Here is a 282,079-nt window from a genome sequence, read left to right as displayed (position 1 = left end):
AGATACCAGGAAATCTGATTCCCACTCGTGGTGTGAAAGCAACCTGTATGCGCTTGACCTTTCTAATGTTTTTTAATTTGATTGGGTGGCTATTCCCATATTTCCTTGTCACCAGCCCTAGTAATCTGAGAGGCAGAAGTGCAAAAGACAGCCAGTAAAAATACAAGCAAACACAAGTGGGAATTACTTGAGGCCTTAGGATGCCAGAATTACTCAAAGCTACATCCTCGCTCAAAGCCAAAGCTCAGCTCAGCTCATGGCCAGGGCTTTCCACAGTGACCTTTCCATGTCATCCCAGTCTTCATTCCAGGCTCAGATCCTGGGTTCAGGCTGGGGCTCTTTGCTAATGAGCTTTCAGAAGTGTTATTTTTAATTCTTGTTTGTTTTTTTCTTTTTTACAGTTGCTCTGCCCAGTATGAGCACAGTCACACCAGCATAACCCTGAGCATCCCTCACATCAGGGATTCACCCTGTAGGAAAAGCTACACTGTGCACTGGTAGCAGCATCTTAATGCAACAAACTGCCCATTACAGAAGTGCCTTGGGTCGGGTTTCTGACCATGCTGCCTTTAAATTGGGGCTGTTTAAAGGAGTCAAACAAACTTGGACAGGAGCAGGTATGGCAGTACAGCCATTTCTAGGCTGCTCTTGTCCTGCCTTCATGTGCCAATGGAAGTTTGAACAAGTGCACAGTCCTTCTGCTCTTCTCTGTGTCGTTTCCCCACCAATGGGCCAGGAACAGTGATGAGGGGAAAGTATAACTTGGTACTGAAGGCACAAATGACAGGTTCATAGGAGAGCAAAGTAAATTTAAAGTTTATTTCTAAACTTTCTTGTACGTGCTTTCTGCTCCCAGATTCACAAAACTCAAGTTCCCTGTGTGGCTTTATGCTGAATAAATCACTTCTCCACAATTAACATTGTTTTAGTTCCTGCACCAGGAATCCCAGTGAAATGCCACACATTTTCTCCTGAGCCCTTGTGCCGCACAAGCATTTAGCTTCTTACAGCCACAGGCTCTGGGTCTGTGTTTAACAGCATCTCCTGCTGCCCCTGCCAAGGGAGGACACAACCAGTTGTTCCTGACAACTGAGCAGTGTCATCCCAGAAGCAGAAGCCCCATTTGTTTTTGTTTCCTTTTCAGCAAACTTATCCCCACAGATCGATTCCAGCCAGGCTCAGAGTGCTGGTAAATAAGCCTGCAGTAGCTGTAGCAGTTGGCATTTTCAAATATTCATCTTTTCAGATGATGGCTTTTTCTCCCCCAGCCCCTTAGCAGAGAGCTTTTCTCTTCCCTGTACCCAAATTGTCTGCCATAGATACTCAGTTTCTGACTTAAAATATCTCCTTCTCGCTCCAGTGACTGTATACAGAGAGACAACAACACAGAGCCACCCAAATTAGTGCACGTCATGGCAGACGTTCAGTTTTATTTATTTATGTGGATTTGGCCATTTCTTTCTCCAGTCAATAATAAAATGCAGTGAATTTGAATGTGTGCAACTGAAAATGGCTCCTAAAGGGAACCTTCTGCTGATGGAGAGTCTGCTGGGCTGCCACTGCCTTCCACAGTGCTTAGAGGGAAACAGTAGTGAAAAAGCTTCTTATCTTGTTGAAACAGCATGAGAGAGTAGGGACTGTTCAGCCTGGAGAAGAAAAGGCTCCAGGGAGACCTTTGAGCCTCTTCCACTGCCCAAAGGGGTTCCAAGAGAGATGGAGAGGGACTTTGGACAAAGGCATGGAGTGACAGGACAAGGGGAAGTGACTTTAAGCAGACAGAGGGCAGGGTTAGATGGGATATTGGAAAAGAATCCTTCCCTGTGAGGGTGTGAGGCCGTGGCACAGGTGCCCAGAGCAGCTGGGGCTGCCTCTGGATCCCTGGAAGTGTCCAAGGCCAGGCTGGACGGGGCTTGGAGCAGCCTGGGACAATGGGAGGTGTCCCTGCCATGGCAGGGGGTGGAACAAGATGAACTTTGAGGTCTTTTCCAACCCTTCCATGATTCTATCACAAATAAGTATTCTTCTCCATTTCACCCCAAAACAGCCTCTAGATCAATGCTGCCAATGAGGGGCAGGGAAGTGACCTGTTCTCACTCAGATCAGCAGCACATCCTCTCTCCTCTCTTTCCCCAACTCCTTTTTTGCCTTTTTTTTTTTCCCTTCTCTCAGTCTTGAGCACTGATGCAAGAATTTCAAGCAACATCAACCCTGGTGCAACCCCATTTGATTTACTGGCAGCTGGAGGCTATTCTTTGCCTGCCATCATCTGAATGGCAGATGTTATGAAGGTTCTGTTCCTGCCTTGACAAATCTAAGGTTAAAATAAAGGTATTAGAGACCTTTAGACACAAGAGCATGTCACCAGGGAGAAGAATCGAGAAAGTTCCCCTTGAATTTAAACAGTAAGGACACTAAGCACATTTACCCTGGACTGGATTTCAGTAAATAACTACTCGTTTAGTAAAAGTTACTAAACTTGGCATAAATTTTGACCAAATATAAAAGTCCACATTTAAGGGAGAAAAGGAACTTTCTTAATTAAAGACAAGAATGTTTCCACTTAAAATACTCTGGTTTACCTGCTATCAGGCTTGCTCCTTGAAACTCTCTTTCACAAACCACCTTACTCATGATCATCCCTTCCCAGTTCAGTGTTCACACAGCCATTTTCCAATGGTTTCTGGCAGGATCAGTGCTGAAGTAGTACAGATTTATTACTAAGTATTGTTCCTGCTTTTTTTCCCTCATGTAAACCTGCAAAACACTTTGCAGGACTCGTTTTGCTTGGGTATCTGTAAGAGAGACAACAACCAGGGGTGATGCAGCGATTTTCTGTCCTGTTTGAGGAATCTCAGTATTGTCCTTACTGAAAGAGTAGCATTTGGAAGCTGGCTTCTCTTTCTGTTTCATTTGGACAACACCAGGACAGCTGGGGTAATGGTCAGAGCTCAGCTGGTGTGGTGCTGGCTGAGGATCTGCTCCTACATCTGCTCTCTGATTTCTCAGCATCCTAAAGCATTTCATGGAAAGGTGGCAAAGTACAGGACTTATCACCTGTGACAGAGCATTATAAAGTGATTTGTGGCTGCTGGGGAGCCCTTCCAGGGTTTCAGGGCTGTGGCTGAAACCTTTGATCAGCTGTATCACTTCTGAGAGCAGAGGGCCTGGTGCAGAGCTGGGGAAGGTGGCAGCTCCAGTGCTCCATCCTGTGGGTCTGCATTGACCTCATCAGAGTCAGACCTCAGTTGTGATGGCTGTAAAAGACTGATAAGACTATTTACTGCAAGGTGCTGGAATATGGAAAGTGTCAAGGATCACCCTGATTAATGACAAGGTGATGTCAGAGGGGATATCACTGCATATAATAAATCAGATTTTTTGCATGGGTTCACTTGGGTTACAAGTCACAACCTGCCCAGAGCCCTTTTGTGATTTTACAGGACTGGAAGTGCACATTGAGCTGCTGAGCTTTATAGAACAGGTGCTCAGTCACTACTCCACAGAAATGGAGAAAAAAATACCAGAATGTCAGATGTGGCAGGAGACTGCCCAGGGGTTTGCACACCTAATCCCCTTTGGTTCCTTGAGGAGTCAGATGGAGAGAGAACAGCTCCCAGTGACTGAGGGATGAAGCTTTGGAAAAGCAGGCAACCAGCTCAGTCTGGGTCAGCAAACAGAGGGTGGAGATGAGATGAGATGTGAGTCAGGTCAAACAGCTTTTACAAAAATCAGCTGTGGTCCAGATGCAAAGCAAGCAGGGCATTACTGCTGGGAGCCCAGGCTGGCACTGGCTACAGTGCAGCTCAGCTGGCTACTTCCTCTGCAAGAAGATTTGCAGACCTGCTCTCCCCAGCCCCAGTGAGAAGTGATGTTTGAGTTGGCCTTGCCTTGGTTTCCTTGCTGTTCCCGCTGCCATTTGCACCTGGACCACTGGGGTGGTGCAGCAGCATTTTGCATCATCCCTTGTGAGGGTGCACAAAGTGTTTTACAGTTTCACCCACCCAAACCCAAACTGGGGACTTATCAGAGGGGATGTGGGAGCAGTACTTGGTCAGAGCTTGTTGGAAACCAGTTAAAGTCTCCAAATGTATTCGAAGGGAGGAATAGACCTACCTGGAGCATGAGCCCATGAGGGCTTGCAGGAAAAACAAGTATTTTTCATAAGTCTGGCTGATGTTATCAGAGAAAACTTTCAGGGACACAACAACTGCTTCTATTGTGCATGAAACAGAAAATGTGAGGCTTTAGGCTATGGAATCCAACCTTATCCTTAGGGCAGGATTGGGCCCCTGAGCACCCTGCTGTGCTCTGAACTGGCTGTGTGATGGTTCATTGTTTGCCTCAGCATCCCGGTATAACTCAGGGAGCCATTTGGCTTTGCAGACTGAGAAGGGAATCAAATAGTTGAACTCTTAGTAAACATGCAAACACAACTGGTTGTCTTTGATGATTTGTTAGCTTGGACCTGAGCCAGGAGACCTGGGGATTGCAGCCCAAGTTCCTAGAGCTCCACAGCTGACATGCAGAGCAGCAGATCACAGTTGGGATGAGTGAAACTTGTTATCAGTTGGAGAGGCAGCCAGCAGGTGGAATCTTCCTAAAATATCTCCTGCTCATTTCCAATCTCGCAATCTTGGCTGAACTGGAGTCAACTACTTAATAAAAATTCCATATTCAGTCCATAGAAATGCTTCCAGCACAGTTAGATCAATTTCCTCTAAGCAGCAATAAACGTGTTTTCCTTTAAAAGGCCAACACAAGCACATTATCACAGCCTCTAATCCCCATTCTCTCTATTAGCTCAAAGTACATCCTAAAGGCCAAGGGTCGCAGCTAAAGACTAATCAGTCTCATTAGCCTGTCTAATTTATCTTAACTAGGGGGACACAAACACACTAAAACTGTTAGGGAGACTTTTTGATCAGAATATGGGAGTCATTCATCAGGGTCCTGCAGCTCCCAGAGACAGGAGGGAGAGAAAGGAGCCGGGGACAAAGCCATTCTCCAGGGAAGCTCTGCACCACACCCAGGCAGGCAGGATGGGACAGAAACCCTCCCGGGGGCTCCTGCTGTCCCAGCAGGCAACACCACAGCAGGACAGGGGGAGAGATATGGAAAAGCATCTCCTTCTTGTTCTCACCCACACACCATGCAGCGGCTCAGCATCTTCCTTGCTCAACTCCGCTTTGGCTCTGCAGGCGCTGGCTGGCCCCAGGAAGGGTCTGAACCCAGCTGGTTAAAGTTTAACATCTCCCCAGCTGTGTCAGCCTCCCCTGTGCCTTGGGAACACGAGCTGCCCCTCCTTCTCCCATGGGCATCACTCTCCTGACAGCTCCCAGCTCACCCCTCCTTGCTGCCCCGCCAGGCTGCAGAGGGGTGATAAGGGACACAGTGCTCAAATCCAGCAGGAAGCAGCATGAAAAGGAAGAAAAATGAAGCAAGAAATTGCTTCCTGTGGAAGCAGTTTTGTCTCTGGTTATCCAGATAGATGTTTTAGATGCTCCAACAACAGAGTCCTGTTCCTGAACCTCACAGTGACCATTAGTGGGCAATGCAAATGTCCTTGCAAACAGTGCCCAGTTATTGCCCAGGCTCTGGGCATTGGTAGCCCAAAGCAACAAAGCAAACCCTGAGGCTAATTTCCAGCCCCAAGACTCCAAGTCACACTTTCATCCTGGAGGCTCCTGGCTAGGAGGAATTTCAGAATTCACGCTGCCTGAACATCTTCATTGGCTATTAAAAGAGAAGAAGGCTTTCTGCTAGGAAAAGAAAGTAGTTTATTAAAGGGTTTTCAATAGGAGGAGGCTGGCCAAGCTCTAAATCAAAGTCACCTCTTGAGGCTCTCCTGAGAGAAAGGAAAAGGTTATACCTCGGATCCCTACTTCTGTCCTGGAAACATGCCTCCAGAACAGTCACATTTCCAGAGTCAATCAGCCATAGAAAAGAAAGCATTGCCATTCCAAACCCTTTTCCTCATGCACAACCCTTGTTTCCCTTTTACACGCGTGTCCTCTCCCTGCCCTTTGTGTCACTGCGACGTCACAGCGCCGCAGGACGCGGAGCTGAGCTGATTAAACCCAGCCCAGGCCCAGCTGCCACACAAACCTTTCATCACCCAGCCCAGGGGCTGCTGCCAGGGACAGCGGGCATGGCAGAAACGCCAGGGCACCCTCGTCCCTCCCTCTGCCTGGCTCACAAGAGGATAAAGTGGTGGAGCTCAGTCCCTGCCAGAGGGTTCACGGCCTGGGATTTCACCTGGGGGAGCGAAGTTTGAGGTGTATATCATATAAACAGGTTAAATTTTGAAGGTGCAATGACTCCAACAAGAGGATTCATAAAGTGTCACAGTTCATCAAACACATGCTTAGTTTTCATCACAAACACGCACCTGATTAAGCCCAACACTAATGAATAAGTGAGACTTGAGTGGTCATTTAAATCTATGTTTCAAATGTTTATGGATGTTGTGTCTGTGTTTTCTTTTTTGCTTTACTTAAGACCATTTTGTGACAATACCCAGAAGTTTTGAGAAGGAAGACTTAGGTCAGTCTTACTCACATTGCCAAGCTCCTTTGAGCAGGTTCAACTCACCCCACATAACATGTCCAGGCTGGGCACCCTGTCTAAGTTGGTAGCTCCAGTTTCTTCTGTAATCAGGATCAGAAATGGCCACCTCTGAAGGAGGATTCATCCTTTCTGTCTGGGGCAAGAATTTTAGGGCAGATGAATCAGTTTGTGGAGAACCTTGCCTTTTTCCCAGGGCAGCTGAGGAAGTCTAGACTGTAAGCTTGGATTAGTCAGTTCTCAGCAGCAAAAAACATTGCACTCTCAACATTTTCCAGACCATAAGGTCAGGTGAGATGATCCAGGTCTCACTCTCAGAGCCACACAAGCCTTGCAGTGAATTATTAGACAGTTTTTTCCCCAGAATAAGGATGGGAAGTGCCCACCCTTGTAGCCAAGCTCTGCTCACAGCCATTTACACATCACTAAAGACACAGCTGTGTAATTAGAAGAAATACACTATCAGGTCCTTGTTTCCCCAGAGACCAGGCAGAAACTTGCAGGGACAGATTTCCAGCTGAAGGTCCTGTACCCCAACTCTCAGGCAGATTTATTCCAGAATTAATCAGAAGGTTGGGTGGAAGCACTCACAATGTCCTGGCATAAGGAGAAGTGGAGGAGATGGAGGGGAGGGAGGGAAATTCATTTGTAGGGATGATGGAGTGACTCCTTCAAACAAAAAATTACTAATGATTAAAACAATGCTTGAGACTGTCTATTTACATTTTAAAGGTGCATTATCCCAACTAGAGGGGTCCAGTGCTCAGCACCTCTTCCTACTGATTACTGTCTAGCTTTCTATTTTCATATAACCTTGAAATACAATAAAGTCAATGTATGCGCAGGGATTCTCTTTTTCTGGTGGCTCAAGTGATGCAAATGGATTTTTTCTCTTTACCATCCTTTACCTATAATCTAAGTCCCATCCTTCACAATTTCCCTTTTAGAGGAAGATGGGAGGCTGTGTGTCCACCCTGTGTGCTTTGTGTATCCGGTCACCAGAGGTAAATCACAGAATTAGAGAACATGGTTTGGAAGGACCCTTTTCATTTAAGGGTCACCCAGTCCAACCTGCAGTGAACAGCAATGTCTCCCACCAGACCAGGCTGCTCAGAGCCCCATTCAACCTGACCTTGAATGTTCCCAGGCATGGAGCATCCACAGCACTCTGGGAAATCTGCTCCAGTGTTCTACCAAGCTCACTGTAAAAAATTACTTCCTTATATTTAGTCTATCTATTGGGATATCTTCCACCCCACCTCCTGATTATCCTTATATCCAGACTATCCCTATTCCTAGTCTCCATCTAGTCTATCTCTAGTCTAAATCTAATGAGAACAGGAAAACATAAAAGCGATTCCTCTTTCTTTGATGTTATGTCTGACTTGGTAGTCGGGAATGTGCAAAACTCTCGACTCCTTCTCTGAATGAAGATGTTTTATAGCCCTGAATTCCCAGAGCAGCAACTGATGGCTCAATTCTGCCCCCTCCTCCTCCCACTCATGGCACCCACTCTGTTCTTTCTACAGCAGCACTGCAGCATTTCCTGGGCTGGAGATCACACTGGCCACTTATTTTGCAATGCAGATAAACCCTCTTTGCGTTATTTCCAGGGGAAAGGAAGAGAATAGAAGATCCCCTTTTGGAAATCAGCTTCTTCTCTCTTTCATGCTGCTTCCCACTGTCACAAAAACATTGCACACCCTTTCCTTCCATTCCAGATCTTATATCCAACAAGCTTTTGCTGACTACATAACCTTCACTAACCTGAAATTCCTGAGTAGTCCCAGGAGCTCAATGCATCTTGGAATAAAATTTTTGTAATGTCATTTAAGGGTATTCCTAATCCAGAATTATTGAGGAGGCCTGGGTCATGGGAATTGAGTTTGACACTTGACAAATACTTGGCTTTGTGTAAATGGACAGGCCACTGAAATAACTGCCTTTGGATGTCACATGAAGAGAAATTAATTCTTTATTAACTTCCGCAATGATAATCTAATAAACTCATTTGGTCTACTAGTTTCAGCACTTAAAGAGCTCAGTCGATTGGATGCAAATAGATTTTTTCCTTCCCCTCTGGAGCAGTGCCTCTGTGGTGTACAAGGGGACATCAGTGTGAAAAGTCAGGCCTGGCATGTCAGGACATGGTGTATGTGTTCAGTTTCTGCTGCTGCTTAGAATGAGAGAGACAGGCACAGCAGAAGGAGAAATAGCAGGAGCTGGAAAAATACTCTATTAGGAAAGAAAATGGGGTTTTAGTAAAAATTTAGATTCTGAATAAATTTTCTATAACTTGAGTTCAGATCCCTTTTCTTCTTAATCATGTATTTTAAAATAATATACAAGTGAACCAGTATATTAGCTCTTTCTTTTTAGAATTATAGCACAAAAAATTAGTCCGAGCCATATTAGGACACTTTGCTGTGCACTGTACAAACACAACAGAAGCTGGAGCTCCCATCCTAAAATTGTACTGGTAAATGCTAAAAATAAAAATGGAACTATGTGGACAAAGCAAGCCTCTAATTCTAGGAGCCAAGTGTGCCCAACAAGAAAATAAGGCTGTCATATGTGACCTAAGTATCCCATCAACCCAGCCATTGCCACTTAGAGGTTGAATTTCAAATGTCAAGCCACAAACTGCTGCAGATGGACCAGGAGCCATGTGCAAAATAAACAAACAAAAAGGCTCTACAACACGGAGTGAAACTTGACCTCACTGTGCTCATTTCAGACCCCCCTAGCAAGAGGAGAGTGACACAGCTGATCAGTCCAATTTCAGGGTCATGTTTCTATATACCAGACTGTCCAAGGCTAGTGCTCTGCCCATCAATACATTCATGCCACTGTGATCTTTCTCATGTTAGTGCAGACTGGAACAGCCAATAAACCTGGCTTTGATGAGAATATTTACACCACACCACTGCTGCTTGTCCTACAGCCACACAGCACATCCCACCAGCCATGCAGCCCAATGGGAGCCAGATTAAAAAGCCAAGGCAGGGCCTGTTTCCTGCCAGAAGGCATTTCTTACCCTGCCTATTGGTGCAGCACATAAAAAATGTTTCATTTGCAAAAGCCAAATATTTATTAGCATTTGCTAACTGAGTTGCTCCATAATGACGTGAAAAATGGTGATGTCTAAGTCCGTCAGTTCCATGTAAATATATAATTTGCACAGGAATGTATAAATATATCTATGCATGTTTACTTCTGATTAGTGGCAATTAGCCTATGAAAGAGATGCTGGAAATAGAGAATGGGTTTTCTAGATTGCATTAAGTATCTGCGTCCTTTCTGATGCTCTCTTTTCAGAGGCAATGTGGGGCAGAAGACTTCAGCTCACTGTGACCTCCTCTCTGGCTTCCCTGTGGAGCTTCCAGAGAGGTCAGGTCATGGTCCATCACCAAATGGACTGATCTCTCTGAGTGCTTATACAAGTGAAGGAAAAACAGATTCAGGAAGATCCAAAGTGCCCAGATGAACTTCCAGCTCTGAATCAGCCACAGTAATATTAACATCGTCTCTGCTTCCTGAATATTTCTGAGATCTAAGCAATCAGCTGCCTTTATTTTGGATATCATTCTCACAAGTAATCAGATGCCCTGGAGGACTTGAGCCTTGCTATCTACATAGCTTCATAAATGGGATTTTGGCTTCTTCATGGAAAAAAAATCTTTTCAAATCTGCCGTGGTGAGTGGCAGATGGAGATGCTCCCCAGGCAGCTTCCCTGCCCTCACTCCAGAGTGCAGCTTTGTATCTCAGGCCCTGGGCTGGTCCCTCACCACCTGCTCCTCAGGGCTTTGAACTGAGCCTAATTAATAGGTGCAAGCTGAACAGAGTCATGGAATCACAGAAAGCAGCCTGGAAGGCATCACCAAAGGTCCTGCAGACCTTTCCTCTGTGCCACACTGTCAGTTCTGCCTCTGCTGCTCTCAGCAGACATTTGTCCAGTCTGAAATCAATGCTGCATCTGTTAATGCTCCAAAGGAATGCCCTGCAGTCCATAGATGTGGGCTCTACCCAGAAGCCAGTCTGTGCTTCTGTCAGCGTGGCAAACAAGTGTCTGTGACACGTTCCACCATGTGCTGAGGTCTGGCTTGCTGTAACCTCAGCCAAGCAAAGAGCAGCTGTTATTTATAGGCCACTCTCCACTTCCTCCTGATGTTGGATCCAGAGGCAATAAAGAGGTAGGGACCATCCCCCTGTTTATGATATATTTTTGTGTGTCTCTCCAGCAGCAGCTGATGGGGAGAGACACTTCAGATGGGAAGTGAGAATCTGCTCATCTCAGACCTGCTGTTACTGCTCCCCAACACCGAGATATTCTTAGCATCATAACAGTGGGGATGTTGGATGCTGAGCTCTGCAAAGGCCATAAATATGCTGGCAGGTTTGGGGGGTTGTTTGGGTTTTTATTTCAGGTTGCAGAAGGTTTTTCCTCTTACAGAAGTAACAGAACTTCTGCAAGTTGATGTTCCCCCTCAGCTGTAGAGTTTGCTGCTCATTCCTCCTGGATGGACATCTGGTTCCAGGGACCATCTGCTGCTTTTTCCAAAGCTGATGCCAGAAATATCTCTCCAGCTGAGAAGTGGGTGGGTGTCTGAGCTCAGCCTGCAGGTAAAGAGTCAGGACATGGGCCAGGTACAACTGCTGGCATCTTTGAGTGGTGTGCAGGAGCACAGTCCTGTCCTTTCCCAGGGAACTGAGGACACTCAGCCCTTCTGGGGAGTGAGGGGATGGCCACGGGCTCTGGAGATTCTCCAAACCCAGCTGGCACTCTGCTGCTCTGCACACCTCCTGCTTTTGTCCACCACCTAAAGAGGATTTCAAAGAAGAAATTCCAGGCTGGGCAATATTTTTCAGAGCTCAGTTAGTTTTGTAATCCTCTAGGAAGCAGTTTAAGGGTATGAAAACCATTTTACCAAGTGAATCAGGAAGGGGCTGTAGCAACAGCTTAGCTTAACCCGTGTAATGTGCCAGGGACAGTGCAGATTTACAACACTGCCATGAAAGCAACATTCATAAAAGCAGCCTGAGCTCTTTCCAGTTCAAGAGGCACCACCCCACCACCTTCCCAGTGGCTGGACCGTGTGACAAACCTGCTCCATTACCGGAACACTCTTGTTGTCACAAAGACAAATGAGAACCAGAACAGCATTAAAATCAAGAGCAAAATTCTCTTGCATTAGTAAAATAAACTGCTTCCTCCAGGCCCAAAGAATACTCATTCATTACCAGGTCTTGTTTGCAAAGAAATTTTAAGCAAATGTCGGTAATAACAGGACACAATGGAAAATGATGGTCCTGCACGGTTTTCATATTACATTAGTTCGGATCTCCTTGCAACACCTGCTTCATTTCACTTTTCTCCCTCTGATATCTCCTGAAGATTTCAGGACTACCTCCCTACATCTATTTTTGGGCATAATTTGAGTGTAATTTGATATGTAATTAGGGTAGAATAGAAGACAGAGTATTTAACTACCCATACATCTCCCCCTAATTTAAATAATTCCTGATATATCTAACTAGTTTGCCTCATCCTGCACTGATGTGTATTGAACTGGGGATAATGAAATAAGAAATGTGAGGGGGGAAAAAATGTTATTTCAGAGTTGGAAGATCACCCATTAATGACATGAAAAGCCTGGTGGGAATATCTGTACACTTAATGCCCTTTCTGCTTCCAGTTCTACGCTGTCACTGTCCGTGGCATAAGGGCTCTCAGAATAGTCCTTAGAACAACTTGTGTTTCTTTGGGCTGTCTCAAAGTGATCAACAGCTTTGGGACAGGACTTAAACATACAGAGGGTAAAAAATAAGATTAATTTAATTCTCAGCTGGCTTCAGCCATGCCTTAGGCCTTGCATTTCAGAGGGGGATAAAGTCTATTTTGCTGTCGTATCTCCTTCTTTCCCTCCCTTATGTCCAAAGAGAAATCAGATTGCTGGCTTAAAAAAGAAGCTTACATTTGAAATGGTTGAAGATAGGTGAGTTCAGCTCTTTGGTATGTGATTCCACATCCCTGACAACTCAGTGTGCTGTGTCACACTCAGGGAATTGTTTAGCTGTCAAACAGGGGTGGCTGGATTTTGTTCCAGTGAAACAGCACTGCTGGATTTTGTCCTAAAACGTGGGAAATATTTTAGCACATTCCTCTTTTTAATAATACAAATTGTTCCACTCGTGCTTCAACAGGGACAAGTGCTGATGGATGCATGGGCAGGGAAAAGTCAGATGTGGCTGCTCATCTGAGATTTCAAAATATCCTATCTTCATCAAGGGAGGGGAGGAAATGAGAAAACCTGAAGTTTTTGATGGGAAGAAAAGGTTTCATTATGATATTGGTTGCATTCTTTCACACAATGTAAAATACAGCCACTTAAATAGCATTTTAGCACGTAAAATATTGAAAATACAGTACAATTTAGCTTAATACCAGCCAGTTATTGGGACGAAAGCATGGTTGTGGAAGTTGTTAACCATTCCATTGAAAATTTCAATGAAATCCACTCTTTGTGCTGAAATACTTTCATTTAGAGAGATCATTATTCTCAGCAGAAAATGTTTTTTTCAGGGAATTGTCAATCCACACAAGAGTATGGCAAAAACCAACCTGTGCACGGTATCCCAGCCAGCCTGGGCTCCTGTCTGATATGATTCTGGTGCAGAACCAGAACCTTTCCCCATGACAAACCCTGGAGCAAAAGAATATCTCAGCTGAATATTGTTGGGGGATACTTTTCATGGGGTTTTTTTCCCTTGTCATAATTTCCTCTGTTCCTTCCAGAAAATTTCCAGGGATGCCAACACCACCTCTGGCTGTGCCGCTGCACTTGCCCCCATGCACCACGCGCACCCCAGAGTGTCAGGACACCTCTCTGTCCATCATGGGAGCATTGCTCCATGCACTTCCATCCTTCTAGGGCAGCTAAGGGTGGCTGGTGAGATCCTCAGGGCTAATTTTACAGCCTCTCCTGGGGGGCAGCTCCCATCCCATCACCACATTCCCCACGCGACGCGGGAGCCCCCAGCCTGCTGGCTCACACGCTCCCTCCCCCTTCCTTGTCAGGGTTTCTTTCTGTGCAGAACAGATGGGCACAAGCTGTTTGGGAACCACCTCCCTTCCCTCCCCCAGCCCCATGGAAAGATGCATCACCGGAGCAGGGAGCAGTCCCCTCCCGGCTGCGGCACAGCTCCCTTTTCAGAGGGGCAGGTAAAAGTTTAACCAGGCTGTCTTTCAGTGCTGGAGGCAGAGCCGCCTTTCATAGCCGTGATAAATTGCTCCTGTCAAAACTACATGAATGCTCATATTGAAAAGCTCTTCTTTCTTTCTTTTTAACTTTCCCCCCTCTCCAGTCTCACGGTGTCTCTCGGTTGTTAGCCAACATTTAATGCCCGCTTAGTCAAAGGGCACTTCCACTCCTCGTCTCTCTGTCCTGTCCCCTGGGGCTGCTGGGGCTGAGTTGTCACAGAAATACTGATGGTGAATAAAATAAAAAAAATAAAATAAATAAAATAAAAAAATAAAAAAAAGATAGGGTAAGGAAGAAACCCTTTAGTGTTTTTAGGGCTTTTGATTTCAGTCAGGTCGTTCCACCAGTAGCTCCTAACCAAAGCAGTTATAGGATGGAGGTGGACAAACAGATGTCTTTCTAGGAAGCTTCCAGTTGTGGATATTTTCTAATTTAATAGAATAGGTATAGTTTGTATTATTTTCCAAAGGTGAAAATTACCACATAACACAAAACAATCCACTCCTCTCCAGCAGTTGAGCAGCAAGGCCAAAACAAGCTGCAGAAGCTCCAGGGAGACAGAACCTGTCCAGCTCTTAAGACAGTCTGAAGACCCTTCCCCACCTGTCATTGGGGGCTTTAACTCCATGGGTGCCCCAGGGCAAGAGCCATGGCTGGTAAAATCAGGGCCAGGTGCTTTGGTCATGGAATTACCCCTGCTTCATCCAAAATTGCCTGGTTTTGCCAGTCTCCCAGCCCTGTTGCAGATCTCTGCTGAGGCTGGTCCCATGGTTTCAGTGGTCATGGAGCCCCTAAACAAGGTACACTGGTCAGAGAGGAATGGATGGGAGCATGGAACAGTTGTCACCAAGAAAATCCTGTGAACAAATTGTCTGTTCTTGGGTTTGATTGTCTATTCTTGGGTTTGAGATGTGTGGTGCCTGGTGAGGAGCAAGCCAGCTCAGCCCAGCCTGGCCAGACACTCAAGTCCCTCAGAGCTGCATCTCCAGAAGAGGCACTGAAGTCCAATATGTGGAAAGTTGATCTGAGTACCCACCCAGAGCACCATGAGCATGTGTTGGTGCCGTATTTGCACATGTTAGGGTCACAAGCTCCTCATCCCCTCCCTGTAAGTTTGCTGGCAGGGGCGGGCCTGGCAGGACCCTGTCCTGTCCCCAGCTGTGCTGCTCCCATTCCTGCCCCTGGCCAAAGCCCAAAGTCTGAGGGCATGGGAACACTCAGCACACCCTGGCTACTGTGCTTCACCCAGCCTGGCTGCAGGAAAATACCCAAAACTTTGAGTGCTGCTGCCATTTCAGAACATTTCTCCCTCTTCCACAGCACTACGTGGTAAAAGCTCCCCACAAATCAGCTGCAGGCGTTCAATGCACATCTCCCAAGAAGAGATTTCAGACCTGTTCCCACACTCCCTTCTAATTCCTCTCTCTGCTGTTTTTCTGTCCATGCTGGTATCCAGCCACTGCCCAGTGCTCCCAATATATCCTGCAGACTGTAAAATCAGTGTTTCTGCCCTGGCACAGCAGCCAGGGACAGCAGTATCTGGCACACACACACGGAGCTTCCCCAGCTGCATCCTCCCAGTGACAAATATTTCTGCTACACTCCTCGTAGCTGGTTGCAGTGTCACTGCCCTTATCACTATCAGCCTCCTGTAGGGTTCAGCACTGTCCACATCTATATTTGTATTTTGGGATATTAATACTGTCAGGGCACTCTTGTTCTCCCACTCATTAACCCTTGTTACACCAACACACACATACAGGCAAGGAAGACTGCACAGCTCTGTTTCCACTTACCTATACTCTCAGATATTTTAATAAAGCTGTGTGGCTGAAGAAGATTGAGATTTTCCCAAATGTGCAGAACATTTTAAGGGCTGCATTTCTTCTAGTTGCAACAGAGTCACCAGAAAAGATTTTCCCTTCATTGAGCAAAAGAAAAGGGATGTTTAAAGAACAAACTGAGTACTCTCCAGAGGCTCCTGCTTAAGTACCATATCAGCACAGGCTGAAAGTCAGGCCTGATCCTTCCTCCTCCCAGCTGCCCTCCCTTTCCCTGACTCTGGAAGTGGTCTGCTGACATGTCATAAATCATTTTCTCTCTCACTGCCTCAGTTTCTCCTATCCACGTGCTGGGAAGCTTGTTGATGATCCTCCTTTGGAGAGGGCATCCCAATCCACCATCAGGAGGATTGGAGGGACTAAGTGCTCGTGCTATCAGCCTTGCTGATGCTGTGTGTGCTGGTCCCTGCTCGTGCAGAGCTGCCTGGGGGGCCCCTGCACTGCTTCAGCTTGCGAGGGTCAAGCCCAGCAGCTTTGCTGCCATCAGCTCCTCTCCCCTCCATGTAGCACTTCAAATCAGCCACGTTGCACTACAGTTATTAACTGGTTTTGACTGACTTCTTAAGTTAATTATGATTTCACAGTGTAATATCAAGCATGATTAAAACAATTAGGTTTTCCACCCCCTTGCAATGCCTCCCTCCTTCTGCTTTCCTTTCTTCTTTCCCCTCCTTCCCCTGCCTCCCTCCACCCTGGAAGTTTTTAGATATGCTTCTGCACCACTGCAACAAATTGTGTGGTAGTATCTGAAATTATTACCCTCTTAAATGCATTAAACTGTTCATAAAGCAATTTGCAATGCCAGTTACCAAACTGTGGTGAGCCTCCCAGCCTGACACCTCCCAAATGCAGGAGGATTCTTGGCAGCTGTGCCCTGCTGCAATGTTCTCTCACTCACCAGAGTCAATGCCTGAAACTTAGGAGAAATCAATGCAATTATAGATATGAAGGTCCAATTACTGCGTAATGTGATCAGTCTTTATCTCTGAGTCCCTTCAAGAAAATCAGGGAGGCCTTTTCTTTTTCCCCTTGTGAAAGGAGTTGCAATATAATGCAAAATGATCTTTAAAGAGAGGACCAAAAGCGAAGGACATCCGTCACTCAGCACATCAATTCCAGTGTTGGCCAGTACTGATTTCCCCTTCATGCTGCTGAGGTTATTCCTGATTTACACCTCGGTGCATCCATTGTGGCTGATGAAATCAGTCCCTGGTGATGCTACTATCAGGTTCCCAGCTCAGTATCATGAGTGTGGCCACTCCAGATTCTTTGGGTAAATTTACTCATTTGGAATTTTTTCATCCCCTGCCAATTGTGGCCGCTCCCCCCTCACTGCTCCCGGTGGATCTGAGGGAAGGAGCAGGATGTGGAGCTGCCTGGCTGCCCCCATCAGCATCTAGAGCTCATCCCTGCAGCTGGGCTCATGCCCCAACACAGAGAAGTGACTGGGCTCCTAAACAGATTAAAACAGCCTTCCAAAGAAAATCATTTGCAATCCCTTCTGGGCAAGATTTGATCCTTGTACCTGCCCAGATGGGCTGATAAACACCTGGAGGGGCCAGGCCCAAGGAATCCTCATTTTCTTGGCACATATGGGCTGGTTTCAACATCCCCAACAAGCAGAGAGGATGGGCTGCAGTCACCATGTCTGGGCTGGTGGAAGGTGTCCCTATCCAAGGACAGGAATTAGAACCAGATGAGCTTCAAGGTCCCTCCCAACCTAAACCATTCTGTGATTCTGCAATAAGGACAGGCTCTGCTCAGTCACACACACCCCAATAAGGTGATTTTAGCAGAAAAACTATCACTCCAAAGCACTGAGTTCTGTGCATGGGAGATCAGTGAGAGGGATTTGTGTTTCTCTCTGCTTTACCTTTTATCCAAGAGAGCAGGATCCAGATCAAAGCCAGAACATGACTGTAATTATACAAGTAGAAATAAGTAACCATCTGCACTAATAAGGAATACAATCCTTTATCTATGTTAATTAGAAATAAATGGGAGAGAAAAAAAGATATACACGTTAGCTAATAGTTAATTACTGCAAGTATATTGGGGAATACATGCATATATAAAGTAAAAACTCTATTCCAAATTAACAGAATATTGAGTTTTATTTCTAGAACTTCAGAACAGGAATGTGTTTGAGACCACATCCCAGTGTGAGGAAGGCCATTTATCACAAGCCTCAGAACACCTTGTTCAAAGATCCCAAAGCGTTCAGCAAACATTGACAAATAGACCTTGATGTATTCCCAAAGGGAACCATTATCATCATGATACAGCAGTGCCAGGCAGCAGCTCAGGAGTCTCATTCTCCATTTCTGCCTGCACAGCTCCAGTTCAATTTCTGGAGAGCACCCACCCACCCACTTTCCCAAACCTCTCGTTTGCAGCCAAAATCTGTGGGAGCCAGGTTGTCCCCCAGCTAAGATTTGGGGACAGCAGGGAAATCACAGAATCATTAAGGTTGGAAAAGAACTCTTAAGATCATCAAGTTAATCTGGGCTGGCTTCAAGCTGTACAGCAGAGTTGACCCTCAGCACTTTGACTCACAGCTTTGCCCTACCATAAACACAGACACATCCAGGACAGCCCCAAATGGAGAAGGAAACACTGGGAACATGGTCCTACAATGTCCACGTGGTCCTTGGATGTCTGCTGCCCTCTCACTGTTTTGTCATTTGAAGAGAGAGGACGATCCCTGGGTGAGCAGGGGTGCGTGCAGCCACCTCCCCACACTGCACTCAGGTGTTTGTCCCCCTTTAGCAGGGAATCTTACATGGGATCTGTCATCTTTTAAACAAAATCCCTGTTGCATCTTACCTGGGGAGAGGGCAGCAGGCTGGAATGAGCAGGATGCTCCATGCTGGCTGTTTTCAGGTGCTGCTGCGTTGTGCTGGGGATGGAGGCAGCTGAACATGTGCTGCTTGTCAGCACTTGCTGCTGCTGGCCCAACTCAGCTCCTCACAGCCCAAAACGTGTGAAGAAATCCCAAAAATTCTCTCCAAACTCTGGGACATGGACTTCAGAGGCCTGAGAAAATAAATAGCCACAATATATCTGAAAGTGGGTTTATTTTCTTTCCATATTCTGGACATGACTTCACATTCCCAAGGGTTTCCAGACACTATTTCCTTCTCCTACCTTTGGTTTTCCACTCAAATTTCACAAGTATTTTCTTTTCTTACTCTGCCACAAGAATTACAATACGTAATTTGCTTATCTGGGGGTACAAAAATTCTGTTACAGTACAGACTGGTTTTGCAACACAGAATGAGTGTTGCCTGCTAGGGGTGTAAACACAGAGTTAATCCTGCCTTTCAAGGCCTGCACTTTCCCTGTACTTGTTTATTCCACATTTTGTGTCTGCCCCAGGATGGATCAAACCGTTTAACCTTTGAGTGCAAAGTCAGAAGAATTACTCACTTGGAAGCTAAAATGTAAATAAATATATGCATTGCTAAATAAATCAGCCACTAATGTCCTAATGCAACGCTGATAAACATCCTGATTGAAATCATGCTTAAATAAATGGGGCAAATTATCAGACAGGGGGTTTAAAAGTTATCATTTCAGGGCATAGCTCAGCACATCAGCAGCAAGAATTAGCAAATTGTTTTAATCTTTGATTTTTCTGTGCTATATAGAGTGAAATCTTTTCTTCTACAGCTGTTAAGTGAACCCTGGTATTATCACGAATGTTGCAAAAGGAGATGGTATATGGTTGATTAATTGATAAATGAAAAAATCTCTCCTTGCTTACATTGACTAAAAAATGCTCTTGAACCTCCCACAGCACAGAAAAGTGGGGATCTCCTCTTCTGCCTGTATTCCTGCCATAACTCTGTGTGCTCACAGAGGAAAGTTCATCTCCCACACAGGTACCTTTCCCTCGGGCACTAAATTACTGAGCACTACCCCCAGTTAGAGTCTCTAAATCCATTAGCAGTTAAGAGAAAATAATCCCTGCAATTTGTGCAGCAATAAGTGTTCTGTACGATGCAGGAATATGCAAAGAGCGGTGCGTGGATGTGCCAGAGGACGAGCCTCAGCTCAGGACTGCCACCTCCCTGCTCCTCACAAGGCAGAGAGCTGCTCCCAGGCAATCCCTTTATTTAATTTCTTTATTTTCTGCCTTCTCCCTTCTTTCCTTACTGAACAGCCTCGGCATGGTGAGCCTGTCTGCAAGGACTCTCTAGCACACATCATTTTTTTGGCTCCCTGAAGGAAAAGGTAGTGTTTGCCTCCCAGGTTGGATCGAGCCCTCTGAACCCGGTGTTTCCACATTCCTGATTGCCCTGCTGTGTGTGAATTGCATACCAACCAAGGAGTCCTTTAGATCACCTTCCCAGCTCGATTTTTTTCCCCCACATGCTGATTGAAAAGCAAATGAAATACTTTTTCTACCACAAATTTCCTCTCTTCATGTACCTGCCTGCACTTATTATTTCTGAAGAATCTTATCAAAGGAGCAACAGGTTGCTAAAGTGGTTGCTTGGCCCCCAGATGATACAGTGGGCTGATAATTTATTAAGGGTTGTCTGTTAGAGGAAGATTGTTTGGAAGTGCTTTGAGCTGAGCACTGGAGGGGATGGAGCAGAGAGCATCCTCCCCTGCCAGCCCAGCCCAGGGTGCCCCCAAAACAGGCATGGCTCAGAGCAGCAGGTTCAGAAGATTTTGGCCTTCCCAGATCAGATATTCAGCTGTCCTGCTTGTCAGCCTGGGATCCTCCAAAGAGCAGCTCTGGTTAATGAGTTCTTCTGGCAGTGCAGCTTCTGTGTGAAGCAGTCCCTGCGTTTTAGGTATTGCCCTCACTCATCTGGCACTGACCCTCCAGACTTCCAGAGATGAGGGCAAAAACTGCTGAGCCAGGGTCCTAGAATTCAACCTGGATCCACCATGGAGTCATGCCAGTGATGCAAAGGCCTGAAGCAAAAAAAGGAGGATCTGTAACACCCAAACAATTGCAAGAGGAAGGCAAGATTTCAGGCATATACTTGAATTTTATTGGAGTGGTGCAATCCTGGAATGAAATGTATTCTTAAGAGGACGCTTAAATAATTTCTATTTACAGATAAAACCTTCCCCTCACTGCCTTTTTACATGTAGGATGTGATCAAGGCAGCTTCCAAAACTGCAAAAGGGCTTTTGGGACTAAATCCCAAACCACACCAATGTTCTTCCCGGTGAGGACATTGGGGTTTGGCAGAAGAGTTTTACTGAGTTTCCACATCCCAAATCTTGCCTTTACAAATACATGAGCTGATACTGAGGACTGATCTCAAGAGAGAACTTCATTTTGGAGATCTTCTGTTCCACCTGCTGCTACCAACCCAAGAAGAGAAGATGATTCTTCAGTAGGGCGATTCCAATGGTATAAAAATGGATTTCTTTTTGTCAGCAGTTAGCTAGAAAGGTTTACATTCCCTGGTAGGGTTACCTAAATAGAATAGATTGTGTTTCCTGCGCAATGTTATTGCCTCCCATCCAAAGCCAGTCACCCACACCCTCCCTGAAGCTGAAAAAGTTTCCTCACCCTCCTCTCAGCCTCCAGACTTTGATCACAATCCCAACAGATGCAAAATATTTGCAGTAAGAGGTGCCAGTGCCGTCAGCCCGCCACAGTAGCTCCCAGTCAAAATGTTTGCACGCACACTTCAGAGCATCATTTATCTTGAGGGATGTCAGCTCTAAAAATGTTAGCGCGTGTCACTGTCAAAGCAAATGCCAGAAATTAGCTTTCTTTCATCTCAGAGAAGAATAATTAACTTTGCAACTGTTTCCAAAAGTGCTAATTAATGGGTTTCAACAACTTGACTTGTCAGGATACATCTTGATTGGAACAACAGCTTGCTCTTCCCCTTGAGGATTATGGCTCCTCTTTTGGATCCTTTTCCTCATGCACCAGCTTAGTGAGTTGTGGAAAATGGATGTCATTTATAACACAAAAATAAACATGTGAGAAAAGGAAAGCCCTGGGGACTAGTTAACATTTATTAATTATTGGTGTGCTTTATTAGCAATAATGTAAAAACACAACCTCCCACTTAAACTGAGTAATCTTTAAGATTAAGAGTAATCTTTTAGATGGGGTTTTGTTTGCTGATTATGTTCTTGAAAAAGCAAGACAAGTCTTCCCCTTCATGTCTCTGCATGGGAATGGGAATGGGAATGGGAATGGGAATGGGAATGGGAATGGGAATGGGAATGTTCAGCCCTTGGACTGGGCTGAACAGTGCATCTCCCTCTCTTGCCTTGAAAGTTTCCTTTGGCACCCAAGTCCACCCCTGCCTGGAGATCCACCCTCTCTCCACTGCTTTGACTACTTAAGTTCTTTCAGCAGTTTACAGAATGGATTTTCTTTTCTCAGCTTTCTTTGAAGCATTAAATTGCCTGACTCTCAATACTGAGCTCCTTCCCTGTTAGTTCACGTCACTCTTTGGATGAATTCCCTCCTTCCACCAGAATGAGATCTGCACTTTAGCTGCCCATGTTGAAATGAAAAGCAAAATGCCTGTGTTTGACACTGGGATTCAGCTGTCCCCATCCCACAGCAAGTATGTGAAAGTTGTGTCACACAGCCAAAATCCCTTGAAAACCCAAAAGCTTCGATGCATCTAACAATTTAAAACACTATGGCCTGAAGAGGCAGTGGAGGTCATGGTCAGACTTGATATAAATAGCCTGGTGAAGTCTCAGACCCCTATATGTGTTCCTGGAAATATAAAGCAAATCAAGAAATCAAGTGGAAAATCCAGGAGGTTGTTATTAAAAACCCACAGCTCAATTATCATTACAATAAACCTTACACCAGAGGTCATTTACATTCACGGTAATTAGGGAGGGAGGTTGTGGTTTGAGAATAAGGCCATATCAACTAGAGTTTCTGTGCAGGAAACCTGTCCCTAATGCTGCCACCTAGATTGGCCATGCCAGGCAGGAATTGTGCTGTCCTGGGGTGGCAGAGCTCCTGCAGACACCCCCACACCCCAGAGCAGCTGCCCCCAGTTCTCCAGGGTGGCAGGAGGATTCCTGCCCCTGCCAGGTGAACAAAGGCATGATATATAAAGGAGTTAATGGAGCAGGAGGAGCTGGATTGCCTTGGGGAGCAGCTGGTGGAAGGACAGATCCTCAGGAGAGGTACAGGGTTTGGGGGTGCTGCACTCTGAAAGGGTCTGAGGACCGTGTTTCTCTGGTTTCTGTGCCATGGGGTGCCCTCTCTTGTTGTCTGAGAGGAGGAAGAGGGGAGGACATCTGAGCAGAGCTGTGGCCATGCTAGCTGATGGCTTTCCCTGAGAATTGTGCCTGGTTTTGGGGTCAGGAAAGGAAAGTCTCTGCTCTCTGAGAGGGCTCAAGCAATGATCCCTGCTTTGTCCTTGTGCAAAACTTTGAAGGTGGCAACACCTCTAAAATTTTGCTGTGAGATTTGGGGGGAATGTGACCTGAATTTAGTAAAGAATAGTGGACCTCCTTCATGGGCTGGTGCTCTCCCTACTTGGTTTTTGCTGAGCTGTGCCTTCTGTTCAGACTCTGGCAGTACAGGGTTAATAAATTACTACTTTAGGGCTTAAGGAATAAGTGATTATCTGTGCTTAAAAGCACAGGATAGGTGAGGTGGCTACAAACCATTTGTTAGTGCTTCAAGTTCCTAATAACTGATCGATAAGTTTTAAGCAACTTCAAGTTTTTGAGCTGTTTATAATTTCTCTGTTGCTGTGTCTGTAGCCTGAGCAGAGTTTTGCACTGTTTTCTCATGGAAATAAACCCCAGGAATTTTTTGTCCTGGCATTTTTACTGTAGGGGGCTGGAAAAGGGAGAAGGGAGCTTTGGCAGAAGAGGACAAATAGTGTCACCGGATGGGACTGACACCAGAAGAAAATCAACTATAATGGTTAAACTACATCTTCCTGCCACTGGTCACAGAGCAGCCTGTAGGACTTAAACATGAAGCAATTTCACTTTCAGGGTGTCAACATTATTTAATAGGTAGTTCTACTTAATTTGTTACTATATTTACACTTGCAGTAGAGGCCAAAATCCTGTGTTGCTCTGTGTTTTTGTGGCATCTATTTTTATCCATGAAAGAAGGGAGGGATTTGATATTTACTGGAAGGTGTGGGGTCATCATAGCTCTGGAAGAATAAATATTCCGAAAAAATAAATCTGTTATCTACTTATTGTCACTCTTTGAATTTCACTTGTAGAGCCCAGGCAATTCCCTAGATTAAATTTAGTGCAAGAAAAAAAATGTTTAGGGCATAAATTTCTATTTGTTTTCTATTTCAAATGACCTTTTATTCTAAGAAGTTGATGGGAGCACATTTTGCTGGTTCCCCACTCACCTGGTGCTGAATATGCAAGAATTTCTACAAAAGTTGGCCAAAATGCTAGTGGGAAGAATATTTGTGCAATAAAAATGATGAAGAAAAGGTCCTTTACACAGAAATCAGTACTGTGTTTGGATGCACACCAGGGCAATTAAGGTGTTAGAGTAAAGACTGGAAATGGCAGAGAGCTGGGCTTGAGGTCAAAGGAGTTCTTGAAGGAAAGCCTGTGGTGATTTTCTACTTGTTTATAAATGTGAGAGAAGTTTTGTCAAGTCCTCTGAGGTCTGATGAGAAAAGTAGCACATGATGTTTCAAACCTGGGTTTTGGATCTCTTAGTGGTACCTTAAAGCACTGGCAAAGGATGCTGCCACTTGCTTTGTGTCTTCAAAAAATCAGGTGTCAGGGAGAAAGCCTCCAGGTTGAAAAGGGTGGCTAGGGAGGGAGGGAGGGGTGTTGCACTGCAGCACTGCAGGCTGTGTGCAGCAGGGCAGGTGAGCCCTGCTCATGCACACCTGGCTCAGGTGTAAGGCACCAGCTCCTGGCTGCCAGCTCCTCTGGCCAGGGCTGAGCAGCTGGGGAAGGAAGGGACTGGGGCACAGGGAGGGCTGGGACAAGAGCTGAAAGGCAGCAGGGATGTGAGCGAAGTGCAGGACTCCTGTGGGCAGTGCCAGTCCCCAGCCTGTGCATGTACATGCTGTGGTGATGTGAAAACTCCTCTGCTGCAGGTGGGACAGGCTGCAAGTCCTTCTACTCCTCTCCAGTCCGTTCTCAGGTCCCCCCACAAATGCTATAGCAGTATTTAGAGGGAAATGCACGCTGTCTGCATGCAGAGGCTTGGCACCTTCTCCCAGCACCAGCTGCTCAGGCTGCCCTGGGCTCTCCTCTGCATGTCCCCACCCTGCTGTCCCTGTGGTGCCCTCCCAGCTGCAGGGGACACCAGCCCTGCAGAGCAGCTCCTGTGCAGCTGCTGACAGCCAGGGTGGCAGCGTGGGCTGTGCCCAGGGGCTGCCTGCAGATGATGGCTTTGTCTCTGTTTACTGGAGTGCATCTTGTACCCAGAGTCCTCCCCAGTGCATCTCCCCTCTGACAGCCCCTCCGGATTGGGCTCCTTCACTAAAAATTGGTGGGGAATGAAGGAGGGGGGGAGAAACTTTATTAGTGTTATACATTATTTTCCTTCTCTGCCTTCTCCCCCCTTCCCTTCCTGCATGATGAATTGCCTGGTACTGAGCTGGTAGCTCCAGCCCAGGCACTCAGCAATCTCCTCCTGGTCCCTTGCACAGACAGATGGGACGGCCCATGTCTTGACCGTGATTGATTAGCTGGAGAAAGCCTGTTGAGTGGAGTTCCATGAAGATTGATGCTTTCTCCTTCTAACAGCATTGCCAAAAAGTTTCTATTACATTTTGATTATGTTTATAGAATCTCACTGGTCTCCAGGAAGATTCAATCTTCTTTTTCCCCCTCTCCCCTCTGTGCAATGTGTGTAACTTCCCTCCTGTGCATATGCTGTTCATCCATCTCTTACCTTTATTCTTTTAGGGGTGCCCCCAGAGGCCTCTCAGGACAGTTCCCTTCCCCTGTCCCTCTGCCCAGGTACCTCCTTGCTAGTTAGTGCCCTCTGACTTGCTGAGGCCACAGGCAAAGCAGGAGCTCCCCAGCACGAGGCCTGTCAAGCTGCAGAGCAGGAGGAAGGAGTGTTATCTGTGATATCTTGCTGGAGAACTGAAAACTGAGGAGCCCCTGTTTCCTCGTGCAGGGGGCTGTGGCTCCTACCTGCCCACAAATGCCTGCTTTGCTCTTGGTTCCTTGCAGCTGGAGGGCTCTGCCTGTCCCAGCTCAGTTCATATCAACTCAGATGAAAGTCTTTAAAAGCTGCAGGACCCTTTGAACTTGGGGATTCTTGTGTTTGGCTATGGAGGGGCTCAGAAAGACGAGATATTTCAGCATTGAAAACTGCCCTGTCATGGCTGGGTGTGGGGAGAGGGCAGAGCATGTGCCAATGCTGGCTGAATTTCAGCACCACTGTGAGAAGACAATTTTGTTTTACAAGGGAGGCTTAAGTCCTGGGTCTGGGGTTGCCCATCTAGGAAGGCTGATATATATTTTTCTAGCTCCACAGCATGTGTGTGTGATTTTAAAGTAATAACTACAGTATAGTGTTGAAAAATGTGCTTGCTGCTGCACAGAAGCAAAGATAACATTGGTCCCTGGCATCAGACAAGTCAACTTTAAAATGCTGGGCTTTTCCAAAGTGTTAGCAAGGAACCTTTTCAGTTGGTTCCTAATTGTAGCAAATAATTAATTACCAAATCCTATTAAGGAACTGGCTCTTCTGGTCTGTCCTTCTTATTTAATTAAACATGGAGCTTTTTTTCTGGAACAAGTTGCAGGCAGCCACCTTGCCTTCACTCTGGTGTTCTCTCTAGGAAGCAGAGATGCTTCCCTTGGGCCACCTCAGCAAGAGAGCAGGCGTGGCACGTCCTGAGCAGTGGGAACAGTCCCCTGGAGCAGCCCCAGGGCTGTGTGTGTTCACCTGCGTGGGCTGAGCACACCTGCAGCCTGGGGATGGGAAACTGCTTGTGGCTGCCTGTCTGCTGCTGTCTGTGGGGAGGAGGCTGTAATCTGCTGCCTGCTGGTCTCTCAGTCTCCAGGGGCTGTGTCACTAAACCTGGGATTTGTGAGGGAGGTAAACAGGAGTATCTCCCAGGAGGTATGGGTTGTCACCTCCCAGGGACCCCCTCCCTGGCTGGCAGAGCTCAGTTCCCTGGGGCAGGTGCACAGGCAGGGGCTGGGTGGGAAATACAGACAGGGAGCACCGAGGCAGAGTGTGTAGGCTGAGCCCCAGTGTTTGGGGTAACCTGGGAGAGGACAGATGCTCTCTAAAGCTGTGGGAGGGAGGGATGCAGGGTCTGCCTAAGGCTTTGTGGCTGCTGTGATGGCAGGAATCACTGGCACAGGTGTCTATTCATGTCCTTGTGAGCTTTTCAGGGCTGGACAGGGACTGTGACCTGGTTTACACTTGAGAAATTGGTATCAAAGGAATGATAAACAGTAACTGAGGAGGCAGGTGGGAGGCAAGGACAGAATCAGTGCTGTCACAGCAGAGCCTTCTTCCTTCAAATGCCTTTCTACAAGTGATGTGGCACCTTGGTGGCTCAGCAAGGCCCTCTGGAGATTCTCTCCTCCAGTACTGCCCCTTTGCCAGGACACTGGTGCAGCATTCCTGTTTCCAGGCATCAGCACTTGCTCAGTGTTTTACCCTTACACTCAGCTCGGTGTCTGGTTAAATGTCACCGTGCTCAGGTGTCCCTGGGTGTGTGGTGAGGTGGCAGCTCTGCTGGGCAGCCTTGTCAAGGCCATGCAGCAATTAACCTGCAGCTTGGGGGTTTTGTTCCTTGTGCAGTCAGCTTGTCCCAGCTGAGCTTCACACCCTTGAAGTGATCCCCTTCCCGTGGGCTGGAGCTTGGCAGAGCTGGCTCAGGTGCTCTCCTGCCATCCCCACTTGCAGAGGGGATGTTGTGCCCCCATTGTGGGCAGAGAGGCCACAGGGCACACAGGATGTCAGCTGGGCTCCTGGTCCCTGCATCCCTGGGGGTGCAAGCAGCCTGTGTGCTGGCAGGAGCTGTGGGGATGCCCTTGTTGGTGCAAGCACTTCTGCTGGAATCTCTTGTGCCCCTTCTCCTGGTGTGAAATCTGCCTGGGCAGGCAGCCCATGGTCTGTGCAGAAGCCTGTGTGTGTTTTCTCTCCCTGTGCAGGAGACTGTGGTGCCCTGGGGTGCAGCCCTCAAACCCCAGAGGGCTCTCCCTCCCCACTAGCTCGCCTGCCTGCCCCTGCCATACCAGGCTATTCTTTAAAATATGGCCCCCATTTTTTATTCCTGCATTTATTACAAATGCAAATTACAGATGAAAGCATCAACTACACAAACCATTACTCAGAGGAGCATCTTTCCAACTGCTGGACTTGGACTGAACAGCTTGTGGTTAATTTGCTATATAATCACTGCCTGCAACAGGAAAGCAAGTGCTTCAACTGTGCTAATATTATGAAAGGGGAAGTTAACCATAGAGATAAATTCTGAGGAGCTGCAGCTGGGATGAAAGAGGGAAATAAATGTAGCTGGAGTCCAGGCTTCAGGCTTGCAAAAGTGGCCGCTTGGATATTTAAAGGGATAAAAGATAAAAGTTCAGGTTAAACATGTGTTTTTTGAAGTTGCTTTTAGCCTGATTATATTTTCCCAGAGGCAGAGGATCCCTGCAGCTCGCACTGACCTGAGATTTGAGCGGTGCCCTGGCCTGTGCACAGGCATGCCAGTGGAATGCAGTGCCTGCACTGCCCCGCTGCTGGGAGGATTCCCAGGGCAGCTGCTGGTGGGAGACAGGCACTGGGATCCAAAGGAGATGAAGATGTGGTAATTTAGCTGGCAATTTGCTGGGGAGGGGGTGGCTCTTCCCCACTGCTCAGGTCTGGTTCTGGCCTCTTGCACAGAAGCCAGGGGCACTCTGTGGGCTGGTGGAAGTGTGTCCCCCTGTGATGCCTTAAGTTTTAACTTCCGTATTTTTCATATTCTGTGCTGCCTGGGTGTGTAGCTCTGAGCTTCATATGAAGAGTTACTGAGCTCTCCTCACAGAGCAGGCAGACAAAACAATTTCTTTTCTAGCTTGATACCAAGGACAGTCGTTACAAGTTTCAGGCCCAAAATCATAAACGAGGGTGGGCTGAAGAGAGAAAACAAGAAGGATGGGACTTCATAATACGAAGTTGTGATTGGAAAATGTAACCCTGATATGCAGATCGACCAAAATTTATAAAAATGTGAGATTTTGTGACCATTATTTAGGTCTGTCTTGGGTGTAGCCCTGGCCAGGCTGTCGTAGTGCCCGAGGTGTCCTTTAAAGCCTTTCAACAAATACCTCCTCTATTCGTAAATCTGTCTAGGCTCTGTTCTAGGCCAGCCTTCTCCAGGCATCACCTGTATGCTGCTGTGGAAAGGGCTTGGTGGTATCTCCAGAAACAGCCTCTAGGAAACAGCAGGTCCACTTCCCCCTGGCAGAACTCACTGCAGCAGAGCCCTGGATAAAGAAGCAGCTCTGCCCTAGGACTGAAAGTGTTCCTGTGCTGTGGCTGTGCCCTGGGAGCTCATTGGCTTCACCAGAACTGCCTTAATACCCTATGCACGAGACTGAAACAATATTTTAACTTTGCCAAGTACCCAAGCCTCCTCACCCTCTCATTCCAGTGCCTCCGTTGTAATCACAGCACAACACTCATGCTGTGTTGCAAAGTGCTCTAGGGATTAAAAAACGTTCCTGAAGATTATCTCTAGGGACAAATCTGAAGTCTTGTCTAACTGTTTTCTCCAGAGGCTTGGAGAGGCAAGAGCTATAGATTATCAGGGATAGGAGTGAGAGAGTGAATCAGCTAAAGATGGGTGAGCTGGTTCTTATGAGGCAAGAGCTCCAGCAACCCTGCAAATTTACATCCACTGCAGACACCTTTTCTGACTCTGAAATGTTTGTTTGATTGCTTCTCACTGTTTCCCAGGCCTGGAACAAAATCCTGGGGTTGGGGAGAGGGCATGAAGTGTCAGGGGGTGATTTGTACCTGGGAGAAGCAATCTGAGGCCCCTGAGCTGAGGTTCTGCTGGGGGAGCTGCAGGGCTCCCTGCAGCAGACCCCATGGCACAGGGATGCTGGGGGGGTGCTCAAGCCCCCATTCAGCCTCACCACTATGAATAAATTTTGCTGGCAGTGCAATACACTTGGCAGTGGCAAGAGTCTGCCCTTGCCAGAAATTTGGCAGAGCAACACCAGTAGAAATTGCCTCTTAGCTTCCCTGTGCTGGGAATTGATTTTCAGACCATGAGGGCATGTTCCAAAGGCACGATGCTCGGTGTAGGTGGTGGTAGCCACACAAACTGGAGTTTTGAATCACCAAAACAGGGCTTTTTTCCAGAGTTGAGTCTGATCCCTGGATCTTCTTAATGTTTAGGCAGCATCCATTGGTCTTGTTGGTTTTTTTTTAAATAGAAAGCATTTTATCCAGTCTTGAGAGACGAGCATTTCTCTTATGCTGATGGCTAAAAGCATCCTGCTCTCCTCCTGGTTATTTACTACAGGACGGAGGTAACTCCCAGCTCCCACAGCTGCAGCTCCAGGAGTTAATCATTGAACAGGCAGGATGGAGATGCTCAGGGTGCACAAGTAAAGAACAGCAGGTCCAGAGGCCCCGTGTGGGCAGGGGAATGGGCAGGAGGTGCTATTTGGGGAGAGGGGGAAGAGGCAGCGCGGGTGTCTGGACAATGGTGGGACTGTTGCATCAGTGCTGGCCTTGCAGTTTGACTCCCCAGTCAAAACAGATGAGCCATGAAGCTTTGTGCTCAGTCAGGAGAGGATGCTGGGAGGGGATATCACAGCAGGGATCATCAAGGCTCAGTCTAGCAGAGACCATTCTGAGCAGTGTGTCACGGTACGTGGTGTGCAGCGGCGTTACCTGCTCGGGTTAGGTTATGCCAGCTCAGCTTGACACAGCAAGAATTAGAGGGGAAAGGCACTCCCAGGAATGAAGCCCCCTTCCCCCTGAGAGCATCTCTCAATGCAGAGAACAAGGATGGGGTGTATTTCTTCAAGGGAGCATTCCTGGAATAACTTATCAGCCTGGTACTCAAAGAGCTACAGCTGGAAAGAACAGGGCTTGGACCCCCCTCCCTCTGCTGACCCCCAGAGCCTGTTCCCTTCCCCTGCCATGGCTGGGAAACCTGTCCTGGTGCTGCTGGCAGTGGGCAGCCCTGTGCAGGGGAAGCTGGTGTGCACAGGGGTGTGCAGCACTGCAGGCTGTGTGCTGTGACCGAGACAAGCAGGAGCTGGAAGCCCAAAGTTTGTTCGGGCAGCTCACACTGAGATTTGACATCCAGGAGACAGGGACAGGGGGGAGATGCTCTGAGGAAGGCATTGCAGGAGGCTGCTGGAGCAGCCACGTGTTGTTAACTTCTGCAAAGAGCTGCCCAGAGCTGCAGCTGAGGAAATTCCCAGCTCAGCTGTCAGCAGAGCACAGCTTTGCACAGACTGATCCCTGAGCATCCTGCTGCCAGGGGAAGGGAAGGAGCTTCAGACAAAGCAAAGCTCCGGCAATGCCAGAGCCTCCAGAGCTCTGGGTGTGACTTGGGCACCCCAAGGTGGTGTTTTCAGTGCTGAGTTTTGGGGCACAGATCTCCAAATGGTTTTGGATGCCCCAGGCTGCCCTTGCAGGAGCACATCTGCCTTCTCCAGCATGGGAAGTGAATGCAGAGGCACTTGGGACACAGATCTTGTTCTTGGAGTGTGAGCTAGAAGTGCTTTTCAGCTTAAAGCCTCTTTTCCTTCTGCCCTTGTGGAGCTGAAACTCTTAGGACAGGCAGAAAAAGATTGCAAATACCTCAAAGATTGGAAGGGCCAAGGTGTGAAGAGAGAGTTTCTTTAAAACCAGTCACTTCTGCAGTCCTGCAATGGGAAACTGCACAGCCTGGCTGTGCTGTATATTAAGATTTTGTTTGCTTTTAACAGTATCTGTTTTGTCCTAGCCTTTCAGAGGTAATAATTTGCTTTGTCACCAGGCCCTTTGGTGAAAGCAGCTTGTTACTTTAAGGTAACCTGCCAAAACTCTCTTCCAGGAGGAGAAATGAGTCATGGTTAGGACATGGGCTCTTCTGTGTGCAGCTCTGAGTGCTTGGGTGCTAGCATTAGAAAATTCAATAGTGTCCTAGTGAATAAAAGGGAAAATACAGTAAGCTATTAAATAACTTGCTAGTGTTTCAAAAGAAAAGCCCATGGCTGACAAGGTTTCTCCATCAGTTTTACACACAAGGTGAATTTAAAAATTAATGAAAAGGTGAATCCTTCCAAAAAAGAGAAGGATTAATCAATGTATGGGACATGTAAGGGACAATTTCTAAAAGCAATTCAAATTTCCTGGAATTTTTGCATGTAAAAATTGCTTTTACTGGTGTACACAAAAGGCAGGGGCTGTTCAGACTATGAATTACTTAAGCAAAAACTGCAGCCATAAATTGAGAAGCTGCTTTTGGTACCTTTGCCCAAAGACTAAATGCTTCAGAGCAAAATCAAAATAAGTGATTTAAAGAATAATCAATAACAATAAAATGAACTGACAAAGAAAAGGCTTTGCATCTATAATGCATTTTCTAGATATTTTTAAATAATACATCACAAGCAAACTCCTGAGTGATGAATTTGGCAGCTATTTGGAAAAGGTGGTAAATCCAGGTGCTATCCAGCCTCTGCTCTCTGCCTGGGAAGGTGGGAAGGTGATTAGCAGCCCTGTGGAATGAGCCTCCTTCCTCATGGAGAGTGGTTGTTAGGCAGACCCCAAAGGTGTTTTGATGCCAAAGGCACATCTTTCAAATGTGGCTGAGCCTTGGGGTCACTCTGCTCTGCAGGAGGACACCCTCACCAGGCAGACAGGATTTTCTTCTCTCACCTTGAAGGGCTCTGCCCGTGGGGGGTTTGGTGCCTCCTCATCAGCCCTGCTCTGGAGGGGCTCAGATGGATATTGGGGAGCAAAAATCCCCTGCATGGGAAATCAAGGGGCTGGAACAGTTCTCCTGGGCATGGAAGGCTGCTGTGGTGGGGCTCAGGACTGGACTGGTGCTGGAGGAGCAGGATGGGGTTTGTGATGTTTGTGGATGCAGCAGCTCAGCCCTGTGCTTGCCCCAGTGCTCAGAGCTGGGGCTTTTGAAACTACCAAAGTGTGGGCTGAGACCCTCATCCCCCTGAGCACACAGACTCTGCTACATCCCCTGCCCCCTGTTTGAGTGGAATTGGAGTTTTTAAAAACTGTCATTTTGAGCTGTCTCCCTGAAAGTGGGAGCAGTGGTACCCAGACAGGCAGAGCTCCTGTTAGTCTGCCAGGGGACAGCCTGGCACTGAGGGGGGAAGGAAAGGCATTTGTCTCATTATTTACTTTTATCTATTACACTTCACCTACCAAAGAAAAGCCTTTCAACATAAAAATTCAGCAGTGACTCACAATTTTGCGCCTTTGTTTTAAAAGCAAGACAATTTTTTCTAGCCTAGGGATGTGACTGATCTTTTACCTTTGGCTGGGCTGTTTGTTAAAGGGAAGACAAAACATGCTGTCCATTGATCTGTCCTGGCCCTGAATTGCAGAGTTAGTGAGGAGGGCAGGATTAATTGTTGGAGAGCAGCATTTCCAATCCCAGTGTATGGAATGTTTTCTCCAGGCACCACACTGCTCTTGCAAAGCTGTTCCTGAGCTAGACCTGGCAGCTCTGGCACCCTCTTAGCCTGCAGTAGCTGAAGTTCCAGCCATGTCCCCAGCCCCTGAATGTTGGGGGGATGACATGTGGGGTGCTGCATCCCTACAAGGACTGAGCTGGGGCTGCTGGAGCTCATCCCAGCTCAGCTCCATGACCACAGTGGCCACTTAGGAAGCTTCTAAATGCAATTAGACAAATGCATGGGAGAAACAGCCAGCCATCTCCATTAAACAAAATGATCCTTTCTGGCTCAGGGAGGAGTCCCTGAGCTGCAGAGCTGGAGCCTGGAAGGATTGTTAACTTTATATTCTATAAGCAACTTCTGCTTGCCACAGTTGTGGAAGGAGCACTGGTGAGAGATAATGGGCTTGAGCTGTCTTTGTGTCCTTACTTGAAGTGCTGATATTTGTAAGCAACAACCAAAGTTACAAGGTTCTGTAAATTGTCATAAACCAGCTTCACTCTGATAGACTCAAAGACATGCTTCTGTTTTGATTTTGTTTGCATTAACAGAGTGTGGTTTGGGCTTGGTAGATGTTTGTGTGGTTGAAATCTGGTTGACAAGTTTGCTCAAACCTAACTGTGAGCAGTCTTTGCAGCTCAGCCTCCCTTTCCAGCACACCTGGAGAAGAGTCAGCAAAATGGAGATGCTGGCTGAGGTGGGATCAAAGCCAGGCTGTTTTAAAGGAAAAAAAATTGCAAATAAGGAGGGGAAGTGACACACCAACTTCCTTCCTTTTAACGGAGGAAAGCACATGACTCTGTCCTGATGGACTGTCAGGGTCCAGCCACTGCTGTTCTGTTGAGAAATTACTGTTTCTGCCCTTAAGACCAGACACATTTGAAATAACCACCAAATGATGCATGATAGCATCGGTGTCTTCTGTGAATAATGATTGATCACTATTTCAGCTGTTCCTGCCTTGGTATGAAATATCCTGGATATGCAGGCAGCAGGAAAAACACAAGGCCCACTGCAGTTTCTGCACTTTGGATGCCATAGTACCACCACCTTTTTTATGCTTAGAAACTGCAGCTATGTCACTGGGCCCCTAAATTTTAAGACTTTAGTTTGTTAGTCATTTTAGCAGCTTTTGCTACTTTTTCAGTTTTCAATTTTTTTGTCTTAAGCAGTAGAATCTAACTCCAGCTGGCCTCCACAGGAACAACAAATTCAGGTGATGGGTAAAGTATGACTCACTTGCTACACACATGTTCCTGCAGAAGGAAAACATCACCAGAGCTTCATGTAGAACTGTCACTGCAACACCCAAGGATGCTTTCTGAAGTGGGTTTGTTTGGAGCTATTTCTCAAACAAGAGTAAAGGATGCACTTCAGCTGGATGACCCTTGATGAAATAAAAAAGTGTCTTAACACTCCTGAGGGAGACCGTGGGCCATGCTGGCACTTCCCCTTAGCTGCTGCATGGGTTACCCTGAGCAGCTCCCTGGATAGAGCCAGGAAAGATGGGAGTGGAGCAGGGTTTAGAGGATGGGGTTGGATCCTCTTCTCCAGAAACACAATCACAGCTGTGGTCTGCAAACCAAAGCAGTGCAGGCACTTCTCCTGCATGCACTCTGCTAGGTTTGGCTGGTGGCTGCAGAGGGAGCAGAGCTGGCTGGTGAGTGCATCACTCTGAGCAGGCTCTGTGCCCAGACACCACACACCAATCTGACAGAGCCTGCATGGGGAATAGACCTGTTCTGCCTCCTCAAAGTACTCATGGAACAGAAGCTGAAGTGCTCCTCAGTGTGGTCACTCCAGCCTGTGCATTGCACAGTCTCGTGATTTATATGGGAGGCCTGGTGTTCAGCCCTGCAATAAATTTGTGGGAAGAGACACCCTGGACACTCTGGGAACTGGTGAGATTCTGCTGGTGTCGAGTTTTATATCACACCAGAACCTCACCTGGCTTAGAGGAAAGGAATGACAATTGGTGGCAGTAGGTTCAGGACTTCCTAACAAGACAAGTGCTCTCTCCTGTGCTGCAATCATCCTTAAGCTGCTTCATACGTGGTCACCTTGGTTTTCTAATATTTCATAGAGAAACATGGTTAAGTGGCAGCAGCAGCTGCAGAGGGAGCAGATGGTGCCACCTGCATCATCAGATGTTTTATCACATTCTCTTTCATCCCACAAAGAGTGCCTGGAAAGTAGAGGAGAGCGTGGGAGCTGCTGTGGGTTGTGAAGGTGTGAAGAATCACAGGTAGCTGCACTGCTTCCCTGCCAGGCTGCTGTTTCCCTCAGTGCTGGGTTAAGAAAGTGCTTGTGCTTATGAGAAGGTCTGTGCCCACCTGTGCTTGAGTCTGCAAGACTGCATTTGAGAGGCACAAGGCTTTGGAGCAAACTGGCTACCCCTTTGGACAGGCTACTTTTGGATCAGGATCAAAAGTAAAGCTCCAGGCAGGTTTGGATCACAGGCAAACTTGTAGCTTCACATCTGCCATGACCAGCCTGGATACCTCTTCCTAATCAGATCCCAAAGAAGGTTGAGACCTGTGATTAAACTTGCTAAAAAGTCCAACCTATGAGCAGCAAAAGGGCTGGGTCTTGGGTCTGAAGGAGACAGAGTATTTATTTTCTTGGTAGGTGCACTGCACAAACCCAAAGAGCAAACTAGTCCAGCAGAGGAGCTTTTAATGTCCTTTCTGTAAAAGACCTGCACCACAGCCCAGCAGCAGCAGCTGTGAGCAGAATAAATGATACTGAATGACACTAAAGTGTATTCTACTAGTGAGTAGAATAAATACTAAAGTGTAACAACCCCTAACTGATGTACTCAAGGGAGGGCAGCTGGGAGGTGAGGGGCAGTAATTTGCAGGGAACACGGGAAGAGGAGTCAATAATGATGTTTCATCCAGCAAAACCGACAGAGCAGTAAGTGCAGTAGCAGGGTGGGCTGCTGAAGACAGGCTACCCATGGCCATTTCCTCGGCTTTGCTTCATCTCCTGCTCTTAATTTTGCTCCTCTTCCCTGGCAGATCTGTCCATTTCCCTGTTGTCCCAGCAATCTCTGAGGGGGGATAACATTCAGATGTAAACAGGGCTGATGCTGTGGCAGACCGGTAGCTACACGACACTTGTTTATGTATCAGTCAGCAAAGCCATTCTCCACCCCAGGTTAATATTTCAACAGGGGGGATGGATGGGAGGGTGGGATGGCAGGAAGGTGGGTGAGGAGGCTGGAAGTCATCAAGCCCAGGAGGAAGAGGAACGTGTGTGACTACAAAAGGGGAGGAAGCCCATTGTGTGGGAAACAAGATGGAAGATGCCACCCAACGACGCCGGGTAACTGGTGATTAATTAGAGGCACGCTTTGAATTCTGAGCCTGGTTTAGCATTAACAGCATTTCTGTGTCATGCAGTGAGTTGTCTTGCTTGGTGGTTTCGTTGTCTGGGACAGGGAGTGGTTTTCTCCAAAAAAAAAACACTTTGGGAATTGAGAGAATACATGTAAATATCAGTTTCCATTTGAGGCAAAAATATAAGGAAATGAAAAATCCCAGAAAGCAGAACAAGTTCCTGAATTTCACGGGTGAAAAGGAGACAAATAGAAAATAAGCTTGGCTTTGTTGGAGGTATGGATAAGGCTCAGGGTTCTGAATGCTGTAGTAGTTGTTCTGCATTAGTCTGGACTTTGTGAGCCCAGCCCAGCCCTTGGCAGTGTCTGTAAGGTGTGGGTTGTATTCCAGGCATGTCTGCAGGTCTGTGGCTCCGTATTAGTGTTTATAGGAAGTCAATGAGATGGAACTCAATAGAGAAAAGGAAGACTTAAGAGTCACTGGAAGACAAATGTGAAGGCCTGGCACTCAATAACTTTACTGAATCATATTGTTTGTTGCTGTGTGTTTCTGGGCAGCAGCAATGCAAGGAAGGAGAGCGGGGCTGTGTGTTTCAATAGGCTGTTCACCTTCCCCTTTGGAGAGGGGTTTATTTCTCTTGATAAAGAGAGATCCATCCTCTGCTTGATATGAAGTCAAGCAGCACCATGAATCAGGAGGAAGGTGCCAGTGGAGATGAAGACTGGACTGCTGGAGGGAGAGGAGGGAACATGGGACATTACAAATAAACAGTGTGAGCTGTAAGGACACAAGTGTCCGTGTGCAGCTCCAGCTGGCATGCTGGAGCAGAGTCCAAAGAGCTGGTCCAGGCTGACTCAACTCTGCTCTAGGGAGAAAAGGTGTTTGAATGGTCTGAGCATCCCCATGAGTGTGTCCTTGGCAGGTGCAGGCCAGGCAGGGCTCAGCAGATTCTGGAGGGAAGGGACAGTGCAGGCTGAGCTTCCAAATGAAGCTGTGAAATTTTTCTCACCCCTTCTGTCTTCTGAAAAGGGTGATAAGATGGACAAGCCTTTGGTGACAATTATGGGATACAGTAGCCAAAGACTTTGTCACACCAGAGGTGGATGGGGCCTATTCAGCTGCAAAAATTCTGGTAACTTCATTTTTTTTTTAAGTAGGAAAGCACTTTTCAAGTGGTTTTAGTTGACAAAATAAGCTTGAGTTTACAAGTGCAAATGTAACAAAACAAAAAAAAGCAAAGCAAAAAGCTTATGGATAACTATCCAGCCTGGGATGGATTCCTGGGAGTGGCAGGAGTGCTTGAGCACAGGTGCCTTTGAATTTTCAAAGAATTTTACTGAAACTTGTCACAAACTAAATGTATGAAAACGTGGAAAATGGCAATACTAGAAAGCTGCTCTGTTAATTGATAAATATAATTAAGAGTGCCACATTAGTATGAATTTATAAGGCTAATTAGCTGAAGCAATTTATACTAATGCATAGTTTTGTTATAACCCTGGTAGCTCTGCTTCCTGGACAGGACATTTTTGGATACTAACCCTGTATGGATTAAGCAAACACTTCTGAACAGCTAAGTCCCAGGTCCCTTGGAGCTGCAAGACAGGTCAGCAGAGGTGATTTGGAGACATTTGGCTGTCACAGTTGTGTAGACAGGATAATGTGGCTCCCACCTGAGGATCTGGGCTGTTCCCCTGCTGAGGGAGGAGGATGGATGGCTGCTCTTCTCCAAACGCAGCAGCCTAATCCAGGAGGATGTGTGGATGCCCTGACCTCTTGTAGATGCTTTGAACAAGAGCTGTGTGCTTGGGAAAGCCCAGATTGCAGTGAGTGTTCACCCAAACACTTCCCCCCGTGCAGGCTGTGGCAGTGGCACTTTGAGCTCCCAAACCAAGCAGGGCTGGGTTGGTTCCCCTCCTGCAGAGGAAACACAAACTGCATTGCTTCTGCAGCCTGGCTGTGCCCCAGCTCCAGGGCCCTCCTCTGCCCTGGCTCACAAGGGGATCATTCCCTCGGGGTGTGGGGTTTTGCTGAATCCTGTATTTTATAGAGAGCTGCCCACAGCCACGGGGCAGGTTTGAATATGGGCACCTCCACACTGGTGTGGACCAAGTCCTGGGGCAGGAGATCCATCCCATGCTCCCACAGAGGCTGCAGCACCAGCCCAAAGCCCAAACCAGGGTTTGTTTGCTACAAACCCCAGACCTGCATCCCAGTGGTCCAAAGGGACCCTCTCTGAGCACACCCCCACTGATAGCTGCTGAGCTGGCACTAATTACAATTCTGCTAATTGCTCCAAGCTCCACTGCCTTGCTGCTTTCCACAGGCAACATTTGGCCACAGCTTTTGCTGAGGTGGGGGCTCTGCTAGGAAGCTTTATAAAATCTGCAGGGAGACACCTGCCAATCTTCACACGCACCATCTTTATTTTAATTTATTGGCAACATTTAGAGAAATTGGCTTCTATGCAGCATCAGTTGAACTTCATTAAAATAATAAGAGAGCTAAGTTAGTAAAAACAAACCTGGCCAGCTGGCAACCTCAGACTTTTGTCAGGACTGATCTATGCTGGAAGATATAGATTTAGTCCATCTACAGTAATAAAGTCCCATGATCCCATGGTTAAAATGTCTTTTTCTCTGATAGCTGATGCAATTCATTAATTATATGACATTTCCACAATGATTTCTCCAGAAGAAAACTCTGGATGCCAAGGTTTACATTACATTTTCAATTACAGAGATATCCATATGGTGACTCTGCAGTGTGTACAACTGCTAACATGCATCCAAGCCCTGCTGCAATGCTAGAAGGGCTTGTGATCTGCTGGAAAATCCCTTTTGGGATATGGGGCTCTTGCTGGGTTCCCACACTGCTTGTGGGATGGGAGTGGCGTTTAGGTGCTCCCCACAGGAAAGTTCCTGGAAATTGAAACACAAATCCTTATTTGTTTTAGGCCACCAGGGGTTTTAAATAACCCTTTGAGCTGTGAGGATGAGTTTAAATCAGCATTACAGACCATCAGTGGAGTGAAATCCAGCAGTGACAAATATTGGACTAAGCCAAAAGGGCTGAGCCCAGGGCTGGATTTCCCAGGCAGGCTCTGAGGAGCTGGTGAAGGGTCAGAGATGGGATATGTGTGTTGCCACTGTGACATCTTTTTCCCCACACAGCAGAATCAAGACACCCAAAGGAAGGGCAGGGCTGCAGGGTGAGGCACTGCCATGGACACAGAAAGGGGATCCAGGGTTGCCATATCCATTGGTATTTTTTCATGCCAGGGCTGGTCCTGCAGAAGCTGCTTAAACAAACAGAACCCTTGGAGAAAAGCTCACAATTCTCAGGTGGTTTGCAGAGGTTTGATGTTCAGCCAGCCCCAAACACTGTGATAACACAACTGGGGCCAGGAGGGAAAGCACAGGTTTTCCTTTGACAGCACCAGTGTGTGGACTGTCAAACAGCAGAATTTCAGGTTTATTTTTCCCAGCTGTGGCCAGGGGATGTGTGCATGGCTTGTGCTTTGCTCTGAGGATGCTCCCTGCAGCACTGGAGTCAGGAGTCAATGCTGTTTGCACAGTTCACTCTGATTATCCCTGCAGCGCCTGTAACCTCAGAGCAGTAAACCAGTGGCATATATATAGTTGAACAATTATATGTATTGTGACTAAATTTCCCCCAAAGATCTCATTCAGGATGTTAGAGTGAAAGGATCATAAAATGAATTAATAGCTGATTCACTGTATAATTTCCTAGTTCAATATACTTTAGTGTACCAGCTAAATGAGCCATACACAGCATTCAGCTCAGCCAGTTAACAGCTTTATCATTGAGATCTCAGGCTTAGAAATAAAAGCAATTCTTCTGAAGTAATTGCGTCTAATTAAAAGAAACATTTAAAAAGTGTAACCAAAAGGAATTCATTTCAAATGGAAAATTAATGCTGAAAAATAGCCCTGAGCTCTCTTGTCTTTGCTAATAGCTAAGCATTCTCAGAATAATTAAACTGTTTTGAGATGTTGATACCTTTCCCCTGTTCAAAATTATAGCCATGGCCTGGCACAGAGGGAGCCCTAAGCATGGCCCTGGCTGGATGAGTGTGGGGTTGGGGTGGGCAGGGGAGGAGGATTCCCACCCTGGGGCTGCTTTACCCTGCCATGAAGCAGGGTCTTTGCAGCCTCCCTTGAAAAAGCAGGATTGCCCAGCCCCAGGAGCTGAACTCAGCATGGCACAGGGCTGGGAGGCTCTGCCAGATGCTGGGACTCCCCATAAAAGCAGAGGAATTAACTGAAAATAGCTGTCTTTAAAAGTGTGTGGCTTTTGTTAGGATATTTGCTCAACCCTGCAGCACCCAGTGAACTGAAGGGTCAGGGTGCATTCCCAGGTGAAACCTGCTCACTGCTTTTCTGTCACTTTTTCAAAGAGCAGAAACTGCACCCAGAAAGGTGCCACAGTCAAGATGCAGAATTAGTGTTCCTGGCTGGTGTCTGTGCAGTGAGTGTGCCTGCCTGGCTGCTTTTGACAGAGATGATCCTCACTCCTGCTCGTTCCTCATCTGCTTCTTCACCACTTGCTCCTTTCCCTGGGCTTGTTTTGGCAGGGAATGTTTCAGAGTTGGATGAGCAGTGAAACCCCCCCTTTAGGTGTTTCTGCAGCTGCCCCTTCCCATCCCTCCACCCAAGGACTTGTTGGTGTTGGAACAATAAATTGCCTCCTGTGAAAGTCTGAAGATGGGCACAAACACCCACTTTGAGCTGGAGCTGTTTCTGATCCCCTGTGCAGGGCTGGGACAGCTGCTGTGGTTAAGAGCCTGTGTCTGGGTGCACCAGGAGACCAAAAGGTGGCTGTTGGGGTGACAAGGATGTTTTGGGCCTGAAATAGCTGTTATTGTGCCTAGTTTGCATGGACTGAATGGCCCCCAGCATAAGGGACCTGCTGCAGCTGGAGCTGCCAGAACAGCCACCATCCATAGTGGGCAAGGAATTGCCAACCTTGCTCTGGGGCCCAGAGCACTGGGAAGGGATCTCAAAAGCTGTGTTTTGTCAGGAAACACAGATTCTCCAGATGTGCATCTTCTTCTGGAATCTTATTTTTTTTTCTTGGGGAGTGAATACAAAGGCAGGAAGAAGTTTTGAAAATGCCAGTGTACAGTTTCAGCATCTTTGTTAGTGTTTGACCCTCATGTTGGAGCAACTTCTCATTGGGAAGCAGCCACTGACAGAATTGATTCATTTAAAGTGTTAAAAAGGTCAAACCAAAACTCTTCTGACCCTGGTGACTTTTTTTGCTGGGTAACCAGGACATAAGTGCTTTTGAGACTTCAACTTTGTACTAGTTGAGGGAGGGAATTTGTTCCCTTAAAATCCTTGTGGGATGGGAATGTAGTTTCTCATGCTGCTGCAAGTGGGAAGCTCAGGGAATCTTTGGGGGCTGTTGCTCATTACAGCCAGTACCTACTGAATTTGCTTTCATTATGTTACTTGGTAGCTATGACAGAACCAAGCATTTTCCATCTGAGACTTGTTTAAAATATTCCCAGCAAATTCTGTGAATGTACAATAATGTGGTATGTAAATACACAGTTATAGCATTGACCCTACAAAATAACCTTTGTCTCTGCTGCCTTGTTTCCCTTTCCACAATGCTGTGCTGTTTCATGTGTTTCCTTGATGTTTCTCTTCAAATTGTAGAAAATCAAACTTTTCTCCCTTTTATTCCAGAGGCAGAGCAAAACAGTAACATCTGAAGACAGGATTCTGTGACAAGTATTGCCACATGTTTTCCTTTTACAAATAATGCTGAGAACATCACAGTTTCTCAGGGAATAAATAAAACTGGTCCCTGGTCTTTGCAGCAGGTCAGTGAAAGCCCTGCCCTGCTCCACTTGTTCAAAATTTTGCCTCTATTTTCTGGATGATCCAGAACTTTCCCTTTTCTTTTTTTTTTTTTTTTTTTTTTTTAATTCCTGAGTGTTTCTAATTGAGCTAACATTATTAGAAGGTTTTTTTTTTTAAAAAAAAAAAAGCCCTTTCCCAAATTCCCTTTGCGTTTCAGTAGCTCTTTAATATGCAAGGCAGCAAGAGATGAACTGGGTCTAATTACGAGTCCCTGGAGTAGCCAGTCAGAAAATGAATTGATGCCTTTTTCCTTATGAACAATGCATGTACCACAAATTAGAGGCGCCATCACCAGAGATTTAATTACAAAATATCATTACTTTCACACATCATTTCAGATTTGGCCTGATCAAATCAAAGTTGGGGGAGAGGGAGAAGGGGGGAGGCGGGCACAGGGAAAAACTGCACCACTAGCAGGGTCATTCGTTCAGGGGTACTTGAATGCAGGAGGGAATTGGTGTTATTGAAGCTTCCCAAAAGGCAAATCTGCAGAGAAGTGGAAATTCATTTTCTTTTCCAAGGAAGGCTCCAGGCAGTTCAGCTATCCAGGGAAAACACGGCACGAACACCACAGCCAGGGCAGGGTGGGCTTCACTGGGAGCTGCTGCCTGAGGACCACGGGCGAGTCTGACCCCGCTTGTGGAAAGGGGAATCCTTTTGTCAAGTGGGAAAAATGTGATGAAAACAGCATTTAAACTGCTATCACTTGGCTTTAGCTGGGCTGCCTCTGGCAGCAAAAGCTGTGTATGGAAAAATAAGGGATTTAATACCAAGATGTATCTACGTGTACTCCAGGCATATACAGTGTGCGTTACCCGGTGTCATTCCTGACAAACCTCCCCAAAACCAAATGCTGGAACTGCCTGTTCAGGCCAAAGTGCATGATGGATTTTGTCAAGGGGAATAGCTGCCAAGGGAGGCCTGGAAACTCATTTGCTGCAGTGTTCAGCCCACAATTGTGGTTTAAAGGTCACAGTGGCTACCAGAATAAAAGGGTCTCGTGTGAGCTGGTGTGGGGGGAAGTGGCTGCTTTTGCTTTCCTGGTCTCTATTCTGTCCTGAATAATACCAGAGAGCAGATCACCTGCTTAATTTTAATAAGAAAAGTCCATGCATGTGGTTGGGCACCTTTATAGTTTGTGGTGTCCCTGCACAGAGCAAATAAAATGGTCAGTGGTCCCTGTTCTGTGAGTAAATTCATGTCTTCTTCAAGCTGGGCATCCCAAATAAGAGTCCTTCCTTTTGGTCCCTGCCCACTGAAAAGGGGTAGCACAGTTTGCAGCTTGGAGTGTGATTCTTGGGTGCAGAAAGGTCTCTGGGCTCCATAGGCTCATGGCAAAATGGAAAATCTGGTGACTATTCAGAAATTGAGTGGTTCTAGTGCTGTGTACTCACCACTGCAGAAAGGGAAGTGTCAGAAATAACCCAGTAAAATAAAAAGTGATAGGCTGTTAGTGTCAGATGTGCACCTGAGTGCTGATTGCTGTTAGTGGATCAGTGCTGCAGCATCAGAAATCTTCTCTTTCCATCCCAAGGAAGAAGTGAGGCTCCTCCATACAGAGTGGCACCTGTCTGGTGCTGATTTAAGGGCTGGCAGTTGAGCAGGGTCACTCGTGCTGAGCTGATGCCATAAAGCCAATCAGCAGCACTGGGGGCTGGGGAGGGGAGGGCAGGATGGCTGCTCAGCCCTGCTGTGATTTACAGCCCCTGCAGCCAGCCCAGGCCACGGGCTGCGATTATTTCCCGGCTGGACACACAAGCCAATCGTTTCAAGAAGGTAAAATGCTCCTCAAAATTTATGAGGAAAATGATGGCTTGTTGAATACATGATGTAGCGAGATGTAGCCTCACATTAACTTAAGAGGCATTTATGAGGCAATATTCATCTTCCCTGTGTTATGGCAAGTATAATACGAGAGGATGCTATGTCATGGGGATATGAGACCTGACAGATACGATGTACACAGAGGGGAAACCATGATGAAACAGAAGAAGGCAGGAAGAGCCAGAGCCAGGCTGAATGTTGATAGGGCAGGAAAGAGGCTTTTGTGAGAGTGGGAGATGCCACCCCTCTCCTCCACCTGTGGAAGCTCCATCATTCCCATGGAGCCGTGTGGATACTCACTAGCTGAGTACAGTATCAGCTGATTACAGCCCTGAAGATTCACTTGTGACTCAAGGTCAAGCCCCACTCTCCACCAACTCCATTTTAAGAGCTGCTCAGCTTTGGCTTTTCTTCTGTGAACAAGTGAAATCCAGGCCATTAATGTGCCTGGTAATTCCAGTGGAATTGTACATGTGGCATCAAGGGCTTTGACCACCAGGAACAAGCTGTGAATGTCTGGCCCTGTTGCAAAGAGAAAAATGATTGTTTCCAATAATATCCTGCCTATTAGCTGGACTCTGCAGTGCAAGCACACGGGCTATAAAAGGTGCTGTGGTCTTTTGGAGGAAGTAGCAGACTCCCTTGGGAGCAGGGCAGAAAGGCACATATTTCACTGTTGGCTAAATATAGCTGGGTCCTCGCAGAGCTCTCTCCAGCTGGCAAGGCACGCAGCTCCTGTCTGCACATCTGACTCCTCGGAACGTGCGGCACAGGCCAAGCTCTCAGCCTGCTCCAAGTAAGCTTCCCTGTTTTAGTCTGGCAAAACTGTTGCTGGAAGTAATTCCTAAGCTCTTTTTTAGCACCTCTGCATTGAGCTTCAGGCAGAATTTTGCACTAGAAACTGTTTGACTTAAAGGGCGTCAAAGCACTGTAAGTGGAGCTGTGTGTTAAAGCAGCATCCTTGGTGCAAGCCCTGTCCCTGTGGTGTCTGACACACCCCAGGCACTCAGGGAAGGTCTCAGGCCACCTCCTGATCTCCCTTTACATTGTATGAGCACAGGCTGTAGCAACAGGAGACACTGGTGGGGCCAAATCCTACAGTAAATGATGCAGGAGAAAGCCCTTTCCCTGGTGCCAGGGATGCAACCACTGCAGATGGCTCTCGATTTCTGTAGATAATCCTCTCTGCTCATTATGTGCAGGAAAAGGGGTTAAATTCTGATTTTTCTCCTTTGGTATATTGAAGACACCAAAAAGTGCTGTGAGCCCTGCCTTAATAAAGTAATGATTTACTTTTTAAAGCAGTGGCTAATCACTAAGGGACCAAAAACGCTTGTGCAAAGCCAAAGGGTTTCACTGCATGTCTGGTTCAGCCCCATCCTCTGAACACTGCAGTGCTTCCCCCCTATGCCTGACCCATCTGTTCCTTGGGAGGAAGGGGTGTTGCCCCCTTACTGCCAATTTCTCATCTTATTACATAAAACAGGTCAGAGCTGCCAGACTTTGCTTCAATCTGGGGTGAACACCTGGATGGACAGCAGCACCCAACTTAATCTGTTACCATCACTTCTCCACAGCCTCTGCCTCTCCAAGTTTTACCCAACCTTTATTAGTGAGGCTTGCAGCTCTGACAGAGTGGTGTTCTTAGCAAAAATGAAAGCAGGAGGCTGTGTGGGGGATGTGCTGGCCTTTTCTTATATCAGGTGGGGTCAGAGTCCAAAAGACCAAGAGCAATGCTGGGTCAGTTGAAGGCTGACAGGCTTTGCAGCAGCCGGGCACAAGAGATGGGCTGAGGCTGGAGGAGATGCCTGGAGAGGAGCCTCGGGGTGGAGGAAAGGTTGCAAAAGCCATGGTGAAGAGGCAGGAGAGCAGGATGATGTATAACACCCATTACATTGGAGAGAAATTAAAAGGATTGATTGATATCAATTATCAGGTGCAATTTGTTGCTGCACAATTGACACGTTAATCACCTCCCTGCTGCATTTCAGCATTGCGAGATTTTTGACCAATTTGAAAGGTTTACAGCAACAATATGATGCTGATTTATCTCTCCTTAATAAAAAAGTGATCAACTGAAACCTGCATCCATCATTCTGTTTATCACTCATGGTGATTTATTAACTAATTATACTTACAGTGGGTCTTTTTCTATAAGTATGGATAACAGAGTGATGCGGTGTCAGTGCAAGTCATAAATAATGCTGGAGAACAGTATGTTTAATACTCACTCCTAGGACCAGCCCATAACAAGATGCCTTGATTAAGGTAAGCAGATGGCTTCGTTTGTCAGGAATGGTCCTGAAATTGCACATCAAGGAAACAAGTCCATTTCTCATGTTTTCAGCACTGGACATCACACAAATGTCTCAACCATGTAATCCAGATCAGGAGAAACATGGCCAGAGTGGCTGTTTTTCCATGGGCACCCAGACCCCACAGCACCCTGAGACTGAGCAGCAGTGTGGTGCTCAGGATTGAGCTCTGCAGAGTAAGAAGCAACCACAAAGATAAGAAGGGGCTCCACTGTGATTGTAAAACTGACCTGAGGAGCTGACAAAAATCAGAATTTCTCTAGCCATCATACAAGGGAAATTTTTTTGTTTGTTTGTTTTGAATTGACAAATTATCAGGTCTCTAAATCAGTTTCACCCATCAAAAGTACCTTGCACAACACTTGTAGGTTATGGTAATTGGCTAATCTAGACTCCTAGGATTTCTGCATTGAAAAAGAGATGTGGTCAGTTCCCTTGCCTCTCACAAGAGGACAATGATGTGACTCTATTAAACAATTACACCCAGTAATTGTGTAATCTCAAGGAGAAAGCAGAGTCTCAAATGACACATCAGGCAGCTCGGTGCTGCCTTGCCAGGCTGTGCAGCTGAGGAGATCTGTACAATCCCCTCTCCCTGCACAGAACAGATGCTATCAAAGTGTCACTGAGGTGATGGCACTGCCAAAGCAGCTCTGCAGTCACTGGACTGGCTGTGTCTTTCGGGGTTTTTCCCTAAGAATTCCTACAGAACCGACTGGCATTTTCACACTTGCATTAAAGAGCAATGCAAGACACCCCAGGGCTGCTCAGCTTCAATGTCATTTTTCTCTTCCTAAAATCAGCTGGGAAGTACTCTGCAAATCCCAGCCTTAAACTTCTAAGACTCCTTTCTGCTTGGAAAGCAACTACAAAAAAGGCAAAGAATTTCTAAAGCCCCATGGCTGGGCCTGATGCTTCCTGTGCTGGATCACAAGAGTGCAGCAGGAATCCTCATTTTCCCTTTTTTCTCTTGTACATCCTTATTCTCCTGCTGGGATGCAGGTGCTGGGGCATCAAGTCTCCTCTGGCAGACTGCAGCTCTACTCAGCCTCAATTCAGGCAGAGGCAGTCCCAGCTTTTTCCTTGAGTATCTGAGGATGGGATAAAGTGCCAGTTGCATCCCACAGCAGGAAGGGCAAAGAGGATAATTTGGGCAAAGCCAGGGTGGCTCTGGGTTCAGGGGTGTCCCTCACTCCTGCTGTCATTATGCAGTAAACTCAAATAAACTCAATACAGTTTCCAACCTTCTGAGCTTGGATAAAAAAGCATCCCTAACTTCTTCACCTTGATGTCTGCCCAAAAAATGCATTTAGAGTCCATTCTTTCTCATGATCTCTTGCTAAAAATGATGTATCTTAGCAAGAGCAATGTTCCATTACCTTAAAGAAGCTTCTTTGATCTTCTTTATCCATCACTAGCCTAACTCTGCAGTGAATATTCTGGGTCTGGACCCCCTTGTCTCTTGGTTTTACATGGCTATAGATCATATGAATTTTATTTTTTTATCGATTGATATCTGTAATTAAAACTCCCATGTAAATGCAATATATAACGGCTATTTTCCCATATTTGCTCCCAGCCCTGTTATTGACTTTGCTAACTCATCCAGATCTCATTGCTCTACTACTCTGAAAATACTAGGTGGAGCACAAGCGTTCTTGGGGAGAGTATCTCATTCTCAGTTTGGGCATGGTCTATAAAACCTTAAATTAAATCTCTCTGTTTCCACCCCAGTACTATGTCTCTGCTTTTTGGCTATGGCTTGTACATCTGGCACAGAGCAGCAGTGGCTGAGCATCACCCTGGACTATGGGAGGTAAACAATAACACCCTCCCAGATCACAGGAGTGCAGAGAATCGAGGGGATGAAGGTGTGATTGGTACATTAACAAACAGGATCCATAACCAAGAGGGAACACTCAAGTCAGCAGTAAATAATTGTTAAATTATTACACAATAGTCATTTAAAAGAAAAGCAGGATAATATACAAAAAAAAAAAAAATCCTTTTTTGAGAATTCTTTTGCAGGGCTGATGGGCCCAGGCAGGTTTGCAGCTGCAGAGGCACAGCAAAAATTACCCAGCCCCTCCTGGGGGAACAACACATGGTGACAGAGCCATAATTTAGGGGGCAGTCAGTGCTCAATAATTAGGGAATAATTTACACTGAGTGGGTTTGGGTGCAGGGAGGAGAGAGGCAGTTTTGTTTGCTCTCCTGTTCCTTTCCTGGGTGTCTGTCCCAGAGCTGGAGGGAAGGATGCTCCTGCAGGCAGAGCTGGGTACATCCCTCCCATCTCTCCAGCAGGGGTGTGAGCTCACAGTGACCATTTTGCTGGTTTTTCAGATGTAGAGGTCAAAATTTTCTGCTCTGGTCCTTGGCACAGCTCTTCCCTCCTTGGTGTTTAATCCATATCATCCCTCCTACACCTGAGGCTCCAGGGAAGCCCACAAGCCTGTCCTAAACCCATGTGTGGTAGCAGCCTGTCCCAGTGGCCTGAGCACATCTGTGCCCTGTGAGGGGCTTGGTACCTTGAACCCATCACCATCCTCAAGGCCTGGATCAGTGGGAAATACAATGCAATTCTTGTTCTGCCTTTTAGCTACGAAGCTGCCCTGCAACCAGGCTGCAGTTCATCTGTCCTCATGGCTGCTGCCTACCTCCCCTGCCCTGCCAGGGCTTGCAGGGGCTGGGATGAGCCACCTTTGCCTGTTTACAGGTAAATCTGGTCCTCAGGGACACTTTCCCTGCCAGGACATGGCTGTTCAGAGCCAAGCTAATCCACTCCTGCTGAGGGACTCGGCTCTGTAGGACTCGAGGGAGATCTCCGGAGGAAAAAGCCTTAATGTAACACAGCAGAAGCTGAAGAAGTCCTGGAAGTTTTGGAAGTTTCCTGATGTGTATGAGGAAGGAGATCACCCTGCAGAGTCCTCAGTAAATCTGTGCCCAAGCTGTAAGTGTGAGGAATAACAGGAGCCCAGTATTTATGCTTAAACTTAAAACGAAAGTGTGTCTCTAGAGGTGATGTGTAAACAAGACTAAGGACCTGCAGACCTAAAAGTGAGAGGGAGGGGGATTGAAATCACCTTTTCCTTCCTAAATTAGCCCTGCCCTGATCACTAAATCATTAAGGTTGGAAAAGACCTCCAGGCCCATCAAGTGTAGCCATTAACCCAGCAGTGCCAGGCCCTCAGTAACCCCTGTCCCCAGTCACCACATCCACACCCTTTTGGAACAGCAGGGACAGCAATTCCACTAATTAATTATTATATCAATTATTATTAATATTAATATATGATATTAATTATTAATTATATTATATTAATTATTCTATTCCACTATATAATATTCCGCTATTCCACCACTTTTCTGGGCAGCTTGTCCCGATGTTGACCACCCCTTGCAGTGTAGAATTTTTTTCCTAATATCTCCTGTAAATGATGGCAAGGGATGGAAACTTTGCTGCCTGCCCCATCCCACGGCTGCAGCATCAGCCAGCTCTGCCCTGTGGAAGCAGAGGGGATGGGAAAGGTGAGGGTGCCCCAGCAGTGTGACAGCCACCACATGCAGGGACAGGACAGCTGGGATTCAGCCCCACCAAAGGCCACCTGGGATGCTGCTGGGGCAGCTGCAAAGGACTTAAATTTGATTTCCTCGTGGGGAAGAAGCTTGCAAGGGAAGCAGGTAAAAAATGGCTCGGCTTCATCTTTCTCCCATTTGAGGAAAAATTAATTTTTGAGAAACCTCCACAGTTTCACTATTTCTGGTGCTTAAATCAGGCCGCCTGACAGCCTGTCCGGGGCTATTTATGGGCTCCCCGGCCGAGCCATCTTCAGAGAGCGGGGCTCCATCTGCAGACCACGAGTGCCATCTTCTGGGAGCCTGCAGCCGCATCCCCGCAGCATCCCCAGCTGTGCCATAAATCTCCATTGCAGAGCAAAAAGTTTCTCTACACTGAGCCTCACCCCTGGGTTTTTCACCGCTGGGTACCAGGGCATCGCCAGCCGCAGGGCAGCACGGGGCCCCTCGCTGTCCTGTGGGGAAACTGAGGCAGAGTGCACAGAGGGGTCTGGGGTGCTCCCTGCTCTCTGACACACCCGAGGCTCAGGATCAGGAGGGGCTGTTGTGCCCCAGGTTCGCTCTCAATTTGGGGCTCTTGTAACAAACCCAAGTAACAAACCCAAACCTCCTTTCTCTGTTAATATTCTATTAAGGAGAGATAATTTCCTTTGTGTGTACCAGGATTTAGGTCCAGAACTGTGCACTGTAGGATGTTCTTGGAGTCTCACCTGCACCTAGCCAAATCCCAATGAAAGGCAACGTTGGAATGAAACTTTTTGCTTAAAATGAAGGAATTGCCTGAGCTGGAGCACAAGGCAGTGAGGCTGCAGAGAGAGGGTGGCCAAAGCACCCCAGGAAAGGAGACAGAGCCCGTAATGTGGGGACAGTGCCCCTCTTGCAGAGGTTTACAAAGGCTTTTGTTTCTTTTTCTGTAGAACTTTCCAGAGCATTTTGTTCAGGTGTGATTTATGGCGATGGAAGTGCCCAGGCACATGAGCCAGCAGTGGTGGTGGCACAGAGGGGGCTGCCAGGCTGGCCCAGAGCAACCATGGCCATGGGAAGCCAAAGGAGTGGCCTTTTCAGTGAGTGTGCATCTGTTTGACCCCTGGACAGTGATTCCCGTGGTTAAAGGTGGGGAGAGCACTCCCCTGGTGCCTGGCACTGGTGTGGGGACGTGATGGGATGTCAGAAACACTGCTGCTGGTTATTGCAGCCCCCAGAGCAGGGCACAGGGCAGCCTGTGTGGCAGCCTGCAGCCCATGCAGCACCTTGTGTGTGCAGCCCATCAGCGGAGTGGGATGTGAAGATGTGCAGTGAGGGATGTGCAGCAGGGCAGATGTGCAGCAGGGCAGATGTGCAGGGGGATATGTGCAGCAGGGCAGAAGTGCAGCAGTGGCAGAAGTGCAGTAATGGCAGATGCGCAGTAATGGCAGATGTGCAGCAGTGCAGATGTGCAGTGGCAGATGTGCAGCAGTGTAGATGTGCAGCAGTGCAGATGTGCAGCAGGGCAGATGTGCAGCAGCAGATGTGCAGCAGCATAGATGTGCAGCAGTGCAGATGTGCAGCAGGGCAGATGTGCAGCAGGGCAGATGTGCAGCAGTGCAGATGTGCAGCAGGGCAGATGTGCAGTGGCAGATGTGCAGCAGTGCAGATGTGCAGCAGGGCCGATGTGCAGTGGCAGATGTGCAGCAGTGTAGATGTGCAGCAGTGCAGATGTGCAGCAGTGCAGATGTGCAGCAGGGCAGATGTGCAGCAGCGTAGATGTGCAGCAGTGTAGATGTGCAGCAGTGTAGATGTGCAGCAGTGTAGATGTGCAGCAGGGCAGATGTGCAGCAGGGCAGATGTGCAGCAGGGCAGATGTGCAGTGCAGATGTGCAGCAGCAGTGAGCACAGCCGGGTGCCGTGTGTGGAGCACACACAGCACAGTCCGTGCCACACGATGGTGCTCCGAGCTCTCCCTGCTGCTTTTGTCCCCACGAGCTGCCGCGGCTCTCCCGCCCGCCCAGGGGTTTGTCCCGAGCCCTCCTGGGCCAGCCCCGGGAGCAGCACGGGGAGAGCCCTGGCCATGGCAGGGTGAAGCTGCCGTGTGACAATGCCTGTGGCACAGGAGTGTCCTGGCAGGGTGACAGCCGCTGCTGTAACCCACCGCATGGTGACAGCCATCCAGCACATCCCAGCTGTGCATTCTGGACAAACACACGTGTAATGATGCTCGTGGCTACGGGGGGTGGGGGATTTGGTTAATGCTGGAATAGATCTGGGATGGCTTCAGCAGGGTTTTTTTACCTTTTTTTCGAAGGAAAAAACAAGTATCAGGTGTTCAGAGCCCCTCCTGTCAGATTTCAATATCTGACTTATTAAACTGCAAACTTCCTCTTACGTGATGAAAATTCATTATCTTTAAAGCTAAATCTCACCCTCTCTTAACACTCATCTCTCAGCTCTTTGCTGGGGTGGGGAGAGAAGCACGTGAAAAAATCCTGCTAAATGTGCCAGTGTCCCTGCTGACTTTTGATCCCAACACTTTGGGTGGGTTTGGAGTAAAACTGGAGCCCTGTGCAACCTCTGCTGGAAAAAGGGGGAACAGCCCAACCCAGTCCAAACCCCAATTTACCCAACACTGTGGGGAAGCTGGCAGTGGCCTCTGTGAAATAGTGACTCCAGGGATGTCTGCAAGGGACTTTGGATAAACCTGGTGAGGTCTTTGTAAGAATAATCACTGCCAATAACACCATAGGCAAGATTTCAGAACAAAGCCTTTTTCTCATGAGTTAGCAGAAGCAATGCTGGTTATCAGTGATTCCTGCCTCCCTCATAAATTACATTATAAGACTAGGATGCTGTGTCACCAGAAAAGATACATTTTATTTTTATATAGCATATTTAGCACACACTTAAGGAGAGTGATGGTGGTGTCAGGGGTCTAGGGTGATAGAGAGGGTATTTTTGCACTTTGTTGTTTTGTGGTTTTTTAGCCCAGAAAGGTTTCAGCCTGTGCAGGGGAGTTATGGCAGGGTCACCAGCTGACAGATTTAGGGGGAGAGGCAAAGATCAAAGCAGGGGGCACAGTGCACAAAAAGTGTGGGAAGAGGCTCCCGTGGGAAAGCCATGGCAGATCTGGCCCTTGGAGATGTCAGGTCTCACAGACAAACCCAAAGAGCCCTTGCCATGGTGTCTACACTCTCCTCTGCTCCTTGCCCTCACCCAGCTGTACTTGAAGGTGCTCCAGAGTTCATTTGGGTACCCATGGCTGTGTTATCTCTGTGGGATTGTCACACTGGCACTGACAGGTTCTGCCTTGATGCAGGGTATGATCATTAAATTTCCCACTGTGAATTGCTCAGATCTGACCTGACTTATCCAGGAATTTGGTCCATTTCTGTCATGACTCTCAGGGTCCCTGGGTTGTATAAAAGCTGCTGTTTATGTGGATTATGGGGTTCTTCCTAAAACTTTTATCAATGACAGGGTGCACCCATCAGAAATTGGGAAGCCATAGGCTGGTTGGTCATGTTTAAAAAAGAGAGTCCTCTTACTCAATTCCAGCTGCACAGTGAGATCACTGGGAATCTGTGCTAGTGTATTCCAAACCCTTTTTCTTCCTCAAAGTTCCCAAGGCAACTTGAAAAAGTGAGGAATTCATGGATTAAAGGTCCAACAGCTATATTTTTCTGTCATTCCTCTCATGTTTTGTCCTTATGAGGTAGCACATGGCCTGTCCTAACCACAAGCAGAGCTGGTCACTAGTTATAAGCCACTCAGCAGATGCAGCCATGGCTTTTGCATGATGTTTTCCCCCAAGGCTGGAGTAGCAATCCCTCCAGGATCATTCCCTTTCACTCCAGATCCTGCAGGGAAGCAGCTGGGCAGGCAGCAGCATCACACTGGGGTAAACATGGGTGTGGGTCACACCCTGACTTCCCTGGGTCACCTCAGGCATCAGACGGGTGTTCCCCCTCCTTTGATCTTTCCCTTCCTTCCAAGGGCTGAACTCCCTGCCGGGCACTGCTTCCCTCCCCTGGGGTGGAGCAGAGGGTGGCCCTGCTGCAGCTCGAGATCCCCCTTCCAAAAAGGAATTTTTTTCAATCTGGATGTTCAGAGATTTGGTTTTAACAAACTTTCCCTGCCTGTGAAGCAGGTTCAAGAGCTCTGGAAGAGAAGGAGGATTGGGTCATCTCCATGGGAACATCGTGGGAAGATTGATATGTGCCCCAAGAGGCAGGTGCAGTTATTAGCATGTTCCAGATCCTTTCTTGCAGCCTTTTCTTTTCCTGGTTTTTTTTTTCTTTTCTTTTTCTTTTTCTTTTTTTTCTTTTTTTTTTTTCCCCTCCCTGCTGAGTAGGATGAGCTGGAGTGTTTTCTAGGAGAAAAAAGCTGGAGTGTTTTCTAGGAGAAAAGAATGTGAACATCTGAAATAAAAGCACCAGTGCAGATCCCAGCCCCTTCTGGCAGCAGGTCTCTGCTGAGAGAGTTCCAGCCACACCAAAGCCTGAGGAAGGCAAGTAGGTTTGCTCAGGAGAGGACAAGCCTGCTGTCAGGGTGACACAGATGGCACCAGCCATCAGCAGCAGGATGCAGAGCGATGGCACTTGGCAAGGGGAGCAGCTCCTGGTCTGGTGGTCACAACCACGGGGAGCAACAGGTTCTTGTCCTCTTGCTGCCCCACCAACACAAGTCCTTCACATCACAGCATCACCTGAGACAGCAAGAGGAACTCCAGCTCAGTTTGGTTAGAGCTGAGCACCCAAATATTTCTGGTGAAACCAGGAGGGTCAGAGGAGGCCAGCTCACCTCAGTTCCCTCCCAAAGCCCTGTTCTCCCTGGCCAGCACCGGGGACTGCCGAGAGCCCTGACATATGCTAACCATTTCCAGGAGTGATGGTGGGCTGAGACAAGCCCTTCAGTCTTGCTGGAGCCAAGAATGAGAGACCAGATGGTGCTTGACCTGGTAAAGCCCCCTGTGATCTTCTGTTTGTTATTCTCCTACAAGCACATTGCACTGGGAAAAAATCCAAGGGTTCATTTCCAGGACCCAGACTCCTTTCATGTGCAACAACTGCACCTACTCTGGCCACACGCATTGCTGGCATGAGACTGTCATTGCTGCAATAAGGGCTTTGGGTGCAGGGGTCTGCTGAGATCTCCTGGAAATCAAACAGGATTTATCTTCTCGTTCAGCTCCTCTGGGGTACAGCTGCAATAGAGCTCCCGTGTTTGTACAGCACCTAAAGAGACGGGGTCCCACAGCAGCCCTCCCATGGGTGTTATTCCTAAATTACTAGCAATAAAAATATCTTTAAAATAGAAACTTCTGCTCTGGGCTTTGTAGGAATTAATCACAAATAAATCACAACACTCAGGAGGAACTTTATTGTTGCCAAGCTGATTTTATCAGTTTGCCAAACTGGACATGAGTACAGAAGCAGATCTGTAACACACTCCTCAGGTGAAGAGTGTATGCTTCTCTCCCACCCCATTAATTTCTGCTTGCCTCCTACTCCAAATAATTTCTGCCTGGCAGTGAAATTTAGATGGGTGGTCTCTGCAGGGCAGATCAGTCTCAGTATCCATGTCTGCAGCATGGTCAGGACTGGAAAAATCAAGGCATGCATTTGCAGTAACAATAATAGTGAAGTCCCCAGAGTGACATTTCAGATGCAAATGAAAAGAATAAAAATATCAGTTCCTGTTATAACTTTGTTGCTGCTGTAACCAATCCAAATGAAGGCTCAAAGCCATCCCCTCTGCCTGACTGGCAGCAGAGCTGCAAGTCTGTTTATTTTCATTGCCCCAGCCCAAGTGGACGAGAACTCAGCCACGAGCAGAGGAACAGGGTGAGGAGCTGGGGCTGACCAGACAGTCTCATTGTGGCACTTGCCAGATGTTAATCCCATCTCAGGCATGAAAAGAGTGACAGCAGCTCTGTTTGGTGTGACTAATAATTCACCCAGCACCCTGAGAGCTCAGCAGAGCCCTGCAGTGAGCCTCTGAACCTGCCCTGGCTGGGCACCAGGGGCTTTGTCTTTCCAAAAACTGTAATGCACTCCAGCCCTAGGATGAGAAGTGCTTGTGGAGTAGGCCCAGCAAGAAAGATTGCTTGCAGTTTGGATTTGGATGTTCACCTGCAATATTCAATGGCATCCCTTCACTCTTCCTGCATTAACAGACACAGCTGCCTTGCCTTGCCTTGCCTTGCCTTGCCTTGCCTTGCCTTGCCTTGCCTTGCCTTGCCTTGCCTTGCCTTGCCTCCCCTCCCCTCCCAGTGCTGAGCATTTGCTGTTGTGTTCTGTGGCCTTTGCACAAATGCACATGGATATATACATTCTAATCTGAAATCTGACAGTATCAGTCAGTTTCCATTTTTAGTTAGACACTTCATGCAGTTTGTGTGTGTGCTGGGAAGAGGAGGGGGACTGAGGTGCAGTGGTTTGGGTTTGTGTGAGCCCAGAGCCGCAGGGCTGCCTTTGGCCCATGCTCAAGGTAACCCCAAACATGCACAGCCCCACGCCCTGGTCCTGTGGTGACTCCTCTGAAAATTCAGAAGCACAACATCTAATCCATTTCTGAATTGTAAAAATAAGCCCTTTGCCATTGATCACTCAGGATCAGTTTGGGTTACCAGTGGAAGAATCTGGCAGCCAAGAAACACAGGCAGGATTTGTGGTCACAGAGCACGTGGAGGTGGGACTTATTTGGGCCATTCTACCAGTAGCTTTTCAGCCAAGACAAATTTCTTAATCTGAAGACACATTTATTTTATTATTTTTTGCAGCAAAGAGATTGTCTGAGAATGAAACTGATGATTTAAAAAACAAAGAACAAAAAATGGATCTGAAACTGCTCGGGCTATTTTCAGTCACCAAGATGAATGAAACGTAAAAAAATTAAATGGGCTGCAACTTTTGAATTCTAAAAACAGCCAGTCTGAAAACATGAAAATCCAAGCAGGTGCTGTCAGCTGCAAGCACTGATGAGGCAGGCTCCTCTGCTGGCAAGTAGTGGAAGATTTCAGCAGGCACACATGGGACAACTCAAACCTGCTAATCTGCAGGGCTCTTTAATTATCAGAGGAGGCCTGAGACATGTGAATGCTTTGCTGTTGCTCCTTATTCCTGGTTCCCAAGGCTGGAGGCTGCTGATGGAACTGCTAACAGGGCAGGTTGGATCTGCAAGCCTGCCACAGAAGGGTGCAGCAGAGAGCAGCAGAAAAGGAGAAATGCATCAAGGGAGAGAAGGCAATGCAGCTCAGCCTTGTGCCCTCTCCCACAGCCCCATCTCGCAGGCTTCCAGCTGCTCCCTTGTTCTGGGACTTTTCCTGTGGTTTACCTCAGCATGAGACAGGGAGAGATGATCAGGGTGATGGGGCTGTGAGGACAGCCAGACAGCCTCATCAGTGTAATAAAACCTTGAGATTTCTACTCTCCAGAATCACCATCCCCTCCCAAAGCCCCCACCCCAATTCAAGAGACAAAGCCATGCAACAGTAATTCAGAAACAAATCTGAGCTGCCTATTTCAAGGTGTTGCCCTGAAAATTCCCTTTCTAGTGTGTAGTGCCACCATGGGATATGTATGGGTGGGTGGAGGATGGAGGGCAGGACCTGTGAGTGCACATCCCTCGTGGCTGAGCCAGCTCGTGGTGCCATCCATGGCAAGAAGGAGCTGGTCCAGCACTGGTGGAAGGGCAGCACTCACCCCATGGCAGGGGGAGACAGCCAGGCTCGGGGACTCTGCTGGGCAGCAGCACTAGGACCCTGCAAAGCGCCTTGCAGCACAAAGCCCATGCTAATCGGAGACTGGAGGCCCCAAAGGTCACGGAACTGAGGGCTGAGGAGATTTCCAATCCGCTGCACTTGTATTTGGGGCATCTCCTGCTTTTGTCGGTGACTGTGACCATCAGCTGCTCCCAGGGCCACGTCCCCATCCCTGCCTAAGGACAGGGGTGTGATGGGACACAGTCATGCTGACACTGGTACATGAAACAGGAATAGACTGAACAGAAAGGGCAAAATCACCTTCTCACCCACAGATGTGGATTTATGCTCAGGGAGCAGCAGTAATTCTTCTCTGACTGAAGCAGAAAACCCTTCCCAGAGTCCTTTCCCTCTGTTCTCTTGCTCACAGCAATTGGGGTTGGTGCTGATCAACTTCATTAAATTTAAGTTACCTATCAAGCAGTTGCAGAACACGGTCCTAAGCACTATGACCATGTCTGACTGCCCCGGGGGTGCCTGGATGGGCCTGGATGTGCTGACAGCTCTAATGCTTCCTGCCCTGGTGACCACACAGATGCACAAATAGAGCAATGGGGCTTCCAGAGGCTCTGCTGAAGTTTATTAGTTTTTATAAGGGTCATGAAAATAATTTGATCTCAGACACGAGCCAGCAATTTGGTATGAAGGGGGGAAAAAATGAGGCCAGATGAGGTGTAAATCAGGAGTAACTCCAGGGCTGCTGGAGCGGTGTGAGCAGAGCAGGGTGAGGCAGAGAGGCAGGGTACAACAGTGGTGTGGTGAGGTTTGGGAAGATCCTGGAGTCCATCCTTGATGAAATCACAGCTACCTAGCCCATCTCAGTGAGGAAGAGGATGATGCTGGAATGCCTGGGCCAGGCACCGGATCCAGGAGCTGTACAGGACCCCAGTGACTCCACTCACACCTTGCAGGTGTCACAGCACCATGTGTGATGTGGATTAGATCCTTGCAGGAGCACCCCCAAGCATGAGAGCAGCCAGAAGAGCCTGCAGTGTTTGGGGCATGTCCTGTGTGCTGGCATGAGGGGGGTTTCCCAACACCATTCCCTGGTGTGAGCCCTTCTGCCAGGCCTGCTCTGGGAGCAGCAGGGCAGGGGCTGGGTTGGGCTGACCCCAGGAAGGGCTCAGGGTGCTGCTGGGATGGGCTGAGCCATGCCACGAGCACTGCAGAGCAGCAGCTGACCATGAGCTTTCAACCACAAAGCCACCCATCCTCTTTCCCCGGCCCCATCCATGCACACATGCTCTCCATGCCAGCTCCATCCCAACAAAGCAGCCCCTGTTCCCTGCTCCATTCCCAGCTCCTCCCCTAAGCCCCAGCCCTGCCAGTGCTGGATTTATGAATGAGTGCCCTGCTCTGGTGCCAGCCTGGGGTGTCTCACTCCAGGAGGCACAGCAGGATTTTGCTGACATCAGGAGCGGCACAGGGTGGGAATGGCAGAGCTTTGGGGTGCCCATCCTGCACCCCACAGAGGGCAGAGTGCCATGCTCCCCTCCCAGCCCCAGCCTGGCCCCATGCCCACTTGCTGGGAACTGCTTTGGATTACAGCTCCTGAGCTGCCTGTGCCAGGTTGCCAGCTGGCACCACTGCATGGGAAACAGCTCCTGAGTCCTCACGTCCTGGCAGAGCAGCACAGGCTGTGTTGGTGCTGCTTCCCTCTGCTACTCTGGGCTGGGAACTCCAGCCATCCAAGGGCTTTCCTGGGAGAGAGGCATCCCCACTGCTATGCTGGGACCTCGTGCAGGCAGGCAATCCAAGCAGCTGTCCCGCAGCCATTCTGCATCGCCACGCTCAGCACTCTGTGTTTGTACCAGCAGCTAACACAATGCAGATGAAGGATGGCTGATTTCAACACGCTCCATGCAAAATGAAGACATGGAGCTGGCAAAGCTCTCAGCAGCATCACACGCTCGAGGCACATCGTGTAAACCTGACAGTGACAGCTTGTTCACTTGCCCAACACCTTGTGTGCCCAAGAGCTCTTCCCGTACTCCTGGGAAAACCCTTCCAGCACCTCTCTGAGCCAGGTCAGGGCTCATCAGGATCCTGTCACTCAGACACTGAGCTCTCTTACATCTCATTTTCTGCTGGTGTTGATGCTCAGCACCCACAGCTTCCCAGGAGCCAGGATTTCTCCCTGTGCTTCCAGACCACACTGGAAGTGAGTAACTGCTCGGGTGTCATGTGTCCCCTCCCCTCTGCATGTCTGGCTTGGGACCCTCCCTGGGGCTCTGTGAACCATAACAAATCTTTCTTGCTGCTTTCAGAGTGGCTTTGGCTCAGCGTTGTGCCAGCAGCTGGCCCACTGTATTTGCATTTATTTCTTCTGCATCCTGATTGCTCTAAGTATGATCTTCAAAACACAGTTCCCAGCACTGCAGGGGCTGTGGTCTTCATGGACAGAATGAATGGAAATTTCTGCTCTGTGGCATTTCATGGTGTACAGCCACTCTGACTCCCTTCTGCTGCTTCTTGGAAGGTCTTGGAAAAGGAAAGAGGGGCAGCAGCCACCAGAGCTGATGCCTGGCTTGGAGGCGAGAAAGGAGCTAGTCCCACCTGGGTGGGATCTCACTTGGTGCCTGGAAGCAGACAGCAGTTGCATCCCCATCCTTTCCAGAACCTTTCTTCCTCCTCCTATCACCCCCACAATGTCCCTGCTGGCTGCTCCCCTCGGAGCCAGAGTCTGGCAGCTGCAATGGGCTCATGGAGCCTCTCCTGTGTGCCTAGGGGGAAATATGTGCCCCAGTCCATAGCAGCAGGAACTCAAGGAGACCAAGAGCTGGACAAAACCACTATTGCTGTCTTCCCACTCCAGCTCCAGGCTCTGAAGTGACACTTCCCCATGGGCTCCTTGTTACTTTATTTATTTTTTAAGGCTTCTTCACATCCACGTGGCTGGGCTGGGATAGGAGCTATGCTTTGTTTTGCCACCAGGCTGCTTTCCTGCAAACACACCACTTATACCAACCCTACAGAAAGATATTTAAGCCTATATTTCAAACCACCTACTTAGAGCTGGCTAAGCCTCTCCTTATAATTGCATCTGCACACCCTTACTTATTACCTAGAGTTAATACTCACATATCTCCATGATGAATTCAGAGGTGCACTAGCCTGATAAAAGCCCTAAGAAGTCATCTGCTGTCTGTGTCACAGCCTGCTGCCAGGAGGTCTGGGGGCTGCATGCAGGAAACCCTCAGACACACTAAAAGCTCCCTGTCTTGAGGAGGGCTGATCCTGCTGCCAGCTGCCTGTGTGTGTGCCCAGAGCAGCTCTACCCCCTTTTCCAAGCAGACACCAGGGGCTTGCACAGAGCTGTTGTTCTAGGAATAGTAGCAAAAGATAAGCATCCTCATCAGCGTCAGACAGAGGCCTTAGGTAAGGTTAAATATCATTTTAGATAGCTGGTTGTCCACATCTCTGAGCTGTCTTCACAGCATCTGAGCTTTCTAAAGCAGTGATGATTTTTGCCTATCTCTCTCTCTGGTGACACAAATGTTGAGTGACATAGATGGTGCAAACCAAGGACTGGATCTGCTGGACAATTATTTTTCTAGTTATGGTTTGTGTGCTTTGCCTTGCTCCATCTTGCCCATCCAGATGTGGACATGTTGAACAGGGTTTAGAGGTTAGCACCCACCATAAGAAGTTTATCCCAGAACCTTGGCACAGGAGGTGATTGCATCTACCCTCCTGACCACTTACCTGCCCCATTTTCTGACTTCATCAAGAAAAAAAATCTTTATTAAAGGAAAAATGTTGTTGTTGTTGTTATTATTGTTGTTGTTATTGTTATTATTAAGCCAGCAGTTTGTTTCTCTGACCCAAAGATGTAATTCACCCAGAGTGTAAGTTCCCCTTAGCATGGAGGAGCGCTCACATAAGGTTTAATCACTGATCTAATTAAACTGATTTGCTGCTGTGTTAAATCAGTGCAGCTATATTGAGCAGATCAGGTCTATGTTTCTATTCCACCTCACCTTAATAAATGATAATAAAAAGCACCTTCAAGAAATCAGTGCGAAGAATTTAAACAGAAAGTTACATTTATTATTTTATATCTTGTCTCATTATTTCTAGGATAGGGATTTTTGAAAGGAGTTATGAAATCCTTGGCCTTGACAATATTCATCTCACATATTATCAAGAGCTCTACAGAACATGAAAATATTTCTTAATGTTCCAGAAGGGTTTAGAGAGTTTAAAAATCTAAATTCCAATGAAGATAACAACCCTCTTTTAAAAATAAAGGGAAAAAAGCAGGCCAAAAACCTCATTATTTTAAAAATCAAGTTCATCACTATTTTCATTCATTATTTGAGATTGATTATTGTTTCCTTATGAAGTATCTTCATTACTTCCTCCTTGACAGAATTACATTCAAGTAGTTATTTCCACTTGAGGTTTTGGTGGATTTCCTGATCAAGGGTTCATGCTTTGGTTTTTGTACTCTGTTACAATACTAACATTTCAAGTTATTTTAGGAAAGATCTATGTTCCAGCAAAAAAACATGACAAATATCTTTAAAGCCAGTGATATGGACATTTTTAAGCAGGGCTATTTAATGTACAGATTTGATCATTGGATTTTCAGAGCCAGCAGCCTTAGCCTGACAGCAGGACAACCCTAGGCTTAGACACAGACATCCCTCCAAAACATTTCCAGCCTGTTGTGATGCTGCCTGTGGACATTGCATCCAGCTGTGACAAGAAATTCATGGTTATCACCCAGGCTGCAGCTGCTGCTGGCTCGTGGGTTTGCTCTGTGGGGTGAGCCATGGCAGTCCTGCCCTGGATGAACAGCCCTGACGTGTTCTGCACTTGCCTCTGCCAATGGTTCACCACATCCTGATATTAATCCAAGGATCTGCACCCAGGCTGGACTCAGGCACAGTGTGATGGCCTGGGAGGGGATGCTAAGAGCTAACGCTCCTCCAGAGAGAGGAGGGACCTTGACAGACCCCACCTTGATCTACAAGTGCTCAGTAATGGCAGCATTAACCAGGTTGATTGGCTCAGACCTGAAAATGTCCTCACTGCTTTGAATCTCTCCTGATCCGCAGAGGACCCCAGACCTGCATTTCTCACCCTGTTACCTAAGCTGGCAGGGAGGAACCTTGAGCCTCATCTGCCAGATGATAAGTTGAAGCACAGAGAGCCCAAAAGGAGGGTAACCTACAACAGACTCTCCTAAAAGTAGGGAGTTTGCAGCCTCAAAGGCAGGGCTGGTTCTCTAACTCGCCTTTACCAAATGTCAACCCTCAAAAGACCTTCTGGTTTATTTTATTCTTCTGCCAAGAGGGGACCAGGTCTATCCAGAGGCTGGGAAGAGCCACAGAAGAGAGCTGAGGCACTCAGGGAGAGCTGCCAGTGCCCTTCTGGCTATCCAAGGACTGTGCTGGAAGGAGTGCCGGATGGGACCCCCAGACGGCTGGGTGCACCAAGAAGGACACAGCACTCCTGCCATGAGAAAGCAGCAGTTCAATGAGCACAGACACCAAGAGAAAGCTGTGCCAGAGCAGGAACCGAGCAGCCCTCGTAGCCCTGTGAGCGCAGTGCTCTCCTTCCCACTGGCCCCAAATGCATGGGGCCACCAAAGCTAATAAAGCTGTTAATGGGGCCACATGTCACCTCCTGACTAAGGCGTACACAATTCACACCTCAGGAATTCGTCCTCGTTTGGCCGGATTCCTCTCCAGCCTGGAGGGCAAGCCAGCTTAAGGTTAGTTCCCCACATTTTAGGGCTCTCTTCCACCGAATTTTCCAGGCTAGACTGAGCTTAGACTGTCCCAAAGCCCTCCAGCTAAAAGCAGGTTTTTGGCATGGGACAGGAGGGCAATGGCACACTGACACGTCACAGGGAAGCTGTGCCAAGAGTCTCTGCTGAATTTCCAGTGCTTGCCACTGACTTGAGCAAAGTCTTTAAAGGCTCCTTTTCTAAAGCGTTCCCGAGTTCAGCAGGGCCAGTCTCTGGGATACGTCTGGACTGGCACTTGGAGTGACGAGTATCAGAGCTCCCGTGGATTTTGTATGGGTTTAGGCTGCTTGGATCTCCTGGAGTTGGGCCCAGCATTCTCCACGTGGCGTAACTCCAGAAATGGAAACACTCTCAAGTGAGCAGTTTCTTTCCCAAAATGGGGATTCTTCTCTCCTTTGGATGGAAAACAGTAGAGACAAGGGAAATATTATCTCATTGTACTCTGAAGGAGAGCCATTTATTAACTGTGGGTACCGAATTTAACTCTGGGTGTTTTTAAATAGCAGTTCTGATGTGAATAGAAATGCTTGGACACTTTCCTTGCAATGTCAGGAATCTGCATCACAGAATTATGTCATGTTGTGAGAAACAGCCACTGAAATCAACTACAGGAGATAAAAGTGAAACCAGCTAGCCTAAATTCATGAGAAATTCATTCCAGGGGCACAGATTATATGAAATGGCTCCTTATCTCAGCTGTATTTGCAACATGTGAATGCTCTAAAAGAGCCATCCTATTGCCTCCCACGCCTGCCACGTTATGCAAGGGTGGCTTTTCTCACGTGCTCTGGGGCTCCCAAGGCGCCCACGCTTTGCTGCCAGGAGCCCCGTGGTGGGGTAATCTCCAAATACTGGGCACTGAGTGTTCTGCACGGCAAAATGGAGCGGCCAGGCTGAAGCAAGGTGTTGTTTATGGGATTCTCATTGTTTTCTCAAGCAGGAGAGTAATTTTATTTGCTAGGAGCAGGAAGGCAATGAGGCACAGAGGGATATGTGTGCCTGATTGTGTTTGGTGTTACACAGTGGCCATGCAGCAGCCACAAACCATCACGGTAGATGTGTGTGCATGTGCTGGGGAATGTTAGCTGAAAACCCAGGAACATGCTCTTTGGATTATTATCCGAATGTTCTCCTTTCCATTACACCCTCTCTACCACTGCTGGCTCCCTTAACCAAGGCAAATGAGGACATAATAAAGTTCAAGTGATATCAGCTATTGTTTTCTAACTGGTAATTTCCCAGGACTTCTGCAAGCTTCTGCTATCCCAGGTGAAACTCAGTAATTAAGACTGACCTTTGAAAGCTCCCACTTACAATCCTATGTGCTGGTTCTGCTTAATTTGTTCCCTTGCCTTACATATAAAACTGTGAATAATTGCTGCAGTTTATTAAAGTGCATTTCTTTCAGAGCACTGAGATCATTTAATTTCAATGCATCCGACAGTACATAATAAGTATGAGTGTTTTGAGCAGGTCATGCTAATGAAAAATGAGTGGGGAGTCGTGTATCTGACTGTTCCTATTTTGTACCAGTGTCACTCGGTTCTGGAGACAGCAGGTTTACAGGATGACGCCAGTTGGGAATCCTGCACATCAGGCAGGTCTCTGCCTGTGAAAAAAATGTACAGTAGCGATAGAAATATCCAAACCGTAGCTCTTAAAATGGGCTGAGACTAAAAAAAAATCATTACAGGCCTTTAAAAATTGGACTTTTGGGTTTAATTGTGTTTTGTAAGTGGCTCTTTGTTACCTCTTCACAAGCAAAATGCACTTGATTCATATTCATATGGAGAGAGTTGCTTTTTATTTCTCCTAAAACATAAATACTAGAAACTGGCTGCTGCCTCTGACAAAAGCAGGGATTTTTACAAAATCAAGGAAAGCTAAACAAGTGAACTTGGATCTGTGGGACTGCTAATAAAATCCAAAGAGCTGGCAGTTAAGGAGAATTTACTGAAGGAGCACAATGTAGATGGCTTCACCTGAGGCCAGCGAGGCTTGGGAAGAGGGCTATGGAGGGTTTAGGAGTTTGGATGTTGAGGTTTCTTGTCTTGTGTTGGTCCGTGCAGAAGAGTGGGGATTCAGGCTGGAGCACGGTGTAGGATCCCATTCTGATACATCCTGCAAAGCTGGCCAGGAAAGCAGCACCCACCTCCCTCACCCAAAACATGCACTCTGAGCACAGCATGAGCCCCGCAGTGCACAGGATAAATCAAATCTCACAATTCACCAGGATCAAGAACTGGAGGCTTTTCCATGGTTTTGTAGCCTGGATGATTTATGATTTAATTTAAACACATAGTTTCCAGCTGTTTCTTTTTGCAGGCAATCACCTAGGCTGCATTAACCCGATGGTGATGTACTGGTCCCAGGGAGCCCCGGACTGAGACCACAGCTCTCAGAGGTGTGAACTTCCCCCATTTATCTTGATGGGGCGTGCACAGCTTCGCCAGGGAAGCAGGTCCAAGCACGTTAACCCCTTCACTGCCAGCCTCCACCGTGGAAAGGGCTGGTTAGAATCAGAATCTCTCAAGCTGGAAGGGACGCACAAGGATCACCGAGTCCAACTCCCACGTAGGACAGCCCCAACAATCCCATGTGCTTGAGAGCGTTGTCCAAATGCTTCTCTAACTCTGGCAGGCTTGGGCCCACAACCACTTCCCTGGGTTGTACAGTGGTGTGTCTTGTACGAGCCTTCCTCCATGTCCCAAGGGATGCCAGCGTGGAAGGGGGTGAGAGATGTTCAGCCTCCTGGATGGTGGTGTTGCAGGTTATAGGTTTGGAGATCAGAAGGTTTTTCATTGTACAGCTCATTGCAACAGATGGGGCCACACAGGTGTTCCGCTTTAATGTGTTTTGAACAAGCTGTATATTTCCCTGCCTCTTGGGTTCTAACAACAGAGCAGGGGCTCCCTGAAGGCTCCAGGATAACCCTATGGAAAACTGGGGACAAAACAGATCACACAGAATGGCTGGGTTTGGGAGGCACCTCTGGAGAACACCTAGTCCAGCCTTCTGCTAAAGCAGGCTCACCTACAGCAGGATGCACAGGTTTGTGTCCAGGTGGGTTTCCATATAGCTCCAGAGAGGGAGGCGATACAGCAGCAGATGGGAAGCGATTCCTGGGAGACAGCTCGCTCTGGCTGGAGCATGGATGGCTCAGCTGCAGGTTCCCTTCATGGTGCATGAGGTGTTTGCCAGCAGAGCACAAGGTTTTGCTTGTCACTAATGGCTCTGGCACTGCTGCCGCGGGAGCGCTGCTTGTCAGGACCTGAGATACCAAACCGGGAAGCTCCCTGTCCCTCCGGAGCTCTCCCAGCCGGCTGTCAGCAGGCTCCTGCCGGCAGCACAGCACTAAAGCTCTCGTGTGCCGGTGTCGGGGGCTCTGCTTTGCAAACGTGCTTGCAAACGCCGGTGAAGGTGGCAGCTGCTGGAAGGGGCCGTGCTGCCTTCCCCTGCACAGGGCTGGCTGCAGCTGCAGCGTGCCGGGGGTGGCGGCGGGTCCCTTTCCTGCGGCAGGCACAGCCACCTGAGCAGGGCTTCTTGGCGAGACAAAGATGTGAGGTTTAAAGTGAAATTGCTGCTTCAAAGGGAGAGCTTTCAGGAATTTCTAATGTTGGCAGGAGGTGCCAGCCCGCTCCCAGGCTGTCCCAAAAGACACAGCCCTGCAGCCCTGGATGGCAGCGAGGAGGGGCTCAAAACCAGGGCACAGCCTGCTTTCACCTCCTGAGCCAGGGGCACACACCTCTTCCCGGTGCCTGAAACAGCCCTTTCATTATGTTTATATTTAAAAATCTAACAGTGACTAAAGCAGTTTGCATAATAAACAGCTCCAGAGCCAGAAATATTTGCCTGCTCTCGGTAAAAAAAGGAAGTCCTCAGATCCTCTTCTGAAGACGGTAAGAAAGTGACAGAGTTTTCCCTTTGCAGGATATAAATATGCAGTGCAAATAGGTGGCTGCTGTCACTGCTTACATTTTGATGTATCTCTTCAGATAGCCTGGCAGCGCCAGGTTATTTTAGTGTCAAATCAAAGCTCTGGTTGTGTAAAGAAGCTGAGGAAAGGTACAGTCTGTGTTGCAGCAGAGGATGGAAGCTCCAGGAAGACTGGAGGCAGTCCTGTGAGACACGTACCAGCCATGCATACTAAACCTGCCATTTAGTACACCGACAAGAAAACCCGTTTATAAGAGCTGCTGCGGAACAGAAATAAACGTCTTCAGGTTTGGGTTGAAGAAGGAGGGGTGTTTTTCTAGGCAGGCACGTGCTTCATTATCACATTAGCTAAAAGAAAATAAAGCTTTGGCCCCCTTTTACCCTCCATTTCGTTGTAGGAGAAAGAAATTGTAAGAGCCTGCTTATGCCAGGAGAAAAACCTTGCGGGCTGATCCCTTTTTAATGCTCTTGTATGCAATGCACCAGTGCTGTCCTTGACTTAAACGAGTCAAGTGAGTCCAAACCTGCCTGGTCTGCATTCCCCCTCAGCATCTCCCGGTGCTTCCTGCGGCCTCGGCACTCCAGCCTGGTGCGGTGGCGTACACAGACCGACAGCGAGGGCCACAAGATAACAGAGGCTGATAACGAGGGGTCTGCGGGACAGGTGCGCACACCCCGCTTGCCTCCTCTCACTTGGAAATGCTCAAATTGCCCATGAGCTGGTGCCTATCGGGGGGTCTGGCGCGCCGGGACTTCAGAGGAAGCCCCGAGGGCCTCATAGCCCTGGGGTGCGGGGGTGTCACTGTGCGGTTATCGCGGGGAGGCAGCGGAAACGCCTCCCCTCAGAGCCGCCCTCCCGCCATGCGGCCCTGGGGGCGGGGCCTCAGCGCAGGGGCGGGGCTTTTTATGCAAATACAACCGGCGGGGCGGGGAGACGGCGCATGCGCGCTGGGCTCACGGAGCAGCACGGTTCTTACACAATGCACCGGGCCCGGCAGCCGCGAGAAGAGGGAGTGGCCTCGCATGTAAATGAGGGTAGAGTTTTGGCGCGTCTATTGGAGGAGGGAGAGGAAGGGGCGGGACCGGATATGTAAAGCAGCGAGCCGGCGTAGCGCGCGGCGGGGGGGCGGCGGGTCGGAGCGGTCATGCCGGCGGGGCGTGGCTCACATGCAAATCATGCCGGCTTCGGGGGGCGTGGCTTGGATGCAAATAGGCGCGCGGCCGCTTCCCACCCCCGGCCCGTCAGGCCTCTCCCCGCCGCTTTAAAAGGCGCCGCGCCTGCGCAGAACGTCGAAACCGGGACTTAGTCTGTTACACAACCGCGCTGCGCTCCCCGCGTCCCGCTCCGCCCGGCGCTCCTCTGCCCGCCGCTCCTCCCGCTCCGCCCGGCCGCCCGCGCCTCCGGCATGAGCGGGGACCAGCTGCACAACGATTCCCAGGTGAGCGCCCCGTGCCCGCCCTCGGGGCGCGCTCCCGGGGGACCCCCGCCGCGGTGCTCTCATCCCCCCGTGCCGGCCCTGAGCTGGCCGCCTCGCCACCCCCTGTAGCCCCAGCGGGGGGACCGTGCCCTGCGGCCGCCCCCGTTCGTCCGGGCAGAGTCCTGTCAGCCCAGCTGTCCCCCCGCGGTGGGATGGGGGCTGTGGGAGCGGGGCCCCGCGTGTGACCCCCAGGCTGGCCGGAGAAGGGGAGGGGGCGGCTGCCGCGCTCCCCCGGCTCGCTCCCCTTTGCGGGGCTCGGGAGGGATCCCCCCATGAGCTGTGTCGGGGCCGGGGGGCGCTTCACCCGTTCCCCCATCACCTTCCGCATCGCGCTGGGCTTTTCTCATTTGGTATTTAATTCCCCTAAAAATGAGGGTGAGGGCAGGGGTGGGGGTCCCCCGGAGCGCCGCGGACCCGGGCGTGCTGACGGTGTGTCCCTGTGTGCTCTCCCCGCAGATCGAGGCGGATTTCCGAGCGAACGGTGAGTGCGGCCCCGGCGCGCCCCTCGCACAGACATGGCGTCCCAGAGACTAAGTCCCGGCTCCGCGCTCACCGGCCCCATTGTTCCCATCGAGCTGCCAAAAGCGCCCCTTTCCCGGCGGGATCGGGCCCTCCCGACCCCCGCCGCCCCGAGTGGGGGCACCGCAGGCCCCCGATCCGAGCGCAGCGGCTCTGCCGGGGTCGCCTTTGGGCCCCGATTCCTCCCTGGAAAGTCGCCTTGTCGACGGTCGGGACTTAGTCTCTGCGCCATTTTCTTTTTCTCTCTCTCTCTCTGTGGCTTTTCTCTCCTTCTCCTCCTCCCCGAGCTGCCGCCGAGCCGCCTCTGCAGAGGCACCGGGCCATCATCCCCAGCACCAGCCCTTCGTAACCGAGGGGAAAGCAAAGTTTTTAGCTTAAAAAAAAAAAAAAAAATTTAAAAATCTCAAGTCGCTTTTTTTTTTTTTTTTTTTTTTTTTTTTTTAATCGCAGGTTCCCTCCCCCCACTGCTCCCCGTCTCTGTTCCTTTGAGGGAATCTCTCCCTTCCCCTAAAATGAAAGGTGATTGCAACATGTTGCTCTTTAAAAGAAGCTGCATCATCCATTTTAAAATCAGTCTTATTTTCTTCCTTGCTATTTAAATGATTTGACTTTACCTTGTTAGAGGAGGTTTTTTAAATTCAAATAAAAACCTACTTTAAAAAACCCCAGCAGACCATAGTGTAGACAATTCCAGAAAGGTAGACAGCATCACTTCAGGGACTTTGCAAGCTAACTTAATTTGGTTCAGAAACATTTGCAGGTGTCTTGTAATTACATAAATATATATACACTTATATATATATATATAAATTTTTGTATATGTATATATTTATATATGAATATATATGCTTACCTGTCTGTATGTATATATATATATATATATTCCATTATATATACAGGCATACAATATCTTTTCTAATCAGCCTGATGACTGCTAACTTTTTCTGATAATTTATTCTGTTTTATAGGAAGCAAGCTAATTGCAAGCCTGCCCATTTTGATAGGTGTCAAATTGAAGGGCTTAAGTAGGATGAAGGGGAGTTGAGGACATACAACCAACCTTTGTGTGTGTTTGTGTTACTGCCACTTTTTGGGATGTGTGAGGAGCTCTGAGCTGTCCCCTGACTGCTGAGGTGGTAGAGGACAAAAAAGATGGTTGAAAATATCTGCTTGACTTATAGTTACACTAATTTTTAGAATGCTTTTCTGGATGATGTCCACGTGCCTGGTTGCTTTGTAGACTCTAGTGCATGTAAATATTTACAGATCTACGCTTGCGAGTACCTTTCTTTCTGTCAGTTCATTGGAATGTGATTGTGTGTGTGCAGCAGGAGCAGACAGTATCAAATATGCAGGTTTTGAACTCTTCATTTCTATTCTGAATTTATAGCGGGGTTCTCTGAATAATTCTTATCAGGGAAAAAGGGTGCAGTGGATCTCCCAAGAAGTACGGGTGTAACTCTTGAAGCAATTTAAATATAAGCTTATGTAGGAATGTTTGTAGTCTTCTTATGCTGGAAAACACTTACTTCATCTAAGGATCATCTTTATTTAGGGAAAAATACTCGCTGGTAAGCTTTAATTATTTAGTACTGTTGTACATAGAGGAAGTGATGTATATTTGACCTTTCGACTCCATCTTCCAATGAACCTTTCGGACAGATTTTTCTCTTCTATTGTGACCATGTGCTGTTTTATTCTTCTAAGAGTTTTAGTCATACAGCTCTTAAAACTCCTGTGGTTTTTATTTCTACCATGTGTTTAAGGAATTCAATACAGAAATTCAGAGTAAGACACCTTGATGGAAAAACTGAATTCCTGGTAAATCAAGCACACCCAACAAATCCATTCCAGTGTAGGCATTATCACCCTTTCAGTCCTATTGTAATTATTTGTGGCGGTCATGTAACATCATTGTCATTGATCAGAGACCCCTAAACCCCAAAACCCTTTTCAGCACTGGAAGGTACGTGTAACCCTGTTAGTCTTGCTCAGGGAATAATGCTGAATAGACACTGCACTCTCTGACCTTGGGACCACCCCAGATCTCCCTGAAAACCTCCGCTTGCTCTGAGCCTTGTTTCCTCTGCACAGGAGCTCTTTGCACTCTTGTGTCGGGAATTGTCACACACAGATGAGAACAGCGGTTCGCCTCAGGCTGAGCACTGAGGTTCTTGCTCTTATTTTCTTGTTTTGATCCTATTTAGTGGCGAACATTAGGAGTGGGTGGTAGGAATCCCAAGAGCCGGCTTTTTTCCCCCCAAGATGTTTAGAATGGGTTTAGACTTTGATTATTGTCAGGCAGCACTAAACAGTAGAGCCAAACTCTCCTTTGAGGCCTCCTGTATTTCACTTTTGGGGGAAGGGAAGTTTTTCTGGGGGCTGGTACTGACTCACTGTAAATGTTGAGTGTAGCAGCAGTAAACATTTTTGTTAATAGAGAATGTTTTGGGTGACTTTTAGCTAATGTGTCAGTAATAGGGCAGCTGAAGCACTTTGAAGCTTCCTGTTGTTATTAATGTTCCTATCTGGGTCAGTGGACACACTACCTCGGGTTGTGGTCACACGAGTTGTTGCAGCTGCAATAGGTTGGGTGGATCTGCTCATTGCAGGTCAGCACGGCACAGCCCGGTTGTAGCTGGGAGCCTGGATCTGGTTACACACCCGCTTCATTGATAGCAGGGTAGTGATGGCTGTGAGAGGGGGTGCCAGCAGCAAATACGTGTTCCTGGCTATTTCTTGTCATTAAATAGCCAGATCACTCTAAGCAAGAGTGTCCTGGGCAAATTCCAACTTGAGTAATTGCATTCCATTTCGGTATCCAGGTTCTCTCTCCTGTTTGGCCATAGTGGGTATTTTTTTCACCTTAGCTGTATTTTTAGTATCTGTACGCATTGCAAAGAATTTTCCGTGTTCAGTCCTAGCAGTGTCTGTTTGCAGACCACGCTGAGAGCAGTATTGTGCTGAAACAGCCAGCCTTTTCTGCAAGTAACATCCTTGCAGTCTTCAGCATTCAGAAGGGAAATGGAGTCCAAAACTGTTGTTTCCAGCTACAGCTTGGATGCTGAAAATGTCCCCACCTCCACAGATTTCGATTCTATTGGGTTTTGCCATTAGGAGCTTTGTTACTCAGGTTGGATGTAACAACCTCTTACTACTGAGGAAAACATTGAGACTAAAAGCAATTTATCTTGACTTTCAGCTCCCCCATTGTGTTTGCAGAGTGCAGTAGATAAAAATCACTTTTGTTTGCAAAATAATCAAATTGCATTCCAAAACTACTAAATTCAACTAACTGCTATTAGTGCCTTGGCTGCTCAGCAGCCTCTGATCAGAACTTGTGTGATATCCAGAACTGCTCAGTGTGGAGACTGAAGACATCACCCCAAGCAGTGCTTTTTGCTTCCAGTTGATTTGGCCAGTAATGTTAAGATGCAGTTTGAGGTCAAGTATCACTGGAGTAACCATTACAGTGCATTAACAGGAGTCAAGTGTGAATTTGTCCAGCATCACAGAGGTGGCTTCTGGAATTCAAATGGTTGAAGGAGGGGCTTACTTTAACAGTGAGTATTTTTGGGGGGAAAAAAAACGAAGCCTTTACTGCTGCAGCACCTTATCAGGAGCTGGCAGGTTTTTTTATGTTGGCCCAAGCACTCATGGGGCATCTGTGTATTTATCGGGCTGGCAACATGAAGGAATGAGCAGGAGGGAAATTCAAATTAAATAACAGGAGTGCTGAACCAAATGCCATACAAGTTAAGGAATTTCAGCACGTTTTGTGTTTTGCATTAAATTCATGTTTCATGTATGACAGAGCTGTGCAATAAGAGGTGTGGGTGATTTAAATGCTAACAAACTGTAGAGCAACATAGCAGAGATCTTTAGGATTTCTCAGTGGTTGTGAAACAGTCTGTTGGAGAGCAGATTTGTGCTTCCTTGCTGCTGCCTTTGCTGGCGCCTTCTGGATGGGTGAGAGTTTTTTGAAGGAGAGCAGGGCCACTTCTGGCATAGGGCTGTGTGTACCTTAGCACTGCTGTTAGAGCCACTGTGCTAAACAAACTGCACGGGTTTAGGAAGCGTGAAGGCGCTGCCTGTGCTGTGTGTGTGTGACATGTCAGGGAGAAACTGTCTTTTGAGTTCCCTGGGAACATGTCTCACGAATGCTTTAAATGTCAAACGTTTGGCAAGGGATCCAAAGTACAAAAGGTAGTTAATGGTATTTAGGTGCAGATTGATATCTCTCCTGAAAATTTCCTTTGCCTTTTCTGTGATACATAGAGATGAGAATCTAGAAGAATTTAGCTTGTTTCTTCCTTGCATGGCTCCCTGCCTTCTCTCCAGACTGCAGTGCTGGTGGTGAGCCTGCATTGTGGGAAGTGCTGCCCACAGCCTCAGAACAATACTTGGGTAGTTTTAAGTCTGCAACCACTTAGGGGTTTTTTTTTATTATTTCAGAAATATTTTACATAAGACGCCAATTTCTTAATTTTGTTTTTGCATTGATTTTCAATATGTTCACAGCAATCTCTCGCAGGGCTTGTTAGGATATGACAGTGTAGCTTCACTATGGGAATCTTCAGATTGTGATAGGTGAGAGTACTCTGAAGTAAATTTGTCATTCATGACACTTCCCAGAAATGTAAATAAACATATTGTTGGTAAGCTGCTCTTCACTATCATGTGCTGCATAAGTTGATTGCATTTATTTTCCCCAGCAGAAGCCTCGGAAGGGCTTTGCTAAAGACCTTGAGGTCTGTTGTGTTAATTGTTCTGACACATTCAGCATTTAGGTTAAAACTTAATGGGTGTCTGGTGGGAGTGGGGAGTTGAGTGCGTTTGAGGGAGCTGCAGCCAACTTGTGTTTTTGTTAAAACTCAGCAGAATTACTTAAATGTGCTGGAAGATGTGTTTCGGGGGTTAATGGCCCATGTGTTTCTTCCTCTAGCAGGTTTTCTTAAGATGTTTTTCCTTTTACTCCAGTGTTAAGCACTCTCTGTTAATAATGTGTTATCAGGGCTTCTTTGTTTACTTTGTGAAACATGAAAAATTTTGAACCAGGGGACCTGTGTAAAAGTGTGCTTTTTTTACATGGCTTCATGTAAATTAGACACACAGCTCATAAATGTGATCAAGCACAAATCAGATTTAATTTCATTTACAACTGTGACTTCAGATATTCGTTAGATAGTTCATTGAATTCCAGCCTCCTGAGTTGCACTGTCAGCAGAAACTGCAATAATATGTAATTATAGCAAGTACTTAACATCTCATTGACTCAAATTCCTCTGTTAATGATTTCACTGGATTCTTGTTAAAGTAATACCTGCTGAAATAGCACAAGCTACTGCCCTGTTAGAGGGAGGCTCCAGGTCAGATTCTTCCTGGTGATGTAAATTGCTGTAGTTCTGCTAAAATCAGTGGAGCACTGACAGTGTATCTGCTTTTTTGTTACTGGTCTGCTTTAATGTCACAGTGACTATTTAAGAGAAATACAGTTTAACCTAGGAAATCAGTGCAGATTTTTCCTGTGGCTTTTCAAGATGGGACAGTTTCTCTTTCTAGTCTGCTTGAGCTGGTTGTGCTGATACAGTTTCTCATAACCTTGTAAGACATGTAGTCATTCACAAGTATTTATTGGCTCATTAAATTTAATTGGTTTTGTGGCTTCCAGCTTTACAGATACTGCTCCCCATTTTTTAGAAGACCTCACGCTCTGAAACATGGGGGCAAAATCTATTTAGTGTTATGTATTCTGCTTCTACCTGGGTTTTTGAAGGTCTGTGTCTTAGCTTTCCAAATCCGAGAGAAGATATTTGATGTAGAAATCAGTGTTTATCAGCTTGCTGCTCTGGGACTGTCCCTTCTGACAGAGCATATGACACATCTGCCTGTACCTTCTCCCTGCAGGACTCTCTGTTCTGAGCTGTTCAGCACTGTCAGCGTTTAAATGTGGATCATCTTTAGATTTCAGAATGGTTCCTCCTGGTAAGGGAACGGGAGAAGGGTATGGGCTTGCTGTGGATTCAGCAGTGAGTTTGCCACTGCTCTGCTTTTCCAAAAAAAACAGTAGAAAATTAATTTAAAACCCAGTTCATAGCTGCAGTGGGATTATTCCTTTTGAACAGTTTTCCCACTTAGTGCTGTCCTTAACTCTGCCAGCAGCTGCCTGCTCCAGGGAGTTCCTCTGTGTGCGCTCTGGTGGCTTCCACTGTCCATCACTGGTTGAACACTGGAATTACTACAGCATGGAAGTGCTGTTCCAGGCAGAGCAGAGAGAGCCTTTTCTGCTGCAGGCTCCTGCTATTTCCTAGCTCAGCTGAACACGTTGTAGTAGTGGTTTCCCGGTGTGTATGAGACTACAGTATTTTTAGCACAGCGTTTGTTCAAAATGTCCTGGCTGACATAAATGCTAAATAGTTCCAGTGGATTTAATGAGGTTTATAGCTGGAAATATTTTCACCTTGAATGCTTGATTTTTAAACTAACGATCTTGGTCAACTGCAGTAATATATTGCAATGTCACAGCAAGAGTTAGGACATTTGGATGGTGATGTGAAAAGAAAGGGTGAAGTTAATTTTGAATTCTTGTGACCTGCATGGTATAAGGAGGATTAAAAAATTGGTTTTGGCTTCAGAAATATGAGCATACCTGCATGTTTTCAAGTGGAAATTTGGTTTCTAAATTAGACTTCTGTAGCTGCTCAGCTGATGAACAAGTGAGAGCTCCAGAGTTGAGAATGAAAGTGGAGAATATGGAGCGGTAGTCAGTCTTCCTGAAATTTGTTCTTTTGTAACATGTACTTAGCATCAAAGATTCTCAAACTTCTTTAAGATAAAATTAGGATTTTTTTTTTAAATCCCTCTCTGTGTCAGCAGGAGTGGTGGCAGGAAATACAGTTTTTTTGCCAGTCCTTGCAACAAACAGTCTGGGAGATCCTCCAACACAACTGGTGGAGATCAGACTTGATGTTTTTGGAGACGTGGGAGACCTTGGCAATTAGTTCTCTATTAATACTAATGATAGAGATGGAGTTCTGTAATGAAGGAAGGTGAGTAGGAGAGGGACAGTGCTTCAACTAAGAATTGCTTCACTAACTTTCTAGTGTTGTCACAGAGTTCTGGTGATGTCTTCCATCATCTCAAGGCCTGTTTCTCTGCTAGAATAAAACATTCTACTGCTGCTTCACCCTGGGGAAGTTCCTGTTGTTTCCTGGCTGTTGCTTGAATCTCAGCAGCTTCTCTCAAAGGTGGTTGCAGCAGTAGTTCAGTTTGGAAGAATGAGTTGCACTGACAGCTGCTCTGGGTTTGGGATCTGCCCGTTCCCAATATGAAGGAGTCCCAAGGACGGGCAGCAGTGAGCATGCCTTACTCCTGTCTTGGGAGGCTTTGGAGGCGGGGGCTGGAAAATGTCTGAAATGCTTATCTTGATGGGATGGGGGCAGTGCAGGCTCACTGGAGGCACAGCAGGAAAGTTAGTGTGGGTGCCTATCACTCAGCCTCAGCAGACAGTGTCTCCTCAAGAAAAACACCCTGCATCTCCACCTGGAGTACTTAAATCCCTTTCTAAGTTTGAAGGTGTTGACTTCTGAAATTGGGATGCTGGCAGGGTAAAGAGGGACAGCATCAGACTGTTGGGAAATGGTTTTAACTGGAGACTCCTGTCAGTCTCAAAGAGACAAAAGTTGCTTCCCACAGAGCTTCCGATCAGTAGATGTTTTTGGATTCCTTATCGATATTTTTGACGTGAGTGTATTTGTTCATGTTCACAAGCTTGCCATATGCTTTGTGCAGTTGTGAGCTGTGTGGGTGTCCCTGTATGTATTTTTATCTTATACCTTCGTCAGAGAAGGAGCTTTTTAGGGAGTGTTAGCAAGACAATGGCTTCCTACTCTATCAAGTATTGCAGAAAACTGAGCCTTATGGTGCCCACCAAAAGATGGAGATTTTCCTTCATAATTCTTCCTAGCGTAGACATGTTACAGAGAGGTGGGCATTCATGGAATTCAGCTTTGCAGCAGAGTAATTCTGCAGCTGCCTGTATCTTTCCATCACTGGAGAGAGATTGATTTCTGCCTCAGGAAAGCTTGGTGTGTACTTGTGGCTTCACTAAAACATTTTGATCAGTCTGTGTAACTCATCTGTGGCTGTGTCCATTAAATACATGGTAGGAATCTGCTTGCCTCCTGGTTTTGGGCAGGATAGAGTTAAGTTTCTTTGTAGTAGCTGGTACAGTGCTGTGGATTTAGTATGAGAGTAATGTTGATAACACACTGATGTTTTAGTTGTTTGGACAACTAGCTAAGTGCCTGCTCGGTTTCATCAGCTGCAGTGTACAGCTGACAGTCTCTTTCACACACGCAGCATTCAGCATATAGTGCAGCTTTATTTGGGGGAGAAATACTCTTACATTCTCAATGAACGCATAGTTCTGGCTCTTCAAGATGTCCATTTTTCTTCCATAATGCCATTTTTCAATGATTTTCTAAAAATAAGACTCTGGTGGCTTTTATTCCTTATTGCTCATTTTGTAATCCCAGTCGTTGATTTGCATAGTGTTACTAATTTTTGCAGCAAGCATCCAGGACCTCAGTAGTTGAGTATTTTGCTGTATTTAAGAATAAATTATAGGAAGAAAAGAAATAAGAGACCTGGTGTTGAACATGCGTAAACTGCATACAGCTTTTCTGTCTAAATCCCACTGCTTGGCTGCCCTGAAATAAGTTTTACCAAATGCTTTGGAATTTCTGAAGTGTTGAGCTCACTCTACTACTCAGTGTATGCAGCAGGAAATTGGAAGTTGTCTTGTTCCCATCCAAATGTCTTGTCAGTTTGGTGCAGCTAGATATGTGGCAGCATCTAAAGAGAATAATTGTAAGAACAGTTTTTTTTAGGCATTGGCCAGAGACGTGGCTTCATAGTTAAAAAGTCAAGAAAATAATTCCTAGGGATGGAGCAATCCCCAAGTGCAGATAGCTTTTTAATTTTTTTTTCCTGGCATTTGTCACATACTCTGCTCTGTTGCCTAACACAGCTTCTGACACACGAGATCATGAACTTGTAGAGTGTTATCCAGAACATTTTTTCTTTCATTTGTCACTTCTGTACACATTTGCAGTTGAACAACATTGCAGCAGCTTTTCTTGTGTATATCATGGAATAGATGACCTGTACTTTAGGGCCAGGGCAATGTACTTCAGTTGAACTTTTTATTGATGGCAATATTTTACTACTCAAGGCTTGTCCTGGTATTTGAACAAGGGCCAGACTTGTCAAAACAGCTGCTTCTCTTCCTCTGAGGTTGCACTTTCTTGTTTTGCAGAGGTGGCTTATAAAGACCTTTGAGGAGAGTAGACACCTCAGTGTTTTTTCCCCCTTTGAACTGTAGTGTCTGTTGCAGATTTTTCAGTAGCTGGAGGTAGAATTGAGAAACATGATGATCTGACTAAAAGGCAGAGATTTCTGGAGTTTGGGTTTAAGCACAGCTTGGTGTTTTTGTGGTCAGTAAGCAGAGTTTTAGGAGGAGAAAAGTACAGGTAGTGGCAGGAGACAGACACCCTGTTCCATACAGTCTCTTTGGAGACCTGATGGCCAGGTGGGAAGGCTGTCTTCCTTCATCTGCTCTGCAGCAGATGCAAGTGGATGCAGTCTGTGCTGTCCTTAGGGAGATTGGTAGCTGATAAATTGGAAATTCTTATTCCAGCTTCTGGTTTGGTGCAGTGCTGCCTTGCCAGCTGTCAGCTTGTCTGGAGTGCCTGGTGCTCTGCTCAGGACATGAGGGTGAAGGGTTGAATGTGAAGAGAGACTCTTGAAGCTGAAGGAAGCACTGTGGAGAGACATTTTTATTTTCTTACTCCTGAATGCTGTGTCTGGGTTTAAGGTCCTTTGTGCTGTACCTTGTTATCTTGTCCTAAGGCCACATTGTTTAAATAGGCAACAGCGTGGGGAAAGAGGGGGTACTATGCTCTTCTCAGAGCTGGAGAAACCAGAACATAGTGGGAGTGATTTTTTCCAGCAGAGAAATAGATTTAAAGCTGTCTGGCTAGAATTGAGATTCAGTTTCATCTTGGACATTTGCTTCTGACTTTTAATTCCTTCTCCATCTTAAGACCGAGGTGCTTATCAAAGGGCAGCACAAAGAAAAAGAAGAAAGGAGCTTCCACGGTTTTAGCGTATTTTTATATGCAAATCTCATCTCAGGAGCTAAGGTGGGCATTTTTTTCTGTGGTACTGTTATTTTACAAATACTTATGATACAATACAAATTAGAATGTTGTGTGGAAGGTTCTGCAATTAATGAAATCATTGGATTTGCAGTAGGGAGACAGTGTCTCCCTGGTTTGTCTGCAGGGTTCTGGTGTCAGGTACGTCAGTCTCTTGCACCATACCGGCCACCTTGCTACAAGTGTCTCCTAACTGGGCCTGGAGCAACAGGAAGAGCAAATTACGTCTTCTCCCAGTTTGTGAATGCTGGTGAGTGTGTGAGTAAGATCAGTTTTTGGAAAGATAAAATAGCTGGGATGGGCAGGTACTGGTTTAAACTTGCCTTAGGAAGGCACCTTACAAGTTAGACGAGCACTCTCCAGTTTAATCCAGCCTTTTGGGAAACGGGAAGCTGGAGCTCTTGGGAGATCCATGTGAAGGGGATGATTCATTGCAACACAAGCAGCATGTACAAAATGGAGGGATGAAGTAGAGATAGTGACATACTATGAGGTTTGTTCTCTAGAGTTAATGACCACCAGATGGGGAATAAAAGGCTGCCTGCTTTTCTTTTGAGGACCAGGAATGTCATTGAGGCTGTTAAAATGTGCTGTATCTGTGGTAATGCTGCTTGTGCACAGCGAACCCTTTGATGTGTGGATCAGAGTTAGCTTTCCTTGCTGGTGTTTCCCCTCAACACTTAGGTTTTAGCATGGGTTTTGGCTGAAGATGAGATTCTTGCAGTGTGGTTTACGGTGCCACAGTTTTTTACAGAGCAAAAGTCTTCAGCAGTAGAAAAATGAGGGTCCAAGGTTGTGTTCCCATACTCAGTGTAAATGGCCAGACACCCAGAGGCAGTAGGTTCATATGGACAGAAATGCAGTGTAGGATGAGCAAAATGAACTCATAACAACAGTGACCTTGATTAACTTCTGCAGTGCACCCTCTGTAGGTGTCATCTCCATCCGTCTTTGCAGTAAGCAAGCACTGGCACAAATCAGAGTCTGGATGTCAGTGCTGTTAACTCTGATACTCACAAGTTGTCATCCTAGAAGTGTGTAGGTGTTTGGGTTACTTCGTCTTGCTCCATCAGATGGGACAGCTCCCCAGCTGTCCAGGATACCTTTGTACATGAACATTTGCATTTTTACTTTTACAATCTCCTATCCTGCTGCCTTCTTCCTACTCCAAAACCTGGAAGACTGTCAGAGGAGCCGTCATCTCGTCTGAGTCATGTTATCATAGCTGTGTATGTCACCTGCACTTCATTAGGGAGCAGGAGCAGGCTGTCCTTGAAATACCTGTTTTTATGAGTAGATAGAGTCTTCTAATTTAAAATATGCTGCTCTCTGGATTTTGGTAGCTGTCATAAACAATGTTTTTCTTTTATCATCAAGTGGGCTTATTCAGCATCACCTGTGTCTAAAGGAAGCTGCTTTCTGGGTTTAGGCTGTTGTAATCATATAGATATAAAAAGTACAGCTTGGCCCTTGATGCTCTGTGCTTGGCAGCTTTAGTTGTCAGCATGAGGTCTTGGGAGAGCCCAGCACGGTTTAGTTCTATTTGCCCCAGACTGTAGCTGGTCTTGCAGTAGATGGAGACTGCAGCTGGCAATAAAATGGCTATCCCAGTAATTTAATTCTTAAATTGAATCCTGGGCAAAAGGCAGAAGCAGTTGAATTGGCAAGTGCATCATTTTCTTGTTTCACAAGTGAAGGTGTAGAGCTGTTCTTCTGGAAGCACTGCTTTCTGTCTAACACATTTTGTCCTTCCTTCCTGTCCTGCTCTGTTGTTGTGACTTCTGTCCACTGATGCATAATCATCAGTTTATGGTTTTATTCCACACCACTGTCAAAACATGAGCTTGTCTTTGCACAGCAAAACATGAATTTCCATTTGAACCATAGCCTGAGTTAAAATTTTCCTTCCCTGTGTTCGTGAGTGGGCTTCTCCTGCAACACTCATCCTGGGCAATATTTGCCTCTTTGAGGAATCTGATACATTTTTCTTCCAAGCTGCCAGCTTTGTCTAAGCTAGCTAAATGTGCTCTGTGTGCCCTTCAGCAGGCTGGGTACACGGGTGCTGACAGCAGGGGCACTGCATCTCCCAGGAGCTAATCTGTACTTGGGCTGTGCCCATCGCTTGCTGAGAATGAGAAACGATGCTGACACCATGGCCACGTTTCTGAGGGATCAGGAGCTTTGCTAAGTCTTTGTGTACTGAAGTTAGGGTGTATTTTTAAATGGTTTCCTTTGTAGGGAATGAAGCTGTGCACCATTGTTTTGTGAAATAAGTCCCCTGTAGCTGTATTTCACAATAACATGAAATAGTGTTCAAAACAGATGTGAGCCTCATTTATTAAAGGCAGAAATAGTTTGGTTTTAATTTAAGTTTTTGTGTTTTTTCTCCCTTTTTGTAAATACCCCATCCATTCACCCTAGAACAGGAGCCTCATGCTCAGATTCTAATCCAGAGTAAGAAAACTTGAATTCCAAAGGGAATTTGTTAGTGTGTGATTTTTTTTTTTCCCTAAGATGAATTTTTGTATTGTCTTTTTGTGTGTATTAACATTTAATCTCAGCAGAGCTCTGGAATTAGTCTTTGGCAATTAGCTCCATAGGTAACCAGAGTTAAGCATGCCCTGACTTTAACTGTTTTTCCCTAGTACTAAAAAAAGCATTTAAAAATTATTGTAGTACATGGGCTACAAACAAGTATAATGGTAATTTTTGTCATAGTAGCTCCAGAGGCCAGACAAGTAAGTTTTCCACTTTGTTTTCAGTTCAGGAAAATGTTCAGAAGGGCTTTCTTCTAAGCATTAATGAAGTGTTTGAAGACCCAAGTATTAATGCAGATTTGTGTCATTTCTAGGTTTGTCACAGGTCTGTTTTTTCTGAAGGTGGTGTCATTTGACAAGCAAGTGTCAGGGACGCTTGTTCAGTTCCTCATCTTGTAAGCTCCAGCTCTTCCCTAAATCTTTACTGTCTCTCCCCATCACTGCCAGCTATTCTTACGTGCAGTGTGTATGTTACTACTAGGTGGTGAGGTTAGCACTTTTGCTAACTACAGGTTTGTGATTTCCCAGATCCTGTCATCTGAAGGGTTTAGTTACATTCAGATCAAATTACCTGGGGAGATTGGTACTTCAAAAAGGCTCAGACTTAGGTTGTCAGGCATCTTTGTACACCAAGAGTCAGAAGATGTTTCTTCCCTGTAGGTCACTGCAGTTTTCCCTTGCACTTAATCCACCCAGAATTACCCTTGTACATCTGATGTGCACGTAAAACACTCTCTTAAGAAACAAATGCTGGGTTTGATCTTAACTGTAGACTTTTCATAATAGCAAAGTTAGATTTATTTTTTTTTAAGCATATCATGCTTGGTATTAGCAAATTACCTCCTTGTTTTACTTGTTTGTGCTTATGGCTTTCACCTAAAAAGGTAAATTGGCGTTTCTCTATCAGGGTCGCTGTTTTACTTTGAAGTGTGACAAAATCCCACTGCTTGTCACAGTGACTGCAGTGACAGAAAGTGTCTTGTTTTATATTTTAATCTCAAGTAACTCATACTCCAAAGTCTCTTGTTGTGAAACCCTAATGCCAAACTATTTCTCTGGTCATAGATCCTTTCTTGAGCAGAGACTACTGCACTGCTTAACTTGTAGAGACATGAACATGTCCTGAGGAAACCAGGTTGAACTTACATTGTATCCATCAAATTTGGGGTATTTAGTATAGCATCACCAGAAGAAAAGTGTTCCTGTTACAAGCTGTTACTTAATTTTCAATTTTATTAGAACCCTTTCCTCAGGAGTGTCTTGATCTGTTGGAGCAGCTGTGTAGTGTTGAGAGTGGCATGTGAAGTTAAGTATCTCATGTTGTTTGCTAGTTTTCAGAATAGGTTATTCATAATTCTTCTTTCTTCTGGTATTAGGGCTACCTGTCATGTAGCTTTCCCCACTTATGGGCCCTGTTTAGTATTACACAGCCCATTAATGAAAGCAGAAGGCTCCAGGCTTTCACTGTTGGAGCCTTTTTACTTCTGATAGGATCAAGTAAAAGGTGATCACAGGTCGCAGTTGTGACCACAGGAAAAAGAGCAAATTTTCCCTGGTCTGCTGGAGACTGGAGTACAGGAAATAAGATAATTGCTAGTTCAAAAATAACATGGTACACTTTAAAACTTGCAGAATAATGCCACTGAAGTGCATGGAAACTCAAACAGATTAAATGTATTTGGGTATTGCAGTCTCAGAAACTGCTGGGGCTGCTGTGCACTCCTGGGTAAAGCTGAACTTGCTCAGAGGAGAGTGAGCCTTGCTCTCTGCTGGATACCTGGGTAGTGCTCTCACTCCCAGATGGGGTTTTGTCTAACACAGGCTTGAAACACTTGGGAGATCAGGATAGGAGGGAATGGTGCAGCTGCTGCTCTAGGCTCTTTGTGTGAGAGCAAACTGCTAAATCAGCTGGAGTGGCTGCAGCTTCCACACTGGTATTAGTCTTTCATTTAAAATTGATAATAAATTTTAATAGATGTATTGATTTAACTTTGACTCTGGTAAGAATTATAATAACTTTAAAAAAATTGCCTCAACATATATAAAACTGGCAGCCAAGAAACTTCAAAATATTTCATAGCATTACAGCTGATTCATTCAGGAATAAATTATGAGATTGTAAATAATCTTAGATGTTCATCTTGTTAGCTTTGCCTATTTCTCCTGTCAAATATTTAAGAGGAAATAAGTATTTCCTAATACATTGGAATACCCCTGAAAAGAAGATGTGTGACTTGGGTTTCTCACTTAAGGTTATATTAAAGAGAAATAACAGAGCCTTGAATCTTTATGGTCACTTCTGTAGTGCTCATAGTTTTTCAAGCATGCTTGTACCTCTCTCACCAGTCAACCTTTTAAAAATATCAGGTTCCATGTTCAGAAAACTGAAAAGTAGAGACTGTGATTATGTTGCAGTAGCTGTAAAGCAGAAGCTCTGATATGATGGGGGCCTTTAGCTAAGCACTTGAAGTGTAGTGATAAATGAACTTTTGATGACACTCTGCACCTGCAGCCTATTTCCTTTGGTTTAAACAGCTCATTTAGTGACTCTGGAAATGGAGGGCATTTGAAAGCTAAAAAGAAAAAGCTGTTTCTATACCTTGTTATTTCTGCATAGGTAAAGAAAGAAATACTCATAAAATTGAGGCACAAGATAACCAGAATTGATTCCGTTCAGTTTTTGAGGACTATGCTTGCTTTCTTTTAGATGGGAAACAAATTGCATAAACATTTTTTCTCCTTCATGTCTTATTCAAGGCAGATTTGAGTTTTTCATGAGATGGAATCTGAAAATGTTGGCTGTGTGTTGTTCCATGAAGAGATGCAAGCTATTGGTTTAAGAGAAAAAGAAAAAAAAAACAAATCACCAACCAGCAAACAAAACCCAACAAAACAAAAAATCACCAAACTGATAATAACATTGGAGCACGGAGTTTTTTAATTTAAGAAGTTAGGAGTGTATCATGCATAATAATGTAGCCACAGCCTTTTATCCTGTGTCAATAGGTTGTGTTTTATATTCAGGTATTTGTAGTGGTATGATGTAACAGTTGTCATCTAGTGAGATTTGGCCTGGATTTAACATAATAAACAGATTACAGCTGCATGAAGAGATTAAAAACAGTGACTTAAAGTAACATTTTGTAAATTGAAGACTTCCAGTGTAATTTGGTGCACCATATCTAGGAGCTGTACTTATTAAAATACTGCAATCATAGTTTTACTTTGAAACTACTGTGCCCTAAACTGCTCTGCTGGTCCTTCTTTCTATGTCCTTCAGAAGACTCAGGAGTACAGAGGTGCAGAAATCTCAACTGTCATTAAACATTTACCTTTTGTTTACTTTCTTGTGTGTTTTAGCTGGAATCAGATTTCTTCTTGTATGCTAATTGTGGTAAAATCCCCTTAAGGCAGGGGAATTGCATTCCTTCCCTTGACTTGAGAATGGGACTTGTGGCAAGGCAGACTGATAAAATGCTTCTAGACACTTGCTGGAATTGGCCTCTTGTGGGTGAGTGATCAATTAATTCACCCACAATGGGGACAGAGGTGAAATCAGGCTGTATCCATCCAGTGCAGCCCTACACTTCAAAGGAATCATTGTAGATACAAGCAAAAGAAAAACCAACCAAACAAAAAAAAAAACAAAAAACCCCACACCCAACCAAAAAACCTGTCTAGGGTCAGTGTGGGGGTTGCTCCTACAGTGAGGAACCAGCTCAAGTGTAATAAAAATAACTTCTCAGTCTTCTGAAGCAAACTTCTTCTAGGACTTCAGCTATGCTACCCCACCGGGCAGCTTAGTAAGAGTGATATTAAGTAGTAGGAGAATAATCTGACTCCAGTGCATAAAGCAGTGGTATTGCTTGGTAGAGGTCATTTAAAACTTCTAACAGCCACTATTTTTTTGTCTTGTTCATTAAATTTAAACTCTCAAACTGAGCATTGCAGAGGCTTGTTCCCAAGGGTGCTGCCTCTCAAGTCTTTGCTCCTTACAGCAAGCAGGAGACTGGCAGTGGCCAAAGCCACTCGGAGTTGTCAGGGGATGGTTAATAAAAGGCTTTGAGCAAATGCCATTAGAGCCTCTCCCTGAGGACGCTGAACATGTACCACTCCCATGTGTATAAACTGTGTGATCCTGGCTGCTGACACAGCCTGGGTATCCACTGCTGCAGGAAAGGCAGTTCAACATGACTGCTTTTTTTTTCCCCCTGATTTGTTAATTTTTTCCTTGTGGGGAGCCCTTGTTCTGGATTAAACCCAGGACAGTCAAACACACCAGGCCTGTCCTCGTGTGGTGTAGGTGTGAATACAGGCTCTGTGTGAGCTGCTCTTGGGACATCACTCTTGTGCTAAGGAGGTGTCAGGATTTCAGGCAGTCTTGACAAAAAACTTCTTTTCCATGAAACCAAGTACAGTAGTGATTTACACAGCCAGCAAGAGAAAATGTTTTTCTAATTGACATCATGGCAGGGTAATTACTTCTGACAACACAGCAGTTTTCTTGTAATCTACTAGTTTCTAAACTTACACCCCAAAATAATATTAGCCTTTTTTTTTAATATGACTGAAGTCTGTTATCATTTGTAAGGACTAGGATTTGTTGTTTGCCTGTTTTCTCCTGGTTCACCTTGTAAGTTTGCATGCAGTAATCAGCTGTTGCCTTTGCATCACAAATTGTGCTGTTTGCACCTTTCCAGTCTAATGATGGTATCAAGAGTGTTTGGAGGCGGAAAGAGCTTGTGCTGGGGGCACTGACTCAGTCTGCGGATGGTGTACAGAACATGAAGTTCTCTTGTCTGCAGTGCGAAGTTGTGACAGATTGCACCAAAAAATTCTCTTTGCTCTTGACCCAGTCCGTTGAAGTAACTCTCAGGGCTGTTCCCAGGGCAGTTCTTTGCCAAAAATCTCCCAAAGGTGATTCAGCTCTTGCCTACCTGCATCTGCAGTGAAGCTACTGTTGTCACTGTGTGCCACACTGGAGGTCTGGGCTTGATTCTTGTGCTGCAGCTGAGCACTGGCTCAGGTTCTTTGAGGTTGAAATTAAAGTTCCTCTGGTATAGGTGCACTTGGTGTTTCAGTCCATCTGGCTTGTACATCCTTCTTGAGAAGGATTCATGATAAGGAATATGTTGCCCCCCCAAAATTCTGCAGCCCAAATGGTTTGTCAAGAGCTCCTAAAGAAAAAGATTCCTGCAAACCAGAAAAATAGGGTTAATAAAGCAAGGAGTTTGCTTTAGATAATGTTGAAGTGAGGGATAGGTTATCTCCTGCAGTCCCTGATAGCTCCGAAGTCTAAACAGGACTGTAAATGGGATTGCCCTGTTTGCTCGCCTTCTGCCCTGGTTCTCCAGAAGTGAGTACCCCTGGTTCTTTCTCCTCAGCGACTCGTGGGTGACCCTGGCCAGTTCTTTTTGTCTCTGTCTCCTGGCACGTACATCCCTCAGTGTGGTGGGTACATCCTCCCTTTGTCTCTTCCCGAGAAAAGATTTTGTGTGACAGCACCGCGTGACAGTTTGTGCGCTAAGCTGTGGATCTGTGCTAAAGGTTGGTTTCTTTTTGACTGTGAAAATAGGATTAGTCCCCCTTGCATTATCTATTTGAATGCCCTGAAATTTTACCTTCTTTCATAATTTTAAGCTAGTTTTACACCCCTGGATGCCGGACTGGTTTGTGAACAGTTGTCCAGGCTTTCCTGGCGAGTCCGCCTGTCCTGCCGTGCCGGTTATGTTAACTGTGTTTTGCGCAATAGGGAAGAAGTGGGGGAGAATTTGGAAAAGCCTGAGATTAGATGGTGTAGTAAAAGTTTTTAGTATTAGTAGAGCTAAAATCCACTAGGAGGCTGCTTTTAACAACTACATTATTAGAACTTTTCCCCCTCCTGTCAATTTGTAACAGCTGTCTGTGCTCAGCCACAGTCACTTTATGTACCTGTAAGTCCTTCAGGATCCCAGCCCTGAATGGCTGTGTATTAGCAAATGGGGATGCAGATAGAGCTACAGTGAGTGTAAGGCTTTTGAAACCTCAGAGGTAACTGTGATCAAACTTGTTTCTCCTAGATCTGCTTGTGCTCTTTAGATCCCACTCTGCCTCATCACAGCCTCCTGAAGTGCAGGAGTTAACAGCTATGTTTAATAGCTATGGCTGCTATGTTTTGAGGCAGAAGTATGTCCTAAGTTTTGCTTCTTTTTTAAAGATGGACATGCAGTGCAGAACTTTGTTTATTCATGTGGTTGTAGACTCATTGGGAAAAAATTGTTGAAACTATTTCTACCCCAGTAAAGGAAGGCAAGGAACTCCAGTTCTGAATGGAGGAGGCAATGGAAAATAAGTACTTCCACTCATAAGAGTTTGGCCTTTTAAGAATAAATATCACTAGGGACAAGAATGGGTTTGCTCTTGGTTCCTTAGGAGACTACTCTGGATTCTTCTCTCTTCATGCCAACACAGCAGCATTTTAAGCTGTTCACTGACGCTGGTCATTTCCCTGAAGTTTTAATTTGCTGTTCTGTTTTATTCTGCTTTGTTAGTGGAAATATACTAATGGGTTTCAGTCTCTGACTCTTATTTATACAATTACAGGAGAATGTTTTACATCTTGGGAATCCCTGGAAACACATGCTTCTGTTCACATGGAACTTTTTTGGTTTTGAATGCAAATAATGGATTGAAACTTCATTGTTGCCTCTCAGTTGGGAGCCCTTTGGCATGTGTAAGAAGCAGCTATTAATTTAGCCTTTCTGTACTGATCAAACATGTATTTTCATGCTTTATAAGGCTTCCTTGGACTTGTTCTTTGTGTAATATTGTCTGCTGCAATTTTACTTGCAGTGATTTTATGCATTTGTTACAACAACTAAGATCTGCTGTAGAACGGGCATATGTGAACGTGCCACCTCTTTGAGAAGAGGCCATGTAAAAGGTGCTGACAAGTCATTAAACTTGCTGCTTCTGTCTACACCATTAGTTGTTTTGTTGCAAGATGACTGTAGTGTAGCAGTTTCTTAAGGTCAGCAGCCCTGTATGCCACACAGCTATCTCAATTACTTAAGCATTAATTACCCACAGAGTATTAGCTACTTCCCCAGCAGGTGAAAAAATGACGTGCACAGAAAATAAGCAATTAATCCAGTGATGATGGAAAAAAACTTGAAGACTGGCTCAAAACATATGCATTAGGAGTGTCTGTCCTCTTTCTGAGAAGGATGTTAAAGCATGTCTTGCTTTGCCTCCTGAGCCTCTGCAGTCTGGGTGAGATTGATGAAATGCCAGCAGTGACATTTGCTTCAGGTTAACTTCATCTCCCAGAGGCTCCAGTCACACAAGATAGAAGTGATCAGTCAGGTTTTTTTTCTGGCATCCTTAATGTCTCCCTGATAAGCTTTTCATATTTGGGGTATGGACAAGTGTACACACCAGCCTGTCCTGTCCTGTGGCCACCATGTGCTGTCCCTGTTAGCAGTGCTGTCACGTTCCTTTACCTCTCTTCCTTAGGCTGATACTGTCCTGAGGTTTCAGTGGAGCAAAAGGTGCATTGATCTTGTTTTGCAAACTTTGTGTTTTAAACAAGCTATGTAATATCTTTGCTGGCATACTAAAACTGGAGCACAGGGGAACTTCTCGAGAAGTCGGTGGAGCTGTTCTAACGGACTGAGAATGGCTGGAGACAATTCTCTATCCACCTGTCTCTATTCTCCTGTGAAGATTAATCACCAAGTCATTCCATTAGTTCCTTCTTTTCCCTCTATTCAATAGCAACAAATACTAGGCCTTCAAATGACAAGATTAATGAAGAATGCGGTATCTAAAGGGTCTGTCTTGTTCTGAAGCCAAGTTTCCCAGACCGGTCCTTTTAAGGAAAAAGACATAATATCTGTCTGGCCTGGGAGTATCTTTTGCCTGGAGTAACTGCTGAAGTGTGGAGAGTTGTGAGGTCATTGCTTTTACTCTGTTTCTATCAGAAGTACTAAGTTTTCAAGCTTTGGCAGAACTGGTTACAATGTGGTGTGTGTGGTCAATTCTGGCTCAGCCCTAAACAGGCTTTGTCTCAGAATCAGTATAGTCTGGAAATGAATAGTTGTGCTATATTCCTTCATTTGAGCCCTTAGAAACAGGAAGAATGCTCTCTAGAGCAGTTTTACTTTTAGTAATAAAGTTCTTGCCTAGAAAGGAGAAACTGTTGGGTTGTTCTGCTGTACTTCTCCAGGCTCCCTTTTTGAGTTTTCACAACTTTTTTTCTTCTGTTTCTCATAAGATTGGAAAATTAATGATTTCAGATCTAAACTTCACAGAAAAGTGCTGCATTGTGTATTCCACTTGTGCTTAGTCACAGTTAGTTTAGTTGTTTTGCAGTATACTATAAAACTCAGATTTTATCTGGTTTATGGAGGGAAACAGTGAAGTGTTGAAGTGCCAGCATCCCTGAACTGCTGCACCTGACCCAGCGAGGTACCTGAAGTGAAATACTCTTGTGATAGCACAGTAACTTACTTCATTTAATTTTTACTTCAAGAAAGGTTTTAAGGATTTAGATTTCTGTAGCAATGTAGGTTATGGAGGTATCTTTATAAACACTGGTAAAAGGTTTTGTATCAAGTTGCTTTTGGAATGGGTATCTTTGCCATTAAGTATGGCGTTATGAAATGAGGAAGCAGAAGCCAGACAGTCTTGCTTCATAATCATTGTAGTTTCTTTTCTTTTCTGACTGAAAACCCAGCTTCTACTTCTGCTATTGAATTTCAGGCTTAGGTTATAGGAGAATCAAGTGATGGTTTCACTGTTTCAGTCACTCTCATTTCAGTATTCCAAATGTTCTGCAGTGAGTTATTGCAGAAATAAACCAGCACAGCAAAGAGACCTGCAATACTTTCTCAGGGTAAATGTTTTATGTGGACTCTGCAGTTGTGTAAATAGGGCCAGTAAGTGACATAGCCAGTTTCACTTGGGAAGTTTATTTTAGATTATGGTTTTCTACTCCAGTGTATCATCCACAATACCATCATCTCTCTGAACAATGCCTTCTGGGTATGGTTTTCTGCTCTTGACATGTGTTGCTGTGTAGAGAGGTTTTCCAATTTCTGTACCTTTCATATGTACACTTTGGTTTTCTTTGTCTGCCTTGCTTTATTGGGAAGGGTGTTGTCTCCCATACCTAAATGCAGTTGTGTTTTCTGCCCAGGAGCTTCTCTTCTCTCTTTCCTGGGCTCCTGCAATGTCAATCCATTTCAATAAATTCCAGAAATGCTGTTTAATCAATTCCTGGAACACCATGGCCATAATGACTTCCTCTAACTGGAATACAATTATTCTAGAAAAGTTTAGACCTCTTCCAGATTTCTCAGGTGGGATTATTGTATATCGGTTTAAAATCGTTAAATTGAAACATGTAAAGTCAGATGACTTGTCCAGAGATAAAACCTGTTTAAGAGTGAGGCTCCCTGTGCCTCAGACCATGCCATGTTTGTTATATGGTGGTTTTTCTGAGCCACACAGGGTGGCCTGCAAATAGGATTTTTTAACTCTGCACCATGTTTGCTTTCTCAGGCAAGATTTATAAATTGACCAGCACCTCACAGAGTGACCTTTACACGTGGGATTACATTGCCTGTTTAGGTAATGTACTATAACCCCATCTCTATCTGTGTTAAAGATCTTGGGTAATGACTGAATGTTACACTCTTTCTACTGGCTGGTATCTGTGTATTGTAAAAGTTAGTGCAACACTAGACTATTCTGGTCAGATGCCAGGGGCAAAAGTATGTGTTCTTTGCCAGGAACATGAATAATATTTTAGACACCTTGGACTACATTCACATGTTTGAACACTCATAACCCTTCCTGGCATCATTTCATCAACTAAACTGTGGTAACTTCACTAGTAGTCTTTATATCCAAAATGTAGGAAATTAAAACTTGAAAAGTAATATGATTTGACAAAATAAATGGGAAAAAAAAAAAACCTTGAAAGGAAGAAGTCTTTTTCTGATAATCTGCATTTTAGGATGAATGCTTAAAAGGAGAGCCTGTGGGGGAGGGGAAAAATAAGTAAAATTCTTTCATTTATGCAATAATAAAGAGACTTTAAGCTTTGCTTGCTATTGCATCACAACCAGTGAGAAGAATTCAGCCTAACTAGTGAAGAGGCTGCTGTGGAGTACATGGCCTTACAGGAAGGTGATGTTCCAGCTGACAAGGGACTGACCATTTCTGCAGTGCCTGGATGTTTTTGAACTTGACCAGCTTTTGAACTTAATCCAGTGTTAGAGTTACCTCGCTTTCAGCTGCATAATTTAGCAGTGGAACTGGAGAAGTCTTTTTTAAGACTCTCTTCTCCTTTCCATAGAGGATGAAAAGCCTCTGCTGGTTTCATCTCTGCCAGTAGCAGAGGGTTTCTTGCTCATGCTTCGAGTACAAGAGAGAGCCCTGTGCTCATACACACCAGTGATCCTGAAAGCCTTGAGAGCTTGTTTGCTTCTCTTGTAACACACAACTAACACTGAGGCATTGGATTTAACTCAGGGAAGAAATTCCAGCCACTCATCTGAAGCAGAAGTGTTACTGGAATAACAAGAAGTTAAAAATGTTGGTAACAAGATGGGTTTTTCATGCTGTGTCCTCAGATTTTGAGCACAGATTGCAGAGTCCAGAAAGCTTAAATCACCTTTCTGGATATCAGTGTGAGAAGTATTGAGATGATGCTTCAAACAGATTAAACTCAAGCATGCTCAGCATTAGAAGTATTTCTAGCAAGAGGAAAAGAAATTGGGATGTTTCTGGAACCAGAAAGAAAATACAAGAAGTCCTTGTCCGTAGAATCTAGTAAGACATTTTAAAGAACAAAGAAACCTCTCTGTAAGCAGGTTAATGAGCTATTCAAATTGTGCCCACAAAAACTTATGAGAAGGTGAACAGAAAGACAGCAAATCTGAAAGGCTAATATTTATCTGGAAAAGATACTGTTGACCAGAAATTGAGGTTACCAGGTGTTAATTTGCTGGCTACCTCACTTAATTGGAGAAAAATTAGAAGGAACCAGATTGTGCTCACACAGTTTTTCTCAGTTCTTTAAAAAAAATAATAAAAATTCTAGTGCAAAATGATGGAAGAGAAATAAAAGTGGGTGGTGGGAGTGGGATAAAATAGCATCTGTAGCATCCTGTATCATGTGCCAGCACTACTCTCTTGACAGCTGTACTGATTGGGCATACAAGAGCTTATGCCCCTATCTGATTTCAGTATCTTATTAGAAAAGTTGCTGTCAAAACTGAAATATTAATGGAGAAAGTAGCCTGACTTGCCTTGATTTTGACATGTAAGTAGTATTTTGGAAGGTGTGCAGAGACAGGTGTTCAGAAGTGGTTTTGAAGCAAATGAATTTGGCTCATGAATTAAAACATCACAGTCCCACATAATTGTTTTGTCACCAGACTAATTAAGCCAAGGGTTGTCCTTGTTCTGAAAGGGGACCGCTCACCTCTGCCATCTGTTGGGACTCTTCCTCTCCAGGTGACAACTGCCTGCTGGAAGAGAGGCTTGCTTTGCCTTCATCCTGTTCTTGCTATGCTGCAGAGCCTGACCTTTTACAGCTCTGTCCCTGGATAAAGAGTAAAACTTCGCTGTTCCAGGCAGATATATATACAAGTATTGCAAATAGGGTTATGACTCAGCCTTTCCCCAGGGACTCGGCGCTGGAGCGAAGGCGGAGCGGGGAACAGACCAAAAGTGCTTAGAATGTCCCATCCTTAAATCAGCGTCCTTGTAATCTAATAGAGTTAAAAGATGAATCAACCCTACAAAAATGTGGAGCTGCTCGTGATTTGTTGGAGGTACAGGGGAATGGCAGGAATAGTACAGGGACTGTGGTAATCTTTTGGAGACATACCAGGCTCAGCATTAACAGACAGAGATCCAGTGCCAGAGACATCAAGCTTTCTAGAACAGAAGAGATGCCAAAAGCTCTGTTTGGGTTAGAGGATTCTGAAGGGAAAGCCTCAGGGGTAATGGATCCTTGCCCAGTGAGCATAACCCCTGTCCCTGCTGTAACCTTGTGCTGAAGAGAGACTTTGCATTTTCAGAAATATTTAAATGTCACATAAGCTTTTGGGGGTTTAAACTTGGCTCACAGTAGATGATGGATTTTGCTAGTGGTCTTGGAGAAGGAATAGTACCTATCTCCTTGCTTAGAGGGAGCAGACATACTTACTGAAAGACATAAAAGGCAGGAAACAAATCTGAATGTGTGATAATGTCAGAGCTCTTTCTGTAGCTGATGTGAAGCTGTACTTAGTCAACTACTAATCAGCTGCAAGCTGGGAGAGAGTTACTGGAGGCTGGAAGATTCTTCTAGGAATCAATATGCTAAATATATCGAGGAAGGTACGTTACAGACAGGAACACTCCTGTTGATTGCCTGTGTGCTGATGAGGCTTAGCGTGAGGTGGCCCCATTCCCAACTCATCTGTTGCCTGTGCAGTTCAGTCGGAGGTGGTGCTGCACTGGTTCCTGGCAAGTGGGTGCACAAATGGGAGTGAAATGCCTTCAACTTTTTTCATGTCAGCCATCAAATAACCATTGGTATGGACTCCTAGATAAAGCCAGTCTGGAACAAAGCATTTTTGTGTAGAATGCCAAAAAAAAAATAAAAAATCCTGTGCTTTTTAATGAACCAGTCTCCTGAGCTTCATCCAGCTCCACCCTTAACAAAAAAAAGAAACACTGAGAGGTTTAATGCTTTCTGAGAACATACATATGTCAGTTCAAGACTACTTAATAAACTCTTTTGAAGTCTACATTCTTAACCTACCTTATGGCATTGTGTCAGAAGCAACACCATGGAGTTTGAATACTAGGCAAATATTGCAGAATCATTTAATCCTTGGGTGATATGCCTGGGAGGTAGACCTCCATGGAAGTACTGCGTTTAAAGTGTTCATAGTGAGAGACACCAGGTGGCTTTGCCTTGACGTCTTTTCACTTTTGATTTGAGACCACGCACAGGACCCATTGTTCCCCAGCCACTGTGGCCTTTGAGCCAGAACAACTCTGTGGAAGATCTTCCTGTTAGCAGTTCTTGGGTAGACAGCAAAGGAAAGCAGTGTGGCAACAAGTCCTAGCAAGCAGAGCTAGTTTAACTGGTCAATTTTTTTTTTTTCTTTTTCCCCCTGCAGTACCAGGCTTTAATTGTCTGAAAATAGCAAATCATTGTCAGTAAAGCCAAGGGTTGAGGAAACATACCAAACACCATCAGTTTTAGGGTATATCCCTGGCATTGCTTTTGAAGAATAAATATTCATTTCAGCTGTAAAGCACAAGTCAGCCGCAAGGAAATCTGGTGATCAAGGTAAACTGTTCAGTTTTCTGCTTTTCTTGGTGACAAGTCATCGTGTGGCTCTTAGTTCTAGAGATAATAGCAGTGAGCACAGTCACACACGTTTTCCATTGATTGGTTGATAGGAAGAATTGATTGTGTGTGTGCTATACAGTGACTGTACATAGCTCTGTGTACAGCATCACGCTGGTTTCTCTCGCAATTTACCTATTCATCAAGTGTAAATAGCTGCTGTTTGCTGCAGCCAGGGCTGTGGGAATCAGTGAGTAAACCCTCTGTGGAATAAACCCCAGGCAGTTTGCAAACAGCCAGAGCTTCCAGCTCCTGGCTGAACTGAAGAATCACAAGTGTGAAACGCACTGCGAAAACATTTTTGCCAGTGAAATGTGTGTTGTCCTGGTGGGAAGAAGGGCTCAGAGAAATTGCTTCTCTGCAGTTCAGAGCGTGTGGGTGTCCGGTCCCCACACAGTTTGCTAGAGATGCCTGCAGACTCTGCCTGCTGCGAAAGAGATTCTGCTCTTTAGGTACTCGAAAACTCTTGGGTGCTTTATGCTGTAACACCAAATGTTCCACATAACCTGCCACGTGCCTGTATATCAAAATATGGAAAACTTAAGCCCTGTGATTTAATGTGCACTAGGAAGCATTGCTGAGTTCAGGGGGATGGAGGAAAGGTGCAGAAGGCAACTTGGAGGCTTGAATGTCAGTATTCTGCTGTTGGTTTATGTTGTCTTTCTGCAGGTGTCTGAAAGCAAACCCTGAAGTTACAGAAAGCAATAGGTTAAAATCATGTTCTGTGGGTATGTTTCTTCTAAATCCATTTGAATGTTTTGAGGTTTTAAGAGCTGGTGTCAGTTAAGGAGAAAAATGAATTTGTGGCAAAAGACTTGGAGTCAGGAGGATGAGGCTTGTTGCTGGCTCTGCAGTGCATTTTCCATGTGACTGTGAAAGTTACAAAATCCTTCTGTTGCAGTTTCCTATTCTTACTACAGGGATAGGAGTCTTTTTAGAGGCATGGTAGCATCTTTACAATTAATTAAGCATTAAAACCTTACATCCAAGATCTCTGATGGAAATTCTAGAACTGCCAAAGTCAGCACAGCTTTTAGGCTTCCTGAAGAGCCTGCTTAATTTTGGTTGCTTTGAATAGGATGTTCAAAACAAAACCTGGGGGGAGTCTTTGGGTATTGCATATATTCCTCCCATCACTGACCTTGACTGTAAATAGCCTTTTGAGGTGCTAGTTTATCCTCATCTCCTTTTTAATATACTTGTAAAAAAAATGCTTGTAAATGCATTTATTTACAATTCAACTGTGTAGTTCTTTTTCTCTGCTGAATTCATTTCTTTGGTGCTCTGAAGGACTTCATTGTACAGCACAGTTGTCACTGAGGATGGGAAGTGTCACTCAGAGTAGAAGCCGATAGCAATAAAATTACTCTGTTCCCATAGATTCACTTGAGTGCCAACTCCCATTTCTGACCTGTCACATAATTGGGGCCAGCCTTGACCTGTGTAGGTGGGTGACCACCAACACAGCTCATTACAGCTGTCAGGTTGAATTTTCTTGGTGGGGCTGTTATTGGAGGGAAGTAAATGTGTCCTGCAGTAGAGAAGCAGGAGGAGAGAATTCTTTCTCCTTTTCACCCTTTCTTTTCATTTTCTGCCATTACTCCCCATTTTCCTTGCTTTCTGCCTGTCATGCTATGTACTGTTGGGGACAAGAATAAAATGCATTTAATTCAGAGCAGGGAGAAAGGAAGGATGCTTTGTAAAGATTAAATACTTTTGGAAGTAGAAGTATAAATTTTGGGGTTCAACAAGCCTGATGCCTCAGCTTTATACTTTGTTCCTATATCCCTTCTGCATATTGAACATGAATATTTGGAGGCATAGGAAGCCAGGCTGCCCATCTGCTAAGTAAGGTTGAACTTGCTATATCAATAGGTACCTAGTTAATGAAAGGGTTGCATTTCTTCGGGGTCTATAAAGCATTTAAAGGTCATTGAACTAAAGACCATGTAAATGCAGCTGTTGCCAAGATGAATGAACTTGTGCTGCAGGAACAGTGAATCCATTTAGGACCTCTGAAACCAAGATTTTTGTTACAAATTTTGAGTCACAGAAATACTAGAATGCGGTGGGGAAAAATGCAGAGGTTCACGAGGGAGGTGTGGAGTTTTCTCCCAATTTAATTTCTTCTGTTTTGCCTCTCTGCTTACAGATTCTCACAAACACAAAGATAAACACAAAGACCGAGAACACCGGCACAAAGAGCACAAGAAGGACAAGGAAAAAGACCGGGAAAAGTCCAAGCACAGTAATAGGTGAGGAAAAAGTGGATGAAGTCTTTGTAGGCTAAAACACCATTGAATGTGCAGTCTTACGACAATTCCTATGATAATAAAGGAGTATGAAATTTTGAGTGTGGTTTTCCTAAGTGTAGGTGCTTTAAGCTTGATTTTTGTCATTGCCTGCATTTCCATGTGGGTGGCTGAAGCTCTGTATCTTGCAAATGTGAGCTGATACTAATGTATAAAAAGATTTTTGTCCCTGTTGTTGGAGGCAGGACTGTGACATAAACACATGGAGATTGTGCAGCAACAGCCGGATTTTCTTCTTGGGTGCCCCCTTTTTTATAGGGTTTTCAAATTTCCCACTCTTACACACCCGATTGGATGGGTCTTAGCACCACCCAGCTCACTGACCTGTGACACATGTGCTTCCCTGGTTCTGAGGGATTGGCTGGGGTCCCCTTGTTCCAGCTTGAATTCAACCAATCACTTCCATACCTGGGGACTTGGTTACTCAGTTCTGTAAGGAGCTAGGCTGGTCAAGTTGGTGTCTGTCAAGCCAAATTATCTGGGCATCTATAAACCAGCTACAGTTGTCACAGGTTATAGTAGTTTAGGTGTAGAAAACTAGCTCAGCCTCACCTTCATGCAGATCAATGTGTTTTGTTCATAATCTGTGTGTGGTTCCAGTTGTTTGTCAGAAATGGAGTTGTCTTCATGCTGGTATAAACCCCCACTGCTTTAGCATAGTGAGACCCCCATGTGGCTATTAACCCTTCTCATAATTCGAAGTGCCTGGAAAGAATGTTCTCTAGAACAATGGTGGTGTCCTTGGCCTGCCACCACGGTGGCTGAATATCTCAGCTGTGGGAGGCAGCCCTGGGAAACTGCTGGGGTAGACTGATCCCAAAGGATCGTGTGCTGTTTTGTCCAATGTGATTTATACACTACACTGCCACTGGATGGGGCAGGTGTTTGATGCCAGTCACTTGCCAGGTCACCCACACTGATGTGATGTCCTGTAGCTCTTCAGTTGCTGAATTCCTTGTTCCAGTTGCTCCCTAGCCTGGGCTGTGAGCTGCAGGAACCAGGATGTGGAGGTCTGTGTGATGATTTGGTGTGGTGGAGCACGGGGCAAGTACATCACAGCTAGGATGTTACCTGGGAATTTTCCTTGTTGTAGCTCCTGACACACAAGTGTCATGGAGCCTAAATTGCCACCAAAACTTGCAAAAACTAGTCCCTGGAGGGAAGGTTTTCTGGTGTGACACTTGGAGAATGACAGATAGTCTATGCTGTGGGCAAGAGAGTGTACTAATTGCTGTGCAACTGTGATAGCACTATCTGAAAAGGAACAAAAAAGTTTGTGTTAACAATGATTTCTATTAAGAAAAAGCTTGAGAAGGAGGGAGTCTGTGCAGAGCAGTGGGTTTGTTTTATTGTGCTCACACTTGATTTGCATTTTCTGTGATCTTACAAGAAGTTACACAAGCCTACTGTTCTATAATGTGTCTTTGATGGGGAAAAAACCTTAGGCCAAATAACTTGCATTTGCTGGCTTTCACAACCAGGATGAAATGCTTTAGACATGTTCTTTGCCTTTGTTCACGCATCTATATTGCTTTGATTTCTAGTTTTCATTTTCCTGATCATCATGCACCCCAAATCTGACTGCCTCACATTTCTGAATGTTCATTGCTTCACTTGAAAAACCATTCTTCCAAAATCTTACCAGAGCACATTCTTTTGTAAGGAGTAATGTAAGCTCTCTCCTTAAATTCCCAAATTCATTAATGCTTTGACTTCATTTGTGTAGGAGCTGGAAATGGTCAGTGTGTTTTTAACTGGAAGAACTAATTACGGGTCATAACTTGAAGCTGACTTTGCAAGCAATAAATACCAAAGCACTGGAAAGAAGACAGAATGGCTGCAGTGTTTTGCAAGGTGTAGCTCGGGAGCTGATATGTAATCATGTCCTATCTTGAAGTACTTCCTTCCTCCCTACCATGATGTCTTGAAATCTCTCTGGGAAAGGCATCATGTTTCCTAGGCACTGTGCCTAACGCTCCCAGTTGTTTTTGTGTCTCTGTTAAATGCTCGTGTGTCCTGTGAGCACAGTATCTGCTGCATCCTGGGGTCCCAAAACAAGGTTCCTCTCTGTGGATGGTGTGACTGAGTGCATGCATGTCCTGGGGGTGTGTTCAAGGCATTTCTGGGGGGAGATTACACAATATTGCTGTGCCCTTTAGGTTCTTTCACAAGGGAGAGCTTCACTCTCCCAGGCTGAGTGCACACTCTGCCTTTCAAAGTGGCCACCTTAAAAATGAACATATTATAGTGCTGAATCTTGAGATTTGGTTTTGAGGATGGTTCTCTGGGAAGTTAACATATATGGACATGCCTGTGATCCTCTTAGGATCACTCCTTTAGAAGTGCTCCAGAATCTTCACTATTCCATTCATGCTCAGCCATGCACAGAGTACCTGACTGCTTGCTGTGTAAAAAAACCAGACTTGTAACAGAATTTAATAGAAATAATTGAAATATAAACATTTCTTCCCTAAATGCTTTGCTGCAGCTGTCATCCATGCAATTCCATAAATGTAAGTTGCTGTGAGAATGAGATTTTAGGCGATCATTGTTTGAAGGAAAAAAGCCTGGCTGTTTGTACTGAAGTTTCTCCTTTGGCAATGAGAAACAAGTGAAAAATAGCCATGAATCTGGTAGAAATTAAAGAAAAAATTCTCCAGGAGCCAAGAACAGGGTGGGGGGGGTTCAATAGTTTTTACCCATATGAAAAAAAAAATTTAAAGCATTTGATAAGAGGCTGTAAATTAATCCTTTGGGAAAGTTTATCTCAGATTTATTGAATTGCATGTAAATCTTCACAGAATCCATTCTGTATTTCAGAAAAGCTGCTGTGTTGCTGCAAAAACTGTGCTGTATCTTTGGTAGCTATCAAAAGAGGTTGAATGGTGCTTTAGCAGAAATCGAAGCCATTGTTTTCTGGGAGACTTGGATTGGTACCTCTGTGACATTTTATCTGTGGTGTGTGAAGAGCCCCTGATTGCATTCTGAGAAGCACAGTGCACACTGGGCACAGTTAAGAGCACTGTGTGGTTGTGTTTGAAGCAGATCGTTTTTGTGTCTGTCTATAATAGTTTGACAGTTTCATTTCCTGTCCTGTACTTAAAAAAGGCTTTTAAAATAAAACCTGCATCAAGAAGACAGAACAGCTCCAATGCAGGAGAATAAATGTTTCCTGTATCCAGACTTTGAAGGATCTAAACTGCCAAGATAAGTCTCCAAAATAACTAAAATAGGCAATTTTGATTTCATATGACAGAAGTGTGTGGAATGGTATGTAGAACTTCTTAATTTTGGTTCTTGCTTTCCTCCTCTCCCACTCACAAGATGACACTTTTGTGTCTTAACCACTCATTTACAGCTGTAGTAAACTGGGAGAGAACATTTGTGTTCCTCAGACCTCCCCGTCACCCCTCAAGGAAAGAAAATGCAAAGCCCACTTAAGAATAGTCTGTATCAAAGAATAAATCCACATCACTATCCAGCAAAGTGTGGTTTTTTTTGCTCATTTTCTCAGCCTTTTACTTCTTGGTCTCCAAACAAAAATCTAATACACATCCATTAAATATAAATGTCAGTGGTTATAAAAATAAAATGAAACAAATCCCATGTGGCAATAGGTTTCTGATCTGTGGGAGTTGAGTGTTTCAGACAAGTAGAATAAAATAATGGAAATAACAGGTCCTTTGAAGCCAGGGCTTGTTAGGGAGCGGGTTGGAAGTGTTGGCAGTAACAGGTGTGTCTGTGCCAGGTGTCCTGGGCTCTCTGCAGGGAGAGTGGGATGCCAGGAGCCTGAGGAGGGCAGGGCTGGCTGTGACAGGGATGGGAGCAGAGAGGCTGCTCTGCAGCGCTGAGCTGTGCTGTCAGCCTGACAAGCACCGCAGCCGCAGGAAGAAAATCTTCTGTCAGATTGCATATTTCCTCCATTTACTAAATCTCTTGTGATCACAGCTTGGGATGAAGCAAGGCACGGAACACAAAAGGGATTCGCAGACCTGATCTTCACTGGCATCTTCTCATTTTACGGTTTTACTAGGAAAAACACAGATTCCAGGCATTTGCTAGCCATGGATGAAGATAAATTTCAGTTCAGATGTCTTGCACACCTCCTCTGGTTTATTATGTTATCCTGATCTGCTTGGAATGGTGTGTTTTAGGGACAAGAAGAGACAGGGATACCCAATGTAGGGGTAAAGGCAATTTTTAAAAAAGCCTTCACACCTGCTGTTTGCTAGCACAGTGTGGTGTTCTACCCCATTTTAGTGCACAGCTCACCTTGAACAGTTTTCTAATGTGACGCTGCTTTCTAATAGTGAAAATTTTTGCTTTTTATTTATTAGTCTGCTTAATTCTCACATGTCTGTAGAAAGCATGTGCTAAGTATCATCCTCATTTCAATGTGTGAATATTGTTCTTATTCCTAAAATCTTTATCAGCTGTTGATTAGTCCAGCTTTTTTATCTTGTTCCTCTTGCTGAAGGCTTGATCTGTTATCTATGAAAAGACTTTTCACCACTGGGAAGAGTGGTTTCAGGTTGTTTTATTGCATTGCCAGAAACCCAGCAAAACCTTTGGGGCTCACATATTTATTCCCTGTAATATTCCACATGATAACATTCTAACAGCATAATATCCTTTGAGCCAGCTGAAAACCTGTCCTTCCCTGGGGTGCTGCTGCTTTGGAAGTGCTCCCTGCACAGGCAGCTCCCCCTGGGTGTGCATTAGCCTGGATGTGGTCACAGGTTTCCATTAATACTGTATTGCGTCAAATGAGACACGGGCTGTGTCACCTGTGCCCTGTCCCCATCGTGTTTTTAGGCTGCACTGAAATCACAACTCCCTGTTATTTTACGCTTCAGTTGTGCTGCGGCAGCTCCCGAGTAGGCACAGCTCCGATGGCAACCAGCTCTGGCACTCGCTAGTAGCAGATTCCCTGCCACGAGCTAATTACAGCAGAGAGAGGAAATAAGAGACACTTTAGATAAAGCATCCTTCCCAGCTTGTGGTTTTGAAGCTGGAATGGAAAGGGCCTGGGAAGGGATTATTAACGTACATAAATGGCACCTGAAGAATGCAGTGTTAAATTACTGCGAAGCTGTTGCAGTTTGAAGGAGGAAGCTGTGATCTGCACATCTGCTGTTCTTTGGAAACACTTTCCACTTGTGACTTTCCCATGTGATCTCGGCCTGAGCAGCTGCTGCCAGGTGCCTGGGCTCCCTTCCTCTCCCTCTCTCCTGCAGGCATCTTCATTGGGAAATACATCCATGCTTACAAGGGAAATCGCTTCTCCTGATGCATTTTCTGCTTCTTGTGCCTCAGCCTGAGATCTCCACAGCCTTTGGATGTCCTTGTTTACAGTAAAACTGTAAATGGAAGACAGTAAGCAAGCTGGCACAAAGAATGGAGTGCTTCAGATGTGTGTACTCACCTGGCCTTTGTCTGAACTAAGCCAGTAGTACCATGATACACCTGTAGATGATGTAATCCCTTGTTCTGCCTGTGTTAATGTGATCTCCTGCTGCACTTGGTTCCCTTAAAAACCACAAACAGTGCAGGTTTGTCAGCATTAAACACCTTCAAGAGGCATAACTCTGAGTTCTGTGGCAGTGATGCAACTGCAGTGGTCTGGCTGAGAAGGAAGACCTTACTTTGTCAGCAGGGCTGGGTACGAGCAATTGCTGTGATCCAGTTGTCCTGTTTTCAGGCTAGCTTCCCCTGGAGCTTCCCTCTATCTTAGGGGGGTTTTGCTGTCCTACTTCCATGACTCCAAGCTGGCATGTTGGCAGAGAGGTATGTGCAGAAAAGGTAACAAAGGATTCACAGTGCTCTGAACAATGTATTCAAGATAAAATTAGCAGTGTGCATGTGATCTTGAGACCATTTTGCTTGGTTTCTTTAAAGGAAAGTGATTTTTTTTTCCCCAGTTTTGAATTGACCAGGAAGATAGACTTCTGATCTTTAAATTGTTCCCAGTCCCTCCTAATAATAGCTTTGGGATTGTCTGAAATAGCTTTCTGATAGAAGGCTGAAACTCCATCTTCAGAGAAGGATGGCGTCCTGTTGCCTTCTCTTTTCTTTTGAGATTAGTGTGGTGGTTAAATTGCATTCCCTGTAGGCTCACATGTGTATCTGAGCCAAATGAAAGACCACAGCATCTCAGCTTGACTGCAGTTAATATGCAAGCAACTTACTTTGCTTTGGGAGAAAAAAGGAGTTCTTCTTCTAAGGATTGTTGCTTGAGGCTTTTGTTATCGGATCATTTCCAAGGGAGCTTTTCTGGGAGATGGAGATTTCCATCCCTCCAAGAGAAGAGGGGCACAAACCTTCCTTGATGCATATGTCAAAAGTTTTGTGCTGAGCTGTTGAAAAGCTGTGGTCCAGTGTCTGGAAGCACATAGGGCTGGCAAGCAAGCTACTTACAAACAAGGAAAAGAAATTTATGCTCTCTTTTAACATTGGAGTGAAAAGTACACAATATCAGATTTTTATCTAGGGAATTCCTTCCAGCCACCAGGAGCAGCAGCAGGCAGGACCTCGGGGCCAAGCCACCAGTGCTGATCTTTGGAAAATGAAGCTGCAGAGTGAAACTGGAGACAGAGTTTCCTGAGGTTATCTGAGCCCACATTGCTTGGGTGAGAAATTTACTGCTCATTGCAGAGCAAAGGGGAAGGATAGTCTTATGATAAAAATATTAAATTAAGACTGAGTCAGGAAGCCAGACTCTTGATTCTGGCTCTGATGCTGAAAAATCTGGGAAAGTACGCTGAAAAATTGAGATGAGATTGCATGACAGCTTTTCAATGCTGGCCACTTACTCTCTTTCAAGAGAGATGTCACTTGAGCTTCTACTTAAACAAGCCTAAGTTTTTAGAGGTTTTAGCACTTTTTTTTATTCCAGCTGGTAGTCTGTAAGCATTCAGCACACACAAATATTGTCTCTGCCTCTCTAGGCCAATGGGATGATGTTTCTGTTTCAGTCTTAGCTTTGCAGATCTAGATTGTTATCCATTAGTTTGCTTTTAATCATGCTTTTTGTACATCCCAGGGCTCTTCCAGTCACATACTGAAAGTTCTAGTGTTTTTGGCTGCTAGTGAGATTGAGGATGGTGCTTTGGAAAACCAAATGTTTCTCATTTTTTGTTTTTTGGGTTCTTTTTCACTATTCCAAACTCCAGAGTAACAGCCACTGCCATGAACTTTACCTCAGAGCACTAATTGCAGTGTGTACCATGCTGTAATGATACAAATTAATGTCTGAGTAAAACATGTTATTTCAGGTAGGATTTAAATATCAAATAAGAACAAGAAAGAGTCAGAAAATAAACACAAGTAGACAAGAAAGAACAAGATGGGTCTGAGTCTTGTGTGTGTTTGTTGTGAATTTTTTTTTGTATGCTGAAATTGTGGAACCAAGAATGGTTTGGGTTGAAAGGGACCTTAAGGCTCATTTCATTCCATGCCTTCCATCAGACCAGGTTATCCAAGCTGTATCCAGCCTGGCCTTGAATACAGGGATGGAGCATCCACAACTTGGATTGATATAGGGGGGTTGAATATTGATTATTGATATTGAATGTTGTTATGAGTATTTGTTTAAATATATGAAGATTCAGATACCTCTTAAATTGTCAACCTTAAATCTTTGGCAAATGGGGTACCTGGCATAGAGATACCAGTGCATGATATTAAGTCAGAGTTTCCAGACCCTCCTGAGTTTAAAAATTATTAGTAGTGTGTGAGGTTTTTTGCTTTCAGACAGTAAATCTGATTGGAGCAATGGAAAATGAAGTAGGTGTCTTGATCTTGGAATACTGGTGAGTGAACAGGGTACAGAAGCTGGGATGAGAGATCTGAGCAGGAGCAGCAGGCATGTCGTGGATTTCCAGGATCCAGTGTCAGGATGTTCCGTGTCTGTACTCTCATGTCCTGAGCACACTGTACAAACATGATCTGCTGGGTAAGAATAGTCTGCAGTTGTTGAGTCTGCTCACAGGCAACATGTGGTGCTGTGTGTCTAACTACAAGCATTCCTAGAGCGCCTGGTGCCTTTTGATGTTTAGATAGGCCTCCATTGCTTTGTATGAAGAGGTTGCTAGAGAGTTAAAATGAAACTGCTTTCTCTTGCTGCTGATCTCTTAGTGTCACACAGTATGTGAATATGCTGATTTCCTTCAGAGATGCATTTTCATGCTTTAGCTGCTTGAGCTTGGATGGCTGGTGTGTGTTTATTGAATTTATTCAATGTATATTTATTGGAGTGTTATTACTCAAGCTACTCTGGGCTTGAATTATTTAGATCTTCAGCAGGTTCACATGCATTTGTCTACGCTGGTGTCTGCAGTTGTAAGCTGGGTGGTGTGGCTTGGTGTGTTTGTGACTCTGATTGCCTTGCTCCTAATCACACCCAGACTGTGGGAACTGGTTAATGTGCTGCTCGCTCTCTGTAGCCATCACCCTTTTTGCAATCCGTTTCTGTGACAGAAAGAAGTCTCAAAGAATCTGTAATTTTTCAAAATGATGCTCTTTCCCAGCATTCCTGGCTTGGTTTTTAGAGTTGTGTTCAGCCAGATTGGTTTGGGCTTGCACCTGAGTGTTGAAATAACTGAAATAAGGAAAGTGCCTTTTTCTAGTGAAGCTTTGTAGTGCATTTTGTAATCATAAGGAGCACAGCATGTCCCAGAGAACAGCAGTGATGAGAGTCAAGTGCTGAGAAGGGAGAGTGTGAACAGCCAGCATGAGGAAAGCAGCTTGGTTGGTGCCTATCATGCTGATTTACACCATGTCTTTGACTTGCTAAAGCCCTGGGTGACCTCACAGAGTCCACACAACCTTATAAGTGTGTATTGAAGGCCTGTAGAATTGCCAGGCTTGTTGCTTGGCTTCCACACCATTGCTGCTAATCCTTGTGGCCAGTTCTTGATGTTTCTATTCTGAGTCTCCTGAGAGTATTGCCTCACTTTTGGCTTCAAGGTTTGTCATTCCATAAGAAACCTTATTTTCATTTGAAAATAGGCATGTGTCCTCCTAGTGGATAAGAAAAACTTGAAAATGTGATACAAATTTATCCTAATGTTTCAGAAATTAGAAGTGGGTAGAAAGAGAATAATAAAGGTTGTGATTTTCTTCTCCTCGTATGCATTTTCTCGTGTTCTGACTAAAGATTCTAGGTATCTAAACTCTAAGTGCTGCTATTCATAACACCAGAGTAGTCACAGACCAGGCTCTCACTTGGAAACACCTTTGTTGGGTTCTTGCCCCACAGGATGGGGCTGTTTCAGCAGAGCTGGGCTGGCTCTGGTGGAATCAACAGCTCCAGCTGGGGACTGCAGCATTATTCCTGCCTTTTCTGTTTGACTTTGCATAAACACAAGGACATCACATATCCTGTTTGCTCTGGTTTTCCCATCTGTTTGGGAATAATAGAGATCAGCGGTTTTCTCTTTAAGTTCCAGAGATGAGAGCTGCTACAATGACAAACTGTTGTCTGAGCAAAAGCTGACACGGGCATTGACGGGGCTGGCGGCTCTGTTCCAGTGACCTTTTATGTGGACTAGGAAAAAGAGGAAAAGCAGAGACAGTGGGAATTCATCCTAAAGTGTTGAGCTTTAAGTGTAGCAGCTGTGGATTTCCTCAGCAATCCAGGCTGATGGGTTCCCTGAAGCGGAGGCTTGGCAAGTGGGATTTTGTCATATCCCTCCTGTTCTTCTTCCTCCTGAGGAGAATGGGTCATGCTGATAGGAGACTGTGGGGGATCTTCCTGTTAAGGTGATCCCTTGTTTTTTAGGGTTTGTAATCATCAAAACCTGTGACTCTTTACCACTGGAAATTGTATTAGTCAAATCTCCTTGTGTTCTCCTCTGCAAACACACTCTCTTGTCTTGCAGTGAGCACAAAGATTCCTCGGAAAAGAAACACAAAGACAAGGAGAAAACCAAACACAAAGATGGCAGCTCAGAGAAACACAAAGACAAACACAAAGATAAAGACAAGGAGAAGAGAAAGGAAGAGAAGGTGGGTGTCTCCTGTGGGAGAGACAAGAGGATGGGTCTGTCTTACAGTACTGAATAGTACAAACTCAGTGGGTTAGATGTAGCTTGTACTTCCAAGCCTTTATAAGCTTGGAGAGAATTATCCCCATGCTAACCCAGACACTTTGTGGAGTGCTAGATATGAACTCATAAGGGCTTTATCTGCAGGTATGTGAATACAAATAGTTCCACTGTGGAGCTGTGTCCACTGGCTCCACATTCTCTCCCATTACATTTCACTTTGCCAAGCCTGGGTTCAGAGACAGGGGAGAAAAATCAGTCATATCACATTCAGTCCATGCAAGAACAAACTACATACTTAATTCCAATTTGCTGAGGAAATTGGAGGGCCAAAAAGTACTGAATTGACTTAAGACTTGGAGAAGATATTGCCTTTCTGTCATGTAGGTCACTAAAGACTACAGGGGATGGAGATAGTCACAGTTCCTTCTGCAAGTTAAATACTTCGTGTTGTATATTGGAAAATGCTAATCAGCTCCTACTTTTTATGTTTTTCAGATGAAGTCATCTTCTAGTGATATAAAAATAAAGAAGGAAAAGGAAAATGGTTTCTCCAGGTAAGAAGATCAGGTCTAAGATTTGGAAAAAGCTGCAGTTTGATTTTCATGGGTGCTCAGTGTTTGAATCCTCTCACTTGGTCTTGAGAAAAAATTGGGGCACTCTTAAGCTCTTCAGAAGATACATTCTCAGTTATGAGAATGGGTAGATCTGTGTACTCAGTAATTTGAGATGGGAACTGTTGAGTACCTGGTGTCTGCCTGCACATGCTGGGTTTGTCTCAGTATTCAGGAGCTGGATTCTGCTGAGGACAGATTGAACTATAGGAACACTGGTAGCTGGATTTGGAAGAACCTCTGTTGTAAAATTGGAAGTTGAACCCTGCAGACAGTCTGCTGGGGACAGGAACCCAGCAAAGCAAATCCAGATTGCCTCTGTGTGTCTCTCCTGTATTGTGACTGCAGCCTGAAGCCTTTGCAGAGGACTAACAGCGACATGTAAAATCAGAAGTACCTTCAGGAAATGCATAGATATCCTACTCTAGTACTAAATTCCTGCTTATAATAGAACCTCCTGGACTTGAGTGTTGTATCAGTCATTGCTAAGTAGTCTTATTAAAAACCTGAAGTGAGCAATTGATAGAAGAGTACTTTTTGTTAATAGTCAACCAAGATCTCTTGTGACTTGTTTACAGTCCAGCCATTGATTATTTTTAAGGTGCTAAATCCAGTCCACTAACTTACTGAAGGTGTGTGGTCTGGTGGATGCATGCATCCATTTCTGTTAGTCAAGAACAGCCCTTGGTTCATGAATTCTTTCACTTTATGAGTCTACTTAAAAATCAAAACAAACAAAATCTTTCCAATCTCGCCACGTTATGTGGATACAGAGAGGTTGGGAAGAAGGCACCTGCCTGGCTCGTGCCTTTTAGGTATTGTTTGTTTTGAATGTGCCCTTTTGACATGAGTTTTTCCATCTGTTTCATTTCCCTGCTCTTAGTTAAAAACGCAGAGGAAGGAGTGAGGCTTGGCGCAGGGCAGAGGCGCCATCTCCAGGCCCTTTGGGGAATACTCTGGAAGTAGAAGGCAGTGCTGGTCAGGTGTTTGATGGTGTAGCAGACAGTTAATAACTCTCTAGCCTCTGCTGTTCAGCAGAATTGCGTGAAGTGCTAATCTCACCAGAGATGTTGGATGCTCTCATATCAAGATAACCAAATCCTCCTTAGGTCCAAGAGCATTTTTTCACGTGTTTGAGAAAAGCCTGGAGGAGCCATTGCATTTGTGCCTTCTTCAGGGCCCAAGTGCTGGTTAAGAGTAATTATTTTCTTTTTTATTTTTTTTTTCCCCTGCTGAAATACTCTTTTACAAGTTCTGCAGAAAAAAATGTCCTCACTCAGATGGTTTTGATTTTCCTCCTTAGGACTTGGTACGATGATCAGAGTCTTGGAAACAATGCAAGTCAAGGTTCAGCTTGGCCATACAGCTCCTTTCTTTTCATAGTCTCACACGTTATTTCTTCCATTACAAAACATTGTGAAATATTTCAGTGTTAAAATAGATAAAATAGATAAAATTCCTGGTGACTTTACACACTGTAGTTCTGCATTTCTGCCTGAAAGGAAGAATATATTAAGTGGGACAATTACCCTTTTTTTTTCTGTAGGTGTTTTGCAACTGTCTCTGTGCTGCAGGCTTGTGTCTTAGTCAATTCCAGGCCATGCAACAGAAATGGCTTCGTAGAGCAGCTTGTTTGTATCTCCCCTGAGCTGCATCTTCCAGCACTGCAGTGGTTTTAGAGCTGTGAAGGAGCAAACTGCTCGTTCTGCTTCATGGACACACTGCCAGCTAACATGAGACTCCCTGATGTCTCCTGCTGACTGTGGTCTACAAAGCTGAATGCTGCTTATTTTAACTCCTACTTCATCTGAATGTAAAATCTGCATGTTGGCTTGGAAACTGAGTCAATTTGATAAAGAAATTGTTGGTGGGACATGAATAATGAAGCCCAAGATGGCACTTAGTGCTTCAAAATGTCATTTTGGACTCTTTGAGTCATCTTTTTCTTTATGAAAATCAGTGAAATGCTTTTCTGAAATCTAGAAATAATGAGTTTGTCTAACAGAATAGTCTCACTCTTTTTTTCTTATTGCTAATGTCTTGGGATGTTATGGCTGAAAACATTGAGCCTAACTTTGTGGTCTGTTGAAAGAGACAGGATTGTTTGCTTCCTGCAGTTTGGACAGTGAAAAGAGACTGATCTGTTTAACTTTGCCAAATCTTTGTTTCCTTTTCTGGTTTTCACATGCCTCAGTATTTAGTTGGCAAAATATTCCAGGGAATAGCTTTCAAACATTGTTGATAATCTTTTTCTCTCTTAGAAGGCTCAATAAGAATATTGAGTTGAAACTAAATAACATCCTGCATTTGACTCCACACAGACATTTCAATTTTTAAGTGTATTTGAAAGTGCTGGAAACTACAGTTGTTTTTACTCAAAACCTCAGAGAAACAAAACAAACTTTAAGCTGTTGAAATTAAACTTGATGTTGCTTGAGAAATGGCAAATGCTTAGACATTGAATTGCTCTCCTTACACTGTTTGTGAGTATTCAGAAGATGACACATCTCAAGGCTTTGGGGTCTTGTGATGGCAGCACACTCTGTGGAAGACGTGCCCATTTTGCAGATGATTATTTCTTAAAACTCAGCTGTTGCTGGATTCCAAGAAACTTTTTCTTTAAAAGTAGAACTGTGTTTCTTTGCTTCTTCTTGTAGTCCGCCACGTATTAAAGATGAACCAGATGATGATGGGTTTTATGCATCTCCTAAAGAGGACTCCAAGCCCCTGAAGAGACCTCGAGAGGATGATGAGTAAGTAGCTTGGGTGCTGGTGACTTGGATGTTTGCCTTTAATTTTAAAAGGAGAACATTGAGGGAGCAGGTGGAATTCCAAGTGATCAGCACAGACTTTTTGAGATGGGTACTGGAGGTCTGAGCCCAGACTCCTTATGCTGAGTGGGGCAGGGATAGTATTTGTGCTGTGCAAGGAAAAATGTCATTACCTGCCTCTACAGATGGTGCTGTGAAATGTTGCAGAACTAGTAAATAAAAAAGAAAAACCCCAGAAGGCAGGTAAAGACTGATGAAGACTATAAAACAGAAACGGGAGCACGTGAGGTATTAACGTAGCTAAGTGGCTGCAGTGGTTTCTGTTGGGCAAGGAAATGACTGCACAGGAGGCAGAAAATGCACTGTCAGCCTGTTTGGAGGCAGAGGGAGGTTTGCCTGCACTGCCTGGCGTGGTTTGCCTGGAGTTTCAATGTGTCATAAGCTATGCTGAGGGTTGTTGTCTCAAAGAGAAGCACCCATGATGTTTTCCTGACACAGAACCACTGAAATACAAGCTCAGCTCCATCTCGCTGCCATCTGCCACTGTGCCCATCCAGCTCTTCAGGTAGCCTGGCCTTACCAGCAGTCAGGAGTCAAAGGGTTGGAAGGGTTTCACCATGGTGGCACTCCAATCCTGCATGTCTCAGTTTCCAAGAGACATGGGTGGGACATCTTTTCTTTTGTGTAATCACTTGCTGCCTTCTGCTAGGTTTGTATGACCCCCTCTCACATCTGCAGTGGAAAGATTAAAAATTGGGGTGTTTCCATACGTTAGGGAGTGTTTTGTGTTTTATAGAGCTCAGGAGTAGTGACAATAAGGTTGAGTGCCTATGGATGAGCATTAGGGGAAGGCTGGTAAGGCAGATATCCTGCTGGAAGCCTTGTTCCAGACCACCCAACCACAATGAAGAGGTGGATGAACTATGCTGTGAGTGGCTGGCTGACGTTTCACCATTGCCAGCCCTGGTTCTTGTGGGAGACTTTAACCTGCCAGATACCTACTGGAAACTCAGCACAGCGGAGAGGAGGCAGGCTGGGAGGTTCCTGGAGTGTGTGGAAAAGAACTTTCTGTCTCAGCTGGTAAGGACAGCTGTGGCCTTCAGGGGTACTACCCTGCTGGACCTGCTGTTTACACACAGAAGAGCAGGTGGGAGATGTGGTGGTTGGAGGCTGTCATGGGCATAACAATCAGGAGATTATGGATTTTTCAACACTTGGTGAAGGAGGGGTGTCAACAAACCCTCTACCCTGGACTTCCAAAAGGATGCTGATTCAGAGTGTCCCTTGGGAAGCAGCTCTTAGAAACAAAAGGGCCCAGGAAGGCTGGACATACTTTAAGAAAGAAATCTTGAAGGCACAGGAGCAGCCTGTGCTGCTTTGCTGGAAAGTGCCCAGCAGAAGAGGCCCTGGGCATGGTGGTCAGGAGCAGCTGAACATGAGCCCAAGTGGCCAAGAAGGCCAGTGGCACCTGGCCTATATCAGGAATAGGGTGGCCAGCAGGACCAGGGAGGTGATTCTGCCCTTTACTGGGCTCTGGTGAGGGGCACCTCAACTTCTGGGCCTCTCAATTCAGGAAGGACATTGAGGTGTGGGAGCAAGCCCAGAAGAAGGCAGTGGAGCTTGAGAAGGGTCTGGAGAACAAGTCTGATGGTGGCTGGGGGGCTCAACCTGGAGAAGAGAAAGCTCAGGGACCTTATCACTTTCCAGAACTCCCTGACAGGAGGATGCAGCCAGGCAGGGGTTGGGTTTTGCTCCCAGGAAACAAGGGGTAGGACAAGAGGTCATGGCCTTCAGCTGCACCAGGGGGAGGTTTAGGTTGAGCTTTAGGAGGAATTTCTTCACAGAGAGGGTGATTAGACATTGGAATGGGCTGCTCAGAGAGGTGGTGGAATCACCTTCCTTGGAGGTGTTTAAGGAAAGACTGGAAGTGGCACTCAGTGTCCTGGTCTGGTTGACAAGGTGCTGTTGAGTCATAGGTCATGATGTCAGAGGTCTTTTCCAGCCTCACTGGAAATGAGGTTGTGTTTATGTAATTTTCCAGTACTCAATTTCACTATTGTTTGAACTAGTTGGGGGGTGGAAAAAGTGAGCCTGGTGGGCAAGATCCCAGACTGATGGCTGGAAAGAGAGTTGGGATAGAACATGCCAATAAGGTTTTACCCATTTTTCCCATCCCATGGAATCACTGATGCATGGCTACTGATGCTTTTGAATTGTTTCTTCATCAAAGAAGGTGTTTGCTTCAGCAGTGAAACTTGTGGAGAGGTATTGATAGTAACATCTTGTAGGTTTTGTAGGCTGTTGTGCTGGATTGGGATTATTGAGTCTTCTGAGAGAGCAGGGTGTAAATTATATTCTTTAGAAATTAAAAATGCCAGCTATGCTGCAAGTTTGAGCACACAAACTTTGTACGTCTATGATTTCTCTTTATTTGTACTGGAAAATGGATCACTTTCATCAGCAAGTCTTTTTGTTCTTAGTGCTGACTACAAACCCAAGAAAATCAAAACAGAAGACATAAAGAAAGCAAAGAAAAGGAAACAAGAGGAAGAAGAGGTAATGTGACAGACAAGTTTATTTTTATGATAAAGAAGAGCCAGGCTATTTGGTGTGGGATTATGCAGAGCAGGGGGAATCTGATTTTGTCTGGAACAGCTGTGTGTGATAGATCCACACTTAGGATGCAGATACCAACATATCTGAACTATAATGTGTAAAAGGTCAGGGAAACTTTCTTTCCTACCCTTAAAACAATGGGTGAAGATGCCTCCAGGACATGAACTTCCAGGCTGTTCCGAGCAATTCACAATCCTCATGCTAAGAAGCTGGCAGGGGGCAGGGGAGCCTGACATGTGGTAATTGCACAGATGATGTGGCAGGGTTCAGAGGCAGGGGAGATGAAAAAGAGATTAGATGCTAGAAGGAAGCTTAATGCATTTAGATGGAGCCTAGGTGGAAATTTCTTTGGAGAGGGATTTGGAAAAGGTTAGCCATAATTTGAGACTGACAAACTACACATTTAGCAAAGACACCCTTGTGAGGCACATGGTACAGCACCTCCAAGCAATAGGGTTGATTCTTCCCTTCACAGGAAATGTCTCAACGCTCAGCAAACACCAGGATAATCCTGGAAGCCAGCTGACTGTGGTGATTGTGCTCTGTAGCATTTGCCACACCAGACACACCAGTGCAGGCCAGGGAGGAGGTTCTGTAAGACAGCAATTCCCTTCCCATGGCCCACACCTGCCCCTTACTAGGTGATAACTGGCTGTGTGCATTTAGCATGTCCCCAGTGTAAAATAAAAGAATGTGGCTGAAAACTTGAGTGGGACCATCAGCAGCCTTTGACTTAATGGCATGATCTAGGAGCACATTTATGTGGTGAAGCCATGAGAGTTCCAGCTCTTGTATACCCCAAGAGAGAATCTTTTACTTTTAACACATCTTTTCAGGGGAGGGGGAAACTCTATAGCTTGTTTTAACAGATTCTTACTCATTTTGCAGGAGAGCAAAGCAAAGAAAGTCAAGAGCAAAGATAAGAAAGTCCCTGAAGCAGACAAAAGAAAGAAGCCGAAAAAAGAAGAGGAGCAAAAATGGAAATGGTAACTATATATAGTCAGTGCTGTAGGCTCCCATCTGCACCTGGACTTGCCTGTACCTCCCATGCTGGCTGAATAAGCACATCTGGCTTTCTCTTCTGTTGATTCATGAGGATTTGTTCTGAATAATTGGCTTACTTTCTGGTAAGCTCTAAATAAATACCTCATTCACTGTGTTCATCCTCTGAAGTAGGAGTAATATCCCTAAAACAGGAAATAAGTGTTTTGTGGGGTTGTCTGGTTTGGGTTTTTTTCCCCCCCATCTGTGTCATGTAGAGGCTGCCTGTACTGATCAGGTACCAATATACTTGTGCCCTGAAGCTGCTCTGTGCTGACACTCTTCAGAGCAGAATGAAAGCTTGTAGGCTTGGGGGTGTCAGCAGGAATATATTAATAGGTGTAAATGGATTAAGGAATATATATTAATGAGTACAGACGTGTTAAGCAGTATTCTAGTAGAATTTACCTGTGTTACATAGAGATCCAGCATGAGTGAGAGTCTGCCTTTTCATTCTAGCTGGGTGTCAGCTCAGAACTGCTCCTGCCTCTGGCACAGAAATGACACTTGATCAAGTGATGAGTTAGCTCAGCCTGTTTGACAAATGATTTCTGAAAATGAGTTTTAAATGAAAAACTTTCTGTCTTGCCCAGGATCCTTAAGTAACATCACTGAAGTTGTACCCCCCAGTCTTACATTTTTTTTAGAACCTTTTTTAAATAATCTGACCTTTGTGGTTCATTTGGAAGGCAGACCTGTGATGCATCAGTAGTGCTCTGTATAAGAAACCTGCTGGATTTTTTTTAACCCTCCATAGTAATTTAAGCTGTTATTCCTAGATTTGAGGGAGCTACCATTTGTGTGTTTTGAAGTTTTTGCCTTAGTACTTCCCTCATTTAGTACACATGTACTTCTCAAAAGCATGTGTGTGTTCCCTCCACCTGTAATGTATCTTTATGACCTTCCAGGGAGGTTTCCTTGATCTTTTCTCAGATCATTTGTCTATTTTTACTAGATGTGTAGAGTTGGGGAAAGTATTTCCAATCTTCTTCAATCCTTTCAGCTTCAGTCCTTTACCCTTTATTGACACTATTATTGATTCATCTTTAAAAAGAAAAAACATCTTCTGTGTGTTTATAGTCTACATTTTTCTCTTTGACTGTCACAACTTCCTCAGAACATCAGCACTTGCAAATCTTTTTCGTACTTGAATACTCCCTTAGAAACTTGAGTTTCCAGCCCCTCCCCAAAACTTCCCTTTTTCCTGAGCAATCCTCTTTTCTCTCAGCTCCTTTGACAGTGTATTTTTAATGTGCTGTACCGTTACCAAACTACAGGGACATGAAGCAGTAGGAGGCTATGGAAGGTCTTTTTAAGCCTTAACGATCTGTTTTCTTTTTGGCTTTGTCTCAGCTCCCCTTACTGGTTCTGTCTAACTTAAAATTCTGTCATCCCAGCTCTCTTTTATTGTGGGCTACATCCTTGAACAGCAGACCTTAACTGGAGAGCTGTGCTGTTCTCCCCTCACCTGCCTGGGCAGCACAGGCCCTTGTAGCAGTGTTAAGCTCTGCAGTTTGTGCTTACTGCTGAGGAAAAGTGCCTTGGAAAGCATGTTTTGCAGAATTTGGCATGAGGTAGCTGCATCCTTCTGCTGATGTTCCTGTCATCCATCTGCAGCTTTGTGTATCGTGTCTTTGCTGGACGAGGTTTCATCTGCACTTCACTTGTTTCTCTTAAGGGCATTTTATGTTCCATCTGAGTCAATTTTCTGAGCGTCTGATACCTTTTTTTGGCTGCTTCCTCAAGTGCTTGCTGCCTTGAGCATTTTCATCCTTACTTGTGTGAGTGCTTGATGCAGACATCCCCAAGGCACTGGCCTCATTCATCACCGAGCAGAGCTCTTGCAGAGGTCATTTTCACGCCCCATCAGCGTGTGAAGAATGTGATCCAGAGGTGCACCTTACAGCACTTCTCCCACCTTGTGTTACAGCAAGTCCATTTCCTTGAAATAACATATCCCTGTGGTATATTCTGGGTTTTTTCCCAAGAATGTTCTCTCTTTTCATTCCACTTGAAAGATCTTCCCCAACTTTTCCTTCCTGAGCCACCCTGGCATATTTAGACAAGTTTGATGTGGGATTTAATTAAGAAGCCTGTATGACTGATGAGTTGTTGCTGGAATCAGTGAGGCAGCTTTGCTAATAGGCAGCATTCTCCACAAAATCATGTGTAGAACATTGCTTTAGAACCAGAAGCTGCCAAGGGCAGTGGTGCTGTAATGCTTTTTCTGTTTGAAACTAAATGAGGCTGAAAAATCAGCTAATACTTAGGAGAGTCACTTTTACCTTTTGTCTTAAAGCTTATGTGTGATATTTAAGAAGATGGAAGTGGGATTGGGGATGGTTTGTGGTCTTTTTGTGCTACACTTTTTGGTAGTTTCGAGCTTAGAAACTACCCCATGAATCCCATGTTTCCTTGTAGCCTTCCCAGAAGGCACAATGTCCTTCTACTAGCTATTTAAACTGCTGCCTTTCTAGTACTGCTTTTATAGGTGTCCTTTGTTAAAGAACAGGAAGGGATAAAGGTACTGAATTTCTCACCAAGTAAATATCAAAGGAATAAATTTTAAAAAAACTAGAATGACAAACCTGTCCTGAAAAGCAGTAACTGCTGTGAATGATGCCCTTATTTTGTTCTTACTGAAATAAAATTGCTCATTGTCAGAGAGAAGCTTATTCTGGCTGAGAGTGGTTTAGGTTTATTTTGCTGAAAGGAGCTTCTGGGTGGAAGAACCTAGGCCTATGTTTGACAAAATATTTCTATTTCTAGCTTCTAATTAATTAAATAAACAAAAAACAACAATCATTAGGAATGTAAATATTTGGAATCTGTGTCAATATTGGTTTCTTATATCAACATAGTTTACTTGAGCCTTCTTCCCAGCCTGAAGTCTGACATGCAGTTCTGTACTGATAGCTGGGTTTGGGTGCTTTGCTGTTCAAGATGTTGCTTCTCATCAGAAGTCAGGTCCAGTGGTGTGGTCAAAAACAGTGCTTTTCAAACTCCAGCCAGCTGCTGTGTTGCTGCTGTTCCTAAATTGTTGATGTACAGACACAAGTGAAGGATTTTGAGTGTCTTCTAGCAGAAACTCTTGTCTCTGTACAGTGTTTATCTTCCATGCTGTGACTTTTATCTCGGTAGAGATGAAGCAATCTGCCAGTGCATCACAACTCCTGAGATGCAGGCAGTACATGTACATCTTTCCTCATCTGCTATGGCACCTGGAATGGGAATGCTGCTCCTTAGGGCTGACACCAGACTGAAGCTTAAACTTCTGGGGTTTTTTTATTGTCATGGCTGCTCAAAAAAGTTGTCTGGGCGATTCAGAGACTGAGTGCTGTGACAGGTTAATGGTCTTCCAGTTGATTGATCACTGAGGTGAAATAGCCTTTCCCAGCAGGGAATCCTGTGCCAGCAGCATGTAGCAGTAATGTTGTGGTAATCATGAAAGGAGCTCAGAGGGGAGGAGTGTGGAATCAGTGGCTTGGGAACTGGGGAGAGGGAGGATCCTGGCCTGGCAGGGTCCTTTTCTCTGCAGATGAATTGCTGACCCTGTTCCCTTAGAATGTGGGATTGGTGGTGCCTGCCTTGCTGCGTTGTGATACCAAATGCATCACTTGCAGAGCATTTTTATAGATCGTCTTTAAGGCAGACATGCAGTTTTCTGGGCTGCTCTGTTTTTCTTCAAGTATGCTTTTCATACCCAGAGAATTGGAATGAATTTAAAATGACAGAGCAGGTTTTAGTCTTTCTTGTCCAAGCAGGTTTGTTCTCATTTAGGTCATAAATGAACATCTGTTTCTTTATCTCTTCCCTTAACAGCATATTGTCCACATCTGAAAGCAGCTGCATAATATACCACAATTATTTGACTTTGCTGAGCAGGCATCCTAGACCTGATGTTAGATCCCAGCTGAAATTTGGCATGATCCTAGTTGGTTTACAGGATCCAAGTCTTATTTTCTTAAGATCTAAGCAATTTCAGCTGTGTGATTTTGTGAAAAGAGGGGCAAATGGGAGGTAAGGAATAGGATGGCATCAGATAATCTGCAGCCCAAGGTGTTCTGCTCATGGATATGACTGTGCTTTTGGAAAAAGGAGAAAAAAAAAGGAATTAAATGGTGATAGTATACTGAGTATTTGTTGTTGGTCTGTACCTGACAAAGCAGTGATTTCTTGCTGGTTTAGCATACTCTCATACCCACACAGTAATAAAATGAAGATTGAGAGCTTAAAATTGTATTGGTTCATATTTCTCTCTTGAAGGTGGGAAGAAGAGCGCTACCCTGAAGGCATTAAATGGAAGTTCCTAGAGCACAAAGGTCCTGTATTTGCTCCACCATATGAACCTCTGCCTGAAAATGTCAAGTTTTATTATGATGGTGAGTTAATCTCTGTTCCTACTTGCTAGGAAGAGAAATAAACATCTCAGGGCATTGCGGTGTTCTTCTGGGGACTGAAGAGCTGAGGAGGTGGTTGTGTTTTAGTGGTTCACCTAAATCAGCTCCTCAGCAGCAAAGTGAGATCCGTGGAAGGAGAGGAATTTACCTGAGCCTGCTGAACTCTGCTCACTGAAGTGACACAGGCATGAACCTGCTCTCAGTCCCTGAATCTCTCAGGTTCCTTTGCAGAATGAGGGGTCTGGTGCCTCAGAGTAGCAGTGACCAGTGGAGTATGTAATTGTAGCTGCCTCATCACTGGTCACCTTTAGGCTTGCTCTTGTTTTCTTTAACCTCAAGAACTGCAAATTCCATCATCTGTGGTGAAATTCATCATTTGGTGATGTGAGCAATATAAAAGATGATTGAATTTGGGTACAGATGATTAGGATCTTGTAGGAATGAATGGGATGACCCTGGTCTCAAGGACACAGCCGTCTCATGTAAGTCATGGTCCCATTCCCTGACCACTGCGTGTGGTAGAACTAATTGGTGTGAGATTCAAGTCTCCTGGGCTGCCTGGCTGGTGGAGGCTCATGTGGAAGGGATTATATGATGTGATGCCTGTTGGAGCCTAGACTTTATGACCTGTGTGTTTCCTTTTAGTCTGTGATCATGTTAAATGAAGGATCAAATTAACCCAGGATTGAATTAAGTGGGAAGTATTTGAATGGATGAAATTGTAATTTTTGGTGATGGGGACATCTGCACATGGAGCTCTTCCAGGAGCAACGTGCTGTTTTCACGTGACATGACACAGTGTTTTTAAATACTGAGGAATAGGTGGCATTACATTTTCAGCAGCAATGTAGTGAAATAAATATGCTATTAAAGGCCATCTTCAAGCAAGTAGCACAAATGATCAAGGATGTCTGATGTCAACAGCCTTCATTCTTAGGGTTTGATAAGAACTTGATACAAAGTTGGAAATTGTTTCCCTGTATTGAAAAATGCATGATCTCTCCTGTTGTCTAGAGAAGGGGAGGGGCAGATTGCACTGTGCTATCCCTTGGTGCAGACAGCAATAAACTCCTTGTCTCTCCAGCTATCTGTTTCATGGAGCCTCTGCAGGGATTTTTGCAACCTCTGCCTCTGTCATCACAGAAATTCATCAATAAGCTCAACAGCCGTGGACTGGGAAGGGAGGGGGTCTGGCAAATAAAGACATCCCATAAGTCTTCCTTGAGAAACTAGGCAAAAAATCAGATGTCTGATTTACACAGCAGCTGCTGAGAGCCTCTGTCTGTGCTCACAAGGCATTGTCTCATTTCAAGATTATCCCAGGGTGATTTGTAGAGCCCAGTAATGAGGCTGTGGCTGGCCAGCAGCCGGCTCACACAGGAGGGATCTGTCCCTGGCCTAGGGATTCACTGCCTGCTTTCTTCTCACGTAACAACTTCTGGGGCTCTTGGAAGTGCCTGCAGTACCAACTCGGGGAAAGAGCTTGAAATGCCAAAGCCACCCTTTTTCAGTGCCTGTGGGTTAACCAGTCACTGCTCATAGTCCAGAGGTGACTCAAACTTGCACATTATTTTTCTGTAGATGGGGCAAGGTAAGAGTGTAGGTGGTGGCAGTTGCAGTCGTGGCCATGGGGTTTCTTCTGCTCATTACGTCTCTTGGTTGCTCTCTGGTTTTCTGTTTTGAAATAACTAATATTCATGACTCTTCAATAAATCCTTTCTTTCTACCAGCTCTGTCACTGACAGCCTTTTCAAACCTTTGTGAAAAAAAAAGGAAATTGTGTCCAATGAAATATATTCTAAAGTGATTAGATAAAGGTGACTGAGCCTTCGGCTAGCTGGGAAAAATATCAGAGATTTTAGCTCCATAACATGTTACTAACTCGATAGCCTCTGTCAAGCTAAAATTGCAGCCTGGAAAAACAGTTTCCCTTGCTGTCTCTCCCTTCCCCCATTTCCTGTTATAAGCAAACAAATGCTGTATTTTAGGTTACAGCTTAAAAATTGGCAGAGTTACTGTTGGCTTAATTTAATTGTGGAATATTCTCAGATCATTGGGAGGGCCTTTTGCTAAGTCCTGGTTTACGAGGGTTTATAGATCTTAAGGCTTTATAGCTGACTCCCATGCTTTAATTTTAGAGATGATGCAACTTTTGAAAATATGTAGTAAATCCAAAGCGTGGTATTTTTTTTCCCCGAGAGCACAGATTGAACAGTTTCTTGTGTTCACTTTTGTGCGGTAGAATGGTTGTTAAAAATCCCCAGGTATTGACTGTTTGCCAACCACTGGAACTTTATTTCTTGCAGCTAAACTAGCTGGAGATGTGAGCTGCATGCAGAATCCTTCAGAGGGATCACTGGCACCCCATGTTTCATCAGGAATGCAGTCAGGACCAAAAAATACTCGATAGGAATGTTAGATGTGGAATCCACAGCCTCGATGCTGCAGCAGCCTCTGTTCCCTTGTGTTTCAGTCTTCCCTTGCAGCAATTCCACTTTGTGCTGCAGTCATGCAGAGAAGCTGGAATGTGACTCCTCCATTCACTGACAGCTCAGTCTTTCTTAAAAATGACTGGCTTTTGAGCCTGCTCTGGAGATGCAGGAGTGCATTCCCACAGCAGAGGGAACAATTAGCAGAACCCTGACACATTTCCCTGCAGTGAAGGAGAGTTCAATATTTGGCATCTCTTTCCAGCTTATTTGTAGTGTATCCAGAGGAAGGGCTCTTCCTGCCTAGAAATAGCTAAAGGCTGGAAGGGGTGTTCCAAGGTGGAGTCTGTCTGTGCATTGAAAAGGAATACAGGGACTGTATTTCCCATATGTCTGAGTGCAGGAATATGAAATTTAATAAAATCCCTGCCTCTTTGACATCAAACAGCAGTGTCTCCCCAGGAGCACACCCAGCACGGGGGTGGCTCAGCAGAAGGTTTCCTGCAGCAGGCCTTTTCCCTTTCCTGCCCTGCAGCCCAGACCTGCCTCACATCAGATTGCTGTTGCTTTCTTTAATGTTTAGATTGCAGAGGAAACTTTTTTCGAAATGTTTGTGGTGGAAGTCAAGCAATTGTGCTTCTCTGTTTCCTTTGTCCATTCAAGTTGCTGTATTATGTAACATTTTAAGACAAACTTCTCTGTAGTAAAAATATAATCCTTTAGGGTAGTTACTATGTTGTCCTTATGACTTTGATTCCTGCTTACCATTTTCTTTAAGAAGAAAACCTTTCTTTGTAGGTAAAGTCATGAAGCTGAGTACCAAAGCAGAAGAAGTTGCCACATTCTTTGCAAAAATGCTTGATCATGAGTACACTACAAAGGAGATCTTCAGGAAAAACTTCTTCAAGGATTGGAGAAAGGTATGCACATAGTCCTGGGCTGCACTATGGACATGGCGAGTGTCTCCTCAGCACTGACCAGTGAAAAGGGGCTGCTGTTCTGTGCACACAAAAGTTGCCTTGAGGCAACTAAAAGCTGTCTCAGACTAGCTGTAAAGTTTCCCATTTATCCTGTAGTTTCACCAGGAAGGACCCTGTGATAAATGCCTTTCTAAACCAACAAAGTCAGGTTTCTCTGTTGCAGCACGATGGGGGTGTAGCTGACTTGCCTGTTACATGCCTTGTGTAAAGCCAGGTTTACTACAAGGAAACTCCTTCCAAAGAACTAAAATGGAGATGTTCACCTCAGTCATCAGCCATAGCAGCAAACCTTTAGATTAGTTTGATGCAGTTTTTCTGGATATGTTTCTGGGCTTTCCTGCCATCCCTCAGCAGGGGAGGGAGTGTGGTGTCACACCAGTCAGGGTGTGGGAGTTCCTTGGAAAGGGGTGCAGCATTGCCCAGGGAGATTAGAACCCTGCAAAGCAAATGCTGCATAGGATCTGTTGCTTGTCCTTTCCTCTTTGACCTCAGCTGGAGTGAGCCTGTACAAGAATTTGGGGATTCTTGAGGGGTTTATTGTGAGAACCTGCCTTTTGTTTCTGTTTAGGCTGCCTGGAGTAGGGTAAGCTCTGCTATGCTTGAAAACTTTGTGTGTGTAAACTTAAAGCACTGCTTTCTTTCTGCAAGGAAATGACCTCTGAAGAGAAGAGCACTATCACCAACCTCAGCAAGTGTGACTTCACCCACATGAGCCAGTATTTCAAAGCTCAGTCGGAAGCTAGGAAACAGATGTCCAAGGAGGAGAAACAGGTACCAGTGGGAATTCTAGGAGACTTTGTGGTTGTAAACATCTTTGTGCAGTCATTCTCCTTGCTGTGCATACGTCAGTGTTTTTCACCACCTTTCAGATGATTGCTTTCATGTGAACTGTAGGAGTCTGCACTGTGCAGCTCAGGTAGGGCAAAGCACTGTGTTTACAGCTGAGTCTTCATCCTGACTTGAAATGATATTGATAGAGCTGATCCTGATTAAGGAAATAAAGTTAAGTAAGTAGCTGCTTAAGTAAAGTTAAGTAACTGCTTAAGTTAATAAAGAGAATCAGAGGTGCTGCTTCTGGGTTCTTTGGTCCCTGGGAAATAATGAGCAGTGGATACTCAGTTAAAGATGGTATAGATCAGGATGGTGGAAAGAATGCAGCAATGGCATTAGTGAATAAAACGAGAAAATAAATATTAAACATCAAGTAATGCTGGTTTTTTGAATAAAAAATTAACTTTATTATCCAGTAGCATGGCTACAGTGTCTTATAGGTTAAGAATTAAATTAACTGCAGTGGATGTTGGAAGTTGAAAACTCCCCACGTTCTCAGTTGATCTTCTGCAATGCTCTAGTAGTTATCCTTTGAATGAAGGGCCTGGCAGCTTGGAATTACAGCCTTTGGGATCAGAGGGATCCCATCAAAATGGAGAACTCTTGTCTTCCTGCTGTTTCCATTTGATAAATGTGGGTGAGCCCTTCAGTTCCTGTCCATGGTAGCTCTTAAAATGGAGCAGAAGTGGCTTTTTCTGTTCTTAGCCAGTGCAGCAGTGCTGTCTGTGGGTCAGATGTTTTATTTTGAGCTGCAATGTTTTTATTTTTCCTTCTGTATAATTAGAGTTCAGGCACAGAAGTATGCAATGAAATCTCAGCACATTTTTTCTTAGAAGACTGTGTTCTGCTTGTGAAACCATTTGCTGACACAGGCTTGACATGCAGCAGCCTGGAGACATTCCTTTGCCTGCTTTCCGATGCTGACTTCAAACACAGAAGTCTTTCATACAAAGAATTTTTATATATAAACAACAAGATAGGAAGTCCAGTGGACATCAAATGCTCAGTATAAAATAGAAAATAGCAGTACTGTGCTGGGGATACCCTTGAAGCTGAGATATATGGATAGAGATACACACCTCTATTGTGGCAAAACTGTAGCTGCCTTCACCAGAACTGATCTGTTTTCCTCAAATAAAACTTTTCAGAGAGTTTTTCACATTCTTTCTTTTCTCCAGTTTATTTGTGCTGTGTGTGTTTTATGAATTCTTTTTCTGGCCAGTCTGATACACTTGCCAGGTTGGGATCTGGTTTTTGATTGGGTCTTAAGCATTAGTGTGTCACAAATATAAAAATTTTTCAAGCCTTGGCATATAAAGGTGTGTGTGGTGCTGTGTGTGCAGTGTCATCTTTGCTTTTGGCTTTTCCCAGAAAATCAAAGAGGAGAACGAGCGGCTATTGAAGGAGTATGGTTACTGTGTGATGGACAACCACAAGGAGAGGATTGCCAACTTTAAGATTGAACCCCCAGGTCTCTTCCGAGGTCGTGGGAACCATCCCAAAATGGGAATGTTGAAGAGACGCATCATGCCTGAAGACATCATCATTAACTGCAGCAAGTGAGCACTGCATGCTTCACACCTTGCCTTTGCTTTCTAGAGCTCATTTTTTAAAACCCTGTATAAGCTGATACTCAAATATGTAGAACTAGTGATGCAGCTTATCTTGTTCTCATATGGATAAGAAACTGAGTCATAAAAGCAAAGACTGAGCAAGACAATCATGGGTTTCATGTAGAACTTTTACAACATATTTTCCTCCTCACGCCTACAGCCTACATCTGCTTAAACTGCCTTCCCTGCTCGTATTTCCAGAAAATCATTTTCTTCTACATAGGTTGCCCTTGCTTGATGTTGAAGGCTAGGGTTGGTGGGTTTCTCACCACTCTCTCTAGTCCTCCTAAGTGTCCACACTATTACAGTGTTCACAGATAAAAACTGGTCCTAGCAATGTGTGCCACCTACAGTATAATTCTTCAGCAGGTACATGTTAGTAACAGTTACATCCCTGATCTTTGTTCATTTTGATTTACTTGGTTTCCTGCTTGTGGAGATAATGCACTTCTGTTGCCTCAGTTCCTTTCCCTACACTTTCTTTGTGTAATGCACTTTATTACCTTCTCTTTTTTTGATGTTGGTGAGATTTTCTTTAAATAGCTTTTATTGTCTGTTTTCTCATTCTCTGTAGGGATTCCAAAATCCCTGCCCCTCCACCAGGACACAAGTGGAAGGAGGTCCGGCATGATAACAAGGTGACCTGGCTGGTGTCATGGACTGAGAACATCCAAGGCTCTATCAAATACATCATGTTGAACCCTAGCTCAAGAATTAAGGTAAAGATCCAGTTAAAAAAACAAAACCGAAGCAATCTTCCTGGTCATGTTTCCAGGAAGCAAATGGAGCTCTTGGGTTAGGAAAGAGATAGGAGGTAAAGCTACCTGATTGTTCCATCCTATAGTGGTTGAAAAACATAGGGAAGCTTCTGTGCTTCTGTTCCCCCTTGAAAAGAGAGGATACAGTTTCTGCCCAGCAGAGCGGGTGAAATCTGGAAAGTGTCTCCTGAAAAGCATCATTGTGTCATTTCTAGAAGAAATCTTTTAACCTCTGTAAACCTAAAAGGAAATGATTTATCCAAGTACAGTCTTGCTCTGGTGGATATTTCACATACATTTGGTCTTAACTTCCCCTGCCTGGTATTGTAGTGAAGTTCTAACCATGGGTTGTTAATTAGTTGTTTGTAAAATTAAAAACCCAGCCAGGCTCCTGGCTGAGAAGGCTGGTAAAGAGCTCATGACTGAAGGAAAACAAACTCCTGCTGTGGGAGCAAATACCCAGTCTGTGGATCAAGTCCATAAAAGCAAGAATTTTAGCTCCTTTCATGAAGTCTTTTTCTGAGAGATTTTTTCCTGGATTGGAAACAAGGAGTTTGTCCTACAAATAGAGGAGGAAAAATATCTATATTCCTTGTGAATTCCTACTCTCTTTTTGCTGTGTCTTGGATGTATAATAATGATGATGAGCTGTTGATGTTGCTTTTGCCTTTTATGGGTATTTAATTACACAGCTGAAAGAACATAAGTGCCATCTGAATAAAGCAAAGGAAACCATTTGTATTTTGAGAAGCAGGGAAGATGTATCTTTTGTGTCTCTCTCTAGTTGCTTCCATGGAGGTATTTAACATGATGGAAATCTGAATGACCTGCAGCTGTGTGGCAGCACAGTGTGAAGCTGAGCTGTGCAGCAGCGGCAGCATCTCAGCACTTTTGTACAGCAAGGCCATTTGCCACACACGGGCTTGCAAAGCCTTGAGATGCAGATGGGAGCCAGTCCTCTGCCTGCTCTGTAGTGCTGACTCTGTTCCAATTTCCCTGCAGGGCGAGAAGGACTGGCAGAAGTACGAGACAGCTCGGAGGTTGAAGAAGTGTGTAGATAAAATCCGGAATCAATACCGAGAAGACTGGAAATCCAAAGAGATGAAAGTACGGCAGAGGGCTGTGGCGCTGTACTTCATCGATAAGGTGAGCCTCCTTCCCTGTCCTGCTGGGACTGCTTGGGAATGTGTGTTTGTCTTGAAGGCAGAATTGAGCCCATTTACTAAGGTATCCTGAGACTTCCTGGTGGGCAGGCAGGCTCCTTTTCCTTCCCATTACCTGGAATCCAGAGCAATGAACTATTGTACTAAACACAGCTATTTCAGGCAGCATTGTTTAGTTCAGGCAAGGCTCACAGCCTGGTTCCAGAATCACCCAGTTGGATTACTGGGAAATTTGTGTAGGCCTTTTGTCTCCAGCTGTTTCAGTTTTCCTGCTGGGAATTTCTGCTGGTTTGTCACCTCTTCAGTATGTGGTCACAGTTGTGAGGTTTTGCAATTATGTTAATTTTTTCACCACAGCATAAAGAAAACTGCAGTTGTGTTGATGCATTTAAAGCAACATAAAACCAGCTCCCAGAGAGCTGTTCCATAGTAACATAGTAGGTGTCTTGACTAACTAAATTAACAGGTTTTGTTCCAAATGGTTTGATGTAAACAAGGGAACTTTGATGTGAAAAATTGTGGTTTCATATGACCACTGAAGATTTCAAAAGTTAGAAATTGTTTTAGCCAGCACTGTTAAAATATGTGTTTTTATGCAGCCAGATGTAGCCTTTAGATAATTTATACAAGTCAATATTTATATAACCTGTATGCTATTTGAAATGCATTTAGTGTGCAGTGAATAGGTAGAATCATAGAAGATGAGCAACTGAACCATATGAATTGTTTCAAGTAGAGTTCACATGAAAGTCAATTTGATTTTTGAAAACTGCTACACTTCTTGAAATAAATTTCTTTTAGTCAGAACTGTCTCACTCAGTAAATCAGTTTGAGTTACTCAATGAGCAGAAGTTGGTAGTGGATCCTGGCTTAAACTTATAAAAAAAAAAAAGGAGATACGCTCCTTTGGACACTGCTGGTTCTAGGCCAGTATCTGAAGGTTTGCAGCATCTCTCTTTTCTGGGGACAGTTTGAATTCCTTACCTCTCTTACCTTGATATAAATGTAGCTTGCCCTGAGAGCTGGTAATGAAAAAGAAGAAGGTGAGACAGCTGACACCGTGGGCTGCTGCTCTCTGAGAGTAGAGCACATCAAGCTGCATCCTGAGCTGGATGGGCAGGAATACGTGGTTGAGTTCGACTTCCTCGGGAAGGACTCCATCCGATACTACAACAAAGTCCCTGTGGAGAAGAGGGTAAGGCACCTCCACAAGCACATACACAGACTGAACAGCACAGAGATGTGGTCAGCACAGTCTGGGTGGCATTAACAGGTTGCTTTATCCCTGCTCAGATACTTAGCCAGAAAATAAGTCAGTTAATGTGACATCCTTGTGGTGTAACACAGCCCAGCAGATGAAATGTTCAGACATCTTGCAGCTCTTCCTTGTGGTTTCAGTGTGAAGAGTTGACCTAACTGTAACAGCTGTGTTAGAGAAGCTTCCTGGGTCTCAGTCTCAGACTGTTTTTGTTTGTTTTTGATTGTCAGAGTTGTTTTTGTCACCTATAGATGGTGGAGTTGCAGGCCCATGTGACAAGTAACAGCATAAATGGTTCTGAAATACTGCTGGCACTGGCAGAGCTGCAGTTTGATTGGGGCTTTGATAAAAGGCACCTCTGTCACAGTGGTTTGGGTCATGTTGGAGCTGAGCCCTCACAGAGGTAGATCTTGACCTTGGCTGCTCCAGAGCATATGGAGAAGGTGCCTGATACCTCTGGCCCATGAACTTGGGTGTCTGCCAGCCAAGACTTCTTATGCCATGTCAATTCCTTTATTTCTGTCATCCACCAGTTTCAAATCTGCTGTGATTTTGGCCTCATTTCAGAATCAATCCCTGTCCAGCAGCATGAACCTGGAGGGCACTGTCCAAAATGTTTTTGTGGGTGTAACAGCTTTGCATCTGGCCCACAGCTCTGTGGTCTGAGTTAGATACCCTGTGTATAATACTGTGGTAATTGTCATGACAGTCAGCAGTAAATGTTGGCCCCTTGAGGAACAAAACAACTCAAAAAAAATCAAACTACTGTTGCTCTGGAAATTAATGTGTGCTGGAATTCTTGGCTCCCTGTGTAAAGAAGAAAACATATTTTTCTATTTAAATTTATTGGTATCTCTTGGTATTTTTTCAATGCTTAAAATGGGGAGTTGATTATTGTGGAGCTAGAAATCTTTGTATATTGGGTATCTGTAGAAGAATGTGTGTTGTTGAGAAGCTGGAGAATTGGAGCAGGCAGAGCTGGGATTTGTGGTCTCTGTTATAATCAAAGATGCTTTGATTATTCTCCCTTCCCCAGTGGAACATGTTTGGGATGAAATTGTATGAAACAATGCAGCAGTGAGGAGGGTTGGTTCCTTGGAGCTTCAGTCCATGGGAAATGCTCAAGTAATAATGGGAGAGTAAGGAAAAGACAGCAGCTTTTGGGGTCTCTTTCTCTGTTAGGCAGCTACACCAGAGCAGTCAAGTCTCCTGACTGTAATTTTGGCCGAAAGGATGAGAGGGCATTGAAGGCTTAGAACTCCTGTTGCTGGGGAGGAAGCTGCAGCACAAGCATTGCATTGAGAGATGGGTCTTTGCCTGATGGCAAGTACATCCAGCATCACTACTGTTCCCTGGAAGCAGTGATGACTTCCCTGGCAGCTGCTCTCATACAACTTGGTACTGCCCAGTGCTGTCTGGTCTGTGTGCCTGATGTTCCTGGTTTTCTTTTCCTGCAGGTGTTTAAGAATCTTCAGCTGTTCATGGAGAACAAGCAGCCTGAGGATGACCTCTTTGACCGCCTCAATGTAAGCACATAGTTCATGCTGAGGGAGGTGGAGGACCCTGAACAGGCTTGCTCTGCACCAGGCAGTAACAGCTGCTCTGTTCCAGAAATGCTTTCAGTGGAACTTTTCTTCCAGAGCAGCCTCAAAGCAGTGAGAGTCTCAGTCTGGTGTCTGAACTGTCCACTGTGCCCACAGGTTCCCAAAGCGATGGGCCTTGGTCCTGGTGAGCCTGCCTGGCTCTGACCTGGAGAGGTTTTATCAGAGTTGAGAGATGATGAATGTGTGAGGTGACAGATTTTCACATGCCTTCCCTGTCTGCACACTTGGCTCTGTGGGAGCACTGTGGTGGTCCAGGCACGTTTATTGTTGCTGGAAACCAAAACCTCCCCACCAAAGAAATCCTTTTTTGGCCACTTGTGGTACTTGTTACCAGTCTAATACTTGTTGGTTCTTTGTTCACTTTTACTGTGGTTTCAGTAAAGCTGTGGCTATTTTGTTGTGGTCAGATCTGAGTACACCAGGCCTCAACCATGAGCTGCACATCTGTGTCAGCCATGGATCCAGAGGTTTCACAAACACTGTGGTCATTCCTAGTGCTCACTGTTGTCATCTCCTTTCTGCTTCTTTAGACCAGTATCTTAAATAAACACCTTCAAGACCTTATGGAGGGATTGACAGCCAAGGTATTCCGTACTTACAATGCCTCCATCACGCTACAGCAGCAGCTCAAGGAGCTCACTAATCGTAAGTCTTGCCCCTGAAGCTGTGAGGGGAACAGATCTTACCCTGTGATACCGACCTGGCTTCCTTGGCTGAGCCCCAACTTGTATATCTGTTCACCACTTCCTTGTTACAGTTCTCCCAGTGCAAATGTCAGGCAGCTGAGGTCTGACCAAAAATCTGTTGTCAGACAGTGTTTCGGGGTAGTTGAGCAGCTCAGCACTGGGGCAGAGCAGAACTGACTTGTGAGCACAGCAGGGTGTGCTTTCCAGGTTATGCCTATCCTTTACCAAATCTGTTTGCTTTCTGTTGATGACAGGCAAGACTGATGCAGGTGTAACTGCCCCACGTTTCTTGGCTGCTGATCCTTGTGCTGCCTTGCACTTTGCAGCTTTACCAAGTGGGCACGTTGGACCTGTGAAGCCCCTATGGTGTCCTGGGCAGGGTGGTCCCACTGTCCCCTGCTCTGGCTCTGCTTCCCCTCTGTTGAGATGGTGTCAGCAGTGATGAGCAACATCCAGAAAGGGTTAGGGGCTGGGGTGAAGTGGCCAGGCTTGGGACTGTAGTTGGAGTGGTGCTGAGACAGGGCATAGGAGGGGAAGGCTGGTTCTGCAGTGGCTGTGGGACACTGGCTGGGGCACCACACCCTGGAGAACTCACTTGTTCACCGCTCCCCTGTCCTTCACAGCGGATGACAACATCCCAGCAAAGATCCTCTCCTACAACCGTGCCAACAGAGCGGTGGCCATTCTGTGTAACCACCAGAGAGCTCCACCCAAAACCTTCGAGAAGTCCATGATGAATCTGCAGAGCAAGGTACCTCCTCCCCCTGCCCAGCTCTGGGGCAGCAGGGCTCCAAGTGCTGCATCTCAGGAAGTCAGCATTCCTTTCCCTTGGGGTGAAAGCAGGGCCTGCTTTTCCCTGTCAGGAGTTGGTGGTGTGCATCAGAGACGGGCCTGCTCGGAGATGAGTGCTGAGCTGGAAGGGGCTTCTCTTGAGTTGTTTTTTACCTGTAAAGAACAACACCAGGCCCTTTTTCTGCCTTCATCCTATAGCTGTGTGTTCTGCTGCATTTGAAACTTGAGAGCAGCAGTCTCTGGCTCTGATCTGTGTCCCCTAAAGAACCTGGAGTGGGCATCCACTGCTGTTGTGTGAATCCCAGGCCACTGTCTGTGTGTACATAGTACATGATGCCCCTCTGACCTGACCTCTTTGCAGATTGTTTCTGGTGAAGGCCATGAGGTCCAAAGGGGTTAGGTCTGTTCCTGCTCTGGCTTTAGAGTGACCCTCACAATAAAGAGTTCTATTTTGGCATTGCAGTGTCCCCTGCTTCCATAACCCCTAACATGGCTGCCTTCACCCTAGATCCTAGAGCGTGGGGATGTTTAAGGGAAGCGGTTGAACAGGGGCCGCAAATATTGAATCTCCCTGGATCCCAAGCTTACTGAAGAAGAGCTGCCTGAAGCATTAACACCTTTCAGTGTGTAGGATTTGGGGCTGATTCCTGCTGAGGGATCAGGGATCATCATCCTTCCGTGTAGCCATCAGAGAGCTGGTAGTGGTGGGTTGCAGTGAAGACAAACAAGCTGCCAGGAGGGGTTTGTTGGCCAGGCCAGACCAAGCCAATTCCTTGGCCTGCATGGTTGTAGCTGTGTGAGAAAGCACCCAGCAGAGCTTGTCTTTGGAAAGGAGTGAGGTCCTGTTTTTGAGGGTGGTATCTCACCACACTTGGCTGTGCAGTGACCAGTGGCTGGATTGCTCTGCAGGAGTGGATCTGACTGCTGATAGATTCTGAACGTGGTCACGAACTGGCTTCCTGGGTCATGCTGCCCAGGGGTGACTGACACAGCTGTCAGCAGCTTGTTCTCAGCCTGGTTTTGCCTCTCCTAGATTGATGCCAAGAAGGAGCAATTAGCTGATGCCAGGAGGGAACTGAAAAGCGCCAAAGCTGATGCCAAGGTCCGGAGGGATGAGAAGTCTAAAAAGTAAGGCTGGTGTTACTGGGCTGTGCAATACCCCGAGAAGGGGTCCTTCACCCCATATTCCACTTTCCTGGCCTGTGATTTGGAAGGCTTTCTTTTGCCCTTTTCATTCTGTGCATGGAGAAATGGCCCCCTGTGGGGTGGTCTGACCCTGCAGTTCCTGATGTGGTCACTCATGCCCAGCCTTCAGAGCTGAGCCTCTGCCAGTGCTCACCCACCCTGCTGCTGCCCAGGACCAGTGTGCAGCATTGCTGTCTTCCTGGGGAGCCAGGGCTGCACAAATAATTACTGCACAGGCACCTCTGTGAGTTCTGCACGGGGGAGCTGAGTTACAGGAGCTCTGGGATCACAGCATGACTTACTGAGGGATAGATGGGCTGCTCTGGGAGTGGGTGTAGCATCAGAACAGTTCAGGCTGTTGCTTCCAACCCTTTAAAACAAAACTGCTGCTTAAGATTCCTGCTCTGCCTCTTGGAAAATGTCAGTTCTTAATTGCATGTGCTGACTGTGTTGCCACCATCTGTGCTGACACAGCTGCCCTGTGTGGCTGGTGGCATTGCTTACCTCGAGCGGAATCCCTTTGGGTTCTCACAGTGCTGGCAAGGCATCTGGAGTTCAGTGCTTTGTTCTTTGCCACCCCAGGACAGTGGAGAGCAAGAAGAAAGCAGTGCAGAGGATCGAGGAGCAACTGATGAAGCTGGAGGTTCAGGCTACAGATAGGGAGGAGAACAAGCAGATTGCTTTGGGCACCTCCAAACTCAACTATCTGGATCCCAGGATCTCTGTTGCTTGGTAAGCACCTGCCTGGGCTGTGCTGGGGTGATCCACCCCACCCCTTCACCTCTGTCTTGTCCCCCCATACAGCAACAAGGGCAGGGTCTCTGGCCTTGCTTTTATCCCTAACTCTAACAGCATCTCCTCTCCTGCAGGTGTAAGAAGTGGGGAATTCCTATAGAGAAGATTTATAACAAAACCCAGCGAGAGAAATTTGCCTGGGCTATCGACATGGCAGAGGAAGACTATGAGTTTTAACCTGTTTTTATTGAGCTGAATTTTATGGGAAAAGGGAGTAGCCTGGTTTTTAGGGAGATTGATAAACTGTGAGCCTTACTTGTCCTTGGATGCTGGGGAAGGGGGAGGAAAGGGGCAAGTGAGCATCAGATAAAACAGCCAACATCTTGCAGAAAGCATAACCTGGAAATATCTTAAAGGAGCTGAGCCAGTTGTCCTATGGACAACTTATTTAAAAAATGTTTCAGAGATCCAAATTCTAGCTGTCTGGTTTGTGTGGTTTTTCTCTTGAGGCAGGGCAAGTGGATGGGGGATTTGTCAACCTTCCGCCAGGCAAATTCACCATCACACTGAGAGCGTGGGAATCTTTAGCTACTGTATACAAAATCCAATTATATTGGTGCGTTTTTACAGTTAGGGTTTTGCAATAACTTCTATATTTTAATAGAAAATGGACTCCTTAACCCCTGCCCTTCCCCTCCCCCTCCCGCCCCATTTCAGAATTTAACAAATAAACAAAACTTAAGGAACCCAACGCACCTGTTACAGCTGTCACTATAGTCATGGAAATACCCAAATTTTTTCAATTTGTCACTTGAAACAGTCGTGGCATTGGAACATGAATTACAAATATCCACCACAATTGTTCAGAGCAAATCATGATGGGAAATCGGCCTCCTGACTTGAGTGTTCCTATTTTAAATGTGAATTTTTATTTCTTTTTAATTATTTTAAAATATTTAAACAGTTTTCTTTCTTTATGATCTTAAAGATCGTGTAGGTTTGGGGAGCGGGTGGGGGGAGGGGGCCGTGTGATGGAAAGATGTGTGTGGAATTTGAGGACAAGTGAAATTTGAAACAAATGACATTCCCATCACCCTTTGTTCTGAACATGCTCTGTACACTTCCATCAATTATCTACTTTTTAGGTTTGTCAGACTGTTTTACCTTTCCCCCCCACCTTTTTTTCTAAGCCCAACTCCCCTCTTTTACTTGAAAGATTTTATTGTGTAAAAAGAAGTTTCACAGGTCAATAAATTTCGAGGGAAATGAGCATTGGTCCAAAAAAGGAAAATAATCAAGATTTTAGGGCTTTTATTTTTTTCTTTTGTAATTGTGTAAAAAAATTTTAAAAAATTAAAAAGCAGAATTTTAATGTGAAACCTTTTTTTGCTATAATCATTAGTCTTAGAGGCATTGTTAGCGTAGTGTGTGTGCAAGACCATTTCCTGCAGCCTTTCCTCAACAAGTATCTTCTATTTTTATCATGAATTCCCTTTTAATCAACTGTAGGTTATTTAAAATAAATTCCTACAACTTAACTGAGTGTTGGTGTCTCTGTGTTCTTTCACCTCCGGCCCTGGACGCGGGGCTGGGGGAGATGGTGGGGTGCAGTTCCTGTTGCCAGCCCCAGCAGGAATTCCCTGAAGGATGTGGCCCATCCCTGCCTTGCTGTGATTGTGCTGCACCCTCTGTGGTGGTCACTGTGGTTTCCAGGCAGGCACAGGTCACGGTTTGCTTTGTCCTGGGAAAAGCTCTGCCCAGCACAGCAGGGAGCAGGGGCATGCAGTGACACCAGAGCTCTCTTCTGGTTTCTCTGCTGCCTTTTATTCAGCCCCAGCCCTCTGCCCAGAGCAGGATGGAGGGAGAGCAGCTCCTTCCCCTTCGTGGCTGGGCCAGAACATGGGTGATGGATGCATTCTCCTCCCAGGCATTGGGAGCAGCCCTGGTGTCCTTGGGGCTTGTGGAGCAGACACAGCCCTGGCTCCTCTGCAAGCACCTCCCCGTGACCCCAGAGCTGGGGTGGGCTCCCCGACCCCCGAGGGTGGCTGTGGGGTCAGGCTCAGCCAGCTGAGGAGCCTCTGGGCAGCCAGCCCTGAGCAGGGCTTCCTGCTGCTCCCTGCGATCTTCCAGGCACTTTGTTGTGGCTGCACAGGCTTGGAATTTGGCAGGAGTTGCCGTTCGCTCTCTGGGGCCTTTCCAAGGTGCAGTGGTGAAAATGCCAGCAGAGAGGGAAAGGGGCTCATTGTGCACCCGACCTGCCCGTGCCTGAACAATGCAGCCTGTAAAAATATCATTTCTATTTATACAGCCCTCCTTCCCGCCTGCAGACCTGGCCCAGTTATCCCACATCTTACAAATTCCAGTATCTTACACCACTGAACGGGGAACTGTGGAATGCAGTGGGAAGAGGTGCTCTCCCACAGAGGGGATCTCCCAGCTGAGCACTGCTGGTGGCAGATCCACCTTCTCCCTGGGCTCTCCAGGCTGGGAGAGCTCTGCTCTGTCTGCAAGTGCAAGGCCAGGCTGATGTCCAAGGCTGGAGTGTGTGTTGCGTGTCAGCAAGGAGAAGGATGCTGGTGCAAAATACACCCTTGGAAATGCACCCAGCTCCCCCTCCCAGTCCTGGGGAGCACGGGCTGTGTCCCTCAGGGAGCTGAGCAGGGTTTAATCGGTGGTTTTCCCTGTGGCACAGCAGGGTGAGGACCACACACCCCACGCTTTCCATGGAGAATTCCCAGACCCCACTGACTCACTGTGCAAACAGAGAAATGGCCACAAACGTGCCACATCCTGTCTTGCATCCCTCCACTGCAGCGCCTGTGCTCGCCTGCCCCACTGCCACCACCCCACTTGGCTTTCCTGTCCCACAACAGGGCCTGTGCTTGGCAGCCAGGGAAACTGAGGCAGCAGTGATATGACCAGTGGAGAAGGAAGCTAAAATAGGTTTGAACTGGATCTGGTGCATTAAGCCCGTGGACAGGGCCTGGCAGCCAAGGGGAGGTGCAAAGCCCTGCAGGATGCAGCCCCATCCCCCTTGAAGTCTTAAGGATTCCAGGGTTGAAAATTGAAACCAGGTGAATTCGATATTAAAAAAGCGTGTGCTCCCCACACAGCGCTGGGGAGTGGGGACAGGGAACCCGGAGCTGCAGTGGGTTTCTCACCAGGTGCCATCCAGAGGGATCTCACGATGCCTGGAAGGGGCAGGGGCTGTGTGGGGAGGCAGCCTGCGGGCACGGCTTTGCCCAGTTCCCCCAGGAGCGTGCGGCACAGGGCCGGCACCGTGCCAGCATCCGCAGCAGCTCCCGAGCCCCGGGCGGCTCTGCTTTCCATCCCCGGCACAACACCGCATCTGCCAGCACCAGCCCAGGCAGCTCCCAGCACCTTCCCTCAGGGCCCTCCAGATCCTGCTCCTGCAGCGCCAGGGAAGCTCTTCCCCCGTGGGGATTTTCTCACTGGTGTTGTCTTTTCCCACCCCAGGTAGCGCAGAGCAAGCAGGAATGAATAAATAACCCGAGAGGGACATCTCTCCCAGGGACTGCACCGCTCGTTTGGATGAGTATCGGCACCTCCCGTCAGTGTGTGATCCCAGGGCAGGACAGGGATGCATCCGTCCCCAGACAGTGGTGCCAGAGGCTGCTGGGCTGCAGGGACCCCCTGCACTTGCCTGTGGGGTGGTCTCAGATTTTCCCTGGATTTTGTTCCCCAGGCCTTGAGCATGTCCTTAAGCCGGAGGTCACCTGGCCGTTGGCCTGTTCCTGGTGGGAGGATGCAGCTGCTCCATGAGTCCTGCAGGATATGGGAGATAGCATCCCGTGCTTAGGAAATGTGAAGGGGGAGGTGCTGGGGCCACTCCGAGGGGAAAATCCCCCTTTTCCTTGAGGTGTTTGCAAGGGGATATTGCAGAACCCCCAGGTTTCCACAGCCACATGATAAACACAATCCAGGGAATTTCTTCAAAAGCAAAACAGGAATATGAACGGAAGTTTTGCTGCCCTGAGGGATAGGGGTGATTGTTCACAGCCTGGCTGGTACAGGAGCTGGGACCACCAAATGGGGCTGTCAGGCAGCAGGCACACAAAGGCTGTCGAATTTCCTGTGCTGTCAAATTTAACAGTGGAATTCCTTGGCATGTAGCATCTTAGAGAGCTAATGCAAGGTTAAAAGGTGATCAGTCAAACTTGGAAAATAAAAAATATCCATCACAAACAGCTCATTGTGAACCACATCCTCCACATGCTGGCCCCAGCTGCCCTATGAGGACACACCTTGCTGGGTGCTCCCCATCAGCAGGAACAGGCAGTGCTTGGGACAGAGGGAGTTACCTTCTCTGCTCCTTCGATGGCCACACTCCCTTCTCAGGTTTTGCCCTCAAAAACAAGGGTGTGCCCATAATGCTCAGCTATTTTAGGACCACTGGGAGCCGGCTGCTTCCTGCCGGTCCCAAGCGAAGCCATTCCACAACCCAGGAGCAACTTCCCCAGTGGCCACGGTGTCTCACCCCGGAGAGAGAGGCCCAGAGGGCTGTGCCTGCACCAAGCACAGGCTCCAGAAGCTCTGGCTCAGCTGAGCACATCCCCAGCATCCTTACAGTGCCGTTGTACACTGCTCATTTCTACCACGGCAGGCTCTCACTCCGGTGTGTCTGTCCTTGCCTGTTTGATAGCCAGAAGCCAGGTAGGATCCTAAACAACCTTTTAGGGCTCCTACTGTGTGTGCTGGGGAATGTCCCTGTGGAGGCAGGTGAAGCAGTAGGACAGAGGGAGCTGCTCACATGTGGGATCCACTCGGGGATGGGCCCCTCACTTAGAAAATGATGCCCCTCCCAGTCCCAGCCATGAGCTGGGGGGTGAGATAAGAACTGCTGAGCACAGGCTGCCTTGCCATGGGCCTGTGTGTATGTACGTGTGTGTACTCACAGAATCATGAAGTTTGGGATAAAGAAAAAAAATCGTAGGATCAATGAAGCTGGAAAAGTCCTCTGAGATCATCAGGTCCAAGCATTAACCCATATTTTATACACGTGTGTATATATACACACACACACACACACACACATATATATGTATAGATGTATATATACATTTATACATATAAATGGGATAGCCTGAGCACCGGTGGGCCATGGGGTGCCCTGATGGAAAGGAGAGCACGGGGAAGAAGCTCAGTGGCACACAGAAAGGGAAATTGCAGGCTTTAACCACATGAATGGAGCAAACTGCACTGAAAGGCTTCTCAATTCAAGCACTTATCCCCTCGCTAACTCTCCTTTTGTGTGGTCTCTAACCCTGTTTTTTTGTGGGGCCGGAGAGCAGCTGGAGAGTGTCCAGTGACCCCCGGCTCCCTACACATCCCCCAGGGGCAGGATGCCACGGGCCACCCTGCAAGTCCCATCCGTGCCAGCACGGATCCAGCTGGCATCCGCGTGGAGGCACCTACAGCAAACGCGGAGCTGGCTTCATCAAGCCACACCGCGGTGCCAGCGGCGGCCGGACGGAGGGGTCTGTCCCCAGGAAAAGCCACCCTGGGCCGCAGCGTTGGGACCCCGCGTGTATCACGCCAGCATCTCACGCAAACCCTGCTGTGGGTGCCGGGGCCCTGAAATATCCTGTGGGGTGCAGGGTGGTCTCCCAGGAGCGCCATGGGGTGCAGAGTCCCCCTGTCCCCCCGGCGTGCCGTGGTGCGGAGGGGTGGCGCGGTTCCCAGGCGCGCTGGGTGGGCTGCGGTACCCCCATCCCGCACCACGCACGGCTCCACCTGCCCCTGCCCCGCGGGGCACGGATGCTCCGAGCCCCCGAACCGCAGCACCGGGAGCGGGATACCCCGAGGGACACTGGGCACGGATGCTCCGAGCCCCCGAACCGCAGCACCGGGAGCGGGATACCCCGAGGGACACTGGGCACGGATGCTCCGAGCCCCCGAACCGCAGCACCGGGTGCGGCTCCCCCCGCGGAGCCCCCGCGCCCGCTCCCCGCCCCGGCCACGCTCCGCCCCTTCCCCTCCCTCCTCCCTCCTCCTTCCTCGCTCCTCCTCCTCCTCCCTCTCCTCCTCCTCCTCCCCTGCTCCCCTCCCGCGGCGGCGGCGCGGGGCGCGGCGGGGCTCGGGCGCTCCCGCTCCCCTTTGTTCGCCGCTCCGATGGCGGCCGGGCCGGGCGGCGGCCCCGGGGCGCCCAGCGAGGCGGAGGCGGCGCAGCTCTGCCGCAGCCTGGAGGTGGGCACCGTCATGACCCTCTTCTACTCCAAAAAGTCGCAGCGACCCGAGCGGAAAACTTTCCAGGTGAAGCTGGAGACGCGGCAGGTCACCTGGAGCCGCGGCTCCGAGAAGGTCGAGGGGGCCGGTGAGTGCGGGGAGCCCGCGGGAAGGGGCGGCCGAGGGGCTGCGCTCCCCCGGCCGCGGGTGCGGGGCCGGAGCCCTCCCGGGAGCGCCGGGGGCTCGGTGGCGAGGAGGAAGGAGAAAAAAAAAGAAAAATAATGAACCTCCACGCTCTCCGTGTCCGGCATCTCCCCGCGGACAGCCTGCGGGGCGGAGAGGGCTGCGGGTCCCAGCGTGGGGCCGGCCCGGATCGCGCTGTGCGCGGGGGATGCGCGGGGGATGCGCGGGGGATGCGCGGGCCGGTACCGCCCGCACAGCGCCGCCTCCCAACTTTCCGCATCCCGGTTCGGCACCAAACTTCCCCTGGGATAAACGAGGTGTTTTCCCGGGTGGTGCCTTGGCAAGCAGCACCTAAGGGCTGGAGGGAGCCTCAGAAGGAGGCAGGATTAGCGTGAGCCCTTTTGCGGTTGCACCTCGGAGCAACAGATGAGACCAAACGGAAAAGGTTAAAAAGTAGGAAAACCAATCCAAAATATTGTACTGTAGTTCCGTCGTCTTCCCTCTGCACACCGGCCCGAGGGTGATGGCGCAGGGTCAGGTGAGCCCCGGGGTCCCGTGCTGGATGGGGACAAAGAGGACAGAGGAAAGGATACATAAGAAACCTGAGTGTAAAACCAGAAGGATGGGGTGGGAAGGGGGTGAGATCTGGCATGCTCTGCTCTCTTAACCTTGGTGTTGGTTTCCCAGGCTATCTCAAATAATCCTTCCCTCCCCCATGTGCGCCAGCACGAGGACAGGGTCTCTGTTTGTGCTGGACACAAGGAAGAGGGGACGTGCACGAAGGCCAAGTGGTGGGAGAGCTGGTGCTGGCCATGGCACTGGCCTTCCCCATCCTCAGGGGTGCAACTGAGGCCCAGCAAGGCCAGGGAGGGCTTGTCATCTCTCCTGGCAAGTGCTGCTGGTCCAGGGTGGAAAGGTGGGATGCTGTTAGTACCAGGGGCTTAGATGAGGAAAGGGCATGGAGATGGTGGCCATGTCTCTGTGCAGGTCCACAAAATGCCAGTTTGGGGTTTTGGTTTGCCCTAAGACCCTTCAAGTCCCTTCAAGACCTTCTGCCCTGGTGTCTTCAGGCAGATGTGGAGGCAGCCTTGGGCTCCTTTAGCATCATGAGGATGTGAAGCTCCCCCATCTCTTTCCCAGAATGGCCTCTGGAGCGACGAGGCAGTGTGAGAGGGAGGCGAGAGCGGCATTCTACTGACCCTGGGCTTAAGTTGTTCTTAAACTAAGGCACAGCAAATGTTGGTTTTTCTGGGGAGATTCTGGTCTCGGGCAGAGCCTTCAGACCATGTGTGCCCATGGTGGACAGAGGTCCCCACTGGTGTCTGCATGGGTGATTGTTCCTGGGGACAGACCTAGGTGTGTCACTGTAACCTGGGAGCTGAACTTGGGGGACATCTAGAGAACTTCAGCTTCTGTACCAGAACTGTGGGCCTAACGTGATAAAGCCATGGCTGCAAGGAATTCTTGTACTGAGCAGACCAGTGAAAGCAAAGAGAGTGTCCCAGGGACCGAGATGATTGTGTTTCTTTTAATGTCACAGGAGAAAATTCCTTGGGGCTTCTCTACTGTGCCACAGGCAGGTTGTCTGGCTGGTGCTTTTGGGCCCTGGGTTCCCCACGTGTGCCTCCCAAAGCTCATGGTGTTCCCACATTACGTGTGACCCTCCCAAGGGGCAAGGACATCATTGCTGGACAGAGGACATCAGGCTGAGGAGCTGCTGTATCTTCAGCCCCATGTCTCTGATGCCAGATGCTTTCCCCACGGCATCCTCTCTCACCAGAGCATCTCTCCTGTCCTCAGTCCCCTCCTCTGGTGTCACCCAGCACCCTGAGCTTGCAGTGCTGAGGAGCAGAGTTTTGCTTTAACGCTTCCTGGACAGAGCTGTGAGGCTCCAGGTGGAAATACCAGCCTGTGTACACAAATAGTGACTGGGTTTCTAGGCAGGCAAGGCAAAGCCACAGGATCGATGGCCAGCAGTACTAGGTTCTTGGCTAGCGTCCCTATTTTTATCTGGATGTGCTTTCTGGGCAGGAAGAGGATGCCTGGGAAAAGCCAGGTGTGTGACAGCTCCACTTCATGTGGCAAATGCACCGATCTATTCCCCTCCTGGCTCATCCCTTTGAGGCCAAGATTGGCATGGCCATGGTTTGAACCAGAGGGTGAAGTAATCTGGAGTTGAGCTCATCACTTTCAGTGCAGGGTGGTTTCAACCATGGGCAATGACTGATCCAGTTCTTCCCATGAAGACAAGCCACGCCAGCACAGGGAGAGGTAGGCTGGGTCTGGTAGGAAGACTGGGTCTTGATTTTTGTGGTGGTATTGGTTTGGCCCCAGCTTGCACTATGAGGAGAGTAGCCAGCTGTCAGGAGGTGAGGTGTTCCTTCCCATGGAACAGCATCTCCACCAAACAGTGTCTAGGGACTTACAGGTCAAAGATTGCTGTGCTCATGGGTCAGTAATGGATGTTCTTGTGTTTCTTGAGAGCTGGAGACCACCAAGGAATTTTAAACCACCCTGGATACATGCTAATTGTCTAAGTAGGAATGATTCTGGGTTTTTATCCATTTCAGAACAGGTGAGTATCCACAGTGTATCCCATGTAGAGGTTTTGGGCTCAGGGCATGTCTGTGTGGATGGCCATGCCTTGGAGAGGTCTGTCTCCATGGACACCAAGTATAGAGGATCTGAGCTCGTTTCTCTGCTCCTGGTGGGTTGTGCAGAAGGGAGATGTGTATTTGTCCCAGGGAGGGGTGGGTGAGGATGGTACCTGGCTCTGTGGCTGACAGTGCTGGGAGGAGCACACAGCCCCCGTGGCTGCAGCTTGGGCAGCTGCTGTTGCATGGTGGGCAGTGCATGAAGGCACAGAGGCTCAGCTGGCTCATCTGCTGGTGGCCTCAAGCACGTGGGCTAAAGCTGCAGTGTGCCAGGAGGAGAGCACTGGGCTGGAGGAGAGCACTGCACTGAGCACAGCCATTGCCATCGTCCCTTGGTGTGGTGGTGCTCATTTTGGAGCTTTGCCATCACTGTCAGAGGTGTCATGGAGGAGCTGCAGCCCCAGGATCTGTGGGAGCTCATCTGTCAGTACTTCTGATCTCTGCTGAACTCTGGAGGGCTGCAACAGGCAACCAGTTCTTTGCCTTAAAAATAATGTTTGTGTGGTGCTTGGCTTTGTGTGCACACTGATGTGGAGCTTAGAGGGGAGCAGAGCCTGAGCAGGCTGAAGGTCACTCTACTGCTGGAGAGAGGTCCAGGGACACCCTGTCCTCTGTGCCTTTGGTGCCTCAACAGCATGGTGCTGGTCTGAGTTCCCTCACTCTGCCATGCTGCTGTGCCCAGAGGTGATGTGCCACCCTTTATTTCAAGTTACTGAAGCCAGCAGGGCCTGACTGGCCTCTGCAAGGAACTTCTGGCACTTAAGGACGAAGGCCTCTCTGTGCTCCAGCATCTCCTAACAGCAGGGAGGCTGAACCACGGGCATCTGGCTGGGGAGGAGGCTGTGTAGGTGTGGCACCAGGGTGGTGGACCTGGCAGGGCTGGGTTAATGCTTGGACTGGATGGTCTTAGAGGACTTTTCCTACCCTTATGGTTCTGTGAAGGGTTGGGTGGCATCACCACAGATGAACAGGGAACCAGCCTTGCCTGCCCATGAGCCAGGAGGTGCTGGGGGACTGAGAGCAGGGAGCCCTGGCTGGTGTGACAGCCCTCTCCTGGTGCCCTGCGTTGTGACCCTTGTGTAGCGCTTTGTGAGCGTTCATAAAGACACTGTGTGTGTCCCCCACATCTCCCCTCCGTGGGCAGCTCTGGCTGGGCAGCAGAGCAGGGCCTCCAGACAGCTGGGCTGCCCTGTGAAGAGCCTCTTCTCTTGGACACATGAAGAGCCTCTTCTCTTGGACAGGACCCCGCTCTTCACTCAGCTCTTCAGCTCACTCCAGAGTGATGAGATTCTCCATGAGCCGAGGACTGGGGAGGAGGGGTAAGCTCCCCTGGGCAGGGAGCCTTTCCCTTTCCAAAGCAGTTGCCTCCTTCTCCTTTACTTCTTCAAAACCATGCAAAATGCAATCCTGGTTTGTGCCAAAGAAAAAAAAAACAAACAACATTTTTTTTCAATTAATACTTGTTTTTATCCATAGGGTTCCAGCCAGGTTTAATTACCAACTCATTGCTTTCTTGCTAATCAACTCTGCAGAGGGCCTGCCTGCTACAATAGGAAGAGTGCTAATAATTTTCTATTCTTTTTGTTAAGCACCCAGAGCAAAGCAGAGCTAATCCCTCAAGTCAATTGTCTTTTATGCATTTATTTTCTTTTAAACTTCCTGTGTTAACTGATTCTTTATTTTTAATAAAAAAGGGTCTCGCATTCTTACCTTCTCATGCTGGGGGGGTTATAGGCCAGCTTCAAATTGAACTGTTTGCCTTGAAACACGTCAGAAAATTCAGAGAGTTTGCTCAGAGAGTGAGCTGAAAATTTGGAGCAGATGTTTGTTTTATAGAGGAGAGAGAGGAGGAAAAAAAAACTACCTCAAAAAAACCCTGGTTGCATTCTTGCTTTCAGTGAAATGAGCTCAGTCCCTTGGAGGTGGAGAAAAGCCATTGCCTGTGTAAAAGAAAAGAAATGAGCTGTAAAATATTAATGCAAAGTGGCTCTGAAGTGTGGCTCGTACTTGCCTCAGCCATTTCAAGCACCAACCTCTTTCATTAGTCCACTGGGGCACAGCTTTTTAAATTATGTTTTTTTGGGGCCATTTGCTTAAGCTGAGGAGCTTGGAGCTCTTAAGAAGTGAGTGAGCCAGAAATGGTTTTCAAGGATGAAATAACTTCAGTGAGCTCCTCTTGGGGTGCAGGACAGCACCTGCACTGGAGGGTCCCCTCCTGCTCCACCTCCCATGGATGCAGGGTGCAGCCCCAGCCATGGGCAGGAACAGGAGGAGGGAGCTCCTGAGGTGCCTGGAGCAGGGGGCTGCAGAAGGGCTGGGGTGGGAAGGGGAGAGTGTGGCTTGTGACTGTCGGGGTCGTTGGGGCTTCCCCTGCTGAAGCTCTGCTGTAGGAGTTTCTCGAGGGCAGGTTTTTTGTGTCCTCCTTTCTGCTTATGAGGGTGTTTGTGCTACACACAAAGCAAGTGTAGCTCTGCTCTGCCTTCACCTCCAAACTGAGACAGCCTCTCACTTCACATCTCTTTGTCATCCTATTTTTACTCTTGGTAGCATTTTCCAGGAGGAGCAGGTTAGAAAACCCCTCCCCATGCAGTAAGACATGTTACCTCCTCCTGTGGCATCTCAGAAGCTTCTCTGCAACCTGGAGAGCAGCTGGAAGTTGGCTGGCTGGGAGGCCAGTGATTTCCTCTAGTACCTGCACCCACGTCATCCATCCATCTGGTTCCTTCCTCTGCCAGTCAGCCACGTGGAAAGAATCAGCTCGTGGGGCTCAGGCCCACTAATTAGAATGTGCTGGAGAGGTTTTGCAAAGTGTTGGACTGATTATTTCTCACCAGCATCAAGAGGCTGAGGTTTTCAGGGCTTGGCTTTCTCCTTGCCTGTTGGCTGGACACCATGTGTGGTGGCAGGAGCACCTGAGTGAGCTGGGTGTGAACATCTGGCCTTGCAGAGTGCGTGCCAAGAGGTGCCACGCTCAGCTCCATCACCTCCCGTCACCGGGGGCTGTTCTGTTGTGGGATTTTATACAGATGTGCCCCATCTCCAAGCTGAGCCAGCAGTTGCCCAGCCCAGTCTGGGGTCTCTCTGCTGCTCTGTTTGAGTTGCCTTGCCTGCACAGGGGGATGGTTTTCCTTATCTGAGAGCGTTTGCTCGGCTCTGTTATCTGATGGCAGTGGCTGCACTGTGAACATCCCCAGGACGTGCTGACTGTCACTGATGCCTGTCCTGTCCCCATGTGAGCAGCCCTGTGACCTCCTGCATATCTTACAGATTCCTGACACAGGAGGAGAGGCTCTGCAGCCTTGGTGGGAGTCAGGGCTAAAGTCCCTAGCCCTGAGCAGTCCTGAGGTCCCAGTCCCCAAGTGCTGTGTATGGCAGAGCAGGCTTGGCCACTCAAGTGCCCAGGAGTACAGACTTGGTGTAAATTCCGTGTTCCTGGGAACCTGGGCACTGCTCTTTGGCTGAGACCTTCTCCTCCACAGAGCACTGGGGCTGTTGTGTCCTTTTGGAGCTGACCCACATCAAAGTGGGCTGTGATGGGCAGCCTGGCCAGGATGTAAAACTTGGGAACACTTGGAACGGAGCAGGAGCTCTCAGAACAGACCCTCACTTGTGACTGCCTTACAGTGTTGGCTACATCACACAAACTTCTGCTTGAGTTGCAGGCTCATCAATGAGCTGCAGCAGCTCAGCTGTGGATGGCAGCTTCAGAAGCTGCTGGAAGTGGAACACGTTTGTGTGTCCAATTCTTCTGTCTCTGCCAAAGTGGGATCCTGTCGGGGTTGGCCTGATAGACAGTTTGTGCTGAGCATCTCCTCCAGGCCGTGGGCCTGGCTGGCAGGAGCTGTGAGATCTCTGAGATCAGCCAGTGGTTGCTGTAGGAGTACTCCAGCACTACTCTGGTGGTGGGTTGTGCTCTGGGAGGTGAAGAGACCAACAGTGACAGTCTGTGCCTAATACTGGCTCAGCCAAGAGCTGGGCTGCTGGGTTTGGGCTCAGAGGTGTGTGACAGTGGCTCCAGGAGCTGCAGCCAGCCCCCAGGCTGTCCCTGCTCCTGAGCTGCTGCAGGTTTTGTGAGACACAGTGAGAAGCTCACAGTGAAGGAGGGTGTGGGGAGTCCAGGAAGAACTTGCAGGCTGTGGTGAGGAGGTGTGGGCCTTTGAGCACAGAAAACCCGAGCAGCTCTGGGTTTAAAAACCATTGGCTGCACCTTACCATGCAGTAGAAGGAAATGGGGGAAGTCAGGGGAGAAGAATTTTTACTTACTAGTGTTCTCTGAGGTTTAAGGGCAGTAGAAATCAGAAAATTTTGAAGCTCTTACAGTGCTTTTGAAAAGTTTCCCCCACACAACCTCCCTTCTCCTTGGCCAAACAGGCTTGGTGAGTGGATGGTGGAAGATGATGCTGGAATAGAGCAACTAAAGGGATCCCTGTCTAGAGAAGGACAAAAGGAGACAGCGGCTCTGGGTGTTCGACAGATGTACAGCAGCTGTGTGGCAAGAGCTGTGTGGTGCCTGACATCTGGGGATGCTCACAGAAACCTGTGACCACCCCAGCAAACCTGTGAGGCTCCTCAGGGCACTTGGCCGTGGTGGTTGCTGCTGCTGCTGTCCCATGTGAGACCAGTGGGGCACATCCTCTGCCAGTGACCATGTCCTGCCTGCTCGGGGTGGGTGGGTGAGCTCATGGCTTTTCCCTGCTCATCTGTTCCACCCAGCGTGGTTTTGCTGCTGGAGGTGTTACATCAGACAGTGGTGGGAGGGCATCTTCCAGACCAGTGAGAGCCCTTAGGAAGGGACTTGGTGACAACAGCCATTTCTAAAAGGGACTCTGTAGTTCTGGAAAAAGCTCTTTAACATTGATTCCAATGAGAAACTTCCTCATTTCTGAGAATTTTCAGCCTTTCTGAAGATCCCCTAGCACTTGGAAGTCAAAGCCAGGGCTGTCTGCTTCTGATCTTCCAGGCTCACCCCTGCTATCCCAGGTGTCCTTATCTCTAAGCACCTTGCTGCCTCTTGGTCTGTCCTTGTCAAGGTGTCTATTGAACACCTTGAAACACTGGATGGCAGGTGGATTCAGGATTGTGAACCCAAACAGCCATGGGCTGATGTCTCTAGCAGAAGCTGGCCACTCTAAACCTGAACAAGTCAGTAGAGCTTTAGGATGCTGCCAGCCCATACTCTGAAAGTCTCTGTGATTTTCAAACTGCTTTTTAGCTCCATCTCTACTGTCCCTGTGGTCTGGTGGCTCTTTAGCCTGATTTGGGGTCCTGAATTTGACTGGCTGAGGAGCCATGGGAAGCCTTCCAGAATCTGGACGGATGTCTCCCTTGTTTTCCTCTGTAAGTCCTCCCTTCTGCTCTGAGGTTTTGGTCAGTCCCTTCTCCCCAGAGCATTCCTGGCTGTCCAAGCCAGGCAATCCCATGGTACTGGTTTAAAATCATCCCAGGGAAGGTCATGGTCCAGCACATGACCTCCTGTGATGTGAGATGTTGTGCTGAGCTGTTTGCCCATTGGCCTTAAGGATGCAGCGGCCAAAAGCCACAGCAGAAGGGGCAGGACTGTGATTTACAGGTTGTGTTTTCTCCCCAACCCATTACAAAAGCATTCATTTTATTTTTCTTAGAATATGACTCTTTTTCCTGCCTTGACATATGGAATCCCAGAGCTGTGCTGTCCTGTGTCTGCAGTTCACCCCCAGCCTTTGTTCCATACGGGGGGGTGTGCAGAACTCCTGCCTTCCCAGTGCCTTTCCACTCCTTTGGGAAGTGACCTACTGGGAATCGCCTTAGGGACAAGAATTGCCTTTTCTGCCAGCTCCAAGCTCCATCCCCAGGAGCTGGATGTGTGGTGTGTCCCCTGCACAGCCAGGATCCTGGTGCTGGAGGGATGGCTGCAGAAGGTAGCTGTGCTCTGGGTGACACAGCACTGCTGTGGATGCTCTGCTGCCTCCTGGCTCTGGGAATTGCTCCAGCTGTCCTGCTCTCCATCCTTGCTGGAGCTCCTCTGATTCCCTCTGTGGTATCCTGTGCTCCTCTCCTCCTGGGATTGCCCCGTGCAGAGCCCCATCCCTTTGAGGATCGGCCCGTGGTTGGGCTACAGCAGCCAGAGCTGGAAATCACCACATCAAGGACGGCTGTCACTGCGGGCTGTGCTCCGCGGGACGCTGGGCACAGCAGCTGCTTGAGAGTCTTTTTCCTGTTTACTTGCTCCCAGAAGTGCTGATGGTGTGGTGGTTAAAGGACATCCCCCCCTGCATGTGCCGGTGCATCCTTCATCCCTCCTCCTCCTCACCTCTGCCAGTGTAATCCTCAGCCAGGTCAGAAAAGGGGGCTGGCTGCAGGTGGGGGCTTGGCCGTGTTGGGAGCAGGGAATGTCCGAGAGGACTTTCACCCCCTTGGCTCCCTGCCCTGGAAATGTGTGCCCCATGAATCTGCTTCCCAGCTGGCGGGAGGTGGGGCGGGGACTGGCTGGGTTTGTTTGCTGAGCATTTGGACACTGCCTGTCAAAATCCTTCTTGGTGTGAGGCTCTCGTGCCCCTGGGCTCATCAGAGCAGAACACAGAGCCTGCTGCCTCATCTCTCCAAGCTCCTGTGCTTGCACACTTGTCCCCTAGACATCATTCATCCACCTCTGGCTTCTCTTGCCAGGATTCCAGGGCACTTTGGATACCCTCCATCTCTCCTGAGCTTGCAGTCCGTTTAATCCCTGCCAGCTCACTGCCCTCCTCAGCTTGAGAAGACCAAAAAGCCATGTCCCTGGTTCCAGAGCAGACTCCAACCAGTGCCAGGGCAGTGGGGAGTTTGCTCTGCTTGTCTCTGTGTCCCAGCAAAGCAGCAGAAATTGATTTTTGTTGTTTTGGTTTTTTTTTTTTTTCTCCTCTTCCATGTCTCACATGTCCTGTAGTGTTTTGTGTCTGCCTGTTCTCAAGGTCTTGCCTCAAGTTGGAGTATTGTCCCTGTAATCTCCAGCAGCTCAGGCTCTGGGCTGTGTTGTGAAGAGGTCTAGAGGTGAGGGGATGAAATTTTTGGAGCATTGATACATCAGGTTTGATATGAATCATGCAGCAGGCTGGAGTACAAACAGGAAGAGGTCTCCAGTTCTGGGGACCAAATAAATCCCAGGTGAGGTCATTAAAAAAGCAACAATCCCAAGTGGTTTCACACCATCACCAAGAGCTTCTGCTTCTCCCCCATAAACTGAAAATGCTGTCACCTGCCAGGGCAGTGTGTGGCTTGCATAGTGTCTGCTCAGTGCCTGGACATCTTCAGTTGGATGGTGCTGTAAGGAAGTGCTGCTGGCTGGTTATCCCCCAAAATCTTGCCTTGGCATTGGGAGGTGAAGCCAGCCCTGGGGGGTCCCATCGTGGTTAGTGCAGAAAAAGCAAATCTGGTGGGAAAGGGACAGTCACTGTTTCCATCTCTGACCACCTTGGGACAGTTTGATTTCACCAGCAGCTGCTCTGGTAACTGTGTCTGGCTTGTGTTGGGGTGGGTAGAAGTGACTCAGGTGGAGAACCCAGGGAGGAGGAGGTGACAGGAGGAGGTGCCTCCCTGCATTTATTGGTTGAGGTGGTCCAGCCCCTGGGGCTCTCTGCAGAGTGGCACAGAGGGAGATGGAGGGGAAGGCACACATCTGTAAGTCACATCTGTGCTCTGGCAAATTCTCAACCCTGCCAGTCTCAGAACAGCTTTTGAGTTGAGCATGGGATAGGAAGAGGTCAGGCTGTTGTGGTGACCATGAACAGCTCAGCAGCAGATGGAATCTTTATCCCATCCTTCTCTCCCCAGTGTTGCCCTCACACTGCAGAGTTCAAGCCCTGACAGGGACAAGCCACTTCCCTGCTGCCCACTGAGGGTCCTGGCCAGCAGGCACCTCTGCTGTAAGTTGCTGTCACGGAAACGTGATTGTATCGTCTGGTGGGGTGGATAAAAACTGAGTCACAGCATTTGAACATCACTGACAGTGACAAATCTTTTCTGTCCTTTGGTTTTCACTCCTCGCCTTTGTGCCCTGTCCTGGGGACAGTGTGTGGTCACTCTTGTCTCCAGTTGCTTTGTGACAGGGCATGACCCCTGGGCATGAAAGTTGGGAGGGCACCTTTGTTGAGTGCAGAAATCCCCAGAATGCTCTAAGGAAAGCTTGCTGCTGTTGGACACTTGGGTCCCCAGATCTTCCTCTGCCAGGGCTTCCTCACTGGCCCTGCCAGGCTCCCGGCTGTCAGGCTGTGAGCTGTGCATTCACCACTGCTGGGTTGCCACCTCTGTCCTTCTGTCCTGCTTGGTTTCTGCCAGTCTGCTTGGTCCCATCCCTTCTCCTCACTGACAGTGAGCACTCTGGCTGGCTGAGAGCCTGGGGGCATCAGTGACCCTGTAAGGCCCAAGAGAGGGATGCAGAGATGTTGCACAGAAGGGTTCCCTGTTCAGCCCTTCCATGAAGGACACCTGCCCAGAGAGCAGCTTCCTTGAACCTCTCACCCTCTTCCATGTTGAGACACAGCATCAATCTGTCCCTGCCCACCTGTGGATCTTCTTCCCTGGAGGGAGGAAGAGTGGCAGAGGCAGGAGCTGTGCTCACAGCTTCATCCCATCCTGTCTCTGGTTTATTCTGCTCCTTTAAGGTCATTACATTTCTCACCCAGGCAGGGCTGCGGGGGATGGAGCCCACAGTGCCATGCAGAAGAAAGGTCACCTTGGGGGTGGATTGTGGAGCCTTCCCAAGACAGGCTGTCCCGAGCACCAGTGCTGAGCTTCCCCTTTCCAGATGAGTCAGTGGAACTTTGTGCCTCTCAGACAGGGCGATGACTGAAGGGTCTCTCTGCTCGCTGCCACCGGCCTGATTTCATCTGGGGCAGGGACACCGACATCTTCAGAGCAGCATCTCGGCAAGCAAAAACTGGGGCTTTGCCTCAGCTGGAGCAGCTCTGCCTCTCTCTGGGGTGCTCCCGTGTCCTGTATGGTGACAGCGCAGCAAGTCCAGGGCTCTCAGAGGTGCCAGCCTTGCATGTGGGAGTGGGTACAACCAGCAGCTTGGGGTTTGGGACAAAAGCCCACAGCTCCACAAAGACAAAATTTCCATGGACGACAAGAGGGAGCCCCAGCACATTCTAGGAGGAGGGTTGCTGGAGCCCTTGCCTGGCATTTGCCATCTGCTGCCTGTCTCCTTGAGCTCCCCACCGCTGGCTGTAGGCAGAGACTGAGGTAACAGCATCCTGCTTTGCTCACTTGGAGGATCAGCTCTGTTTTTTTACTCATGTTTTCTTGCAGCTGGGGGTGAGTGGGAGAGATGTGCTGACGATAAGAGGTCAGGCAGCTGCCAGCCCACAGCTGCCTCTGGTTCTCACATCAAGAGGATGTTCAAGAGCTCTTGAAGGCCACCTGTGTGAGGCTGATGCTGGCAAGGCAGCCTGGGAAGAGGCCACCATGCCTTGTAGAAGCAAAGTCTAGGCCTGACCTCTGCCTTCCTGCTCAGGCCCCTAACGTGGGATAGGTGTGGGGTGGAGGAGGGAAGGTCTCTTCCTCACATCCTCTCCCCCAGCCCGCGGAGCGATGTGGCAGCGCAGCATCCCCTAATCTCCCTGCGCATCTCCTGCAGCTTCCTTTGCAGGTGATAAGGATTTTGGAGGTGGGAACAGGGGAGGGAGGAGCAGGAGCTCAGCAGCCACAGGACATGTGACTGGGGGGTACAGCAGAGGCTGTGGTAGGCAGAGGCTCGTGCAGGAAGCCCCAGTACCCACAGAGCAGCCAGCACGTTCCCATGTGCCCTGCATGGGCTGCCCAGGTACCACTGCCCAGGTACCACTGCCCAGGTGGTGTTTAAGCTCTCTGCCAGATTCTCTCACTCCACACTGAGTGACAGGGATTACTGAGAGGTGAGCCAGGATCTGAGTCAGGGTCCAGGCTAGCCCCAGTCACCCTGGCTAATCTGGAACTCCTCATTGTCCCATCTCCAGCCCATCGAGGTCTTTTCCTCCACAGCATCTCCTTTCCCAAGGTGCTTTCTGCATGGATGTGCTGGCTCTGGGGTAGTGATACTGAGACAGTTGCTTCATAGCAAAATCCAGTGGCTTGGAGAAAAAAAATCCAGTTTGCTGATGCAGATGAGATGAAGCACCTTGTTAGAGCAACCAGAGACAGCCTGAGCTGAGACTGGAGGGGAAAAGAGCTTTACCTGCATCTTTCCCTGAGGCAGAAGTACCACCTGCATGTTGTAGCAACAAGAGCAGTGGCACCCACTGGACCCCTGGGCACTAGGATGGCCTCTCCCTGGAACAACAAGGGAAGTGAAAGAACGTTTTAGGGGAATTTGAGTGCTTAACTGAAAGGGCTGAGTCACCTTTTTAGTTCATAGGGGGTGAAGGATGATCTGGGGCACAGGGTGCTGCTGGTTTGGTGATTGTTGGCCTCCGTGGATGCCTCAGCCATGCTCCCTGCCCTCTGAAAAACAAGTTAAGGTCAAATGAGAGGCCTCAGCTGGTTTCTTGTTGTCTTGTCTGGATAAGCCATCTGTTAATGGCCCCGGCTCTTCCTCTGGAAACCTGATAGCCAATGCTGAGCAGCGCGAGGGGGATGCGGTAACCGAGCAGGGATGCTCGATTCACCATTTCCCTGTCTGCCTTAGGCTTGTCGCTGAAGGGAAGCCTGTGGCCTTGAGAGGTTGAGCAGTTGTCACTATGAACACCAACACTAATGTGAGATGCACCCCTAACTGGTGGGGCGAAGGTTCTGGCGAAGGGCAGGGCCGCGCTTGGTGTCCTCATTGCGGGTGTGACACGCGTGGCCTAAGAGCGGCCTCCATTTCCACCCCACAGCAGCTCCGGGCCCAGGCGGGCCTGCCTGACTCCCCCTCAGCCCGACACGGGATGGGGCTGTGCAGGGGCAAAGCTCCAGAGCAGCGAGGGGCAGGCAACAGGCTCCAGACTGCGAGGTGCTGAGGGCTCTGGCCCCAGGCCAGCCAAGCACTTAGAGCTCTCCCGGCCGCTCCCAAGCTCAGCGGGGAGTTGTGGTGGGGTTTTTGTTCTCCTGGCAGGCGGTGCTGGGTTGCAGGTGCTGAGCAGGGGCTGCTCGGGGGGCATCACCTGGCTGGTGGGTGCCAGGTGAGCCAGGATCCCCCTGCAGGCCCCAATATCCACTCCAGGGGGCTTCCACTGAAATATTACAAGGGAGGTGGCACTGCTTTACTGTCCATGCTGTTGCATAATAGATTTTTCTTGTGTTTTACTCACATGCACATACCTGTCTTCTTCCTCTTTCTCCCTGGGGGCCGCCTGACCCTCCGGTGCCCCTTTCAGTGATGGGAAGGCTGGGGATGACCACATGGCTGTGCTCAGGGGGATCCACAGTGCTAAATAGCAGGAAGACTGGTTTTTTTAACCTCTTTTTCTTTGCCAGAGTGAGCAGGCTGGAGGCTTTTCTGCTGCCCCTGGGCAGGATCAGTCCATGCCAGCCAGCTGAGGTCAGGCTGGGCTGGCAGTGACCCTGTGGCTCTTGCTGCAACATTTCTCCCCAGGGAAACATAGACCCAGCAATGCCAGTTGAGGGGGTGGGTGTTTGCTTGGAGGCTGTCCTTGATAAACCCATCCTGGAAAGTAATCTGCCTATATGTTCTTTTTGTCAGCTTTTTCTAATTTTTTTTTTTTTTAAAAATCAGTTTTCCATCATTCCAAAAATCCTCTGGAGGTGGTGATTTTGCAACCCTCAGAGCCTGTTCCAGACTGTCCTTATCCTTACACGTTACAACACCCTATCCATCAGCGGGTAAATGAGGCTTGGATGAAGTTTCAGTTTTAAATGACTTCAAGGGTGGATCTGGTTTTCTCATAACCAGAGGGTAATTTGGTGGGTTTTTTCTTACATGGTGAGGGAGGTGGATCTGGGGTCAGCTTTTTCTTTCTGATGCAACCCACTTCTGCTGAAAGGAGGGCTCTTTGCCCAGAAATGTTACCCTTCTTTTTTTTCTTCTTTTTTTGTTTTTTTTTTTTTTTTTCCCCCAGTGCTGGAGGCAAAGGGAGGGCCAGGCTGTTTCTTCTGGCAGTGGGCTGCAGGGATGTTTGGGAGGTTGTGAAGGGCACAAGTGTTTGTACAGCCATGGGAAGGCTCAGTGTGGAACATAGAACCATGTGGGGAGCTCAGAGCATCTCTGGCTGGATGGGCTTTGCTGTTTCCTTCCCGGAGCCTCTCCTGGCTCCTGTCTGCACACCCGCCTGGGAGGGCTGGAGAGGAGCCAGCCTGCTCCTGGCCTCCCATCTCATCTGCTGCTCATCCATCCCTGCTTGCTGCTGGTTCCCTGGGGTATCCAGCTCTGCCAGCTTTCAGCAGGGTTCATATGCCATCAGAGAGCTTCCCTCTGCCATCGCTGCTGGACCAAGTTCTTCCTCTCTTGCTAATGCCTGGTGGGATAAGGATTGGTTTGTACACTCTGCCTCCCCCAGCACGCCCTGGGAGAGAGCAGCTCAGGCAGGAGGAGACGTGGCTCACCTTGGTGACAGAGGTCTTTGGAGGGCTTACCCCAGGTCACCTGCCCTTGTTCCCCTGCCCAGGTGTGCATGTGGCCTGTGGAGCTGGGACCCCACCAGGAGTTTAACCCCATGTCTTTGCCCACATCCCTGGTAGGACTTTCCCAGGACTCAAGGTGCAGCCCCATGGTGGCACATGTGGGTCACGTCACAGAGCCTGTGCCACCACTGACTGGGAAACTCGCTGGTGCTGAGTGTGGCAGAGCCCCCAGAGTGTCTCTGTGAGAGCTGGGCTAGAGCAGAACCCCTCCACCCCTCCTCTCCCTGCTGCCACACACTGCCAGAGGGAGAGGACTGGTGCAGGCAAGCCTCCTTGCAGCCCTTGCTGCTTGGGGATGGTGGCATTTGTGCTCGCTGTGCTTCCTGCTCAGAGTCACTTCCTTCCAGCTGCCAGGGGGCCGGGAAGGTTCTGGAGGCAGTGGCTGGGAGAGGCTGCTCTGCTGCTTTGTGGTGAGAAGAGGGCTGCACTAACCAAACCCCGGCACACTCAGGCAGGTCGGGGAGGACGAGAGAGAGGAGCAAGCAGCTGCAAGCATGCGTGGGCTGGAGGTTCCTGCCTGATCCTCACGGAGGCTGCCCTTTGCCCTAGGAATTCCCTGCGTGCTTTTGTCCTTGATAAGCACCTCACCTGCTCCGGGGCTCTCTCCACTGCGCAGATTTTAGGTGTGCACTTTGTGACAACAGCTCTGCCTCACTAGGTAGTGACCTGCTGGTGCTCCGTGCAGGGAGGGGTGAGCACAGGGCAACTCTGCTTGCAGTGTGGTGCACAGGCAGGCCAGGAATATTCCAGCACCTTCCTTTGGTGGTTATTGCCTGGTAAATTACCATGAAAACCCATCTGACAAGTTTCCCCCCTCGCTGTGTTGGTCAAACCCTGCATCCTCTAAGGACAGGATTAGCCTTCAACCCCACTGTGCGTGTCCTGGATGCAAAGAGCTGAACTGTGATAGCGGTTTTTACAGGCTAAAATAACCTGCTGTGTCACTAAGGATATGAGCACATGGGTAAGGTTATGTTAACATTTGAACTGCCAGACAGCTCCTTTCCAAAGGGTGGATGATGCCTCAAAAAGTCACACTCCTGCTTATTTTAGGAAGCTTGTCTGTCCTTCCTTTGCAGCCCCAAGGAACTGGGTCTTTCTGTGCTCTTGTCACAACTTGATGAGCTTTGGAGGGTTATTACATTCAGAGAATATCCTGAGCTGGGAAGGACCCACAAGGATCATAAAGTGCAGCTCCTAGTTCTGCACAGGACACCCCCAAAATTCATAAAGTGGTCAGTCTGGATATGTCCTGTGCCAGGCAATGAGCAAGCTGCCACTGTCTCCAGATGCACCCACAGTGCTGCATGGGAGCAGGATCCAAGAGAGGATCCCATGTTCTTTGTGTTTTACAAGTCCTCCCAAAGTCAATCCCTGTGTCTGCCTTGCTGTGGGCTTTGGAGAGAGCATCATCTCTCATGATGTGGTTTAGTGCTGTTGGTGGGTGATGAGCAGGTCACATTTCTGTCTAGTTTTGAACTGCAGTAAGTAGGAATGAAAGGCAAGATGATCCACAGTGAGTGCTGTAAGTGGAGTTTAATTGGGATGAATTACATGCCAGGTTTGCAGTAATCTCCATCCTGCGTTGCTCAGAAGTATCATCTGCTTTGGAAACATGACTCAGAAATGTTGTTATTTGATTCCCACGAGCATTTAAGAAACTATTTTTCCAGGAAGCAAAAATTCTTGGGTTTGGGTTGGGTGGGTTTTTTTTGTTTTTTTCTTTTGCCTTGCTGCTGCTGTTGTTTTTTCTTTGTTCTACAGCAATAGGAGTCCTTTCCCAGAATTTCCTCTAGGGAGGGAGGCTGTGAGATGCTCCCTTACCAGTGTCTCTTCAGCTCCTTCTCCTTGCTTGGTGCTAGTGCTGCAGCATGTTCACAGCTGTCCCTTCCAGGGGATCCCTGTGGGAGAGACATGCAGCCGTTTTTGAGGAATTTATTACCTATTTACAGGGGTAAATAGGAGTGCTGGCTGGTGAAACCTCAGGGAATTAGTAAGAGGGGGCTGTGTTTACAGGCTGCAGGCCTGGGGCTGCCAGCATGTAATAGGTGCAAACCCAGCTCTTCAGATGACTAAATCCACTTCATTTGTGCCCTTCCTTCTCCAATGCCGTGGGAATTCCAAGCTATTCACTGAACATCCCCTTTGTTTTTCTTTTTTCTTAGTGGATATTCGTGAAATCAAAGAGGTTCGTCCAGGAAAGAACTCCCGTGATTTCGACCGGTACCAGGAGGATCCGTGTTTCCGACCAGACCACTCTCACTGCTTCGTTGTCCTCTATGGCACAGAATTCCGGCTGAAGACCCTCAGCTTGCAAGGTAAAGCTCTCGTGGCCCTGGAGTTGTGCCGGACAGGGTTGAGCCAGAACTTCATCCTCACAGGAGCCAAACAGATTTGCTGCTTGGGGACAAAGATAACTTGCAGCTCTTGGGAGCTGAAGGAGGAGGGAGTGGGACATTCAGGGCAAGAGGTCCAGCCAGCTACATCCATCCCATGGGAGTGGAGCCAGCCAGAGCACTTGCATGGGGCTGAAATGTTACCAGAAAGGGGATGAAGCAAGGAATAGGGTATATAAGGTGCTGGAGATAGTCCCAAGAGGTTTGGTTTGGTGATCAAACCCTTCTTCCCACCTCTCCTATGAATTTTCCACAGCCACTTCTGAGGATGAGGTCAATATGTGGATCAAGGGGCTGAACTGGCTGGTGGCAGACACTCTGAGGGCACCCACCCCTCTGCAGATTGAAAGGTGAGGAAAACCCATCCTTTTCCTGCATTTGCTTTCTGTTTTCCCCTTTCTGTCTGTTTTAAAAGAAAAAGGTGAGCACAGTGACATCTCATTCCTTCTCTGAGCCCTGCTGACCCAGCACTTCTGCCTCTGCACTCAGAGGCTTCATTCTGCTGACCCAGAGCTTGATCTCATGCATCAGGGAGAAGAAGTTTTACCACAAATTGATGTTTCTATGTGTGCACAGCCTGTATTGTCTGTAGCACTTTGCTGCAGGGGCATTTTTAAAGCAGAACTTGTCACATGCACAAAATCAGGGTGAGCTGCCTCTGAAAGGGGGCAGAGCTGGGTTCTCTGGTGGGAAGGGGGGATGTGGGAGTGGGTGGTGTGGCACTGAGCATCTTCCAGAGAGACTGGGGCAGGGCTGGTTGTTGAGGAGCTGGAGCTGAGGGTGTGTGCCTGTTTGTGCCTTCCCACCTAGGTGGCTCCGGAAGCAGTTCTACTCCCTGGATCGCAACCGGGAAGACAGGTAAGGAGGGAGAAACCTGCAGTCATCCTCAGGGAAGGGTTTGAGTTGGAAGGGTTCACCTTTGACTTGAAACCCCAGCCTTTGGATTTTTTGTTGGGTTCTTTAGGCTTTTAATGTCCAAGGAGCCTTAATCCAAGTCCCAAACTTCCCTGGCTGATTTTCACTGAATTACCAAAAAAAACCAAACCATAAAAAAAACCTGTCTTGTTTTCCTGACCTATTTCTCAGCTGTTTAGACCCAGTAACACCTTGAGAGCCCACACTGAGAAAGACCTTCCCCCCACCTGGCACCACCCAAGGAAGCAGCCATCAAAGAGCCAAGAGGCAGTGCAGGGCACCCCATCAGGGTTGTGTTTATTACTCTCCACCCTGTTTGTTCTGTTCTCCTTTTCTGAGGCCCATGAGGCCGTGGATCATCCCACTGCCTGGCTTGTGGGGCTCTTGGGTGAATACTCAGTGTTGTCCTAGCAAGTAAAATGTCACATTTGTCATGAGGAGGTGAGGGAAGGGAATTGGGTCATGATTCATGAGATCCATGAGATAAGGGAGGGTTTTCCTGCTGGGGAGGTGAGTTCCACCATGCTCTGCTCTCTGTCCCACTGCCATCACCAGTTTGCAGTCCCAGTGCTGGCTGCCAGCCTGCTCCCACTGAGCTGCTGTTGGACATGCTTCTCCCCTGTGATGTTAACTGAGCCCATTAACCTCTCAGCATTGATTCCCATGTTCATGTGCTCCCCTGGGGGCATCAGCCCATGCCCCCCAGCTGCTGTGGAGCACGTGGGGCCCACCTGCCCCCTTTCCATGCTCTGATGTCCAGAGAGGCTGCAGAACACTGGGGTCCAGAGCATCCTCTGCTTTGTCCTTGTTGTGTCCTTCCCAGGACAGTCAGCCAGGGGATAAATTCAGCCTGTCCAGGAGCAGGGCAGGATTGTGTTGCATGGGGAAGATCCTGCAGCACTGGACATTTTTGCCTTTGCAGTGATTTATCCTGTGGCATGACAAAAGCACCGCTGTGTGCACGGGGATTTTGTGGAGGAGGGATAAATCCTTACAGAGGCAGAAAGGGAAGAAGAGGAGCTTTAATCTGGTGCAGCTGCTCTGTATAAGCCACACACCTTTTGAATCCAGGCTTGAGTTGTAGACACAGAGGTGACTGGGCACAGTATTTCCTAATTCTGCAATGGAGAGCACTGAGGCAGGTGCAGGGGTAGCTGTTTTGGAGGAGGATTGCAGGAAAAGTGGAAATAATTGGTCCTTTTTCCCCTCTGGTGATGCAGTATAACTGATGAAATGACATCCCAACAGTACAGAAAGAGATTGCATGTATAGATCTGTCTGCCCAAGGCAGGTCAGCGGAGCCTGTTGCATCCCTGTTGTTTCTATTGATATCATCTTTCTATTAGCATTTAGAATTAAGGCAGCAAAATCCAATATATTACCTGTCAACCACAGGGAAAGGTTTCAGTGCAAAACCCTTAATTAGGAGAGCTGCTGTTCCAGCCCAGGCAGAGAAAGGAGAGAAACAGCAACAGAGGGGATGTGGAAAGATTTGGGTTCTTCCCATTTTGCAAACGTGTTACAAGCATCCATGTGCTTTCTGCAAGGTAGAGGCTACAGTTATGGGACATACACATCTCCTGGATTAAGTCTTGGCCCTTGTGAGGCATTTCAGCATTAAATTTAATGTCACTGAGCTCTTTGCTTTTGCTTCTCAGCCTGGAAGTGGATTTTCAAAAGGAACAGTGAGTTGTGATTTTTTTATTTATTTTTTTTTAAAAAAAAAACAAACCACTTGCACACCGTCCTTGATCCTTTCCAGAACAGATGGGGTTTTGGCAGCTACAAAAATCATTCCCAGCATTTGTGTACCCCATGCCCAGCCTGTTGTGCCCTTTCTTCTCTCTCCTTTCCACCATCCCTGGCTGGGTGCATGTCCCTCCCAGCACACCGGCAGACCGTGGCTGTTTCCACTGGCTGCTGGGCCTTTGGGTATTTGTTTTTCCACAGGAGGTTAGGTGGAAAGAGGAGGATAACAGGATGCTGGGATTTTTTTTTCTAACTGCTGTGGAGGAGACTGTTTCACCTCTGGCCAGGAGAGCTGCCCATGGCTGGGGGAAGCGTTTTACAGCACTGAGGGCTGGCAGGGGAATGTTTCCATCCCCTGTGAGAGGGCTGGGCCTCTGGCCTGTTTGTCACGAAACCTTCAAAAAGTTCCACAGAAAAAATTAGTTTATTTTGTTTTTACTTTCTAGTCTGAAAATACTACCAAGCTGTTTATCCAAGGTCTCCAGCACTTTAACATGATGAATAACACATAATAAATAAATCCTTCCATACCCTGTCCTTCTGTAGCCAAGAGGGAAATGCTGGTTGCAGCTTTGACAGGGCTTGCTCTTGTCACATCAGCGAGCAGGGCTGTGGTCCAGCAGCTCCTGTGAAACAGCTCAGCATCACCAGAGCTGAGTGTCGGCTCCAGGGAGTCTCCAGGGATGGCTGCTGCTGGTTCTGCTCTTCCAGCCCCTCCTCTCTTTTTGCTTGAGCTGTTTTGCAGTCTCATGCTCTCACCAAGGAGGGATTGCTGCTGGGCAGCCCTGGGGACTCTGTGTGTCCTGTTGGGTGTCCCATGACTACTGTCAGATGCTGTGGTTCCTGACGTGTGAGGGATCTCTCGTTGCACTCCTGGCTTGCTCCATGCGTTTCCCTCTCAGCCAAGACCCCAGGGGGGTCACACAGGACCCTGCACATGATGAGGGGTGCTGGGTGTGCTGGAGCAGGGAAAGGGCAGGATCTCCTCCCAGAACACTCACTCTGAGCCCCCAGGGTAACCTCACCTGCCCAGGGAGATAGAGGTGCAGGGGGAGGTACTGGTGCTGAGTGTGTGTTGCTGACTGTACAGCTGTGAGAGAAGGGGAACCTGGGGCCATTTCCCAGTTTGTTTTTTTTTTTATTTCTTTTTCTGTTCTGCCAGTGAACAGCAGGACACTGCGGAGTCCTTGGATGGCCGGGTGCTGGCCTTGGGCAGGGCACAGGAGCTGGGGCAGGTCCTGCTCTGGCCGTGTGTGTCCATCCCCAGGGCTCTGAGCCCAGGAACAAGGGCTCTCTGTGTCCCGAGGCTGCCCAGCCCTCGTCTCTGCAGCGCCTGACACCAGCCGGTTTCTCCCTCTCCATGGAGCTCTCTCCATCCCTCCTCCTTCCTGTGGTGGTTGAGATCACCCTGCTTTCAGGGAAAAGCGTAAAAAAGATGTGGGTCACGTGTGAATGCCAGCATGCACCCGGGTTAAATCCCCTGTGCAGGACATCCTCCCTGTTTTTTTATATTTCACCCCAAAGCCATAAGGATTTCCAGATTTGCCCTATACTTTGTGGGATGGGGGAGCATCCTGTAGAATCCTGTGTTCCCACGTGCTCAGTGGGGGACAGAAGCACCATCTGTGATTGCAGGGGTGGACTCCCAGGACTTGCTTTTAAGGCAGGAGCTGCCAGAAAATGATTGGACACAGACCCCTCAGCTTCTAAATCCTGCAGATGGGAGGCATCCCCATTTTTCCTTGCTGTAGGGCTGCTGCCCCATGGGGGGACAGCTCTGGAACAGGCAAGGGTAGCCCAGAGCTCCTTCCTGCCTGTCTCTGCCTGCTGGGGTGTAGGATCCTGCTCAGGGTTGCCAGTGGAGCTTTCCCTGGTCCAGGAACCAGCACCTTTGGTGTGGAGGGCTTTGGGAAGCACAGCCATGCTGGCTGCTCCCTGCCTGCAGCTTGTGTGGCTGGAGACCACAGCTGGGCACCAAGTGGCAGTGCTGTGGCTGGGGACCAAAATTGCTTTTTTCCTCTGCTTAAGATAAAATTAGCTGAGTCCTAACCACTTAAGAAAGCCTGTCTTTCTCCAGCAGGCCGGGGAGAGGGTTTTGGGAGGGAGTTGGTCACTCAGCATCCATGTTGGGGCACAAATACTTGAAAAATGCTTCTTCCCAGTCATTCATTTAAAGCAGGGGGTGCTGCCTGTCAGCTGTGGCATCAGCTCGAGGGGGCAGAGAGTGCTGGGCTCACCCTGCTCTGTCAGGAGTTGTAGGAGCAGTATTTGCAGTCCCCACTGATGTGCAGATATCTCTCTCTGCTCCCCACATCTTCCCCACTGTTCCCTCAGCATTGTTCTGGGGTCAGGTGTCACCACTGATGTGCCTCTGGGCACGGCCTCTCTGTGCATCATCCTGCCCCAGGGGGAGGCCCCTCCATCCCAGACCTTCTGAACACATCTCCTCTCTTTCCCCTGCTGAACCAGGATCTCTGCCAAGGATCTGAAGAACATGCTGTCTCAGGTCAACTACCGGGTCCCCAACATGAGGTTCCTGCGGGAGAGACTCACGGTGAGTGTGTGACCCCTCCGCTCTCCCCCTCAGCACGAGGGACCCTCAGCAGTCCATTGCCTGCCTTTGAGCAAAACCTGGTGGTGGTTAAACTCCCAGGGAGTGTTTGCATATTGCAGAGCCTCCCAGCCTTTCCTGGGAGGGCCCCCACCCACGGTGGTGACTGAAGAGGTGCCAGCTCCCACTGGGTGCCGCACCCTGGCCAATTTGTGGCCAGCACCCTCTCTTTACCCCACCCTGCCTCCCACATTCCCCTCATTGCTCCTGGCTCCAGTCATGGTCTGGTGCTGCTGGGGTAGAGTGCAGACCAGCTACCAGGTCCTGCATCCTTGCTCTTGCAACGCCCTGCCACTGAGTGATGCTCTGCCAGCATCACCACTGACCAGCCATGAAGGGTCATCTCCTGGTGACCAGCTGTTCCCACCAGCACAGAACTGTGAGCCCGAAGAGTGATGTATCCCAAGGAGAGCACACACTTTGGGTCTCACAGTTTCCAGACACCTCAGGTACTCTGGGCAAACAAAAAATCAAATTATCCTTTTGTAAGTATTCAAGTAAGTGGTGACACTTTATCAGTGTGGTGATGCCTTCATGTGGGTGAGCTTGGGGAATTGTGGAACTCATTTTAGGATGTGCCTGTGCCCTGGGCACTGCAGGGTCTGTGCCTGGTCACAGCAGAGACTGTGGCAGATTTGTTAAGGTTGGAAAAGCCCTCTAAAATCAAGTCCAACCATTACCCAGCACTGCTATGCCCACTAAACCATGTCCCCAAGTGCCAGAGCCACATGTTTTTAGAACACATGCAGGGGTGGTGACTCCACCACTGCCTGGGCAGCCTGTTCCAATGCCTGACTACTGTTCTCATGAATTTTTCTAAATATCCAATCTAATCCTCCCCTGGCCCAACTTGAGTCCATTGTGCAGGAGGCAAAATCTGGATGGGTTTTGGCCTTTCTCTCCTTTTTACTCCAGGGATATTGGTGGGAAGAGACATTCCTTAAGCCATGCAGAATTACCTGTGGTCTCTGTAAGACCTCTGAGTTTGGTTTCTTTTTCAGGATGTGGAGCAGAGGAACGGGGATATCACGTACGGGCAGTTTGCGCAGCTCTACCGCAGCCTGATGTTCAGTGCTCAGAAAACAGTAAGAGCTGAATTCTCCAGGGAAGGGGAGGGAAGGGAAAAACCTTATTTGTTACTGGGCATTCCCACTTAACTGACTTTTTAACCCTGCTGCCCTCGGGGTGAGCTCGTGTCTTGGGAGTAAAGAAGTTACTGAGTGCAAACCTAATGCTTGTGCTTCTTCTTTTCCAGATGGATGTGCCGTTCCTGGAAAGGTGGATAATTCTCTGTTTTCTGGGGAAGGGGCTGGGGTTTTTTGCTCCATAATATGCTTTGAGGGCTGCAGCTGCATGTTGGGATGAGGCATTATGCCTCCTCCTGCTCCTGTGCTGCCTGTGGTTCTGTGCTCTGAACAAGCATCATCGCTGTAGACGCTTTAGCTCGGGCCAGGAAAGGCTCTCTCCCTCCCAGACATCCCATGGGATCCAGCTCCCGTCAGCTGGTTGATGTGAAGTGATCAGACCTTGAGCCATCTCCCAGGGATTGTGTTTGTGGTGGCTGCAGAGCCCTCCCCACCCAGGCAGTGCCTCTGGTGCCATTGCCAGCTGTGCCCTTCCCTGTTCTCTGCTCACCTTGGCCTTGATAGAACAAGCTTGAATTTAAACACAGGAGCTAAAGAGTGAAATACTTTCTGACTTGTCCAGGTAATTCCCAATGGTTTCCTTCCTTTTTTCCTATAACCATAGAAAAAAGATGTCAGGACCCTCAGCAGACCATCTGGCTGATCCCTCTGCCCAGGGCAGCCAGCACTGCCCAGTCCACTTTGGATTTTGTTGTGTTTATGCCCAGCATGCAGCATGGCCCTTGGCTGTCCATTGTGACTTACAGCAGTCATGGACCAGTCTTTCAAGACTATCAGCTACAAACATTTCCCTTCTTCATTCCCTGAGTCTTGCCCCCATGAGTCCATGTTCTCTGCATACCTGTAGGTCTGTCCTGTCTGCAGTCACCCCTCAACTGCACTGCACCTGTTTAGCTCTTTACACTCAGGTACAAGCCAGACCCTCTTTCTTTTTTTTTTTTTCTTTACTAATCCATTCCCTCTAATGGTTTTTGCTGTCCTTCACCAGAGTTTCATGTTACCATGCCCTTGACAGTGTGAACCCTGTACTGCTCCTGGAGTAGTACCTGTTTCTGAGATGGGGATGTGTTTGCTCTGCTCAGCTCTCTGCTCACCCCACTTTGCTCCTGCGGTGCTGCATGCTCAGGGCACGTCTGGCTGCAGGGCCAGGGAGGTGGCAGATGGCATCTCACATGATGTGCTGCACTACTGACTGGAGCTTCTCTCTCTCTGCATGTCAGGGGTGGAGAAAGGTCTGAGCACTTCAAGGTGTCACTGCTGGAGCTGCAGAAGTTTCTGCTGGAGTACCAGAGGGTGAGCTCAGCACAGGCAGTGGGGAGGGACAATGGGGTGGGCACTGGTGGTGTTAGGGGTCCAGTGCTCAGAGGACAGCCTTGCTGTGGAGCTGGGAGGATTTGGCTGTGGGCTGCTCTGCCTGGCACAGCACATCCTTCTGGAGCAGGAGGTGTTGTAGGGGAAGGTACTGGGGAGGGCAAACCTGAACTCAGCCAGGCACCCTGTCCAGAAAAGGAACCAGGAGATGTGGGAGGAATGGGGGTCCCAGGAAGCAGGAATTGGTCAGTGGAGGTTGGCCCAGTCCCCGTGACCTCAGCTGGTTACCAAAGGTTTGCTGCAGCCAAGAGGTCATGTCCATCCTGTGGCTCAGGAGGTGTCAGCATTCCTGAGGAGTAGCTGATGGATTCAGCTGCTGATTCTTCAATTTAAAAGCAATCTTGTGTCACTCAGAAGCACAACATGCATGTGCAGACACACACACAGGCACCAGCAGTGCATTTGTGGGCAGCACAGACTCCTTGGCTCTTGCCAGGTTCCTGTCTCATTGCTGGTTTCCTCCAGGAGGGCAGAGCTGGCTGGCAGAAGCACTGCTGTGGCTCGTGGCTCCTGCTCTGCCCTGACCCCCACTGCCACCTGCCTGCCTGTGGTCTGCAGCCAGCAGGGAGTTACCCAGTGGGGAGATGCAGGGTTTTGGTGGCTAATGAAATAAACCCAGGGACAGAGAGCCAAAGGAAGCTGGGTTGGTTTTGCTGCCGACGGAAGAGGGATGGCAGATGTGTTCGAAGGAGCTATCAGAGAGGAAAATGCACGGCATTGAGAAAATGAAGCCCACTCAGAAGCAGGGCAGATTTCCTCCTTGTGTGCTCTCCAGCATTTGTGCTGACAGTTGAGTTCCTGGCAGAGATGATCTTGCATCAAAAACCACCTCCTTAATGGTTAAAGCTTCGAACTGCATGTGGTTTGCAGTAATACATTCTGAAATGGCTTCTTTATGTCTCCCCTGGGCTTTGCAGGAGCTCTGGGCTGCAGATACCCTTCAGGTACAGGAATTCATGTTCAACTTCCTGAGAGACCCTTTGAGGGAGATTGACGAGCCTTATTTCTCCCTGGACGAAGTAAGGCACCGTGAAGGTGGCGTGTGTGGAGTGGGGTGAGGCGGGGGATGACATCCCTGGTGTGATGTGTGCTGTGGTGTGACAGCTCTGCTGTCTGTGCCTTTGCTGCAGGGTGGGGGTGCTGGAAGGGTCACAGCTCCTGTGAGCTGCATGGCCCTGGGAGATGGACATGGTTGGCAAAGGGAATGGCTTTGTGTCCTTTTGTGCTGAGTGTGTGCAGCTGGGAGTACTCACCAGGCAGTTCATCTGGAGGAGGAGAGGGGCTGCCTTTGGCTTAAGGCTGCCTTGGGGTATGTAAGGAACTCTTCAAAGCAAAGAAGAGCCGAATAAAGAATAAAAACAACTAGAGATGACCATGTCACTGGCACTCTGGACTAAGCCAAGGTCCCTTTACCCACACGGCCTTAGTAAACTATTGCCTGCCATGTGAGCTTCAAAATAAAATGCAGAGCCATTAATTGTCTCCAGCTGGGTCAAAGGGTCTGGCACACAGATATCTGGCAGAGCTCAGTGGGTAGGTGGCAGTGCTCAAGCTGGGGTCACTCAGGCACCCTGGCTCAGGTAGCTGTGGGGCAGCCCTGGTCAGTCTGTGCTGGATGTCTGCTGGCACAGAAGGGGAGATGTGTGTGAAGCTAAACCACAGCAGCCGGCTCCTCTGCATCATTAACACGTTTCTCTTTCTTCCTGAGCAGTTTCTCACCTTCCTGTTTTCCAAAGAGAACAGCATCTGGAACTCACAACTGGACATGGTGTGTCTGGAGAACATGAACAACCCTCTCTCCCATTACTGGATCTCCTCCTCACACAACACGTAAGGATGAGGGGAGGGCTCTCTCCACCCAGCTTTTCTCATTCCAAGGTGGGAGTATCCTGATTTTGCCTGATTACAGTGGTGGGTCAAGCAGGCTTTTCCAAACCAAGGCCAGTACATCAGAGACCTTCCTCTTGGTGCCCCACTCCCTTCTGTCACTTAGCCATAGTTCAGACATTGTCAGCAGCACACATCTGCACAGGCCTTCAGGTGCCTTCCTGTCCTGAGCTGTCACTCTGGTAATTTTTCACCATTAACAATGTCATTCTCCAGAGCCTCTCAGGACAGATGTCATAAACCCTGTCAGGATGAAATTGCCCATTTTCCGCTCTCTGCTGCTAGAATAATTTTGCAGGAGCTGCTTCCCGTGCACAGGCTGTCTGTGCTCTGTGCTCATGCTAACCCAAATTTAAAGGACTGAGAGCCAAAGCCAGCTGAGCAGCCCTGAGGGCAGGCAGTGAGATCCTGTCTGCCTGTGAGAGCTCGTCTAGCCCTGCTCTCAGGCTGCAGGGGGCTATTTGTGGCACCAGTGCTGATATTGCTATCTGAGGTTTATCTCAGGAGCTGGGGTTGGACCTCAGAGGAGTGCTGGCAGCTCCCTGCAGCAGGGGCAGGGCTGAACCCCTCACCTGGGGAAAGTAGCAGGTGTGGAGAGACGCCTCTCCTGCCATTCCCATGTGGCAGAGGCAGGTCTGCAGTGTCCCAGCAGACAGCTGTGGCCCCAGTGGGCCTGTCACTGTGCTGATGTGTTGTCTCACCTGGAAGGTACCTGACGGGGGATCAGTTCTCGAGCGAGTCCTCGCTGGAGGCCTACGCCCGCTGCCTGCGCATGGGCTGCCGCTGCATCGAACGTGAGTACCCAGCACTGTCTCTGTCATCACCACAGCTTGTGGTTCTCAGGGGAGGCTTTGCAAGGAAGGCAGAGCTGAAGGTTGGTGTGGCCAGTGGCAATGTTAATACCATGATGGGCAGAAAGAGCTGAGGTTGTTTACTTTGTGGGACTGGGTGATCTGTGCCCAAGGTCCCACAGAAAGATCAGGGCTTTCACTGATCACCTCACTCCTTTATTGCCTTCCAGTACATTTCCCAGCAGCACCAGGCTCAGTCCATCTCAGCTCCATGTCTTGCCTCTATTCCAACCTTTGGGCTGAGTTTCCCTTGTGGGTTTCTTTCAGTGGATTGCTGGGATGGTCCCGATGGCATGCCCGTCATCTACCACGGACACACCTTAACCACCAAGATCAAGTTCTGTGATGTCTTGGTCACTATCAAGGAGCATGCCTTTGTCACCTCTGAGTGAGTACAGCAGGACTTCATCTAGCAGAGCAGAGAGAGGGTGGAGCCAGGGCTGTAGCAAAGTGAAGCTCACTTTATCCAGAGCTGCAGCACAAGGCCTGGATGTGGTGGGAAGAAAGCATGTCATGTCTCCCAGCCACAGGGAGATTTTTCCCAGAAAAATGTTGTGGCAGGGAGGGCTTTGGGTAAACCCCAGTGGTTTGCCTGTGCATTCCTGGAGAGTGGCTACACTGGGTGCTCATGGCAGCACAGATGGCTGTTGATGTGAGCTGCTCCTGGAGGCACAGAGGCCAGGCTTTGAGACAGAGCTCAGAAATCCTTGGTTCCATCCAGACCCCATGGCTGGCTTTGATGGCTCTGCTCCTTCTCCTAGTTTCCCCGTCATTCTGTCCATTGAGGACCACTGCAGCATTGCTCAGCAGAGGAACATGGCTCAGAATTTCAAGAAGGTCTTTGGGGACATGCTCTTGACCAAACCAGTTGATATTTCTGCTGATGGACTTCCATCTCCAAACCAGCTCAAGAGGAAGATTCTTATAAAGGTGAATTCCCTTTCCCAGCAAGGCTCCTAAGTGAGGGAATAGGGTGAGAGTGTGGGACTGAAGGCAGCTGCCTTTGGAAGGGGATGGTTGGCAGTTCAGGGGTGGAAGTGGAGAGCTGATGCTGAGAACAATTGGACACAGAAAATCTCTGAAAAGCTCTCTTGCTTCAGAGAATCTAGTGGGAAATGAGCAGCTGGGTGCTGCCTTCCTTTGAGGGCATGGGGGAGGCTGGTATTTCTGTTTCAGGAATCACCTTTGGGAAGCAGGGTTGGACTTCAGTGCTGTTTGGTGATCCCTGTGGCATGGGTCTTGTTTATTCTAATCTGGAGGATCCCACTGCAGCAGACCTGGATTTTCAGGGCTGTCCACTGGGAAACCTATGCTGCTTTTTGGGTGCCTGCTCCCCTCAAGGTGCCTGTCCCCCTCTGTCATCCCACAGCACAAGAAGCTGGCGGAGGGCAGCGCTTATGAGGAGCTGCCCACGTCCGTGATGTACTCAGAGAATGACATCAGCAACTCCATCAAGAACGGGATCCTCTACCTGGAAGACCCCATCAATCACGTATGTCTGTGCCATGATGACCCAGTCCCTGCTCTGAGGGCTCCCTCAGTGACATGGTGGCTCTGGCACATGCTCTGTGTGCTGGAAGGAAGGGCTGTGGTGCAGGTGACTGAAGAGGTTCTTGGTCTGTCTGGTTTCTCAGGTGTCCCTGAAGGTTGGGGACGTTTTATGGTCTTCCCTAGGAATCTCCTGTGGGCCTTTGCTAGAGGCAGAAGCCTGAGCTAGAGGGAGCTCTGGGCCAAGGCACTGCAGCCTGTGATTTGTGCTGCAGGAATTTCTGGGGATGGCTGTGCTTCCAGCCCTGTCTCCTGCCAAGTGCACTTTTGATACACCTAAGCAAGGGTTTAGTTTTATAAAGCACCAAGTGTTCACTGCTGTGTGCATTTACTCACAGCCCACCTTCAGCAGCTTTACTCTGCTGAGGATCTATCTGACAAAGCCACATGCAAATGGAACATGTTTTTGTTAAAAAGCAGTGAAGTGCAATGGTAAATCCACATAACTATCTCTGGTATCTTCACTTCAGATAGCCCCTGGGCTGAGTCCATGCACACTGTTTTCTTTTTGCATTGATTTGCTCTTCATTTGGTCATCTCCTTTTATTAAGTATTGGAGTGTTTGCAGTGTGATTTGTCACATGCTGGGTTTTTTGTTACTGATAAATCCATGCCTCAGATCTGGGGGATGTCTTGGAAGCTCCTGTGACTCACTGGAATCAGTGCTGGTGGCTGTCCTTCACAAACATGATCATCCCTCCCTGCCTGTGCTAGTCAGGAAGAGGTGATCCCATGGGTGGGTGGTGAGCAGTTTGGTGCTTCCCCAGGGGTCTCTTTGCCAGAGTTTGTTTCCTTGCAGGAGTGGAACCCACATTACTTTGTGCTGACCAGCAGCAAGATCTATTATTCTGGGGAGACAACCAGTGACCAAGGAAACGAGGATGAGGAAGAGCAAAAGGAGGTGAGGGCTCTCCTGTGTGACTGAGTTGTTCCCTAAGGAAAGGACTTGACTCTCCAAGGGGCTGAGCATTGCCATTGCCAGCTGACTTCAGGGGGAGATCCTGTGGTGGGAAGGATGGGAGCTGCTTCAGGAGCTCCCTGCTCCCAGCTGGAATATGCCTGAGCAAAGCAGAATCCAGCACCATGAGCCTGCCCTCGGTAACCCAAGATGATGGTGTTTTCCCCCCTGCCAGGTGAGCAACAGCACTGAGCTTCACTCCACAGAGAAGTGGTTCCACGGGAAGCTGGGAGCGGGACGTGACGGGCGGCACATCGCGGAGCGGCTGCTGACGGAATATTGCATCGAGACAGGAGCCCCCGATGGCTCCTTCCTCGTCAGGGAGAGCGAGACCTTTGTGGGAGACTACACCCTCTCCTTCTGGTGAGGGCCCCAGCACCAGTCCACTGCTCTGTTGCTCTAGGGCTTGTTTGCTCTTGACTTTTTCTTCAGTGGCAGGGTCCCGTTCCTGGGTGGCCTGTGAGCAGTTTCTCCCCTGTTTCTGTGCCCCAGCATCACGTCAGCTCCCTGTCCCAGTGCAGAAGGGTCAAGTTTCTTGGGATCCTTATGCATCACTCTCCTGTGGGGCAGGAATGCCATGATCAGGCTGGAGCTGTGCCTGAGGCAGGTGCTAAACAGCCGTGGCTTAGCCCTCCTCTCCCTGCCTGTTCCGCAGGCGCAATGGGAAGGTGCAGCACTGCCGGATCCACTCGCGGCAGGACGCCGGCAGCCCCAAGTTCTTCCTGACGGACAACCTGGTGTTCGACAGCCTCTACGACCTCATCACACACTACCAGGAGGTGCCACTGAGGTGCAATGAGTTTGAGATGAGGCTGACAGAGCCAGTGCCGCAGACCAATGCCCACGAGAGCAAAGAGTGAGTGCATGTGTCCATTGGGCAGCCAGGACACTGGAGGAAGCTCTCCCAGATCTCTCCTCAGCCATTCCTCCCTTGCTGCAGCTTTCTGGTCCCCACTTGCTCCCCACAGAGCTCTGTCACAGCAGCCATGCTGGCCAGCTTCATTGCTCATGAATGTCATGGAGGCTCAGTGCAGAGCACAGAGCTGCTGGGTTTGGTTGGGGTGCCCTTGCCCATGCCACACCTCACCAAAGGGCTTTGATCCTGCCTGTCCCATTGCAGTCCCTGTCTTCCTCTGAAGGATTCAAGATGATCCAAGGGGCTGGAGGGCTGGCCGAGCTGTGGGGTGGGCTGGATGTGTGTGACCTGTGCACAGCCGTGTCTCCCCTGCCAGGTGGTACCACGCCAACCTCACGCGGGCCCAAGCCGAGCACATGCTGATGCGGGTGCCCCGCGACGGAGCCTTCCTGGTGCGCAAGAGGAGCGAGCCCAGCTCCTACGCCATCTCCTTCAGGTGTGTCCCTGATACAGGGGTGGTGTTGCTGGAGATGTGTGCAGTGTGGGATGCTGGGATGCTGCAGTGTGTGAGAGAGCAGGAGAGGTGCCATCAGCCAGACTTGAGCCCCCCCGGACTCCTCTTGCTCTGGAATGGCCCTTGGAATAAGTCCTTGAGATCCTGCCCTTCCTCCCATCTTCCAATGGGAGATGGCTGTGCTCAGCCACGCACTAGGGGCCCCTTCTCCTTGGTGTCTATTTTGGCAGAGACCTTCTCTTGCCATGTGCTAAGTGGCTTCTCCCTGTGTTTCCTCCCTCCAGGGCAGAAGGGAAGATCAAGCACTGCCGGGTGCAGCAGGAGGGCCAGACTGTGCTGCTGGGCAACTCTGAGTTCGAGAGCCTGGTGGACTTGATCAGCTACTACGAGAAGCACCCGCTGTACCGCAAGATGAAGCTGCGCTACCCCATCAACGAGGAGACCCTGGAGAAGATCGGGACAGCGGTGAGTTCAGGAGCCAAAGGATGATGAACAGGTCATTTCTGTCACCTCGAGGTGGTGGTGTGTGAGCCATCTCGGTGCTTTGCAGCCCACACATCTTGGGGCTTCCTGACACTTGAGCAGTTTGGTGCTGCCCCTCTGAGCCAGGCTTGGGCTGCTGTTTGCTGTCTGCAGCATCATCTTTGGTCTTGTGCCTTCCTGGGGCATTCTCCCACCTACCCCAAGGCAGGGAACCTTTTCTCCTGCAGTCACTGCTGTAACCACTGTCCCTTTGCTTCCACAGGAGCCTGACTATGGAGCCCTGTATGAGGGACGCCATCCTGGGTTCTATGTAGAAGCCAACCCCATGCCCACCTTCAAGGTACACTCTCACTGTTTGGCACAAAACAAATTGTGGGGATGGAGGGTTTAGCAAGGGCCTTTTTATTTTCCAAGAGCTGTATTAATTTGCACACTTATTTCTAGACCATGAGGAGAGATACAGTGGGGGTTGAACCTCCAGGTTCCCAGTCTGGGCTGCATCTTGTTCTCAGCTCTCCAAACTAAGCCCATCAGTGGCTCTTGGGGCAGAAGAGAGTGCCTGTGTGGGGCCATACCAGACTTTGTGAGCTCTGCTTTGGCATAAATGTGAGCCTTGATTTGCTCAGCAAGGTGTCACTAGGGTCTGGCAGCAGGGCTGGATGCTGCCTGCCTGCACATGATGTGCCTCACAGCCCCTCAGTAAACATATCTGTGGTGGGAGCTGATCTCTCATCCTGGGCTTGTTGTCCACATGTCCATTCCCTGCCCAGCCTCATGGGACCCCTCCTCATTGCAGTGTGCAGTCAAAGCCCTGTTTGACTACAAGGCACAGAGGGAGGATGAGCTCACCTTCACCAAAAATGCCATCATCCAGAATGTGGAGAAGCAGGAAGGAGGCTGGTGAGTTGCTCCTGAGCCTCCCTTTTTCCTGGGGGATATAGTCAAACCTTGCTGTCACCACCCACACAAAAGTATGTCCACTCTAGGAGTGGGTCTGTCTGGGGATTACCCATGAGCTGCACAGTTCCAGAGTCTCACAGACCCTAAAATCAGATGATGAAAGAGCTGCCTGTTCCCCTCACCCCCAGTCAGAATACTCTGGGCTCCTGTGGCAGATGCTGACATTGCCCCTTCCCTCCCTTCCAGGTGGAGAGGAGATTATGGTGGCAAAAAGCAGCTGTGGTTCCCTTCCAACTATGTAGAGGAAATTACAAGTCCCACTAGCCTGGAGCCAGAGCGGGAGGTGAGTATGGCCATGAGAGCAGCAGGGAGGGTTTGTGCCCCCCGAGCTTGGCTGCTCTGCCCACTGTGCCCAGCACCATCCTGCTGTGCTTCCTTCCCAGCAGCAGCTGGATGAGAACAGCCCCTTGGGAGACCTGCTGGGAGGCGTCCTGGACGTGCCCTCCTGCCAGATAGGTGAGTGCCAGGGAGGGAGCATTGCAAAGGCCCCTTGAGGCTTCTCAGCCCCTCCCTGATTGCTTCCTGGGCTACATTGGTTGTCTCCAGTGGCCAGAAATGGGAGTTTGCTGTAGCTGCAGAGTGCCAGGGTAGCCAGGAGTCTGTCTTCTCCCTTCCTCCCTGTGAAGGGCTTGGCTGTGACCTTGCCCTCTGCTCCCTGTCCCACACAGCCATCCGCCCCGAGGGCAAGAACAACCGCCTCTTCGTCTTCTCCATCAGCATGTCCTCGGTGTCACGCCTGTCCCTGGACGTGGCAGCCGACACACACGAGGACCTGCTGGACTGGGTGAAGAAGATTCGGGAGGCAGCTCAGACAGCTGATGCCAGGGTGAGCCTGGGGAGCCCGGGGCAGGGGAGGAGGCATCTCCTGGCTGAGTGCTGCATTTTCCAGGAGCCAAGGAACAGCTGGAGGCTGGTGGGGGGCGGTGAGGTGACAGTCTGTGACCTTGGACAATGTGGCAAGGGGTGGTGAGCACACGGCTTGGGAGGTTCAGGTTGGGAATTTGGGAAGATTGGACATCTGGTTGGGTGCTACAGCCTCAGGAAGTGGGGAATCTCCATCTGTGGAGGGTGGCAAGGCCACAGATGCCCTGTGCTGGTACCAATGCCAGTCCTGCTCTGGGCAGGATGTAGGACCTACCAGGCCCTACCTGTGAGATGTCCCCCATGCAGACCTGGCAGATCTGCTGGTGGTCCCCACCCTGTGGGCAGGAGCCACACCCTGCAGTGAGGGTCATTTTATGAGTTGGGTCATCTATCACCACTGCTCCTACCTGGCCTGACACCTCTCTCACCCTCTCTTGGCAGCTCTCTGAAGGGAAGATGATGGAGAGGAGGAAGAAGATTGCCCTGGAGCTTTCAGAACTGGTGGTCTATTGCCGGCCTGTGCCCTTTGATGAAGAGAGTGAGCATCTGCTGAGCTGGTGACCATCACAGGCAGTCACTGTGGCATTACAGACCCTGTGGTGTGCCCCAAGGGGCTGCTTTGGCTAGATCTCAGCAGAGGCTAGATGCCCAAGGTGTCCAAATCACCAGTTTACCTTGGAACTCTGGGTAGCTCCAGAGGGTCCAAGTTCCCTTCCCTGTCCCTCTGTTGCTGGGGTCTGTCAGCACCCAGAGCAGCTGCTGAGAGAGTGGGGCTGGGGATCATGCCTGGTCAGTGGGAGCTGTGTTGGTGCTCTCAGTCACTGGTGTTGGGCACCTGGCAAACACCCACTGGGGCAGAGCAGGGTTGCACAGACCTGGCTGTGCCAGGGGTGAGAGGATGGTGTGAGGAAGGAGCTGGGGGTTAGGTGTCAGCAAAGGGAGTGTGCTGCTGGCTAATACAGTGCTGTCCCCTCCCAGAGATCGGCACAGAGAGGGCCTGTTACCGAGACATGTCCTCCTTTCCCGAGACCAAGGCAGAGAAGTACGTCAACAAGATCAAGGGCAAGAAGTTCCTGCAGTACAACCGCCTGCAGCTCTCCCGCATCTACCCCAAGGGCCAGCGCCTCGACTCCTCCAACTACGACCCCCTGCCCATGTGGATCTGTGGCAGCCAGCTGGTGGCACTCAACTTCCAGACCCCAGGTGAGGGCAGCAGGCAGGGAGGGGAGGCTGGCTCCTGGGAGTGCCCTGTGCCCCCTCCAAGCCACCTGCTCCTGGCAACTGGGGCACTGGGAGGGGCTCTGGGTCTTGGAAGGGCTCTGCAGGCAGTGAGACCTGGGTTAATATGCTCCAGAGGGCTGGACTGAGCCAAGGAGCTGGGCTGAGGCTGGGAATTGTGCCATGAGGATGAGAGGAAATGGAGAGAAGGCAGGGAGTTCTCCCATGTCCCTGGTGACAAGCAGGGCAGGCAGGGAAGGTGCCAAAGGGGATGGTGCAGCCTCAGGCTTGGGACACCAGCTGCTTGCATGGTCTGAGTCCAGCTGGCTGCTCTTCTTGCCTTTCCCCAGCTTCCATTCCTGCTCCTGCCGTGCAGTCCAGCCTTCCTTTCCCTGGCCTTTGCCAAGCCCTGCTGTGAGCCTGTTCAGCTCACCGGCACACCAGCAATCGACCTGCCTCTTCTCCTGCCGGCTTTTTCATTCCTTCTGTGAATTCAAGCATCTCACAGGGGCTTTGGCAAACGCTACAGTCAGCACAAGGAAAACTGCAAAAAGCAGGAGGAAAAGAGGAGGATGACCCATGGAGTACTGGGTAGATTGTGCATGAGTAGTCACCTCATGGCCCTGACACGTGCACAGGCTGCAGTGGGGACACATTGCTCAGCATTGCCAAGGGCTTCCTGTGAAGCACCAATGATGGGGGTGATGATCCAGCTTGTGAAAAGTGCCTCTTCCATGTCCTGTGTCTCCTGCCTGTGCTCTCCAGACAAGCCCATGCAGATGAACCAGGCCTTGTTCATGTCCAGTGGCCAGTGTGGGTATGTCCTGCAGCCGACCAACATGAGGGACGACGTCTTTGACCCCTTTGACAAGAGCACGTTGCGGGGCACAGAACCGCTCTCCATTTCCATTGAGGTCAGTACCTCCTCCTGGTGTGGGGGAATGCAGGATCAGACCCCAGTGTTTATACCAGATTTGGGGTGAGAGAATGGTTTTTCTGGGCTCCTCAGCAAACCCCCTCAGCCCCTGTCCCACAGCACAGACTGGGAGAGCCCTTGCTGAAGAAGGGCACCCACAGGTGCTGCTCAGGGTGCCTGGAGAGGAGCAGCAGGGGCATCCCTGGACGCTCCCCCCAGGACTCCTCCTGTCCAGGTCCCAGTGCCAGCAGATGGCATCCATGAGCCACAGAGGTGGCAACCCCGTCCCCAGAGCCTGGCTGGGACTGCATCCACAGGCGAACAACACAAGAGCCGTGCCTTGTCCCCTCCTTGTCACTCACTTGCTCCAGGCTCGATGTTTCCATTTCCCCTTGCTCATGGCGGGATGCTGGAGGTCAGGGCAAACTTTTCAGGCCATTTCTGTGTTGTGCTGAGGGTGGGGGGGGTGCCAAAGGATGGGCTGTGGATGCTTGATGAATTTTTATTACTTCCCTAATGGTGGAACTGAGGCTGGATTGTTCCTGTCAGCTCTCAGAGCTGCACAGCAGAGGCTCTGCAGGGACATGGGACAGTTCACCAGGCAAAACTCTTGGAGGGCTGTGCCAAACCAGCTGGTTCTCATGTTTGGATCAGAGGGATCCAGTAGCCTGTACAGGTATTCCCTGTAGTCTTGGAACCAAGTTATGGGTCAAGACTCCCTTGGCAGTCCCCTCAGCTGCTGTAGACCTTGGAGAGGATGAAGTGGAGATCCTGCCTTTAGGTGCTCACAGGTTTCCTCTGCAGCCACCTCTGTTTCAGCGTGACCCCACCTAAAAAAGCCACAGCCCTTTTCCATGAGGACACCCCATCATGTGCTCTCTGCACCACTGACCTCATGCCCACTGTCTCCCTAAAAATTCCCTGTCCCCTCTGTTTTCCAAGCTCTTCCTGCACCTCAGGATGTGGCTGCCACCACCAAGTGTCAAGAGTCATTGTGCTGTATGCAGTGAATGTCGCCTTTAAGAGACAGGCTCAGCCTCTTGTTCTCTAGCAAAACTGCCTGCTGTCCCCACCAAAGCCAGCTCTCATGGATGGAGAAGCCATCTCGAGCTCAGCATGACTCAAAGCACATGATCCAGTGTTGGCAGCAGGTCCTTCCCCTGCAGCAGCAGCGTGCCGACAGCACGCTGGAGCGACATATGGCCACGGGCAAGAGGGAGCTGCGATTGCTTTCTCCTGCGAGGGAGCAGGTTGTCATTTGAGTGGAGCACAGACTGTGCTGCAGACACGAGGCAGAGCAGTGGTGGAGAGCAGCTCCTTTTCCTCCTTGCAGTAAGGCAGGAGGGCTGAGAAGTTTCAGCAAGGATGCGGGGGTCCAGCGCAGCGCTCCTGGCAGGGAACAGCGCTCGGCTGGGAGCCCAGCTCCAGCTTGGCAAGCTGGGGGAGGGATGCTGTGGCCCAGGCCTGGCTGTGCTGGCAGCAGGCAGGAACCTGGAGCAGTTCAACTGCTTTTTTTTATGGCTTACAAGTCAAACTGGGGCTCAAGAACGCTATAGGAGTTTCCAGGGGTGGGAGCTTGGGAGTCATTCTCTCCAAGATGCTGGGCTGGGCTGGCTGGCTCTGCTGCTTCTTTCTCCAATTAGCAGAGCCAGGGTGATTTATTTGGGAAGAAAATGTCTTGGTATGCAAACACATTTTTTCCCCCTTTGTTCCTGTCTGTTACCAAGTCTCTCCTGCTCTCTGCTCAGGTCCTGGGGGCCCGGCACCTTCCCAAAAATGGAAGGGGAATCGTTTGTCCTTTCGTGGAGGTGGAGGTGTCTGGTGCTGAGTATGACAACGCCAAGCAGAAAACAGAGATTGTGGGTGAGTGGGGTGGTGAAGGGAAGGGAGAGGGATGCACCAGCACTCCTGATGCTGGTGTGAGCCCTGGGCTCTGCAGCAAAGCCTGGCACTCAGCTGAGAGCTGCCCTCGTGCTGCCCCCGAGCCCAACATCAGCCATGGGGGCAGTGTGAGGACTCAGTGGGGCTGCCACTGACAGCTCTGTTTTGTGAGCAGCTGACAACGGCCTGAACCCTCTCTGGACCCCGAAGCAGTTCCACTTTCAGGTCAGCAACCCTGACTTTGCCTTCCTCCGCTTTGTGGTCTATGAGGAGGACATGTTCAGCGATGAGAACTTCCTGGCTCAGGCCACCTTCCTGGTGAAAGGCTTGAAGACAGGTGAAGCACTTGGGACAGCAGGGAGGGGTCATGGTGGTTCTCACCCATTCACACTGTTAGCCAGGGGGATGCTGAGTTTCATGGGAGGGTGTTGTTGGGCCCCAGGCTGGCTCAGTCCCTCCTGTCCCCATGACAGGTCACATTCCTAGCCAGTCAAAGGAAGGCAGAGCCATTTGCTAACATCCCTTGGGGCCAACTGGCACTTTGAAGGAAATCTGGGGGTTTGAAGGATCACAGAATCATAGACTGCTTTGGATTAGAAGGGACCCTAAAGGTCATCTTTGTTTCTGCCCCACTACCCTGGGCAGGGACACCTTCCACTACCCCAGGTGGCTCTGAGCCCTGTCCAACCTGACCTTAGAGACTTCCAGGAATGGGGCAGCCACAGCTGCTACTGGCAGAAGAGAAAAAGGGTTTTGTGGGAGAAGGACCCCTTCAGCTCTGTGCCAGGGCACTGACACCTGACCTGTGCAGCGAGTGACACCAGGGCTGTCTCTGCCGTAGGTTTCCGAGCTGTTCCCCTGAAGAACAACTACAGTGAGAACCTGGAGCTGGCTTCTCTGCTTGTCAAGATAGACATTTTCCCTTGCAAGGTGAGACTGGCTGCACACACGAGAAGGTGACTGCACTGCAGGGCTGAGAGCCAGTGAGCCCAGCCTGGCCCTGCCCCCTGTCCTGCTCTAGTTGGGGCAGTGAGGCTCAGTGGTGCCTGCTCCGAGTGCCTGTGGATGGCTGAATTCCCAGTGCTGCTCCATAGTAATGCCCAGCAGGAAAGCAAGTACTGGGTCTGCCTCCTGCAGCAGTCAGGGTGTTTCAGGCACGGTCCTGCCTGCACTGTGTTTGACTTGCCTGGAAATCCCTTCAGCAAAGCTGAAGGAGGTGGGTTTGCCACAGTTCCTGTCTGCTCCAGGGACATTGAGCTCAGGATCACAGAGCTGGCTGGCCTGGGGCTGTCCCTGCTGGCATAAATGGAGGGCAGGGCTCCTTCTGAGACAGATGGTTCTTTTATTTCTTCATTTAAAACGGTGCTGGTGGGAGCCAGCAATGGCTGTTAGAGCAGCTGCACATTGCAAAACCCAAGCCCTCATGAGCCCTGGACAGCCTGCAGGGCAGCCTGGGCCCTGCACCACAACTGCCCTTACTTCAGGATGTACACTTTGATATCACAAGCCCTCAACTACAGGATTTTTTTCCTCATCCAAGCAGGAAAATGGCGAAATAAACCTCTTCAATGCTTCATCCCTACGGGAACGAGCAGGGGATGGCTCCAGCCAGCTGCTGGCAAGCAGAGGCAGAGAGGGGTCCTTTGAGTTGCGGTACCAGCAGCCTTTTGAGGATTTCCGTGTGTCCCCAGAGCAGCTCGCTGACCACTTCGAGAGCCGGGAGCGAAGGTGAGGCCAGTGCTCCTTCAGCTCTTCCCCTGCAGCACAATTCTCCCAGCAGATGAATGCAGCCTTCCCCTAACCCAAAGTGGAGCTGCAGCCTCGTTTGCTGCCTGGAAACCCTAAATTCGAGCTGCAAGTCGTGCCTGTGCTTGTGGGAGTGTCACTGCTGTGGGAGTAGGGTGGGACACCACAGCTGGTGGCATTATCCCCAGTCATGGGGGACGTGGCTGAGCCCCCACTTCCCTCCAGTGGGCAACTTGAGACCAGCAGAGCATTGTCCTTGGCCATCCCACGGTGAGCTGAGCTGTGTCCCCTGTCTGTGCCCCCTTCCAGGGTACTGCGGAGGACCCGGGTCAACGGGGACAACCGGCTGTAGCCCATCCCGGCGGGCGAAAGCACCTCCAGTGCTTGTGAATCTCACAGCACGCTGTGAACTGGTTTCTATGGAAACGGCACTGCTATGGCCTACTTTCAGGCAGCTTTTCCAGTTTCTCTGCTGAAGTGTGTTCAAGTGGAGAACTAAAAAAAATTAAAAATATTGGAAATAGACCCCACCCCTAACCAACCCCAAGCACCCACCAACCTTCACCACGAAGCCCTTAAGAAGCGTGTCGGTGCGGACAGGCTGCCAGAGGCGAGAGACCAAACTGTCTATAATCACGAGAAGAGACCTAAAAAATCCCCATCCGGCCTCTGCTCTGCCTGTAATCCAATCGTGTGCAGCTGCTGGAGCCTGTTTGCAGCCAGCTCGTGCTGTGTCCAGTCCCAGGGCTCTGGGCCAGGTGTGACTGCAGTGACCACAGCAGCCCCTCTGTCCTGGTGACACCACATCTGACCTGTATAGCCACTGCCGAAGGGTCCAGTAGTGAAACTCTACATTTACAGGGCCGCTCTAGCTTTAAACGACAATAAAAGTGTCAGTATTACATGTGTGCTGGCTCAGGTGTCTGGTGGTCTGTGCCCTGCAGATCAGGGCAGAGCTGAGGTGCAGCTGTTCCTCAGGGGAGGTCGCACTGCTCCTCCTTCCTCCTGGCTTCAGTGGAGGAAAAATAACCAGGAACAGCCCCAGGTTTTATGCTGTTCACTCAAAAGTGTAAAACAAAGTTATGTGCTCCAGCTGCCCATGCTTTTGTGGGGCAGCCTGGGGACAGAACTCTGGGATGAAGAAGCACCCCTAGGGCAGAGGTGTCTGGACTCAGCATCCTGCTGGAACACTCACTCATGGCTTTACCCCATGGAAAAGTTGTCATTCTTTTAAAATAAACAAGGAGGTTGTGCTGGAGCACTCCCAACCCAGCAGCTGGAAGGCAGGCACAGCCATTCCTGGGCTTAAGGGCACCACCCCGGGCTCTCCCAAGCCACCAGTACAAGCAGCAGTGGACTCATGTTTGTCTTTTACACTCTTTATTTAGGAACAACCAAAAATGTCTGGTTTCATTTCAACAAACTGTACAAGCAAGCTCTTCCCCTCGCCCACCCTCACATCCACATATACAAAAGGAAGGGAATCTTGCCGTTCACTTCTCAGAAGTGGCATTGTTGCTACAGGGAGTTCTTGCCCTCAGAATAAGAGCAGGTAAAGTCCATAGCACATACAAGCTACCCTAGCCCTAATAATAGCTACAGCCCACAATCACAGGCAGCTTCTTTTTTTGTTTCCTCTTTAAAACCTTTACCATAAGTAAAAACTATTTCCTGTTTCACACGATTGCCAAGGTGACCATTTAAAATTGTGGTCTTAAAAAAAAAACAAAAACAAAAACCAAAGTAACAACCCCCTGGAACCCCCCAAACCTCCCCGGTACAAAGACAGCTTTACACAGCAGAGCTCTCACCCTGCTCCCTCACTGCACCGGCCACCCTTATGAAAGGTCCCGTTGCAGCTACAATTACATTTTCCTTTGGATAAATCCAAGCAAAAATTCCAGGTCATTCAGCACCAGCATGATTTCTAAATAACAATAATTAAAAAAAAAAAAAAAAAAAAAAAAAAAAGAGACCCCGTTAGGCTGACTTTGTGGTCTGCTTAGAAACAAAGTGATCAACACGCTGTTCCCAAAGTCTCTCTTTTAGTGCAATGTTAGTATGTGCAAGGGGAATCACAGCCACGTACCCATAACACCACCACGAGCCAGATGGGGCAGAGAGAAAGTGCAATTTTAGCTAGAAATTTTCTATGCCATGGATTCCTAGCCCAACCTTCACTAGCACCAGTAAGCAAGAATCCTCCTAACACCACCTCCCATCAGTACAGGGAAAAATGGGCTTTAGTTGTGCCACCAGAATGTGTCAAACATCAGCCAACAGAACACTTGGGCCGTAACAAGAAAACCCAAAATTTAAAGAAAAAAATTCCAAAAAATTCACTGCTTACATAACAGAGCTCCCTTGCTCTGCTTTAAAGTTTTGTGATGCCAATCCAACATTCCTGGCACACACCACTGCCAGTAAAGCACACAGCATAAACTAAATTTCCCAATAAAAAGAACAGGGATAGCCTGCAAGTGCCTTGTTTCCCTCCATGTGTTGTGTTGCCTAATCTTACCCTGCTGGTTTTGGGATCAGCTGAAAAGTGACACCAGAGGTTTACAGGTCAGTTGAATCACATCAAGACATTGATTTGAAGAGAACAAAACCAAAATTATCTGGGCAACAGGGGAAAGAAGTTTACAGGCATGTTAAATTCTGTCACCCTGATGAGAATGTGCAGCATCACATTCACTTTGAGCCCAAGTGCTGAAAATAATCTTTTTCTTCTGATTCCCAATGAGCCAGCTTCTGATCAGGTTGCCTCTGTTACATCTGTAAGAGAGGGGCTACAGGTAAAATAACACAACACTTCAGCAGGTAACCAAAATGTGTTGCTTTCCAATTAAAATACAATACCCAAAACCCTAAATGAAAAACCAGCCTATTTCTACCAGCTTCCTTCTGTTGAACTGTCAGGGTACATGTAACAAAAAATAACCCAGCAGGTATCTTCCAGCTCCCTTGTGAGCATCCTCCATCCAAGTGAAGGACTACAGTGTTTCTCTGCCAGCAGCTACTGCTTTTGCTGGTGGCTTCTGGTGACCAACTCTGAGAGGGGACATGAAGTCACACTAAGTACCTTCAAGCACCTGTGCCCATCTTCTCACCACGCTGCAGGCCTGATGTGCAGCATCACTCAGCTCTCAGGCAAGTGGAAATAGCCTGTAGACCACGGTTTGTTTAGTGTTCTGCTAAATACAAAAAAACCCCACAAAATTCCAAGGATGCTAACTACAGAGCTGAAGAAAAATAAGGTACCCAAATGTAATGTGGAACAATGTCTAGAAATCTCATGGCAGGGGCTGCTGACATCAGTGAATAAAGAAACTCAGTTCCCTGCACCAGGAGAACCAGCAGCCCTTTCCACGAGCAAGCCAGGCCAGCACAAATCAGGGTTTCGGGTTATTAAGCAATTGGATTGTGCCCTTAATCTAAGCAAGCCTCGGAGACATAAGTAACAAGATTCACATGGATTAAAATTGATGGTTTCTGCTGTGCCTGCCAAGCCCAAGCTAAGGCATAGTGGATGGAGGTGGAGAATTTAATTTCCCTTCCTTACTGATGCTGGCTACATCACCTTGATCTTACACCCCTTTCAAGTCAAAATAGTCATCTTTGATTAGATGATGATAAATACTCACACACTGTGAAGAATTGTGGTGACACTTAAGCCTCTCAACACCACAAGAGCTGCTGTTGGGACTGTAAAGCCACCTCTAGATTTTTCTTTTCAGTTTTGGATGCAAACACTTTTCCAATGTCCTGCACCAAAACCAGAGTCTCTTCGGAGATGGCACCTGTTTCTCCTCCTCAGCAGAGGAACAGAAGACCACAGAGCTAAACCCTCAAAAATCTTCAGCTTATACTTTTATGGAGAATTCAAGTCAACTAAAAAATGCAGATAACAAGGAATGTAGGAGTTAGAAAGGGAACTCGATCATTTTTTGATTTCTTTTTTGTCTCTAAATCTTACCCTCCCCACGCAAAGGCGTTTGCCAGCCCCGTTGCCATGTCCGAGGGGAGTCTGCATGGAACCACTTTTTAAAATTCCTCCGACCCAAAAGAAAGAAAACTCCTGCTGTGCTTGTATGAATGCATGGAAACAAAGCTCAAAAACCTCAGCAGCTTCCAACCCTCAAGGCTGGTTTTTCTGTGTACACCGGGAAATTCTCCCTCTAGCTCACAAGACTTCTTTTCAATTTTTCTGGAAAACTGGCTGAACACAATCCAAGTGAAAAATATTTCAGCTAGTGCATCAAAACATGATTTGAAGGGACCAGTTCATACCATAGTCCTTAAGCATTCCTGTAGATGGAGTGGGGATCACTCTTCCAATCAGCCATAGGCCCTTAAGTGTACACCAAAAATCGCACAGAAAATCACCTTGAATGGGCAAACTACACTTCCAACGTATTTATATAGCAAGTAGTTAGTAAAAGTGTACATTTTTAATGTACATCTTAATGCAATAAAGAATCAATGGCATATTTGAACTGTATATATGTGTAGTTAAATAAACCTGCATGTACATAGACACTACAGAGTAAATTGACCTACCTGTATTTGTTCTCTGAAGGTGACACTGTACATACATCCATATTCTCAGGCTGCACGACTCCCAGATCTGCTTTCAGCTCTAAATAATACAACACCCAGATTCTCCCACCCTCTCTGATATTTTGGGGTGCACAGGATTGCCCTGGGGCTGACACCACAGGGCAGCTGTCCCTGGTCCCCAAAGAGAGCCATGGGGATGCCACTGGCTGAGCCTTCACCAGCCAAGGTGGGATGGCTGCTGGTCATGCTTCCAACTGTGTCATGACCATCAGCAGTGCTTCCACAGGGCAAATTTAGGGAGCCTGGTGCCACACAGGCTGCTCCAGGTCAGTGCCACCCCTGCTCACAGTGTGGTGGGACAGTTGGTTTGGCTGTGGGATACACAGTGGCCCCATCCAAGGCGTCACCTCACTCTCTGTGGGTGTGGTCACCTCCATCTGGAGCACATGGTCACACCTGGCCACAGTCTCACAGCGTGTGCCAGGGAACCCTGTGACCTCAGGAACAGGCATCCAGCACATCCCACCAGGTGAGGGGAAGCCTCTGCCAAAGCACTGAGCAGCCACAGCCCCTTCCAGCAGCTGAGCAAGGCGGCCTCTTGAAGAGAAGGCAAAGAAAGAATTGCAAAAGCAAGCACAATTAAAGGTAGAAATCAGACACCATCTTTGGAAGAGGTTCTGAAAGAGCTTTTTTGGTTTTAGACCAGATTTTTGTAAATCTCTGGATCCGATCCTTTGGGGTTTGCTACCCACCCTCCTAATAAATATCATTTACCACTAACAATAAAGTCTCCCACATTAAAAAGCTCTCACTAAATAAAAACCTTCTACTGAAAAAGTTTGGCTGACTTGGCTTGGCAAAAAATAAGGAGCTGTGACTACTCTCCATAAATACATCAGCAGATAAACACCAAAAACTATTTAAGTTAAAGGACAATGTTGGCTCCAAAACAAACCAGGAATGAACCAGCCATGAATTAATTCAAACTAGAAATTTAAATACAGTTTCTAACCACTCAAAGGCAGTCAATTTCTGGAATAGCCTTGGAAGAGCAAAAGTGAAGGCAAAACATGGAACCAATTTGGAGCTGGGATTTGATTAGTTTGTGACAGAATCATCTGACACAGCATTTAGCTGGACTATTCAGCTCTAGAGTTTCCCTTCTAGACTTTGATTCCTATTAGAAAAGAATATTTAAAGCAAAAATGTTCAAGCAGTTGCATCACACAGCAACCACCCAAGACAACACGCATTAAAAATGGACAGGTACCAGGCAGGATAACTGGGAAATTTATTTTGCTCTTTTGCCAGAACTATTGCACATGGCCTGGGGGAAAAAAAAAGGGGAAAAAATAAGAAAAGAATAACAAAAGGACTGGATCAAACACTTGAAATCACCAGCAGTGCTGTAGGAGCATCTGCCATGTAGGGCTGCAAGAAGGAAACTTCCCAATGGCAGCAGAGCCGCTGCCTTGGAGACAACAATGACTTGAACCACTCACAGCCACACTGTGACTCTGCATTTGTTCTCTGAAGAACAGACTGTTCTCTCCAAACAATGAAAAGGATTCCAGGTCAGGATGCAAAAATTATTATGTGCTAGTTCTGAGATTAAAGAGAGACTTGGAGATTTAACAGGCTGTTACAGTCAGTCTCCAGGAGCACAGGGGAAAGTGTTCTAGTCAGCAAGGGACAAATGATACCAAACTCCATCTCCTGGACTGCCCAGGCCTGGGAACCTGCTGCTTATCAGAGAGTATGCAGTGCTCACACTAACCTCATCTGGAGGGATGAGAATCTCACTCAAATTCAAGACTGGCACTTTTCTTCTCAAATCCCTTCCCTTTCATAATACACTCACACTTGTGTGCCCACAAAGCCCTTCACTGCCAGGGCTTAAGGACCAGAAAAGGCAGAGAGGATATATGCAGCCATGCCAACCTTTAGAGAACAAACACCTTAACAGACAGATGAAAAAAAAAAGAAGGAAAAAGAAACAACTACTATGCCATGATAGTCCATATCTAAACAATGACTTTGTTTACACAATGTCTGAGATTTGTTATGCTTGTATAGGCAGCTGTAGGCATCGGTATATGAATATGAAATCTGAAAGTCTGTCACTGGAAAGCAAACAGGAGCATCCTATTTCCTGGGTGCGAGCTCCCAGCTGTCTCCTCAGCTGGGCCACCGAGAGCTCAGCACCGAGCACCCAGTTTGTGCCTGTGCTGTCTCGTGTGCTGTGCTCAAAGGTCTCATGGATGGCAGTGCTTCATCACTACGTCCTGCGCCTCAGGCTTGCATCAGGCCGGCCCATGGGTTTCTTAAAAATCACAAATTTCTTCTCAAGGGTAAGAGCGGATCCTCCGGGGCTGGTGGTTTGAGTTCAGTCTGTTTCTGAAAAAGAACAGAGTTGTCAGAGATGCTCCTGGCCTTGATCCAGGTGGGGTGCTGGGTAGGGAGGGAGGGAGGGAGTGCCTCAGGATAGGCAAGGTCAGGAGCCTTGATAGTCAGCTGCAAAGAAGAGCTAGCAACATTCAGAGGGGCCAGAAAGCCAAAATCCTTGAGGGAATGGAGCTGGCTTTGCACCCCTAAGGATGCACCTTTGCTAAGCACCTCCTGCCTCTGTGCCACGAAAGTTGACAGGACTCCCTCGCTCTGGCTGGCAGAAAGCCATGCTCAGAGGGCACTAGCAGGGGCACAGCCACCTCCTCCTCAGCACAAAAGCTGTCCCCCCACCAGTCCCCAAACCCACCATTCCCCTGCAAAGCACACAGGATGTGCAGCAAAGGCAGGACCCATCCAAGCCCATGCTCCACCTTCTTCAAATTAGATGGGAATGGAAGCAATGATTTTTACTAGACTTTTATAATTATTTTTTAAGGCCTGCAGCCATGGTAGAGATATGTGGGAAGGTCCAAAGCAAGGCAGTGGGGCTGGAGAAGATCCCAGCTGGCCAGTAAGGAGCTGTGTGTGTGGACCACCATGGGACAGGGCCAGCACTCGGCCATCTCTATCTGGTGGGAACCCTACCAGGCAGGAAACAGCCCCCAGCTGCACTGCAGAAAAACCCACAAAGGGCTTGGAAAGCACCTCTCCTCTCTACCACGCACACACAGACACACACCTTCCAAGAGTGAGCTTTGGAAGAGGAGTTCTTTCCACATCCCCTCCTGCCTTTGCAGCCTCCACCTTCACCACCTGAGCCTTTCTCCACACCAAAGAAGGATGTGCACATCTGGAAAGCAGGAGAGAGGCAGGCAGGGCTGTGTCTGCTGCTGGAGGTCAGGCAAGGACATGGAAGGAACCAGCGGCACAGCACAAGAAGCCAGGCCCCTTTCTTCCCAAATAAATAAATAAATAAATAAATAAATAAATAAATCCATGGGCCATCTTCCCACAGGGCAGGCAGAATGACCAGACACTCCTAAAGTTTTACACCAGCTTGAAATAAAGCCCGGATTTGGCTTCTGAGAGGTGCCGGCACACAGTGACCAAGGCAGGAAAGGGCAGGCAGGCAGTAGCACTCGTGTCATCCTGCCAGACCCTCCTCACTCTCCTTCCTTCGAGCCTTTCTTTCACAGACCGAGCTCCTCACCACTTCCTCAGTTAAAGCTCAAACACCGACCCCTTCGCTGCTTCCGAAACAGGAGAGGCCCAGCGCCCCGCGCCACCCCGAGCCCTCCCACGCCGAGGCAGAGGCCTTACCCAGCCCTGTGGCGGGCGGTGGGCCGGGGGCGTCGGGGGTCCCGGCGCTGCCCTCCCGGCCGCCCGGCTCCCACGCCTCGCTGCTCTCCGACGCCTCCGCGCCGGCTTCGCACGGCCCTTTCCGGCTGCCGGCCGCCTCGGGGCCGCAGCCCCTGCCCTCCTCCTCAGCCTTCACCGCAAACCACACCTTCAGCTGCTGGGCGCCGAGGCGGGCGCGCTCGCAGAGGCCGGGCACGTCCTCCTCCCGCAGCCCCCTGTGCTTCTCGTAGTAGTCCTCGAGCACCTCCCGGCTGGCGGGGCTGACCTCCACCAGCCCCGGGGGGAAAACCCCCCGCCGGTAGTTCTCATACCACTTCAGCTGCCCGTTCTTGTAGCCATAGCGGCTGTCCCCGAACCAGCGAATGACCTCGGCCCGCGGCAGGCCCGTCTGGGACACGATGGCGTCATACTCCTGGTTCGTGGGGCGCTGGGTCTGCACGAACATTTGCTTCAGCAGATGCCGCTGCTGGGCCGTTTTTTTGAAGTTCAGTTTGGTTTTGGGAGGGGTGGGCGGCCGGCTGGAGCTGCCGTCCCCCTTTTCATTTGCGCCGGTCCCCGGTACCTCGATTTTGCCGTTGGACTCGGTCACTCGCAGGTTTTTCAGGTTGATTTTGATGGGACTCACCTTCCTCTCCGCCGAGTTGGGGTTGCTGCCGGAGGCATCCACTGAGCCGTTTTCACTCGTGGCCCTCTGCTCATCCGAGGAGTCTTCCCCTTCCCCGCCGCCATTCTCTGCCTCTTCCTCCTCCTGTTGAGCCACCTCCTCCAGTTTCTTATTCTCCTCCGTCACCTTCTTCTTCCTCCTCTCCGAGAACCAGCTGTCGATCTCCCTCCGTGTCATCTTCGTTTCCCCCCTCAGGCGATTCACCTCTTCCTCCGCTGGAAGGGGATTTTGGGCAAAACTGCTCTCCAGGGCCTTCAGCTGCTCGGGCGCTCGCTCCTTGTACTTGGTTGGGGTGAAGTCGGGTGCCTGGTGCCACGACTGCCGCCGTGGTGGGTGGTGAGGAGCCGGCGTGGCCGCCGCCGCCGCGGGACCCAGCTCGGCTCCTCTGGGTGGGACGTCAAAGGTGATTTCGGGCAGGGAATCAAGAGCACTGTCTCCAGGGAAGATGGCCCGGCCGCCTCTCACGTTCCTGTAGTGGTACCTCCTGTCGCTGAACCATTTTCGGATCTCCTTGGTGGACAAGCCCGTGATCTTTGTCAGCCGCTCGACTTCAGCCTGGCCAGGGAACTGGTTTCTGCAGAAGCTGCCTTTGAGGGCTGAGAGCTGCTCGTGGGACTTCTTGTTTTTGTAGACGTTGGGATCCAGGAAGGTCTGTGAGGAGATGGCAGGGCAGGCGGTGAGCAGGGACTGGGCGCTGTTGACCACCTTGACCCCTGATGTGTTGCTGGAGCTCACGGTGCTGTGCTGCGCCGCCGGCTGCGGCTTGGGGACAGAAGTCACTGCCAAGGTGAAGGAGGAGCTGGTGCCCTTCAGCCCATTTGCCATGATGGGCTGCGTGACCAGCAGCCCCCCTGTCCCCTCTGGCTGCCCCACCACATGGCCTGGTAAAGTTGCCTGGATAAGATGGGGAACAGTCCCAGGATTTGCAACCAGGGGCGTGTTCAACACTGTAATGGTGGGTTGTGGCACAGACTGAATAACAGTGTTGAACATCTTCTTCCTGGCATCTTCAATCTCCTCTGGTGACCAGCTGATGCCCTGCTTCAGCCTCTGGGCAGTGAACCAGATCTTCAGCTGCTCTTCTGGGTACTTGGTCACCACGGTCAAGTAGCAGAGCTCAGCTTTGGTGGGGTAGGGGAACTTGTTGAAAGAGTTTTTCAGGAAGCTGTTGGAGTCCATGGCAGCATTGTATGTGGGAATGCTGCTCAGTGGGATCATCACCTTGGGAAGAGACTTGGATGTAGGGAGCTGCTGATGCAACGGGGGCGGCTGCTGCTGCAGCGACACAAGTTGTGCAACACCCGCCTGCAGAACAGGCACGTTTCCTATGATGGAGCCATTCACTATGTGGGATGACTTTGTTGAACTTGCAGTGGGCTGGCTGACTGGCACAGACCCATTTGGGAATGAATGTTCTCCATCCTTCACCTCTGACTCACCGCCCAACTGACTCGACACGTTCTCCTTCAGTGTGTGAATTTTTTTGGCCTCGGGTTTACCCTTCATTATCTTCATGATAGGGGTTTTGGTAATGATAATTTCAGACTGGCCATCCGCCCCTTCCTCAGGGACCTCTCCCTGCAGCTCATGGCTGCTGGTGGCCTCACAGAGACTTTGCTCCACAGTTGTACGACTGTCCTGCTTCACCAGCCTCCAGACAAAGCTGGTCTCGCCGGCGTGCGACTCGGCGTTGTGGTGCGAGAGCCCTTCGTGGCTGTTGGCCAGGAAGCTGCACCCGACACAGGCGAACGCGGGGTCTTTGCTAAAGTCTGAGTGCTCAGAGTCCAAGTGCCCGAAGAACTGGTGAAGGTCTTGAGATCCAAAGTCACAAGGCTTGCAGATATAAGTGTCACCGTCGGCAATGCCGCGGTGCCCGTTGGACAAAGCTCCATTGTTACTGGTGCTGGCCCCAGCATCACTCGCTGCTGGTCCTTCTGCAGGAGCCTCTGCTTGTGTTCCTTCACGATCATCTTCTCCAGCATCCTGTTCGGTCTCCTGAAGCACCAGTGTTTTTACTGGTATCATGCAGGGAGTTGTGGATTTCCTTTTGCTAGCCATTGCTACAATTGATCCAGAGGACTATTTTTCTTTCATTTAAATGAAATTCAGATTTAGAAAGCGCTATTGCAAGTGCTCTGTGATCCAGATTCCAGCAAGCTCATGATGTCCCAAGGAGCTGTTGACAAATGTTCATATTTGCCACTGAACCTGAGGATAAGGAGAGGGAAGAGGGGTTAGTTCCCTTGGTATTAGACAAAGCATGACTGCTCTGGTATTTAACTGCTTCATTCAAAAAATAATTTTTCTTTTTTCATTGAAAAAAATCCAACTTGACCTTAGATTTACTGTATTTTCACACCTAGACCTGTGAATTGTATGCTTCAAACCCAACACGCAAACATGCCACTTTTACAGCCCACATCAAATTCTCATTTAAGGAGGAAAACCATTGAATTTACCCCTCATTCTGCCCTGTCAAGACCAATCCTTGGTGTTTCAGCAGGGAGAGCAGTACCTAGGCTCCCTGTGTGCCCAGGTCCCAGCTCAGCCTCATGCAGGAGGTGACACCAGGCAGGCTCACCTGGGAAAGCTGCCTGCTTTCCATCACAAAAAAAGCATGAAAAATGCACATATTCCCCACAGATCATTTCAATTTCTTCAAAATCAGCATTTTCCATCCATACCATTGGGAAGTTTCTCGCCAGCTCAGAGCACTGTGCCCGTGCCAAGAGTCTCTGCAGACACCCAGAGCTGCTGCAGGGGGCGAGGAGGCTGAGGTATTTTAGCCCTTCGAGCTCAGCAAGCCTGCAAAGCATTTGGGAGATGCCCTTCCCATGCTGTGGACACTTCATCACTGTTCCAACAACATCTGTGAGTCCTTGTCTGGAGCCACAAGACAAGGTAAAGGCCCCAAGGCTCAGGAGCAGCATCACAATGTTCCTGGCTCCCAGCCTTTCCCTCCCACCACTCGGCAGCTTTTGGCAGCCACACCACCCAGTGCACTGGGGTATTCCCTAACAAAGTGTAATTTCTGCTCAGTGTGAGCCCATCTCGCTGGGATTGCTCTAGCCTGGGATTTGTTACATTTAAAACCAAAACCGAACAAAAATAAGCAAAACCCAACCAAGCTATCAACAATGACTTTTTTGCTTTATTTTTTCTTTTCCTCCTCTGAAGCTAAAGCAGAGCTTGAAGTGCTCCAGCCCCTGGAAGGCCAGGGCTGGCTGAGGCATTAGCCACAACCTTATTCCTGGCCTGATAGAGCTTTCCTACTTGCACAGCAAATGCTCTGTGCCTGAGATCATGACCCCAGGGCAGTAAAGCTGCTGTAGCTGGCACCAGCAGTCATTTGCCTGGTGACACTCCTCTGTCAACCTTTTCTACAGCAACTCTGCTTTTTTTTTTTCCTCTTCAGCAGAGGGATAAAATGGTATTTTTCCAGACTGTAAGGTCACTTGGAAGCATATGGATGCACCGATTCATATTACAAAGACTCTGTGCCAGATTTCGCTGAGATTTACAGTAACAGCAACTGAGCTTTATAAAAACACTCGTAAAAACTTGAACTTTAAAAAAAAAAAAAAGACTTACCATCCTATGAGATGACTCACAGAGGTAATTCCTATCAGTTACAGCAGTTGTGCACCAGCAGCTTTCTCAGATCAGATATTTGGAGCAGATCTCATGCACTGAGAAATGCAGATCAGGCAAATGGTTTGGTGGTGCTTATGCAATACCTCCTGTGCTTAGTTTTCTTGGTAGTTTTTAGAACAGAGGAATGAAAGATCCTCATGCAAAAAAAAAGAAAAAAAAAATTCAAATGAAGGAAGTTCAATTTCAAATGACCTCCCTAACTTTATTAGATTTTTTTTTTAAAAAGCTTGTTCTGAAAGCTGACATCATTTTTTCCAAACAGGAGAGCCTGGATGGCTGGCTCTGGCCTCAGCAACTCTCAGGCACCGTTTGAAAGACTGACGGGAAAACGTAACTTCCCGTTAATGTGGGCTGATCTGAGATTACAAAACAGTCCTGTAAATAGTGTTAGTCATCACTGAACTTGGCATCAGAAAAGACTGCTTGCTATGCTAAGGCATCATGAAGAGCTAGAAGTTATAACTTTAAAAAAAAAAAAAGAAATGTAAATAAAACGGGTTTGAAAGTGAGCTGTATTTAGCCAGTGTGGACTGCACATCTCAATACCTGCTTTATGTCACTCTCATCCCACCTTCTCATGGTTAGCCCTGCCCTCTGCAGAGGGCCAGAAAGTTATTCATTAACATTAGCAAGTGGAATATTTGGATGATTATGAATGGACTGTGCTATTCAGAGGGGAACAGCATCCATTTGACACCAATCCCGAGATCCTCATTTTTGATGCTAAGTTAAACATTACACAGTCTAGCAGGCTGTGATGACCTTTCCAAGTCGAGTCAATTAGGGAAAAAGCATAAGATCAGCCTGAAGGTACAAAATACAGCTTTAAAGGCTGAGAGGAGTTTGATGTCAGGAAAGCAATGCTAAAAGGGAATACTTTCTTCATTTTATCCTGCAGCTTTAACACAGGGAGAAGCTGCTGGGCCCTCTGTAAGCTTTTTTCTTTCCAGCAAACCCCAGAGTGTCCATTACTGAGACAGCTCCAGTCCCTAACAGATCTGACCCAGTGTTTATGGAGTCTCCAGATATCAAAAAGACGATTTTTATCTCTCAACAGAGTAAATTTGATACAAAGCAACGGCGACACACAAAGACCCCCATTGTGCCGCGTTAACAAAGTGCCTCTCCCAAGCACTCCATCGCTATTATTTTGGGTAAATGTGAATGGTCTGACCCACCTACAGAGAACCTAAAAGCTCTGCATTTCATTTACCAGCACATTTGCATCAAACTCTGTGCTCTCTCCAACAACTTTCCTTAAAAATGCAATCAAAGCAGCCCCAGCCACCACAGCTCTCCTGCGGGGCTCCAATATTAATGCCACCTGAGAACACAGATTGCAAATTTTAGCTGGAAGTGAATCACAGTGGCAATTTACTGGGGAAAAAAAAAAATTAATCAAGTGTTCTGTTTGTCCATTTCATTTCCATGGAACAGTTGCATAACCACATGTTGGGAGCATGTTTTATTCACTGCTCACCTTCTGGAATGCACTTAATACTTTAATACACCACTAATATATAACAAAATGGATAATTCACTGGTTTCTCCCTCATTAAAGTGAGACTGTTTAATAGATAGGGTAAATTAATGGCAGCAAAAATAATAAATTGAAAAAGACCCTTACAACTGATCTCAGTGCATATATCACCACTGCAGATGCCTCACACCCATCTGCACAGCCATGAGTGAAGAATTCTATTTCCTATGTATTATTTTATGATTAACTGGAACAAAGAGACAAAGCTAAATGGAAGAGCTACCTGGAGCCAGGAAGACAAAGTTATTGTACTTAAATTACTGGTTTCTATTTCATTTGTACCTATTAATTTCATTGTGAGGTAGCAGAGTAAGCAGGTCAAATGTCCAGTACACCTAAACCATCCCTGCTGCTGGAAATTTAAGGGTAAACTGACTTAAAGCAGAGTAAAACAATTTTTTTCCCAGTGATGCTCACAGAAACTAAGGCTGGAGGGAAAGGTTGCAGTTCCAGGTACAAAACCAACCCTCTGCAGAGCAGCTTTGCCTCTGCTGGGGGAAACAATGCCCAGACCAGTCACAGTGAGCTCTGCAATAGCAGAAAATTTACTTCTGCAGCGATTAACAAAGGGAGGTTTCGAAATCTGCACTGCTGAGTATGAACTTTCAGCTTTTTCCAGCTTGGCTGGATATAACTGGTTTGGTTTTAAATGTTTCACTGAATTAACGAGTTGGGTTGTTAATACAAAACATTCACTGCATGCAGTGCCAAGGTCCCCAGTTAGAAGATTAATTTTTTGTGACCTTTTACAAACCTCGCCTAGAAACAGCAACCAGAAAACCCAGCAGGCAGCAGCACCAGCCAGGACACGGCAGCTCCAGCCCCACTGCCCAGGCACAGGAACACAGGGACAGCTGCCCTCCCCTGCCCCCAGCCCTGCCAGCTCCTGGGTGCCAACGCTGACACCAGGGACAAAACTCCATGGGGACACAAAGGATGGCTGCATGTTCTCTCAGCTCTGGGGCTCTGCTGAAGAGGGAATCCTCCGTTAAAATAAAATTAAATTAATAAAAAATTAGATTTTGAAAAATCAGCACCAAAATAGAAGTAAAATAACAGTTTTCTCAACACTTTCAGTGCCTGCTAGGCAGGCAGACAGGCTCCCCAGGTCAAAGTTAATGTTTCTGTCTCATATGGAGCCAAGCACAATATTGGCACTTTAAATAAAAGCGGTTTGTTGTTAAGTTGAAGCTCTGCAGACCCCAGCTGATAGCATCATCCGAAGGGAAAGAGAAGAAATCAAAGGAGGAAAAAAAGTTGATGTTTTTGAGTTTTTGCCTCTCCCCTTCAGGCTCTACCTCCAGCTAGGGTCAGAAGCTGCAGTGCTGTCTTTGGGAGTTCCAGATGACTTCCCAGTCACATTGTAATTAACCAGGCCATTAAATAAATTAAATTTATCATTAAATAAATGATCCCTGTGGCCAGCACCATCAACCCAAACCTGAGGGCTGAGCCCCCACAAACATCCCACTGTGTTTGACAGCAGATCCCCCCTGCATGACAGGCACCCAGTTTGCCCTTGGAGCCAGCTCAGCAGCCTGGGACTGGGTGCATTTACTGTGGTGCTGGGGAAGGGAGGATAAACAGGTCCATGTATTTGGGGTAAAGACCCATGGCCACCGTGTCGCCAGCCAGGGCAGACCTGGGATTCTTCCTCTTTGGCAGGGCATTAACGTTCCTTCTGCTTTTGCAGTCCATTCATGAGGGGTCATGTAGGAGTTTCACCAGTTTGAATTATTTATGGCTGAAACATGCCCAGTGGGGGCTGCTGCTAATCCATCCCTGGGACATCCCAGCAAAGACCTCTCCAGGTCATATCCCTGTAATTCGATACGAACAGCCAGCAGGGACACATCACCTCTCCAGAGGAACTTCCATGGTGTGGGTGGGACCTCTCAGCCAGCTGTACCAGCATGGCTCTGAAGGAGGAGAAAGGGTAAGATTTGGCAGGGCTGAGCTCCTCTGTTCCTGCTCTGCAGTTGTGCATCCCATCCCAGCTAGCTGAGTCCAGCATCCTCACTGAGTAACTCTGCAAAGGCTGCAGCTGTGAGGAAGTCACAGGATGGGAACATCTCCAGCAGCCTAAAAATGCCAGCAGCAGAGCATCACCCTGGCTGCTGGCACACATCCCCATGCCATGCCCTTGCACCTGGAAGTAGCATCTGCCACCCAAAGCCTGGTTCATAACCCAGACCAAAGTCATGACACACTTAATTCTTTTGGGGTTTAACCCCATTCAGGACTGCAAGCTCATCAATGAGCAATTAGTGAGATTTTCCCCTCCAGAGCAGACTGATACTACACTAACTCTGCAAGCACTCAATCCTCAGGTGATCCTAACACGAACAAGCAGAGCCACCAGCAACACAATAACCACAGCCCCAGAGAGGCCACGCTGGCAAGAAAAGCTCTTCACATCTTATTATTTCACGCTGCACAAATGTACAAACGCACGCACAAACTTCAGCAGTTTTGAGCTTCAAGCAGCATCACAGTCAACGTTTGTACTAAGGAACAATTTCTCTTTATGCCAACTGGTCAGGGTGCTTTGTAGCTTAAGCCTGGCTTTGAAACCGCGGGTACAGTCTAAATGCAGTGGGAGCCGGTTGACCGAACAATCGTATTCATTCTCCATTCCTTGGCAGGCCTAGAGCAGAAAAGCGTCTTTTCCATTTACACCAGTTAAACAGAGCTATTCATTAAAATTTCACCCTTCTCCGAACTGCTGGACTTCTCCATTAAAAACCTGCCTTTAAGAGAAGCCCTCTCCCCTCTGCCCCACAGGGCTCCTCATCCCCCTGTCTCAAGTAGCCACCCATTTCCGAGCTGTGTGTTTGGATTGCTCTTGTGTTGTAACAGCAGCACCTCTCCTGTGTGTTGGTATCTGGGCAGAGGCTGCCTCAGCACTTGGGGACTAAGGGCAATTATCTCTGCTTTGCTTTTATGCTTTTATTTATTATTTTTTTTTCCCCAGACAAGCACAATCTGAGCAAGATGGAAGGTTAGAAAGAGCCAGCTGAAACAGAACACGATTAGAGTATAAAAATAGGTCACTGGGATAATATAACCTTTAGACTATTGGCAATGTGCCCCCCTTAGAGACAAGCCTGTGTGCTATATTTCAGGAGAATGTGAGGAATAAAAAACAACCACCACGACACACATCAAAACAAAACCACTGATCATCCCTCGGAGCTTTGCGTGCTTCTGTTTGAACATCACTAACATTAATTCACTCCTTTTCCTCTGCCCTCATCCATTTGATTGAGCACAAAATAAATGTTATGTAATCATACCATTAACATCTTCCAAAAAAGTAATAATCTCTTTTGGCACAGAGGCTTCATTACAGATTTGCTCCGCATTGCACTACCTTAGCAGGGTTCACAGTTCCAGCATCCCAGGGACCCACCTCCATAGCTTCAATCCTCACATTTTGTCCAGGCTGCAAATCATTCTCAGCATTCCCCCAAAGCAAAAGGCCCAACAGACAGATAAGCACATCTCGACAGAGCCAGCTCTGAGGTTAGCACTACCAGCAGAGGACACCAGATAGCATTAATGGAGCTTCAAGAAGTCCCTCAGCTCATCAGTATCTGGGTGTCCCATCACCTCACACTCAGCTGGTGACTGCCAGCAGCTTGGTTTGTGCCTGGACAGGACAGTATGACCATGCTTGTAAACACTGGAAGTTCCCATTTCAGCCCCTCATGCTTTCTCTAGGATGTTTAATCTTTGCTTGCATTGTCAGGGATTTGTCTGTGATTTGATCTGAAACACAGGCACCTCAAACAGCCCCTCACATGTCTGTTATATCCTGCCACACCACCTTCAGATGTGCCAAACGCCTCATGATCCCACCCTCAGAGCTCCTTGTCAAGCATCACCATTTCTGTAGGACAAGCCCAGCTCTGGCAGACACAGCCCTTCAGAATGTATGTGAAGATGAATAGGTTACACCTAAAATACACTTTGTGTTTTTATTATCTGAAATTGCTGAACTGGCTCAAAGACAAAAATCTACTGGGGAGCTCAGAACAATGAATACCAGAGGTAGAACTTTGTCCATGTCAAATTTCCGACAAGGATATTTGAGACTTTTAAATCAGCAGGGAAGGCTGAGCTGGTGAGGAGCCCACAGGCTGTGAGCACCCACAGAGCCACAGCCCCACTGTGCTCTCAGTGCTGCTACAGCCTGCCCCTTCCCAAGGAATCATCCTGGGGAGCCCACCTTTCTGATGTACCCCTGCTCCCAACCCCACTGCCAGGCTTGCATATCACCTCCATACGGGTGACCTTAATCGAGGGGCCATCACCCCAAATTTGGGAACCACAGCCCTAATGCGAGCACAACATTTACTGTTAAAAGAAAACCAGTGTCAGCTTTTATACCAGCACCAAAATGATCCCACTGCAGACACAAACCCAAAAGCCTGTCACACAGGTTTCTCACCGAGCATCCAAGTCCCCTGTGGAATGGAGAACCGCTTGCTGAAGCCAGGCTGATCACCAGTTACCGAGCAGCCGCATAAGGGACAGACCCGCAGCAATTCCAGGGAAGTAAAGAGTGCCCAGAGCTTTAAAACAAGATGTGGGTGGGAAGGACTAAACCAAGCTACTAAACAGTACCAGAGGCGCTGGAGCTGATCATCTGCAGCACAGCCTGATGACTACAAGTGCTGCAGCCCCTTCCCAGCTGAGCATTTTCAGATTACTTCATCCCCGTGCCCTTTTGCAATATGCAGCTTTGAGAGCTGCGTTACGTCCTGGCTCAGCCTCATCTCCCATTCCTCCACTTACAGTTGCTATAACCAAAAAGAAAACTGCAAAATACTTTGTCTGAAAGCAAAGAAACAGGGTTTGACAGGTTGGGATCGTGGATTATTTTTTTCCATCCCCATGGATTCTGCCTCAGAGTCGTCCTTTCAAACCTTGCGCGCAGCCGATGGCTTTTGCAGCTTATTGAGCCCGCTGGTTTATGGCAATGTTTTTCTGCTCACTGAACTGGCTCATTCTTTCAGCAGAACAAACTGTTCCACGTTGAGGCAGGAGTTGGCTGTGTTTTAACAAAGGATTTTTCCCTTCTGACAGTGTTTTGCAAAAGACCCAAAAAAAGGAGTTTGGAGCCAAGTTACAAAAGGTCAGGAGAGGCGAGTCAAGCACTGGGTGTAGTTCCTGTATGTCACAGCCAGACAAGGAAATGGGTGGGGAGAAAAGGAATGGCACTTTGAGCTGCAATTATATGTATAAAGTGATATTAATGAGGAATGGGCTTTTAAATGAGGATGACAAGCATGCAGGCACTGTAATTTTTGCTGTACAACAGCAGGCTTGTTAGGTAGGCTGAGGCCTCCACAATCATTTATCCATGTGAAGCATGCATTTGAGAGAGTTCAAGTAGCACTAGGAGTGAGAAAAAGGCAGTCTTATTTGCTTCCCCTCCCCAAGCTGATTTCAAGGAGCTACCGCACTCTCATCTCCCGTCAGCCAAATGAATATTCAAAAGGCTTTTGCCAAGCCAGCGCCAGTCAATCAGGGAAACAATGCTGCAGGGGAAAAAAACGCCTGGGCTGAGAGACCTGTGTGAGACGGGCACCTTGTTCCTCACCACGGCTCTGCTTTAGCATCCAAACCTTTAATGTGGTGCACGGTGCTCCTGCCAGGTCTGCTGCTCTGCCTGCTCCATCCCTGCCACCCCACAGGACAGCAGGGCTACAGCACAGCTGCTGGATGGAGGATGAGCATCCCGAGCCAGGGTGCTGCAAGCGGGGAAACATCCCAGGATTGTGGTCCAGCAACACAGCCCTCCTGAGCGAGTTGGTGGTGGATGTTCCCCCTCTTCTGCTACAAATGTTTTCTGCATGGGATGGGCAGGTTCCTGGTGAGGCCTCAGCCCCTGCTCAGCAGCAGCAGCTGGTAGGAATTGGGTCTTTCCGCTCTGTGCACTGTACATGGGACAAGCCAGGATGGACAACTCCGGCCTTGCAGATGTTGGGAGGAGGGAGCCAAGGGGATCTGCAGAGGTTGACAGTATGTCATGCCTAATACTCAAGCTTTTCCAGGCCTCAGAGGATCCCTGAATAGAAAGAAACCACCCACCACTGGAACACAGCCACTTTTGTGGCTGGAAGGGGCAGATGTTCAACCCCATACAACAATGCAACACAACAGTTGAGGCTGTAAGTGAAGAATGCTGCATCCACTTAAAACTGAAGAGGGAAATTCGGGACACCATCTAATTCTAGAACTACCATTTGGTCCTGGTACTTAAAGTTCACATACCTACTCTGCAAGAGTGGCACAGGGTTTTCTTGCATTGCCTTAAATAGGCAATATCCTGGATTAAAGCACTGAACCACAAGAACTTCAGAAGCATATGGTTAGACTGGCAAGTGCTCAGCTCCTTCAGCTGGAAAACCAGTTCCCAAATAAGTTCAGTTCCTTTTTAGCACCTACATAAGTGACAGAGTTCCAGAAGTCCCAACTGGACAGCACGGGACAGGCCCTGCTGGCATAGAGAAGAGCAGACCATTGAGAGCTCAGTATCTCTGACAGCCAAACCCTTTGCTGAGAGGAACCTGGGGAGAAGCTGCATTTCACAAATCCTGCTCACCACAGCCAGCATCAAACCCTACACCACTCAATTGCCAAGAAGAGCTTGGCATGGAGAACATCATGCCTAGCACCACACCCTCATTCACTGACCCCCAAGAGTTCCCATGCAACAACCTTCTCCCTTTCTCTGAAACACCGTGTCTTTTAGGATTAATAGCAAGAGAAAAACAGATTTCAGACTTGATTTATCTCTGGGCAAAATCTGGACATCTGGATCACAGTCATTTGCTCCCTGGTTAGAAACTGTATTTGTTCAAAACCATTTGTCAAGACAGTCTGGACAGAACTCAGAGACACAGAACAAAGTTCAAGGGTTATTTGTGATATGAACTGTGCCAGTCAGGACTCTCCTCTTCCTCCAGCTGTTTAGTGATACTTGGAATAGATTTGCCTTACTGGAGAGTCAATTATTTTTCAGTTGAAAACTCACCATCCTCTAGATCAGCTGTGAGCTGAAAGCATCCCAGTTATTTACTGCTGGAAGCTAAAGGAATTTCCTTACTCTCAGAAGACAGACATTTAAAATTAGTTTCAAGTTCAGTCATGATAAACAAATCACATTCTCCTCCCTTCCCTCTCCTGTTTTATTTTGTTTTTGTTGTTTTTTATTTTTTAATTGGATTTTTTTGGGGGGGTGGGGCGAGTGGGAATTGGTTGGTTGAGGTTTTTTTGGTTGTTGTTTGTTTTTTCAATCAGCCTTTTCCTTAGCTGCTCTTTGCAAATCCTTATTTAAAAACTCATTCACAAGGATGCAGGGGAACTACAGACATCTTCTGAGAGAAAACAGCAAAGCCAGATCCCTGATTTCAGAGCTTTCCCTTTGACATTTGATTCCCTGAGAACCTCATTAAAAAGAAAAAAACCACCATGTATTTAGGTTTTTTTACACTTCCTATGAAGAGCAAAAGGTTGGGAACTGGGATGGGGGCTCAGGACTTGAGCTTTCTGCTGAAAACCAAGATGAGCCCACTCCACCTACCCTGCCCAAAAGCTGGGGTTGCAAACAGCTCCCAGCAGACTGATGAAGAACACAAAAGGTGTTTTAAATCGATATGACAGTGCAACTAAAGGGTTTGGGGTTTTGGACTGAGTCCTGCAAGCCTGAATTCATTTGTACCTTGTGGAGCACAAGGCCTTGATACAAGGAGATTCTTTTAAAAATTCAGGCGTGCTGGGAGAATTGCCTCCTTGCCATGTTTTAGTGAGTCTGTACATGAACTGCCAGCAATTACTAAGCTTCTACTCTGTATTCAAAGCTCTATACAATGGAGTTTATTATTTTTAATCCTTTCAGACATCAATGTAGCAAACTTGACAGAGCTATTTGGAAGATTAAGATACAAACACCACCATATTATTCAATTTAGCTCCAACACTGAACACTTATTTCTGTAAAGAATCACAGCTAATATATTGCCAACTGCCAACAGAGACAAACACTTAAAGCTTTAAGTCACACTGCAGCATGGTCTTATAAATCAAATTTAAGATACAAGAAGAGGGAAATTACTATCATTATGCAAGTACAGCCCAATTACCACCAACCGATAGCAAACCTATCCTCAGGTCTTGGCCACAGGCTTCAAAAATCCACCCCTGGAAATGACAGCCCACAGAAATCCTCACTTTCTGCGCATGCAGCCGGGTGTGAACCTACCAGTACATCTCCAATAGCTGTATTAGATACTTTTCTAAGTATGTTATATGTTCATAAGTGTGCAAAGAGACTTTGTTACCACCTCACCGCTGCAGTTCACAGTGGGGAGCTCACTAATAGCTGCTCTATTCGCCAAATCAGAGCTGCAGACAGGTGACAAAGGGGAGTGATGAGAGAAAACAAAAAGGATTTGTGCCTGTTTTCTATCATTACAGTGCTCACAGGAGAGCTGACTGCTGCATTTTGCCCTCCTGAAACCATCCCACCCTTCACAAACAATTGCATGAACTTAGGTTAGATGGGGTGCAGAAATAGCAAAGGGGAACAACATCCTTCATGGAAAAGAGGGAATGAAATGAAATAAGAGTCAATATTAAAAAAAAAAAAATCAGTTTGCCATATGAAGACTGTCATTTCCTTAGAGGTGACTTAACCTGAAGCCTTTGGAGAAAATCCATCTGTTGCAAATTTAAAATTTCCCAGTCCTTCAAATGAACATGAAAAAGTTCTCGTTGCAAAGTGTCCCATGAATAAGGGAAATATTTCTGGTTTATACCAAAGGCATCACAGACTATGTCATAACTTCAGCAAGACAAATCAAGAATCCTTCCTAGCTTTTCAGAAAAAATGAAGGGTGATCTCATAATACCAGTCTAAAACATTCATTATCCTCATTAGGGTAAAGGGCACAGAAACATCATTAACTCTGTTTCATAGCACTAAGAAAACAGCAGGATAAAGTAAACTGCAGGGGTCAGCACAGGGGACAGTAGGTGAAAACATCCATGCTGTGTCAGCAGGCAGCATGCAAACACAGGAATGGGGATGACTGACTGGTAATGCCATGATGGAGCATTTCATTTCTAGGCCAGCAGCCCAAATCACAGTCAGCTTAGGAGAACATGGTCCTCCAGGCACATGCCCTCTTCTTTGGGCTAGGAGTGAACAGAGTTGGGAACATTTCAATGATACTGCATCAAAATGACAGCGTGTCACACTGGGTACAGCTCAGGACAGCGGGAACTCCCTCGGTGCACAAGCCCATAACACCCGCCAGCAGAGGATTAAGGGAATGGATGCCTCCCATGTCAGGGCAGCCAGGGGACAGTGCTCACACTCTGCAGGACTCATCCCTGATCCCTCAGGAGCACACATGTTTTGCAAAAGACCCAATTTCTCAGCTCCTCAGAGAAACCCCAGAGAGCAGCACCCTCGTGATGAATTCCACAAGCTGTCAGATTGAGCTGCTTCCCAAAGGGACAGCAGCGAGCAGCAGGGCTCCTTCACTGAGCTGGCCATGGATTACTGCTGTAACACTGCACATACATTCCAGGGATAGCTGGGAAAGTGGTTGGCAGCACTGTCCAAAGCACTGCAGAGCTGCACTGCCACCGCGTCTGGGGTTCTTCTGGACCATCTGTTTTCACATCAAAAGCAATCAGCAACCATAAGGGCAACGTGCAAAATTCACAGCCAGCTGCTCCTATCCATACCCTTCATCCTCTCCACCCTTCTAAAATCTGGCCCAAGTCTCATCACCTGCAAGTGCTGGTGAGTGCTGAGAAGCTGCTAGTGCGGGAGACACCCTCACTGTTTAAATGACTCAAGCTGCAATCTTGGGCAAGTCCCATGGGATGGCAGCTCCCTGTCTGTGCCATCTTCAGGTAACAGTCACTTGCCATCCCCCAGAATACATCAGTGCTCTGAAACCATTCACCAGGGTGCAGCTCTATTAAGAAATTGCTGCCAGCCTCCTCCTTGACGCCTGGCATCTTCCCCACATCCCTCCCTTCCTCGGTCAGTAGTTATTTCCACGGCCTTTTAGAAGTTCCCAAGACACGTGTGCAAAGCCTCTCCTCAGAGCTCCAAGATCCTCCAACAGACAACCCTGAAGACTTTTAGAAGTCACACATCCATGTGATCTTCCACACGTACCAGTCTGGAGCTCACCCTCCCCCCCACATAGAGTGGCTTGAACCAACTAAAAGTCTCACAAGTTGGGGGAAAATCCACGGCCTTAAATGTTTCTTGGCCCAGCAGGAAGATCATACAAACCACAAAAGGGAAAAACAAGTGGGTTAGACAGCAGAAATGCTTAATGATACCACATCCTGTGCAATGAGAATTCAATTTCTTCCCTTTCACTAGTGTCAGGAGTGCTGTTCAAGATGGTTTTCCTCCTAGTTACAGCCAGACCTACCTGTAGCCCGAGATTTACAAACCCTGGTCTAGAAGCAGCCCCAGCCTGTTGCTGTGCCCTGGAGGCCACATGCTGCTGTGCAGCCTTGCAGCATCCCAGCCAGCAGAACAGTAACTCAGAATACCTTGAAGGAGAAGGAGGCTGGGGTTTTGACTCTTGGGAAGAGAAGGATGGAGATGAAATCAAAACATCTGTCTGAAATGGATGGATTTTTCCAGCTGCTGGGCCATGCCTCTTGCACAGGTGATAGAAATTTCATACAATATACTCACACCAAAGATGGAAGAGTGGCCACAATTCACACTGCTGGTTCTCAACAGCCTACACAAGCCACTGGACCAGCTGTGTCACCAGAGGGAGATGACAGTATTTTTAACATTTCTGGATAGTCAGATACTCCCCAAGAGCATTTTCCCACCCACAAGGCCTGATTTTCTGCCACATCCCAAAGATGATCATTTCCATCCAAGCACAGCATCCCACACCAGCTGGAGCTCACTCACTGCCACAGGGTGGGAGTCTCAGGCCAGTGGCTCTCCCACATCCACCCCTGGATATGGCAAAGGGAAGAGAAGCTGCATGCCCCCAGGACAAAGGAGGCTCAGCATCACTCCTCAGCTCTGTTGTACCTGAAACAGAGGCAGCTCCCCCCTGGACAGCTGTCATGGGAGGGCTTCCCATAGCTTATCCCATGGGAATGGCAGGGAGCCTTCACAGCACCACACAGCAGCCAGCCAGCCTCCTGCTCCCCCCAGAAGTCTGCTATTCCAACCACGAGGTTTTTGCACATTTCAGGGATGCTGGAAAGCTTCTCCTGACGTTTAGGGAGTGGTCAGTGCTGTTACCCCACACTGGGAAGGAGCAGACAGGGAAGAAGCAGGGAGAGGTGAGATGATCTGCCTGAGGTCTGTCTACACATCGCTGTGAGGAGCAGGACCATGTGCCATCATCTTTGTCCCCAAAGCCATCTCCTCTCCTTTACATTCACCTGGGTTCAAAGCAGAAAGGCAGCACAGGAGCACCAGAAACCTGCTCTGCCCAAACTGGCCATCAATTTAAAGCTCAAGAACTGAGAGCAGTGCTAAGGAAGACTTTACAGCTCAAGGAGCAACCACTTTGCAGTGCAGTAATGCCAGGAGCCCCAGGACCCCATGGAACACATTGTCTAGGTACCTGTAAAACCCTTTCAATGGATCATCCTGTTGTGTTTTCCCCAGGAAAACAGAAGAGAGGCCCATGAGATGATCATGCTTCCTAGCACATCCAGGTCCTTCACACAGCAGCTATGGAAAAGGGTATGGACACCTTCCCACTGACACAGCTCCTGGCTGGAAGGGAAATGCTGTCACCAGTGTGTTACAGAAAGGGAAATGAGGCACAAAGCAATTCTAAATAACTCGCCCAAGGTCACAGGAAGCTTATAGAAAAGTCAGTAATTGAACTCAGGACTTGTGAGTCCCCAGTCTAGTTATTTATCAGAAATCACCATTTAATGGGTCACCTTTAGCCAGACACCCTCTTATTTTGCACTGCCACGGAATTATACTGGCAGAGGGAATTATTACAAGTTTCCCTTACAGCCCAACATGCTTAAAGGGCTGTTTTGGAAATAAAATTTGCAGCATGCTCAGCGTGCTGGAACAGACAGCTCCTCAGTGTTGCACAGAGCTGAACCACCAAAGTGATTATAAGGCTCCAGATCAAGCTGGGAAATAAGCTGGTTTTCCTCTGCAGTGAATCACTTTGTTTTAAGGGTAGCCTGCAGTCCACAGTTTGAAGGGTGGTGAGAACTCACCATTTCACCTTGGATCTGCATCTTCTTTCACAAATGCCTCTGACAACACAGAATATTGCAGCCTTAGCTCTGAGCCAGACACCCCAAAGCCTCTCCCTTTGCAGCAGGCCTCTCCTTGAACCTGATGCGCCCCCAGTTTGTGTTGGTACAAAACAATAGAATGGACTTTATCCAGACTTCCCCAGACCACAGGCACAGTTCTTTCCCTTCATAAAGAAAACCTGTTCAAGCATACCCCAGTCCATTCACAGAGACTGGACACAGCCTCCACTGGAGCCTTCCACAGCCTCAGGGCACCCCTGCCAGACAGAGCTGGCTGAAGGCATCTCTGGGGCCTCCAACCTGGCTGCTCCTGGCAGTCTCCTGCTCTTGGGGAGGAGGAGGTGTTCCTCAGCTCAGCAGAGGAACAGCAGAGCCACTGCAGCACCACTGCACATCCCAAACCCCAGCACGGGGAGAAGCCCTGCAAAGGGGAACAGCAAACCCAAACCCTCCTGATACACAGATGTGGTTTATAACACAGCAGACAGAACCACATCTGTGGATATCTGCAGTGCTCAGATCCTTTTCAGCTGATGACAAATAGTGGAAGTGTTGGGCAATAGGTTTGGAAGGGGACACGCAGGACGGAATTTGCCTTTCACAAAATATAATGAGGGGCAAGAGTCAAAACTGTTAGTGTGGGGCTAGCCAAGAAGTTTATGCAGCATTTAGGCATCCAGTGGCTTCATCTTCCTGAGTACAAGCAATTTAATTTGTCACACTGATATTGTATACATGTCCTGAGCAAACAGGTCAGTAAGAAGTAAGAGTAGGAAGGGAAGAATGAGGGAAAAAGATGCAAGGGCATCTGGAAAACTCTGTCTGATCTGCAAGTTGGGAATCTTTACAGTTAGACATGATTACTGATTGGGGAGATAGGAAAAGGGCAGGTAAGAGAGGCTTCACAGCTCATGCTCAGGGCTACAGCTCCTGCCTAGGGACTGAGGGGCGCTGGTCAGTGCCAGCCCCCAGCCATCACCTTCCTGGGGAGCACCAACACTGCCAGCTTAACAGAAAGAGAGAAAAGATAAAAAGAGAGAGCTTCACCTCTTCCAAGGCTCTGCTACAGAAAGAAACCCCATGTGCTACCAAATTACGTAGACAAAGGGCAATCCTGTTTTGCAAAGCCTTTGTGTAGGGAATTCTTTCAGCTCTACTGCAGACTTGCAAGTGAACGAAACTCTTGTGAAACATTTACCTCTCAGGGTGAGGAAATGAAATCTCTTTTCCCCTTCTGTTCTTCACTGGCAGAGCAGAGGCTCTGGGTGGAAGGGCTGTACGAGTGGGATAACCCTGTCCCAGCCCTTTCTGCTTTTAGGCTACTCACCACAAGTCCTTGCTGTCACTCCACACCATAAACCCCAGCGAGGAGCACGTCCAGAGCTGCAGCTTCACGCAGGACACCCAGTTTTGTGAAAGCACCTCCTGTTTTTCCTACCACAGGTCCTGTCTGCCCTAACACCGTCAGAACAGGGTGAACCCCTCAGCAAGAACCAGCTCAGCAGAAACACCTCCAGAGGGTTATTAGCAACAAGACCAAACTAGCAGCTGTGGGCCTGCAGATCCTTGGGCCCTAAACACAGGGCTGAAGAGGCGTGACATCAACTATGTCAAAAATTTGCTTGCTTTGAAATCCTACTCCTGCTTATTTATGTTACAGGAGTACCCAGAAGCCTCAGCCAAGCCCTACAGAGCTGGGGCTGGAGAAGTGCATTTGCACATGTAATGGCCATAGAATCACAGAATGGTTTGCACTGGAAGGGACCTTAAAGATCACCAGTCCAGCCCTGCTGCTATGGGCAGGGAGACCATCCACTACACCAGGCTGCACAAAGCCCCACATCTCCAGAGAGCCACGAGCAGCTCAGAGCTTTCACTAGAAATAACTCAGAGCCAGGTTGGAGGTGAGGAGCTGCTGTGGCAGGGCAGGGTACAGGAGACAGCCAGCACAAGGGCTGGGAAGCAAGCCAGCAGCCAGGCATCATGGACAGGGGTGTCCCTGGGGCTTCTCTAGTGCTCCCAGGGCAGAGCTGAGCTCTGCCTCCAGCAGCCAAAACACCCCATGAAAACGCTGCACACGGAGCTCTGCAACCCCCACAAGGATGCAGAGAAGGCTGTTAACCTAAACAGACAGGTCTGAGATTGATTCGCAGGAAGGATGAAATCAAGAGGCAAAAATAACATTTCCAACACACCAGTGACATAGCAAGCCCTTAATCCAAGGCACTATTTACAGGTCAAGAGCATTCCTTGCTGCTCTTACCTTCAGCTGCAAGGTCTGGGTCAGCAGCTGCCTTGGAGGAGCCTGTTTGAAGGTAACAGAGAGCCCAGGGAACAGCCAAGCCTAGGAACTGGGATTTGCAGGAGCAGATAAATAATTAAAGGGACAACTGAGCACAGCTCACTAGACTTTGCTTCACAATGCAAGCGCTGAATGTGAAAAACTCGAAACATTTCCTCCCCAAATGCATTAAACACCCATTTTACTATTTCAAAGTCTTTGACTTTCTCCAGCATCCAGATATTCACTTCCCAGCACTGCCAGAAATAGGGTCTTGTAAATAAAGTTTTACAAAAAAGGAAGGTTAACACACAGCATATTTTTCCCATTACTTCAATACATCCTGCGAGCTCTGCAAGCTTGGTAAAGAAAGAGTCTATTTAAAAATCTAGGGTGGGGAAGAATTAGCTCACCAAAACCATAAACAGATTTGCTTTGCACTTTCAGGCCAAGAGAAAAACAAGACAGGCCATGCGCATTATTGATGCACACAATGGCACAATCGTTTTAAAAACAAATTAATTGGGAGGGAGAGGACACCACAGGAGGGTGGGGGACAAGGAGGAGAGGAGAGAAAGGGACCAACTTCTGCAGCAAAGATCCTCAGTTTGGTTCTTAAAGCTCCCTCATAAGATACTGAAAAGCCTTTGTGGGCCGGCACAGGACCGTGGGGTTGCAGGGAGGATGGCACACTTTGCTACAAGGCCACAATCCATCTCTGGGTGCTGGCCCTTCCGTAATGAACAAAGTCTTCTTCTGCAGATGCAACACAAAGGAATTATTCTTATTTACCCAGACACCTTCCACACAAACCATCCACATCTGTTATGCTTTCTTTCTGTGGCAGATACTAAGGGATATAAAATTTAATGCCCTTCTCCCTGCTTTCCCTCCTAGGAGACCGACTCTGTTAACAAAGGCAAAGCGAAGCTACAAAAGCTTCACCCTCTTCCTCCAGCAAATTTTTCTGTTTATAATAGCCAGACAAGTAGAGAGACACAATGTTCACTGCATTTGCACAGTTACTGCCATAAGGAATTGAGGACCCACCTAGATGCAATTAATGGAGGGAACTTCAAGGAGGACAGCTCTCAGGGGGCTGAGGGTGCACGTGGATCCCAGCACATCACATGCTTCAGCAGGGTGCCTTAGTTTATTCCTACCAGTTTAACAGGCTGCAGAACTGGAAGTGTGTCAGGAAAGCTGCAGCAAACAGCATCAGTCCAGTCACTGTACTCCCAACACTGATTATTTAATAAAGTCTAGAAACAAGCAGTCTCCAGATGCGGCACAAGCTGGGTAGAAACCACTCTAGGGTTTGAAAAATCCCCATTTCCACGGGGACACTCATTTATCACACAGCCATGAATTGGGTGAACAAATTCCCTGCCAGTCTTCTCACTTATGTTCAACCATGGAGCTTACTTTTTCTACAAATAAAATGGCTTGGCTCTGCTATGAGACCCAATTTCTTCTTCAAAAGCCTGGAAGGGTGTAATGGAAAACTGGAGTGTTATTTCCAAGCACACTTCTTCCATCCACAGAAGCCAAAAGGAAAAAGCATCGCTCTCCTGACCCCTCATCCACACCATGGGACAGATGGATATTTATTAAGTTACATGGAAATAAAGTAAATCAGCGACTAGCACACAGTTAGAGGAGCCAGCCAGGAGAAAAGTACACACACACAGGCTATCTGAACTCTGTTTTGTTCAAGGAGTGATATCCAAAAGCAAGGAAAATAAAAATCTCCCCCTTCTCAGGGACACCTGGAAGCATAAACCAAGCTTGATCTGACCATAGAGCAGCCCCTGATCTCTAGGCAATGGAGCCAGTCACTGCAGGATCACTTCCCTCAGCCACCAGGCTGCAACAGCCTGCACAGAGATCTGTGTGATACACTGAACACAGCACATTTCCCTTCGAGGCTGCACAGAAAGCTCCACATCACACACAGTGCCCGAGGTGACAGCAGTGTCCTACCTGCATGAGGGACCATGTCCTGAGCCTGTCGTTCTCCTGCCCCTCCTCTGTGCTCACCCACATCTTTAAAGTGCCTGCAGTTGCCCCAGCAGCACCAGGATTCAGAGCTGGAAGAGAAGATATTGCACCAAAAATTACTGCTGAAGATTACCCCTGAAGGAGAAGGCAGCTCTTGGGTAGCAAAGGCTAAAAGCAAAAATAAAACACTGCTCAGTTTGAGGTGCCCACCCTGCCATGCTCCCACAGTACATCCCCACTGAAGCACCCTAAACACCCATCTTTGGGGCTTTTTTTCCCCCTCTCAATAAGTAAAGACATTATTTATCAGTGAACCAAGTTTGCTGAATTAATCACCAAGGCCTCAACCCAGTGAAAGCAATCCCCCAGCTGCAGTGTGCTGGAAACCAGTGAAACTGCTGCCCAGCTCCCTGTGCTCCATTACAGGGCTGGAAACCTCAACTGCCCAGAACATATTTAGAGCAGCAACCACAGCACCCTGACTGCCACTGCCACAGCAGCAGCTAAATATAACATGCAGCTCTGCTTGCAGCTGTGGCCTTCTTTTCTCCCCTTCATTTCCCCCCTCTGCCATCCAATCCCTGCTCCCTCACCACTGGAGAAGCAACAGAGCCAACTCCATGTATTTCCTAATTTCTAAACTTTACTGTCTAAAGAGATAACCAGCCAAGTGGATTTCTGGAATTAAGTTCAGACCAGGGCAGAAAACAGCAGATTGAAAAACATAGAGTCACCCTTGAAAAGGGTGAGCCAGAGCATGTAACAATGATGAAAACCAGGAAAATTAGGTTGTGATTGCCCAAGTAAAGTAAAATTTAAACTTGTTTGTTGCTCCTGCCGAAGCAGTGACAGGTCCTCCTCTCCCAGCAGCATGTCCCAAGTGTCTCATGCTCAATGGCAGGAGGGCTTGAACTAGATGATCTTTAAGATCCCTTCCAACCCAAATCATCCTGTGATTCCATGAAGTGTCCCTGTGCTTCAGCCAGCTCTGGTCCCTAACTTTCCCTGCCTGAGCCCCACCGATCTGCTTCCCAAGTTGGATCCTTTGCACACAGCTGCTGAGTTTCTTGGATTAAATAAGTGGCACAGTGAGATTTCACCAAGTAACTGGCACAGATGCATTTCAACTCAGGAAAGGGCTCCCCAAAATCCTGCAGACAAGAAGTTTCCACTCTGATTGTAATTTCACAGACCAAACTCAGCAAGATTTAAAAAGAAAAGGGAATAATTTAAAAAAGGCAAAACAATTGGACAAGCGTAGAAGGACACAAAGGTTTTCCCTCCCTAAGCACTCAGGTGTCTTGACACTGCCTGCTGCAGAGCCAGGCCTGGAGAAAGCTTTCCCCAGACCTGCAGTGCTGGCTGCTCTATGTTATTTGTTATACATTACCTGCTGTATGTTATTCTCCCAATTTAATTCACAGGAAAAGCAAAGCAAGCCCAGAACTGGGGTGGGGGGGAGGAAATCAGGAGGCCTAAGTTTGGCAAATCACAAGACTTGAGAGAACAAGAAAAATGCTTTAAATGCTTGCTAGATGCCACAGCTTTTTCTTTTTTAACTCGCTTTTCTTTTTTTCCTCCCTTAAAATGAAAGGAAGGCTTACCCCTAACCAATAAGGTTTCAGCACACTTGGAAAGATCCCAGCATTGAATGCCGAGACCTTGACATAACAGGTGACAAACTTTGCTATGCCAGAAAAAATTTAACATATAATAAGAAACAAATACTAGAGTGCTGATGGAGTGGTTTTTATTCCAGCAACTTGTGTAAATGTCCTATACTGACTTGCACAACCCCAGCACCTCCCAGAGAGAGTGATAACAGCCTGGCCCCACTGCTTATCTGCCATTCCTCCTCCTGTAACACTGCTGCTCCTCTCCATTTTGCCGTGGAACATTTAATATCCTTCACACACTCCTTTAGGCATTCAGCATATGCCAAAGACTTTAACAAACAAGATTTTGCATTCCTTGGAGTACCTAAATTAAAGAGTGACCTCGATCACAGCAGTCAGAACAGCTTCGCGCTTCTAGAAATTAAAGGTGGCTTAAATAGAAACTTAAGCTGGAGGCAGAGATAAATCTGAGTCTCCCAAAACCTTGTTCTGAAATATGGAGTAAAGCCCCTGCAAATTTGGCACCATGAGCTATGATTACCCTGGCAGCTCCTCCTTGAATTCCCTGGAATTGCTGCTTCAAGAAGAATAACAGAGCGAGCTGGGGCGAGGGCACAGGGACTGGGGTTTCCTCCAAGCAGAACATGCGAACAGCTCAGCTGCTTATCACTGAAACTGGAACAGCAACAAGGACAACCAAGGCATGTTTTTTCCCCCTAACTTCTTTCAGATATTAAAATCCCAGCATCCAACAGCCAAGATACACTGAGGTCCTTATGTCTCAGTTATTTGCACTGTCTGCCAGAACCACAGCCATCATTCCCATCCCACTGCCGTCCTTACGGCTTCCCAAGGCTTGACTGAGCAGCTCAAAAACCTGCAAACAAGTTCCAGAATGGAGAATATCTTCCTCAAACAGCAAATTTAACATACAGAGTAAGCCATCTTACTACACCCCTGTGTGAGATCCACCGATGGACTGAACATTTCAAAATCAAATCCACTGCAAAGGCTCAAAAATAGAGATTATTCTATTTTCCTTTTACCTCACAACCCCACTTCAGATTTATTTTTTTTTTAACAGACATTAGCTCTCTTTTGGGACCTTAACAGATCTTCTTGCTCTCTTCTGGGATTTTTTTTTCTTTTAATGTGGCTGAAAAGGGAACTAGGCTGTCCCAGAATAAATCCTCCTTGCAGAGCAAAGCCTGGTTTGACCTGAGACTCACACAAGCAGACACAACAGCCCTGAATCCACCTCTCTGTCCAGAGGTTGGGCTGAGGAAGAACAAAATGATACAGAAAAAGACAAAAACAATTCCTCTGCACACCAGTGTCCAAAAGGGATGCTTTACCTTTTCTTGCTGTTACTCAGAACTAGGAAATAGCTGAGCTGTGAAGGCACTTTGCAGGCTTTGGCAGAGATGAGCACCTTCCTGAGGTGTCCACATGGACCTGAAGGAAACTTCTCAGACTTATTCTGAGAAGACCAGACACTGCCCAGCAGAGACTGTCTGGCCCTGCAGCCCCTGCTGCTTGTGGAACACTGATTTAAAAAGTTACCATGCCCAAGGTACTGTTAAAGGACTGACACCTTACCATTCAGAATCTCTAAAGAGGCTTTTTTTTTTATTTCTGCAGTATTTACAGAGCTGGGAACTCGACTTCACTGATATTTCTTTAAAGAGAAATAGCTATACTAAAGGCAACATCATTCACTCCCCTCTCTCTCTTCCAACTCAAGTGAACTAGCATCCTATGGAAAAGCTTCATCACTGAGAGCTGCAAATTGTACAATTTAATGTCCATAACATTCAATTTCAGAACCAAAGAGCATAAAATATTTCTAAGCAACATCTGCTTTTGTAGGGAGACATGCAAACTTACATTATGTTTAGTAACTTCAATCTTTTTAAGTTCCTGAAAATTTAAGCCACAGAATAGCATTTCTTGTCTCTTGCTTATTTTAGACCAAAACCAGCCCTCTCCAGCCTCACCACTTCAGGCCAGGAGGGAAGGGAGCAAAGAACAACAGCAACAACTCAACAATGACCATCAAGAAATACCAGAAAGATATTTCCAAGCTGTTTTATCCTCCAACAACTGGTGCTCCACAAGCTCTTCAGACCATCAAATTCTACTGTTACTTTCAGGGAAAGCACTTCCCTAATTTTGCCCAATATTTAATCTGAACATTTTTCTCTGCAATTTTAGGACTGTGACCTCTTACTCTTCCTGCTGTGTACAGAGAGCAACCTTCCCCTTCCCTTTTAGGCACCTGAAGATGTATTTCCTGCCTTGCTCTTCTCCCATCTAGAACCAGACAGCTCAGGTTTGATCAGACCAAGGATTTCTAGACCTCCAGTCAATCTCTTTACAACTTTCTGGATCTCCTCCAGCCAAACTCTTCCCCTCTCTCCTGCCAGAGCCAGACAAGGACACTTTCCCCCATCCTTCTGCACTATACTCCTGATGCTAATGTTTATTTTCAGCTGAGTTTTATGTCCAATCTCCAAGAATTTACAAGCAGACCATGGTCCAACCCATGTCTACTGGAATGAATTTTTCCATTGCAAGAAGGAAATATTCCACTATTCCTTATGGAATATTCCCATGATGCTAAAAATTCCAATTGCAGAGTTTTAAAAATTTCAAATCCTATTCAGGTTGGGTTTAAAAGCAACCAAACAGGTATATATACGACATGGAGCATTAAAGTCAGTGAATTATAGTCAGCTTCCTATCCAAGGAAAGCAAACAACAGACTCCCACTCCTCCCATTTTCATCTCACTGCCCAAAGGATGCTCTAAGGACCACAGGGGACACAAAGAGCTAAATTTAACTATTATTTGAGAGCAGTAATCATCACTTTGTTCCATGTTTTATTCAAGGCCTGATGGGGCCCTGATCATCCATGTGATTATCCAGTTCAAGGAAACAGAAGAGCACTGGTTTCCCTTTCATCCAAAAACCCCAGGACTACAGCAGGACGTGGGAAGCTGCGGCTCCGTTCCTGCACTGCCTGGAGGTTTTGGCATCTTTAGCTTCAGCTGCTGCTGTGAGCTGGGATATTCTGGGATGGGGAACTCTGTCAGTCCCCTGGGATCTGCTTTCCATGCAGAATACCATATTTAAACTGTCAATATATTCAATGACATGGCTGAACAGTTCCTCTGCCCTCATCTCCAGCCTCTCCCAGCTGCAGTTACTGGTGCCATTCACACAGTTTTGTGGGAGCAAAGAGACAACAAAAGCAAAAATAAGTTTTTTCCAACAAAAATTCCCTTTGACAGGCAGCCCTGCCATTAACTCAGGGACAAAAAAAAAGCCTGGGAGCCAGCAGTAACAATGCTATTATAATACAAATTATTAATACAAGGGACCTCATTGCTCTCAGCTTCCACACAAAGCTTGCCAAAAGCCAAAGGCTCCTATTTTTGGTGGGGTGCACAGGCCTTGAAAACTCCACAGTTAGCAAAGGAAAAAACACACTGACAGTCTTTACACTGTCCATAATATCTTTTTAAGGTGACTTGTCATTTAAACTGTCAGCTTGAAATCTAATCATTTTTAAAAATGAATATAATATTATGTATTACACTCACAGGCTGCAACCACTGCCAAATTCCTCTGACAGTTTTTACAGGATTATAATCACATTCCTCTTTTAATGTTTGATTCTCTTGCTCCTGTGCCAGAGACATGGGAAGGAGAATAAATGGCTACTTAAGAACAATGTATGATGATCCAAACCAAAGCTGGAAATGGAGCACAGTGCTGTATCCACCTCCTTGGAGGTGGGATGCTCAGCAGCCAGAACACTTTCAGACACTAGTGTGATTTTAAAGCAAGGTTTTCCCATGAAAAATCCTTTTATTAAAGGAAAAGCACTGATAATTGTGAGGCAAACATGTGGGAGGACTAGCTTTATGTTTCTGCCATGGAGAAACACCAGGCTCTTGCAGAGACCTCACACAGCTCAACTCAACAGTGGCCACAAAGGCACCACCAGTGGGACCCCGAGCAGAGACAAGAGCTGAGCACACCAGAGCCCTGTCCCAGAGGCTGCACACCCTCCATTACTACTCCATTTACTGCTCAGAACCCCTCCTGCTTTTTGTCCTCCTTAAATTCTCTTATTAAGATGGACCTGATGAACAGACCCATGTCCTGAGTTTGCTCTCCACACCACGAACGAGGCCAGCCTGAGCAAAGTGCCAGCTGGGTGCCAATCCCAGCTCCTGCAGGGACCTGGCTGGGGCTCAGACTGGGGAGAGTTACACAAAACAAGGATTCTGGAATTTCTTAGCTCAACCTAAAAGTCTTTTTCCCCCCTCAAAAAAATGCCTGGAGCGTAACAGTGCTTGTTTGTACAAAGAGGACAGACAAAATAGTCTAGAAATGGAAGCAAAACCTGATTCACCCAAATTAATGGGCAAATTTTACAACATGAAGACATGAAAAATGTTGGGTTTTTTTCTTTTTTGCCTGCAAGGTTTTTTGTTGGGTTTTTTTTTTTTTTTTTTTTTTTTTTTTTTTTTTTTTTAGGACAGTGTTCCCTTACAAAAACATTCTTCTGAAAGCACTTCTCCTGTGAAGCTCCCCCCCAACAGCTACTGTTACAAATCTGTGATAAAAGATGTATTCAGCAGGGCTTGGCACACAAATAGCACCCACAGGGGCACTGCCAAAGCCTTGCAATTTTATCACGAGCTCCAAAATACTTGGAGAGAGAAAAGATGCCCTTGCAGGGAGCATCAGCGTAAGAGAAGCTTCATCTCCTGTGGTCACCTCAGACTGATCAGGATGGGGGAAAAAAAACCCACAAGCATCTAGACACAATTCTGGAGAAAAACTCTCAAGTAGGAGGACAAAGCCATACAGATTTTCAAGGACTCGTGGCCAAGCAGAAGAAAGCTTTGATGAATTATCACTTGATTTGATCCATGCTCAGGGTTTTGCAGTGTCCCACTGGTGTCTACTTTTGGAGGGGAACTTCCCAGACCTTTCCAAGAGTTTCTGGACCAACAGAAAGTTGTCCAAAGTCATCCCTTAGCATCAGAACAGCCATTTCACAGACCTCCAACTTAGGCTTGCAAGAGAAATCAAAATTGAAATCAAACCCCACTCTGACTCAGCAAAGTCCATCAAAAGCTGGGGGACACACAGAGCTCCTGATGGGGGACAAGCCTCGGTGGCACAGAGCAGGGACCCTGCTGCTGCTGTGGAAGCCTGGCTGAGCACAAAGACAAGCGAGTAACACCTCCAGGACACCTCTGCAGAATGTACAAACACACACCCAGCACCAGCACAGCTCTTCTGTCCTGCTGCTCCTTCCTTTGCGCCAGAAACCATCCAGCCAAACTGGACACAGCATCCACGGCACAGGGGAAAAGAAACATCTCAGCAATTAATAGACTTCAGCTGGAATCTCCCAGGAGACAGTATTAAAATGAAGGAGGGAAGAAACAAATAAGCAGAGGAGAAAAGAACCAACCTAGCAGTCTGCCATGCCAACTTCTAAAGCCAAAAGTCAAGCCCAGGACCCCATGGCACTGTTCCCAGTCTGGGATACTGGGAAACAACCAGGCTACTGCATCTCCCTACCACTCTCTGCCCAAGAATTCCCATTTTCCAGCTTTTCTCCACAACCACAAAGCTCTGGAGGTTTTGTTTCCCTTTAAGAAGCAGAGATTTCTACTGAAGTCTCTGGTTCTGAGTGCTGGGCTGTAGTCCAAGAGCCCCAAGAGCCAGACATCAGGAGGTAGCGATGGGCTGCAGGCGCTGGCCACCAGCCGGACCCTTTTCCAACCAGCTCAGCTGGGGTCTGGATTTGGGAATCCACACTGCTGCATTCAGGAAGTACTTCCCAAAATGCAGAGCTTAACCCCAAAATTACATCATGAAGCAGCAAGCACAGCTCTCTAACACACCATAAATACATCACTCTGTACCACACTCACCAAGTCCAGCTCTAAATCTGGTTCACACATAAGACACAGAAAATATAAATATTCTCCCTGATTTCACTGCGATATTCCCAAGCTCATCCAGAGAACCTACAAAGTCACTAAGGTATAATTAGAGGTTTATTATGAAAGGTGTTTGGGATGCCTGTCAGCACTGAAGGACACTCTGTGTTTAAGGTACTCTTAACATACACAGTGGCAGTGGGCCATTTTTTGAGCTTTCATTAAACAAAAAAGCCAGCTTGCTTACTCACCTCAAATGACTTTTCTCAGTCTCTGCTTTGTTGGGGTTTTTTTCAGTCTCTAACTTGATTAATGGCATTTTAAAGAGTCAAAAAGCAAAAGCCATCAGTGAGGTGGTTTAAAACATACATTTTTATCCGTAGCTCCTAACATGATTGCCAGCTAAATCTTGCTTTTCACAAAAAACAATAAAAAAACACCCAAAACCAAACCAAACCCCAAAAAACTGGGCACAGAATGTGTACATTCACTCACTGGTTATTGTAGGGTTGTTGACGTTAGTTTTTTTTATTAAAAAAAAAATCAAGTGTGGAGGGAAAATGAAACAATGTGATACTTCTTTGAGACACTCTCTAACATTAGGAAAACCTGCGAAGAAAATCCCATAGTGATCCACTTGCAGACCTTCCCACAGCACACCAAGCTCAAATTGATAAAATAACAAATTCTGTTTCAAAGCACTTGGGCTGGCCTGGCCTTTTCAAATTGTTTTTAAAATAATATATGACAATAATATCATATCCTGAGGCTTTGGGAGGGACAGGAGCCCAGTGCCACACACCAGAGATGCTCTGTGGGACCTGGTCTCCCTCCTGGCTGTCACACCCCAGGGGGCTCTGGGCAGGTTTCATTCCCCACACTGAAAACAGAGATCACATGGGATCACCAGCTTCATGCCAGAGTGAGCATTTTGCATTAATTAAAAGGTGGTTCCATCACACACTCCAGGATTTCTCACCACTACAGCGTGGACCCACCTCTTGCATGCCTAGGGTTTCAGCAGACCATCCCTGCCCTTCTAAGTGAAAAAATGAAGCCTACAAGCACCAAGTTCTATCACAAGTGTTCCTAAAATTGAGTTCAAACTGGAATGAAAAAGCACCTCTAAAGTGATGCTCTGGTCCAACAGCTGGTAGCAGCATCACCTGGGCTTTTCTGTTGCAAAATAAACCCTGAGGGTGAGGTGGCCATGGCCACGAGGGGAAATCATCATTAGGAGATAAAATCATCCCTGCTAATCCTGACTGTGAATTCAGGTGGAATTAGACCAGCTGCCAGGTACAGCTCTGCAGAGGTGACCTTTCCTGGTGCTGTCTGGATGTGGCACCATGGAGGCAGCAAGGCTGAGAGATTTCTCCCTCCTCAAAACACCACCCACCTCTGGGGCAGAACCAGCCAAAAACAAAAGCAGAAGAGGAAGGCAGAGCAGAGCAGGGCTGCAGATTCCTGTGCCAAGAGGGTGTGCAGCTCCTGGATGCTCTGACATCGCCCCTTCCCAAACACCAATTTCCATCTCTCCCTTCAAAGCCCAAGAACAAAATATTTGGGAGCTGGATGGATGCACAGCAAACATATTTCACTACAAATGGTCTCCAGCGGACTTGTTTTTGCATCTTGCAGCAAAGCACGACTGCAAGGGAATGTTTTCCTCTTCTAGTAGACTATTTACTGTTAGACACCTACATAAAATTATGGATATTTGACTTACAATTCCATTTCTCTTCCCGAAAAAGCAGATGAAATTGAGCTACTTGGTTGCAAAATTAGCAATACTTTGTTGCTAATTCAGTTCCAAGAACCTCCCTCAGCTCTTTTTTCTAATCACATGCAGAACAGCTACACTGCACATACCATTTTTTGCTACATTGAGCTTGACGAAAATTTAAGACTTCCTCCCCACCCCATCTTCTTTTTAATGGGAGATGTGATTATTGAAATTAATTCGGAAAACAGTCAGCATTCACCAATCAGCTCAGCAGTTTGGGTTTTCTTCATCTGCTGGTTACATGCTAATTATTGTGCTGGTGAGATTATTTCCCATTCACATTTGGAATTTACAACACAGTAGGGAATTGATTAAATTAGAAGAAAAATACCAAAAAATAGAGAAAGAAATCAATGACATTTTACATTCAACATGTTTTTTTTTGTTTCCCATTTTGTTCCCAGCCTCATGCCTACAATGCCCTGACAAACTCAGCCCCAGCAGAGCAGATGCACAAGGCAGCGTTTCCCAGCTTTAAGGACTGGAAATGAAATCCACAGAGCAGATATTTTGGGAAGGCAATACAACCCTCCCGTGTTCATCAACACCTCTGTTGTTCCTCCCATCCTCCACTGCCTCACACCAACCATATCCTTTTCCACTTGGCTGACATTTGCAATTAAGAAGGGAAATCCCCCCACACGTGGGAAATGAGCCCCCATTTCCAAGCCAAGGCTCCAGCAATGCTGAAATGCCCACACAGAGGCAGGAACAATGTCCCCTGCCCATGACAAGCTCTGGTGGGCTGGGGTGGCTTCTTCCTCACACCAGAAGAGCACAAGGAACAGAGCAACACCAGCCTACAGCACGCAGCAGCAAGGACCACCTTATCCTGCTATCAGGTCTTCTGATGGAAACCCTTTTTTCAGAGATGCTCAGCAGAGAGGTCCCTAATTTCACTACTGCATCTCAAATCCCATTCACCATCTCATTTCACCTGGACAGGCACAACAATACTGTCATCAGCAGGGCTTTGAGCACACAAGGGATGTAGTGTTTGCCATGCAACGCTGTTTATTTGTGGTTATCTCTCAAAGCTAGGGTTGCTTCTCACCCTCGCCCTCTCCATTCCAACCATCCCCTTGAAAACTACAATAAAAATAAAAAAAACCCAAAAAATAAACAAACAATCAAAACCTATTCTAGGTGCCAGAAAAGATCAAAGTAGGAACATGAAGGCTTTAAAATTCCTTTAAACACCCCAGTCCCCTGCATGCCACAAACTGCTGGGAGCCCACAAGCTGCTCTGAGACCTACCCTGAAGGTAACATGAAAAGCAGTGTCCTGCAACAGCAAAGGGAAACACACAGGTGACCCCACAGCAGAAAATAAGATTGAAAAAACACATCTAAAGAACTGACAAAGAAAAAGAGAGATGCCAGGAAAATCAGGAGAGCATAGAGTAGCAAAAGGAGATTGGAAAAGGGTTAGGAGCAGGTGGACACACAGTGACTGTTCACAGGAGAGGGGTTTTGTAAGATTAACCCCCAGTACACCAACTCTAAAGATATCTCCCCTACAGCACCTTCATTTCTAATGCACTGACAAGCACTACCTGTGTTCCCAGGGCCAAATTTCCAGCCTCCAGGAATGATGCTGGCACATGGCAGAACCACCACAGCTCAGCACAGGCTGGGAGAGCAGGACAACACCACACCACCAAGGCAGACAGAACAACAGAGGGAAAACAACTAAAAACAAAAGACCTGCAAACCTGCAGCGGTTGCCACATCATCCTCAGTCTCCATCTTTCCTGCCTGTAAAACAACAGGGAGATGCCAGACACTGGAGCAGGGAGTGCTGGCTGCCATTTAAAACATCTGCTGCACTTCCCAGTGCATGCAGGGCTGGGGGAGCAAAGCCCAACAGGTGGATTATAAAATATTCACATCATTTGCTCGTTCACAGCCCAGACCACAGCCTGCCTCCCCTGTGCCTGCACAGCTGAGGAGGGGGTCTGTGCTTAGATTTTTGGGTTTAAGTCAGCTCTGTCTCTATAAAACAGAGACACTCCCCCTCTCTTAAATGCTTTCTGACATGGAAATGATTCCTTGCAAGGAAAGAAAGAGCAGGATACATTTCAGAAGGGGAGATTGCTTTTACATCCTGTTTAACAAATCAAAGCACAACACACAGCAGGCTTGCACAACACAGGTGTCAGGGTGATCTGTCTCTAAGGGCCACCCCACACCCAGGAAACAATGTAAGAGCCAATTAACCTTTAATGCACAGTGTAAAAACCTGTCTTAGCAGGGCTGTGAAAAATGGCATCACATCCAACCCTTGGAGGTCTCCAAAGCCACCTGCTCAAGGTGCTGGTTGAGAGGTGACCACCTCTGCAAGGCTGACTAGAGCTGAAGGGTGCAGGTTGGAAAGCCCAGTGCTTTCTATCATTGGAAGCTGGAATGATAGTTGTGCTTTGCACACCCCCAGGCAGGACCTGGAACCTCCAGGAAGGTCTCCAGCCATTGCAGCCTGTCCTGAGTACAAGCATGAGGAGCCAGGAGTACATTTGGATCCTTCACACAGACACCAAAGACTTCAGTTCATTAAATATGTTACACATCAAAAAGCATCCAAGACAACCCCATCTGAAACATCCTCTTACACAAAGTATACTCCAAGTACTCCAGTGCTCTCCAGCACAGACCTTTGCTACCCTTACACTCCAGGACATCTGGAGATGAAGAGCTGTAAAATCAGTTACCCAAGATTTCAAGCCTAATTTTGATCCTCTTTACTAAACCCTTAATTTTTACCATTTTAAGAGCAGACAAGAAGTTTCAATCCCTCTTTAAAGACAAATGGCAACTGATCCCTGATTATTTGGGGAAGACAGGAGCTCCACCAGACAGCAGGGCAGATACAGCTTCTGGCAGTAACTACACTCTCCATCCGTGGGATAACCCAAGCATTGGACTTACTTTCAAAAGACACCAGCAATAGCACAGCTGAGGCTTTGGGACAGGAAAGCAAGACACCAGTATGGCCATTTTGTTGAACTTTGCTGTATTCTGGGAGTTTTGTTTTTCAATTCATTGCAGCAGCTGGTCCACCACTGACCTGAAACGCTTTTGGACCACAAATATATCCCCACAGCTGAGAAGCACCTGGATGTAAAGAAAAAAGTGTCACAGCTTCTGATTTACAGCACTGCAATTGCAGAGCACAAGCCCAGAGAAGATGCACAGACTTCCAGATGGAGAGAGGGACAGGACTGATTACATACAATTATTAATGCATGTCCCTACAGCACTGGAAAAAAAGAACTGAATGTGCTTAGGAAGAAACAAAGCAGTGAAAAATAAAATGACTACCCATTCAAGTGTTTGTGCAACACTGGCATGACACCTTAGGGAAATAAATATTTGCTTGACCTATTTCCAAAAGACAAGTTTTTTATAAGTCCCATGAAAACCTCTTTATTTACTGAGGCATGAGAGCAGAGCATTTGCAAGCATCCCGCACACCAAGCCATGTTCCAGGAGCAGCTAACTCCCTCCTTATCCTTCCCAGAGGAGCAAACTGATGTCTTTACACCAGTGGGACAAGATCAGCCTGAAAACAACATCAAGGCACTTCTTCAGGAGAAGAAGAGCTAAACAACAGTGACCCAAACAGCAAAGAGCCACCTTGCCCCACTGGAAGGCCCTTTCTACTGATCCATCTGCTTGTTGCTCAGTGAATTTTTCAGTGCTCACATTTCAAACCTGCGCCACCCAGGCTCTTTATTGAGGAGCCAGGCACCAGAGCTCATTCCCCACCCTATTCCTGACATGGCTCTCAAGCATCTCTGTATTAAAAGGGAAAAAAAACAAAACCAAAAGCTGTTCCACTTCCCTCCAAGCAGGCAGGAAAGCCCCATTGCCCAGACTGAATTTTCTGAGCATTATTGGGCAGGAGTGTTTGGGTGGAACTATAATGGAAACTTTTGCAACCTCAACACCATGTTATTTTATTTCATTTTTTTCCCCAAGCAAGTGCTAAAACACATGAGGCACCTGGCTGGAACAGCAAAGGCAGCACTCATCCACAGTAGGAGGAACCTTAAGATGCCATGACTGCAACTGGACACAGCTTAGAAAGCTCATCCTCCAATTTTTCTAATTTTTAAAAAAAAAAGCAGAAATAAGGAGTGAAGAGCACACAGATAAAAGGGAGTCCAGTTAAATGCCCCCCCTATTGTGCCTGTAGAACAAGGAGAGGGCACCCTCACAGTGTCCCTCTGAATGGGGAGAGCAAAGAGAAACCACAAAGCCTTTGAAGCACATGAGAGAGTCCTCCACGTGGAGATGAGCCACGGCTGCCATGGCTATGACTGCTCTGGTGACAACCCAGCTCTGCTCTTGTGCCATCGTCACCAGCTCCTGAGCTCCACCACAGTCCACCACAACCAGGCCTTCAGACACCTCATGGAAGCTTGCTCCGTTTGCATTTTAAGCATTGTTATTTGCAACATTTGTCAAGAGAAGAAAACAAAAACAAAAAAACAAAAAATAAAACAAAACACAAAAAATCCCACAAAAAAAACAAAACAAAAAACCAAACAAAAAACCAAACAAACAAAGGAGGGGAGAAGTACAAGACCTTTCTCCTTTATAATTAGAAGCATCACCCCGCTCCTACTTAACAAAGCAGAAGAGCCACCACAGCTGCCAGAGGGAGGGAGGCTGCTGACCTTCATCACAAAGACCATCAGGCACCAGCAAGCAGGATCTTCTCCAAAATAGCCTCCATAGCAGGACTAGACTCATTCTACCTGGAGCAGGTGTTTAAGTTACTAAGATCATCCTCCTGATCTCCTGTGTAGTTAATGCAAATAGAGAGGCAACTCAGCATGATTCTGTGTCTGCATGGGGCAAATCACCCTTAGCATGAGCAAGGAGGGGGGAATGTGGACCTGGCTCTGGGCCCCTCCTTTCCCAACAAAATCCCTCTATTCCAGGATGACCCCAGCCCCCGCAAGAATGAGGGTGACAATAATTTACATTGGCTGTGAGCAAACCAAGGACCTTCCCATGGGGTGAACCTCCCTCATGCTTTTTTACATGCAAATCAGGTGGAAAAACCAGAAAGGAATAATAATATCAGGCGATGGGAAGCAAGGGACCCATTGCAGCAGAGCGGGCAGCAACAAGCCAGCCCATGGGGGTTAACTTGCACAAAGCTGGGGGTGCTGAGCAGGATGGGGGGAGATATCTGCTCCCACCTTCTGCCTTTTGTTTGCACAGATTTCTACAGACTCTCAGTTGTTTGTCTCCATTCCCAACAGTTTTTAGAGGGAGCTGATGCCCTGCCTGCAGTTGGCCCAGTCCCTGGAGGGGATGAATGTGAGCGAGTCTTGCAGGTCTCATCACAGCCCAGATGCTGTCCCACATTCAGGAACAGCAAGAGATGATCTGTGTGACAGCCTCACACAAAGCAGTGGGATCCTGGTGCCCAGAAACCTGGAGGAGGTCCCGTGGGATCAAGGCACAGCCGTGCCCTGCAGACAACCGTGCCTCCAGACCCGTCCCGTCACACAGACAGGGAAAGGCTGGACAAGAGATGGACACAGGCCTGTGTCCCAGGGCTGGACTGCAAATCCAAGGTACAGATACATCCAGGAGCTACAAGATGAGCTGTTTTTATATAGTAACACCATAGTAACCAAAGCAGAGGGAAAAGCTCGCATACACAGAAGGACAGTGTTTTTGGAGAGGAGGAGCAGGAGGTATAAACTGAAGGAAAACCCTGCAGAGCAAGGAGACACACTTATATAAATGAGAACTGGAGCTACACTGCTGTTTAAATCTCCCCACACTGACAACCCAGACGGCTCTCAGTACCAGCCTGGCTCACCTGCTCCAGGCTACCCCACTCCAGGCTGTCAGCACTGCCTGCATCCATCCCTGCACCTCTCTGTGGAAAGCCAGCGGCCCCATGGGACTGGTTTCACTTGGCTTTACAACAAGGAATTTATTGATAGGGATGTGCTCCCACGAGTGACTTCAGGGCTTCAAGTTACTACAGCTTTTCTACAGTAGCAAGAATTGCGGAGGCTGAGCCCTGTCAGAAAAACCTATGCTAAACCCCAACCCATCTATAATATAATTAACACCAGCTACAGATTAGGCTGTATCTGAAGCAAATCAGATCCAACAGCCTTCTCTTTCCCACCCCCAAAGGTGGGTCAGGACTCCAGAACTGTGTGGGCATCCGTGTGCTGCAAGTTACTAGGATGCACTAAGAGGAAACAATAAACAGACTGGAACAGTCTGCTCCCTCTTCTCAGCTATGTTGTAAAATACATCAAGGTCATAGACCCAACCTAGTTAATAGAAGTTATCGTTAAATTGCTATTTTCTTTTATGGTAAATAAAATGCATCTGAGCATCTGGGTGGTTTTCCCTTCCTCCTCATCTCTTAAAGAGAGATTAGTTTAGAATAAGCTGTTCCAGATAATGAAGTAAACTTCTGGCTTCCTATCCATGGAGAAGTGTTCCTCAGGACACTATGATCCGTGTTTGGGGCTGCAGACAGAGTAGGTGGTCAGGGGGAAGAGTAGGGAAACCCTCCCTATTCAACTGGAGCCACTCTACAGCACTGGGCAGAGAGAAAGCCCATGGCTGGGCAGAGTTCATGCCTTTAGTGGGCAGAAATGGGAAAAATCAGATCAAGAAAGGTTTGTATATGAGCTTTTCAATGTACGCCACATGGCCTGAAGAGACACATCACCTACCTCTCCCCTAAAAGTTTCCCATCACATAATCAGAATAGCACAGAACTCATTTGGAGAACCGTGTTGTCTGAGATTTGAGGGTGCAGACAAAGTGTGCCCTGAGCAGCAGGATGGGGCCACTTCTCACACAGGCCAGCTTGCCAAGCCAATGTGACACCCGAGCAGCACACACCCAGTGTCCATCCTGGACCCACATCCCATCCAAAGGGACATCTCTGCTCTCCAAATCCACCTCTCGCAGCAGAGGGGCCTCAGTCTGCTGGCACCTGGCCTGGCTGCCACCACAGGAGCCCTGGCTAGGAGCTGGCATAACCCCGGCAGGACTTTACCCCAGCAGCCCGAGAGCATGAGGTTAAACCGCTGTCCCCAGCCAGGCAAGAAGAGCACCGAACGGGAAATCTGGGGTTTAGTCCCGCTCCACCACACATTTCCTGTGCGGCCTCGGGCTCGTCACTTAGCGGCCGCTCAGTTTTCCCACCTGCGAGAACGGGGAGATGCCGCCTGCCCACAAAGTGCTCCAAAAACCCCCACTGTGACCGAGCCCCCACCCGCGACACGAGTGGGCTCTGCTGCCCCGCTCTCCATACAGCCAGCAGCCAACGAGGGCTAGAAGAAAGCACTTTTCTTCCTCTAAAAACCCAGACTAAAAGAAAAACAACGCAGAGCACCCCGGGGGAGAGTGGTCCCGATCCGCCCCGCGCAGCCGGGCGCTCGCGCAAAGCTCCCACAGCGGCGGGAGCCGATTTTTAACCGTATTTATTTCAATTTTAATTGCTGGCGAGCCCACGGCAGCGCAGCCCCGCCGCTCCCGGCCAGCGGCAGGGCAGGGCTGGGCGCTCCGGGGCGGGGGGGTCCAGCGTGTCCCGATCCTCGGGTGGGCGCCCCGCACGGGGACGGGGGTGGGTGCGCCCGCCTCGGCCCCGCTGCCCCGCACCTGCCGGGGCTCTGCGGTACCGGCGGCAGCGGCTGCGGGCGGGAGCGAAGCGCGGGGCGCGGGACCCTCCCCGCCGCGCCGGGCGCTGGGCACTCACCCGCGGCAGGTCCGTGGCGGCTCGGCGGGGCTCGGTGCGGGGCGGTCCGGTCCGGTGCGGTCCGGCGGAGGCCCCGGCCCCGAGCGCGGGGCGGGCGGCGCAGCGGGGCGGGCGGGCGCCGCCGAGCCCAGGCATCGGCGGGGGGAGCGCGGGGCGGGCGGGCGCGACAAACACCGGCATCAGCCGGGCTCCATCGCCGGGCGGGGGGGCCCTGACGTCACCGCGGCCGGCCGGAGCGCGCGTGCGCGCGGGGACACCCGGGCGGGTCGGGACGGTGCCGGGACCGGCACCGGGATCTGGGGTCCCGCATTGGCCACCGGGACAGGGAACCGGGACTGGGATCTGGACCTGGCACCGGGGAGTGCGGCAAGCGCCCGCAGCGGGGCTTTGCCCGTAGCAGCCCCCCGAGCGCCCGTGGGGTGCGCGTACCGGGGAGCAGCAGCGGGCACGGGGAGGGTGATGAGGAGCGTGCGGCCACCGCCGGGGGCCGGGCACGGAGCGCTGCACACCGGACCCCGCTGTCCGTGCGGGGAGCTGAACCGGCCCGTGGCGCCGGGCTCCGGTGGAAGCGGAGCAGGGCGACGAGTCCGGTCGGTCCGCGATGTCCATCAGCCTTGTCAAGAACCGCGGGCGGCCCGGGGCGGGCGGCTCGGGGCGCGCTGGAGCCGGCACGGATGGCTGGGTGGCTGCAAGCCCCCAGACCCTTCCCTTTGGCAGCCGCTGTCCCCCGGCGGGTGGGACTGTCCCACGCCGTGAGGGACGGAGGCTGCTGCGGCCGGGGGGCTCCGGGGTCCAGCCACAGGCTGGAGCCCAGGGCTGCTGTGGCACTGACTGGAGAGGGGCTTGGGGTGCCCACACTGCCGCACCCCAAGGCTTTGGCAGCGTCATTCCCAGCCTGCTGAGAGCAGGTCAGGAATCGAACCAAACACCAAAGATTTACTTTAAATAAAGTGTGTCTTGGAAAGATCTTGTCTTGAAATCAGACACCAGCTTTGGACAAAAGATAAAAGATTTTCCAGCTGCCTAAATGTGCACATTATCCCACTTTCCCTGGATATGGAGCTGGTGGTCAGACTCTGCTCGCAGTTACATTGATGTAAATATATCGTTTATCTAAAGCTATGGGCTTTAGAGTGTGTCTCGGTTTAGAAGATAGGTGTCTGCTAGGGAGGGCAGGAGCCCCCCGGAACGAAAATGTAGACCTCCTTCTTCCGAATTACTGTAATTTTGCAAATCAAGAGGCTCTCAGGCAGAGATTTGGGGATAGGAAGAACAGTCATTTACTAGTATGCATAACAAGGCAAACAAACAACAATAACTACAGCATTAGCAACAAAACAGAACCAGGGACCCCGTGACAGCTTTCTCGGCTGAGACGGGAAGGGATGGAGGAGAGGCTTTGTTTCACAAACCCCTCGGGCAGTCCCGGTGCTCCTGCGGGGCTCTGAGGAACACTCAGCTGGAACAGCAGGGATGAGCTGAGATCCTGGGCCGGTGGCTGAGGTGGAACAGCAGGGATGAGCTGAGATCCTGGGCCGGTGGCTGAGGTGGAACAGCAGGGATGAGCTGAGATCCTGGGCTGGTGGCTGAGGTGGAACAGCAGGGATGAGCTGAGATCCTGGGCCGGTGGCTGAGGTGGAACAGCAGGGATGAGCTGAGATCCTGGGGCAGTGGATGAGGTGGAACAGCAGGAATGAGCTGAGATCCTGGGCCGGTGGCTGAGGTGGAACAGCAAGGATGAGCTGAGATCCTGGGCTGGTGGATGAGGCGGATCAGCAGCTCCGCGGCGACACCTGGCACTGCCACATGTCCAGGCAGGACAGGGGGTGCGAGGCCACCAACGAGGAAGGAAGGAGAAGCAGCAGCTCCGTCTGTGTGATGGTGAATTCCCTTCTCTCAGCCGCAGCAACTCCCAGCGAGTGTCCTGCTCTGAAGCTGAAGAAACCTGCCAGTCCCCAGCTGCCCCTGCCCTCCCTTTTTCCTGTCCTCCTTTCCCCCTGGGCCCAGCCAAACTCTTTGTGTTTCTCAAGCACCCACTAAGTACCAGCAGTCAGATGTCCCCGCCACTAATGGGTAAAAATTCCATAGGTAAGACGGAAAAAAAGGAAGGACATCTAACCCCCAACACAGTGCATGTCCTAGCTGGATTGTCAGGAGCTGGGACACAAAAGCTGAGGGTTCTCAGTTCAGAGACTTTATTTTTCAGAACCGTGTTTTTGCTCAGGGCTCCCTATGGATGCTAGCTTTGGAACAGGCTGCAGGGAGCTGCAGAGACTGCAGGCCCATGGCCTCTCAGTCCTGCCTGAGAAGCTAGCCTGAGAAATTCAAAGGAGGATTTCAAAACAATCCTCAGAGACAGAAAACAACTGCCAGGTGCTGTTTATCTGTCCTCTTGTTTTCCCTTGCAGGAGAGAGTCAGGGGGGTGGTGAGCCCCTGACCAACGATGGTAATGTAGCACTTTGCTAACCAATAAGAGTTTCCTTTCTGTACTTTCCACGTATCTGTCTATAAGACAAGCCCAGAGCAATAAACCAGGGAATTCTCGTGTTGAAACTCCCTTAAGAGTTTGTGTCGTTCTTTCTAGCCGTTCCCAATCGGAACGACAGCTCCCAGCTCTCCTGGTGTGAAGGTATTGCTGGGTTTCTCTGCAAGTCCTGGCTCTTGGAACCACACAACTGCGTGGCAATTGCAGCTTTCTGTTTATTGGTTTTTTTTTTTTAAAGTAAGTTTGAACCCTTTGTGTTTACAGAAGAAATGTGAACTTCCAACAGGTCAGAAGCTAGGAGCCAAATTAGCAGAGCATGTTTTTAAACCAGAACGGATGGTTTCAACCAGTCCTGCGGTTGTAATTCAGCTTCTTCAATGCTTGTGATTGGGGACTGAGGATGGCATTTCCTCCTCTTCAGGCAAAATGGCTTTCCCACCCACTCCTTCACATGCCAGGCCAGTCTGACTTGATCTTTCTGAGAATGGGAGAGAAACGAAACCAACAACACTGTTCTCCTGTTGTATTCCTGACTCCAGGGCTGGTATGCAGAACAGCTGGACTTTCAGGAGTTGTCCCTATGCCTCAGGGAGTAGGACACCTGAGCCTTGCTCCCCATGGCTTTCACGGGATGGGAATTTGACCCCATCCAGCTGTGCTGACTTGGTATTTCTGTCTCTCCTCTCATCCTCTTTTGCTGAATCACTCCTTTCACAAGCCTCTGGAGCTCTTTGTTGATCCAGGAAAGGAAATGGGAGCCCCAGCCCAGTCAGCTGAGGGTCAAGAAGGTCTGCCAACCTTCCCCTCCTTTTAAAACGCTGATTCTCCCTGCTGGAAGAAGGGGCCATGATAATGAGAAAGCCCTTTCACATCCCAGCGTCTGGCAGGATTCCCTGGAGGGTCAGAGCGGAGGAATGTCAGTCAGGAATGACAGCCCTGCCAGCAGCAGGCAGCTGCTCCAGGGAGCTGCCTGGCACAAGGACCTCGGATTTGATGGGTGGATTGACTGCTGTCACCCAGCTCGACGGCTCTGGCTGTCCCTCACCAGACATGTGGTGCCTGCAGCATCCTGCTCAGTGCACGGCATTCAGGAAAAGGCACAAAAAGTGCCTCAGCCTGCCTGGCTGCTGCCTGGATTTTGCCAGCATCTCAGGAAACCCCCATGTAAAGGGGATGCTGGTGAAGGTAAAGACAGAGGAGACCCAGGGAGAAAGGAGCCAGGCTGGTGGTCATCAGAGGATTGTGCCACAAGGGAACAGGAGAATGGAGCTTCCTGACTCTGGGGTGAAAAGAGGATTCAGATGTTGCAGGGGTTTGCAGTGTGGGCTTCCAGCCATCAAATACTACTGGTGTCCCCAGCTACTGGCTGAGCCCCACAGCTGGAGGGATTTCTCCTGTTCCATCCCCAGCTTTTCTGCCTGAAAAGCAAAGGAAGACCCCTTTTTAATCAGCTTGGTTCCCCTCTTCTGCAGCATCTCTGGGGAAGCTGAGTTTTGTCAGGTCTCAGCCAACATGAAGGCAGGTGGGTTGGCCAGCTCCTTGAGTCTGCCTCACTGCTGGATCTTCTGACCTCCCTGCAGACATTTCAGGCCTGTGAAGAGGCATGGAGCAAGGCAGGATCCCATCCTGTGACTGAAGACATAATTTGCTTTTGGGAAGAGAGGAAAATTAAGGAGACTCCTGGGAAGTTTGTGGGTGCTCCCATCTGCCAAGTGGATGGATGGATGGATGGATGGATGGATGGATGGATGGATGGATGGATGGAGCTTTTCTAGAGAAGCCCAGGATCTCAGGATGTAGGGCTTTCAGCACGAAAATCAGTGAGGTATGGGGAGCCCACAAGGCAGAAGTGCCCTGTTAGAGGTGAAGGCTGCCATCCAGGAAGGATGGGGAATGCTGGGATGCAGGAAAAAAATCTGCCAAGTTGGATGTGCCTGTGAGCTTTTTGGAATGCAAGGAGCTTAAAATATTGCACCTCAGTTGACTAATAAAAAAAATATGTCTTGTTATGCAAAGGCTCATTGCAAACATCTGTGGGTTGGGGAGTTCCCAAAAGGGAGAAGAAATCTCTCCCTGTTGGAGCAGCTCCTGGGGGAGGATGCACAAGATTCACAGAGAAATTGGGGGGTGAAGGGTTACAGGCACAGTGAGGGATGGATCTGCAAAGCTCACCTTCCAAAAAAGAGGAAAGAGGAGTAAAAGGGAGTATAAAAAGCAGGTGGCAGGAACCAAGGATGATTTTATGGCTTTGCAAAAAATTACCACGGCAATTAAAAGTGCTCTAAGCTTTCTGAAGGAGAAAGAAGGAAAGAAGAGGGAAATAAAAGCCTGGATTGCAGGGGAGGATGCAGAGGGGAACAGCCATTACTCACAAGAGCCATGACACAGCTGGGGATCTTCTGCAGGGGCATGGGGGCACAAGCAAAGGTTGGTGTGTCAGGAACTAGGGGTATGGATTGGTGGGGAAAGGCAGCTGGGCAAGGAACCTTGGAGGTAAGTGATGGGGTCTGTACTACTACAGGGTGCCCAAGAGCCAGGAGCTCATCTCTGTGTCCAGAGGGTGGGGGCTTGGAGCCACAGCAAGGCTGAGATGCCTGTTTGCTCCTGCTGGCATTTTGTTCCTTCTCTGTGTTCATCTGCAGATGCACACAGCTGGCTGAGGAAGAAATGGCGTCCTGTGCTCAAATGTCCTTTGTTGAATGTCCTCTGCAGCACTTTTTACAAGTTACGAGGCATCTGCAGCCCAGATCTGTCCTTGCCTTTGTGTTCCAGCCCTGGGGTTTGTGTTACACCCTCAGGGCTTGCAGAATGTAACCCCCTGCCCTGGGTGACACCCACTCCAGTGGCATCAGCGAGCACCAGTCTAAGGGCATCACCTGAAGGTGGTGTCACACCCAAGGTGTCTTCATGGAGGTTCCAGCAGATTCCTTCCCTGCTGGGCAGAAGTGCCCAATGACCTGGCCATGGGCTGTGGGGTTTGGTGGCAGCCGCCTGCCCTGCAGTGCCAGCCCACCCTCCCCAGGGACTGCAGCCATGCTGGCCACCCACAGCAGCTGCTTTCAGCCCAATTTCACCAAGGGCCAGAGCTCCCAGAAGAGTAAGCTGCTGGAAAATAAGCTTCATTCCTCAGCAGATTTGTCACAGCCTTCAGGAAAGTTCCCGTGTTGGGACAGGGATCTTGTGCCCAGGCCATGCTTGGCACTGGACAGGCACAGGGGGGATCTCTGTGCCTCTAGCTGCCATCAGGAAACTGAGGCATTGGGTGCTAACAGAGCTTGTCTGGGAATGAGCTGTGGCATTTCTGCAGCTCAACCTATCAGCTGGGGCCAACAAGCTTTGGATACTTCTCCTCAGGGACTAAAGATGTTCTGAGCAGCCACCCTCCAGCTTTGGTGCTTCCCTGCCCTCACAGCACAATGTCAGCTCCATGAGTGAGAGCCTCCATCCCTAAAGTGCCAATCCCCATCACTCCAAAACCCAGCAGAGAGGCTGCAGGGGAATCACCAGCACAGAAGTCAGGTAAATACAGGACAGAGCTGTGGACCAGCCACATCCCTGCCCTGGAGTTATAGTATGGTGGGATTCAATGCCACAAAAAAGCCCCAGCACCTGTTTCTCACCCAGTCCACCCAGCTATTCCCATGTCACTTCCCCACTGTTCTCAGGCTCCCTGAGACCTGGAGAGCATCCATTTTCTTGAAGTGTCTGCTTTTATGTGCTTTCCTTCCACTGTGTCCTGTTTTCCCATCCCCATGGAGATGATGCAGGGCAGAGGAGCCCCTGTGCTTTGGTCGCCCTTTATGTCCCATTGAGACTTCAGCAGGACGGTGGGTTGGAGAAGGAAGGGTCTCCATGGGCACAAGGCAGCTGTGGCCGGGCTGCTGGAGCAAAGGGGCTGCTGGATGAGCCCCCGGTGCCAGCCCAGGGCCACCACCGGCCTGCCGGGGCCCTCAGAGGCTCGGCGGGAGGCAGGGAGTCAGCCCGGGGCTCTTTGGGAGAGCGGGCCCTCCCCTGCCTCAGGTGAGGGGAAGGAAGCAGCAGGGAGAGGAGGAGCTGAGGGTGAGTGCTGCTGTCGGCACACAGCCACGCCTGGGGTTTAGTTTTGCCCCGACGTCGAGGAGGTGCTGAGGCTCGGCAGCTGCCCAGGTAATGATGGGGAAGGTCCTGTTGGTTTGCGGTGTGTGATGGATGGAGCCCGGGTGTGGGTGTGGGCAGGGTGTGCTGCTGGCAGGGCGGCCCAAGAGCAAAGCAGACGAGTGTCAGCAAAGCACCTGGTTTATTTTGGGCAGCTCTTTGGGTTTGCAGGTTGATGCGAGCTGTCGGCAGGGGAGGACTGCCCCCTTCATTCTCCACAAGAGCTGTGTGGTGGAGGGCTGTGATCCTGGCTGGTTTGAGGGCTGAGGGCTGGAGATGCCCCTTTCCTCTAGAGGGTTTATTTATTGAATATGACTTGAAGACCATTTCTTTTGCCCTGTCTGCCTATTAATCTCTCTCCAGACTATAACCTACCCTTCACCTCCCTAACGGGCCTGCTCCATCCACGGTGGGGCCGAGGCCTGCAGGGAAAAGCCTCTTTCTCTCCATTCCCTGCCTTCCTCCAGCCATCCCAGGTGAGGCCCACAGGGAATTAAATTTCAGTGAGCTGACAACTGTACCATAGCCATGCAGTCTCCAGCAATGAGATGCTTGGGGAGGGGGCAGCTGCCCATTGAAGCAGGGGGGACAGTGGCTCTGCACAGGGGACATGGCCCTGGCACTTGTTTTGCTGTGTGGCTGCAGTGTTATGTTGAGCTCTTGCACTCTGCATTCACCATGAAGATGGTGCTCAGTTCATCACATCTGGGGATTATTTCCGAGCCCCCACCCCAAATCCCATGGGATTTCTCTGCCCAGGACTTTCCCTATGCACTTTTCAGGTCTGTTTCAGTGTGTATCTCAACTGGAAGCTCATCAGTGCTGCCTGAGGAGCACCAGGGTCAGTGTGATCATTCCTCCTCTCCAAAGCTGCCCCCATGTGCAGAGAGGAGCTGTCTCCCGTTAGTGCCAAGCCCTGCAGCACAGCAGGGAAGGCAGCTGGAGGGCTGCCCACCCCGGCAGCAATGCCTGGGAAAGCTGGGCTCAGCAGGTTGGTGAGTGGCCCCGTGATCCAGGCCCCGCTCACAGCAGAGCTGATGGAGCCACCGAAGCTTCGGGAGCTGGCTAGCACTTCCCTGCTGTCATCTTCCAGAGAGGATCTGGAATTTGGGCTTTCTCCTGGCTGCCAGGGAGAGGTGGGGGACGGGGCATGGAGCGGGAACCATGTCTGTCCGCTCAGACTGCCCTCCAGGAGGGATGTCTGGGAATGGGACAGGGCTGAGCTTATGCAAAATGGATCGGAGAGGCTGGGTACCTGCCAGGGCAGAGGGCTTGTCATGTGGCACATGCTTGTCATCGTCACTTTGGGTAAGGAACCAACTCCCCCCCAGCTGCCCTTTGGGTTGAGTGTGCACTGGGGGCTGTGCTGAGAGTTGCTGGGGACACCACACCTCCACCTGGCTGTGCTGCCCACCACAAGACTTCTGGCTTGTACAGGAGCCATGCCTGGGCAATTCTGCAATGCCTGAGTGGGATGCCTTTCCCTCTGGGTGGGAAATGTTAGGTTTGGACTTTATTTAAAGTGAGTGTGTGGTATATGGAACAGCTTGGGTTTCCTACCTCTCTGCCATGAGTTGTTTGGGAATTTCTACCCAAACAATAGACAGTGCAGGACAGGAGGTCTCCTGCCAGCCCAGTTCTTGTTTGAATGGGATGTTGACAGCTTGACTGTGCAGTGTTGCTGTGAGGTTGTATTTGCCCTCTCAAGGAGAAAATGTGATGGTGTATCCCAATGGCAAGGGCATCTCTCCTCCAAGCTGGATGCAATAACTCATGCTCTGGCTTCTGTCCTGTTTTCTGGTGCTCACAGAGGCCTTAGCTTTTCATCAAGGTCCTCAGGTGTTTGCCTCAGTTTCTCTAGAGGCTTACCTGTCCCGGTGATGGGGCTGTGTTGCAGCCATGCCATGACTCTCCTGCAGTAAACTCACTTTGCCTTTAGTTGCTGGAGTTCTCTTCCCCTACCTGGGTCTCTTCCTGTCTCTCACTTGCAGTCTAAAACCATGAACTATGTGGGGCAGCTGGCTGAGAATGTCTTTGTCACCATGAAGGAGCTGTACCAGGATCTAAACCCTGCCACCCTGTCGGGCTGCATCGATGTGGTCGTGGTGAGGCAGCCTGACAACTCCTTCAAGTGCTCCCCATTTCATGTGCGCTTTGGGAAGCTGGGAGTGCTGCGCTCCAAGGAGAAGGTGGTAAGTGGTGCCTGCCCTGCGGCTGTGCTTCCTTTCCAGTGTCTCCAGACCCAGTATCTTCTAAATCCCACATGTTATGTAAAGGAGGGAATGGGAGCCCACTGAAAGGGGTGCATGCCATGTTTTTGAGGGGATGTCCCCCAAGTGGAGCCCATCCATTTCCAAGGAGTAATGTGCTCTCCAGGAAAATTTGGAGAGGTCCCTTGCCTCTGTGTGGCTGACAGCCCTATGAGCAACTTCAACCCACCTCCACCATCTGGAAGTGCTCCAGTGGATGAAGGGGTTCAGATGGACAAGCTGCTTCTGTCCCTTGCTAGGTTGACATCGAAATCAACGGAGAGCCTGTGGATCTGCACATGAAGCTGGGAGACAATGGAGAGGCCTTCTTTGTTGAGGAGTCACAGGAGCATGAGGTTGGTTATGAGGAGGTGCTGCATGTTTGTGTCCCAGTGCGACTACCTGGAAGTGCAGGGTTGAGGTGGAATGACCAGGTGTGGAATGCTGCTCTTCCCCAGAGAGACTCCATTGTCCTGTCTGATGTTTTCTGTGTCTGGAAAGGTTCCTGCTTAAAGGACCTTGCAACTCACATGGTGGAGCACTCTGAGGGAGTATTAGACCAAATATCTGCATCCCAGACTGGTCCCCATCAATGGGCATGGCTGCTGGCCAGACAGGTGGATATCTTGGAACTTGAACTCTCAGGGAATCTTGTGACAGGGATGAGAATGAGACAGATGCTGTGGCAGGCTGCCTGCTCCAGTGGGAAGTGAGATGAGACTAGTTGTGACTTCCAGAAATCCTGTCAGCTCTTCTCTCAGGCACACTTATGGTCACTGCTGGCTTGGGCTGGGTTTGGAAGTCAGAAAGGTCTTTGGAGTCAAATCCCATTTGTAGCCTTGGTAATTCTGGTCTTTGGTGCCATCTCCTGCCTGTCTCTCCTTGCCTGTGTTAAAGATGTCTTTAGCTTGTGGCTGGATCATCCTAATGGTCTTTTATTCACATGATGTGGGTATAAACCCTTCTCTTTTAGTCCAGGCCACAAAACCACCCCTGAGCTGAGGGTTCAGTGGTTTTGGTTGTGCTGTTCCATAGTATGCTCCATAGAGAGCAAGGAGCTGCTAGGCTGAAAAAGAGTGTGCTGGAGGGAGCTGATGGGCTCCTCTCCATCCCTGTTCCAGGGCAGCATCCCCTTCTTGCTCTGCACATCCCCCATCTGCAAGAAGCAGAGCCCAAAGGATGCTGTTCAACCCTTCTGTGTGGGCAGGAGGCCACCAGCGCTGGAGTGATTGTGTGCAAGAGGAGGGAACACAAGAGAAGGCTCAAGATGGAGTTGGACTCTGATTCTGACAGCTGTGATGAGACCAAAAGCGAGCTGCCAGCCACAAGGTGAGCTGCTTGGTCTGGACAGGGTGATGCAGTAGGTCAAGCCTGTGGGTTCATTTGGTGATGCCCAGCAGTACTGAAACAGGGGGAAAGCGTTTGCAAGTTGGAGCCCAGTCTCCTGAGGAGTAGAAAGCCAGGGGGAATGATGAAGCTGGGTATTTCCAGCTTTCTGTAGAGGAGGCTGCTGCTTGAGAATAGCACAAATTTCCTCTTTCCTCCTTGCAGTGATGCAGCATGTTCATCCTTTGCTGATCTCCCTGAAGAAACTGAGTTGTTGCAGTCCCGAGAGATATACCCATACTCTGATGGGGAGCTGCTTGAAGAGGACAGGTAATGGGCAGAGCCAAGGTGTTCTGCTCAGCTCTGGTGAGAGCAGGGTACATGCCTCATGGCAGGGAAGGAGGTATGGAAAAGTGACTTGAAGGTATCAGGAGAGGAGAGTTTTCCTAGCCTGATATGGGGTGGCTGGAGGAAAGCTCAGAGACCATAAGGGACACTTGTGGCCGTGGTCACTGGTGTGAGAAGCCTGTGTGCATAGGGCTGTCTGCTGATGAACTGCTCTGGGCAACTGCTGGCATAGCACTTTGCTTTCTGGGGCCTCAGCTTCCATAGGTCTTGGTTCTTTGGGAGTGACATTCTTATAGGGTAGAAGTGACTATGGGAAACCAGCATTACAGGGTTCTTGGCCTTAAATGTCCTTGGACTGATAGGAGAACATGGGGCTGTAGTGTAGGTGAGGCCCCACATCACCTTCTCTTCCTGCAGCTTCGTGCTAAGCCATCAATCTTCTCCCAAAAGTGATTCTGAATTGGACATCAAACCACAGGAAAGTTTTGCTCTAGGGGCTGAATCCCTCATGAGGTGGACCTGGGGAAAGCTCCCTCAAGTGAGTCCCTGCTCTTGCTCTTTTGTTGGGAATGGGTGTCCAAAAAACCTGCAGAAAGCAGAGGAGGCTGTAGCCAGGCAGCCTTAGGGAAAATGCCCTCTTCTGTGTGATGATTTGGGCAACTTCCTATCCTCAAACCTGTTCTTCTGCTTTCCTTGAGGTGAATAAATGGGTGCGAGTTAAACCAGCCAAGTCCACAAAGACTGCTGCTGCAGCAACCACCATCTCTGCGACACTGGTCCCAGTGGATGAAGCAACCCCTCTTGTTGCCACCTCTGAACATCTGGGAGGGGTTTCAAGTCCAGCAGGACCTCAGGACACACCCTGTTCCTTGGATGTGTCTGTAACTGAGCCAACACTTGAACCTCAGGCTGGGAACAGCATCTCCAGGCTGAAGGACATCCTCCATACTGTCACAGCAAAGAGATTTTTGGGGGCCTACTCAGTCCCACAAGAGAAACAGGAGGGAGATGAGAATGTTGTGGCAGAGGTTCAGCCAGATGTGGAGCCCCTTGAGGGAGCCACTGCTCCAAGGCAGGCAGGCTCAGAAGGCCCTGAGTCCCAGCTGGAGAGGCAGGGGAGGCAAGGTGAGAGTGTGACTGGTGCTGCTTGAAGTGGTGTTTGAGCTTGCAGATGTGTCTGACTCAGATGAGCACCTGGCTTGTCCCTTCAGTGTAACTCCATGAGTTCCAGGTGTGGTATGTTTGTTTTGCCTTCTTTGTGTGCTACCAGCTCCTTTGCTTTGAAGAGACATCCTTTAGGTGTCCACCTTTCAGTGACCACCCACCTCCCAGGAAGGCTTTCTTGCCTTATGTTCCCTGAAGTCCATCCTTTGATGTCTATGCTTTTGCATACTTAGAAGATTTCTCAGCAATACAGGCCATACCTTAATTTCAAATGTCTGACAGCACCTGGCCTGACTTGTGTCTTCATCCTGAGCTTGCCAAGTCAGGGAAAATCACAGAGCAGCATTTATGTTCCCCCCTTCACAGTGTATTTAGGGATCATGCTAGTGCAGGTGTCTCGAAGCACTTCTGTTGCTGTTGACTTACGGCAGTTTTTCCAGTAGGAAAATGGCTACCCTGTTTGTATGGTACATAGATATGATTGAGGAAAATGCTTTTGGCTGTCTTGATAGATGCTGGGGTGATTGGAAAGGTGATTCAGCTAAGCTCTCTCTCTTCTGTCTATGCATTGAGGATCCATCAGAAGTCCTCACTTGGGTCCCAGTGCCATTTACCTTGAAGACCTCTCCGAGACGGACCATGAACCGGTGCCTCTGTATATCTCTGGGAGGTATGAGTTGCCCAGCTGGCCAAGCTCAGACATTTTTGAGCAATTCCCCTGGCACAAAGGATGGAGGTATGTTTAAAGCTATTCTCTGATGTCACCACCATTTCTTCCCTTGCTGGCAGTGACACAAAGCCGAGTTTGAGGCCTGTGACAGACCCCAGCAACCCTCTGTGTATCCAGTTGCCATCCACCTCGCCTGACAACAGTCCCATGGACTCTGACTTGATGCCCACAGTTGCCCTGTCACTGTGTGGGGGCCTCAGGAGCAACAGGCAGATCTCTCATGGTAGGTAGGAGGGGAGGGAGAATCTGCAGCCCTGAAATCCTTTCTATCCTCCAATGGCATGACACAGCCTCTGTCCCATCAGAGAAGTTCATGGAACACATGGTTTCCTACCAGCAATTTGCTGAGAATCCAAGGCTTGTCGATGACCCAAACCTGGTGATAATGATCAACAAGAAGTGAGTGGCCTGCTCTTCCTTCTGCTTCATCCCACAATGGACAGCATGGCCCCTCTGTCCTTGTGGAGACCCTCCTGTAGGAATGTGACTCCATCCCAGAGCATGACTGTACTGAAGCAGCTGTGGGACCTGGCCATGCTGCAGGATGGTGATGTGTCCATCCTCTCGCTTTTTCCAGGTATTACAACTGGGCAGTGGCTGGTCCCATAATCCTGGCCCTGCAGGCTTTCCAGAGGAACATTCCTGAGGTCAGTAGTACAACACGTTTACTGTCTATGACTCTCAGAAGGGCCTGGGCTGAGGACTGACCTCATTCCATGTTCTGCCATGTTCACAGAGCATCATTGACGAATTGGTGAAGGAGAAGATGATCAAGAAAGACAGAAGGTGGTGGTTCTCCTGGAGGAGAAGAGAATTCCCAGCAGAGGGGGTATGTTGGCAGCAGTGGATGTGACAACCATGTCCCCAGGAGCAGACATCATTCTGCTGACTGGAAGGGGTGGGAACAGGGTCCTGGGGATGGCCTGAGGTTGACTGTGAGGATATCCAGGACCTGACTTGGTGACTTCTTAAGGTTGCTACCTGTGCCCTTTGGTCTGTTAATGCCTGAGCAGCAGAGCAACACTTGGTAATGCAGTAATGTGGACCTTGTAGTGGTGAGACCTCCTGCTATGTGCCCATCATGCCAAGTCCCTGGGCAACAGGTGTGCTTGCTGGTCTCCCTGCTCCACCACAGCACCAGGCTGTGCTTCCTCTTCCACCAGCAGTGTCCCTGTGAAGGGACTGCAGTGGTACTTCTTTTGGCATTGCTGTTCCAAGTGGAAGAGAAGCAAACCAGCCCCTGCTCTTGCTCTTAGCTCTGTGCAAGTACTGCTCAACAATAACAGAAACATCTCTGTTATCAACACTGTGTTGAGCCCAAATCCAAACACAGCCCCATACCATTCATTGTGAAGAAAATTCACCAAAACCAGCACACCCCTCTCTGCCTGCAGTGGCAGCCGAGGCCAGGGAAAGCCAGCGTGGGAGCACTGCAGCATGACCCTGCTCAGCAGAGGTGAGTGCCTCCCTCCCAGGTCATCTTCTGGAGTCTGAATACTCCTGGTCTTTTCTCCTGTGTGACTAATTATTCCTATGTTTGCCTAATAAAAGAGGGTAGAAAGCTTTTTTAAGACTCTGGCTGATCCCTTCCCTTCTTTGTGTAGTCAAGAGGAAGAGGAGTCATCCAGTGACAGTGAGCCCCAGGACCCTGGGGACATGTTGACAGTGGAAGCCCCTGCTCAGAAGCATTTACCAACCTACAAGAAATCCCTGCGTCTCTCCTCCGAGCAAATTGTATGTATTTATTCCTCCATCTTCACTATCCATGTGTGTAGGGGTGAGAGAACCCTTAAATGGGGATTTCTCTACTCCTGACCTCGTGTTTTCATGGGACATCCAAATATTTTGCCCTTGTTGGCTACCCTGTAGAGTCTTGGGATTCTCTGGCCTGGCTGGGTGGCAGTCTGGCCTCTGGCAAGCCTTGGAGTGGTGTGAATTGGTGCTGGTGTAACACTTTTGCTGCTCCTCTACCCCAGAGAAGGTTGAATCTACAGGATGGCCCCAATGAGGTGGCATTCAGCGTGACAACTCAGTACCAGGGCACGTGCCGCTGTGAGGCCACCATCTACCTGTGGAACTGGAATGAAAAAGTGGTGATCTCAGACATTGATGGCACCATCACCAAGTAAAAGGCCTTTCTCCTACCCCAAAATCCTTCTTTGCCCCTGTTAGGGAAAAGTCTCCTTTAAAGGCTTGCATAAGCAGGCACAAGGGAGCACAAACCCCATTGGGGTGGGGGATAGATACTCACCGCCTTGGATGACACTAACCTGGCCTCCTTTTAGATCGGATGCTCTTGGACACATTTTGCCACAACTGGGTAAAGATTGGACTCACCGTGGGATTGTTACACTCTTCCACAAAATCCATCTGTAGGTATTGGATCAGCTGAGGTTAAGGGGAAGTGGGAAGCTGATGGAGTCAGAGTCAGGGCTTCTTACTTGATGATGAAGGCCCATATAGCTGCGCTATCTGCTGTCAGTGGTGGCTGATGCTGGCTGTGCTGCCTACATGATGTTGAGGGGTGAAAGCAGAAGGTCCCCTGGGAGCAGATGCTGGCATTACCTTCCCTGGAAGGAGTGTGTGTCAGTGGAGGCTTTGCTGGGGAGATACAGCTGAGCAGCAGAGACACCTAAGGTCACACCTGAGAGTGGTGGCACGGGTGTCCCCAGCACTGTGGTGCTGGTGCCTCTCTGGGTACCCAGCCATCGCTTCCCACAGCCCAGGGGACTCACCTGCGAGGTGTGACACCAGCAGTGAGTCCCTGTGGAGTGTCTAGATTGGTCCCTGGCCCCTGTGGCCACTGAGAGGCACTGTGGGCCCGTGGATGGCTCGTTCTGGCCCTGGGAGGAGCATGGGAGGGATGCACTCCCGGGGATTGCAAGAACTCGAAGATGGCCCCTCGGCTGCCTCTGGCCACCCGGTACCACCTCTGCCGAGCTCTGTCCCCGCCCGGGCGTCTGTGAGGGCTGGGTACAGCCCTCCACAACTGACAGGCAGTGCTGTGGGGTGAAAGTGCTGTGGGTGCTGGGCAGCAATGGGTGCTGTGCAGCTGGGCTGGGTGCGTGTGTGGCTGCTGGGATAAGCATGGAGGGTGGTGCAGGGATTCCCAGTGTGAGGCAGGTGGGGATTTGGCTTAGTCTGGGTTTCCAGATAAGGGATTCATGTTTGTGGAACCACCTTGCTTACTGGAATAAGATTTTAGGCCAGGTGCTTGGCTACCTCTTCCTCCTCAGAGCAGGAGAATGCCTTGCCCCAGGTCACAGCTCAGAGGGGCTCCCTGTGTTCTCTCTAGGAATGGCTACAAGTTCCTCTACTGCTCGGCCAGGGCTATTGGCATGGCCCACATCACCAAAGGCTACCTCAAATGGGTCAATGAGCAAGGCTGTGGCCTCCCCATGGGCCCCATGCTGCTTTCCCCCAGTAGCCTCTTGTCTGCCTTCCACAGGTACTGTCTTTTCCTGCACCTCCTATATCCCTGGGGACAGCACCCTGTTCCACAGCTTGACGCTGAGGGATGTCCCAGCCTTAAACTGTTCTGCCCTCCTTGGTGCACAACGCCTTTCGTAGGAGGCAGCAGGGGAGCTGCCTGATCTTGGAGCTTCACAGTGGAGCTTCTGATGCACAAAACCTCTTGCCCTTCAAATCACTTCCTTGAGCCCCAGACAGGTTTGCTGTCCACTGTCCTGGCCAGCTGATGACACTGTGACTGTGTCTCTTGTGCTGCAGGGAGGTGATTGAGAAGAAGCCAGAGGTGTTCAAGGTCACCTGCTTGACAGACATCCGAAAACTGTTTGCTACAAAGTGTCCCTTCTACGCTGGTTTTGGGAACAGGCCCAATGTGAGTGGATCTCCAGGTGTGCAGGGAGGGCTCAGGCTGGGTGGTGGTGCCTTCCTGCAGCTCTAATGCCGTGCTGGCCTTCCTTGGGCAGGATGTGTATGCTTACAAGCAAGTGGGGCTGCCAGAGAGCCACATATTCACAGTAAACCACAAGGGAGAGCTGATCCAGGAGCTCGCAAAGAACCAAAAGTCAACGTAAGCAAAGTGCTTATACCTCAGCATCTTTGGGCTGACCTGGCTTTGATGCACAGAGGCATCAAATCCAATGACCCCAGTGTAATTTCTTTCTTACGCCCACAGATACGAGCAGCTGTCGGAGCTGGTGGAAGTCTTCTTCCCTCCTGTGTGACAGAGGAGAGGCACTGGTCTGGTGTCCCCAGAGTACAGCCACTTTACCTACTCTGCTGCTTGATGTTGACTTGGATGGCTTGCCCTAGCCCCATCCCTGTGGAGACCTGACCCAGAGCTCTCCTGCATGCTCTTTGCCAGGACTAAGTGTTCCAGGTGCACCTCATTTTCTCTGTTTGCTGCTGGGGCATTTTGCACTTGTAATAGAGGTCATGACACCCCTTAGCAGGAAGCCAGAGGGGGTAAGAGAGAGCTCTGACTTTACAAAAACTCCATTTGCTAAACACAAATTCCTGAAAGTTGGGTCTCTTCTGGTGTTTGTAGCTCCTCTAAAGTCTGGCTCCTTTTTAAAGGTGGTGGTTGTTCACTGTTGTATTTATTGATGAATCTCATAGCTATTACTGCTTCTGGTATGACCAGTGTTTCAGACAGTCCAGCTACCTGCAGTTTGGTAGTTGAAACTGTCCACTGACTTGTAAAGGTCAATGGAAGATGCTGGGGTTTTGAGTGTTCTGAACTAAAAGCAATAATAAATAGTGCCTTAATCTAGGCTGTCTCTTGTCTGCTCTAGCCCTGTGCATAGAGGTGGGAGCCAGGCTCCAAGTCGTCTCAAAAATGTAATTGGGATTATTCTGCTCAAGCATCCTACCAAGTGGGTCCTGGGGGTGATGGGACCAGCTTCTAGAAAATGGCACTTTTTTTTTTTTTTTTTATTTTTAATTCCTACGTTTAGCTAAGGTACCAAAATTAATTAAAACCAGAAAACAAATCCAGACTTCTTCTGTATGTACATGGGGCTGAATGGACAGGAGACCTTGCAAAAGCCAGAGGCCCCTGTGCCGAGGCTCAGTCCGAGCTGGCTCCAGCCCCTCGGGGTCCCTGGCAGCAGGGTGTGCCCGCAGCCCAGCGCAGCCTCCCTGGCACTGGGGACACCCAGGGAAGAGCCCTGGATGAGGCTCTGCAGGACCATGCAGGCTCAGCCCTGCTCCCTCATGCGATCCCATGGGCCCAGGCTCTCTGGGATTTGCCTCTGCATTTACCATGCAACTCCAAAGCAACTGCAAGGAGAGTGGGACCTGTGAGTGAGACCCCTCAGTGCACAAGTAGCCCCAGGGTGGCCATGCCAACAGCACCAGGGACATCCAGCCCCAGGCACCCATAGCCTTGCAAAAGCTCCCTGTACCCAAAGCAAATGCAAATAGAGCTGGGGTGTGAAGAATAAAGATTCACACAAAAGATTGTTTATTTACAGAAGAGCAGCAACAAAAATGAATTACATAACATATTTTAAATGTAAGAATCTTTATAACAACAACAATCTATAAAATTACAAAAACCTATACAGAAATGTATGAAACATAGGTACACAAGAGAATAACAGACTCTAAAACATATTTACAGATGAAAAGTTAACAAAAAACTCTAAAATATACATACAGAATTATTGCATCCCTGCCCAGCATCTCCATCTCCATCAGTCCTGGAAGAAAAGCAAGTGACACGGTCACTCCGGTCAGGCACAGAGGGCTGTTCCCTGTGCCCCCAGGCTGGGACACACTGGCAGAGTGACTCTGCTGCCAGCACTGAGCCTGGCTGGGGCTGAGGGCTGAGCCCCAGGCAGTGGCACCCGAAGCGTGGCCCAAAGCAAGCACAGGGCAGGCTGGGGGTGGTGCTTGTGTTGCCAGAACCCAGGGTCCCCCCTGCACCGTGTCCCTGAGCAGAGCCACCCAGCCCAGCCCCAGCCTGGCAGCAGGGGACCCACTCTGCCTGTCCTGCTGCTGGGATCCATCTTCATCCCAAGAACATCTCCTCCTCCTCCTCACCTTTCTCATCCATTTCCATGTCTTCAACATCATCTTCCATTTCCACTTCCATTTCTTCCTCAGTCTCCTCCACAGCCACCTCCATCTCTTCCTCTCCATTCTCCTCTCCATCTATAGCCATACTCTCTTCTCTATCAATCCTCATATCGATTTCCATCTCCTCCGCTCTGTCTGGGACAGCCTGCGTTGGGAGCAAAGCCTCAGAGCTGGGGCCCTGTCCCACACATCCCCACAGAGCTCCAGCCCACCCAGGAAGCCCAGGGGTCTCCACCTCCATGGAATGGCACTGTACCTTCACTGGGACAGAAGCGAGCACGCTGCAGGGGTGGATGGCAAGGTCCAGGCCGCAGGGAGAAGGCGGGACTGACGACAGCGTCGATTTTTCCCGCGCAGTGGCGGGTGCAGGTGCACTGTGAGCAGGGCGTGGTGGCTGCAGGGCCAATAATAATAAGACAATGCTACGTCATGCGGTGCCAAGAATTTTTCCCGCGCACTGGCGGGTGCAGGTGCACTATGAGCAGGGCGTGGTGGCTGCAGGGCCAATAATAACACATAATGCCACCTCATGGTGTCATGACACACATCATGACTCACAGGATCACTCCGCGTGGGGCAATGGCGACCGTTAAATGATAGAATCCTTTCATGATTTTGCTCGGAATGGACCCTAAAGTTCATCTTGTTCCAACCTGAGCAACCTCCCCCCAGACCAGGTTGCTCAGGGCCTCATCCTGGCTCTGGATGAAATGGATCACAGAGGCTGTGGATGCCCCATCCCTTGGATGTTCCACAGCCTCTGTGCCCAGCCTGGGACTGTGCCTGACCACCCTTAGTTTAAAATACCAGTTTCCTTAGATACAACCTAAATTGACCTCCTACAGTTGAAAGCCATCCCCCCTTCTCCCACCACAGACCCATCTTTCCTATGGGACCCTTCAAGTCCTGCATGGCTGCACTGAGGCTTCCCCATGGCCCTCTCTTCTCCAGGCTGAGCACCCCCAACTCTCTCTTCATGGGAGGTTATAAAATAGAACAAAGGCAGAAGCACTGCTGGGCTCCTTCCTCCAGTCTGGCATCTACCTTCTCCTTCCCTGACCCCTGTGTGTAAGTCATCTCCTTGTCTGCCACTTCTGGAAGCCACACAAAAATCATTTTGATCTTGGAAACCTCAGCAAGAAATACTTTATTTTTTTCCTTTCCAGTACAAACAGTTTTTTAGCTTTTAAAATCTGAACAAATAGACATGGTTTTGAAAACAATAGAACACAGTCTTTTAACAGGATCAGTTATCAACTGCCTCAGAAAGCTGCCCATGCAAGGACAACCCCATGGACAGCATTTCCTTAGTCTGCAAGCAATTTTAAAAAAATGCCCGGTTTTGTACAAAGTTCCTTTCACTTTTTAAACATGAATAGCTGAGAACTGAAATAACAAACTGTTCATAGCTTCAAGTGACTAGTCAGGAATAGTCCAAACATAGCACCATTTTCCGGAAGGTCAGACTTCTTCCTTGTCCTAGTTTTGTTATGGCCAGTCCTCGCTCCCTCTTTTCTGGGGAAGCTGTTCCTGTTCAGCCACTCTAACCCAGCCCTGGCTGGGGAACAGGGAGCCTGGCCCTTGGCTTGGTTTTCTCTTTGGTTTTCTCCCTGGTGTGAGGGGATGGAGAAGGGGCTTAGGCAGAAAGCTCCCCATGCAGGATGAGGGCTCCCCTGGCCCATCACAAAGTACTGAGGGTTGGCTTGAGACTCCTTCCTTAGGCTGGAGAAAAAATAGGTTTTATTGTCTAAGAGCAGGTTTTGCAGGATGCCCAATGGCAGCAGAAGGTCATTCCTCACCTGGAGAAGTGTCTCAGCAGCTGGAGGGTAGCTCCAAATCAGCAAAGCCCAGAGCAGTGAGAGTGGATTCTGGTGCTGTCAGCACCTGGCAGGGCTGAGAAAGTGGTGGGGGGAGCCATGTGTCCTCTCTATGCTCTCACAGCTGATGGCTCGTGCTCCTCTGGCAGGGGAACAAGGTTTTACACAAGGGCAACATGGTGTGGCTACTGGTCTCAATGATCCCTGTGGTCGTCCCTAGCCTGGAAGCATGTTTAAGGGAGCTCACACAGATTTTCTGGGTGATAAAAGGTGCCCAGATGCATCTCTGCTGGGAGCTGCTGCTGGTTTGTGCTGGTCAGAGCACAGAGCTGCTCCTTTATGCAATTGGGGGGGACAAGGGAGGGAATCATGGTGCAGAGGAGCAGGGACAGCCTGGTGAGGGTGACAGGTACTGTGTGCGAGCCAAAGGCTGGCTTGCGTGGAAGGGTTCATGAGCTACAACACTGAGAGAAAAATATGTTCCTCTGCTATAAAGTGCCAGAGTTGCTTGGATGGAGGCTCTGTAATTTCCTCCTCATCCTAGTAATGAAGTCCCCATTGGCTGATCAATGGAGGGTGCCCATGGTGGGCTCCGAGGGAGAGGTGGATTCTGTGAGCAACAGCTCTGTAGGGCAAGACTGGAGCTGCTCAGGAATGTGGACAACGTTCTCCAGCCTACCTGTTCACGGGAAACTAGAGTCAAGCTGGGTAAATGACATGGGTTTTTCATTCTGAGCTGAGGACAGGTCTCCAAAAGTGTTCTTACAGATGCCCTGCCTTGTTCCACATCAGTGTTGGTCCCAGGGCTACTGGCATCCCAGTGGGATCAGAAGAGGATGTGAAGTGAGGATGCAGGCTCCTGCTCCTCCACTGCTGCACTCACACCCTGGAGCAGCTGGAACTCTCCTGCTTGGGACCAGATGATGGAGTTCACAGTTTAAGAACTAAAACAGGAAGAACCAGAGCTGGAGGACAGGACTGCTCTGTGCCCAGCTTGGTCTCAGCAGAGACCTATGGACACACCTCTCCTTGGGGAAGACACGTGTTTTCCATAACCCATCATGTCAGTCCCAGGTGTAACCAGAGAGCCCAGCAAAGTGGGATTGCAAAGCACAGCAGCCCCAGGGACCATGGGACTCTCTCCAAACACTGCTGCCCCAGCTTTTAGCTCCTCAGCATGGGTCTTTGGAATATGGCAAAGGACACAGGGGCAGCATTAGGAAACTGGAATCAGATGAGCACCATAACACGATTGTTCAAAAATATACATACACATACCATATATATATATTATACATATATATATACACATATGCATATGTATTTTCCTAATGCACGCCCTCATATGCTCCATAAGGCATGTGCATTTGCACGGAAGGGGAACATTATAAATGGATTTACCATACATAAGGAGGGCTGCCATCTCGGAGAAGGGAAGCCAGTTCCTGGAGGAACATGTGAATACGTGTGTTCTTTGAAATCTACAATTCCTGTGGTGAGTTTTATTCCCTGCAAGGAGCCCAGGCTCTGCTCAGTCTCTGGATTAAGATTCAGGTGGTCTTTAGGTCAGAGGAACTATTCCTCAGCTGATAATTATAGGGTTTTATTCTTCAAAAAATGATAAATCCACAAAAATAAAATAAAAAAAAAAGTTTCTGCCTCCAGCTTACTCTTGAATTTTTCTTCTGGGGTCATCAGCCCAGGAACCAAAGCAACACCCCCAGGCAGGAGGCAGTGACACTGCTGCACCAGGGTCAGGACAGTTGCTGAGCATCAGGAGGGGAGTACCAGCATGGTGGAGTTAAAGAGCAGTGGGGCCAACAAGATTAAGGGGAAAAAAAAAATGTAGCAGCTTTTCATAAAAAAAAATATCCCAAGAACTGTTGTCACATTGGAGCAAGTCTGTGTAATATAATTTAATCCTGTCCTTCACAGCAGGAGAAGGAAGACACATAGCTTGGCAGTGTGGCTAATGCTGCCTCCTCTCTGCCTTCTCTTCTAAGTGCCCAACCTGTTCCGCCAGCTCAGAGACCTTGGCTTGGCAGTCAAGCAAGTTGTCCTTCAGTCCCGTTATTTCCTGAGAGTGGGCAGCCAGTGTCCCATTCATGTGGTCCATGTAGTCCCACAGACTGCCCGTGTGTTTCTCCAGTTCCTCCCTGATGTTGTCCAGGCTGCCAGTGATGGCCCCCAGCCTGCCGCAGGCGCTCTCCACCCGCGCCACCCGCTCATCGAAGTGAGAGACCTCCTGCTGCAGGCCATGGGCCACGTTCTTGCAGGAGCTCAGGTCGCTGACAATCCTGGCTTTGAGTCGCTCCAGGTCTCCCTTGAGGTTCAGGACACGGCGGTTGCTGAAGAAAAGCTGGGAGCCTTGGTCGTTGACTTTCTCCTGGATGGAGTGGACCTCATCCTCAATCTTCCGCTCGTGCTCATCTAGTGAGGAGTTGACATGTGTGACGGTGTCTGAGTACTGGGAGACGGAGTTCTTGAGCCCTGTTAGAGACTTGCTCACAGTGTTCAGGTTGATCTTTAGCAAGGTGATCTCCCCTTGCAAAGCCCCCGATGCTTCCTCCTCGATTCGCCGCTGGATCTCCAGGATGGTGGCGTTCAGCTTGCGCAGGAGGTCATAATTGCTATCCATCCGGAGGAGCAGGTCCTGGTTCTTACTCTGGCAATCCTCGATCTCCGTCCGAAAGGTCTCCACATCTTTGGAGGCAGAGGTGCAGCCCAGGGAGCAGGTGCTCTCCAGTGTGATGAGGCGATTCTGCAACACCTCCAGTGTCTCATCTGTTCGTTTCCTCATGCTGGCAAGCTCCCCTTCCAGCACAGGCACCACTGCTCCATCCATGGCCATAGGAGAGCTGACATTGTTCAGCTCCCCCACAATGGTCATGAACCTGTCCTCCAGGGTCTGCATTTTGTCTTCAAAGGCAGTCCTCATGCCATCCACCTCTGCCACCACTGTGCCTTTCATGCTGTCCTCTATACCAGAGCAGCAGCTCCCTGTTTCCCTCTCTGTAGCATTGAGCCTGGCTTCCAGGTCCTCAAAGCGCCCTTCAAAGAGGTTCCCTAGGGTGACAGTGGAGATTTCTCCATCCAGGCGTGAGTGCAGGTTCTTCTGGGACTCGGAGATGCTGTGAAGGCCTTTCTCAAGGATGTTCATGCGATCGGTGAGGTAGTCCAGGTTGCTGCAGCAGCTTTCCACCACTGTCAGCCCTTGGATCTGGGTCTCCAGCTGAGAGATCTCTTTCTTGATCTCCAGCTCCTTCCCATCCAGCGTCTGCTGCAGCCGCAGGTTGGCAGCTTTCTCCTCCTCACACTGCTGCCGCACCTCTTGGATGCGGAAATCGCACGTGGTCTGGATCTTACCCAGCTTCTTCTCAAAGCCGTCGAGCAGCTCTCCACGCAGGTTGCTCAGCCTCGTGTCCACGTACTCCTCCAGCAGGTCGATGGAGGTGAGGGGCGAGGGCCTGGCGGATTCCAGCAGGTGCTTGATCTGCCCATCGTGGTCCAGGACCATGCCCTGAACCTCGTGCAGCAGATCCGCCTTGGTTTTCAGCACATCGCTCACCTCCGTCACTTTGGTCAGGATCTCCCCTACGGGAGGGAACGTGGCGATGTCGGCTTTGTCTGCCACGTCCACCAGGCCGTCGGGAATGATGCCGAAGCCCACGGATGAGTCTGGCGTGCCTGGGCTGTTCATCAGGGAGCCGATCATCTTGGTGGTGTCCTCCTGGATGGCCAAGCGCAGGCGGTCACCCAGCCCACTCACCATGGTGTGCAGGCTGTCGTAGGACTGGGAAAGGCGCCTCACCTCCTCCTCCAGCCGATCCAGGCGGTCCCCGAAGAGACCAGGCAGCTTCCTGCCTGCACAGGGAAGAAAAGTGAGAAGGCACAATGAGGGCTGGTGCTCCTTTAACTTCCCTCCTTTAAATCCTTTCCCATAATAACCTTGTGTCCTGCTCTCTGTTATTTCAGCAAAATCTCAGCCCACACCTCTCCTTAAGCTATTAGGAAACCCTCTTTCCTCTTGGGATCCAGCCCTCCGTTCCCAAGTTCAACAGCAGGTGATGATAACAGCCCAGGAGAGCTTCATCTTGAGACACACCCTATCAACCCCATAATTAATGGAAAAATGCTCTAAATCAATGAGGAAAGGCAATTTTGAAGCTGCATGTTTTGAAAGAAACAAGACTTAAAAAACAAGTGGTCCTCAAAGCAAACAAATGTCAGATCTCTGACAGAAAACATGTCACCCACTGAATTTTTGCCAGATTCACGCTCTGCACTGGAACAGAGAGAACCTGGAGGTTTGAGTGCATGACAATGGTGTGGTGACCTGGGGACATGAAGCAGGAGCAAGATCTCACCATATTGATTCTTCTTTGGCCCTGGAAACAGGTCAGGGTGGCTTTTGGGATAGGGAGGAAGTCTGGGCATTGGAAACATCTTTTGCCCAGGAGGCATTTTAGGGCTGGGATGCTGGGGCAGAAGGCCAGGCTGGTCTGTCGGGCTGTCATGGCACCCTTCTCCCATGAAGCCTGGACAGCACCTCCAGGATAGCTCGGTCACTGTCTTGTATCCAATCTTGTATTTGGGCCTGAAGAAGGTGCGGTACCTTTCCAGGAGAGAGGAGGGAGAGAGAAGAGAGTTTAGAGAAGCAACCTCAACATCAAGCAAAGGAGCAGGGTCATGGTCCTGTTGGAGGTGGGAGATCTGGGCACATGGAAAAGCCTGGCTGAAACCCTTGTGCTGCACTTGCAGACCATGGCCCATTTTGTCCAAGAGCTCTTGCTGCACCATAGCTCAGTGTAGCATTACAGTGGGGCTTAGGGAGAGTATTTTTTAACCTAGGACACTGTGCTGATTTACAGCTGCAGCTCCAAGTGTATTGCTGCAGTCCCTGGCCTGATAGGTGACCACTGTGACAATGTCACACTGTTTGGCAACTTCAGCACAGCACATGATGAAATGATGGAACTGATTTCAGAAGCCCTGCAAGCTCACATCACCTCTAAGAGGGAAGTGGACTGTATGTAAAAGTGGTTTGCACTTTGAATTGACCTATATAATTTCCTAGTGGGATCAAAAAAGTCTTCTTCTCAACTGTGATCCTGTCTGGAAGGCCCTTTGGAAAGGTATTTTCTCTCTGTGTGGAGGGCATCAGTTTGCTGGGCAGCCTAACGGGATGGCCTGGTGAGGGTCTCCAGAGTGATGCTGTGATGTGCACAGAGGGATGGCTCCTTACACTGCCTCCTGCCCCAGCTGGGATGCCCTAAGAAGTGTCTCCATCATGAATTTGGGTACTGCAGCATTGATCCTCCCACACCCAGAACACAAGGTGCAATCCCACCTCACACCTTCTCCCTCTGCTCTCACTCTGGATGGGGTCCCACCAGCCATGGGGGAGGATTCAGCTGCTCCCTGCTCCTCTGTGTCACTTCCCTGTGAGGCAGCAGTGATGGGACAGGACCCTGCTGGCACCTGTGTCCCCGCACCAGCTGAGCTGAGCCGCACAGAGCTGAACACAGCACTTTTCACAACAGCTCTAAGTACCAATGCTTTAAGCCTTCCTTTTGGAAATTTCCAATCTGAATTTACCAGGGCCTGAAAATCCTGAAGTCTGCTGTTTTGCAATAACACACACGATCAGCCTCTTGTTCTTCCCCAGCATGTTCAGCAGAAGGTCTTGGAGGAGCAGCACAGCCATCCATGCTGCAGAGGGGCTGAAGAAGGCACTTATCCATCAGTCAGGGCAGCACATGGGGCTGATTCCCTGCCATCCATGTCCTTGTCAGAATCCAGTGTCCCCAGTCCAGGCTGCAGCCCCTGGCAGTGCTTCCACATGATTCCCAGTGAGATACAGCCACCTCCATACACACCACAGGGCAGGGGGATAATCCAAACCCAAATCCTCTGCTCTTTGAATCTCTTCAAAACTTCTCATCAATTTCCCAAAGGGACAGTTTCAAAACAAGCTCTTCTTGTTACTCCTCTTCACAGGCGCTGCTGAGTTTCAATGAGCTTTCCTTCTGTTGTAGTGTGTAGAAACCTGCCTGGATGTACCAGGGGAGATTGCTGCTCCAGCCACTGTCAGGGGGTGAAGAAAGGAGGAGGATGGCATCCAAAAGGCAGAGTACTTTCTCTGTGTCATCCCAGCACCTCCTCTGTGTCATCTCAGCCTCCACAGAGGAGCTCCAAGCCTTGGGCACCTCCAAATCTTTCACCCCTGCACCAAACAGCAGCAAGAAGTATTTGTAGCCAGCTGCACAAATATTAGCTGATGGTCAAGCATGTGGAAAATCCATGTTTCCCTTTTGTCCATGGATGAAGCATCTGAAGCTCTGCAGAAAATTCGGCTGTGGGTCCATCTGCCCTCAGAAAGCAGCCTGGTTTCACCCTGGTTTTGTTTCAAGGAAACAGAGGACATTGTGGAGAACAGAGAAGCCTTGGAAATCTCCTCCATGGGCACCAGCAGCTGCAGGATGTCCTGAAGTCCCCAAATGCTGCTCAGACATTTGTGATGGAAAGAACAAGTGAGTGGGGAGGTCTGGCTGCCCATCTCTGCCAGAAGAGGATGAGAGTAGAGCCCATGGCACCACCAGGACAAGGAGAGTCCCAGCCAGCTGCCACAGGATGGGTACTAGGCTCTGACAAGAACTTCTCTTATCCCAGTATTCCTCTGTGCTCAGCTCTGCTCCCCAAGCCTGGGGAGGATGCAGGACAGCTTTTCCACATGGAATGGCATCCCCGGAGGGTGATGAAGCACAAAGCCCCAATGTCTGCAGCTCCAGCTGTGGAGCAGTGGAATGTTTCCTTCCAACACTGATGAGGTGGCAAAGAGTTTTGCAAATATTTTCCTGGAGCAGGAAGCACAGAACCATCCCCAGCCACAGGCTCCATTTCCTCATCCTCTCGGTCAGGTTCTCACTGAGCTGCCATCGTTCTGCCTCATTGAAGGTCCGTGACAAGCTGCTTTCCTACACACATGCACAGACACCTCCCCACTTCCCATGATTTCCAGATTTATTTCTGAATCATGGAATTTCCTGAATTTGAAGGGACCCATAAGAATCACTGTGCCCAACAACTGCACAGAACACCCCCAAAAATCCCACCATGGGCCTGAGAGCATTGTCCAAATGCTTCTTCAACTCTGTCAGGCTTGGTGCCATGACCAACTTCTCTGGGGATACTTTTCCAGTGCTCAACCACCATCTGGGTGAAAACCTTTTCATGACATCCAATCAAAGCCTCCCCTGACAGTTTCTGAGGAGGGATGGAGCTCCCTCACCCTCCTGACAGATCCCACCTTACCTCCTCCCAACACCAGGGCCCTGCCACTGACTGCCATGTCCAGGAAAAGTCCTTCAGCCCCTTTCACTGCTCTCTGGAAAGTGGGGGCTCACGGTCAGGAAGGTGGCACAGGGTCTCAGGAGAAAGAGGTCTTTGGGAGGGGAAGGGAGCCATGCCTGGTGTCCCCCATACTCACAGCACTTTCCCTGGGCATTTGGGTCCCCAGCTGCACTTGTGGTACTCGGCCTTGACGTAGCTCTCGGCCCCGTCCTGCAGCGTGCATGTCACATTGCGCTGCACCACGTAGGCACAGTAGCTCCTGGGGGAAACACAGCGAGACAGTGTCACCCCCTGCCCAGCAGACAGCACGGGACACTGCCAGTGAGGTCTGGGGGGCAGGAGCTGGAAGGAGCCCCCCAGCTTGGGCAGCTGCTGGGGAGGTGCATCACAACCATGCTGCAGGAGCGTGGCTCCTGTGACAGTCACAGCCACATTGCCACCAGTGCTGGTGGTGTCCCCAGAGCTGGGCTGTGCTTGGCACAGCATGGACTGTGTGGTGAGACAGGCTGTGAGGACAATCAGAATCCCAGAAACAGCTCCAGCAGTGCCTGGCAGGGGTGCTCTGTCCTGCTGCAGCTCCTGGAGCACTGCCAGTGCAGGGGCCAACCCCAGAGCCTCCAGGCCTTGCTGTGGGTGCTGCCACAGACAAGGCACAGGGAGGAGATGCTGCTCTGCAGGGCTGCAGCATCGTGGGTCCCTCCATCACAGAGTAGATCTGGGAGAGAGGCTGGAAACCCCTTCAGATCTCCAGGGCAGTGAGTACAGAGAGCCTCTCCCCTCCTGCCAGCCGCCTGCAGCTGCGTGCCACAGGTACCAGCCAGCTTTCCTGAGCCAAGCAGCAACGGCACTGAGGATAAGCTGGCTGGGAGGAAGGCAGTGTGTGGGAAGGATGTAGGACTGCTGGTAGGACAGATGGAGACCAAGGCTGCTCTAGCTGAAGGCAGGGCTGCCGGCAGGAGCAGATGGACTTGGTCCACAGGGGCAGAGACAGCAGGGATGTGTGGTGAGGCAGGGATTAAGGACAGGGGGATGTGGCAGACGGCAGAGCGGGAGGAGAGGAGGGCACAGGCCCACAGTGCAGAGCAGAGCTGAGGCAGGAGGTCAGCGGGATGGAGCAGATGGGCCAGCGCAAGCTGCAGGTGCAGAGAGGTGTTCAGTGAGGCGGGAGGACGTGGATTCCCCCGTGCCAGCTGGGGAGCTTGGTATGGATGGGTAGGGAAAGTGCTTTGTCTTCACCTGTTTGCCATCAGTGCTTGTCCCTCCTTCATCAATCTTTCCCCACTCAGGGAGAGCCAAAACCCTGCTGCTCTGGCCCCTGAGTGTGACATGGTGGGGCTGGGGGAGTGCTGTGCACACTCACCCTGTGCATGCACACACACACACTCCAACAGGAGACACCATAGCCCTTCTTACCAAACCCTTCTGCTCCATCCTGACAGCCCCTTTTCTCTGCCTCCACCTGCCAGAGGTGTCTCAACACCACCCAGGCCATCATGGCAAACCCATGAGAGCTGGGCTGAGGCCCTGCTGCTCATTCCTGTGCTCAGCCCTGAGGCTGTGCTCCACAGGCTGTGTGATGGCCATGCCAGGGAACTCCAACTGCATCCCAGCCTGTGACCAGGCAGCTGAGCTGCAGCAACCCCAGCTGCCTCCCAGTGCCCCCATACAGAGGCCCTGAGCAGGCTACATGATCTCCAACAGCCCACATGGGGCAGGAGCTCCCTCTGTGAAGCAGCAAGGTGTGAGCAGGGTCATCCTCCCTCCAAGCCTCTCTCTGCTCTCTTCCAGCCAGGATCCCTTGATCCCACACCCCCCGCTCATCCCACTTGCTCCCCCGGAGCTGCACCAGCACATCCACCCCAGCCCCTCTCCCAGGGCTCCTGGGATGGGCACTGAGCTCCCATTTGTGAGTGGCACTTCCAGCCTGGCCAGACCTGAGTGGCTCTGCCCTGGCGAGGGGCTGCCAGGCTCAGAGCATGAGCAGGGCCCTGTGCTGCTCCCTTCTCCTCCACAAGTGACTCATTCATCCGTGCACAGGACCACAGGAGAAGGAAGGCCAGCCACTTCTCCTAACTGGAGGCAAAGGAGTTCATGTGTGTATGTGGAAACTTGGGATCACTGTCTCTCCATAAATCCAGCTTACAAACACACCATCCACTGCCTCTAAGGCAGCTAGTAGCCAATGCAGGCACATCTACTAGCCACTGCTAATAAACACTGTCTGCCTGTGACTGCTCGGGTTAGTGTGGTTCTGGCTCACTCTCCCTCCCAGAACCCCGTCCCTTCTCACACACCTGTGGCAGGCAGTTTTATAACTCCAGCCTGATGTTTTTAGAGTGAGCAGCTGGAAAATGTTACGGGTTTTTGAAAGCTCTCACTGGCACTGCCAGTATTGTTCGTCCCGAGTGTTACTTTATTCATTTCAGCTTGTTCATAACCCCACATCCTCCCTCTTTCAAAGGAGCCCGGCAGAAACTGCACAAGCAAACAAGCTGAGAGTGAAGCGACACCCCCCCTCTCCGCCCCCAGTGTAACAACTCTTATGCAACTGAACGGAAAAAGGCTACAGTATGTGTAAAACCCACATTCCTCGCTGCCTGAGCTTCCCAGGTTTCTTGAAAACCTCTTTAAGCTCCAGTATGTACGTATTTTACAAGCGAATTCCCTCCAAACCGACCTGTTCTCATGCGTAGGTCTGTGCATTGCCATCCTCCCTCCCGCACATCCCCACCCCGGGCCCATGGCTCGCAGAGCAGGTACACGCACCCACCCCAAACCCACGGGCACCCCCATCCCCAGCTCCCCAGCCCCGTCCCGCTCCGTAGCACACGTGTCCCCACCGCACTCAGTTCCCTCCTGGAGATACAGCTCCCGGAGCCTCCTGTGGATGGAGGGGACACCGGGATGTACGGACACGGCTGCGCTGCCGCCAGCCCTCGCTCCGTACCTGGCAGACGATACGGAGCAAGGGATGCCCGCGGCCGGTACCCAGGGACTCCTGCCCGGCCAGGGATGCCCGCAGGCGAGTCCTGGGGAAGGTACCCATGGTCGGCACCGGGCTTTGGGAGCCCGCGGCAGCCCGGGCCCCGGGGATGCTCCCGTAGAGCCCAGACGCGTGGCCGGCGCCCGGTGGCCGCGGTCTGTTCCCGGTAAGGGATGCCCGAGGGAGACCCGGCTCGGTCCCGGGGCTGCGGCTCCCGGTGCCCTCCGGATGGGCTGCGCGGCCGCGGCCGGGGGTCGCTTACTTGTGCTTGCCCACGGGCTTGCCGAGCTGCGGGCTGGAGCCGGCCGTGTAGAGGCTGTACCTGCCGCCGAAGGGCAGGGGGGCGGCGGGGGGGTAGAAGGCACCCTTGGCGTCGGCGAGGGCCAGCAGCGTCCCCAGGGAGAGGCAGGCGAGCAGCGCTCCGCGGCGGCGCAGCGCCCGCGCCCGCCGCATGGTCCCGGCCCGGCGGAGCGCGATGGGCGGGATGGGACGGGGCGGCCGCGGGGCCCCGCCGGGACAGCGCTGCGGAGGGGACCGGAGCGCCCTGCCCGGCCCCTGCCTGTGCCTGTCCCTGTGCCTGTGCCTGTCCCTACCCCTGCCCGGCGGCACACGCCGCTCCGCCGCCCGCCCGTCCCCTTTTGTACGGCGGGGAGGGGGCGGGCCGCGCTCCTCCTCCCGCCCTCCCACGGCCACCGACCCCGGCCCCGCGGGCGGGGACACAAAGCGAAACCCCCCGACCCCCACTCTCCCCCCGTGCAGCCCTGGCCAGCGGTGCCGCAGCCCGGGCCGAGAGCGCTGCCGACCCCGGCGGGGGCTGGAAGGAGCTCGCACCCTCTCCCGGCCCCGGCTCCCTCTTCTCCCCTTCTCCCGGTGCCCCCTCCCTGCGCACGGGGCGTTTGCCCCCACGGGGTAGCAGGTGCAGCGGGCTCCGGCTCCTGGCTGCCCCCTCCCCAGCTCTGCCCTGCCTCATCCCGGAGCACAAGCGAGAGAAAGGCTGAAGCGACCCTCACTCTGCCCCCGAGGGCATCGGTGCTGCTGGAGATTGGCAGCTGTCAATCATATGGCTGGCACCAGCCTGGCTCATCGAGCATCCCCCAGCGAACCCAGCACCTGCAGGAATGGGGAGAGGGAAACGGTTCTATTTTGGAGCCCTCCCCAGATTTTGACTTTGGATCCAGGCCCCAGGAGAGAGGGGGGAATCCCTCGCCTTTCCCTGCAGACCCCTGGATCGCCCATAGCCAAGCACATTTCGTCTTTCACGGCTCTGGAAGGCATGTTTGTGTGTCCCTGCTGCCCTGCCCTGCAGAGATCCCTGCTAACCTGCGCCCCGACACCCCCACCCACGGGTGACCCACTACAGGATGCACCCTGGGCACCCTGCCCTGCCCTGCCAGCCCTCCCCAGCCTCCACACCATTAACCACAGCGCTTCAAGACCCTTTGTGTGAGCCACAGCTGTTAGGTAGGGGGGAAAGGACCCCCACCTGGGGCACTGGGCACTTTGGGAGAGGATAACATCCCCAGTGCTACCCAGTGGAGGTCATGCTGAAGCCCTGCAGAGGTGAAGCCATGCCAGGGAGCAGGAAATTTTGTGATATATGCAGACAGTTACACCCTTGGGCATCCCACCAAAACCTCACCAGAGGTTTTTTGATGAGACTCCTGTCTTGGCTGGCAGAAGCCAACTTTAGGTCAGGGAAGCACCATGAGAAGGTGTGTCCTACTTTTCCAAAACTCTTCGAGGAAAACAAGAGGCGGCTAAGAAAAGGAGGCTGGGTGAAATTCCAAATGAAGGTGTGAAACCTGCTGCTGAGGGAAGGAGGCATCGAGGCTTGGGCTGACACTGACACATCAAGGCTTGGGCTGAGACAGAGATGATAAGATACTGAGACAAACAGCCTTTTTCTGTTAAAATGAGTCTTTGGCTCGGTCTGAGGTGAGTACGGAAACATTATCAGGAGGACAAAAATCCATCAGAAGGCCAAGGGGGGAGAGGCAGGCTGGACAGAGCAGGCAGAAAAGCAGGAGGAGGGAGCCTGAGCACTGAAGCAGTGCATCCTTTTGGTTCAAGCTGCTGCAGGGTGTTGCTGAGCCGCCATGCGCCTGTCAGGCTGCACCCCAGAGGTGCTGCAGCGTGGTTTGTACGTGGAATATTTGGCAGCACATGAAGCAATCCTCATCCAGCTGGTGCACTGAATTGTTCCGCTCCGCTGGGATGCTGCAGGAGGGACGGTCCATAAGCAACTCTATAAAAACAAACAAAAGCCGACCGAGCCTGCCCGGTTTGACGCTGGATGCCAAAGTGGAGAACGAAGCTTGAGCACAACTTTAATTCTTTTTCCCTGCGCGCAGGGAGTGTGAGCCAGTTCTAATAACAGCATGCTGCACGTGTGTGTCTGAGGCCTCCGGAAAAAAACATCTGGTGTTGCACGGTTTCAGAGAGAGCCCTTGGCCCCAGCCTTTGAGCCTGTGCTGTGCTGATGGGTACAACGGGGCTGGGTTAAAAGTGCTTGTTCATTCTCACCAGCTTGGCTGGGAAAGGGAGGGAGGTGGGGGTCATTGCTCTTGGGTGGGTGTGTCTGTCTGTCTGTCAGACACTGCTGTCCAAACACATCTTTGAAGCAGCAGATCCCTTTCTGCCAGATTTCAGAGTGAGGAAGGATCCTCAGAGAGACTGAATCCCATTTTCTTGTTCCATCGTCTAATTGTTTATGAAAAAAGACATCTGAGTAGACAAGAGAATGCCAAACTTAGGTCCCAGCTGAGGAAATGGATTCATCATCAACTCTTTTGTAAGACATCAAGGAATCCATACAGGAGAGAGCCATTATGGGTGCCCCAAACCACAGGGAAAACTCTCATTAGCTGTGAGCTAATCCAGCCATGAGACACAGAGCAACAGGAAACTGAGATTTGTGAGGTTCTCTTCTCAGGGAGCAGCTCAGGTTGAACTCTTTGGTGCTCAGCTGTGCTGCTGCCTGTTCCCACCACACTGCAAGCCCTGGCCAGGCACAGGAGGGTGCCCGTGAGGAGCCTGGCTTGGCAACCTGGCTTTGGACATGTGGAGAACAAACAGGAGACTCCTTACTCCCAGAGCATCCTCCCAGCAATCACACAGCCATGTCCCAGGGCTGATAGAGAAGGTGCCAATCCCCATCTCCCAGAGCTGTGAAGCACATGCTGAGTAGAATGGAAGGGCTTTGCTAAACTGAACTGCTGCTTTCTGGTCAGGGAGCACCAGCCCTTGGTGCTTCCCAGAGGAAAGATCTGCTTTCTCCCCTGGCTTCACCTGGAGAGTAAAGGGGATTGGATTGGAGCTGCTGCTGCTCAAATCTGGATGCTGGGAAAAGGAGGTGCCTAACCAGGAGGGTTGTGTCCATCAGTGATTCCAGATGAGCACATCCTGCAAAGGCTCACCATGTGCCTAGGGAGCTTTTCTCCATTTGGATTGCCAAAAGCCGATTATTTTGGTTCCACCTCTCACTCCTGCACAGCTATGCTCCAAGCCAGTCCAGAAATGAGCAGGTAGAAGTTTTTCCTTACCAAGGATCCAGCAGATCCATTATGCAGGACACAGGGGGCACCCAGAAACAGGAGCTGAGCGGGAAGAGATGAGAGCAAGAGCAGAGGCACTACAGACAGTTTCTGCCCTGCTCCAGCCCCTGGGGAGGGCTGGGGGAACCACCACGAGGCTAATTTCACGAGCGGATGACACCAAACAGTGACCTGTTCTGCTTCCCATGCTTTTTAATTAACACTTGCATGGCCTCATCAGCTGAGTAATTGCCTCCCTTCATGGGTCAACAAGCCAGCAGCCCCTGACCTCCTGTTCCCATCTGGGCAGGAGGTTTGGTGCCTGCACAGGGCGCAGTGGGTGTGCGCTCTCGTACCACCAGACCCACAGTGACAGCAAAAGTGATAGCACAGCCCAGGAACTCTGCAACTCAGCTTCATCTTGGCCAGGGCCAGCCTTGCCCACCCTAATGCTGAGCTTTAAATAGGTTCCACTGGTGGAAAACCCCCCACCACGCTGGGCAATAAGAGGGCAGTTGCTCTCTTTGTTGCCATGGGATAGGAGCAGATTGCAGCAAGGGAAATTTAAGTTGAATATTAATAATAAAACAGTATCTGCTAGTAAAAATAATATAGCCCTGGAGGAGACTGTATTGAGCCATCTGGAGATTTTAAAGGAAAGGTTAGATTAAAAAAAAAAACCTGTCAGGACCAATTTGGGGTAGGGAAATGGATTGGATGGCTTCCCAAGAGCTCTCCCAGCCTGAGTTTTTCCAAGTACAAATTCATTTCCCAAAGTGGCAAGGCAAGAGAGCAGCTCTATTTAGAGGCAGAGTTTCTCCCTAGTGATTCCCACTGGATCAAAGGCATTCCTTGAATTGGCACTCACAGAGGCCTTTTCTCTTGGCAGCAGTTCTGTGTCTGTGTGAGAGAGAGAACCTTCTGGACGGCCTGGATTTCCCAGGTGCACATCCATCAGGACCCACTCAGGGCTCATTCTCCCATGTCATAATCCCTGGGAAGATCCCACAGCTATCCCACACTGCTTCCCCAGCCCTGGGGAGGGATGGGGACATTGTGTTGCCCAAATTGTCAGGCAGGATGCGTGTCCCAAATGCCACAGCAATGCAGTGGGACACCAGTTTGAGGAGAACAGTGATAGTTCTGCAGGTGCTCCAGTTCCCAGCTAAAACAGAGCTCAGGGAAATCCTCCATGCTCATGATTCAGCCACAGGACAGGAAGTTCTTTTTGGCTCCCAGAACACGCTTTTGCCCTGCTCCTTGCTGGGCATGGACCACTCCTCCCATTGGTCTCAGCAGGAAGGGGATGCAGGAGGGCAGGCAGGAGACACCCCTGGTGCATCAGAAACCCAGGCAGGTCACAGCATTGGCCTTGTTTGGAGGTTGCCACGGTTTTGCTCTGAACTAGCCCCTGGCCCCGGTCCCAGGGGTGTGATTGGAGAGTGTGTGTCCCCCAAACGGGGGGTGGGGGCACCTGGGCTTGCCCAGGCTCCGGAGGAAGCTGCCACCAGGGGCTGAGAACAAAATCCCTTTCTTCGTGGGAAAGCAGAGTGACTTGAAGTGGTCAGACAGCCTTATCTCTGGTTTCGAAAGCCACACGCTGATCATTTGTCAAGATTAGCGCGTGCGGTAGAAGGGATGGAGCTGTTCCAAATCCTCGCTCACATCTCTTCCCTGGGCTCACGGCCATTCATAAAAATGCCAGAGCAGCAGCGGCGGCGGCAGCACATACTGGGGTTGTGGTTTGGGGAGGACTAGGAGGGGTCAACCACAGGTTACACAAGCTCTGAGCAGCGAAAAAGAATACACAGGTTGCTTTATTTATATATCCATTAGTGTCTTTCCTTCAGGAAAAATGTGCAGGGAGACTGGCAGTGGGAGATTTAGCAAGGATGAGGGGCAGGAAGGAGGTGATGTGCTTAAAAAACTTTTCCCAGCTATGCCAGGACTGCAGGGATGAGAGCATTAACAGGCAGCAGCCATGGAGATGGAGCAGGAGCAGTCCCAGGATTCAGCAGCACATAGGTCAGGATGAAGAGGAGGAAAGGAGGAGATGACACCCCCCCCAATAAACCCCAGCATGCTGATGGTGGGGTGCTGGGGACCTGTGAGCCCCAAGGAGGAGCAACCCTGATCTCAGCTGAGCAGGAGTCTGGGGATGCTATAAAAGCCCAGGGCTAGGGAGGAGAAGGGGTTTTGTTTCCCAGAGCATCCAGGGAATGAGAGAAGAGGTTGCTCTGTGGGCAGATAAAGATCTGGGAGGGATCCCTAGGGCAAGGAAAAATGTTAATCTGCCTATCTGAAAGGATATCCCTGAAGCCAAAGGAAAGTGGTAGGAGAGGAAAACGTCTTCAGAGTGCAGGCTGAGGCTGAGTCAGGCACAGAGCTGTGCTGGCAGGAGCAGGACTGAAGCCACGTGCTATGAGGGAAGGTTCAGCTGGGGAGCTTTGGCTGGAGGGGTCCTTGCAAGGCAATTCCTGTCCATCCTGGCTTTGCTGGAGAGGGCTCTGGCAGCAGGACATGGGCTTGCTCATGGTCATGAGGCCATGGGGGTCCCTGCTGCAATGCCCTGACAGAGAAGAGATGTCTGAGATGCCAGCCCCATGGATCTGGGAGAGGGGCTTGGTGCCAGCTCATCCCCCAGCAGAAACACATTATCCTACAGGCTGTCTGCAGGGCCTGAGGCTTCAGGGCTCCTGTGTCAATGTCCTTCTCTAGGGACTGTCCCTGCTGCAAGAAACAATTTCATTGCTTTTGGGTTAAAGAAATGCCCCAGAAGTGTGTAGATGATCTTCATGGTGCCTTCCAGCCCAAGCCAGCTGACATGTTTGATTGCTTCTCCGTGGCTCAGCCTGGTCCTTTGCAGAGCTGTGCCTTTGGATTTTAGGAAGATCCATATTATTCCTTAGCTGTGTGTCCAGCTGAGTCACTTTCTGCCTTTCCTGGGAACAGGATGATGGCAGCCACCCAGCAACTGAGTCACAAAACCTCTGCTCAGTGACCTCACTGCTGCACACAGCGGAAGAAAAGCACCATAGGAGCAGAAAGAAAATACTTTTCTTTTAGGATGTGGGGAATATTGAAGGAAAATAATACAAACAAACTTCCTAGGTGATTTTTTTTTTTTTTAATTCACCCATGGGCACCTGGTTCATGCAAGCAAGGGAAGGACAGGAAGCCAGGTCTGCTGGGGTGACTTCAGCAGGAGACAGGGACATGAAGGACAGCTGTGGATACAGGTTTCCCTGTACATGGTGGTGTATCACAGGGGTGATGGCCAAGGGCAGAGGCTGCTGCAGGGCTCTGTGAAGAAGCAGCCTGAGGTTTGTTCTCCCTCCTCCATCTCCTGCATTTTAGAAACACAAACCACATAGAACTTCCCAGGATGCAGCAACAGCTTGCTTGGATGAGGATTGTCCCAGTGGCAAATGAGTGTTTCCGTGGTGAATGATGGAGAGCAGCCCACTTGGGATAAGTTTTCCTGCACACCTAATTCTCTGTTTTGAGCCTATTTTTGCCTAGCTATGAACATTTTGCCTGGAGATGGGGTCCTGGGACAGCAGGAAGTTTTCCCATACCTCAGGTCTGCTTTTTCTTGGCTGTGGTCATGACCTGCTTGTTCCAAGCCATGGGCAGGACGGCTCCTTCATGTCCCCAAGCTCTGGGTGACTCTGGATATACCAAATGTGAGAACAGCTGGGCTGAAACCCTGCCATCATCCACATCACTCGAGGCAAGGGGATGAGTGGCAGCTATTTTTGGGTTCAGAGGGAGGCCCTTCATGTCCTGTTGCTGCAGCCAGCTCTGCCCCATCCTCTGAGGTGACACCACAGGCACGCGGGTGCGATGAGAATGGCCATAAATAACAGGTGGTTATTTATGCACGGGGAAGAAAGCGTAACTGATACCAGCTTGGGCTCCCTCCAGACCTGCTTGGAGCTCATGGCTGATACTTGGCTTCACCCTCTTCCCTTTGCAAGCAGCTGTTCCTGCAGGCCCTGCATCTGCGCTTGGCCTGCGGCAGTGTTTGCTAATCCTCTGTCTCACTGTACAGCAACGTGCGCTCGCCAAGGTCCCACCGACCCATCATCAACAAAAAAATAAAAGAGGAGGAGAACTTGATATCTTCTGCAAGTGAAATAGCTTGGGTTCAGTCTTGGAGAGCTTCCCGAACTCTCAAGGAATTTCCTGGTCTCAGGAATCTGCCAAAATTTGGGATCTGCCTCGCTTGGGCTGTGCATATTTCCAGAGCGCACGCTGTGGTGTTGTGTTTTAGGTTTCCACCCCTGACTTTGCAAGGGCACACTCTCCCTGAATGGGTCAACTACAACAGAAAGGAAAGTGTCCCCCAGACAAGCTGCAGGAATACAGAGGGATTTATTTAACATCCCTTAATTATGGGATCAATGGGATTTTTGGTCCTAAATTCCTGTCTTGCTTCCCCATGCCAAAACCCAGGCTTTTATTGCAGCCCTCGTGAACATGGAAACTTGGGTGCAGTTGTAATACTTTGGGTTAGTGGCTCCATGGCAGACTTGGAATTAAAGGCATAACCTCAGCTTAACTAGTAACCCATATTTTTATCAAAATATAAAAATAATGCCTTTGCAGCAGAAGGCAGCCCTTCTGCTTGTAGCTGGGGCTCGATGTTCTCGTGTTTATTGCACGTATTCCAAAAGGAAACAAGGTTCTGGGTGGAAAGAGCGCAGCCCCTACCCTCAGAACAAACTCAAATGAAATTCCTCAAGGTCTTTTTCCAAAAATTAATGCTGTCTGGATTGCAACCAGGTTGTTTTTGACCAGCTTTAATCTGTGAAATCAACACCGACTCAGGAAATGCTTAGATTGACTCTGAAGGAGGATTTGGCCAGAACTTTTCTCCTATTTATAAAGGATAGTTGGAAAACAGCAAAACCTCCCAGAGGGGACCTGTCCTGACCTCCCTGTTTAACCAGTACAGTCCCGAGGGGTTTTAGCACTCCTTAACTCCTGGGTTTGTCCCCAGGAGCTCAGCAAACCCCTGGGGTCATGCCTGGTGCTGGAGCCTGGGACAATCCAATCCCACTGGATTCAGTGGACTTTGGACCACTATTCCTGTGAGCCAGCAGTGCTATTTTGGGAAAAACCCCAGAGCCTGCAGGCAATGGGTCAGAGCTGAACCCTTAGAAACACCATCCTCCTCCCAGCTCCAACAGGTACCAGCCCAAGGAGCTGCTCTCTGCCTCGCTGTTTCCTCTCGGTACCTCGGCATTGCAAGGTCTCCAAATCCTGGGTTTGGGTTGAGCAGAGCCTGGTCCAGAAGAGCCCATGGCATCCCCCAGGTCCTCCCATGTCTCGTTGTCCCTCCTTTCCCATCCAAGGCCCTGGAAGGGAATTGCAGCCATGTCACCCTTGAGAGAAGGAGGAAAAGAAAACCCAGCATGAGCACATGTGGCGGGCAGGGGGAAGTGGCTGCTGCAAAGTAAGCAGTGCCTTTAAAGAAGTGTTTGTCTGGGGTTTGTTTAGTTATCCTCTAGGTAATTTTACAGCTGAGGAGGCTGGGCCATTCAGGCAATGGCCAAAACAATATCTCCACTGTCTGAGCAGCTCTCGTGGCTCGGCACGGCTCAGTGGTGCTGGGGGGGCAGAGGGAGGATGGCAAAGAGAAGTTTCTTGTACTGGCCGTAGCCAGAAAACGCCATGGAGGATGTCCTGTAATTAAGACATCGCTTCGAACGATCAAGCCACTCGGCTGTCAGGTTGAATAAACCTCTGGGCTCAGGCTGCCTGTGAGAGGGGGAGGAAGTGAAAAAGCCCAGTCCCATCATTTTGACCTGAACTGTGGCGCCAGGTTCGGGGCAGGGATGCTCCCTGTGGAGGGGATTGATGGGATGAAGGCTAAAGTCCCTTGTTCCCCTGGGCAGTGTGGAGTTGGAGGCAATTCTGCCCTGCCTGTGCCCATCTCTGCTCCCAGGCCCTGGGAACCCACAGCTCCAGCCTGTCAGACACAGGGAAACGGGACTCCAGAATGCTGACTCACCCTCATGGAGATGTGTGTGCCAGGGCAATCCTGCCCCCATCCCACCAAAGCACTGTTTGTCCTGTCAGATCCCAGGCTGAAATCCCCAATGCAATCCCCAGGAAAAACTCCCCTGCCTCTTCCCAAGGCCTTGTGCAGCCCAAGTTGGAAATGTGGGGGCTCGAGTCTGTGAGCACTACGTGCAAATAGCTCAGATCAGCTCACAGAGCTGTTCCCAAGAGCCCGAGCACTCGCTGCTGGCAGCCAGCTTGCAGGAGGATACCCATATTTCATGCAGACATGGCGAGAAACCAGCCCTGTTTCCCATTCACAAGGGGTGGCTCCAAAACAACACAGAGATCTGTCACAGCATATATGTGGCATCTGTGCAAATTGGCCTGACTGCCTAAATAATTCCGTATATATTTATAAACTGTGAGATGTAACGTTTTTTCCTGTTTACTTTTCGGTTGAATTCCTTGCTCATGGAAATGAGAGCTGCAGCGCGGCGGCTAGACATAACCATTGTATGGGGAAGACACTGTACAAACTGTCCTAGAAAATTCTGCCAAAATGCCAGGCCACATCAGCCCTGATCTGCAGCCCCTCGCCCCTTCCCACACGTTCCCCCCTGTCCTCCCGCTGCGCCCGTGCATGGAGCTGAACCCAGCCCAGAGCTCCCTACCAAGGGGGGTGCTTGCCCAAATATTAATTGGGAGAGAGATTGGTTTGGACCCACAGCAAGGAAGGTGGAAAAGAGGGAGAAAAGAGTGACCAAGTTTTCCAGCCTGCCAGGATTGCCGTGAATCTGAGCTGGGCAAATCATCCATGGATGAAATCAGAGAAGGTCTCTGCCCCACCAGCCATAGGTGGGATGTCCTCCCACGTGCTGCTGAGCATTGTGGAGCTGGCAGCATCCCGGAGGCTGGCAGTGTGAGCCCCTTTGTGCCAGGGCTTGGACAGCAGCACATCACTGTCCCCACCAGGATCTCCCAGGGCTGAACTCAGTGCTCAGCATTTGCTGGGCATCTCTGGGGTATTGCTGAATTGCTGTGCCCAGGAGAATAAGGTCAGCCAAGGGGGGGCAGGTCCCTGGCTCTGCTCCTTGGTCTGTTTTTGTGGCCAAGCACGTGGGATGGTGCCCTGCTTGTGTGGGAACTGCAGTGCTTATACCAGAAGCAGCTCTTGCACTCTTATGGGTTTGGAATTGAGGTAGCCAGAGCATTTGTGCCTCTGGAATTTGAGGGATAGGTGCAAAATGAGTGGTTTAAGGAGCTCACAAGGTTTCTGTGCCAGCCACCAAGGGAGTCAGTGCAGGCACAGCTGTTGTTGCCCAGTGCCACAGCCCCGTGAAGGGCCAGGACCTGCTGGAGTGGGGGATAACACATCTGCTGGGGAAAGAAGGAAAAGGAAAGGGAGAAAAAATTTTAAACATTGAAAGTGAAACGTGAACTCCACTTAAAGGCTGCATGGAGGCCACATGCGAGGCTGTCACCTCCCCAAGGGGGCTCTGGAAGGGTGGTATGAGGGGCTAGAGCTTCTCCATCCCTCAAAGGGGCTCAAGCTTCTTCAGGTACCTCGAGGGCTGGGCTGGCACATCCCACCCTGCCTGGATCATCCAGGTCCTGCATGGCCAAGGGCAGGTAAGGAAGGAGGAGTCTCTGGGTCCCACCAGCTTTTCCCCATGCCACTGTACCCCTCTCCCCTCTCAGGGGCACTCTGACCCTCAGGAGGACTCACTGCCACGTACTAGCTCTTGCTCAACATCCCCTGCAAAGCAGGAGAGGGCAAAACAACCTCTTCCATGGCTGACAGACAGCAAGGATGGAGCAGGGCAATGAGAACGTGTGGGACCTCCGTGTGTTTGCACTTGCATCACCCTGGTCGCTCCCCACCTCAAATCCATGTCACCTGCTGGTGCCATCTTTGCTTTCCACTCTATTTATACCATCAATTCAATTTAAAACTTATTTAGCAGTGACCACAGCTATTGTGTCATATTTATTTATAGCCTTTCACACTTGCTTCTGTTCACTCTGTTGGTTATTTCAGTCACATTTCTTGTCCCTTACATAAAGGTCTGGGAACAGCTGTGCTGGAGCAGATCAAAGGCCTGGGCAGCCCCACGTCGCCTCTCAAATATGAGCCAGCGACAGGAATGGGGAAAGGAGGAATGAAGTGGGTGTGCAGGGATGCTCCTGGCAGTGAAAGGGTGAGGCACACCTCCAGGTCAGCCCCCTGCAGCCCCCCGGGACCTCCCTGAACCGCTCTAATCTCCTCTGCAATGCAGTTTTACTCCTGACCTCCCCACTGCCCCACCACAAATGTCACATTTCATGGTGCCCCTGGTGAAGGGGGACTGTGACCGTGGTGTGCGTTCCCCTGGGGCCGTGGGGGACCAGCTGGTGCTGGTAGGGATCCCCTGTGAGCAAGAGGATAATAATAACTATAGAGAGTAACTGCTGAATTCCTAGAAATGCCTTAAAATCAGGGATTCCTGTGCTTGCACATGGCTCAGGGAGCAGATGGGAGCATGGCTGCCTCCCAGCTTTTGCCCTCTGTGTGGGGATGAGGTGGGATAACCAAAAGCACTGGGAGATGCTCTGCCCCAGAGGCCTGAAGTGAGGATGTGGGTGAGCTCCCACACGAGTGATGGGATGCAGAGGTGGTCCTGCCTCCTGCCCAGCAGTGGGTGCTTTGCTCAGAGCCCTAAGGCAAGCGGTTTGCGGGGTGGGGAGAGCAGCTGTGCCTGCAGGAGGGTAAATGTGTCCATCCTGGGATGGACCTGGGCGTGTGAAGAGCCACCATTAAAGGAAGTTGCCATGGAAAGCCTGATTCTGGACACAGTTGTTTCATACAATGACAAAGACCATCAAAAGGAGGGGAGACAGGCAGAAAGGAAAGCATAATTGGATGTTTCGGTAATCCTTTTCTGAAGGAGACTCGCCTGACCGGAACGGGGTAAAGGCTCATCCTCCCGGAGCAGCTCTGTGGGAGGGCTGGGAAAGCCCCACCGAGGGGGACAGGCAGCAGTGTCCCCTCAGGCACTGCCAGCAGCACCAGTCCGAGGCATCCCACCTCCTGTCCCATCTCATGTCCCATCTCCTGTCCCATCTCCTGTCCCATCTCCTGTCCCACCTCATGTCCCACCTCCTGTCCCACCTCCTGTCCCATCTCCTGTCCCATCTCCTGTCCCACCTCATGTCCCACCTCCTGTCCCACCTCCTGTCCCATCTCCTGTCCCATCTCCTGTCCCATCTCCTGTCCCACTTCATGTCCCACCTCCTGTCCCACCTCCTGTCCCATCTCCTGTCCCATCTCCTGTCCCATCTCCTGTCCCACCTCCTGTCCCACCTCCTGTCCCATCTCCTGTCCCACCTCCTGTCCCACCTCCTGTCCCATCTCCTGTCTCACCTCATGTCCCACCTCCTGTCCCCTCCCTGGCAAAGGGCAGCTGGTGCAGCTGGGTGAGGAATGGGCACAGCAGCTCCTGGGCAGGAAAGGGGTTGTTGGGGCTGTCCCATGGCTGCTGCTGCCCGTGGCACACCCTCACCAGGGTTGTCCCCTTTAGACAAATCTCAAGCTTTGTTCTCGACTCACTGGGTCATGGCCAGGCTGAGCTGTCCCTACACCTCGCTTGGGTGTCCCCACCTGGACTCAGAACCTTGTCCCTGTTCAGGGTGATGTGCCTGATGGAGTTCTAAACCTTTGCTGCAGGACTGAAACCTCATTTTCCTCTGCTTTACCACCCCGGCCAGGTGTTATCCTGAGGGAGAAGGGTCTGAGGAGAGCAAGTGGGGACAGCACAGGGGGCAAGGCACTGCTGGCTGCGGGCTGGGCGTGGAGGAAAGGCAGGACAGTGGCAGAGGGAGGTTCTGGTGCTCTCCCGAGCTGCCTGGGGTGCTCCCCCCACCTCTCCATCGGGGATTCAATCAATGCCGAGAAACCCGTGGTCCCGCTCCCCCCACTCTCCCGTGAAACTGGATCTATTTCCTGGGATTACATGCAGCACCTTAAAGAAAATATTTACAGAATTTATATTCACATCCCGTTCTCCCTCTTCTCAGGGGGCTCTGCCGTGCCCTCCCTCCCTGCAGCTCGCACTTCATCTCCCCCGCGCCTCCTCCCGCTCGCCTTCCCCCGTGCTGCCACAATAGCCGCTTTGTGCGAGAACAATGTTTGCTCTCCATCGAGGATGGGGGGATTGGCAGTGAAAAGGGCTGGCTCCCCCCGCCCCGGCCCCGGGCTGCTCTCGGTGGCGGCAGAAGGAGGAATTCCTGCAGGAATGCCGATGGAGAGAAGACAGCCCAGACGAGGGGATAAATATTCATGTTGGAGGAGACAGGGAGGAAAGAAAGAGAAAGAAGGGCCTGGGGACCGGTATAATCCAGGGTCCATCATTTTTTCTCTGTGGCTTAAGGGTGCTTTGGAAATTGCCCGCTGCCCCCGCTGGGTTTACAGGTCCGTGATGCAGAACGGGTGAAGAAGCTCTCTCTTGGCCTAAAGCGGGAGATGAAAGGCATGTCTGGGTCGGGGAGGGCTGTGGAGCAGCCCCAGGAGCAGAGAAGGGGATCTGGGGCTCGGAGCGAGGGCTGTGGGAGCCAGCATGTGGCTGCAATTACGGGGATGCTTGCGAGGATGGTGCGCTCGAGCATTGGAAATGCATCGCTTTCCCTCCCCGCCCTTCCCTGCCGCTGGCTGCCTTTCCCCACCAGAAGCCAAGAGTTCTCCTGCTGCTCCTTGCTGGGAAGGCATCCAGCTGGAGAAGGGGAGCGCTGGAGGAAGGGAGGGAGCGCTGCCCTGCGGCTGCGGGCTGCTGACGGGGATGGGGACCCCAGCCCGGGCACCCCAAGGAGGGGTGGCAAGCCTTTAACTTAGTCCAAAATGCAACCTTTTTCTTTTTCCCTCAAGGTTAGAACATGAAAAGCTGGAGATGGTTTTGCCACCTGCAGTGCAGGGCTGGGGGGAACTGGAGTCAGGCTCTTTCCCACTGCAGCGCTGGCCCTCCACCAGCTCTCCTAAACCTTCCCCCATGTGAAAAGGGGCCTGGTCAGAGCCCACAGAGCTTGCCCTGGGCCAAGGGCATTTCAGGCACCCCCAGTGTCTGTGGGAGGCCTGGTGGGGCAGGAAGGACATGTGGGGTCAGCACCGATGCAACGATGGGCTTTGGAGCCAGCCCTAGTCAGGAGGCCAGGAGCCATCTCCAGAGGTGAATGTGGAGCTTCTCACAAGCTTCTTTGTGTTTCCTGAAAAACCCCGGTGTCTAAATATAGCAAGTACTTGGGCATTTTACTCTGGGAAGGGAAAACAGCTCCAGTGCCAAGAGAGATCCTCTTCTGTTTGCACAGTGTGAGGGCTGTGTCCTCTGTCTGCACCCATCCAGGGGGGCCTGTGCTGACAGGGGCTGGCTCACCCCGAGCTCTGCCTGTCCCTCGGGAAGCTCGTCCAGCAAGCCTGGGTGATGCCAGAAATCCTGCACTGTGCTTTGGGCATCCAGTCCAACTGATGCATGAGCACACTGAAAGGCTCTGCTCTCTCCTGGAAGCAGCACAGCTCCCTTCCCAGTTTGTTCCAAGAAAAGGAAAACAATATTTGCTGTTTAATTCTGGGCTGAGGCAGGAAATCAGCATTCCCAGGGCCCCCTCTCCTCACTGATAGGGACAGTCTGGTTGGGTACCACATCCTCTTACCCCAGCGAGAGAGGAGCCTTAGGAAGAGATGTTCATTGGGACATTTCAACCACTTAAATACTCTCACTGGTCTCCAAAGAGGAGATTTGGCCATGAGGACCTGTACCCTGGTCCATCTGTGTCACAGGCAAGAGCCCCAGCAGCTCTCTGAGCGCTGTTTATTTTCTGCCTGACAGGTGGGAGGATACAGTTATCCATCTTCTCCCTGATTCCCAAACTGATAGGTGCAATGGGAACACTCAATCCACCCAACAATGTTTTCTTCACCTCATTTCCAGATGCTATGCTAGAGGAAAAGCAGACTGTGCTGGTTATGGGTTATTTGATTTAACCCTGCTGTCCAGGCAGTCCAGGCCCCTCACCCATGCTCAGGCTGTTGGGAGCAGCCAGGCACCACCAGAGGAATCCATCCCCTCTGCTTGCCCTGCCTGGCTGTGGCTCTGCTGTGGAGGGGATGGCAGGTCCCTCTTGGCTCATCACTCCCTGTCATCACCAAGGGCTGTGGGTGGTCTGGGCATCCCACCTTTGCCCCGGCCTTTGCTCCCCACATCAAGGAAAACAAATGTGTGGCACCACAGGGGCTCTGTCCTCACAGGGCTCCCCGCCTCACTGCCTTCCCAGCTGCTCCTTGCCTGTGCTCTCCATCCCAGCAGGATGCTGGGGATCCAGGATGTCCATGCCATCACACCTGGCACCTGGGCACATGCAGGGAACAGAGAGAGCAGGGCTCTGCTCTGAGCCAAAACACATCCTGAGCTCTTGGAGTGCCTGTAGCATCCACAGGCTTGGGACTCAGAGGAGCAGGGGCTGGGAGGCTTTTCCTCCCTCTGAAAAAGCTGTTTTCCTGTCATTCCCCAGGGGTGCAGAGCTGCAGCTACCGGCGGCTCAGCAGCAGATAACAGAGCTGGGACTGAGACACCCCAGGGAAATGCCGTGTCTGACTGGGGATCAGCATCCTCCTGGCTGGGAGGGAGGCCACGAGCTCCGTGCAGCTCCAGGAGCAGCACCTGGCTCACACAGATCCCCCAGCACCAGCTCCTGCTTCCCTGAGCTGCCAGGCTGGAGGTGCGTGAGGCTCTGCAAATGTCACCTGCCACTGAAGGGCCACCATGGTCACCCCCAAAAGCTGCAGGGATCAGGTTTTGCATCTGATTGTTTGCACAGGAAAAAGGTGTCCCAGAACACTCCTCTCCCTGGGCCTGGAGGAGTTTTAATGGAGAGCAGGAGTGAGTTAAAGGGTGGAAAGAGGCCCTGGCTTTCTCTGGGAACGCAGAGAGGATTAAAAGCTCTGGTCCCTATATTGCTTTTTCTATTTCCTTTCCCTTTTTTTTTTTTTTTTTTTTTTTTTTTTTTTTTTTTATTTTTTCCTTATGGTATTATTTGATGGTTAGAGGAAAAAAAATCTGGAAACATAACTGCATAAATTGCTGTTATTTCCGGCTATCCCTGCAGAGCCTGGCTCTCTCTTCTCCAGATGGACTGGCTTAGAGAGCCTCCAGCTCTAGAAAGGCTCCCAGGGGCCCAAAGCTGCCCTGTTTTCATTTGCCATCTTGAATTTTGCTCCCACCACCCGTGCTGGCTGTGGGAAGCAATCCTGCTCCCCGAGCCAGGTAACAGAGGCAGCTGGGCTCCACGGGCCCCTGAGCCTGGCTGGGAGCACTGGGAAACACTGCTGACAGTTCTTTGCTGTGTGTCCCTGATCCCCTTTGAGAAAACCAAACCCCCTCAAGGTCTGCTTTCCCCTCACCATGGGTGTGCAGGGATGTCTGGGCCAGTTTATCCTTCCTCAGGGGCACGTTCCTCCTTGTGGATGTGAGGTAGGGGCCGGTCTTCCCTATGCAAGAGGCAACAGGACAAGAGAAAATGACCTCAGCTTGTGTCAGGGAAGGTTTAGTTTGGAGATTAGGAAAAATTTCTTCATGTAAAGGGTTGTCCAGCCTTGGCACAGGCTGCCCCAGGGCAGTGGTGGAGTCACCGTGTCTGAAGGGATTTAAAAGATGTGCAGATGTGGCACTTGGGGACATGGCTTAGGGGTGGCCTTGGCAGCTCTGGGTTAATGGTGTCTGTGTCTCGTGTCTGTGTCACACTTGGTGATCCTGCAGGTTTTTCCAAAGAGGATTCTATGTCTCCACGATGCTCTGGGGACCAGCAGGCAGGGCAGGAACAGGCTGGAGTGGGGCAGGACGGGAGAGGAAGGATCCTGGAGCAGTGACCTGGCGATCAGTGCCCAGCAGGAAGGAAGAGACCTGCCAGTGTCAAGTGATTCCCAGTAACCCCACAGCTCCTTGCCTGACTGAAGAGCAGCCCCAGCCCCAAGGTGACCTATCCCTCACCACAGAGAGCTGCTCCACAGCTCTGCTCTGCTGGCTCCTGCCCCACAGCCAGCAGAGCATGCAAAAATTCCTCAGGTGCAGGAGCCACTACGTATTCAGCCTCATGTGTGTGGAAAAATATGTATATGTTCCATATGCACAAGAAAGAGGCCTTGAAAACTGGGAGGATGCAATGATCAATAAATTATAGCTTGGATAATATTTTCCACCATCACCAAATAAATCAGATCTTATTTTTCCCCTATGTCCACTGATTTAATGGCAGCAACAGTGCCCTTGGTGGTCGTAAAACTCCATCCTCCTCCTGAAGGGCCTCCCAAACAATTTGTCATTTGGCCTTTGCTTGTTTGCTTTAAAATTAGCTGGTCCAGACATTTAATAGCCCAGGAGCTAAGAAATCCATCAACATATCCCAGCTTCCAACTATCTCTGTGTGCACTCCGAGGCTGCATCGCATCGTGGCGGGGGAAGGAGGGATGGGGAGGGAGCAAGCTGTGGAGTCAAGGATCATGGGGGATATTTTTCATCTGAGCTTTAAGATCACCTTTCCTACTTCCACTTCTTTCTTTCTTCCCATCTTTTCTTTCCCCCCTACGGTCACATCACCTCTCCAGCTGCCATGAGCAATACTCTCCTTCCAGCCGAAGTGAGCAAGTCAGGAGCTGACCCTTTCTCATAGGTGTAAACACTGCCTTGTTAAAAGGGGATAATTACCGGGGTCTAGTTAACCCTGGTGTAAAATCAAAGTGAATAGAGCCCTGCTGAGACTTCCAGCCATGTGGACCATGACGCCTGGGCTCTGGGGTAAACAGCCAAGGCTTCACTGCTTGTCAGCTCAGTGCATTCAGTGGAAAGTTAACTTCTGCCTGTCTTTTGGGCTGATTTATACCCCCCAGACACGGGACCAGCTGAGGGGTGAGCCCTTCACCCATTGGAGAACCTTGATAGGAGTTTCCTGGATGCCCCATTGGGAACAAGCAGGGGGGTAAGCTGTGTGTCACTGGGCAGACAGTAACCACAGCTGGGACTTGATGAGTATTTTCAGCCACGGTGCCCCTGCACCTTGTGACAGTCCCTGGGATCCCAGGAGAGGCAAACCCAGGGCTGCATACAGGAGTTGGGAGTGTGCCACTCTCCCTGTTTCTTGGAGGAGCTTGTGCATCACCACCCCAGAGAGGTTCCTGTGCAGCTGGAGGCCTCCTGTGGAAGCTGAAGGGCTGATGTGGCATTTCTGGCATTTGCTGTCTCAGTGTTGCCCTGACCTGCACCCTACAGTGCCCCGCTTTCCTGATCATGAGTGATGATATTGCCATGAGGATGGCAATAAAGAAGCTCCAAAAGTTTTCTCAGGTGGCAGGAAGGTGTGCACAAGAGGCAGGAGTGGAAGCCAGCCCTTTTCCATGTATACTCCCCAGCAGAGCCCACTCTTGCACCCACAAATGGAGGAGCTGCTGCCCAGTCATGCTCAGCGGGGTGGGGAACAGGGGCAGTGTCCCCAGATGGGATGTCCAGGACAAACCTCAGAGCAGCCAGTCCTGCCTCCCCCATCCCAGAACACCTGAGGCCGTTCCCAGGCCAGCAGGCAGGAGCAGACACCCGTCAGGCTCCTCCAGCCCTATTGAAAGCGAAGCCAACTCCCTCATGTTATTTTTTCCTATTTGACCAGTGGGGCCAGTCATAGACTGCTCCAGTAATTCAACCTGAAATGCCAAGAATCCTATTTCTGCCTCTCTGCTCTCTCTCCAAGCTCTGCCCATGGCCTCAGAGCGAGATAAACCATCTGTGGGTGAGTCTGGGCTCAGGGCTGGTTGCAGAGAGAAGGGCTCTGCAGGCACCAAGCTGAAGGCATTTTGATTGCTTCCAGGATTACTACCCAGCATGTTTACTCCTCCAGTGAGGAGGATTTCATAACTCAGGGACTCCTGACAATGTATATGTATTGAAATTTTATAAGAGTAATGACCATTTCCAATGATATTTTGTTCTCATCTTGCCAATATAAACAACTCGCTGGACTTACCGAATTGCATTGGGTCATCCTGAATAATTAGGCTCACATGTTCCATTTATTACCTTGAAAATCCTTTCTCATTGTATTATACATATATAGATCTATCTAAATGTAATATGGTCAAATGAAAACCAGACACAGCTGCGAAGGAATTTGAAATATGAGGCTGAGAGTACAAGAAGCGGCAAAAAGGTCCTGTGCTCATAGGAAACACCAAATCATCCGGCGCTGCGGAAATCAGGGAAGGTCAGGTGTGAGCTGTGCACGGGGCTGGGCTCTGCCTGCATCTCTGCAGACAGTCTCAGGTTAAAGAATTCCAACTGGTGAGGCTGCTCGTACTGGCAGGGTGTGGGGAGGAGTGGGGAGGGATCCTGGAGTCTGGATCTGCTTTGATGTCACCATCAGTGCCAAAGTCTCTCTGCATGGCTGCAGAGCGTCGGTGGGGTCAGACACAGTGACTCCAGAGAGCATCTCCAGACCTTCTCAAAAACCTTTGTTCGGGATCCAGAGAAGTCTCCCACAGCATCAGCAGGCAAGAAACTGTCAGCACCTTGAACAAATGAGTCCACAGCAGGGTGAGGCAGGAGTCCTGGCTGCCCCTGGTATGGGGATGAGGGGTGAGGCTGGAATGAGCCCAGACAGCCTTGCCAGCAGAAAATACAAAAACCTTCCTTGGAGCCACGATGGATCCTTGGTGGGGTTTTGGAGAAAAACAGTGGCCCCTGTATTTCACTGATAATGCTCCTGTACAGCATGAACAAGGCAGAGAATTAACCCTCAGGATCTGTAGCTGTACACAACCTTTGCCAAAACTCTCTCTGCCCCTCTACGACATGTGGCAGGGAGGTGAGCATCTCCTCAGTGATCCCCAGCCTGCTGGGATGCAGTTCATCACTGCTTGTCTGCTCAGGAGAGGCAAAATGATATGGTCCTGCAGTGCAAAACACACCTTTCACAGCTTTGCTTTCGCTATTCTTCCTTTTTAAAGAACATTCCTTGGCAAAATTAAGAGGAAATGGATCTCACAGATGCAAGTAACTTTCATGGCTGGGGTGGTGCATAGCAAGACAAACTTGGGGCTGGAAAACCCTCTCTGGACACTCCACACCTTGCCTTGGTTTGCTGATGCCTGCAGGGCTGGTGGCTGCTGGCCTACAATGGCAGATTCATGGCTGGTTTGGTTTGTTTACTCAGCAGGGACAAGGAGGAGAAATCTGAGGGTGGAGCAGACAAACCCCATCCCTGGAAGTGTTCAAGTTCAGGTCCAATGGGGTTTGAGCAACTTGTTCTAGTGGCAGGTGTCCCCACCCATGGCAGGGGGGTTGGAATGGATGGTCTTTAAGGCCTCTCCCAACCCAAACCCCTCTGTGATGCTGTGATTCTGTGAAACACAACTTGTGTCAGCCCTTGGCACCTTTGCCATCTTCCTCTGTGAATATTGCCATAGAAATCCCCAAAATGGGGGCGAGGCAGGAAAATCTGACCCACGTTCTGCTTGATTAAAACTCTGCTTCCAGATCAAGAGCAAGGTGAGAGCCCCAGTTCCTGTGCCATGGGAGAGGTGTCCTGCAGCCAGATGTCACCCAAGCCAGGAGAGCCAGCACTCAGCCACAACAAAGGTCCTGGTGGGACAGAGCTGGCAGCAGGACAGCAGGAGCACCCAGCAAGGATATTTCAGGTCAGCAGGGAGGTGCAGGAGGATCAGCGTGTGGGAAGCTGGAGCAGCCCTGCCGGCTCTCCCCATGGTTCTGGCCAGCGCTGCCAAGTGCTTCACTTGCATGAGCACCGAGAGTAAAAACAAAATGACATTCATTAGATGTTTTAAGGAGTGTTCAGGCATGTAATCCTCCTGGAATGAGGCAGCCATAACAAGTTACTGTAGTTATTGATGGTCATGTCAGTTAGCCTTTTCCAAGGATTAATCACCATCCTGCTCCTGCCCTACAGGATGTTTTTATCTCCGTTTTCTCCCAGTGTTGCAGCATGCAAAGCTGACTGGGCTGACCAGTGTGGCTTCCAAATCTGGGGGTGGGAGGTAAACTCACAATTAGATCCTAAATATTTCACAGTTTGGAGGAGCACAGCATTAGAGGCATTGCTGGGGCAGAGCTGCAGCATGTCCAGATTTCACCATGGAGAATCTGAATTTAAAAGTCCCCATCAGTGGAGTCTGGTGTAGAAAATTATAACCCCAGGGTGGTTCTCAGCCTTCAGGAAGGACACTGCCCCGAGAGGGGTCTTGTTTTGACTACCACTGCTGCCAGAAGTTCATCTAAGGCATCATCCAGAGAGGATGGTGCACAGCCCAGGCAGATTTCCTCATATCCAAGAGGACTGCAAACAAGGTTGTACCATTAACAAGAACACCTGAACATAATTTTTTGTTTGCTTTGCTCTGAATAAAAGGGAGATCTGCCTGTGTGAGTGGACCATTGCTGAGCTCAGCATGGGAAGAGCACAGCACGAGAGTGATCCAAGCAGCAGGAATTTTCCCAAAACTGAGGCTGCCTTGAAGAATCACTGAGTTTGGGCAGTCTCAGAGGCTGAGGCACAGATGTACAGGGAGTAATATCCCAGCCACGAGTCCAGCAGTGGCATTCCACAGCTGAGGACCTGAGGACAGACAGTGCTATCCCAAAATCCACCCAGGCCAGAGAATGGAAGAAGAGCAGAGGGAAATGTCCATCTGCCCACATGCAAGAGGAAGATCCTGGCGTGCTTGGCTTGAAGGGTGCAAACAAGTCCAGGATCTTCAGCTGCTCTCTGCAGCACCCCTGGGGAGCTTGGTCCTGGCTCAGAAAGAGCTCTGTGGCCGTGGCCAGAGGCAGGGTCCCATGGTGGAGGTGTACAGTGCTCACAGAGCCGGCCTGTGTCTATCCCTGGATGCTTTCTTGCAAAACCTGGCAGATCTTGGTGTGCAGCTGACTTGTTAATTGGGAACGAGTGACTCCAGGAGGTCCTGACCTCCAGCATTTGGTCAGACCCCGTTGCCTGCGAATGCTGTGGAGCGGTGACTGCTCAGGGAGGAGGGGCTGCCTCTAATCTACCCACTGGCCAGCGCATCCAGGGCCAGGATTTGTGTTCCTTGGCAGTGCCAGCATAGCCAAGCCTTCAGCTGGAGCTGGATTTGGCCCCTTGCCCCAGGCATTTACAGTGGCACTCCTTAGCTCACCCTTCCAACATGGGTTGGTTGGTCCTAGAGCTCATTTTCACTGTAACCCTAGTGCTGGCAGTCTGCAGTCTGGAAAAGGCTTTCAGGAGAGCCAAAATGCCCCAGATATCTCAACTGCCCAGCTGTCCTTCTGTTGGGAGCAGAGCTTTGCCCTTGACCTCTTTTGGATCTACGCACATCACTTGCCTGGTGCCTGCAGGGACCCAGAGCTGTTTCTTGCCCTCCTGATGCTCAGTCCCTGCCCCTGCTTGGAGCAGAAGCAGATGGATACAGGGTCTCACCGTCCCTCTCTGGTGCCTGCTTACGTCCCATCAGCTGCCCTGTGACTTTGAGAGCCAAGTATTCCCTGAAATAAGCAAGGAACAGTGGGAGACAATCATCAGCTCCACCAGGAAAACTTCCCACTCATTACAGCGGCTCCCACGGCATGTGTCAGAACCAAGAACGCCGGCAAGGCTGGAAAAATGCGGCGGAGCAGAGGAATTAGCATTAATCAAGCCTAATCCCCCAAGGGAACGGGCTCTATGTGTGGCACAGGGCGTGCAGCATCCCAGACAGGCTGGCGGGTCCCGGGCAGCCCCTGGCCGAGGGGACCCTGCTGACTCCCCGGGGCAGTGACCTCTGATGAGCGCTCCTCTTCCTCCCTCCTCCTCGGCGCCTTTGACAGACCTGCCCCCTGCCTGCTTTCCAGAGCTTTCCCAGGAGCTGATTAACCTCCCTGCCGAACGCCAGGGCGAGCCAAAGCGGGTTTGATCGGGCGTGTGTGGGGCTG

The 282,079-nt window shown here is 48.9% G+C and overlaps 5 protein-coding genes and 3 long non-coding RNA genes across 36 annotated transcripts; 3 read left to right on the top strand and 5 right to left on the bottom strand.

Moving 5' to 3' along the window:
- Positions 1–65,004: 65,004 nt before the first annotated feature.
- On the bottom strand, positions 65,005–68,854 carry LOC147650176 (uncharacterized). Its single transcript, XR_015277067.1, has 2 exons — positions 66,716–68,854; positions 65,005–66,625 (listed from the first exon to the last, which is right to left on the bottom strand). It is a non-coding gene; the product is annotated as an uncharacterized LOC147650176 (long non-coding RNA).
- On the top strand, positions 68,805–135,143 carry TOP1 (DNA topoisomerase I). 2 transcript variants are annotated; one of them, XM_086853079.1, is made up of 22 exons: positions 68,805–69,057; positions 69,553–69,577; positions 75,523–75,600; positions 97,924–98,026; positions 107,965–108,091; positions 108,628–108,686; positions 111,401–111,496; positions 113,995–114,070; positions 115,019–115,116; positions 119,438–119,553; positions 122,799–122,920; positions 123,629–123,751; positions 125,183–125,370; positions 125,999–126,143; positions 127,185–127,328; positions 128,355–128,540; positions 130,061–130,129; positions 130,738–130,852; positions 131,517–131,644; positions 132,719–132,813; positions 133,453–133,602; positions 133,740–135,143. In XM_086853079.1, the coding sequence occupies exons 1-22, from the start codon at positions 69,025–69,027 to the stop codon at positions 133,840–133,842; spliced, it is 2,379 nt and encodes a 792-aa protein (XP_086709205.1). In that variant the 5' UTR covers positions 68,805–69,024; the 3' UTR covers positions 133,843–135,143. The 2 variants fall into 2 exon arrangements, with proteins under 2 accessions (XP_086709205.1, XP_086709206.1); XM_086853080.1 differs by lacking the exon at positions 75,523–75,600 and having other exon boundaries at positions 68,811–69,057.
- Positions 135,144–139,670: 4,527 nt separating this feature from the next.
- Positions 139,671–180,950, top strand: PLCG1 (phospholipase C gamma 1). 20 transcript variants are annotated; one of them, XM_086853072.1, is made up of 33 exons: positions 153,009–153,313; positions 154,273–154,379; positions 157,343–157,495; positions 157,830–157,923; positions 158,384–158,431; positions 162,707–162,791; positions 163,850–163,933; positions 164,104–164,126; positions 165,214–165,286; positions 166,282–166,383; positions 167,076–167,194; positions 167,960–168,045; positions 168,370–168,490; positions 168,864–169,032; positions 169,472–169,594; positions 170,450–170,551; positions 170,784–170,971; positions 171,264–171,464; positions 171,841–171,960; positions 172,263–172,443; positions 172,724–172,801; positions 173,258–173,361; positions 173,608–173,704; positions 173,808–173,877; positions 174,090–174,247; positions 174,727–174,823; positions 175,264–175,488; positions 176,269–176,417; positions 178,168–178,282; positions 178,476–178,637; positions 179,142–179,230; positions 179,844–180,028; positions 180,356–180,950. In XM_086853072.1, the coding sequence occupies exons 4-33, from the start codon at positions 157,853–157,855 to the stop codon at positions 180,396–180,398; spliced, it is 3,468 nt and encodes a 1,155-aa protein (XP_086709198.1). In that variant the 5' UTR covers positions 153,009–153,313; positions 154,273–154,379; positions 157,343–157,495; positions 157,830–157,852; the 3' UTR covers positions 180,399–180,950. The 20 variants fall into 20 exon arrangements, with proteins under 20 accessions (XP_086709183.1, XP_086709181.1, XP_086709182.1 ...); XM_086853057.1 differs by lacking the exons at positions 153,009–153,313; positions 154,273–154,379 and adding an exon at positions 139,671–139,939; XM_086853055.1 differs by lacking the exons at positions 153,009–153,313; positions 154,273–154,379 and adding an exon at positions 139,682–139,939 and having other exon boundaries at positions 179,841–180,028.
- Positions 141,489–150,099, bottom strand: LOC147650175 (uncharacterized). The gene is made up of 3 exons (XR_015277066.1): positions 145,232–150,099; positions 144,493–144,568; positions 141,489–144,035 (listed from the first exon to the last, which is right to left on the bottom strand). It is a non-coding gene; the product is annotated as an uncharacterized LOC147650175 (long non-coding RNA).
- A 459-nt stretch (positions 180,951–181,409) lies between the features above and the next one.
- Positions 181,410–228,070, bottom strand: ZHX3 (zinc fingers and homeoboxes 3). 5 transcript variants are annotated; one of them, XM_086853075.1, is made up of 5 exons: positions 227,933–228,070; positions 210,788–210,894; positions 192,612–192,808; positions 188,318–191,228; positions 184,252–187,006 (listed from the first exon to the last, which is right to left on the bottom strand). In XM_086853075.1, exons 4-5 carry the CDS (start codon positions 191,076–191,078, stop codon positions 186,996–186,998), a joined length of 2,772 nt encoding a protein of 923 aa, XP_086709201.1. In that variant the 5' UTR covers positions 191,079–191,228; positions 192,612–192,808; positions 210,788–210,894; positions 227,933–228,070; the 3' UTR covers positions 184,252–186,995. The 5 variants fall into 5 exon arrangements, with proteins under 5 accessions (XP_086709204.1, XP_086709201.1, XP_086709202.1 ...); XM_086853076.1 differs by lacking the exon at positions 227,933–228,070 and adding an exon at positions 221,895–222,349; XM_086853078.1 differs by lacking the exon at positions 192,612–192,808 and having other exon boundaries at positions 181,410–187,006; positions 188,505–191,228.
- A 4,555-nt stretch (positions 228,071–232,625) lies between these two features.
- LPIN3 (lipin 3) lies at positions 232,626–245,107 on the top strand. 5 transcript variants are annotated; one of them, XM_086853049.1, is made up of 21 exons: positions 232,626–232,845; positions 234,916–235,028; positions 236,544–236,744; positions 237,062–237,157; positions 238,009–238,130; positions 238,353–238,457; positions 238,893–239,013; positions 239,174–239,600; positions 240,213–240,309; positions 240,429–240,592; positions 240,675–240,768; positions 240,947–241,016; positions 241,106–241,198; positions 241,764–241,825; positions 241,974–242,103; positions 242,346–242,494; positions 242,655–242,741; positions 243,665–243,817; positions 244,099–244,210; positions 244,302–244,405; positions 244,511–245,107. In XM_086853049.1, exons 1-21 carry the CDS (start codon positions 232,764–232,766, stop codon positions 244,557–244,559), a joined length of 2,631 nt encoding a protein of 876 aa, XP_086709175.1. In that variant the 5' UTR covers positions 232,626–232,763; the 3' UTR covers positions 244,560–245,107. The 5 variants fall into 5 exon arrangements, with proteins under 5 accessions (XP_086709175.1, XP_086709176.1, XP_086709178.1 ...); XM_086853051.1 differs by lacking the exon at positions 232,626–232,845 and adding an exon at positions 234,334–234,564; XM_086853050.1 differs by lacking the exons at positions 232,626–232,845; positions 234,916–235,028 and adding an exon at positions 233,440–234,564.
- A 679-nt stretch (positions 245,108–245,786) lies between these two features.
- LOC147650174 (uncharacterized) lies at positions 245,787–246,562 on the bottom strand. The gene is made up of 2 exons (XR_015277065.1): positions 246,382–246,562; positions 245,787–246,038 (listed from the first exon to the last, which is right to left on the bottom strand). It is a non-coding gene; the product is annotated as an uncharacterized LOC147650174 (long non-coding RNA).
- A 970-nt stretch (positions 246,563–247,532) lies between these two features.
- EMILIN3 (elastin microfibril interfacer 3) lies at positions 247,533–259,023 on the bottom strand. Its single transcript, XM_086853048.1, has 4 exons — positions 258,833–259,023; positions 255,724–255,846; positions 252,602–252,849; positions 247,533–252,098 (listed from the first exon to the last, which is right to left on the bottom strand). The coding sequence occupies exons 1-4, from the start codon at positions 259,021–259,023 to the stop codon at positions 250,204–250,206; spliced, it is 2,457 nt and encodes an 818-aa protein (XP_086709174.1). The 3' UTR covers positions 247,533–250,203.
- Positions 259,024–282,079: the final 23,056 nt, after the last annotated feature.

This window comes from Cyanistes caeruleus, chromosome 16 (assembly GCF_971803275.1).
Source record: "Cyanistes caeruleus chromosome 16, bCyaCae1.hap1.1, whole genome shotgun sequence".
Taxonomy (NCBI): Eukaryota; Metazoa; Chordata; class Aves; order Passeriformes; family Paridae; genus Cyanistes; species Cyanistes caeruleus.
This window is presented reverse-complemented; position numbering and strand designations above follow the sequence as displayed.

Bases quoted from the DNA above. Each gene is read 5' to 3' on its own strand.
- PLCG1 (XM_086853054.1), top strand. From the start codon at position 139,738: ATGGCGGCCGGGCCGGGCGGCGGCCCCGGGGCGCCCAGCGAGGCGGAG. The intron at 172,444-172,723 runs GTGAGTTCAGGA...TTGCTTCCACAG, and splicing joins TGGAGAAGATCGGGACAGCG to GAGCCTGACTATGGAGCCCT. The intron at 178,638-179,141 runs GTGAAGCACTTG...TCTCTGCCGTAG, and splicing joins GGTGAAAGGCTTGAAGACAG to GTTTCCGAGCTGTTCCCCTG.
- EMILIN3 (XM_086853048.1), bottom strand. From the start codon at position 259,023: ATGCGGCGGGCGCGGGCGCTGCGCCGCCGCGGAGCGCTGCTCGCCTGC. The intron at 255,847-258,832 runs GTAAGCGACCCC...TGTTTCCCCCAG, and splicing joins AAGCCCGTGGGCAAGCACAA to GAGCTACTGTGCCTACGTGG. The intron at 252,099-252,601 runs GTGAGATCTTGC...TTCCCTGTGCAG, and splicing joins GCCAAAGAAGAATCAATATG to GCAGGAAGCTGCCTGGTCTC.
- ZHX3 (XM_086853075.1), bottom strand. From the start codon at position 191,078: ATGGCTAGCAAAAGGAAATCCACAACTCCCTGCATGATACCAGTAAAA.
- LPIN3 (XM_086853049.1), top strand. From the start codon at position 232,764: ATGCAGAGGGGAACAGCCATTACTCACAAGAGCCATGACACAGCTGGG. The intron at 238,458-238,892 runs GTAATGGGCAGA...CTCTTCCTGCAG, and splicing joins GAGCTGCTTGAAGAGGACAG to CTTCGTGCTAAGCCATCAAT. The intron at 244,406-244,510 runs GTAAGCAAAGTG...TTACGCCCACAG, and splicing joins GCAAAGAACCAAAAGTCAAC to ATACGAGCAGCTGTCGGAGC.
- TOP1 (XM_086853079.1), top strand. From the start codon at position 69,025: ATGAGCGGGGACCAGCTGCACAACGATTCCCAG. The intron at 119,554-122,798 runs GTGAGTTAATCT...CTTTCTTTGTAG, and splicing joins TGTCAAGTTTTATTATGATG to GTAAAGTCATGAAGCTGAGT. The intron at 122,921-123,628 runs GTATGCACATAG...TCTTTCTGCAAG, and splicing joins TCTTCAAGGATTGGAGAAAG to GAAATGACCTCTGAAGAGAA.